The following is a 287,985-nucleotide window of genomic DNA, read 5'->3' as shown; positions in this document are numbered from 1 at the left end:
TGCTGAACCGATGAATGATGCCGCTGCAATGAACATTACCACTCGGTACTTTGTTAACTGCAGCACCTCAATATTGGCAACCCACACTACTGACCCACGTGGTGAAGTATGGTCAAATAACCCATATGACCCACAGCAAAGGAAGACTCCTCGCAGTGGGTTGAATAAAGGGGCTATAAATGCACATCAAATTAAACTCCTTCCGTGCTACTTGTTGCTTCAAAAAAAAATCAGCATGTCAGTACAGCACATGCAATTATTTGATACATGCTTATAATTTTATATGAAAATGTACATGTTATAAGCTTTGTACGGTCTAATTACAGCCATCAAAGGTCATAACGCTTTAAATGTTCGTTTTCTGCAACTGCGCCGAGTTTGTAAGTGACACTTGAAGCCAGCTGCCATGCTTTCGCTGGCCAGTGGCAGACGTGGAATTAATTGGATGTCATTTGATGTTGGCGGAACCATAATAATGTTAAGTTTATTGTACAAGCAGAATTTCAAAGCGATGTTTAAAAGAGAACCTCCATTAAAGTCCCGGAAACCTAATATTTGCCTGAAAGGGAACATTTCTCTGCAAGTCTTTTTAGAGGTCAGTAATACAATGATAGGTGCAAGGTTTTCTGAGGATTAAGCGTTTCGATTGTTAGTTGAAATTTCTGCAATAACATTCGATCACATTAGCGTGCGTGTGTGTATGTGTCTTTAAGAGGCTGTGCCCTTCTCCCGCTGCTTCTATCCGATCCTTAAGCGCCGCTGGAGAAAACGTGGGAATGTTTTGCATTAGTGCGGTGGACAGATATAGGACACAGCGTCGCCGAGCTCCGTTTCATTAGGAGAATTTGTTGAATGAATTTGTTAACACGACGCCGCTGCCACGGCTAAGCCAGTTCTCACAATGCGCAGCACTTACGTTGGCAACTCTTTGCAAAAGGGGTAAAGTGCTGAGTCTGCCCCTCCAAAAAAAACCCAACCCCATACCCATGCTGTAAGAGGAGCATGGGGCTAAAGCAGCGAACGCTTAAGAAAAGGCTCCCCTTTTCCCGAGCCAGCTTCGATTCTTTAAACAGGGTGCTGGCTTGTTCATTTTCAGCTATTGTTAAACGAGACGTGCTGGCCATGCAACGTGATCTCTTGTAGGAGTTTTACTGCAAAGGAGGCGATATGAGCCCTGAGAAACTATCCCATCCTGTGCCTATTATGGCACTGGATTTTTCGACGCGAGATAAACAGAATTCCCGGGATTGAAAAATAACACATGCAGCCGCACTGCCGTGAAACAAATATCTCTCTCTCTCTCTGCCCTTTGATAAAGCACTGGGAGGCCACAGACCACCAATGTGGCTTAACACAAATGTTACAAAAAAAAACCCCTTTGAATTCAATAATTAACAACCAGCTGAATACACTCCTTTTTTTTACTACGGTTCATTCGCCCCAGCCTGAAAAAAAAAACTTACAATACAACAGGTTAAAAAAACACCAGAAAAAAACTACGACGATTTGCTGAAAACTGCCGTGTAAAACACCAATATACGGCGAGAGAAAATCTTTAAATGAATAGGCACGCACACTTTAGGGATCTTGTAAGCATGGGATTTAAGTACCGAAGCGCGCCCGTGTCTGTGGGCACGTTTCATTAGGCTCTGTGACATTGTGTCGATTGTAAATATTACAATAATGTGGACCCAAGCTTCAACGCCAAAGATTCACAGCGCTCAAAAAATATGGGCTGTGAAATGAGATTTACTCGACTCTTGAGTGTGGGTTGACTGGTCCTGCGGCTGGCTTAAATTTGCTGTAATGGAATTCCCGGCTGTAATGTAATTTTACGTCCGGAGGACTCCACAGGTGTGAGGAATGTATACCTTCAGCATGTGGTTAAATTCAATTTGGACATTCACACTTCATGTGATCCGCTTATTATATAGCTAAACACAAGGAGTGTGTGGGAATTGACTTTTAGACTTTCTTGCCTTGGCAGTGAGAGAAGGCGTGGATGACCGTATAACGTTCAATAATATTACAAATTCCTGCCTATTTGTGGTAACTAGAAGCAGACTCGGAGAAGTGCAAGGAAAACATGTCCACATACCTTAAAAAATATACAAAGAATTATCCATTTGTGAATCCACTGCTGAATGAAGTCCTCACGATGCCGTATTGGAGACGGGGGTTCTTTGACCATTTATCATGTTGGTCAGTGCGGGTTGCTGGGCGAAGCAGCGTGTTCAGGACTAGTTCAGATATCACTTGCCACTGATCTTAGCTCTGGCTGGGAATTTAACTCAGGTCTCTGGGTTCATGGCGCAGTGTCCACTGCGACATCACTCCACACTTTTAAAATAAACAACAAACCAAAAATGTATTTTTTCCTCTCTTTAAATTGAATCAATTGACGTGTCAATGAAAGCAGTTTCAACCGTTCAAGTCCGTGAGATTGAGTGGCATTAGAATGTCTACCGACATGGACACTTTCTCAAAGACAATACACTCGGATTGTTGTCCTGGAAAGACCTGATAACCCACAAGGTTCAACGATCAGAAACCAGAGTTTTATTGTTAGGCAGAGTAAGTAAATAGAGTGAGTGATTTTGTTTTCTTAGAACAACACCACCTTTACATCACCGGCGTTGCATCTTCTACTAGAATTTAATAACATGATTTCAGAGTGAGAGGAACATTACGTTCACTGTGTGAACATCAGTGGGGCGGCAAATGATAAAATATGAATAATGAAAATTAGACCACGTGTTTCAATTAGGTTATCATGGTTACCAGAACAGTTACATGTGGTTTTATCAGGACACCCCTTCAATTGTTCAATCAATCATGCACTCGATGTGCAAGTTAATTTACACAATCACAAATTAAGCTCTAAACAGGTGCAAGGAGACTATTCAAGTTAACGACAGCTATGCAGGGGGTCCATGTGCACTACCCACAATCCCTTTCTACAAACTACATTCCAGTCCAGTTGGCAACACTGCACTTTATACAACCTGTACCAACAGAGAGATTTCCGTATATCGCCGTCCTCCTTTGACTATGCCATGGCAAAACTACAGAGAAATGGCAGCAGCTGCATGAGCTGTCTGGCGTGTGCCGTTATTGAACGTTTGTTTAGATATTTCGTTACAAGGTTTCAACAACAACACAGAAATTGCAGTCCATTTGCGAAGGAGGTTGGCGGGCAGAAGCACTCAAGGTCACCATCTTCATCCTCTCTCCGCAGCGGCCTTGGCATTTGGGTGCAGGTTCGAGTTGCAATTTCTGTCTGTCTCGCTCAGTGTGTGTATATGTATACACGTGCACAGGGCTCTCCATTTATAGATACCCCACTGATCGGCAATAGCCCTCTTTCCTCTCAACACTTTGTCCAACATAGACCGTCTATGTTGGACTAAGTGTAGCAGGTGATTGTTACATTATTTAACAAGTGCGTTGAGATTGGTGGGGGGGGGGGGGGGCATGGGTCATGGAGAGGCTTTGAAAAAAAAAAAACCTCTCGTATGGCTGATATTGATTCAAAAAGCAACAAATGCAATTTCACATTCAGGTGGTCGAGTCAGATAACCTGCCTCAACCATTAGAACCTCAATTTCCAGTAACAAAATATGATGATTGTTTTTTGGTGTAAATGCTTACCCCGAGCTCTCATACTCTGATGGTTCATTGTCCTTGAGTTGTGCGCCTTTTGGCGTAATCTGGTCCAACACCACGTGAGACTAGGCTCTAAAGAAAGCTGTCTCGGGTGTGGACCAATCAATTTCAAGGACAGTGCATACATTATCAGAGTTGTGTTTTTTGTTTGCATTCCGACTGCAGGTATTGTGGTCAATGCAAACATGACTCCTTGTAAAAAAAAGGTGTCAGTTTTGTTGCCAGATAAAAGGGTAAAAAACCAATTATCAACCTGTCTCTAATTTTGCGCGTGTTGGAGTAAATTGTGAGTGCGCTCCCCGGCCTCTCCCAAGACGTCTGCCCAGCGTGAAATCGGAGGCCAAATATTCTCCAGAGGGCCTCTCTAGAACTCCCTTTAACGGAGGCCCTTCCACCAGCAGTGACATAAGCAATACATTCCAGGACCGCATTTTTACCTTTATAACTGCTTTTTTGTTTAGTTTGTTGTCCTTCCCCCGCACCTCCGATCAGCATGGTTGGCTACGTAGGGTGCGAAAGAAGTTCAACCTACATAGCTATTTTAGTGGGGTATGTATCGATGGATCACACCCGCGATGTACCGGATTATAAGACGCAACCCTTTCCTTTGTATTTGTTAAGCAGAAGTTTGGGGTGGGTGGGGCTGGGGTGTTTTATAATCAACAAGTGTGACGAGATTTGCATAACCGTATTGACACCGGGCTCAAGTCGAGGGACGTGAGTTTGCGGAGGAACTTATAATCCAGACAATATGACCAATGCAATGACCGTTGTGCAAGTCCGCTGACCGGCTCAAGTTGGAGCCAAGGGGTTGATGCACTCAAGCCCCGTTCGTTAGTGCACACGACGCCCCCAGCGCATGCCGCTGTGAACCTCCCTAAGACGTCTTTCATCAGCTCCGAGGCGGTCACTTGGTTCTCGTGAAAGATCGGAGCGCGTGGGATGACGGGAGGCGTGCGATGGGACCTGTTAAAGGGGTCTCTGTCATGAAGTGGACGAGACGCTGACCTTGGCTAAATGTGTTCTTGGCCAATTCTGGTGAACCCTTCCACTTCAACTGTTTTCCCATTTGCCTCTTGGCCTCTGCGCTAAAGTTGGAATGGGTCTTTTCGCACTGGGGATAGCACGGGCCGCAGAAAAGATGGATCGATGCGGCACGGGAGGATGTGGAGCCGAGTGGACTTTCCGAAGACTGGTACCCAGCAGTGTCAAGATCGGCCTCTATGGAGTAGGCTCATGAAGCACGCTACTGGTCAGTTGGAAGCAGTCGCCATCCACTAACAACGGAGGGCAGAGGAGCGATGCTCACAACCTACGAGCGGAGCGCGGGTGGACAAAAAAAAAAGCACTTTGGCACAATAGAGGGGCACAGCTGCCAGTCATCTCAGTCAGTCAACCCATGGCCCTTGGGTCTGTGCCGTGACCTCCTGTCAGCGAGCCTTCGACACTTCACGTGGCCGTCAAAGTGCACCTGGCCTGGCACAGGCGCCGTGGTGACATCACTGTCATTTGGTTGCGAATGGCGCTTATTGGTATTGAATGGTTTTATCACAAGAACGTGGATGAAATGCTGAAAGAGCAGGCGCCTTACAACACCGGCCATGCCTTCATCCAGCAGTGGAGAGATCTTGTTTGACGGTGGCGATTCTGGGTCTTTTGGCTCAACTGTTTGCAGTGTACCACCATTGGAACCTCATTTGCCAGTAGCAAAATATGATAATTGGTTTTTTACCCTTTTATCTGGCAACAAAACTGACACCTTTTTTTACAAGGAGTCATGTTTGCATTGACCACAATACCTGCAGTCGGAATGCAAACAAAAAACATAACTCTGATAATGTGTGCACTGTCCTTGAAATTGATTGGTCCACACCCGAGACAGCTTTCTTTAGAGCCTAGTCTCACATGGTGTTGGACCAGATGGATAGTGCGTGGATGGGGGCAACTACCAAGCATAAATGGAACGGTGTAGTCGGCATGATGGACATTAGAGGGAAATACAGTAAACTCCATAATTACTCTTTGTTTTTTTTTGGTAAAGTCACGTAGGTAAAAAATAAAATAAATGAAAACTAAATTAAATGGCTGTAACGGTTCGACCTGTAGACGGAAGCTTGTGTTGCCTCCAAAACGTCGTGATTTAATTTAGTTGTTTTCATTGATCTTATTTTTTACCTACGTGACTTTACCGACAAAAAAGAGTATAAATCCTTCAGTCACGAAAGCTTCAAATCTAGAACTCCACAATTGTTCCATACTCCACCCTTCCACCTCTACCATTGGTTCGCAACTAAAACAACACGAAGAGCCATACATTGTTTTGAATTCGGCAAGAAACTCGATATTTCAAGAGCCGCGATGCATGCGAATAAACAGACGGTTCTGTATGAACGTCACGAAGCAGTCCTTAAAGAGCCGCAGGCTACGCCGACTCCTGACCTATGCCAACCCGCGTTGAGCTCCGTGGTGAAGTATGGTCAAAGAACCATCGTGGCTTGCACGTGTGTGGATTTGCCAACGGACTGTGTGTCCAATGCAATCCGTTTGCTTATGAAAGCTTCAACGAGTCGCAAGATACTTTTTTTTCTAAAGAAGGGGCCCTGCATTGAGACGTTTGGCCAGTGTCATTTCGGGAGCATTTTGTGTGTTGGAGAGAAACTAGAAACCCCCAACACAAACGGGGGGATAGCACTCGATCAGTGGTCCGTATGTGGGTTCACGAAGCCATTCGCTCTATCCGTCTGCTGGCCACCTCACAACACAGAAGTTGTTTTCAAGGAGTTTTGCACGTTCGCGTGATTCACCAGCCCTGGTCTTCAAAGCGTCGGCTCATCCACCAACGCTCGGGTATTTTGACCCCTTGTCAACAATGGGCCATGAGTATCGTTATAACTTCCGCTTATTTTTAACAGTTGCCTGCAAATACGTGGCGTGTATGGATGCCGACGACAGACTGATGTGTATATATATCTTTCATTGGCATTTTAACTGACAAGTTGGCGATTACTATTCAGCATGGACCTTAGCTTCACTGCTCATGCGTGTTCACATTTCCCAAAGTGTCAGGCTAAAGTCCAAAAATGTATTGTGATGATAAAGTAGAGAGCCCTTGTGTCAATCCACTGCTGGATGAAGGCCGTGTCGGTCATTGGGGTTGTTTGACCATACTTCACCACGCTCGTGAAGCCTGGGCTCCCAGGACTGATTGAGATGTTGCTCGCCGCTGATATTTACCGTGGCCAGGATTCGAACTCAGGTCATGAGCTTCATAGTACAACGCTCGAATTAACCACTGTGCCAGCTATACTGGAACACGAATAGGGATGCGATTGTTAGAACGGGGACAGTCATAGAACACCACAGATGTGCTCAATAGTTGTCATGTTAAGCGACATCTATTATAATGTATGTACATAATTAATCCCACCTTAGTCATTAACACTGCCTTTAAAAACAGACCTACAGTAGGAAATCCAGCAGTGGATTGACCAAGGGTGCTGTACATTGCCACGTTGTTATTATGTTCTGCACGTGGGGCTCGCAATCAGCCGCGTTCGTGACACGTCAGCGCTCACGCACGCGTCGCGCACGCACACGCGCGTCGTTCGATGCGGTCTTCACCGACGCAGTGAGACGAATGGAGTGCAGCGGAGGGCGATTCGTCTTCATCGATGGCCAACGACGTCTTGGGCTCGACGGCTGAGGCAGCAGAGAGGGGGCTCCGCGCACGGGTGTAGAGCACGTGTCCCCAAGAGGTCAGGCAGATGTGCGGCCAGAGTTTGCTGCTGCTGCGGCTGCTGCGGCGTTTGGCCCTCTGCGTTCGCTCCGTGGTCAACCTTTGCGGATTATTAGCGGTGCGGCCGGCGATGATTGACGCAGTTAATTTTGGATATCCGCTAATGACCTTCATGGAAGCCAGTGTGTGTGTATATATATGATGGTTGTGTAGTGGTCAGCGCGCTGCGCTACGAACCTGACGACCCGAGTTCGATTCGCGCTCACGGGCAACATCAGTGACGATTATCTGCACCGGTCCTGTGCCTCCCCTAGGTCGACTCGGCCTCAAATGAGTACCTGGTGCGGTGCGTAAAAACATCGCCACTGGGGAGACGAAGGCGGCCGGGCGTGGCCCTGGCCACCAACCCCCTCGTGTGCCGTTCTGCCCTTCATAGGTCCTCGCTAACAGCACTTTACCCAAAGTCACTTATGGCCACGTGTGGGAGCTTTGTCGTTTTTTTTTTTATATCGTGGGGCACGGTAGTGCGCTGATGAGCGCACCTCAATACGAGCCTGGCGAACCGAGTTCGATTCCTGCTCGCGACCAACATCGGTGGTGGTCATTCGAACCGATCCTGGGCCTCCCCTAGGTCGGCTCAGCCTGAAATGAGTACCCGGTGCAGTGTGAGACGACGGTAGCCACGCACGGTGCCGGCCCGGCCAGACCACCCCCTCGCGTGCCTTCATTGGTGCTCGATACTGGCACTATCCCTCTCCCCCCTGTTATACATCTGTGTGATTCATACATCATTCTCAAACCCGCACTGAAGAGCGGTGGTGAAGTATGGTCAAAGAACTCCGATGACTCGCATCGTGGGGGAGGATTTTTTATTTAAATCCAGCAATGGATTGGCACGTGGGGTTGTCCGTCATAATATGACCACATGGCACGTATTGCAGTTTACACACACACGTGGCTGTACGCGAGAAGCACGATAAACACGCTACAACAGTGTAAACATTGTGACTATGCTATATTTAACACGCGGCCTTATTAAACCATGCAGTTTGCTACTTTAATGAAAAGCGTAACAAAACATGTTAATAGTTAATATTACAATTATTAGATTGTTTATACCAGAGAATAGTTTTTGTAAAAAAAAATACAATATTGATTTGAAGCTTTCGTGACTGCAGGAATCCATCCTCTTTGCTTCTTTCGGTATAGTCACGTAGGTAGAAAAATACAACTTTATAATCGGTCTAGGAATATAGTCCATTCAATTTTCCCATCAAGAAAACATTGATCAATTGGGCCCCCAAACATGAGAGGGTGATTGGGTTCACTCCGAGAACAATGTCAGCCTAAAGTTCTGAGTTGCTTTAAATCTGGTGCGAGAGACCTTAATAAATATACAATCCTCGTCCTCGGTGAACCAAGTAGTTTGCTCCCAGTGGAGTGTGATGCTAAAGTCCGTTAGAAAGCAGGCAAAGACGGCAAACCAGTCTACTAGTAAGTATATATACACACACACAGGGTGCTTAAAAAAATGTTAACACTTATATGGGACTATCGTTTTTCATGGAAAAAGAACGGATAATACACTGTGACATTCTTGATTTGAAGTTTTCGTGACTGCAGGAATCCATCCTCTTTGGTTCAGCAGTTCTACGGCTGTATCTTTCGACCTGATGACGATTGCTTGTATCGCGATGGAAACGTATTTTATTATTTATTTTTCTACCTACCTGACTTTACCAAAAGAACCAAAGAAGAGTACACTGTAACATGATAATAAATGTATGTTAATAGCTTAAAAGAGTCAAAGAGTCTACACTTGTTCGCCATCATTGTCAACGCGTGCCTGGAATCTTCTCCAGGTGGTCTCCAGAGCCCGGAGGCACAAACATTTCTTGTGGTTCATCTTCTTGGTTCTTTCGGTAAAGTCACGTAGAAGGGAAGTAATAAAATAATAAAAATAAAACAAAATAAAATAATTCTCACGACGTTTCGGCCACAACGCTGTGGACGGCTGCTTGCGTTGTGGCCGAAATGTCGTGAGAATTATTTTATTTTGTTTTATTTTTATTATTTTATTATTTCCCTTCTACGTGACTTTACCGAAAGAACCAAGAAGCTGAATCCCTGCAGTCACGAAAGCTTTAAATCGAAATTTATTGTGGTGTTGTTGCAAGTTCCTCCGACGTGTATCCATTTATTTTAAAGCACCCTGTATATATGTCTCTGTATATATGTATAGGGTATTACCATTTGCATTTTTAGATACACTAGCTTCAAAATTATTACCAATCTACAAACGCATCCCTCCTAAGCCTACACGCATCCACGGTGGCATTGGTGACCCACGTCGTATTGAGATTTCAAAGAGTCACAGGTGTTTGCTACCATCTCGGCTGCAATCATTTGAAACGCTTCTGTTATGTTCCGTTGAACATCACTCCAAAATTTTAGTGAAAAAAAATAAACTCACGTTATGTAAGGGGGTATGTTTCGCAACATTTAAACCAAGAAATTAAAACCAATGTTTAATTACATTTTGACGGTGACCGTTCGACTTGCTGTGGTGAAACCCGTTTATTCTGCTGGTGTGGACAGATGCGGTGGGGGCGGGGTGATTTAATAAATTCCCCCCCCCCTTCTTTCATCTACCGTGCCGGGAGATCGACTCGGCAACCTCTGGATTGCAAGTCCAGAGTGCTAACGATTATATCACAGCAGCAGCCCCATAACACGCACGCACACACACACACACGTGCGTGGTGAATTTGTAATATGCAGACTATGTTGGCCATGATATAGTGTACACTTTAGTATTCCGTTTCCACTGACAATATGTTCGTCCAAATGAACATTGCCAAGCTTTCTAAAAGACCACCTGGACCGTGTTTTTGTTGGAGGTCCAACAGCACAAAAGAATTAAAATGTGCATGAAAATTCCTGTAGCTGGTGTGGGTTGCTCAAATTAGTTGTCCTGAAAAAGCATTTTTTTTCTTCTAAAAGTCTGTCTTTTGAGATTGTGAAATCTCTAGGGGTTGCAAGCACCGCTTTATTGAGCCACCTGAATAAACAAAACGGCCTTCCATGAACGGGCACATTAATGCACTGGCATACAAAGACTCGGGTGGGGGGGGGGGCGGTGGGGCAGCGGTTAGTACTTTATGCAACGAACCCAGCTACCTGAATCCAACTCCCGGTCATGGATAACCTCGGTGGTGAGGGATGTCTTAAACGGACCTGAGAGTTACCCCCCCCCCCCCTTCAAAATAACCCAACACTGATCAGAGTGGCGAGGTGTGTGTGTGGGCAGACAACCTCTAACTAAGACAAACTTCATCCAGCAGTGTATTAACAGAGGTCCGTAAAGTATTATTATTACAAGAAAGACTGGTATCTGAGTCTAAAGTATCAACCTCCATTTACATATAAGAGTGTTACTTTCGCCAGAATGCATGAAACTTGAAACCTAATGAACAGATGTTTGTTTTCACTTGCACGGTATGGTTAGGCCCTCATCTAGCAGTGGATATCACAATCAGTATTTCGACTGAAGGAATCCGATGAGCTATGGAGGAATGTTTCACAGATGTCCAGTAGGGGCGGGTCAAAAATAGTTACAACAACAAACAATGCAAAAAATATAGGAGTGCAAAGGATAGGAAAGCCAAGCAGGTCACTAAATTGAAATAGATAAAAACTATATAATTCCTGCCGATTTTTCAACACCAAATGCTATCTTGGCCAAGGCAGCAAATAAAATCAGTCCCAATGTCAAGACATCACACAATCCCTCAATATAATTGCACATTAAAATGTCACTGTCGATACAAAAACTAATCGTATCGAAGGCATTGATGCAGCCCTTCGGTTCTTCTTTACAAAACGTCGGTTCTTCTTAGACAGGTTGAAGCCAACCCATGGTTCCAGGTTTTCAATGTCTCCACCGGTTAACTCCAGATTACCCGGTCGGCTGGCAGCTTTACTACAGAACTTGGCACGGAGCTTGTACCATACGTGGAAGTCTCAAGTCCCGCACATGACACTATGTTTGGAATATGGTAAATTAATAATCGGAGGCACAAGTATTCCTTATATGTACTCATTGTTGACCGTGTACCATAGTGCAGTCATGCCCTACTGTATTATACAGCATATTTATATGTGGTTATATTTAGATGCTAATATAAACCCACATAGTATTTATTGAATATTTAATCCTGATGACAATGTGTGAAACATGCTGGAAAGCCACACAACAGCTGGGATTACAGTTCATTTGGAAGAAGGTTTGCCCGCTGTAGTGGTGATGACAATTTACCCATTGTCTCGTCTGAAAATTCTGCGGTAGCTTTCTCGCTGAATAATCTTTGTTTTGCGTGATACTGTGTTGACAGTGGCGCACAGAGTACACAATTTTAACATATTTTCTTGGTTCTTTCGGTAAAGTCACGTAGAAGGAAAATAATAAAATAACCAAGAGGATGAATCCCTGCAGTCACGAAAGCTTTAAATCGAAATTTAACATATTTGTCAATAACACTCCTCGAAAAGGAAATGTGTAATAGATGTTTGGTGCATTGGCGCTTCAGAGCAGAAGGCTGGAGAAGCCAGAGAGATTGATTGAATGTGTGTTTTTGTTACGACTCCTTAGAATGGTAAACGGGGTGCCACGGTGGCGATATGTTAACTACCTCGCCAGGTCTGTAGAAGTTTGTGGGTTCTACCCCGACCCTGATGCCTGTTGTATATTTGGAATTTGCAAAGTCTCCCCGTGGACGTGTGGATTTTTCTCCGGGTCCTCCGGGTTTTCCCTCCACTTAGAAACACGCGCTTAGAGTATTTAGCTACTATACATTTTAACCTCGTTGAGCTATAATTTCTGGTCGCTTCTGGAAAGAGCTATATAGCTCAGTGTGCTTACCTGGTGAAATAATAAATAGTTTCGTTTATATATATATAACTGTGTTCACAACGCCACATGATTGACACAAGCCACCGTGCCGATGTGCCTTGACTTTTGCAGTGTGGAGCCATCCTTGACGGCTCTTTACGTGGGGCTTCAGGTGACTGGTCGACTGGCGTATAGGTCCAGTACTTGACTAGTAGCCACGGCCATCGCAAGAGGCATACTCGATGTCGTGTGCTGGCTGCGGATTGCTGACCTGGACAGACCTGGCTGAAATTAAGAAGCCCTGTCCATGCGCCGTGCTGGGAAGCCAATGCTCGTCTAAATGCATCTACGCATGCTGTCTCTAGTCTATGCAAACATCCGGAGCCACAAATAGAAAATGCAGTGTCGCTGTCAGGCAGGGATCATAAGCTCGGCATCAACTGATGGATTTTTGCGGTGGCCGTGGAGCATTCGTGTCATTTCCGCACCTCCGACAGACTCGCGCCACTTTATCACGCAACTTTCCCCACCCCCCCCCCCTCTGTGCTCTCTAACTTTGCTCGACTTGAGAATTGGTAGATACACCAACAGCTGCCGTCTGCTCACGCTGTGCAGAGAATTGCGGCTATTTCAGTCTGCCTCGTGGAACTGACAAACCTATACGGTCACCGCAAATACACCACCTTCACCACCCTCTATTTCACGAACGCCTGCCGATCTGCAGTCAGGTTATGCATTTCGTATTGACAACAAAGCACTCTATTCACGTGGTCCGAATGGGTGTGACCTGTAATTATTGTTAGTTTGTGTTACTTAAGAAGCGGTCCCAGGTTTTGAATGATGTATTATTAGTAACTGAAAATTGCATCACACGGTTTAAAAGGCCGTAAGGCATGGTGCCATTGTCCAAAGATGCTAAAACGGCGTTGTCTGTGTCTCTGAGATGCGACACAGGAAGACGAACGCGTGAGTCGGAGAAAAAAAACACACGTTGGAGGCATCCGCAATGACTGCGAAGAAAGGTGATTGGGCTTGTACAGGACACATCGCTGGGATCGATGATGGTCCGTTGGCAGCCAGAGAAAGAATGGAACTCACCCAAGAGAACGTTCAACACGGAGATGGAGGGATGCTCTTCTTGGTTCTTTCGGTAAAGTCACGTAGAATGGAAATAATAAAATAATAAAAATAAAACATAATAAAATAATTCTCAGGTCTGTCGAGAGGACAGAGTCAGACTCTGTCTTCTCGACAGACCTGTTCTTCACCTGAGGACGGCTGCTTGCGTTGTGGCCGAAACGTCGTGAGAATTATTTTATTATGTTTCATTTTTATTATTTTATTATTTCCATTCTACGTGACTTTACCGAAAGAACCAAGAAGATGAATCCCTGCAGTCACGAAAGCTTTACATCGAAATTTAATGGAGGGATGAGTTCAGCTTGCTATTGCCGATGCTGGATGAGTTATTGCATCGCTCAGCCATGTGGGATGGCAATGGCTTGAAGAGGCCTTCATCTGGCAGTGGCTAGATCGTGGTTGATGATGCTGAGCCAATTAAATACGAGTCCTCTCTTGCCAGTCAATTAAAAACCAATCTCAGAACATGATTTAATTTGCAGATATCAAGATTTCATAGACAAGTAGCGTCTCGTACTAATAGGGTTTTTCCCCCTTTTTTCTGGCAACAAAACTGACACCTTTTGCAAGGATCATGCTTCAATTAACCACAATACTTGCAGTCAAGTGCAAACAAAAAACAATACTCTGATAATTTATGTAAAAGACAATGCATAAATTATCAGAGTATTGTTTTTTGTTTGCATTTGACTGCAAGTATTGTGGTTAATGTAAGCATGATTCCTTGCAAAAGGTGTCAGTTTTGTTGCCAGAAAAAAGGGGAAAAAACCCTACTAGTATATTTTGGTACTGGCAAAGGAAGTCTCATGAAGTAGCGTCTCGGTTTGTTTTAGTAAATGTGTTAACTTGCTGCATTTATCGCTGTTTTCATTCATCTGTTATTAAGGTGTTCTATATGGAATGTTCATGCATTTTCTTAATTTACAAATGTGAATGCTTTGTCCGCTGGTTATCAATGTTTTGACTGCTGGTTCACCTACCCATCTGGTTGTTAAGACGCATTTGTAACTGTGTAATTGTGATTAATAATTGACATCTATTGCTTTTGCTATATGAATACAGCATCATTGTATGCGGGGTTGGTCAATAGACGTGTATTCGGTAACGATGCAGTATTTGTGGCTGGATTCAAACCCGCCATTTTCAAATTGACAGTGCGTGTTTGATGTTTTTATTTCTTGAAATATTTCACGTGGAAAATCCCTTGACGTTGAATGTCACATTTGCAAGGGTCTCCAGGGTGTCAAGTAACACACACATCGCGAACACGTATCGACACGTATGCAAACATTTTAACATCTAAAACCTATGTAGGAGGGAATTTTCATACAAAGTCAAGTAAATGTTCACACAGCGTCAATGACGTGTTCAGCCAAGTCGGCAGCAGTGCGCATGGACATCGTACCAAAATCAAACGCGTAAACAGATGCGGCACAAGGCAGGTTCACGCGGAATGTTTTGGAGCCGTAACAGATGCAAGCGTTGTGCGAGCGTATCACAGGGAACATGTGCTCGGTACACGAAGCTATTTCAGAATAAGACTTATCAAATAACACTTTGTCGGTGGACAAAAGTGTCAATTTGACGTTTAAAGATAATGCGTAACTGTGCACTTGGCCTGCCTCTTGGAGCCAACGTAATTCCTTTTTTTTGTTCCGAACTATGACATTACTTCTCTGCTGCAGCCGCTGACCCTAATCAAGCGGCAGCTGAAAACAATCATTCTTTGAACTTCTGCCGCTTGACTTCGGAAGAAGGGGGGGGGAATCGGCAGCGTGGAGGGTTGCTGGCTTGTTTTAAACAAGTCCAGTGGGCTCCGCTCAGAAACAAACCAGGCCTGCGCGCTGACGCGCACAATTGCCGTGCGGAACATTTTAGGGGAGTACAAGATGGGCATTAGCGATTCCGTTAATTTACACTTGATCTCGAAAACATGTGGTTTAGCCTAAATCTCAAGTGTGCGGACTAACGGAAAACCACATGAATTGGATAACGGAATGGAGGAACAAAGGACGGCGATTATGGTGTAAGGTCACATTATAATGTGCCGATGGAATTTTAATTGCATACACTTAAAGACAAAAAATAAATGGTATTGCGTAAAAAAAAGTCAGGAAAACATTGAATATGAAATTCTATCCAGAAATACATTTTCATGTATATGGCACATTCGGCACTACAATGGCCAAAATGGGAAAAATCTGTGGCCTAGAAGTAGAAAAGAGGCAGACGCAAACAGTCGCTCTGTGGCTTTCAAAATAAAACCTTGATCCACAAAAAATAAAAAGGAGGAATAATCGCTGTTAATTGTGTAATAAGGATGGAGGTGAGTGCCTGTGCGGTGAAATAGCCCGCCCCGTGTACTTCCTGATTAGCGGCGGATCTAATTTAACGCTGTGATCAGCGTATGCCATTGTTGGAAGCCACAGGTTGTTTCTGGCCAATGCAAATAGCGCCGTGGTTACACGGACATTCTACCGTGAATCCCAAGCTGTGGCGACACTCGTTCAACATCGAACCTCTTGATTTGAAGCTTTCGTGACTGCAAGGATTCATATTCTTGGGTTTTTTCGGTAAAGTCACGTAGGTTAAAAATAAAATAAAAATCACGACGTTTCGGAGGCAACACAAGCCTCCGTCTTCAGGTGGAACCGTCACAGCACGCTCGCTGTATCAAGTTACTCTGAAACGTCGTGATTTTTATTTTATTTTAATTTACATTTTTTACCTACGTGACTTTACCGAAAAAAAACCCCAAGAATATCGAACCTCTTCGCCTCCGCCTGTGATGCGACTGACTATTTTCATGCTCACGGCTGCCACATCGAAAACGATTGTGATTGCCGGGCGAATCCAAACAGATAGGACGGAAAGTAAATGAGTTCGTATATCCATAAGAGGTTTTAGTTTTTGTTTGTATAGCGTAAATATAAATGTGTCGTTAAACCTGCCACCACCAAACACGGCCATGAGTAAGGTTTTTTTTCACGTAAACAAAACATGCCAATGCTTTACTAGTTCAGCACACCGATGTGTTGGAGAGTAAACTTTTTAAGTGTTGTGGCTATACAGCGGATATTTTTTAAGTTTCAATATATATTTTCGACTAAACAAAAATGTTTTTTTTTTTTTACCAAGGACAAAAAGAAATCCCAGACTGTCGCTGACTGCTCTAATTTTCTATAAACATCTAATTTCCTCCACTCTAAGCCTATAATGACACCTCTATGGTGTGATATTTCGGGGAAAAAAGAAAGGACGTACAAAAAAGCTGTAGGGCCCCGCTGAAATTGAGCGCAGCTGCCAAGAAGGCGGCAGAGCGTGGTTTGATATGTAAGCGGCTAATTTCGTGAAGTAAGGAGCCCTGCAAAGCTCTGCGATGTTTGTACAGCCACTTTATTTTGTACATTCACCCAGTGCCACAACTCCACGCACTTGAATTCGGAGATTTACAGCAGTAAAAATCACGGTCATAGTAATAATCCGTTATTATAATTGCAAACCAAAATATAATGAATCTTGAAACCACTTACGATCAGATACTTTGACATAAATAAAAAACTATCAAACTCAATCATTTTGTTTTACAAGGTAAGGCCCGCTGAGCTAAATATCTCTTTTTTTTAATCCTTTATATTTCACTTGCTTGCTTGCTTGCGCGCTTACGACCGTGCAAATCTTTCGGTCGTTTTTTAACCCACTTCCCGTGATCCAATCGAGCTGACATTTTGCACACAGACTCGTTGTGCGTGACAATTTATTTTCGTGAATTTTTTTTTTCCAAAATTTTCCACTTGTTAGGAATTTTTTTTTCATATTTAATTTAAAATACCAATGTGATAAAAATGAAACTCTTACTCAAGAAAAACAGAAATGAATAATAAAATAAAACCGATGCCACGCATATAAAGGATTTATAGTGAAAAACTTTGTTTTTACGGGTTAATTTTTTTCAGAACTGACTTGGTCGCAATTGAAAGCTTAACGAAGTGGCTTACTGTATCATGTGGAAACGTATTGCAGCCAAATACTCTAAATGGGTTCATCACAGTAAATTGGTCTACGCAATTACAAAGATCTATGGCCAGCATGGAAGAGTAGGCCAACATTCCATACAGAGTGACTCTAGCTCCCTCTCTAGTGGAGGCCCGTCTGCCAGCAGTGGTGTGAGCAAGACATTGCAGGGCTGTGCCTCTCCACCTTGAATTGCCTGCAGTGCGCAGACATTTTCAACTCATGAACAATGAGAGTACACAACCAGTCCAAACCCCTGGTTTCCGATGACCAATCATCCTGAATGCACCCAATCTTGTCGTATCTCATACGCTTCCGGAGGATGCAGTCTTCCGAGTGCTTTACCAGTGTATGCCACAGGTGCTATAGACGTCGGAACTGCGGTAGATGAGGTGGCAGCAATGGGAGTTTGCCCCCAGATATTTTTGGTTCACTCCACTGGATTTACACTGCTTGTGGATTGAGTCCATTTGCGCGGCGCCTTTGGAGTGGTATCCCCCTGTGTGCGGGAGATTTCTCGAGGCACTGACTTCCACCCACGTGCCAAACAATCAAATGCACGTCCCTAAAAACAAAATTAAGTTCAAAAACTTTAAGCCATTCCTGCATTTTACGAGTAATTGGTAGTATTGCAAAAATGAGAATTAATGCAGTTTTGCATGGCAAAATGTGCATTATTATTATTATTTCTTGGGTGCACACATTCGAATGTTCACAACATTGAAGCGTCAACTCATGGCAAGTTTACAATTTGCCACGCAATCTTTTATATGTATAACAAAAGGACTAAACGCCATTACCAACATTGATTTATGTGATAATGTATTTTTTTTCCTCCATCTGACGCTGATGCGACCAACAGCACTTGGTCACCTTGCTTTGATAAACAAACAAACAAAAACAATCTGTGCACACGCGAGGTCGCTCGGCAGGTGCCACGTCCTTCCGAAAAAAATTGTCCCCACGGTTGCAATGACAGACGCGGTGAAATACGGAGAATGTTTTCCGACACCCCAAGTGGTTATCGACATCAAAGCGCCGGTTCACGTGTACGTGCTATAAATACATATCAAAGCACGCACCACACACGTCTTGTCGTATCATTCACACTAAGCAGCCTGGAAAGGGAAACGTAAAATGTGAAAAATTTAAATCGCGGCGATGAGAAGTTGTTCGGAAGTCAAAGCGCTGAGCTGGAAGCGCTTAAACAATCCCTCGGTTTGCATCTGGGTTTTGCGGTGTTACCGGGCCAAGTGATGTCTGAACCAGTTCATGTGGCCCTCCCTGAACCAGCCACCCGCACTGCATAGACTTGGGCAGTATGGTCAACCAACTCTCACGACCGACACGGAATGTGGAGATGCCTTGATGCAGTAGTGGAGAGACAAAGGACTACATTTCGATGTTATAGCTTTCGTGACTGCAGGGATTCATATTATTGGTTATTTCGGTAAGGTCACGTAGAAGGGAAATAATAAAATAATAAGAAATACAAAATAACACTTTCTTGCTGTGGTTTCCACACCTGATGATGATTGCTTGTGTTACAATTGAAACGTCGTGAGAATTGTATTTTTTATTTTGATTATTTTATTATTTCCCTTCTACGTGACTTTACCGAAGGAACCAATAATAATAAAACAAAGGACTGTTAATTATTATTTGACTCTGTGCCGGATTAAGCTAGTGAGGGACATGTAGCATATGTTATAAAGGGGCCCTAAAAAACACGTAAATATTAAAATACATACATTTTTTACTTGCATAGTAAAGTAATTGTATTTTTTCATTCGCTCTACAACCAGATAATACGACAAATCGCTAACCTTAAACACCCAGTCGTTCATAAAAGTTGAAGGCGGTATAGTACTATAGTAATAGAGCAAGTGCAGAATTAACTGATTTATAGCTTGAAAGCATTTAGCGCGGGGCTCTTGAAAGTGCGGGGCCTGTAGCATATGTAGCTACTTTTGCTACTAGGATAATCCGGCACTGACTGTCAAGTTGTCATTAGACTTTGACCGAATCACTCGCAATGCGCCCCATCTTGTCGACTTTCGGAAAACCGAGGAGGATTGAGCTTGGATAGTGCCAAACGGGTGTCTACCGTGTGCGTGACCCAGGTCTACGGGACTTTGTCGTCATCAGGGGGCTGTGCAGTAAAATCTCCAGTTGTACTGTGTTCCATCTATGCACATCCACCTTGACCAACCTGCACTCACCAGCACGGCGAAGTTATGTTCAAATAGCCCGGACGACTCGAGACATCTTCGACGAGGCCCTCATCCCGCACTGGGTTGACAAAGGTGGTGTGCATGTGCCAGCTGTACGCGTCAAGCAGCGCTGTCCTTTACGTTCGCGTTGCGTGAAGTCGAACACTCGCTGCATTTTTTTTGGGGTCACCGTTATTAATGGACCCCCGTCGTGGTCTGCTATGCGGCTGCCACGCTCCGGTAAAGGCAAGGGAGGCATTCGCTCGCACACGTGCGCACTCTCGCCTCTAATCCCGCAGCTCATGTGAGGGGGGGGGGGGCGCAGAGATAAGACGAGCATTGGGCACAACGAGGGCAACACCGCGTTGCGGACGTGGTCACGCCGCGAGAAGGAATGGTGGCCGATGGTCAAGGGTAGTGATGGAGTGGCAGCCAAAAGGATGGAACATGCCCCGAGAAGTCGTCCACCAAGGAGGTGGGAGATAAATGCGATCGGCTCGTTTCACGGGAGCTTGTACGGATTGTGGCATCGCAGAAAGCTCGAGGAACGTCGATGGCTTCGTGGAGGCCTTCGTCGAAAAAAAGAGGCTAGATCGTGGTTATTTTTGAGTTGTAAAGCCGATACACATGTGAGTATGTGATGAATACAAGGTCTTCAAATGTAGTGAGTGTATCCCCCTGGTTGGCTCAACTTGAAGGATAATTTGTAATACTTTGGGTCAGATTCATGTTGAGGACTCGGGTCTACGAGACCTGTTTCGCCCACATTGTGTTCAACCACCATACTGCAGGTGTCACCACGCTTATTTCTGCTTCTTTGGAATTCTCTCGACTCATCCCTTTCCCCCAAGGTTTTATTACCTTGCTAATTCAAGATACGTATTCTTATAACCTTGCTAATTCAAGAAACGTATTAACTCGTATCTATTTCGGCGGCTGTTGGCTGGGCATCGAACAAAGATGGTCACTGGATCGCGCGCGTTCATATGCGCTTCTGAGGCCGTCTGGAATGCTCTTCCTTCCGAAATTAGCAAACCGCTATATCTATGCGCTTTTAAGTTTAGGTTGAAAAGTAATTTCTTTAGAACTGCTTTTTGTGTTCAGTTTGTTGTCCTTCCTCCGCACCTCCGATTAGCACGGTTAGCTGTGTACGGTGCGAAAGAAGTTCAACATACATTCAAACTCGCACAGTGATCATTAGAATTGCCTTCTTCATGGCACATTGCTGATGCTATGAAAAGGGCCTGTTGCCACAGACGTCAACTATTATATAATTGTTCCCCTTTCGGGCTGCTCTATTGGCATACGCTGTTTTTTGTTATTTGTGTTTGTGCTCCCCTGCCAATGCAGTATCGCTAAATAATGTATTAGATTTGGCACCGTTAATAGTCGTGATGCTGCGCTGGTCGCTTGTAATTTTTTGGCGTGTGCTCAGCATCTTTGATTTTACAAAAAAATTAACTGCTCTTAATGTACCAACCATGTCGTGATCCCCTTAGCCTACTGCTCTGTTTCACTTTAAGCTAATAAATATAGGTTGAGGAACATTCTTTCTGCGTTTTTTTTTACATCAAACCCAAATATACAAACAGTTACGTGGCACCAGTGGTGTAATCGACGTCTGGCCCCCGCACTGATGCGGTCTGGATTATTTTTCTACGTAATTGCCAGCTGCTTGCCCCAAATTTGGCTGCTTGACAGGCCATTTAGGCCAAACTTTAATGGCAAACGCAGCTCGTGAGCTTCTAATTCATTAAATTAAAGTACAGCGAAACGCTTCTTCGAGGCTACGTTGTGTAGGCGGCAGAGGGCAGCGCGGCAAAATGTAATTTCTGCGCTCGACTTCGATGTCCCCGCGTCTGTGTGCTCCCCGCCCGCATTGACCCACAATGACAAACGTGGTCCTAGTTTCGTCAAGCAATTCCATGGCCCACACAGCATGTGGATAGGGTTATCACCTCTGCGCCACAAAAACAAAAACCTGGACATGTCATTGGAAGAAGAATATCTCAGCAATACCAGAAGTGGGCCAGGACTACATATAAATGCATTGCCTTGAGTGGTGTGTTATTTTGCAATAAAAAACCCAGTACTTTGTACACCTGGAGAAGACGTACACACATCCCAGGATAGTTACGCCAAAGAGAGGAAAACCAAGACACCCTATGTGGGAAGGCCCTCGTGCAGCAGTGGATTAAGAAGGGCTCTACATGTGTCCGATATGTTCCACGGATGCGCGTGTGCACACACACGTGTGCAGATTTGGGCAATTCCATTCATTTAATTTTGGTCAGAACAGTCCAGAATACCATTCCAGGAATTGTTTTGACCCATCACATCCATCTTGCCTGATTTTGTACCAAAAATACTCTTAGGAATATAGGGCATAACAATACAGGTAGTCCCCGACTTACGATGGTCCGACTTACGATATTTCGATCTTACGATGGCGATAGCGATACGACAAAATAGTAAAATATTTTACATTTCGCGTGGCAGGCAAACGCAGCAGCGTACGAGGTACGATGCTGTACGTTGGGACGCTGCCGGGATGTACTGTACACATATAGTTTATACAGTACGGTATTGTAAATTGCTCTGTTTTGCTAAATTATCACCATTGTTTAAGACTCCTGGGTAGGCTAGGTCATTTTCGACTTACGATATTTTCGACTTACGATGGGGTCGTCGTAACGCATCTCCATCGTAAGTCGGGGACTACCTGTATACAGGAAGAGCATAGTGGATAGATGCACCTTGTACTCGACTCTTGTGATGATGCTTTTCGCCAATAACCTGTGCTCCTTAGCCAAGCCTCGCAACGTACCCGAAAATATCGGCGGAGAAATGAAGCCTTCACCGCAGCGAAAGTGTGGGGTGTGGCGTTAGGCGGTGGCGGGGAAGATACGGGAGACCTCTTAGGAGTTTCGCGGGCGATTGCTTCTGGTTCGGCGGGATCACGCGAGCGTTGACCTGTTGAGCGAGCGACCTGTGTGTTCGTGACCGGTGCATTAGTTGACCTCGAGGTCGCAGCCTGCACCCAGCAGCACGGGGAAGACAATGGCAGAAAGAATTGCTGTAATTCCGGACGGCCAACCCACTCTTGTTCGACCATCACACACATTTCAACACCGCGTGACGTTGAATGCACCTGTGCAACAATTGTGCGTAGAGGAGCACTGCAGAGCTTGTGCGGGAACACTTTGTCCCGTCTGTACATAATCTTTATTCACTTGGTGTTATTTTTTTCCCCAATATGAGTTATTACTTTTCATGGCTTGTGATATTTAAACTGAATTGTCTCTTCTTGGTTCTTTCGGTAAAGTCACGTAGTAACTTTACCGAAAGAACCAAGTAGATGAATCCCTGCAGTCACGAAAGCTTTAAATCGAAACTGAATTGTCTCTTTGTGGAATTGCTTCGTTATGCTTGTACTTTCGTAACCCTTTCTCGCTCATTAAAGAGACTTTACGTCTCAATGGGTTCTTGTCATCCTCATTTATCATTCGTAATCCATCCACTGCTGGATTAAGGCCTCCCCGAACCATCACCACTTCCCACAGCCTTGCGATGCAACAAGCCATCTTATATTTCGATTTAAAGCTTTCGTGACTGCAGGGATTCATCTTCTTGGTTCTTTCGGTAAAGTCACGTAGAAGGGAAGTAATAAAATAATACAAATAAAACATAATAAAATAATTCTCACGACGTTTCGGCCACAATGCAAGCAGCCGTCCTCAGGTGAAGAACAGGTCTGTCGGAAAGACAGCTGTGTGTGGCCGAAACGTCGTGAGAATTATTTTATGTTTTATTTTTATTATTTTATTATTTCCTTTCTACGTGACTTTACCGAAAGAACCAAGAAGAGGGAGCTGATTGCCTCGCTCCAACTGTGTGGCCGATTTTCTCTCAGGCTTGTTCCTTCCCTTGACTGCCACTCCGCTGATAGTCTCGGGCTGAGCGATCACATCTAACAGTGACACGTACCTACCAAGCTTTTTTATTTTTTTTCAGGCAAGGCCAACTGAGCTATATAGCTCTTTGTCAGAAGCGACTTGGTTATCACAAACGAGAGCTCAACAAAGTGGCTTATCATCGTGTGAAATTTGATAGGAGCCAAATACTCTAAACGCATATTTTCTAAATTTGGAGGGAAAACTGGAGGACCCGGATAAAAATAAATGCTACCATGGGGAGAACATACAAACTCCAAATATACAGGCGTCAGGGTCGGGATCGAACCCAATATGTCCTGTAAACCAAGCGAGGTAGTTAACATCTTTCCACCTTGGCACTACCCACTTAACTTATCTTTTACATTTCATGTCAATGGTGCAGAAACGCATGCAACCATTGTGAATATAAACATGGTCAAATACAGATTTTCGCACAAAGGGTGTAATTCTAAACCCTTTGGAGGCTGAGTCGGTGGATCATTCCGAAATCGTTGTGCGTAATTGTCACCTGCGTGACCATGAAAAGCCCTGCAGAAGGCAGTTTTGCGAGTAGGTTCGTTGACACACCTGTGCAAATTTTTTGTGTATAAGCCGCCTGCGGGTACAGATTTTCTTTGGACACCCCTTCCACATGCAAAAAATACTCTGAAGATTTGTTTTCAAAAACGTGAGCTGCTTCCTCCTATACACGTCTTGTGAGGCTCATTGAAGGCTCTCCTACGTGAAGCAGTATCTATACCAGAATAGTCAGCCATGTTCTACCCACTGCAGGATGAAGCCCTTCCGAGGTCGTCGCTATCTCTTGCGCGCTTACAAAGCAACGATCAATTTAGCTTCTGAATGAGCTTATTTCATTACTTCATCTCTGCAGTGGATGTCACCTGAAGTGTGTTCCTTAGGTAGTGTAGTGGTTAGCGTGCTACGCTACAAAACCGGCGACCCGAGTTCGATTCTCACTCATGGCCAACACCAGTGAAGATTATGTCGACTCAGATCAACTCTGCCTCAAATGAATACCAGGTGCAGTGTGTAAAACATAGCCAATGAGGAGATAAAGGCAGTCGGGCGTGGTGCTGGTCACCTACCCCCTCGTGTGCCGTTTCCGCCTTCATAGGTGCTCGCTAACAACACTTGTCCCAACAGTCTGTTAAGGCTACACGGGGGATCTTTGTCTTTGTTCCCACCCCTCACTGATTCTTCCTTGTTAGTCTTGAGCAACGGCCATCATCTCTTCTAGCGAAGTGTGCTGCTCAAGTTTTATTACTTACCTTTCTTAACAGTCAATACGTCGTATATAACTTTTTTTCACTGGTAGGAACCTCCTGATTACACCAGCCCACAGGGGATTATTGTGTCCGTCCGTCGTGCAGGGAGGGGCTGGGTGGGGAGGGAGGGGCTGGGTGGGGAGTGGAGTGGAGGGTGGGGAGGGGCTGGGTGGGGTGGGTGGGGTGGGTGGGGTGGGTGGGGGGTGGGAGGGGTTGGGTGGGGGGTGGGAGGGGCTGGGTGGGGGGGTGGGGGGGTGGGAGGGGCTGGGTGGGGGGGTGGGAGGGGTGGGGCTGGGTGGGGGGGTGGGAGGGGTGGGGCTGGGTGGGGAGGGGCTGGGTGGGGGGGTGGGAGGGGTGGGGCTGGGTGGGGAGGGGCTGGTCACCCCGTGGTGCCCTTATAAAACTCAACGTTTAACCTACTCACGCTGGCTTGTGCCGGACCTCACATTCGGGAATATTTGCAGAATACACCACGCCCCCGTTGACCCTGGCCATTGACCGAGCAACCCAACGTTCCTATCAGCTCCCTCCGCAGGAATGTGTTCTGACCCATAATGTTTTCCCTTTGTCTCGGACTCTAAAATGGAACCAGAGAAAGCCCTTCAACGTCTGCTAACAATGGAACTTGGGCTTCGGGACATGTGACTTTGAAACATTTTCACCCAATGGTTGGTTTATCCTGGTGTTCAAAATTGTATATTCTGGGACAACTATGTTATCATATTTATATTCTTTAATGGGGTAATTGAATATAACTTTCAGTTTGAAGACTGTGTCCTTCTATTCTTGCGTATGGCTATAATTGTATATCCATGAGCTTTATGCCAATGTCCAGGTCTGCTAGTCATGAGAGTGCTTCAGGAGAGAGTTTGTGTACTTGATATGTAGAAGAATGTGTACCGTATATATGCATATGGTGTACCTATACGTAGTGCTTAACATCTCCCTTGAGTATATTGAATGATCACATTCACTTTCAAACTGATACATTTTTATCTTCTCTGTATGTGTATATGTATATATGTGTGTGGAGCGGATAGTGTAGCGGTTAGCACTCTGCGCTACGAACCCAGCGACGCGAGATCGATTCCCTCTTGTGGCCAACATCAGTGACGATTATCTGAACCGGTCCTGGGCCTCCCCGACGTCGACTCGGCCTCAATTGAGTACCTGGTGCGGTGTGGAGTAATAATCATCTGCATTAGGGAGACAAAGGCGGCCGGGCAGGGTGTTGACCACCTACCCCTTCGTGTGCCGTGCCAGCCTTCATAAGGCCCTCGCTAACAGCACTTGCCTCAACAGTCTGTTAAGGCTACACGGGGGATCATTGTCTTTTATATGCGTGTGGAAACTGCCGTATTTGTGGGGGGGGGGGGGGGGATGGACAAGAGCCGTAGACTTACCTGTGAACAGGGCCAGGAAGGAGTGGATTAGCACCGTGACAGACTCTGCTGAGGCGAACTAATGAGAACGTGCACAATCCGGGCTGCCGTGACCCCGCGAGACAGCCGCTCCCAGACGGGATCCACGTCTTTACTCTTTACCGAGTGTCAAGACGAGCGGCGGCGGCGGCTTCTTGTCGAACAATGCAAACCGAGGGCTTCTTCCATTTTTCACTACCGTTTGAGAATGTTTTCCTCGCTCACGTTTGGCCCCGGCGAGCTATTTGTCAGTGTCGGGGAATGCGGTGTTTGCTTTTCTCGCCAATAATGACCCGTCCTGACGGCAGGTCACCGTTGAATCACCGCTTATTTCATTATTTTCTGTCGGGGGGGGAAAAACAAAAATCCCCCGGCCCCACAACCTCCCAAAACTTTGTGGTAGGTTCATACACTTCATAGAAGACTTTCTATACGACAAATTCACAAATATAGTGAATACTTCTTCTTGGTTCTTTCGGTAAAGTCACGTAGAAGGGAAGTAATAATTATTTTATTTTATTATGTTTTATTTTTATTATTTTATTACTTCCCTTCTACGTGACTTTACCGAAAGAACCAAGAAGATGAATCCCTGCAGTCACGAAAGCTTTAAATCGAAATATAATGAATACTTGTTTAAAACAAAATCTATAGGTATTAATTTTGGAGCTTTCGTGACTGCAGGAATTATTCTTTGGTTTTTTCGGTAAAGTCACGTATAAAAATAAAATAATATAATAAATTAAATAATAGCATACTATAATAATAGCATTATTTAATTTATTATTTTATTTTTATACGTGACTTTACCGAAAAAAACAAAGAATGAATCTATAGGTATGTTTACACTGATGGCACAGCGGTTAGTGCACTGCACTTTGACCCTGGCGACCTGAATTTGATTGATGGCCACGGTTAACGAAAGTGACATCCAATATCAGTGACGAGTGATATCGGAATCTGTTCCTGGGTCCTGGTTGGTGCCGTCAAGTGTGGGTACCGCCGTTTCTTCCAAGACTTCTGGTCAACACGGAAAAGTAGGCAAAATACTCCCGCGATGAGCTCTCGAGAGCTTCCTCCATTGGCAAGGCTCTTTCTGCCTTGGGGTGGCGATGAAATAATACGTTTTATGATGGTACATTTTACTTCGTTTTTATTTTACCTTTTCACAATGTGTGCGATATGATTCTCAGGGCTGTCTCCTGAGTCCTGGAGGCCATGGGCAGAATGTCACGTTGGGCGGGGGGGGGGGGGTGCCTCTTATTCATTAGCGAAACAAAAACAGGCCTTATGTGAAGTCTGGGGCAAATCGCTCCAATTCACCCTTACCTCTGGGTGGCCCCGAACTGATTCAAATAAAATGTCACGCACAAATATCTGCAACGTTAGGGACGTACTCTACGAGTTCGCCTTTACGCGGCTGCCCGCAAGAAAAACGCGCCGAGCACAATTGCGCTGTTGATACGCAGAAGCTCAAAGCTGTGACACTCATGAGTGCCTGCCTGATTGGCAGCCGGAGCTGCCCGGCGTGTAAGGGTACTCCACACTTAACATTTGACCAGGTTCCACACAAGCCCTTTTGTTTTCACTCTGAAGCGTTCATCCATAGTGGGGCACATTTAATGCATGCAGGGCTCAAGCGTACATACCATCGTGGCCAAGGCAGTGTCCTGTTGTTTTGAGCAGGCGCATTTGGCATTTATATTCGCTGAAAACAGGCTCAACAGTTCCAGCCGAGATGGATGGATAATTGTGGTGTGATTAAGTTACCGCAATTAAAATTCTTTGTGTATTGAATAATGGGGAAAAAGTATAGTCTTGTGATGCTTTTTTTTGTGTCAATTACCACTCGCGGACAAAGATTACAGCCGAGTAAATGCATTTCGGCCAAGTTTTTTAAAAACTTATCTCAAATTACAATATACTGTATCGTGAATGCTCCCTTATTCAAACACATTTTGAGCATAACTGACGTCGCTTGTTCGGGTAATATGCAGTACATACGTAAGAAAGACAAATGCATGTTTTGCAATTTTCAAGGCAAACTTATCCCACGTGTTTCGAGCGCTTTAAAGAAATGCATTTCGTTCCCAGGGAAGCATTGCAGAAAGCTAAACAGCAGTCGCATTCAGATAAAGATTTTTCTTAAAAAATTTTGCCAAATCATTGCCTTTTCTTTTTTTCCCCCTACATCTCGAACAAAAGTTTTTTTTTACTTTTCACGCTACACCGGTTGGGTGCAACGCACGCTGACGCCGCTCGCTCGCACATCACAATGCGACGTGCAAAAGCGCGAGGAGGTTTTTGTTTCCCCTTCCAGAACATTTTGCTGCTGCCTCTCCTTCGCTCGTCTGCGATTTGTTGGAATCGTACAACAAGGCGCGCAAGGACCTAAATATTGACGATTCCCCTAAGCTGCGAGCGTTCGTCGGGAAACGCAGCCAAAATAAGAGCGGGGGGCCAGCCTGATGGGAGCGGTGGGCCGCCCGCGTTTGGCCGCACTCCAGTGCCGAGCACGTGTTGCCGGTCGCATTTCGCCCCCCCCACCCCCCCTCGGAGACCGCCCTTCCAAATCAGCGCGCTCAATTTCTCCCCGTCCACACACCCCTCCACCCCGCGCTGGCGAAAAGGTCCTCCTCGCTGGCTGGCTGTTTGGACACCTGTCACTGCGATCAGACCTGCTTAGCGTCTCCTCGGAGACTCGTCGTGATGTGGTGGGGATGGCGGTGGGTTGGGGCAGTCGTGGTGGTGGAGGGGAGGGAGGGAGGGAGGGGGTGGTGGTTGGGAAAGAGTGCGAGAGAGGCGAGAGAGGAGAGAGAGAGATCCGAGTGTTTTTTTTTGGTGTGTTTTGTTGCCAATAGGGTCACGATGTCGCGGAGCTCAGCCGGCCATCACAGTGCGTGCACCTGCGCTGGGTCGTTTTTCATGAACAACGTTCGCTCTCCTTTTCGGCGCAGTCCGTGCGTGGCAGAAGATGAAGAAGAAGGAGAAAAAACCTAGAGCCCTCCTTCATTCCTACAGCTTATCCTTGGTGTGCGGGTTTTTTTTTTGTCCTCATGGCGTTCGTGCTCGGGGAGGGGTGGCGGCGGGGTGGGTTCGGTTGTAAGTGTTGCGTGTCATGGTTGGGTTGCTTTGGGGGCACGCCGTGTACTGAGGACGAGGTGCTGGGAAGAGGGCAGCCAGGGTGGTTTCAGAAATTTGTGTTGTGCCGGAGGAAATATTAGAGGGCTCGTGGGGGGGGGGGGGGGGGGGCGAGGAACGCGAGACTCAGCACGCCGGTCCCAGCGAGCCGAAGCGTGGCGCCTTGCCTCGAATGCTTAAATTCTCAACTGGGAGACGTCACAAACGCCAAATCTGTGAAGCTTTGTTAGGGGAGGCAACCAGGCGTTAATCGACGTATTAATTTTCTAACCCGTCGGTAGTCCGCACCGGGGCAATGATTTGCAGGAAAAAAAATAAACGAAGACGTCGTATTTAAACAATGAGATCCTCCGAATCTGTTTCTAAATTAGTGATGCCAACACGGATATTCGTATCACTTTAGTCACGTTCATGGTGAAATGTGTTCCGCGAGTGGAGTGTTTATTCATGGTGCATTTGAAACGGATTCTGACATGTATATGCTAACTTTAGCATATTAAAGACATTTCATTTTTACTTGCGGTATCGGTGAATACAATTAATATTCTAACCTTAAACAAAGCTGCATTAAACATTAACTCTGAAGACACATTGGGTCTGAATCTGCTTTAGACGACTTAAAACGAAAAAAACAGAGGAATTTTCCAACAAATGTGTAATGATCGCACTACAATGAGCTGTCTGAGTTTGATACCCTCCGTGGCTAACGCAAGTGACGAGTGGGTATCCAACGTGCACTGACCAGCGTGATCCAATCAACCTCTGTTGCCACGGAGTGGACGGAACTTTATCCAGCAGCGGATTGACAAAGGGACGTGTTTTTTTTATAATGGAGGTGGCACGTGGTTTCAATATAGAAGAGGAATACATGCATCTCTGTATGTATGTTGAACTTTTTTTGCACCCTACGTAGCCAAACCATGATAAATCGGAGGTGTTTATGCAATCACATTACACACCCGTTGCATTACAGGCTTTTGACTTGGGTGGGATTAAGTACCCACGCTTCACCCCACCACAATCAATTCACAGATACATTTACCAGTTCTAATGCCGGGCTAGCAAATCCACAGTGACTCTTCTTTAGAATTAACAACACGTCCTGTATTATACCTATATGATTACGATACTTCAAATATGTGTTCAGAACATATTATTATTGTTATATAAATGCTGATACAATTGGCATGGCATAAATGTGTGGGAACACACAGCCGGCTACAACACACACAAGATACCTATACGTTCTGAAATATATTTCATACGGCATACATGGGCGACCTTTTAAATGTACGTTGTACGCATTTTTATTAATCTGAACATTGTGCAAAGAAGCGTGGATAGACGCAGGCTGCTAATTCCGCTGAGAGGGCAGAAAGAGGAACGCATGGATCGGAGAACGCACACGGCAGGTTACGAAGAGAATTCAAACTGTTCAGTGCGCTCGGGCAAGACGTGTGGTTTAGAGGGGATAGTGGCCAATGGTCAAGAATAGTAACGGAGTGGCAGCCAAGGTATGGAACGTTTTCGTGTGGACGTCCACCGAGGGGGCGATGGAACGGTGAAATCCGCTCGTGTGTAGGTAGGTGCTGGGTGGATTATCAATACAATCGCGCGGGAAAGACCTTCATCCAGCAGTGGCTTAACCGCGGATGATGATTACGATGATGATTTAAGAAGAATGCTGTCACATTTTTCGAATGTTGTAATGTTTCTGCAACAACAGCTTCCGCTCGCCACTAAATGGTACTTGTGCCGGGCTAGGTGCACAAACGCATTGCACAACACGTGCCACATTACACGAGCGGCTCGTGTGGGGTGGCAGTGGTGGTGGTGGTGCGGAGGCGGTAGTGGTGGTGGCATCACGGTGGCGGTGGTGGCATCACGGTGGTGGTGGTAGCGGGGAGGCGGTGGTGATGGCATCACGGTGGTAGTGGTGGTGGTGGCGGCATCACGGTAGTGGTGGTAGCATCACGGTGGTGGTGGTGGTGGTATCACGGTGGTGGTGGTGGTGGCATCATGGTGGTGGTGGTGGTGGTATCACAGTGGTGGTGGTGGCGGCATCACGGTGGTGGTGGTGGTGGCATCACGGTGGTGGTGGTGGCATCACGGTGGTGGTGGTGGTGGCATCACGGTGGTGGTGGTGGTATCACGGTGGTGGTGGTGGCATCACAGTGGTGATGGTGGCGGCATCACGGTGGTGGTGGCATCACGGTGGTGGTGGTGGCATCACGGTGGTGGTGGCATCACGGTGGTGGTGGCATCACGGTGGTGGTGGTGGTGGCATCACAGTGGTGGTGGTGGCATCACGGTGGTGGTGGTGGCATCACGGTGGTGGTGGTGGTGGCATCACAGTGGTGGTGGTAGTGGCATCACGGTGGTGGTGGTGGCATCACGGTGGTGGCGGCATCACGGTGGTGGTGGTATCACAGTGGTGGTGGTGGCATCACGGTGGTGGTGGCGGCATCACGGTGGTGGCGGCATCACGGTGGTGGTGGTGGCATCACGGTGGTGGTGGCGGCGGCATCACGGTGACAAAATAGGATGCGAGAAATGCAGAGAACGCGAGGTGCAGGGATGCGTGACGGACGTGTTTGGGACAAGCGGGGGGAGCAGATTACAGGGCCCTGTGAGCTCCCTGCGGGGGGGGGGGGGGGGCTGCCTCTACCCCCCCCCTTCCAGCTCCCCCAATGTGTCCGCTGTTCCGGGGGCGACACCCCGCCGCCACCCAGGGTGTGCTGTCGCCGTCCCCAAAATAGCGCAAATCCACCGCCCCCCCCCCTCTTTCTCTCGCCACGTTCCTGGTCACAGATAAGTGGCGGCGACACCCAAGGGCCTTGCTGCGTGTACAGTTGTGGCAAGGGGGGACGTGGGGCGGGCCAAAGGGCGAGATGGTAGTTGCAACTAAGAGTCAACGTGGATTGAAGCTTTTCGTGACGGCAGGAATCCACACGCTTCGGTTCTTTCGGTAAAGTCACGTGGGTAGAAAAGAAATAAATCACGACGTTTCGAACGCAACACAAGATACCCGTCTTCAGGTGAAAAATCGCGAAGCTCAAGGGAGCAGACATCGTGCTGCTCACAGCAGACATCGCAGCTGTCGCGGTTTTCACCTGAAGACGGGCGCTTGTGTTGCGTTCGTAACGTCGTGGTTTATTGTATTTCTACCCACGTGACTTTACCGAAAGAACCAAAGAGGAAGAGTCAACGTGAGTCGTACGTGCGCACGTGGCCCACCGGTGCTAATCGGAGGTGCGAGGGAAGGACAATAAAAATAACCAAAGAGTAATTCCTGCAGTCACGAAAGCTCCAAATTAAGTTTGAAGGACAATAAACTAAACGCTAGCAGTTCTAGAGAAATGAGTTTTTCAATCTGAAACGTACTTTGCACGATTGAAGGCACCAGGTTGTCAATAATTATCATTTAGTGTCGACCAGGTTTTCGTTGTTTGGTTTTGGCAGTTTTTTTTGTAAACCCCCCCTCATCCGACGGTACAAATCAAACGCTCCGGAAATGTTTTGATGTCCGATGTTTCGCTGGAGGTTCTTCGGGAAAGGTGTGGAGCGAAACGTCTGACATCGTGCCAGACAGATCTGCACTGTTTAATAAACATTATTTTTCTGCACAATTTTGCTGCCTTTCATTGCATATGCCCATTACAGTATCACTAACAGATATGACATAGCTCTCTTTATTTTGATGCACTCTGCTATAAATCAATTATACACTCTCTTTGTGCTTGACGAAAAGCAGCAAAGGGGCCATCCATTGAGTAGGTACGCAACAATCTGTCAAAACTCGAAGCCCTCCCCCCTCCCTGTACGCACGCGGACTTTTTACACCCCCCCCCCCTCGAATCCTATAGAACGGCCGATATTGAATCTACGCAGAAACGATCAAGTATTAGTCAATAAATTAACGTGTGAAATCACACGACTGTAGGTGCTAAAGCGTCAACGTCTGCAGGAGAGGCTTCGAGACGTTCGCCGCTTGTGTCGGTGATTGCGCGCGTGACCAGCTCGATCAGCAGTCACGTATTCATACGAAGTTTCATCATGCTTTATTTTCTCCCATAACCGATTAGTTTCGCGTTGTCCTTGTTTACTAGCCTGCGGCCGAGTTTTACGCACAGCTTTGTACAAACAGTTATCCTTGACCGTGTTAGGAGCCGTCCATAAATGACGTCACGCGATTTTGGACGATTTTTGACCCCCCCCCCCCCAACTCGTCACACGGCGTCACAAAAAGTCAGACCCCCCCCCCCTCAAAAATTACGTCTCTGCCCACCCCACCAAAATAAAACATGCTTCAAATCGCTTTAAACTATTGTCATTGTCGTGCGTATTTAATGTGCCGCTGCACTCTGATGTTGTAGGAGAAACATTTATTAAAAAGTCTATTTAATTAAGTGGAACGTGTTGTCTATATTTATTTAAAGTTGCGCATTTTGATGTGACGTCACATTTCTCACCCCCCCCCCCCTCGTCACACATCGTCACAAATGTCTGACCCCCCCCCCCCCAGGTGCGTGACGTCATTTATGGACCGGCCCCTTATCCATCCTGACTGGTTATTCAAAAACACATACTCTTAGTTGTTTTGGTAAAGTCACGTAGGTAAAAAATGAAATTAAAATTAATATAAAAAAACGTGACTTTACCGAAAGAACTAAGAGTGAATCATTGCAGTCACGAAAGCTTCAAATCTAGAATTATTCAAAAACACGTCTATTATGATCTTAAACACACAATTAAAACTCGATGATCTAGTCTCCATATGAAGTTCGTCGACTGAACATCTGCTGTTGCAGTAGAGGGATGCACAGACGAGTGTTAGTGCTGAAGTCCTGGGGGCAGCAGCAGCACGCACAGAGCACCGCGGCAGCTAAAATCTTGAGCCCACGTCAATCCGCAGATTGAAGGATGTGTGATCATCCATGGGACAGGCCGCCAGACTATGTCAGACTCACTGCTGAGCTGCGTGATAGCTCGCAGTCAGGGGTACGGTGGCATTCAAGTGACACCTCTCCCGCAGTCCTACTTCTCGCGGTAGGACTTGTTGTCTGACAGCTGAATAAACTGAACTGTGGCTCATTTGAAGGCCAATGTAGACAAATTATTATCGATGCTTCACCCCACCCTTCCCCCGTTTCTTATGCGTACGTACATTGTCAGTAGACCCCCCATACGTAAGCGTACGCATTTGGGTTAACCCCCCCTCCATGCGTACGTACTAAATGGATGGCCCCTAACTCAATATCTGAAAATGCCTGCGTTCTTGGTCGGCATTCGGTTGAAAACCAATACACTTCAACATCATGTTACCGCTAACCGCCTTCCTGATTAGTAGCAGCTAGGGTGTAGCGATAATTATAAGGAGAGAAAAATATAGAAAAGTACCCTTTGTTTGAAAAGTATAGCATTGCCCGATGAATGCATGCAGTTCACTTCTTAAACGTTTAAACCCTCCAAATGAGTTTTGAAATGAATCAATTCGTGCATTAAAATAGCAGTATTTGTGCAATTTAGAGGGAGGCCTATGTGTTCTATTCAAGAGAGTAATTATTTCCAGAAACTATTATGAAGGACATTAAACAGCATTTATAAAGCTGTACTTCGGTCATTAAGTAATTCTAGTATCAGGAAAGACGTTTGCTAAAGCTTATGAAATATTTTCGTACTCGTGTGGAAGTTTTCTGCGGAGGTTAATTTTGGTGACAAAACCCGCCGTTATTTGGCACTTGTGTGCCACCAATTTCAATGAGTGTCTAAAGATAGCCACTGGTAACATGGGGTGACATGTTACACGTGTTGACAAAAACTGACGCCCTATTTAAAAAAAATAACAGACTACACGAAGGAATTCCTCCTGGTCCTGTGAGAATTTAAAGCTTTTTTTTGTCAGAATCCACTGGGAGTTTCTAGAAAACAATACTTTTTTGGAGGGTGGTCTTCTGTTGGTTTATTACATTATTCAAACTGGGTAAATTACATTAGTAAAGTCTGTACAATTTTAAGTTAATTATTACACGATTTTGGCATTTCCCAAGAATATAAATCTAAAACGAATACAAAGGGGAGTCCTTTGTTTTCTGCTGATACGTTTTTTCGTGAGCCATTCTGTAGAGATTATGCGTTTGTGGTTACTGATATCGGTGGGCTATGTAATACACGCAGAATTATGCCAAGAGTATCATCGTCCAGTGTCATTCCCTGATGTGATTTTGCACAACTATATTATAATTAATTATTATAATCCAATTTACCCATTTTTTTGTTACTATGGCATTAGAAAAAAAACAACGATTGCATTTGTTATTTTGTAAAAAAACAAACAAATTCATTGGCTTAAGGGAAAATGACATCCTTCACATGTGGTAAAACTCAACAGATGTCATCACTCTGGTGACCAAATGCCTTAAAATGACCTCCCGGTCAATAAAAGGAATAGCAACCGTGTCAATCCAACTCGCTGTTGTGCATACCGTGCTGTAAATAAAGTCGAAGAGATGAAAAAAAACAATGACTGGCAGCAGTGGAGGGGTGTCCTGGCATCTGTGCGTAGTGGAGTAATATCCCTGGTCTCGTGAAAGCACCGAAGCTAAGCAGGTTTGAGTCTGGATGGTGCTGGGACTGGTGACCCACCTTCACAACCAGCGTGGTGAAGTATGATCAAATATCTCTCACGCCTCTCAAGGCGTGGGAAAATATTTATTTTCAGCGGTGGATTGACACACGGGCTGTAAACGCACACACATATCGAATAATATGGTCACTCCGCGGCAAGTCTGTGTGGGACAGAACGGCATACAAGCCCGCATGTCAGGCAAGGCGTGAAAAAGCAATATGCCACCCGCTGATGAAAGCGCGTTGCATTTTCATTTGTATTGTTTTTAGTTTTTGCTGGGAGGCCAATCTATGGGAGAGTTATCAGGAGACCAACGGAAGCATGAAGTATGTGTTCTGCTGTGTATGCGTGGGAGACGAGGCCTCCTGGGCCTCATTAAGTCCTGACCATGCTAGGCCAGTGAAATATTCTGGCAGGCATCCACTGGGCTTTCTGCAGTGATTTTTATCTGTGAATAAATGTTCATATTGACCCACTTGAATCTCAATGTGCACGCACGTGTCAGCCAACAGTGAATAGTTAACGCTGTGCTCGATTGCGAGACAGAGTCAAAATACTTAATCTGTTGCGTCCCATGAATGTCGTGTCACATTCTGATGTTAAACAAATGTATTGCTGGGTTCCGTGAAAAGTGTGTTTTCATGAAGTTATGTTGGAAAATTGTGTGGGATTGCTGTATGAGTGGGTGTAAATTATTGTTTAGAGAAAATGTTGTCTGGTTTGTAACATATTTTCTTTCCCTTGCGATTAGAAGTTTTGGCTATTATACCACACAGTTCTTGTAATGCCTTCCTCCAGAAAACGGATTCTGGAGTTTTTAGCGTTTTCGAGTTAGACGTATACCGCGTACCTTTAGAAGCTGGAATCAATTGCACTTCACATTCAGAGGTCAACATACTGAACTTCTAGACCACACAGCTACTCTGTGGCATCGTATTAAACGGTAGCTTCTACTGAATATTTATGGCCTACCGCAGCAGTGTATGTATTCAGTGGTGCATCCAGGGTGGTGGGGGGAATAACAGGGGGGAGGGGGGGGGGTGACGAGGGGGGGAGGACGGGGGCAACGGGGGTCCATTGCCCCTCCAACATTTAGATGGCCGTTGTATATCATAGACCAATTTTTTAAGATTTTAATGAGTATATAATTGAAACAAATTCATGAATAATTATTGATGTATATGCCCCGCCTATTTACATGCACGTGTCACGCATTTCTGGATAGTATCCTGTCTAAACGATCAAATACTTATTTCGTTGACTTGTACACAACATGACAACAGGTTAATGAAAAATAATAACAAGATTTCAAAGTTGTCGTTGTGAAAGATCTCGATATTTTAGTCAACTTGCCTATTTCTAAAGAGAGTCATTCAACCAAAATGTCAAGATTAGCTTTCTCGCTCCGTTAAATAATTAGAATTCCTATGCAGTGCATTTTTGAAACATTGTACAATACTCTTTGGTTCTTTCGGTAAAGTCACGTAGGTATAAAATAAAATAAAAATTAATTAAATCACGACGTTTCAGGCGCAACACAAGTGCCCGTCACCAGGTGGAAACAACCCCAGCAACAACCCCAGCAATTGCAATAACAAATTGCAATTTGCAATTTGCAAAAAAATGCAATTTGCAATTTGTTATTGCTGGGGTTGTTTCCACCTGATGACGGGCACTTGTGTTGCGCCCAAAACGTCGTGATTTAATTAATTTCTATTTTATTTTATACCTACGTGACTTTACCGAAAGAACCGAAGAGTATGGATCATTGCAGTCACGAAAACGTCAGATCTACATTGTACAATATTCTATTTTCTCTCTTTCACAACTGCATAATGTGTCCTCTGTAACAGGAGTATTAAAAGCATTAGTTTTATAGCACGCAAGCCGAGCTGTTAAATTCTCCAGTGCGTCGTAGTTTCCACGTTGCTATGAATTATGTTTGTGTGCCTCCCTGGCACATCTTCTCCACAGAGACCAATCCCCAGCCAGCCACATGTGCATTCTTGGCTTGCCCGCTACCGACAGTCTGGGAAGTGTGGTGATATGCGGCGGGGTTAATGCTGGAATAAAATGCCCAATAATTCATCGCCTCTAAACCGAACGATAAACCTCAAGTTGGATTATTTACGCGCTCCGTTTGTCTGCACATGAAGGTCAGATGCAAGTTCAAGGAAACCAAGAATGGTCTTTTTATTGAGACGGGTTTTCTGCCCAGTATGCCTCACTGCCTACCCCAAGATGGGCCGTCGTTATAAACATTCATTTTTCAAAATGAAAAACAACGCGTTTTAGGAGTGCTAATATTGAAGGCCTAAATAGGGTGGCTTCTTTTTTTTTGGGGGGGGGGGGGGGGGAGGGGGGTGCCCCCGCAGGTTGAGCGGAATATCGGTCACAAAAATAAATTTGCTTTCGCACGCGCTGTTGACGGAGAGTCACAAATGCCGCAGTAAATCACAGCACTGAGAGAAGTTCAAATAAATATTTGAAGGGTGCAACACCAGCGGCCGATTGGCTCTACCCAATAACATTCGCCTCGTCAAAAAACGGGAATCCGTAGGGCGATTTTTGGTATTCGCCACGTCCCGGTGACTTACTTGTCGAAACACGTTTGTTATTTTACATGCTAGGTGGGCCGGCACGGTTATCACCATCGCACCATGACACCATTGTACTCTGCTCATCCCAACGGCCGCACCATTGATCAGGTCACCCACTCGCCCTGCAACGTGCGCTGTGCTCGATACTCGAGTGTGCTTTTTTACCCTTTTTTAAAATCCTTTATATTAAGTTCACTTGCTTGCTTGCTTGCGCGCTTACGACCGTGCAAATCTTTCGGTCGTGTTTTAACCCACTTCCCGTGATCCAATCGAGCCGACATTTTTGCACACAGACTCGTTGTGCGTGACAATTTATTTTCGTGAATTTTTTTTTTCTATAATTTGACACTTTTTAGGAAAAAATTAATTACCAATTGCTTAATGGTGGCAGGCAATCATCTGACCCATAGGTGACAGCCATCTCAAGCCAGAGGACGAGAGGACTCTAGCCGCCACGCATATAAAGAATTTATAGTGAAAAACTTTGTTTTTACGGGTTAATTTTTTATTTATTGCCGAGTTCACCTCAGACGCCCCCCCCCCCCACCAGACGCCCCCCTCACCCCCCTACCACCCCCCCTTTATTTTCTTACTGTGAAGAGGGCGGTGTTTTGCTTCTCCAAGTTGTGACCTTTTGGAACCTCCTCCTCTGAAACTGAAAAATGATTTGATTGCTGGGATAATATGATTGTTTTGCTTTCCAGATCTGCATTCAATTCCTCCACTAATGCTAAGATGTCTCTTTTATGGGCTAAGGATTATCGTTCTCTCCAAGGGCCGCTGCCATTTGTGAATTCTTAAACATCATGCTTCCACGCTGCCTTGTCTTGTGATGTTATCTTTATTATATTTCTGTTGTGTTCTCTAATTTGTTTAATAATTTTCCTAATCGGTTTACAGACTTCTGTGTTATTATATTTATTGTTTGGTATTTTCAACCCTTTTCGTAAGTGTACGTTTCTTTATGTTTCTTTGTGGCTTGGATCTTTGATTTTTCATCTTGCAACTCACATTCAGTGCCGTCCATGACTATTTTTAAATCTTTTATATTAAGTTCGCATGCTTGCTTGCTTGCGTGCTTGCTTGCTTGCTTACGACCGTGCAAATCTTTCGGTCGTTTTTTAACCCACTTCCCGTGATCCAATCGAGCTGACATTTTCCACACAGACTCGTTGTGTGTGACAATTAATTTTCGTGAAAAATTCAAAAATTTTACACTTAAATTTCGATTTAAAGCTTTCGTGACTGCAGGGATCCATCTTCTTGGTTCTTTCGGTAAAGTCCCTTCTACGTGACTTTACCGAAAGAACCAAGAAGATGAAATTTTACACTGTTTAGGGAAAACAAATTAAATATTTAATTACCAATTGCTTAATGGTGGCAGACAATCATCTGACCCATAGGTGGCAGCCATCTCAAGCCAGAGGACGAGAGGACTCTAGCCACCACGCATATAAAGGATTTATAGTGAAAATCTTTGTTTTTATGGGTTTACTTGTTAGGAGTGTATTCTCGTGTTTGCTTCTCAAGGCCTTAGAATATGTTGCTTAGAGTTAGTTTAATCTATCCTACCTCATAACCTATTGGCTTTTCGTATAACTTGTATCATATCTGCCCTTGATCACGTGATCACTTCCTGTGTTGAATTTTCTGAGAATAAAGACACTGCTGATATTCATTTGGGCTCCTCCAAATCCATTTCCAATTTTATCTAAATGACACTTGAATCCAAAAACGTCACGTGATCCCTGGAGAGACTCGGAAGCCCATGCCTCCATCACAACTGTCAACTTTTCCCCTATGATAGAAAAGGTTTTTAAATATATGGCGTTCTCTTTTCTTCTCACCTCATCCAATCCATCTTTGTGCCAATTTATTGTACTCTTAGGTTTTTTCGGTAAAGTCACATAGGTAAAAATAAGTAAGTAATAAAATAAATAATATAAATAAATAATAAAGCTAATAGAAATTGAAATAAAATAATAAATCACGACGTTTCGGAGGCAACACAAGCTTCCTTCATCAGGTGTAAAAAGGCACAGCAAAATAATAACTAGGCACAGCAAAATAATAACTACAGTTATTTTGCTGTGTCTTTTTACACCTGATGAAGGAAGCTTGTGTTGCCTCCAAAACGTCGTGATTTATTATTTTATTTCTAGTATTATTTATATAATTTGTATTATTTATGTTTATAATAGATTATTATTTATTTATTTATTCCCTACGTGACTTTATCGAAAAACCTAAGAGTATGAATCCTTGCAGTCACGAAAGCTTCAAATCTAGAATTACTAGTTTTGTATTTTGGGGTGGGGGGGGGGGGTCTGACATCAAGGTGTATCTGCTCCATGGAGGGGTGAGCGGCTTAGCTCGTGCGCGGCTTCAAAAGCAGCCACGTGAATATTGTATTTGGTGAATGGTGGAAGCGGGGCGGTGGTGTTACTGTGTGGCTGCACGGTTTGAGGTCGGTGACTGCAGACAGCCCCGCAGGCTATACTCTTAATTGTGCGCTGGTGTTGGGAGATGGCCACTGGACTTTCACTCGTACCTTTAATATGGCAAAAATAAACACGACGGTGTGTGTACACATACGCGCACGCACATTACATTCTCAGAGCACAAGCGATGGGAGTTTTGAAAAAAAGACAATGTTTGCAGCTCTCTCAAGCGCACGAGATTCGCTCCGCTGCCGAGCCAAACGCCGTTGATCACAGACGCTGCGTGATTGCGCACAGAGCTGTGTATATGCCCATAGCATGCAGAGCCACGATCCTTGTCCCTGCGTGGCGGCTGCTGAAGAACCACCACGGCCTTGCACGCGATGCAAACCTGGAGAGGAAATCGCGAACGGTGGCGAAGCCAAGAAAATCGGGCAGCGCGCAAATCGTGAGATTCCCCGCGCGTGATTGCCGTGAGAGAAAAATGGTAATTAAAAATAATATTTGGCATAGGGGGGGGGGGGTGGCGAAGTTCGCTATCCAATATAGTAATTCAAATCAAAACACAAATGAATCGTTAGTTGTGTTTTTTTAATATTCGAATTTCTGCTAGGGTATCGTCCGCAGGGAGATTTAGAATAAGAATGAGTTGTTGGCCTAGCAGGCTGCGCTATGTCACGGTAAATACACTGCTAGGCTTAGTGTCAACGTGGGGGCTCCTTGAGACCACACATACAGCGGTCGAACCGACGAACAGACAAAAAACCCCACTGGCTACTGGGAGCGTTGCTGAAACGTACACTATTGGCCTTAATCAATTTAGAGGTGATTGAACAAGAAGCTTCTTAATTCGCTTCTGCGGTCTTGAAACTTACCTGTGTGCAGCCCCATAAAATGGGTTCAATTCTCAAGCAGCCATATGCCAGTGTGTAGATTAAATTGAGTTAAATTAGAATAAATACATTTTCGTTAATGTGCTGTTTGTGTAAGGTTTATGCATAATTTTATAAGCATGTCATGGAGTGAGCAAAATGCAACGAGTTCATGGGTGGCCAAGTAATTACTAATTTGTCAAAGAATTAATCTTTTGCAGATGCTGAGTACTGGAAAAATATCAGATGCTTTTTGCAGATATGAATGTTTGCTCTCTCCAATGCCCCTTCTCTGCATTTTCTGGAAACTGTCGCAAGGGGTTGAATGTGTTCTGTTCACAAACTGTACATCCTGTTTTTGTTACGATTACCATAATTATAAAAAAAATTATAAACCATATCTGAAAAAGACAAATTTTGATGCTGATCTGGAGGCATTTGTTCCATATAAAGCAAACTTTTGTGCTATCGTCTTTGCACGTGCGTTGCAAATCAAACTGAAACGTATAAATTGTTTGGATGCAGTTATTTTCCCAATGTTCGCACAATGCTGTTTGATTTCAGATGTTTATTTGATGTCTTTTTTATGGGTGGGGATTGGTCGTATTTTTGGTTTTCGTGGTACAGATTGTGCATCAGCATGTACGTTTAAGCATGCAGATACGTCAGAAACGTACCACGAGATTTTGACTGAATTAATATGTTGTGCCTTCGCAGTGTTTTAAATTAGAAATATTGGTTGCACAATACTTAAAAATTACTATAATAATGATTTACAGCTCTGTTATTCCTCTGCTGGTTGAACAAGACCTCTACGTGTTGTTATGAAGGATGGGGGGGGGGGGTGACCAGAAATGGTTCAAATATCCCCTCGCCAATGATGTTAAGCCGCGTCTAATAAATTAAATTCGGGTCATAAAATGTATAGATTCGGTGCACAAAGCCGCCGCGCCAATTCAATGCCAAGAATTGCAATAACCATGCGAATACCAAAAAATGGCACCGCAATAGAGAACACACACGGGTGTCGTTGAAAACGCTTTCGTCTTGTTGCGCGAAATCTATTATTGCGCGAGCACAAAAAGGGGGCAAAGAATTTGGAAATTCCTTGTAATTACCAGAATATGATTCACACTGTTTTTCCTGTAAAGTGATCCGCGCCTGCGATAAGACTCCCAGCACCTGTCGGCGGTAACAGGATAACGCGTCCGAGATAAACGCGTTCTCTGGGATAATGAGTAACGATTGCACACCTGCCCCGACTATGGGGGTAATTACACTCGAGCTGGACTTTTTTTTTTGGGCACTGATAAGCCCCATCATTCGTTTCGAACGACGCTTGCTAGTCACGTGATGGGTTGAACACCATCGGCTACTTAAGAGCCATACAAATAAGCAGATGCTGCATGTTATCTTGGATTGGTTTAACACGTAGGCTTTCGCGACCAATATTATTCATAATCAACGTTTTTGGGTTTAGATCGCGTTATCTATAAATGTGTCGTAACCCTCCACCACCCGACACGGCCAATCAGTAAAAAAGTGTCACGTTGACAAAAGACAATTAGTTCACTGCTTTAGCCCACCGGTGTGTTGAAGCGTGAAACCACAACAATTTACAATTTGAGTACGACGTTTCGCTGGTAATTGCATCCAGCATCATCGGACCATTCGCCAGAATGGTGAGGCTCTGCTGTGTCTATATAATAACGGGAGACACAGCAGAGCCTCACCATTCTGGCGAATTGCCCGATGATGCTGGATGCAATTACCAGCGAAACGTCGTACTCAAATTGTAAATTGTTGTGGTTTCACGCTTCAACACACCGGTGGGCTAAAGCAGTGAACTAATTGTCTTTTGTCAACGTGACACTTTTTTACAGATTAGCCGTGTCGGGTGGTGGAGGGTTACGACACATTTATAAATAACGCGATCTAAACCCAAAAACGTTGATTATGAATTAGCTTGGATTATTTAAAAATAAATAAAAATTTCTGTTGATAAAAAAAAATCACGTATCAAATGTCCCAAAAGTAGTAGCGCATTTATTCAAGTGTACCATTGCCGCGTCTGACATGTGCGTGCGAGTAACGTGAACATTTGACGTAGCAGACGGAACTAAAGCTGGAAAGTGTGCAAAGCAGCGGGGAGAGGCGCATCCACGAAATGACAATGACACTGAAAGAGGGACACGTGGATGAGAGAACATGGACAAGAACGAGACATCATTCACTGTTTATGTACGTGTGTGTTGAAATTCGTTCGCACCGTACGTGGTCAACCGTGCTCATTAGAGGTGTATGGGGGGGGGGGGACAACGCACTAAACACAAAAATCAGTTCTAAAGAAATGAGTTTTCGATCTAGATTTAAAAGTGTACAGCTCCAGTGGCTTCCTAATATCGAGAGGAAGAGCGTTCCAGACGGCCGCAGAAGCGCATCTGAAATTGCGCGATGCTTCTCAAATACAGTATCCTTGAGTCGGCCAGTGTGCGAACCAACGAAATGGCAGCCAAAGTCCAGAGTGGTCCAGATGTATTATGACCCCCCCCCCCCCCCATTGCATTCAATAAAACTTTTGTATCTTTTAAGTAAGGTTTATTTGAAACAAATGAATATACAAAGGAAAGACATGTTCGAGGTCAATAAATTGGGGAGGGGGTGGGGGGGTGACAAGACATCTGGACCACCATGTAGAATACACGTGCGAGAGGTTATCCACCGTGGAGATGGAGCGATTAACATCCGCTCGTGTGCAGGAGCTGTATGGATAATTGCATCACAGGACAGAGATGGTGACAGCTTGAGGGAGTGGGGATGGGGAGGAAGGCCTTCATCCAGCAGTGGATATGTCATGGCTGCTGATGATGACACCGTTTAAATACCGAAGCATCTCAACACAGCCAGACGGCACGTGCAGACACAATAACCAATATAACAACATCAAATGAACTAAGCATGGTCCGGGCAGCTTGCGCCACGGCACACAATCCCTCCCGAGTGCCGTAACCCCACACAGACGGGAAACTGTGTTCTGATGTGTCATTAATCAAAATATATTGAAGTGTGAAAAGAAATGTTATGTACCCGTGTAGTCATAACAAACACACACGCGCGCGCCTATAACACGCACAGTATATCAACACGCATATATCAAATATACTGCAGCATTGCCCAGAAAAGGAATGCTTAATTTTAAAGCAGGATTTACTATTTTGATTATTTATATTGTACTTACAATTTATTAAAACGTTTTCGAGACGTGGACCATCGCAGAGTAAACACATAACTTACACAAAGATGTTCACTTGAATGCAAAGTCGGCTTGGAGCGGAAATTTGAACTGTAGGACTCTTGCAAAGTGGTCCAGTAAAAATCATAGTAACCACTGGTCGAGCAGCCATACAATCTCCAGTGTGTGTGATGAGTGTGAGCGAGAGTTATAAAATGAAGTAATTTAAATTTCACGGTCTCGTTCTCTCTTAACTCTAAAAAAAAATATCAACGGCGAATTCTTTCACGGTGCAACGTCGCAGTCGGGATTGATTCCTCGCAAAATCTTGGCACGGACACCGTTTTTCTTTGCAACGAATACATTTTTTTTCCCAGTTTCATTTATTTCTTAAATATTTTAATTTAACAAACTGTTATTAAAGTTTACTTTGGCAAAAAATGTCGGGGTCAGCGAGTGCATTTCACGATCTATTTCGCCGGCATAAATCAGATGTAATTAGGTGCGGAGGTTAACAATGATCATATTAAGTAGGGTTGTCACCCCTCTTGATTTTTCCCAGGAATGTCGTCTCTTTGAGGAAGCTGTCTTGGGAAACCTGCGAGTCTTTTTGGGACCATAAAAGTCCCAGGCTTTGTCAGCTACGTAATAATGCAATACTCAAGACAATGCATTTACGTGTATACTAGTTCTCTCCCCTTCCTATATTATGAGACATTGTATATCCCAAAATCATCATCGTTACCATCAGCCAAGATCAATCCCCTGCTGAATGAAGAACTCCCCGAGCTGTCCTTATATCTCGTGATCCCACGGTGTAACAATGTCACAAGCACCCACGCAACCTGATTTAATCGCTCCATCTCCTCCATGGACGTGGTCTCAAACGCGTTCCATTCCTTGTGGTGGCTGCCACTCCATTACCACTATTGACCATCGGCACATTATCCCTTCTCGTGACCTCCTGCCGCAGCCCACTTTCATAACAGTTTTCTTAACGGTTGAAATGATGTGAAGTGTCACGGGTTTTTTTGTGCTTCTCGGTGGTGGCAGCCCTAATAATTATTCGGCAGATCGAGAGTAGCGCTGCGGTTAAAAACCACCGTTCCTATCGGAGCGACGCGCCGTGGTTCGTGCCCAAAGTGGCGGCTGGCGTCGTTTGCGAGAAACGCCCGGAGAAAAACGCACTTCGGTGGATGTTCCTGTGGTGCTCAGATCACAGGCCAGAAAATGCAAAACAGACAGCTCGACCGCACGAGGTTCTTTTAAAGTGCGCCCAGCGCTGAAGCAACGCGCCTTCATCGTTTCCATGTGTCCGGCTCGGCTTTGGTGGTAGCGTGGTGGGCCAGACGGTGGGTACCAGCGTGCCCGTGAGGCGGGAGGAGCAGGAGGAGCCCCGCGATCAACATTATTTTCTGCTCAAATGAGCATTGGCGCCAGTGCTCGTGTCATGCTTACTTACAGCCCTTTTAGCCAGTGGTGGGAATCCTACTGCGGTGGTAGCGCTGCTCTGTGGGATCAGCGGCTGTGCTGTAAACTACGAAGTCGTGGGTTCAAATCCGCGTTCCGCCAGTGCTTTATTTCGCACCTCCGATTAGCACGGTTGGCTACGTACGGTGCGAAACTTCGACATGCATACGGTGGTGGTGGTGGGGGACATTCTAGCCATAGCACAACCACTGTTGACTTCCATAATAGAGGTATTTTGGGTTAGATCGCGTAAATATATAAATGTGTCGTTAAAACCCGCCTCCACCCGACACAGCCAACTAGTAATGGTTGTCACGTAAACAGAACGTGGCTAATTTGTCACGAGTACAGCACACCGGTGTGTTGGAGGGCCAAGCCACAACGACACATTTTAGCGACACATTTACACGATCTAACCCAAAATACCTCTATTATGAATGACCATTGGTTCGCGAAAGCCTACGTGTTACACTCACTGTTGACTTGCCCACAAAGTTGTTTTATAAATTTGCCAACTCCAAAAGGAACGATGGGCTGCGTCGATCCCCATACAGGGATTTAAAAGCGCAACCTTTTCTGTCTGGAGCCATTCTCTCTCGACCGCTGAGCCACAGCGTTTTGCGATGCCACCTCGCTGAGTGCTATGGGCGAGATGTTAACTACCTCGCCCGCAATACAGGAGGTCGTGGGTTAGATTCCGACCCCTGACGACTGCTGTATATTTGGAGTTTGCATCTCTCTCCCCTTGGTCGCGTGGATGTTTATTCGGGTCCTCCGGTTTTCCCCTCCGCATATAGAAGCGTGCGTCTGGAGTATTTGGCTGTTATACATTTCCACGTGGTAAGTTGCATCGCTGAGCTATCATTGTGGCCACGTCACTTCTATAAAAGAGCTATACAGCTCAGTGGGCCTTACCTGGTAAAATAAAGTTTCAATAAAAAAAAATTGTCAGTAGAATATTGATGACTTTCTTGAAACATTTGACCTCGATCGCAAATAAGTGTGATCGCAAGAGTTGCAGCTTTTTACGAAAATATGCCATTAAAGAAGGGATACTGTCATATGTTTGAGAGTGAACATACTTTGGGAAATAGAATAATGACAATTCATATGACGTGCGTGTATGGACGCTGAGCTTTATACTCATGGTGGACACAGCTTTTTGTGGCGCACACTGGCAGCATTTGCCGCCACAGGTGATACCGACCAGGCCCCTTGACTCGCGGCCTTCAGCAAACGCGAGCGGCTCTTAACGCCATCACTCAACGCTACAACAATTCAGCACGGTCAATCTCGCTTCTGCTCTAACGCCCCCCCCCCCCCCCCCTAGCATAGAACGCGAAAGTAGTAGTAGTAGTAATAGAGGTTTGAGCTGCCCCAGAAAGCATTGTTTGTTAATTGTTCATGATGCTCATTTATGGTCCATATTGTCCAAGGCAGCGAAATTGCATCTGGACAAAATTAAGGCACGCAACCTTTTGAAACTGCGTTTCCGCTTCTAGCATGACGAATTCTCACCAGAGGCCTGAACTGCTGGATTCTAAACGAGGGGCCCTTTTTGGCAAGCAGTGAAGTTCATAACGTGGATATTGAATGGATAACTCCTGCGGCTACGAATATACTGCGCCCTCCGTGCGCATATAATGTGTCTACAATATGTACACGCGTACATTGCGCATACGGGACCGGGTCGAGTTGTAGCCTACGTGCTGAGACGGTCAGCGTCACCGTGGCTGTGAACCATGGGAGAAAGTTAATCAAAACGACATTAAGGCCGGCGCGAATGTTTTTTTTATGCGTGCGTGTCCAGATTCGGTTTTTTTTGGCACGACGTAAGTGCATGCTGAATCTTTCGATTGCCTTTTGGAGTCTGCCGCAACGTAATGCGGTAAAACAGCTTTTTTTGGCATTGGTTGTTTTTTGGGATATGTTAGTGGTGTTGCTGTTTAAATATTAATTGAAAACGCAAGCATGTATTCCATGCACCTCGGTGCTTTTGAGTGCATTCTGATTATTTTTTTTGCTGCAGGGGTGCCACGGTGGCCAGATGTTAATTCCCTTGCCCGGTACGCAGGAGGTCTTGGATTCAATTCGGAACCTGACGCCGGCATGTTTAGAGCGTGCATGTTTTCTCCATGTGGGTGCGTGGATTTGTCGCCGGCTCTTCCGGTTTTCCCTCCACATTTTTTCGAATCAAAATGCGTCCATAGCATTTGGCTACTATAAATTTCCACATCACGTAAGCCACTTCGTTGAGCTTCCCTTTGTGGCCAGGTCGCTTTTAAAAAAACAGCCCGATTATATACAGCTCGGTGGGCCTTACCTGGTAAAAAACTAAAAAAACATCGTTTATAGTTTAGTTTATTGCTGGGGGAAATATACCCTGAAACTGGTGTCATGCTGTCGTGCGTAAAAATTCACCGGCACAAGCGAGTGGCAGATTTCGTCGTTGGGGGACCATCGTAATCAGACGATCTGCTCTCACGTCACGTGTGGAGGGCACTGGGACGATAATTAAAATTGTCACGCCTCTCTGTGAAATATGGTTTCTCTAATGTTTCACCATCGTATACGGTCATGATGATAATCCATGCAATTGAAACTATCAGATTTTTCGAAATGTTGTTTTGTAATAAATTATTTCGTCGCGGAAATGTCGACGAGGGGCACTACAGCAGTTGTCTCGTCTGTGGAAGAGTACCAGGTACATTTTCTTAAAACTTAGCCATTTATAATCCTCGACTTCTCTGTCAAGGGCATATTTTTGGCTCCGGTTTCCCTCCATCCTATCCAAGCTCTTTGTTTGGCAAAGATTGTCCATCTTCAAATCATTGAGCAGCTCTTTCCCTTTTTTACCACTTGGCCTTTTCCCAAACATCATCATTCCTTGTTGAGCTTCCTTCTACAAACCTTTATAACTGACATTTTAAAATCCTCCATTGAGAAATAAGCAGACGGTACTTACCGTCAGTGCATCACTGCTGTGCAAATGTCTCAAGTCAAAGTTTAAGCCCTGGTGATCGTAATCAGGGTGTGTGTAAAGTGTGTTTTGAAATGACTTATAATCCGGCCTTTATTTGGCTCTAAAGATGTTAGTCCCTTCTGTATTTGAGGTGCCTATTCATCAATAGTTTGACCATTTGTTCAGGAAGGGTAAGAAGCATGCTTGGAATTTCACTGTGAAAGAGAAACGTCTGGATCAGAGACTATACGCAAGTTTAAAGGCATAATCCAGTCTCTTCTCCTATAACGGGGTAGTTGCATTGCTGAAGAACACCGCATTATCGAAAAATCGCGTTATGATCAATTATATATCATATAGGGTAAATCACTCTTGATTTAAATCACATTCCGCAATAACACGTGAGCTCCTAATGCAGGCTGAACAGAGACTGAGGCGCGTGGGTAGCATTTGGAAGCATCCAGCAGCATCCCGCTGCCTTGTGCCACGCTACGCTGAGGCAGCCGCACAACCGCTTATTCCTCTTTATTTTGGAGCTTTCGTGACTGCAGGAATTATTCTTTGGTTCTTTCGGTTAGGTCACGTCTAAAGATAAAATAATAAATTAAATAATAGCATATTACGACGTTTCGAGTGCAACACAAGCAATCATCATCAGGCATAAAAGAAATAGCTGCAAAAATCTAACTAGAAAACTATAGACAGACATACAAGCAGACAGACATCACAAGGACACACAGAGAGAGGACACGTATTGGCACAAAGAGAGAGGTCGTTTCTGTGACGTAGTCCTGTTCACTCAATCGCGGCATATCCAATTCCGCATAGGAGGACAGACTATTGACTCCTAATAAAAGTAAAGTGAGCTTGTGCAGCATGTGTCTCTGGAAGGGGTGATGGCCGAGACTAACAATGGACTCGTACATTTCGATTTAAAGCTTTCGTGACTGCAGGGATTCATCTTCTTGGTTCTTTCGGTAAAGTCACGCTGTCTTTCCGACAGACCTGTTCTTCACCTGAGGACGGCTGCTTGCGTTGTGGCCGAAACGTCGTGAGAATTGTATTTTATTATGTTTTATTTTTATTATTTTATTATTATTTCCCTTCTACGTGACTTTACCGAGAGAACCAAGAAAATGGACTCGTAGCCAAAGGAGGAGCCTGTTCCAGGGGGCATCCACAAATAAAATGCTGGATGAAAATCTTGGCATTGCAGGATAATTAAGGATGGTGATTGCTTGGGGATGCGTTCATCCAGCAGTGGATAGATCGTGATTGATGATGATGATGAATTGTAAAACAAAAGCCATTGCAAATAGTTGCTGAACAAAATATGTGCTGATGGACAGAGACTTCTGGTCAGCTGGGCGTCACCTTGAAGGTTAGCTTCGTACTTTGGGTGAGATAGACATCACTTTGGGCCAAAGAGCACAATACCCCATTGTTGTTAATGCAGACATCAGCACGTGTTCACCAAAACACTCGTTCAAATAAACATTCTCAAGGCGTCCTACCATTTTGTTTTCGTTCACATAGTTCTAACCCTGGTCTCGTTTTTTTTTACACTTTGGGTCTCCATTGCATAACTTGGGACTTTATTTAGGATCTTGAGTTGGACAAATATTTTCGGAAGAAGATACAATAAATATGTGCTTGACAAAATAAACTGCTTTGTTTTCAGCTAAGCGTCTTCCATCGGAAATGAGTTTGTTTTGATTTCTCGGCACAAATTGGTCTCTTTGCTCTGTTCTGCGATGTTGTTATAGATCAAGCTCCGAGATAAGCTGATTTCATTAACTGGAATTAGGGACAGGGCAGGCTTGTATCGTATTACGAATGAGGCTGGCGATAAAGCAAAGTTAAGTAAACAATAAGAGCATCGTGCATTCATGGAAAAAAACCCCGAACTTTTGAAAATAATGTAATACACGTGTGAAATTATTTTATTATTAATAATAACATCATCAGTTAGGTATAACAATTATTATAATTTACGGCCTTGTAGCTATCCAATGCTGGACGGATGCCTTCCCATGATGTGTGGGTGATAGGGGTTGTTCGCCAGGCTGGATGGTGTGGATTGGTGAAAGTGAGGACCAAATAGTGCTCGCAAGGAATGCTAGCCATGGCCGGTAATCGCACTTGGCTCACCAGGGCCCACTAGTTGGTTATGGACGTTGCAATATAAATGTTATTAAATATTTTTTTGCGTGTGTCGTATAACAATTAATAATTTTCCAATGTTTATACTGTGAGGAAAGAGATACAAAAAAAAGTTTGATCATTGTCATATGTCAAACCACAAGTTTGTTTCCGCGAATGCACATCAACTTCAGTAATCATAAAGGAACTTAATAGGATGTGATTTGACTTTCCGAATTCTTTGGCGATCTATGAGACTTTGGGATATTTCTACCATTCTGTTGGGATCGGCAAAAGAATTAGAAATTTCCATAGTTTTTTTTTCCCTTCCCTCCCGGTATTTAGTTTGGAAGTCTGAAGGCATCCCCGTGACCAATCTTTATGGTTGACATTGGCTGCAGTACATACTTTCGCCACCAAGGGGATAGTATTTATATTGTGTTCCTCGGTTGTTGTGGTTGTTTTGGAAATGGTTCAGCAAACGTTTATCTCAAGGCGAAGAATTACGGTATTCAATGAAGTAGGGGGCTGTCCATAAATGACGTCACGCACCTAGGAGGGGGGGGTGGGTCAGACATTTGTGACGATGTGTGACGAGGGGGGGGGGGTGATAAATATGACGTCACATCAAAATGCGCAACTTTAAATAAATATAGACAACACGTTCTACTTAATTAAATAGACTTTTTATAAATGTTTTCTCCTATAACATCAGAATGTAGCGCCACATTAAATACGCACTACAATGACAATCGTTTAAAGCGATTTAAAGCATGTTTTATTTGGGGCGGGGGGGGCAGAGTTTTGTGACATCATATTTGAGGGGGGGGGGTCTGACTTTTTGAAGACGCCGTGTGACGAGGGGGGGGAGGTAAAAAATCGTCCATAATCGCGTGACGTCATTTATGGACGGCCCCTAGACACAATTACAGTGTTTTACAAATCCTGTCTTTGAATGATCCGGTGGTGACCTGTACAGAGAGGATGTAAAGGGGGAATGCACCTTGGAGTATTAGAGTTTGATTTTTACTTTAATCCACTTTAGCACAGACTTTGCTTTAGCAAAGCCCATGTGGTGGACATCAGAGGAAAGTCAGTCATCCCAGTGTCGGGCCTCTGTAGACACAACCGCCGTGAAATCGTGCTTGCCGCATGAAAATCGCACATGCCTTAAACAATCTCGCTTTATCTTATCTTCAAAAAACCCCTGGGCTTGTGAGCTTTATGAGGAGCGGGGGCGCCATAAACGGGCTCTAAATGGGCATGGTCAAGATGAATTACCCTTTTGTGATGGTTCTGAACTACCGGAGGCCCTGCTATGGGAGCTCATTGCTTTGTCCGAAAACTGACCGCAAACTGAAAAAAAAGAACTCTCGCTTAATTACAGGTGATGCCGTGTAGCTGCTCCCCAGGTAGTTAAAATTCCAGCAGTTACATTTAAATGATTGTTAAATGATCGAATATTGAAACGCATTCATTATGGTGCCGTGGTGTAACACTGAAATCCAGAAGTCCTCTGTTCGTTCTCCCAGCGTGGCTACCTCCGAAGATGAATGATGAGCTTGAAAGAGCAAAGGGCTATGACACGGACCCTCAATGGGGCCTACTGTTCCGATGTCATATGATGTTGGGTCACATTTTTGGTAAATCCATGCAGGTATTACCAAGCTGCTGCAAAAATCAAATCTGATGTAAAGTGGCTCCGTAGTGTTTGGGAGCAGGCCTCAGTACATTGTAACTTCTGTTCTCGTGTCATGTAAAATGAAAGGCATGTCTGATTAGAGTAATTCCAAATGTACGCTTACGTCAAGGCTAAAGGGCAATTTGTTCACATTTTGATGGGCACGTTTGGATAATCGACCGTATCGGTGTTTAAGACTTTGACGTGACTTTTTTTTGGAATAGTTATCAGAAAGGGGGGTGGGGGGAGGCGAGTGGATCATATGTGTTGAGTGAATTATTCATGCGAAATTCCAGCAAGGCAGTTATTTGGATAGAACTGTCCCGGTGCTGAGTTAACAAAATGCAGCTTTACATAACCTCGTGTCAAAACGCATTGTCAGCTGTGTGTGTGTGTGTGGTGAAGAGCACGCCCTTGAAAACACGCCACGAGATTGAAATTCTCATGAAAAATAATCCAAAATTCTTTGACAGCTTCATGACATTGAAACACATCTTGCAGGAAATGTAAGAGGTAGTTATGACACCAGCTGAAACATGCCTGGCGTGCAGAGATGGAACGGTTTTGGTGTAGCCGCGAAACGTGGGCCTTAGTGCACTTGAAGTGTGCGCGGAAATTGATCGGTGAGATGTTACAAAAATAACAAACGCAGCAATAAATAACCCCCAGTATATTTACAATAGAGTCAAACAGATAAACGATGCCACATGCCAATGTATACAAATATTAGCTCCCTATCAATTAAATGCATTCTTACGTCTACACAATGCCTCCAGGGAGTTCGTCGTCAAAATCGATTATTGACATTGTACGCAATTTTTTTGCAATAACAATGCTGCCGTTTGGTGCGATGGTTTACCACGCCACTCTCGCGATGGAGAGGTCGCCGATTTACTTTCCCGGTGCGGCAGTTAAAACGGGGGTACGTTTCTTGAATCGGGTACGGTGAGGTTGGGTACATTTTGGGTGCTCCTTGACTCCCACCTCTTACAAGACATCTGGCCGGCAAGAAGTATTAACGTCAAATACCCTCGAGTGGGGAGACCCTTCTGCCAGCAGTGGCATTTGCAGGGCTGCACCTTTGCCACCTCAGTATGTGTGTGTGTATACCGCATACCTTAATAGACTATCCATAAACTATATATAGCATACATTGATATGCGTTGCTACAGAAGGATGCTCCCAAAGTGTGACCAACGGAGAAGTACGGAAACAGGTTGCACATAGACGATGCAGGCAGTGATGAGAAGGACACTTGAACTATTCGGACACACGTGTAGGATGGACAACAACAGGAACATTTAAAGGCGTGTGGTCGCTCGGAAAAGTGGAAGCAACCGCAGAGCGAGGAAGACCTCACAGAGAATGGCTTAACGACGACATAAGAAGAGATTAGTGCCAGAATAATGTGCGCATTGCTTGAGCATATTGGCACAAGGGAGAGGAAAGTGGAAACAAATGACGACATGTGCAGTGGACACCTACGGGCGATCTGTCCATGGATCGTGATGATGATAATGATGATGATATAGATGTATGTACAGACCACTGACACGCTGAAGGGTGTAGGATCTAGCCCACGACCAAGTTGGCAGAGTGTAAAATCCTGCCATGGATTGATGCCTCAATCACTCTTCTGTTCAAAAAGGAGACAAAATTGATTTTAATAATTTCACACTCATCAGACTCTCAATGTTAGTTTCTTCGCAAACATATATTAATTATTCACGGAGATCACAGAGAACCAAACAATTGGACAATTATGAGGCCAACCAATCACGAACGGGATTCAGAATAAAAAAGTGTTCTACCATTGCCCACATACATACCACAAATTGGATTCTAGAAGAAAAAAACGAATATAAAATACCATTCATGCTAAGTTTCCTTGATTAAATTTTACTTAGTTAGGGGAAACGGATGATGCCCTCCCAGCTCTTAAACCATGGTCTCTCTATATATACACACACACATTGGTTGGATGACCACCATAGGGATGGAGTGATGAGAGCAGGTCATGCGAAGAGCTGAGACGGATAGTAGCATCGCAGGAGCACGAGGGATGTGCCAACTATGTCAGGAGTCCATCATCCAGCAAATGATTGATTGGCTGCACGTGAAGATGGCAATGATGAAAACCTTGCAAATAAAACTAGACGATGATGAGCAAGCCTTACGCCAGCACATTCTGCTTCCGAAGCACCCAGAAGCACACTCCATCATCACGCATGTATTGGTCTGATGTGTCTGTGAGATCACAAGGGTTGAATGTACAGCCTCTCGGGCATAAAGGCAGTTGCCTTCTCCCCCAACAACATCCCCTGCTGGCTCTCCTTTCCATTCCATTCAGCCGAGCTTCCAGATAACAGCGGCAGACTGCACTGAAAGCTGCAGCCCCAATGGGAGAAAACCATCGCGCTTGCTTCCAAGAAACATCAAGTGGGAGCATTGTGCAAAGCGAAGCAAAGGAAAACTGCACTCCTAACTTGAAATCAGGTAAAAGGCGCAGCGCTGAATGGTATTGCCCAAGCCGCTGCTGATGGAAGGGCTTCCACTAGCAGGAGCTCCAGGTATGTTTAGCATTCTCTTCCACGCTCGCCAGCACGTGTTGGAAGAGGAGTTGGGGGGGGGGAGTACCCAAACTTTTCACCTCGCCGCATGCGACCTGCAGATCGACTGCGGTGGACACATTTATACCGCTGGCTGGACAGGGCCCGGGGTGGGGGGGGGGGGTGAAGAAACGTGCGCAATGATGGTTCGACTATCGCGCTGCCATGAAATCGCATTGCACCGGCGAACTCGCAATGAAACGTGGAGTGCGCGGACCATTTACACCCCCCACGGCACCGTCGCGTGGAAAATCCGGAACACGTATCAATCAAACGCCGGTGCAGAAAATGTACTATTCCTACAACTCTGTCACGTGTGCTATGCAAATGTAATGGTTAGTTTGAAATGTGACCTCGACAAAAGCGAAAATGTGGCTCGGTATTAAGCAATGATGTCCTGGCAGGGCACCGACACTCGCAAATGAAAATGAATCGTTCAGGAACTCCGAGTGGTGTGTTTTGAAACCCTATATGGATTTTGTAAAGGCTGAAGGGAGAGGTGTGGTGGTTTTGTGCCACTGCCTCCACCAAAACATCCTGCAAAACATCGTGAAAGGCAATCCGGTAAGTAATTAATGTTCCCTTGCAGACAAACTGGGAATGTAACTCAACGGGAAGTGCATGGGTTGGATCCCAAATCGGTCCGAATATAAAAATTCGAGAACAACTCATTTCTGATATAATGTTCATTTGGAACTATTGATATTTTGTAAGTGCGCTGGAACTCCTCTTGACTGCAGTGACCTTAGAATTGAACAGCATGGATCCTCAAAAATATAACTCTCATAATGTATACACTGTCCTTGAAAGTGCGCCTTTTGGCGTCATCTGGTCCAACACCAATGGAGACTAGGCTCTAAGAAAAGCTGTCTCGGGTGTGGACCAATCAACTTCAAGGACAGTGCATATCATTATTATCATCATCACAGTTGTTTCTTTTTTGTTTGCATTTTGACTGCTTGTGTTGTGGTTATTGCAAACATGATGCCTTGTATAAAGTTGTCAGTTTTTGTACCAGTTGAAAGGGTAAAAACCTATTACTATATTTTGCCACTGGTAAAGGAGGTCTCAGTGTAAATGCTTACCCCGAGCTCTCAATACTCTGATAGTGCGCTGTTTTTGAGTTGTACACCTTTTGGCGTCATCTGGTCCAACACCAATGGAGACTAGGCTCTAAGAAAAGCTGTCTCGGGTGTGGACCAATCAACTTCAAGGACAGTGCATATCATTATTATCATCATCACAGTTGTTTCTTTTTTGTTTGCATTTTGACTGCTTGTGTTGTGGTTATTGCAAACATGATGCCTTGTATAAAGGTGTCAGTTTTTGTACAGTTGAAAGGGTAAAAACCTATTACTACTAGCATGGATTCTATTGTCCGTGATGTTATCTGCGAATTGACGCCACATGCGCAAAACAAAATCACGGATAATTGCAGATAAGAGGAAGAATAGGGGCGTGCGACTAATCGGATTTCGTGTGTCCCATCGGATAATAGTAATCGCGGGCAATAGAGCCGCAGAATAGAGACGTTCAACAGTTAACGCTTCTCTATTTGGCCACGTTGCAGAAGCATTTGTAGTCAGACACACAACAAAACCATGGTAAATATTTGCTTGCAAAAAAAGGAGAAAAATGTTTAGCGTCTTCATTTTGTGCTCCACACACAGCCGTCACATTGACTGAACTTCGATTTAAAGCTTTCGTGACTGCAGGGATTCATCTTCTTGGTTCTTTCGGTAAAATAACGTAGCATGGAAATTATAAAATCATAAAAATACAATATAATAAAATAATTGTAATTGTATTATTTTATTATTTTCATTCTACGTGACTTTACCGAAAGAACCAAGAAGATTGACTGAGCTCTTTCCCTGCAAGGCAAACCGGTTGCATTCGTGAACGGCTATGCACCGCCTTTGCGCGTCTTGCCACGGCCGTTTGCGGTAGTCAGTTCAGTTGCAAGTGCGCTGTCTTGCTTGACGACTTCGTATCCCAGCAAAGTTTAAACATATCCGGACAACCTTTCAGAGCTTAAACAACCCCCCCCCCAACCGCCGCCCCCCCCCCCCGATTCGACTGAAACGCTGGTCACTGACAGCGACAATGTAGAAGGGTGTTTCGATTTAAAGCTTTCGTGACTGCAGGGATTCACCTTCTTGGTTCTTTCGGTAAAGTTACGTAGAATGGAAATAATAAAATAATAAAAATAAAACATAATAAAATAATTCTCACGACGTTTCGGCCACAACGCAAGCAGCCGTCATCAGGTGGAGAACAGGTCTGTCGAGAAGACAGATAATTATTTAATTATGTTTTATTTTTATTATTTTATTATTTCCATTCTACGTGACTTTACCGAAAGAACCAAAAAAATGTAGAAGTGTGTTTAACCAAATCGCGCAGGAATGCTTGAACGCCGCGCACATGCAGTAGCATCGATGCATTAAGAAAAACGAAATCGCGTCTGTCCTCGTAGTCACTCGACCTTTAAAAGCCGTTAAGTCCACATATCCTCGCAGTCAACGCTAAGCAAACACGACGAAGAATTTCCCGCAACCTCTGACTGGTTCGGCAGTGATCCTCGCACAAAAAGGGGGGGGGGGAGGGGGGGTGTGGACATCTCACCCAGTGCGCTTTCAGGGCAGACACTCAAAGATGGCACCCAGAGTTAATCTTATTCTTCACATTTGTAAAAGAAAATAAACGTATCTATGGGATCCTTTTTTGTTGTTGCCAGTACCAAAATGAGGAAGAAAAACTATAGTAGGCTGTTTCGCCCTTTCTGATCATACAACAGGAGGTGTTAAGTTGTTTAAGCACCAAAATCGATACTTGCTGCAAGGCGTCTGCATTAACCACACATGTGAATGCACGCATTATCAGGGCATGTTTGTTTAAGCGTTGTTCCGCAAGTATTTGCGGTTAATGCAGAATTGATACCTTGCGAAAGTATATCTATTGGATGTTTGCACACCTTAACGCCGGTTTTATTGACAGAAGCCTATTCTTAAATTTTAAACGTGTTTTTTTTTTACTGAGGCTTCTGGGTTTGGTGAACATTATAATGGCGTCCCTATGCCCCTACCCCATTGAAAACCCAGCCGCTCTGTCTGGGGAAGTAGAATTGCAGTTTATTGTTATGTTGTAATGTCGCGGCTACGCATGAGATTTTTCGGTAAAATTTGCGGGGGGGAAAAAATACGAGATGGTATCGTATCGCGCGTATGAGATTGTTTGACACATCTGGCAAGGTGAATGTTGAAAGTGAAGTAAACCATTGAATGGAGTTTACACTTAAACAGCAAGACGTTGACAACGTTGTTGATACTGGATGAAGGTTGTCATTGACGGAGATATCATGAAGATACCAAAGCTATGTTTCAAGATATTGTTTTAAATGTCATGAATTCGCCAATGTCATACAGTGAGGACCACCCCCTCCCCCCAGCCCCCCACTCACCAAACACAACACAGAAAAACATTGAAAATGATCATCTTGGCACATAATTTATTTACAAATGTAACTTGACTGCAAATTAAACAGACGTAATAATCCATCTGGTTCAGGAGAAACTGCTTACATTTAAAATCATTATTCAAAAAGTAAAGATCATTTATCATCAATGGTCTAAATAAACCACTCGGCATTCTGATGCAATGCAGTAAGGCATTTTCAGTAAGATGTTTTTTTTGCTTGATATACTGTATAATATATACTATTTTATAGTCTAAAAGTGGTTTCATGGTAATATGCATTTCTATATTGCTGGTTTTATTGCTCGTTTTAAATTATTGATAAAGGCCACAATGAGAATTTTGGATGCCTGCATAGAAATATGTTCACGATGCTTAGTACACCACGGAGTGTGGCGTCTTTTGGTGTGTACAAAGGTAAAGGTGCAGCCCTGCAATGGTCTGCTCACGCCACTGCTGGCAGAAGGGCCTCCAACCAGAGGGGAATCGAGAAAAGCCCCCTCGAGAAAATTATCTTGTGCTTAGCAGTTAATACATTGTGTATGAGGTTTACAACATCTTTAACAACACCCACGAGTTATGAAATAATCCTTCAAATTGCCTAAGCAAAATACTTCAGTTAAACAAATGCACAAAAAAGGACACTATTGACATATTTCTTCCTTGCTTTTCCAGAAAATGCAATATCTTAATATATCTCGCTTTAGTAAAATAAATACAGATATAGCTATAAACATTAAACATCTGTATAGAATTACAAGTCGTATATTATTATTTTGTACACGCGCGTTCGGGGGCACAGGGATATCATAGCTATGTTTCAAGATATTAAAACATAGCTGAAGGGGCAAGACGGCCCTGGCTTGATTGTCGGCATGCCAACATTAGTGCACTAATTTGCCAATAAAACACATTCGGGGAGAATCTATGTTGAGGATTTGGGAGCTTTTGATGCTCAGTCTCCTCGACAGACACCTCAGGTGCCTCTGCCCACACACATGCTCCATCGGGAACTGCGGACATTTGTAAAATATATAACTCCCGCGTGGGTTTTCGCAGCTGTACTTGTGCATCTCTCTCCGATGTGTTGTTCGGGTCGTGCCGCGTGTTGTTCGGCACGTCCGACGTTTCTGTCCACGTCACGGGCAGCTTATCCAGGAAGGATAGCTTGTGCGGCTGTCAGTGAGTCCTGGGATTGTCGTTTTACGAACGACTCTCCATATTTCAGTGATGTTAAAACGTAGCCTGATCTTTTTTCCCCCAGCGCTTAAAAAAAAAGACCCCAACTGAAATGCTGGCACTGACAGTAACAAGGTAATAGTATGTTTTGGAACAAGCTCCCAGCAATGGGATTAAGTTGCTGAAGAAGCTCCCAGAACGTGGACCGAAACTTCGGACGTCGTGCCGTATAACCCAACAGCACATCGGCAACTTGTGCAATATAATATATAACCGGCGGTGTTGTTTTTCATTCTCGGCACCATTTGGTTTGCTTTTGCTCACAACAGCTTGTAAAATTCTACAGGAATCCTCATTTAATTAACTTTTAAAAGATTATTTTATTCTTTACGAAAGTGGAACAAAACGTTAAGGAGTTCTGAGAATAACACGTGTGATTTTTTTTTGTATATTTATGGTCCTGTAGGATTTTGCGAGCTTGGTATAATAATAAAAAAAATGTTTGAAAGGGGATTTTTGCAACATACAAGGGTGGTTCAAGGTGAAACTGAACTTAAGTTTTAGAAAGTTTTAAAGTAAAGTGAAGTCTAACGCTTGTCCTATATTTCAAAGCAATCCCCTGATACACACACGTATTTGTCCCACCGGTGTTATAATGCCTTCATGCCAGAGGCATAGAATCATTTAGGTCAGACATGCAGCCATTTCAGGACATGTGCTTTCACATATTTTCCATTTTGTGCAGACTCTCATTAAACCTTTTTGCACTGCTCAAATGCGGTGTTGCGCGAGAGACACGCATCACCGATCTGTAGGGCAAACCTACTGCTGCACATTTCAGCTCTTTTTACAGCCTTCTTCACTAGAAACTTCATTATGCAATGCCGTTCCACAGCCCATAGTAGACTGGTCGCTGCCATCTTGAAAACACCCAGACTCCTTTGCACAGCTGTGATGTCACTTCGCGGAGAAGTTGCCAGATATTACCTGTACCACTCTAAAACTTTCAGTGATGATCTGTCATTCTTTCACAACAATTCACAACTTAAAGTGCAGGTTAACCTTAAACCACCATCATACATATTTCTAAAGCATTTTTAAAAACAAATCTGATTCAGCACTGCATTGAGAAGAATAAACATGCACCAATTGAATTATAATCGTATGCTCTACAAATGTGATTACTTTGGAAGATAACACATAACACGTTTTCAATAAGAAATGTAAGTAGGGTGGCTCAGAAACCCCTTTTGCTCTCAAAACATATAAACCCATTCATAGTAAATACTTTTCTGTACAAAATCAACTTTTTATAGCCTTTGAAATGATGCCGTTGACACAGCTACGCCTGAGCCTCAGATTTAAGACACACTCGAATGTAAGACAACTTCTGCAGGTGCTTTCTTTTTATTTTAAATCCTCTGTTGCCATTTTTACAAATCCAGTTTTAAGCGCAACACTTCCCAATCTGCGCTCTGAAACCTCAACACATTTCCCAGCAGCGCAGCTCAGAAGTGCCTTCCACTCGGGGGAACGAGCGAGCAAATTACGACGCAGTCCGAGGTATGCGACGCCACGTTCCTTCAAAGCACTCCTTCGCTGCTTTTTATGGGCGAGCGAACGAGTGAGCGCACGAGCGCCCAATTACACATGCGTGGCCCCTTTCCCAACAAATTCGGGTCGCTTCTACTCGCCCGCTCCCCTCTCTCGCTTAATCGCCGGGTCCCCTATTTCCACGGGGGACTCGGAGTCAAGTGCGCTCTGCCAGTGTGCCCTTCTCACAAGCAGGGGCATTGATGCTTCATATCGGGGGGGACCATCTGAACACCAAGACGGCTGCCCGCTCCCTTTTGTGTCTCATGGCGAGAAAAGGAGCGGATAAATAAATATATAAACGGAGGGGGGGCGGGGTGGGGGGGAATTTCTATGCCCCAGAACTCTTGAAAGGGAAATGTCTAGAATTGTGATCCCAACGACCACGGGCTAAAGACAAGGGCATTCTTCTTAGAATGAAAGAGAGAAGCAGAGTGAGGTTGAGAAAATGCGTGGCTTTTTTTTTGCTTTCTTTTTTTTGCTTTGTTGGCATCGTCAGTGTTGAATTCCCTTTTTGGGGTAGAGGTTTTTATTTACCTGACTCAGCCAAGGCGGCGACACTCAAAGGCGCTGGCTGCTTAGTGAAGGAAGTCTTGTATTTTTAAAGGCAAATGGCAGTGAGAGGCAAAATCCACAGTCTCCTTGTCTCGCAAAACATTTGAAATGCTTTGAATTGGATTGTCATCAGCAGACTCTCTTCGTGTCCAAAACCATGAGTCGAACAAGAGCGACGTTGTCCATAATGCAGGTGATGCTTGTTGGTTCACGTTAGAAGCAAAACAACTACATTTGTTTTATCCATCTCTTGCTTGAAAGTAATAAAATTGCTTCGTATGATGAATTGCTGGAAAAAAAAACTTTTTCACGCCGTGATAAGTGCCAGTTGCTACGTTTTTTTGTTTAACCTTCATATGCTTTTCTGTTATTTTATGCCATTAATCAGAATCCGTGATCTATGACTGTATTTTCATTTGTCTGAAAACGTTTTTGAAATGAAGCCGAGAAAAGTGAATATATCAACAGCTATATTTTCTCTAAGTCAATTAAGTGAACACCATTCCACTGCTGTGTATATAATAGGCGTGCTAATGCATGCCCATGTGTGTCTGTGCGCGCGCGTGTGTGTTGACCCATCTACTCCAGCGAGCCGTATTATTTTCCTAACAGCTGTCCGTACTGGCGAGCGGTTGAATTTTGCCCATGAGTTGGTGCGGAGCGAGTGTTTACGCGATCGCTCTCAGAACGGCACCACGAGACAAGGTCCCCCAAGCCCCTCCGCATGTCTGCAATTAGCGCAACTGTTCCCAAAAAATAAACAAGTGCCGATTTACCCCGTCGCCTTGCGAGGTGCGAATAGTGCTACCGCGTGAGCGTGCGGGCCAAAGTGTTGTTTTAAGAACTCGTTCTTTGTTTAAATATCGGTACAGCAGAACCATTTGTTTTTGACGATTTTGTTCTTTTTGTGCCACGTTTGTAGGACCAAAAAAACGTTCCAAGCCAGATCAAGTTGCCGTGTGGGTAGGACGAGTGTTGAATCAGGGATGCAATTGTTTTACTTTGAACCAGCAGGGAAATCCTTGGTGTACTGTACTGTAATATACCCGAATTTCCATGCTCACCCCCTTCAACAGGCTGCACTGACCAGCGTGGTCAAGTATAGTCAAATAACCCCCACAAACCACATGCTGTGCAAAGGCACTCTTCCAGCAGTGGACTGACACATGGGCTGTACTTGTATACGCTCTGTTGATATTAGTTCTGGGTTTAAATGAGGACAGGTGATTGTCCGTCTAAGTTAGCAAGTGTGTACGCACACTGTCTATGGCTGTGCACCTCAGTGGAAACTGATTCCTTTCCTGGCACGACCCTCCCCTAGGTCAACTCAGCCTAATAATGACAACCCTGGTAGCCACACGTGGTGCTCTTGCCAGCATCGCTTTCTTTGCCATAATAGGCGCTCGCTTGCAGCTCTTGCCCCGACAATTCAAACAGTCTAAAATGAGGCTCTTTGTCTGAGCGTACACGTGTTTGTGCGTGCGCCCGTGCGTGTGCCTGGCAAGTGATGCTACGGTGGTCAGCTCACCGTACCACCCATTTGTGACTCCTCAACATAAATCATTGGCACTTTATATCAGGATCTAGGTGAACTCGGCGTGAGAATGAACACAGAGCCGTGTGCGCAGGTGGGCAGGAAAAGGGGCAGTGTGCAAGCGGTGCTAGCCACACCACTCTGAACGAAGTGTGCTGGCCACACCTCGTTCGTCACCCTGGCCATAACGGGCGATCGCTAATGACACTTTCCCCAGCTTTCAACACGGGCCGAGAAGATTGGGGGACGATCTCCGCTGTTGCTGTTATTATTATTGTTATCTTAATGTATCCGGTGCTTGCGCGGGTGCTCGTGAACCTCAATTCTCAGTTCATGGCAGTCGTCAGCTGGCTCCTTCCACGCAGCACTAGCACTGGTAGTAGGTGTAGTGGTGCTGGTGCACCTTCCCTTCCACGTGCGTGTGCGTATGCGTGTGTAGCACGTCCGCCCCTACGCCGCCGCCCCCGGCCGCCTTGCCGTGTCCGCCCCGGCCCAGCGTGTGGGCCTTGCTCGAGTGCGCAGGCACCAGCACGTGGTGGTAGTGCTGGTGGTGCGGCGGCACGAGAGGCGCCGCGTGCAGCCCCAAGCCGAGGGGCTGCAGGGAGCCGGGCACCGGCGGCAGGCAGGGAGACGGAGGTGCAAGCTTGGTGAGGTCTTCGTGCGCCGCGGCCGCCGCGGCCGCCGCGGCCGCTTTCTTCTCGGGCGCGCGGTCGCGCTGGAAGCGCCCGGACGATGTGGCGGATGACGATGCGCCGACGTTGCCGCCGCCGCCGGCTGCTGCGCCGTCCTCGGCGTCCACTCCGTAGGCCTTGGGCTTGCGGCTCTGGCAGAGCCACAGGAGCACGGAGCCCACGATGAAGAAGGCGCCGGCGGGGATCCCCACGATCACCGGCCACGGCAGCGAGCCGGCCGGGCGTGGGCTCGGTGGGGCGGGGTGCCGGCTTGGGTCTGATGGGGACGGACACGGACGGACACACAGACGCACGCGCACACGCGTGCTGTGAGAAAGGGAATTGTAATGCGCTTTTGCGCGTGTTAATAATTGCTTTAAAATTGATTGTTATGCTCATCATAGACAGGACAAGAAAATAATGTAAGAGAAGTAAGATGGAGATGTGGGGTAGGTGCGGTGATATGAGCAAAAGGCAAGGGATAGTGTGGTGATGAAGGATAGAAGATATGCATGACGGGCAATTGCCCCCTCCAAATTTTTGTAATCTGATGAACACTAACTCTGGATCTAGATTTAATGTAGATACATATCATATATTAGATTGCGGACGCCGCTCGCTCTGTCAACGCTGAGCCAGCTGGCCACCTGGCCGGATCACCGGTGATTGTTTTGGTCGGTGGTCGGGGTGTGGCGGCGGCATTGGCGATTGTTGGCAATGACAGCAGCGGCGGCAGCGGCGGTATTTGCCGAGGCCGACGTACCGGGCTGCACGGTGAGGAAGGCGCTGCGGAAGCTGTATCCCATGGTGTTGGCGCCCAGGCAGATGTACATGCCGGCGTCCTCCGCGCGGGCTCGCGCGATCACCAGCTTGTTGAGGAAGGAGCCGTCGGGGCGCGACCACACATCTCCCGCGGGTAGCACCACGAAGCGCTGGCCGCCCACGTCGAGCGTGGCGTTGTGGTGGCGCTCCGACCCGGGCTCGACACGCTTGAGCCACTGCACGACAGGCCGTACGTCGCTGCGCACCTTGCACTGCAGCGAGGTGGTGCCGCCCATCTCCACTGTGGTGTTCACCGGGTGAGTGCCCGTCAGCACTGGCTTGGAGCGCAGGCGCTCTGCGGATGATGTGCCGGATTTGGGTGCGTGGGGGGGGGGGGGCGGTGGTGGTGGTGCGAACAACGGGGAAAGGAGAAATTATGAAAGGATAATTGAGCGTCAACGTCGAGGTAGAAGTGCAACGGTTAGCGCGCTGCGCTATGAACCCCGCGGGACGAGTTCGACTCCCGCTCACGGCCAACACCAGTGACGATTATCTGAATCGGTTCTGGGCCCCCCTAGGTCGACTCAGCCGCAAATTACTACCTGGTGCGGTGTCTAATCATCACCACTAGGGAAACAAAGGCGGCCGGGCGTGGTGCTGGCCACCCACTCCCTCGTATGGTGTGCCAGCCTTTATAGGTGCGAACAATGGGAAAGGAGGAAATTATAAATATTAATTGAGTCAACGTCGAGGTACCCGTTATAGAAGTGTGTACATACAATATTTTAGTCTATAAATGTATGTGTGTGTATATGTGTAATTAATAATCGATTTTCGGGTTAGGCTATGCAATAAGCTAGCCATTTTTTTCGTCGTGAAACCATTTCACCAACCAACGGCCTAACAGATTATATCGTCACGTTTATCAGTAATTTTTTAAAGAGATGTATATTTCTTCCAAACACAGACAGAAACGTTTCACCACCAGCAACAAACAGGACACACTATAAAAGTAGTAATACAACAAATATTCGGCTGTACCCTTGCTAACAATGAAGCATGTATAACTTCAACCCAAGCTCTTCATGCCCTGATGCTTGCATTGTCTTCGTGCTGTTCGCTTTTTGTCATTCTATGGTCTAAGACTGGTTGAGACTAGGCCATAAAGAAGGCTTTCTCTGGTGTAGGCCAATCAGTTTCAAATACAATGCATTTATTATTAGAGCAAGCTTGTTTGTGTGCATGTTTTGCCACAAGTTCGCATGGTTAATGCAGGCTTGATGCCTTGCAAAAGGTTTCTATTTAAAAATCTAAACATCTGTTTTATTTCCAGAAAGGGTAAAGTCAATTCTTATATATATATTCCATCATTTTGATACTGGCAACAACGTCGCATAAAGTAGTAATAGATAAGAGTTAACACGTTGCTTTTAATTGAGCGAGGTGATACGAGCTCGGGGGAAGCAAAGAGATGACGGAAGGAAATTCCAAAGTGGTGCTGGTGCTGGAACACCGTGAGTCGAAACAGGCAGTCTCGTACACCGGACCCTTAACTTGGGTGCAGGAATGAACGAGTGAGGTTCTTTGGGAACAGGAACCATGGGAATGGGTGATATTGATGCACTTTCCGGATTCATCAGCACTGCCTTCTGTTACCCCTGGCAATACCAGCACACTGCCTTCTGTTACGGGTCCAGTGCCAGTGATGTGTGTTCCAGGCTTTCTAACACGAGTCAGAGGCTTCGTTGATTATAATAAAATACTTGCAAATTGCACCCATGCATTCCATCACAGCACTCTGGTGATATCACGATGTCGATGCTATTTTAAGATGCCTATTAGAGTGCTGCAACGATGTCTTTAACCATAACTTTAATGGCCTTGGTGAGAGAAATAAGCTCGCCCCCACCACCGTCCGTTTTTTTTCATGATCTCGTAACATCTTGGGGGCATTGTGTTGACCCGTCACGAAAATGTAAGCGAGTGATCTTGGGCAGGGCACATTGTCATTGCTATCAGGCACGATGGCGGACGGATGAGACCGATTTACGGAATGGTAGACTAAGGAGAGGAAGGGACATTCGCGGATGAACACCGTGGAGATAAAGCGATGTGGGATCAGCTCGGGTGAATGATGCGATGGCAATGAGAAAGCATCATCCAGCAGACGCTGTCTCCCCGACAGACCTGGTCTTCACCTGAGGACGGCTGCTTGCGTTGTGGCCGAAACGTCGTGAGAATGATCTTATTATGTTTTATTTTTATTATTTTATTATTTCCATTCTACGTGACTTTACCGAAAGAACCAAGAAGATGACATCATCCAGCAGTGAAATAGGCACACACAAAAAGTCAGATTGCCGTGGCGATTTCATATGTGCTCTATATATGAAATATTACATTTTAACATTTAGATAACTTTACTGTAACGTTACCTAAGGAATGTTGTGTTTATATATATATATAAAAAAGGTTATATTTAATTATTTTCCATATCCTCTGTTACGCCCAGCACAGTTGGATACATTTTGGCGTTCCATTTTTATTATTTTTCTGGGCAAAGAGAGAGAGAGAGCGAGTGAGAGAGAGAGAGTGTGGAGGCTGGTAAGTTGTGGGGGAGAGATTAAGGGGTGCAATAAACGACTCAACAGACAAATCAATTATCCTTTAGTTGCGCTCCGTTTTATGGACATCCAGAAGACGCTATGGACTGAACTGCAGATTATACACTCCGTACTGCGGACTATGCATTCCAGTACTAGATTATGTATATGTGCAGCTTTTAGTCAGTCCACTACTGTATGAAGGCCTCCCCCCGCCTGCTGCCATGTTAGTAACGAGGGTCGTTTGACCATATTTCACCATGCTGGTTAGCAGAGGTGTGGACTCGAGTCATGTGACTTGGACTCGAGTCAGACTCGAGTCATGAATTTGATGACTTCAGACTCGACTCGGCAAAATGTACAAAGACTTGCAACTCGACTTGGACTTGCATAACAATGACTTTGTCCCACCTCTGAGGTGTGGACTCGAGTCATGTGACTTGGACTCGAGTCAGACTCGAGTCATGAATTTGATGACATTCAGACTCGACTCGGCAAAATGTACAAAGACTTGCAACTCGACTTGGACTTGCATAACAATGACTTTGTCCCACCTCTGCTGGTTAGTGCAGGTCGGTGAGGGGTGGGGCAGGACCGCTGAAATATCACAAACCACTGATTAGCCGTGGCCAGCAATGGAAACTCGGGGTCACCTGGTTTGTAGCACAATGTGCCAACCACTTCGCCGCCAATCAAGGCCACTGTGTACCGCTGTGTTAGTTAGGAAGAACTTTCGCGAAACGAGCCAGATGAGAGGCAGTTTACAAGCGTGGTGTCCTCTCCCACTGTTTTCTGTTGGGGGGGGGGGGTGTTGTAATGATTCACTGTTTCTCACCATGTAGTGAATATGTCATGGTCGTGATTTGATTCAAGAACCGATGATGTTTTGTTTGTTTGTTTAATACTGGCCAAGATAACGACATCTAGTAGCTGCAGGCAACACGTGTACCGATTACATATGACATATATGAATACATAACATATTTAAAAATACTTTTTTAAAAAACACGCTTTAATGAAATGTACTGTCCGAGCTGCCCCTCCCCCATCGCCCATCCCCTCCTTCCACCTCCCCCGCCCCTGGGCGTGGCTCCCCGTGGCTTGCTGTGACGTAGGGGACCACGTGGTGATTTACAGGCAACGTGAGTTGAGCGTCGACAATTAGAGCCGTAAAAAAATATTGTAAAAAATATATATTTCTAATTTTCAATGATAGAATATAGTATTGTCATCAGTATGACATACCTATACCAAGTTTGCAGTCGATACGACATTGGGAATACGGTTGAAATTGAGTTACATGATTTTAGGATACAACACACAGAGTAAGTTAAATAAAAGCGTGTAAAATGTTAAAAAATATATGTTTTGGTTTTTTTTATGATAGAATATAGTGTTGTCATTAGTATGACATAGGTATTTCAAGTTAGCAGTCGATAGCACATTGGGAAGTGGGTAAAAATTGAGTTACAAGATTTCTTTTTTGAGAATACAACAGACGGAGTGAGTTAAATAAGTAATAATAAAAGCGTGTAAAGAACACACATTCATTGTTAATGCTTGTTGTAGCATACAGGGTCCGAATCTTGCAGCGAGAGAGCTCTTGTGAACAACATCTGGTGACACAGGAATGTTTGCTTAACTAGACTTACTGTTGATGAGACCCAAAATGTCAAAACCGCTTGCGTTTTAACTTGTTTCAACAATTTATGCTGGATAATATTCGTATGAAAATACCATATGCTGATAAATGAAAACATATTTGTGCATATATAGTTATTACGGTATTTTATTCGAATGTATCTGCGAGTTATTTTCAAATTAGCAACTCGAGCTATGAATTTGGCACACAAATGGCCCAATATTAAAGTAAAATACTTGTCCATTAATAGCTGAACCGGTGGAAGTATGGTGATTATGAAGCGAGATTAAGCCTGGTTCTAATTTATAACTAAAAGCATATACATGAACATTATTAATGCCCTCTTATTTGAGATACATTGGCCCAAGAATGTCCTGTTGGTAATCTTTTGGGAAATCACACACGACAAGGAATGCTCGTTCTCGATTCTCCCCCCAAAACGACTTTCCCTACAAAAAACAACAGTTATTGGGCACGCGATTGGGGTCGTGGGTGGTGGTGGTGGGTGGTGGTGGTGGTGGGTGGTGGTGGGTGGGTGGTGTTGGTGGGTGGTGGTGGGTGGTGGTGGCTGGTGGTGCCTGGTGGCTGGTGGTGGTGGGTGGTGGTGGCTGGTGGTGGTGGCTGGTGGTGGTGGCGGGTGGTGGTGGCGGGTGGTGGTGGCTGGTGGTGGTGGCTGGTGGTGGGTGGTGGTGGTGGCTGGTGGTGGTGGCTGGTGGTGGTGGCTGGTGGTGGTGGGTGGTGGTGGTGGTGGGTGGTGGTGGTGGTGGGTGGTGGTGGCTGTTGAGCAGTGCTGCTATGGTGGTGCTGGCTGGGTAGTTCTGGGTGGTACGGTGTGATGCTGGATGGTTGTGGAAGGTCCTGTGCAGTGCTGGGTCCTGTTGTGTGGTGCTAGGCGGTGTGGAGTGGCTCTGAGATCGTGTTGGGTGATACTGGCTGGTTCCATGTGGTGCTGGGTGGTTGCTGTGTGCCACTGACTAGTGCCGCGTGTGCTGTGGAGGGGGGTTTTGGTTGGAGTTGGGTGCCGTGAAGGGCTGCTGCTTCTGGTCGTAGTGGTGGTGGGTGTGAGGTTAGCGCTGATAAATGGAGTCTTGTTCTGCCGAGAGCCGGGCATTCGTATTGCGGTGCCGCGTTTCCCACAAGCCCCTTCCTGGAGGCAAAATCCCCCCGGCTTGGCCCGTGGCAGCAGCTGTGCAAGGCGGCTGTGCCCAGCAGCTGGGAGCGCCGCGGAATGATTTAAACTCGACCCTCGCTTCCCAACACGCATGTGTGTGCGTGTGTGCACGTGTGAGCATGCGCGCACGTGCATTTGGGGAAGCGGTAGTGTAGTGGTTACGAGCGCGCTGCGCTACGAACGCGGCAACACGAGTTTGATTTCCGCTCACGGCCAACACCGGTGACAATAATTTGAACCGGTCCTGGGCCTCTCCGAGGTCGACTCAGCCTCAAATGAGTACCTGGTGCGGTGTGAAAACCTCGCCGCCGGGTGTGGTGTTGGTGACCCACCCCCTCGCGTGACGTGCCGGCCTTCAGAGGTACCACTCGCTAACAGGACTTGCCCGAACAATCTGTTCAAGGCTATGCGGTGGATCTTTGTCTTAGTTGTTTTGCGTGTGTGCACGTGCGTGTGCGCTCATAGTACGTGTAAGATTAGTAAGCGCAATGGGTCCAATGCACCATACTTATAGTCAAATGAGAGTGATTTTCATATATGTAATGACTCGCCTCCTATCCCAGTGATTTGATGAATTACCACTATGAAATGAGATTTCGTTAATTGTTACTATTCACAGACCCGTGCAGGAATTAACATTTTCTCTCTCATTTGTACTCTCCCGATGTGTATTGTTTCTGGCACTTTCTACCTTGCTTGTACATTTCATTGTCACAATCCAATAGGAATGCGTTTGTATGAAAGCAAAGAGGCACGTGGGAAATTCATTCTTTCCACCCTCATCTCCTTGAACTTCCGTGAATTGTCACTCTTCGTTATTTGGGACCGATATTCGATGCAATATATATTAGCAAAAAATACAAATCTCTTAGAACATCCAATTTGGTTTGCTTAGTTTTTTCACGGTCGTTGTATGTCAACCCACCTTTGGTGCGAGACCTTGTTCGCTCAATTAGCCTAAACGCAGTCTCGGCATATAACGTCCATGCAATTTGCATAGATTGTAAACCATCGATTCTCACATGCGCAATTCGATGGGCGTTTCGTGAGCATTGGGTAAATAATTTCAGTCGGATCAATTGACTGCATTGTTTGTGCGACTGCAATCTAAACGCGTGCGTTGTGCTGCACCCAACAAAAAACGCACGTACACAGGCCGCTGGGCCGGACAGTTTCATAAACACTGCCCGGAAAAATCCTCCCCCACCCCCCCATCACCTGTTACAACCTTGAGACACCTTTTAGCAAGAACCACGTGCAGTGTGTGTGAGAGAGAGAGAGAGTGAGCGCGTGATGCCATTGTTCTAAAGAAAGAAACGGTGACGAGTAAGTACACGGCCCTTTTTCACAAACACCCTGCTATGACTAATTGCGTTCACGGAAGATGACGGATAGTGATTGATTGTGGAGACAAGTGACATATACGCGGAGGGAAAAAAATGTAATTGACAGGCCTGAAGGGAACATGCCCCTTAATTGTGGAGGTCATGACCCCTTTAATGTGACCCCCCCCCCCCACACCCCCTCCAAACCCTATGACGAGACAGGGCAACCACTGTTCACATCCAGAGCTCCCCGCAGTTGCATATCAGCTGTGGCAATTACAGAGATAGTTTCTGCAAGTTATCTTTGGTGCCTAAACTGTAATCTCCAGAAATCTGTGCCCTCTGGTCATAATTGCCACAGTTGTGTAACAAAAAAAAAACATCTGGCAGAACAATTCTTACCCTCGTCATCTGCGGTGTTGGAGCATTAGTGGAGCTCCCTATCAGCACTACTGCAGTGTGACACGATATATTTTGTTGGCACAGAGCAGAGGTCGCAACCGGGTACCCGATACCCGTACCCTACCCGATACCCAGCTACCTGTACCCGGCCAGGTACGGGTAGCCGTTTGCGACCTTGGTGCGGCCGGGTACGGGTACGGGTAGGCCGTGAGTCACTGGTGAGTAACCGTTTGTCACTCATTTCGGGTAGGGTACCGGTACGGGTAGGGAATGGATACCCGTACCCGGCCGGGTACAGGGTACGGGTAAGGAATCAAAACCCGTTTGCGACCTCTGGCACAGAGAGGTCGCACTACACGTTGAGTATCGCAAGAAGTTTGTGCATATTTGTTTACATGGATACGGTGTCTGTATTGTAATAATCCACCTTATCCGTGCGGTTTGTCCTTTTTATTTTGTCTGCACTAGTTATAATTCTCGGATTATTTCCACCGTACCATGTCTCCCATGGCAAAGAACCACACTGTGGATTACATTTACCTGGCTCTCACGCAGTGCCAGTGTTAGCAATGCGACAATTCACTCCCTCCGACAAATCCATGAATTGTATTGCAATTCAATGAAGGAATGGTCTCATATTTGCCATCTCGTGTGCATTGTTTTGCCATTTGTTCCGTCTCGTTTGTGAATTTGTATTTAATTGTATCAACCTATTTGCATACATTTCATGACAATAGTAAATCACACGAGTGATGTTGATGCACGCACCGTGAGCGTGGGAATCAATATTAGTTGATAGTTGAATAATCGATGTGTCGCCACGTGTCGTGTCAGTATATACGGAAGCCACACAGCATTTCTGGGAGGCTCACCCTGGGACGCAGTGAGCTCGCAGGCCCTCCGTCTGCCAGACACAGCCACTCGACCAAGCACCCAAGTGGCCTCGCTGTCCTTGACATTGTCCCCACCTAACTGCCCATAGGCCCTGCCTACTCCTCTGCCAACCCCTCCCACTACTCAGGTACCCCCCCCCCCCCACCCATTTTCCCAATGTCACGACTCAAGCACGAAGAGGCCGCGGGACAAAATCACAAAATCCCAATTTTTTAAAATTTCTTACAAACGCTTTTGGCCGACACCGGAATGGCCCCTTCTCTGAAACCACCGCAAATGCCCCATTCAAGCTGGGTCCTTCGGTAGCCCTGAGGCAGGCAGCGTGGTGAGGGGGCAGGGAGAGGTGAGGTGGGGGAGTAACTCACGCACGACATCGACGCGGTACGTGGCGTTGATCTCTCCTGCGGTGTTGAACACGCGGCACGTGTAGCGGCCGCTGTCCTCGGCTCGCAGGCTCTTGAGCGTGAGCGTCCATTGCTGCCGCCTGCCACCCCGGCCAGATGCTGTGCACACAAATACAAAGGGGCCGTCCATAAATGAGGTCACGCACCTAAGGGTGGGGTGGGGTCAGACATTTGTGACGATGTGTGACGAGGAGAGGGTTGAGAAATGTGACGTCACATCAAAATGCGCAACTTTTAATAAATATCGACAACACGTTATACTTAATTAAATAGACGTTTGATTCATGTTTTCTCCTACAACATCAGAGTGCAGCGCCACATTGATACGCACTACAATGACAATAGTTTAAAGCGATTTCAAGCATGTTTTATTTGGGGGGGGGGGGAGGGCAGAGCTTTGTGACGTCATATTTTAGGGGGGGTCTTTTTGTGACGCCGTGTGACGAGGGGGGGAGGTGTAAAAAATCGTCCAAAATTGCGTGACGTCATTTATGGACGGCCCCAAAGACCCCCGCCGTGTAACCTTAACGGACTGTCGGGGGTAAGTGCTGTTAGCGAGCACCGGCCGCCCTTGTCTCCCCAGTGGGGATATTTTTACACAGCGCACCGGGTACTCATTGGAGGCTGAGTCAACCTAGCGGAGGCCCGGGACCGGTTGAGATTATCGTCACTGGTGTTGGCCGTGAGCGGGGGATAATACTCGATTTGAGCGCAGCACGCTAACCGCGACACCACCGCTCTCCATGCACACACACACACATATATAATATCACCCCTGACCTTCCCCTTGTATAACCTTTAGCAGACTGTCAGGGTGCGAGTGCTGTTAGTGAGCACCGAATGAAGGCCCTCAAATGAGTTTGGTTTCTGTGCGTGCGTGTGTGCGTGCGCGCGCGGGGTTAGACTTTAGACCTCATTATTTACTTGGTAGCAAAAAAAAAACACGATAACAACTTCCCAAACGCTCATGTTATATCCATTACATTTCGATAATACTATTTGCCGCCAGCGCAAAAATGTCTCCGTCAGTCCCCCGCGTGTTGCTTGTCCTCGTTTTGCACGGCGGCGAGCAAGAGAAGGCGCGGGGCCACCGATGAATAAACGGATGAATGTGTGCAGAGTACGGCACTGGTTTCACTTTCCTTTAAGTGAAGGCAACTGAGCAATGCACACGTTCACACAAAGATCCCCCCGTAGACTGTCTGGGTGCAGGTGCTGTTCGCGAGCACCGAGCGAAGGGCCCCGCATGGCACACGAGCGGGCGTCGATGGCCAGCAACCATGCCCAGCCACCTTTGTCTCCCCCCGATGCTGATGTTTACACACCACACCAGTTACTCGTTTAAGGCTGAGTCGATCTAGGGGAGGGGCCTAGGAGCAGTTTTAATATTCGCCACACACACAAAGATCCCCCGTATAGCTTTATCAGACTGTAGGGGCAAGTGCTGTTAGCGAGCACTTATAAAGGCCGACACGGCACACGAGGGGGTGGGTGGCCAACACCACGCCCGGCCGCCTTTGTCTCTCTAGTGACGATGTTTACACAGCACCAGGTACTCATTTGAGGCTGAGTCGACCTAGTGGAGGCCTAGGACCGGTTCAGATAATCGTCACTGGGTGTTGGCCGTGAGCTGGAATCGAACCCGGGTCGCCGGGTTTGTAGCGCAGCGCGCTAACCACTACACTACCGCTCCACACACTCACACACACACAGACACACACAACACACGCAACACACACGGGCACACGCAACACACGCACAGTGCATTGACAAAACAGTCGAGCACAGCCTGCTAGCCGTGCCGATCTTATAATAATAATAAACATTGTTTGTTACACTCCGGTCTTTACGACACCCCTCCAGCCGCGATGGTGCATATTTCAACAAATCTTATCTTTTCCCTTTCGGAGGCAAATCAAGCCGTGACACATTGCACACGTCCAATGGTCGGTAATATTAAAATCTCTGTTGCAGACGAAGAGAAAATACTGCACCATCGTGATTAACAAATTATGCTTTATTTTTGCTCTGAAGAAGATAGGAGGCGTCACCTGAAATTGATGGCCAATTCATGCTACTACCTGCATTCACCCTTGTGAAGGATAAATCCACCAATATGTAATTTTCTGGAAAAGCCCATTTCTACTTGTTATGGATATATTTTCAGGGATAAGGGGAATTATCCAGAAGTGTTAGCAAATTCATCATTGTCTCAACTGTGCGGATATCAGGAGGACATTTGTGAGCATAAACATAGACAATAGGAACCGCTCATAGTGCTCTCCAACATCAACGTGGATAAGGAGATTCATTATCAGTGTCGGAATGTAGCTTGCCTTGCAACATGCCATGATGTTGAAAAACAAATACAAAGGCATATTTGTCCCCGTGATATGAGTGTCTCTGTGGGGTGGTGGAGAGTAATGTTTGAAAACCGACATTATACCGACTACACGATCTCGACCAAAATAAACCAATTGTGAATAATAATCATAATATTGGTCGTGAAACCCTAAGTATTCATAAGTGGATAAGTAGAGCTTCAATGTATTGATCCCTGCATTGAATCGTCAGGTCATTGAATTAATTTAATTGTGTAGCGAGCTTTCAACAAAATGTCATGAGCTACGGACAAATTTCCGCAAACGGTGGAATCACTCATACCGGATGTTGGTGGTGATTGGTGTCCGTACTGGTGGTTGTGTGCTGCACGTCACGGGGCGGTGTTTTTGGGTAGTGCTGGTGTCGGTGGAGCAGTGCCGGATTATCCCGGTAGCACAAGTAGCTATCTAGGCTACGGGCCCCACACTTTCAAGGGCCCCGCGCTAAACGCTTTGAAGCCATCAATTCCGATTCGGTGATTCTGCACTTGCTCTATTACTATAGTACTATACTGCCTTCAACTTTTATGAACGACTGGGTGTTTAAGGTTAGCAATTTGTCGTATTATCTGGCTGCATAGCAAATGAAAAAATACAATTACTTGATTATGCAAGTGAAACAATGTGTTTTAATATTTACGTGTTTTTTTTAATTTAGTGCCACCTTTATAACATCATGCTACAGGCTCCACACTAATTCTAGATTTGAAGCTTTCGTGACTGCGAGGATTCATATTCTTAGGTATTTTCGGTAAAGTCACGTAGGTAAAAAAATTAAAATTAATAAAAGTAAAATAAAATAAAAAATAAAATAAAAATCACGACGTTTCGGAGGCAACACAAGCTTCGCACCAGCTTCATACGGCAACTGGTCGCCGCTCCCACCTGCCATGTGAGACGCCGCCGCCGCTGGGGTGGGCCTCGCGATGGGCCGGTCGTCCTTGAGCCACACAATGTCGGGCCTCGGCTCCCCGCTGGCGCTGCACTTGAGTCGCACGGAGCTTCCCGCGGGCCGGGCGAGCACGCGGCGCCGCATGCGCGACGGCTGCGTGAAGCGGGGCTTGGCTGCGTCGTGGGCGGGGGACACACACACACACACGGGGAGCAGTTGGCCATTGAAGACAGAGGAAGAGCTGGCACCCAACCATGGCTATCCTTGTTGGCGCAGGCGCTTCAACAACCAAAGTGTGAGTTCTAGATTTGAAGCTTTCGTGACTGCAAGGATTCATATTCTTAGGTTTTTTTCGGTAAAGTCACGTAGATACAACAAGCGTGCTGTGACGGTTCCACCTGAAGACGGAAGCTTGTGTTGCCTCCGAAACGTCGTGATTTTTATTTTTTTATTTATTTTTTATTTTACTTTCATTACATTTTTTTTTACCTACGTGACTTTACCGAAAAAAACCTAAGAATATGAACCAAAGTGTGGCTTTGACAGGCTGGTTTGCTTGTTGAGCACGTTATTCTCTCAAGGGGTTGCCATGCAGTCCCGTGGGTGATTCAACTCGAGTCAACTCCTGAAGGTGCTTCCGGCAGTGTGCGGTGAAAGTTTGAGAGAAGATGTGCTAAACACGCATGCCAGCCCGGAAGATCGCGCCTGGATGACAAGCGGCTGTGTAAACATGTAAAATTGTTGTAGGTGTTTTTACACGATCCCTTATATACATGTTCGGCAGCCTTTTTGAATTTATGTCGACGCTGTGGTGGTTGCCACGTTTTACGTGAACTAATTGCATACTGCATGTGTACATGTACGCCTCTTTTGTCAATCCACTGCTGGATGAGGTCCAGGAAGCATAGATGCGGAAGCATAGAAGTACAATAGAAAAAAAAAATCTGCAATGTGGTTTTGTGCGCTCTGGGTAAGTGAGTCAACTTTTCTTCATACAACAAAAATCTGCGTTGGGAATGCATTTGCTCGTTGGCTCGATTTGATACGTGCACATTTTCTGAACATGTGTGAACAATTCACCTAAGTAATTGGAAGTGGGACAGTCGGAATGGGAAGGCGGGCGGGTGGGTGTGAACTTTAGGGGTACACGCCTGGGTAGGCAAGATTTTTTTTTGCTTTTGTTTTGAAGTCCCGCTTACGCATTTTCAAATGTGTTTAATATGGAAACCGTGGTGAGTTTTTCTCTTTACCAAATGTTACATTTGGTAAAGAAAAAAACACTAACAATAAAAAAAACATTCCAAGCAAGTTGTGTTTTGGCAATATCGAACTCGTATTTTTAGCTAAAGTTCCCCAGACTTTTGTTGTATCTGGCGGCAGACGAAAAGCAGACGTCTTTGTTGAAACTTGACAAATGACTCCGTTAACCTTTACAACTTTGTTACACATTTTTTTCCCTTGTTCATATTAGTGTTATGACAACGTTTCTTCATGCGCAAAAGTATAACCGTCAGACGCCTTTTTGACACCGTGAATGCATTAGCTGTCAGTTCACGTACTTTGAACAGCGGGGCTGTTTTTTTTTTACCTTCTTTTGAAAAAAAAACTCCCAAAAACCTCAAAGTATGCAGTCGCATTACGAGCGTACGGTTCAACCGTGGTTTGTCTGCGTGACAGGTGAAGAGCTTGTCGACTGCCGGTGGGAAAGTGCTTATCACCAGAGGTCGAGCGTCGCCAACGGCACTCACTTCCCAGCTTGCGTTCGGCTTCTCGCTCTGCTGCCGCCCTGTCCCCATTTTCTGCCTGCGAGGCCTCGGTTTTCGCCGTCTCGCTCTCGTCTGTTGGGGAAGGAAAGACAAAGATCCCCCCGGTGTAGCGATAAAACAGACTCTTGGGACAAGCGCTGTTAGCGAGTAGTGCCTTCGAAGGCCGGCACGGCACACACAGAGGTGGGTGGCGAGGACCACACTCGGCCGCCTTTGTCTCCCCAGTAGCGATGTTTACACACCACACCAGGCGCTCATTTGAGGCTGAGTAAGCCTAGGGGAGGCCTAGAACCAGTTCAGATAATCGTCACTGATGCTGACCATGAGCAGGAATCAAACTCGGGTCACCGGGTTTGTAGCGTAGCGCACTAACCATAGCACACACACACATATATATAGCACTGTTGTGGGTAATTCCAACATATTCAAAGTTGTCTGGACAGCGTGTAAAGGTGGAGGCTTTTCTACCAGCAGTAGTGGTGTCGGTAAGCAATTGCAGGTCACCTTAACCTATGGGGCTTTTAATTATCGTCACTGCAGCTTTCACGTTTGAATTCTATATTAAGTTGAAATTAACCGACAATATTACAATTCACAAACCCAAAGGTGATCATGGCAATGCAGATATCAGGCTCTCATATTTCTTACGAGAATGACCATCATCATGTTTGACCTAATCCTTCAATTTTCAAATAAAAAGAAGAGTAATATTTCACCAATAGTTGTTCTTCATTCATGTTCTATATAAAACTGACTATGCAGGCAGTGGTTTTTGTTGACATTGGGATCTTCATTAATGTCACTAAAGCTTTGAGGCTTCCCATTTTAATATGAAGCTAAAATGAACCCACAATATAAACATGTAAAATCCTGACGGTGTCAATCCAATGCCGACATCAAGCTCTCATTCCTTATGATAATAATAACAATATGAATAATACTTCATTAGACCTCCTTTGCCAGTACCAAAATATAATAATAGGGGTTTTCCCTTTTTTTCTGGCAACAAAACTGAAACCTTTTACAAGGATTCATGTCTGCATTAACCACAATACTTGCAGTCAAAATGCAAAAACACACACTATGATAATATATGCATTGTCCTTGAAACTGATTGGTCCACACCAAGGGACGGCTTTCTTTTGAGCCTCGACCCAATTGGCGCATTCTGGCGTCCTCTGGTCGAGCACCAATTGGGCCGAGGCTCAAAAGAAAGCCATCCCTTAGTGTGGACCAATCAGTTTCAAGGACAATGCATATATTATCATAGTGTGTGTTTTTGTTTGCATTTTGACTGCAATTACAGTGGTTAATGCAGACATGAATCCTTGTAAAAAGGTTTCAGTTTTGTTGCCAGAAAAACGGGGAAAAACCCTATTATTATGACTAATACTCTTTACTCAGGAAAACCTCAGTCTCAAGTGCATGTTCATGGTGTTCCTGCTTTGGGATGTTTGACCATTTCCATAAAGGGGGTGTGCTTGTATTCATGTGTGAGGCGACTGAAGTATCCAAAGGATAATCCTGCACATGTGTGAGTAACACGTGGAAATCCACACAGATTAATTCAATAATCGATCCACGTAATCCATCTCCTGCCACTTTAAGCCTACATAACGTGGTATTCTCCATCCAAGTACTGACCAAGCTCAACCTCACCTTGTCTTCCGAGATCTGATGATATTAGTTTCATTGTGGGTGATTTTTTTTTGGTTTAACGATCGCGAAGACAACATTTTTGTTCCAAGGTGAACCCGAACGCGCAGCTACACAGATGAAGCCGGCTACGCTGCAGAGTGATGCGAGGGCATTTCACTGCTTCCTGGTTCCCTGCAGATGTTGTTACCGAGCAAAGCCCCATCTCACTGGAGATACGAGGAATAAATAAACCAAGCAAAAGCTTAGGACCCCAAGCAGCTCGTTTTGATTTTAGCAAAACAAATTTCGCCAGGGTAATCCTTTGATCGAACGTCTCGTTTGCAAGGGTGGCCAGGGTGTCAATTGACATTGCATCGAGTATCAGTTCAAATTTAAATCCTAATAAACATAACGATCTAACAAACATAAGCGAGCAATTATCTCGCGTTCATCTTGTTTGCATCTCACTTCTCTCATCTCACTTCATCTCTATCTTCTTCGACATCTCTCTCATCTCACTACTTCGCGATTTCGTGTCCACATCTCTGAGACTTTATAGATTGAAAGGGGAGTACCCCAGAAATAATTTCTGCTTAGGGCCCCCATTGAAAACTACTGCAGACTATACTCATCTGTGAAACGTAGCACCTTCGTGATAGCCTTGTGCTCTAAGAATATTGTGAATACCAAAAGAACGAAATTATTATTGTTATTAATGGGCCAGCACCGCCACCACTGGCCACGCTAACGCGGCACACCATGCGTCCTTCACTCTACCGTGCCACGATGCGCAACGGGGGCTCGGGTGTCGTGATGTCATCAGCTCGCACGATCATTCACGCACCACTGCCCGGACTGTCAGACAAGAGGTGCCCTCAACGGCTGCCCCAGAACCCTGAAAACGATCCAAAATTTGGACGTCTCACATTAAACCTAAAATGGAATTTAAACACACACCAGAGTGCGCTGCAGGTGACGGAAACGTTGGTATTATTTAAAAAAAAATGCAGTTACAATTGGTCCTACAAAAGTACACGTGCAATTTTTGTAGGCGACTGCTGCGCATATTTTTTGTTTTAACGAAGCCGCGTATCAAGGGATTTTTTTATCCAGTTCACATTGCGTGGGTTTGGGTCACACGCACAAACACTGACCTGGAAACTGAGTAATTCACCCGGCGAGTAAACGCATCTTATGCGGCGAACACTCAACCTGCTGTGGCTCTCGGTCTCTCGGAGCAAGTTCCGTGTGATTGCTGAACGTAAAATAACGACGGGACAGCCATCCGAATAGACTCGCTCAAAGTGTGCACCATTTGCGTTCAGCTGACAGAAACTTGTTCGACCTCATAAAACCAGCCGGTCCCTTCGGCCAAGCTGCCAAAACGCACACGATGCTAAAGGATCGTTCATGATGACGGTGATTATGACTAAACTTTCGATTCCCCTGGACAGCAGCATTAATGTGACGCCACCTAATTTGGAGCAGAGCGGAGCAACTTGAATCCCTGGTTGTGAGATCAATATGCAGGGACATGTTCTGTGTTACGTTGGTGGAGTGGAGGAAGTGATATTGAAAAGTCACTTTCGTACATTTAATCCCCCTGTGATTCAAGTTTGTCATCGGGAAAGGACAGCTTTGCCCAGAATCTCGCCATTCTTTTGCGTTTCAATTAATATGCGCAGTTATATTAACAACAAAACTATTTCAGCTGGCATTCTGTTTTCATAGAAATGGGTCCAGCATACTTCTTTTTGCAAAACTATAAAATACAAATAAAAACCGTGTGCTTAATGTAATAATGAGGAAAGATATTTGATCCGAGTCCAAACAAGTCCACAACACGGAGCTGGTGGAAGAAAAAACGTCTCACTGCACCTCCTTTGATGTAAAACGCAATTCTTTAACGGAATGCCCTGCTTTGCATGCCCCATGCGCTTTTCATCTATTTATTTTTCTGCGAAAAGAGGGGAGAGAAAAATGGAGGGTTGGGGGGATGTTAGGGGGGGGGGGGAGTGTTTGGGGGTGCGGGGTGGTTGGACGGGGGGGGGGCACGAGTTTGGGGAGGCAGTCGTTCCGTTTGATCTGTCACAATTTATTGTGCGGAAGGGCGAACAAAAACGCGATCCTGAAACGGCACCGTGTCACCCTGACCCTTGCCCGTGCACACGAGGGCCTTTGATGTGCCGCAACGGCGAAATGTTTTTTCACAACCACCCCCCTGCCCCCGCGCCCCCCCCCCTGATCCCCGTAACTCAAGAACCAAGGTGGTGCTGCTGCAGACGGAGCTGACGCGTCCGTTTCTGCCGTTCCCGGCTCCAATGCACACCTGGAAAACGTGCATCTTCTCTTGAGTTTCATTTTTCTTAAAAAAAAATCTTATAATTTTGTTTTGCCTTAGCCTTCTTCATACGGAATGCAGTGAATGGGCAGGTCAACAGGTGGACCCACCTGTTGAATTGTCTGCAACCCTTCTCAGAGTAGTTTGTCGGACCTTGAAATAAATTATATTTATTTCTCCACTCATCGTGTCCCTTTGAAGGAGTGGCCACACTGGGCGTGCAAAACCAGATTCTGATGTCGGGGGATATGGTAGGGGACTTTTACAATAAGCAACATCAGTTCATAACTTTCCACCCTCTGTTATTCCACTGCTGGATGAGGGGCTACCCATGCCGTGGCAGTCATGACGGTTGTTTCAATAAGAAGTATTCATTATCCTTTGCTATGCCGGTCAAGGTGGGTTGGTGATGGGTAGGGGGCCTTTGACCACTTCATTCATCGCCCGTCACTGTTGTTTAGCCGTCGCAGGGACATGAACTCTGGTCGTTGGGTTCACAGCACAGCGCGATAACCAAACCACTGCACCACCACCCCATTGAATCAATTCACAGGCGTCCATATATGCTTTTTCACATTAATTTGGACTGGTGGTGGACCCACTGATTGCGGTGACCTGTGCCGATTTGCAGCTGGGGACGGAATGTCACAGAAGCTATTCTACAGGCATCCTTCTGCAGACATGAAGAAAACAGACGCCTCCTGTACATCGCAAAAAAGAAAAAACGATTCAAGCACCTGGATAAACCTGCGTCTGCCGCCCCTTTCTCGAGCAACGCTGCATCGCGCGCGGACAATGAGGGCGAGTGGATTCCACGGCGAAGCCGTGTGCATGGAGCCCCTCGCATCGTCTCGGTCTGTCGGTTAAGGGTCACCTCCTCCCTCCTTCCCTCCTTCCTCTTCTTTCACCAAGTAGCCCAAGCGCTAAGGGGGCGGCGGGTTGGTAGCACTTGTGGCGGAAAATGCTACTCGTGTCCACCATAAGCAGCGTCCACCATAGGCAGCGTCCACCATGGGCACACATCTTCGAGTATATTCCGTCTGTGTTAGTGATACCCTTTTTTTAAAACTTTCATATTCTACAAGACATTTCAAAATCACACCCCCCTCCCCCCAAATAATATCGCCTGTCAAATATGCTATAGGATCATTAGTTAACCACACTTTTCTCATACACAAGTACCACAGTGACCTTGCTGCCATATACATTTGTGATTTAAAGGTAAAATTACTCGAGAAAATCATCGTTAGCATTCGTCACCCCCTCGGTGGTGCCGATCGGCCTTTATGGGGCAGATGACTTGAGGGCTAAAGGCCACAATTGTCCTAAACATTGGCTCGTAAACGTGAACGTAGATAAATGCGACACGGCTACTGTGCACGGCAGTAAAGGCGCAACACCGAGAGGGGACGGGAGGGACAGGTGATCGGAAGGGTAGGGATACTGTAGGTGTGGAGCAGAAGAGGCTGCAACCGACAGTCTCTCAGCTGTGAGCTGGAATGCACCTGGCCGTTGCACTCATAGCCTACTTTATCCACTACCTTGTCTGCTATTGGGCTGGGGACGTGAGCTGGCTGAGGGTGCAATGACGCATGTGTGTGTGCGCGCATTTGTGTGTGTGTGTGCGCGCATTTGTGTGTGTGTGCGTGCATTTGGGTTTGTGTGTGTGCGCGCATTTGTGTGTGTGTGTGTGCGCATCTGTGTGTGTGCGCGCGCATTTGTGTGTGTGCGCATTTGTGTGTGTGCGCGCATTTGTGTGTGTGTGTGTGCGCATTTGTGTGTGTGTGTGTGCGCGCATTTGTGTGTGTGCGTGCATTTGTGTGTGGGTGCGCGCATTTGTGTGTGTGTGCGCATTTGTGAGTGTGTATGCGCATTTGTGGGTGGTGGTTAATGCACTTCCCTACACGAACCCGGTAACCTGAGTTCAATTCCTAGCCATGTTTAATGTCAGTGACAAATATGATCTGAACCAATCCCAGGCTTCCCCTAAGTTGACTCAGTCTTAAAAGGATTTGCTGATGCAGTGTATAAATATCATATCGTCCCCAGGCAGAAAAAATGGGTAAGATGCTCATCACACCTCCCTGTGCACTGTATCAGCCTTAATAGGTGCTCGCTAATGACACTTGCTTTGAAAGGATATATCTATATATTATGGATATACATCTTTGTATTATATTTGTATTAATAACGGGCTGTAATTACTAACGGGCTGTCAACGGCTGGAGTACAAAGTTACAATGAAAATCTAAATATAAGAATCCATTCTCTTGGTTCTTTCGGTAAAGTCACGTAGGTAAAGAAAATAAAAAATATAAGATAATTTTTTTTTATCTAGAATGAAAAAATATAAGAAATTCAACATTTCTCTCTTGCTCGGAGGACGTGAACACCAAGTTAAAATGGTCTTTGGTGTTTATCTCTGGAGTAGAATCTATGGAAATGTCTGTTCCCAATGCTGGTAGCTGAAACGAATGAGCAAGGAATTGGTTTTGCACGCCACGTTCACTGCAAACTGACGCCAGGGGAGAAATGAAAAAAGCTATCTCATACATATTCACAAATAGTTGTAAAAAAAACGAACAAAACTACATAGCCAATGAAAGCCCATGCCACATCAAAAGAGGCACCTTTTTATCTGTAATTAATAGATTTGGAATGCAAAGAGAAAGAGGAGGCAACAGAGGGAGGGAGTGAGAGAGCACAAAAAAAGAATCGCAAAGATAAGTGGCAGGCCCCCCGAATGGTGAACGGGAGGAGTCGAGGCGCGCGCGCGAGAGGGAGAGAGAGGGCGACTTCAAAGGCTCCGACGACGCAGAACGAACCCGATGGGCCGGGGTGTGAGGCCCCACGCTGGCCTGGCGGGTAGAGCCGAGGGGGTGCACAGAGGCACAGAGTGATGTTTGGGCGGTGGTGGTGGGGGGGGCATGGAGGGTGGAGGACCGACAGGGAGGAGAGAAGACACTGGCTGGTGAGCCTATGAAAAGGGTGAATTGAGGGTTGCCACCTGTCCTGGTTTTCCCAGGATCGTCCTTTTGTTGAGATGGGTGGGTGTCCTGAAATATTTTTGAAATGTTGTTTTCTATTTGTATTTAACGCAGCGTTATTACATTTGACTTTAGCAAAATGTCAGGGTCAGTAAGTACATTTCGTTATTTATTTCTCCAGTATAAATCAGATGTAATCAGGTACAGAGGTTGATAATGATAATAATTAATTGGTTTTCCCAGGATCGTTCTCCTTTTGAGGAAATTGTCCTGCGAAATGTGTACGTCTCCCCGGGACATTAATTGTGCCCTGCTTTTGTCACTTATGTTCATAATAAGACAACTCAACACGTTGCATTTGCATCTCACCTAATTGATATTTACAGAGCACCTTCACTCAAGCAGCTTGACATGCACTTCTACCCTCTTCCAGTCGTGAGATATTCTTCTTCCCATGAGGATCATCATCATCATCAGTCATGATCAATCCACTGTTGGATGAATGCCCTGCCCAATACGTCGCCATCTCTCATGATCCTGCGATGTATTGATCCACCCAGCGCCTGCACACGAGCTGATTTCATCGCTCCGTTTCCTCGGTGGAGGTCCCCTCGTGAAAGCGTTCCATTGCTTGGCTGCCACTTCATCTCTCTTCGTGAGCATTGGCCATCAACCTTTCCAGCAACATGTCCTACCCAAGGCCACTCATGATGTACGCCACAAGTGATAACGTCTCTGCGCCGCTTGTACCTTAGTGGTAGTGGGCAAAGCCTTGCTGAAACGGAGCCGTTGGCAGGAGGGAGCCGAGATCGAGAGGTTACGGCGGAGAGAGAGAGAGAGACAAGAGGGAGTGCTGGCGGGCTGGCGGGTAGCGAGTTGGCGGGGGGTTACGGCTGTGGCTGAACGGTCGGAGGGCTGGCGGTAGGGGGTGGGGTGGGGGGCCCATTCAAGCTGTGAACAATGTGAGGCCCTACCGAGTGGCCGGGCCCGCCTTGAGACTGGGTGGGTGCTGGGGTTCCCAGCGCCCATTCGGGACACGACAGCCTTTGTGTGCGACTTGCCCCGTCCGTCTGTGGCCGGCAAGACGGTGGTGGTGTGATGAAGCACTCTGCCTTTTTTTTTCTCTTCTTTGCCTTCCACCACTTCTTTCTCGCTTGCTTTGCCCCCCCCCCCCCCCCGGTCTTTCTCTATTTTGTGTGTGTGTGCATGCGAGTGCATATGCATGTGTGCGTGTGTGTGGCTATTTCGGTGTTTTTAGTTCTTTCACTGAAACGTAGTTCAAACGCGGCGCCACACAATCGGCCGCAGCTGTGCGTTACATTAATTGGCCTCCCCCAAATTGTTGGAAAATAAAACATCTCAACAGATTCTGATGATGTCGTGAAGAAATTTTTTTTTTGCAAAAATTGCTCCTATCGCCGAAAGTAAAAGTGAGAGTTAATGATTATTGTATGTGTCGCCGGGCTTAGACACTTTCAAGCATATGGCTCTGCAATTCCCTTAATAGGGGTTTTCCCTTTGAATAGATGGGCACATTCTGCTGAATTCACATCAATCATGTTCCTCCCAAACCAATGAATGAATGCCAAAAAAGAATAACAGAAAAAATACTGCCTCCCAAGAGCGAATCCACCATTTCAATGCCTTCACCATAAGTGGCGTTTGTCATTCCATCTCGCCTCTGTCCATAAAACACTGTCAACAACACATCGTACATATCTAGTTGCAATTAACGTGTGGTGGAATGGTGGCACAGTGGTTAGCGCACCGTGCTGTGAACCCGGCAACCTGAATTTAAATTCCTGGCCAGGGCTAACATTAGTTCAAACTTAACATCAGTTGGCGAGTGATAACTGAACCATTCCTGGGCTTGCTCTCTCCAGCAACCCGCACTGGGAAGCGTGGTTAATTATGTCTTCTTGGTTCTTTCGGTAAAGTCACGTGACTTTACTTTAAGATGAATTCCTGCAGTCACGAAAGCTTTAAATGGTTAATTATGGTTAAACAAACCCGCACAAGTAACACGGCATGGGGAAGGGTTCATCCAGAAGGGTTTGCCAATTGGCTATAAATGATTCATATTAATTAAATTGTGCTCAGCATTTGTCACGAGATATTGCATCAGCGGTAGAGACAATATACTCTACCTTGCACAGGTATGTGACTTTTCCATGGGATTGTTTGTTGCATGATAGTCCAACCATTATTTAAAAATGTCAAAGCTGGAATTTGACCACATGCATAAGTTCAAAAACCAAGTTCAAAGCCAACTTTAATATCGCGGTTTTGTTTGTACAGTCATTTTGACCAGGCTGAGACAATCGGCTCGCCACACTTGTGAACCCTGTTTTATCGTGGATTTCTACCTGCTCTTGCTTCTTTCGGTAAAGTCATATTGATACAAAATTCAAAAAAACAAATACAAATAAAACCAAAAAACCATGACATTTCGATCACAACACAAGCAGTCTTCATATTTTCTCTCCACCTGACGAAAGTTTTAAGTCAAGATTTTTACCTGGTTTCGAACCCAGATTCCAAAGATTCCAATGCATCTCTTTCACCTCTGAGCTATCCAGCCACCTAATATTTGGAACGTTAAAATGTTGTCTTGCCTATTGAAGTCAATATAATAGAGAGCCTGCAATATACCTCGATAAATACCGGTGTGTTTTAGATAGTAGACAGATGACTTAAAGATATTCTTACCATTATTGAGCTACAATATATATAATGATCAATGATATTTTGATTATACATGCATATTTTGCTCAGCTTGCTCATTGCAAAACTATAAATATAACCATAGCTCTGGTAGATCACTGATTGCTCCTCAACAAGGAGAATATTGACTTAAATAACTGTTTATCAAATTCACATTACCAGGGATTTAACCTTCCTCAAAGCCCGCTGAAGGCAACCAATGTCATTCGGTGACTTTTCTCCGTGCAAAGTGAAGTTACAGTGCCACCCATGCCCAAGAGAACATTTGATCAGTGTTCACCTCTGTTAGTAGGGCTGAGCCAGCGGTGGAAATTCCACATTCTAATGGCGTGGGCGAGTGGCGAAGGCCTGGTTGGCATTACGTCCGGAAACAAGGGATGGAATGGGGCCTCCTGTTAAATTTACCCCCCCTCTTCACCACCAGGGCAGTTGCACTGCCTGAATACCCCAGAGCCATGCCGTACTGTTGACAAGTCTCGCCATGATTTGGCTACTGTTTGCACAATCAGTGGCTCGTCGGTTACCCCTATCAGTGGTTAAGGTGCTATGAGGCTAAGTTTATTCAGCTGACCTTTGGATTTGTAACACCTCCACATTGCCTGTGACTAAATCTCACGGGAATGCACCCATTCTTGTCAGTTGTCAGGAGATAAAGCAGCAGCAGCAGGCTTGAGGCTGGCTACTGCTGCGTGAGTCAGTGACTGGCAGGGAATACCATGCGTTGTGGGCAATCGACTGTGAGGAGGCCAGGAGATGGCAGTCCAGAAATGGGTTGAATCCAGTTGTGCGGAGCTTTGAATGTTAATGCTTAACGCACGTGTTTTTTTCTTTCTTTTGGCACTCCGGTTTCCTCTCTCATGCCTTAATGTACATCGGTGGAAATTGCCAAACATCCCAATGTAGGGCCCTCTTGATAAAGAGTCATGAGACTCAGCGAAATTTTGGCGTCATCTGGTCCAACCCATGTGAGACTAGGCTCTAAGGAAAGCTGTCTCGGGTGTGGACCAATCAACTTCAAGGACAGTGCATATATTATCAGAGTTATGTTTTTTTGTTTGCATTATGGCTGCAGGTATTGTGGTCTATGCAAACATGACTCCTTGTAAAAAAGGTGTCAGTTTTGTTGCCAGATAGAAGGGTAAAAAACAATTATCATGTTTTTTACTGGCAAATGAGGTTCCAATGGTGACAGTCTCTTTTCAATCCACTGCTGGATGACCGCTTCTCCATGCCACGTCAGTCGTGGGAGTTGTTCTTTGACTGTACTTCACCATGCTGGTCAGTGCAAGTTAGCGACCAGTTCAAATATCACCAGCCATGGGCCAGGAATTAAACTCAGGTGGCTGGATTCATAGCATAGCATTCTAACCACTGTGCCACAGCTCTATAGATAATTAAAGCGTATTCTTGTTAATACGGACTTTATACTCTTTGGTTCTTTCGGTAAATTCACGTAGGTATAAAATAAAATAAATGACGACGTTTCGATCGCAACACAAGCGACTGTCTCCTGCTGTATCTATTCCACCTGATGACGAAACGTCGTGATTTCTTTTACTTTATACCTACGTGACTTTACCGAAAGAACCAAATAGTATGGATTCCTGCAGTCACGAAAGTTGCAAATCAAAACGTACTTTATAAATGAAAAAAATATTACAAAATATACCACGGTCTATTAAATATAGCATGGTCAGCTAATAATGAGCGGTCAGCACAGCGATGAACTCCACTCTTTGCTGCGCTGCGTAACAACACAAAGACAAATATCCCCCATGGAGCGAGCCCTGATGAAGGCCGGCACTGCTCACGAGGGGGTGGGTGGCCAGCACCACGCTCGACCGCCTTTGTCTCTCCCCGGTGGCAATGTTTACAGACACCACACCAGGTACTCATTTGAGGCTGAGTTAACCTAGGGGGGGGGCAAGATCGGTTCAGATGATCGTCACCGGTGTTGATCGCGAGCGGAAATCGAACCCGGGTTTCTGGGTTCATGACAACACAGCCACTTTTTCTTCTTCTTGGTTCTTTCGGTAAACTCACGTAGAATGGAAATAATAAAATAATAAAAATAAAACATAATAAAATAATTCTCATGACGTTTCGGCCACAACGCAAGTAGCCGTCCTCAGGTGGAGAACAGGTCTGTCGAGGAGACAGAGTCTGAATGACAAGCCCCAGGCTTGGAGCGACTATTTAAGCTGGGATGGAGAGGCGATGAGCGCCTTGACAACACAGCCACTCTGCCGACAGTAGCCGGTGAGAGCCCCAGTCATTCGCACGCTTGCTGTGTAAACCCACGTGGCGTCCGCCGTAATCGTGCTGGAAAGGCGTGACAATGTCAATGCCTCTCAACGTGAAAATTAAAGTCTGCTGTCCAAATGGATGTTTGCCAAGGCCAGCAGATGTCTCCTAATTAAAGGGGAAATGAGACCGACTGCGGCAGAGTCACTCGAAAAAATAATTAATGGAAATAAATAAATAATCTTTACACGAGCTGAGATTTCCAAATGTAGGCAGAAATGAGGTTGCGGATGGCACCACGATGATTTGTTTTTAATTTGTTTATTTTTCGCCAAATGTGCAAACACTAACAGCCATGCATCACTTGTCAACGCAGCGAGAGAGAGAGGCGGTTATTTTTAACATTACACGCCAGTGCGTGTGCAGGGGTGTGTGAGTAAGTTTATGAATGTCGTGGTGTGTGTGTGTTTTGTGTGTGTTATGTTGTGTGTTTGTATATATGACGCTGTGAGTGTGTTTACACATGCGATTGTGTGTGCGCATCTCTGTAAACAGCAGCACTGGGGAAACAAAGGCGGCCGGGCGTGGTGTTGGACACCCACCACTTCGTATGCCATGCAGTCCTTCATCGGTGCCAACATCACTTGCCCTAACAGTCTGTTAAAGGCTATGCAGGGAATCTTTGTCTATATTTTTATTTATGTATCTGGTGGTATGTTTTTATGTACGTGATGATGTGTGTGTGGGGAGTAATGGTGAGCATGCTTCTCTATGAACTTGGTGACTTGAATTTGAATCATGCCCTTGGCTAACACCAGTGGCAATTGATATCTGATCCAGTTCTGGGCCTCCAGTAGGTCCACTCAGCCTTAAATTAGTACCTGGTGCAATATAACATCGTGTGCCACACGCCACTGAATAGTTATGTGCTCACAGCACTTGTCCCAAAATTCTATAAAACGACATTGATAATCCGTCCATGTATTCACGTCATGCTCTGTGTCTGTGCATGCTTACGTAATGAATTATGGCAGAGTGCGGAGCACAGGTGGGGGTGCATGTGCCAGTCATCTCAGTCTGTTGATCCATAACACCCGGGTCTGTCCGGTGACCTGTCAATGAGCCATGAACACTTTACACGGCCTCAGAGTGCACCTACCCTGGCACAACTGCTGCGTTCACATCACTGTCACTTTGTAGCGAATGATGGCTGTTGTTATTTATTCATGTAAAGGTGTGTATGTTAATGTTTGTTTCCGTACGTGTGTACACGGAGGAGCGGTGGCGCAGTGGTTATAGCACTGCGCTGCAAACTCAGCGACTGCAGTTCAAGTCTCGCTCAATGCCAATAACAGTGACGAATATTTTAACCATTCCTGAACCTCCCTTGGGTCGACTTAGCCTTAAATGGATACCCGGTGCAGCGTGCAAACATCAGTAATGGGGAGACAAAGGTGCTCGGCTACCCATCCACCCCCTGGTGTGCCACGTCTGCCTTAATAGGTGCTCGCTAACAGCACTTGCGCCCCAACAGTCAGCCTGTTATACGCTATACGGGGGATCTTTGTGTGAACATGTGCATTGTTTGGTTGCGTTCGCTTAAAAAAGAAGTGAAACCAGTGCGTTACTCTGTTCGCATTAATTCATTTATTCTCGACCGCGAGAGAAGGCAAACGGGGACTGACGAAGATCTTTTTTTTCCACTGGTGGCGCAAATAGTATTATCGAAATGTAACGGAAAAAAACACGAGCGTTGGGAAATTGTTATCGTGTTTTCTGCTACCAAGTAAATAATGAGGTCTAAAGTCTAACCCCACACACACACGCGCATGAAGAAAACAAACTAATATGCGGGTAGCGCTTTATCAGGTTGATAGAAAAAACAAATGGTTTCATGGGTGGTTTAGAAATGCATTTATGCCTGTGGTCCAGTGTACGCCACTGATATTTCAGATGTGTACCTGATATAAGTGAAGGTAAAGGTGCAGCCCTGCAATTGCTAGCTCGTGCCACTGCTGTTGGAAGGGCCTCCATTAGAGGGAGCTCTAGACAACCCCACTTGAGGAAACTAAATAAGGTAATCATATTGTCTGTTTTGCTAAATATTATTTTATCGTGATTATTGTTGCTTATATGCTTTTTTTTATTTCCTAATCATATTTCGGAAATAACAATAATAGTACTAATTCTAACTTTAAATAATATATATTACCCATTATATTTGCTTGCTTTCCTGCATCACAACTTACAAATAATCCCAGACTGTAGTAGAAATTCCGTTAATTAATTGTGTAAATGGCAGCATGTATATTGTAAGAATTTTATATTATATGGTTGCATTGAACAGAAAACTCTAAGCAATCTTATGTTGAGTAAACTTCAGTTGAATTGGTAAGTAATCCTTACCTTTACTTGACTTACAGCAAAGCACAAAACCAAATACATCAAAAATATGAAATGAAATTATAAAGTTATGGGAAACTGATATAGCCATGATCATCATATCGTAAAATTTGACATCGCATCCATATCAATGTCGCGGCAACCCGAGTAGACGTGAAACAAAAGAGCAAGGCTGGGTCCTCATTATTCACACAGCTCAGGGCGAGGACAGGCAGCAAATTGGACAGCAGTGGTCCATTAGAAGATACGCTGAGTTTGTTCATGTAATGCGACTTAATGGATGGTGAACATTTTTTGAAGTTATCGCCAACTTCTTGACAACACGAAGCCTTTGCGGAATGAATCTGCATTGTCATGGCTGATTGGGTGGGCCCTGCTATGCGTAATCGATGCATGCCAAAGACTTGCACTGATCCGAACAGGGCCTGTTTTTTTTTAGACGGTGCGTAAACAACAAAACGACTGGAATAAATAAAATGAAGAAGCAAGCGAATAAATGATCAGTAAATGCAACATTTCAAGAAAGTTGTTTTCTTATCTCAGAAATATTTTGATGAATTTTCATTGTGTGAAAAATAAACAGCAATGAACTAAAACTACAAAACTACATCTCTTTTATGAGTATTCTACAAAAATGTGTGTTGTTTTGTTTGGCTCGTCTTGATCATAATTTATATGAATTCATTACTTTACTTGATAATCAAGTCGATGAGAGGTCACAGGATCTACATTTTGCAAGTAAGCACATTTTCTCCAAATTTATTTTCATCTGCCATGTTTTGTAAATGTTTACAGCCTCAGAATTATATTTGTCACGAGATAGATAATTCTTACGGTTCAGTAATTACACCCTGTTTTCTTTGTCCTTTGAAATTGTGAATCTAATGTTATTTTTGCTTATCAAGGAAATGTGTGTCTCAGCTACGTTATTTTTTCCCAACTTATTACATTAGACCCTTAATATGTTCGAGTGATGTTGCAGAGTATTACAAAATATGTCTTAAAATGATCTCCTCTGGCTCAAATGAACATTGAGGGAGTCCTCATCTCCCGTTTGCAGCCCTGAGCCAGTGATGGGAATTCAATATTCCTATGATGGGTGCAATTCTATCCATAGGACAATCACAGTTGACTGCCCCCACAAAGTGGTTCCTCTTCTTGGTTCTTTCGGTAAAGTCACGTAGAAGGGAAGTAATAAAATAATAAAAATAAAACATAATAAAATAATTCTCACGACGTTTCGGCCACAACGCAAGAACCAAGAAGATGAATCCCTGCAGTCACGAAAGCTTTAAGTCGAAATTTAAAGTGGTTCCTATTCAATAGACCCCCAGAGGGATGGTGGTCTAGAGCGAGCAGTGGTTCTTTACCTGTGGTGCATGCACCCCCAGGGGGTGCGAGATGCCCATTCTGGTGGTGCCAGACACGGCCAGATTTTTTTAGAAGGTAAATCATCGAAACACAAATTAAGCACGGACACGTAAGTACAAATACTTTGTTTCATCAAACCTAGGTATGTATTTACATTATACAGTTTTTTTACGATTGAGAACTAAAGGGGTGCAAGGCTGCAATAAAAGTTAATAACCACTGGTCGACAGTGTTTCAATGTCACAATACTGAAGCCTACTGGAGAATAAAAATCATATTGAATATAATGACACACGGGATGAAAAAAATTCGTAAAATTATTTCACAAACAATCTTCATGAAATGTTTTAACAAACTCTGAGCACTGAACACCACGGCTAGGAATTAATGTGACTTCGTGAGCTTTGTTTCGTGGCTAAACGGGCACAATGCATGACTGCACAAAATCTACTTCATTAAACTGTGTAAGCATTTTTTGTTTTAGAAAACTTGCCAATGGTACAGTTTGGTGGTCCGTTTTTTTACGCTCGCTAGAGCGAATGACGGTCTGCCAGCTGAACGGTTTTTGTCGTACACACAGAAAGCGTGAGCATTCCTTCCTGCTGTGGTCATTGTTACTCATCATTTGTATGTAATGGTGAATCGCTTTTAATTACGTTAAGCATCGCTAAGCTTTGCGCAGGATTTGGTCATGGTTTTTTTTTCTCTCCCTCCATTTGCTGTAAGCGTAATCCCGCGAAGTTATGTATAAACAAAGTCATAAATTATAACCAAAGTGGAGAAGTGGTGATGGTGAAACTCAATTCGAAGTGAAAAAGAGTCTTTCTTTTTAGCTAGCCATCCTCGGGCATTAAAAGTACCAGCGGATAAAATCTGTCCCTGTGCAACGGCATAAAAGGGCTAATTGTTGTCCCTCGATATTTCTGTGGCACATATGGCGATACAAAAGTGGATGACACTTCTCCGAAAGATCAAATATAGGCCAGCGAAGGGTCAACAAGTAACACAAAAATCTGCCAAATGAAGCAATTCGCATAACTGCAGACAAAGAAGTCCACGCGCCTTGTTTTCATTAATCGGAATTTATATTCTGTCTCCCTTTTTACGCATTCCCCCCCGCCCGCCCTCCCCGAGCAATTCACATCGCGCACCCATCGCCCGACACGACGATGCAGGCCGCATCTCCTTTCTTACGCACCAGTTTATCAATCAGTGGCCAGGCGCTGAATGGGGCCTGACAGACAGAGAATAGGTCAATTAGTCTCCTTTTGACGCACACAAGCCCAAGCCAGAGTCCAGATCCATTGTACCTGCACTGCAGTCTTGTAACAATGTGTCTCTGCAGAATGATTTTTTTTCCTCTTTAACAAACTCAACCAATCCTTTACCCCCCCCACCCCCCAACTTCCATGCTATGTTTTCAACCTCCTAATACATCATGTCCACTGTGGTGGACTGCTATGATTTCTACGACTGCCGTGGAATTTTATGGAAACAGAAAATCAACACATTTAGGGATTCCTTTGACTCTTACATTCAAATTTAACGTAAAAATGTTTGGCTTTTTTCTTTTAACAATTCATGCACGAGAGGGGTTATTACAGGAGACAAAAACACATGTTTAAGATGGTGATGTTTTTTTAAAAGGTTGTTTAAATCGCTTGATTTGAACTCTAACTGATGAAGCCATTAAGTGTTGCTTTATAAGTGATGCACTATTCTAATGTTTGTGGTAAAAGGCCAGCCAAGGGAGACACGAAATGCATGCACGCACTCGTTTAGGTTTTGGCTGAAATGTGAGGCACTCCGTCTACGTTCATCCGTCTGTGCGGGGTTATAATTATGCCCCGTCAAGATTATCCCTGGAACAGGTACAAAAGCTGGGCAACACGAACGCGATGTGCCACTGCACGCAGCAGCATTCGGCGTTTACGCGAAACAGAAGAAGAGACGACACATCCAATGTTGGCCATGTGTGCTACCTCTTCTTCCTCCTCCTCTTCTTCTTCTTCTCTCGTACGGATGATATCGACGCTGAGCAACAACAACAATTTCACACTCAGGTGGTCAAGCCAGATGTTTGCTTAATGACACAGAAACAAACAAACAAAAACATCAGTTTCCCCATCTGCACTCTTCCCTTTAGTTGCGGCCGTCGAGGTAATGAATGTCACACGCCTGAAAGAAAATGCATTAGCCTGTGTTTTTTTCCCCTCCTCCTCCTCCCTTACTTTAACTTTTACCAAAAAAAAGTGTGTTTTTTGTTACACAAAAGGAGCGAGAGAGAGCGAGAGACGGGTGGAATAGAGAGTCAGTCATGCAGAGGGACGGGGGGGGGGAGCAGCCTCAATGAGTGCGCCGCCCCCAGCGAGGGCTGCCTGGGTGGTGGGGGGGGGGAAGAGGGCGACCGGGCAACGCGCACGAGCCACTGGACACTCCGGCAAACAAATCGGCCGAGCTCCACTCAGCTGGGACGGTCGCTTTAATTGCAGGACTAAGAAGAAGGAGGAGGCGGTGAGGAAGGAGGCTGTAGAGGGGTTTTTGTGTGTGTGTGTGTGTGTTTGGTGGTGTAGCGGGGCGGTGGGGTGTGCGTAGTAGAGGCAGTTTAAAAAAAGTGTTAGAAAAACAAAGCGGAGGCAATGGCGCTTAAATCCTAAAACCAACAGCGAGCCACCACCCGGGCATTTCCTTTTTTTCCCCCCCTTTCTCAAAACTTCATCCCCGTAGCGGCTGTCGCCACCGTGGCTAATCTACGGCACGCTCAGTAAACACGGAGCCACACACCCCGTGGCGGGCCCTGCTGTGGCCTCAGAGCGACATTCACGTGGGCAAACACACCTCAATGGGACGCATTGTAAGCAGGAGGTTAATATTGTGTTATCGAGTTAATATTGTGTTTTTGGCTGCTGAATGTTCCACGCGCTGCGCTCTCTCTCTCTCTCTCGTGTTTGTTTGCTCACATGATGTGCTTGAGCTATTGGTAAATGATCTGCAGCAATTGTGAACGTGCCCGGATCGTGTCGAATATCGCAAGCCATGCTGCAGGTGGTTGAACCTGGTTCGTACTAGGTGCTGGAAGATGCTGGAAGATGACAGCGTTGGGTGCTGTTAGGAGCGGTGGTGTAGCGGTGAGCGCGTTGTGCTACGAACCTGGCGACCCGGGTTCGATTCCCGTTCACGGCTAACACCAGTGACGATTATCTGAACCGGTACCGGGGCCTTCCCTCGGTCGACTCAGCCTCAAATGAGTACCTGGTGTGGTGGGTAAAACATCGCCACTAGGGAGACAAAGGCGGCCGGGCGTGGTGCTGACCACTCAACCCCCTTGTGTGCCGTGCTGTCCTTCATGGGTGATCTCCAACAGCACTTGCCCTAACAGTCTGTTAAGGCTATACAGGGATCTTTGTCTTGTCTTGGTGTGTTTTCTCCAGCTGCTTTGGTTTCCTCCCCCATTAAGTTAAATCCTCAATAGATGTCTCAACGTGTTCTCGGGGTTGTACCACGTGCTGTCATTGAGCTTGACAAATTGTGCGTCCTGATCAGGCATCGTCCAGCTTCAGTAAAGACTTCAGACATCTATGTACACTTTGTCGGAGCCGTGTGTCATGTGGCCTGTTGTGACGTGTCTGCTGGAGAGGAGACAGGGTGAGACATGTGGGACCATAATCACCTCTTCACTAAGAAGGCTGTCATCACAGTCTGGGTTTCTGATTTCTAATCCCCCTTTAACATTTTCTCCTTTGCATGCATTACACATTTTAAACGATGTTTTGATTACAATTGTACCTCCTGCCTATCAGGATACATGGAATATAACACCGAAAATATATCTGACAGAGAGGAAAAAAGAAATAAATTATTATGTCCCGTGATGAAAACACTTTGCCGAAGAAGAACTGCCATGGGAAGATAACAGCACCTGGGCTCTGATTAGGAAGAATGGGCAAGTGTGGCAGAGTGACGGATCACAGAACCAGCACTCCTGGACCACGTGAGGCCATTTGAGTCCCTGCAAAGCCCCTTTCATCAGTGAGCCACGTTACGTCTTTAGCATTAGATTTCAACCAAAACAAACCCATTAAGACAATAGAGCTGAGCTTTGTGTGTGCTTTAGTCCCCCCCCCCCCCCCCCCAAAAAAAAACGATTGTCATTGTTTAACTTTTTTTGTTGTTTTGCTTTCTTGCGGTCGTCCATGGACCGTGCATTAACGCTCAAGCTTAAGCTCTTGGGGGGTAGGAGTGAAAAGGAATGAAAGAAAAGCCACGATCGGGTCGTCGGCGTGCATTAGGAGGTGAGCGGGCGGTTTGCGCTGTCCTGGCAGCTGCTGGTGCGTGAATTAGGGGCAGCACAACACAACAACAGGGCCAGAACCCCCACCGCCACCACCGCCACCACCGCCACCACCACCCCGCTCCAACTCCACTCGTAGCTCAGGCATCATCGCGGTTGCCGCCGTTGGCGCGTTGTTTAGCGCCAATGAATTCACGGGAGGAGCAAAGGGAGCTTTGGCTCGGAGTCGGATGGAGGAAAAGAGTTGGGAGGAGGGCAAATGGTTTAAGTTTTTGGGGTTTTTTTTATTTGTTGCCGGAGAATGCTGGGCAGTTGTTAGCCAAAGCTCAGAACAAGCTGTACAGTAGGAGCTCATTTGTATGATAAATGCATAAATAATCAACTCACGTATTATTTTGCAGATCTTTTAAAACACGCTCCCAACAGTTCAGCCTACAATGAGCTTGTTTGTAAGCGGGACCTTCCATTTCAACGAAACATTTCCCAGCTTGTTTTAAACGGCCAAATCAGGCGAAATACACGACTCTCCTTTGAGAAAAAAAAACATAATAAGATGCTTTAGTGTCTGCATGCAAGCCTGTGGCAGACATGTTATATGACTTTTGATCCAACACATTATCAGGGAATCTGACATTGGATTTGAAATGTTCTCGCAACCTCACCCGATCGTGAAATGCAAATTACGAAACACTTTTGCTAAATCCAGTGATTTATGAACTCTGCTATCTCGATTTGATTCCTGGCCGTTACGTTTTGAGTTGTCCCCTCCCCCCCTTTGATAATAGACTGTAAATTATTACATTTATGCAAAACAAAATACTTTGCCAAAGTTACGTTTTTCTACAGCTCCGTTAAAAAAAACATGAAAATTGTGGATTAAGAGAACGAGGATAAATATGGTGAAAATTAAATATGTATCGTCCTTTGTAAATCCACTGCTGAATTAAGGCCTCTCCACGCCGTGTTGGTCATAGCGAGGGTTGTTCTGTTAGCCCTGACTGGGAATCAAACCCGGGTGATCGCTGCACCGGAGCTCCCACCCAACAGATTCATGAGATTAATAAGCAGCGTAAAATTGACAGTACGGAGAATTGTCATAAAAAATATATGTACGTTCATGCTGCATATGTACATAGAGTATCCATTCACCGAGAACATGTCTACACATATCTACATATACACATGTGTTTTCACATATACAACTACACTATATCAATTCAATGGACCCAAATTATATGCAATTGGACTTTTAATATACCTCACGATTCAGAAGATCTTGTTCAGACGAGCAGCTAAGTATTTTTCGTGGCTTACGATTGGACATTTTTGGGCAACAAAACCCTTCCGCACAAACATGATCAAGTTATGTTTAGGAGTCTGCCAAGCCCTGGCGGCTTACATTGGCCTGAACCAGCTAAGAATGCACCTTGAATATTTCAGAAATATACACTGCTGTATGTTGGGAAGCATTATGTGTGAATCGTTTTCATTTTTTAAAAGGTGCAAAATTTAATTAAACGTGACTTAAAACTTGTTTCTTTTTGCACGTGATATTTGTCCCATTTTTTTGTATTCCATCTGTGCTTTCGGCATCATGCCGTCAGACGTGTCCGTTTGAAATGCTTGAAGCAGTATAGTTCTCGCAGAACCACTTTTAAATCCCTTAAAGTGACCCTTTTTTAATTCACACACAAGCCGGTGAACTCTTTGCACACACCCTGCTACAGAGAACTGCTGCAGACAACTGTGCATTACATGGCAGTGCAACCCCCACACAATTATTTTTCTGCTACACTGTCGGCAGTACGTTGTGCGACAAGCAAGTCTATGTTGGACTGAGCGTGGAGCAATATGACCTCGTGTGTCTAGAAAGGCCCACACATTTTTGGTTGCAGAACTTTTTCTGCAAAATTCTTAAGGCGGTGGCGATTTTTTTGTTATCATTGACACAGCAAGGGCTCACAATTTCAATACTTTCTGCTATGAGGTTTGTCACGTGAGAGTCGAACATGTAATAGATCTCAAGAGTTGTAATTTAGACGAATTGAGTGAAAAACTAAATATAGTGTGATCAACTTAACACGTGGGCCACAAATTATATTATATTGTGATCGGGTGTTTTGGGCAGTTTATTGCTGAACGAGCTGACACAAACAATTGGTATACAGCCCGAGCTTCATCATGAGTTGCTGATTCCAACCCAGTCTCTCAGCTTTGTTGGCTCAGTGCTCTGGCCTCTGAGCCACCCGGTCACCTCCCGATGACTTGAATGTTAAGGAATGGCAACAGCGTTGGAAATCTTAATGAGCACAGATTTTCTGTGTGTGTCTTGACTGGTGCTCTACTCACAAGCATGTCATTCAACCAGCCAGCGTGAAGACCCAGAGGAAGGAAATACGTTTAGGGTCCCAACGTAGTGCCAGCAAGTGGTCGACAGTATTTTATCTGTGTTCCATCTCTCACCGAGGAAATAAGGCATAAACAAGGGCTTTGTCTGTTAATTAGAAATATGTTTGCTGAGGTTGGCTCCATGCCAGACAAGGTCCAAAAGGGGTTATGTATGTAGACATGCATGGAAAGCAGCTGGCTAACCAACGCTCCCAGGCACAAGTGAACGGGCGTCACTGACAGTGCGAAAGCCAGGGTGGGTGCTTTGCGGGTGAAGAGGGTAGGGAGGTGGCGGTGGAAGAGAGGGGTCACGTGGAGAGGGAATGCAACGTCAAGGAATTACGAGGGAGACTTGGACTAATTCCTGTAAGGTTTTGGTTGGTTGAGCGAGCGATGGGAGGCGACACAGAGGGCACGGAGGGATAGTTCCACTCAAAAGCACAAAGGCACAAAAATGCGTTGCTTTTTGGGACTGCTGAGACAGACAGAGGGCCCCGTTCTTCCCTTCTCCAGCCGTCCCATAGCCCGCAGTGCAGAGTGAGTGGTGCACATAAATCCACAGCCACTCAAGGTCACTTATCTGGAGAGGGAGACCTGCTGACGTCTCATACGCAGGCTGCTAAGCTTGCCGGGTATTACCAGGCCATTAAGACATCGCGATGATTCTCATGGGTCCTAAACGGGCACCACACGTTACACGTGGACATGGTGACTGCTGCCTACCAATTTGCACTGATTTTTAAACCGAAGCTAACACGCAAATAATGTTCTAAAATTAAAGCAGTACCCCTACAGCGATAGCGTTATTATGTTATGAATTATAACAAGTATAAAATCGGACCCTTGTGAACCATTAAGGCAAAATAAAAAATTGCATCCCAGTATTGCAACCAGCTGACGCCGGGAAGGAATCTGTAAAGATAGTTTAAATGTGTTCTGTATTTAACTGAGAGCCCATTGCAACGCATGATCTATTGCACAAACGTAATGTATTTTACAACTATAAGAGATAATGCAGTTATAAGATTTTTCGATTTAAAGCTTTCGTGACTGCAGGGATTCATCTTCTTGGTTCTTTCGGTAAAGTCAAGTAGAAGGGAAATAATAAAATAATAAAAATTAAACATAATAAAATACAATTCTCATTCAGACGCTGTCTTTCCGACAGACCTGTTCTTCACCTGAGGACGGCTGCTTGCGTTGTGGCCGTAACGTCGTGAGAATTGTATTTTATTATGTTTTAGTTTTATTATTTTATTGTTTCCCTTCTACGTGACTTTACCGAAAGAACCAAGAAGACAATTATAAGATGTGTGGTAGCGTTGACACAGTGGTTGGCACGCAGCACTCTGAATGCAGTGAGCTGAGTTTGATTCCTCACCACCATGGCCAACATCAGTGGTGAGTGATATCTGCACCAGTCCAGGGCTTCCTCCTCAACAACACCACGTAGAGCTGAGCGGTGTGGTGAAGTATGGTTAAACAAACCTCACAATCAACACACTGTGGGGAGGCCTGTGTAATGGCAATGAGCCAAAGGTTATTATTACGCAGAAATCATACGGAACTTTATCATTCTTTTCATGAATTACCATTCAATCTATGGTCATTTCAAGTGTACGATTACAGCTACGCTATTCGGAAGTAAGAGGCCAATTCATCAAGTTATCCTGAACCACCTCAAAGTGCATTATTGTTGTGACTTATGCTGATAGTAGTTATCATGTTTCGATTTAAAGCTTTCGTGACTGCAGGGATTCATATTCTTGGTTCTTTCGGTAAAGTCACGTAGAAGGGAAATAATAAAATAATAATATTATTTTATTATTTATTATTTTATCATTCCCTTCTACGTGACTTTACCAAAAGAACCAAGAATATAGTTGTCATGTTTTTGAAAATAATATCAATTGTCTGTTTTTATTTGCAGAGTTGTACAAAGGGGGGGGGGGGGGGGGGGCACGTCTCAGCAAAAACAAGACTAAAGTTAATGCAGTTAAAAAACAAAACCCCAAGTCGACTGTCAGACAGAGAAGATAGCGCCTAAGAAAGGTAGTTGATGGGGCAGAGGTGTGGTGGTGGTGGTGGTGGTGCAAGGGGGTTGTGCGAAGGGTGCGGCGGCGAGCAGGATTCACGGTGGGAGAGGAATTCTCCCATGATTTAGGTTATTTCTGGATCACCGACAGAGGCTGGTGTCCTTTTACGCAGAATTCCACCCTGGTAAAGCGTCGGGTTTTTGGGGAGATCCTGGGATTGGCGAGAGCCTCTGACAGGTCACAACGGTGGCGCTGACCCGCGCAACCAGTCCCCCTCCCCAACAAGTTATTTATTAATTTATTTGCAGGTTTGTTTAAACAACTAATTCCATCATCCTCTCCCGCTGTCTGTTACGGATTAAAACGTTAAAATGTTGAGGGGGGAAAAAAAAGACGTGACTTGAAAGGTCACACAAACTTTGTGTGTGTGTGTTTTTTTTTAAAGATCAGATCTAAATATATATACACAGCGGTTGTGCAAAGTAACGATGCGTCGATTCATTGTTTAAAGTAATCTGTTACCCTCATGATGCGTGCATTGAATCACACGTTAGCGAATTTTTCATTTACAATTAAATGTTTTTGTAATATGGTAAAAAAAAAACATTGACCAACATGGCATGAGGCATACATCCAACAGTGGGACTGACTCAGGGCTGTAAACTATTAACCTGCTGGTTATGAATCAATATTTCCTACATCCAAGACTTCACAGTTTATGCAGACAGCTAACATCCCAATATATATATTTTGGTAAAGCTACCGTTAGTTAAAGGCGCAATGACAACTTTAGAAACAAGACGTTGATACATGAAAAACAATACATATGAGATGTCACAAATAAGGTAAAACATTTATCAATTCTCGAGTTACATTTTTAACCTCCCCCTCCAAATTGCTACAATTAATCAAATCGATGTGGGTGGTAAATCATTAAAGGCCCGGTGCTAAGCAGTTTCACTCGGTTTGTTTGGAAAGGCTGTGGAAAACAGAGAAGATTCACTGTGGTGTCGTTTATGGGGCTTTAAGAAAGCTCTACGTAGTGTCTGCAGCACGGGCCAGACTTTTATGGGCAGCGTGGTGGTAGGGGAGGGGGGTGGGTATAGGGGAGGGGGGTGGGTGAGTGTGAAAAATAGAGCCACGTGAAAAGAACAGTGGCTCAAGAAGCCATAAGGCCCGACAATGCAAGCACTCGCATCTCACGGACGCACGGCACCGTCACAACAAGAAGCACAGAGCCTCACAGCAATTACCGTCCATCACCGGCTCGCAAAGCTCTCCCTTGCAATTATGATCCTTTTCCGCTCCCAATGCAGCGAATGGGCGCAGATCCAAAAAACTCAATGGAAAGAAGATTAAAACAAGGAAATAAATACGTCTGAAACGCTTGTCAGGTTTTGAAAGTTGCGCGTTGGTTGGGGGCGGGTTGTTAAGTTTAAATGAACGTTACATTATTTACCTGCTCTAAACGCTATTCCCAGTGCGCCAGGGGCAATGGTGCTGTACACTGCAGTGACAACGTTGGGGGGGGTGGGGGGGGTTAGAAGAACACCCAATTTGGAGGTGGTAAAAGGAAACAAAAAACACTTTAATCCACAAATGACGTGGATTAGTGTGTTCTGGCCGGTGAGTGAGTGCAGGGCGCTGCGTACGCTGCGCTGTATCTTTCGGCAAGTCGATCAAGTTTCTCACCATCCTGCCCAAGAGAGTCGCATTTGGGACCCCAGCTCCCAGGACCCATAGAAATGTGCGGAAGCTCCATGGAGTTGGAAAAAAAACACTGTACACCGCTTCTTTTTCTTATGCATGGCGCTGAGTCGATGAGCAATGTTTACATGTTCATGTCGAGGTTTGGTGAGTGAGCCAGTGGATGGTTTTTGGGAGTTGGCTCCATCGTAAATTTCTGAAATGCTGCCGGTGAAGAATGTCCACCAGCTGTGTGTTACTATGCGGTCCATGGTTTTAGATGGAGGCTCACGTGGAGATTCTTTGATATTCTTAGGTTTTTTTCGGTAAAGTCACGTAGGTAAAAAATTAAAATTAATAAAGTAAAATAAAAATAAAATAAAATCTAAATCACGACGTTTCGGAGGCAACACAAGCTTCCGTCTTCATGTGGAACCGTCACAGCACGATAGCTGTAGCTGATACATCGTGCTGTGACGGTTCCACCTGAAGACGGAAGCTTGTGTTGCCTCCGAAACGTCGTGATTTTTATTTTATTTTTATTTACTTTTATTAATTTTTATTTTTTATCTACATGACTTTACCGAAAAAACCTAAGAATATGAATCCTTGCAGTCACGAAAGCTTCAAATCTAGAGATTCTTTGACTTGCATCGTGACCCACGGACTTAAACGATGGACGTTTATTTCGTTTAACCAAGCGGTAGCTCAAGAGACCAGGATATTCTCATTTGTAAGATGTACCCGCATCACCCAAATGACAAAACTCATAATATGAAATCTTAATTTGGAGCTTTCGTGATAATATCAACACTGTTAGCACGTCAGGAATTACGTGACATTCAGTGGGCAATCACGTGGTGCACGGGCTGAGATTAGTGACAGCAATCGCACTGCGAGCTATTTTTAATTGTTCATCGGTGTTGTAGATAGCCTCAGTCTGCCGTGCGATGTTCTGATGTGGTTCAATATGGAACACTATATATGCATTCTAGATTTGAAGCTTTCGTGACTGCAAGGATTCATATTCTTAGGTTTTTTCGGTAAAGTCACGTAGGTAAAAAAATAATAATTAATAAAAGTAAAATAAAACAAAATAAAAATAAAAAATGTATTAATTTAAATTTTTTACCTACGTGACTTTACCGAAAAAACCTAAGAATACTATATATGCAGTACAAACTATACATGTTACAAACTCTCCTGTAAGCTCTTTACAAACCGATAACCGTAAAATGTGCTGCACTAATTTACATCCCATTTTAAATCTATTGCCGGATAAAGGCTTTCCCATCCCCCTGCCACTTGTAGGGGTTGTTTGACCATACTTCACTGCATGAGTCACCCTTGAAAAATTCGCTGTATAGCTCAATGGGTAATTTACTTGGATAATAAACTCCTTTTCTGTGTGTCTATGTGTGTCTCTCTCTGTGTGTCTCTGTGTGTGTCTCTGTGTCTATGTGTGTGTCTCTCTCTGTGTGTCTCAGTGTGTGTCTCTCTCTGTGTGTCTCTGTGTGTGTCTCTCTCTGTGTGTCTCTGTGTGTGTCTCTCTCTGTGTATATGTGTGTCTCTCTCTGTGTGTCTCAGTGTGTGTCTCTCTCTGTGTGTCTGTGTGTGTGTCTCTCTCTGCTTGTGTGTTTGTCTGTGTGTCTCCGTAGCTGTGTTTTGTCTCTCTCTCAAATTTAGCAATGTTTGGAAGAACGTAATCAACCAGGTAGGGTGTAGACTGTTGTGTTAGCCGACTCTCTGTGTTGCATTGCATTATATTTCTAAGTTTACTATGTTTGTTTTCTCATTCATTCAAACCTGATGATGGTTGCTTGCATTGCAATCGAAACGTCGTATTCTATTATTTAATTTATTTTCTTTCTATGTGACTTTACCGAAAGAACCAAAGAGTTATTCTGAACAAACTTCTGGTCATTGCGGGTTGGTGAAGGGTGAGGGAGGGGTGTGACCACATATCACTCACCACGAAAGTTAGTCACAGACAGAAATACAATTCTGGGTTCATGGCAAGGTGAATTCACCACTGCACATGGCTTAATTTTTCCATAATTTGCATGTTATGCTTGGTGGAGGTTGCATGGTTATGACATTTAAAATCCAATGCTTACTGACGCGATGTTGGCAATGGTTGGGGATTTAATTTATTAGGCCAGGTTCACAGTGTAGTGGCAATTTAACACTGTGCCACTAGTCCATCCAATATATTATATATGCATACAAACTCGCAAAGTGCTGTTGTGGATAATTTTTGGGTGGTTATAAAATAACAACTACGTCTCTGTGTTTCTGCACACACCACATTTGTTAGCTTATCAGCCAATTGGAACTCCGAACTTAAGTGGCAAACGCTGGGCCGGTTTCGACCTTACGAGCTCATCAGCGGATGCGAGCCTCCTTGAAGCAATACTGCAGGATTGCCCGAAGCCATCCAAAGATGCGTGTATTTATGCGCGCGTTAATTTAACATCACAAACATTGCACGCGATCGATTTCGCATTGTGTGTGCACGGTGACCCTGAGCGTGACCTCTCTAGACCTCAACCCATTCCCGCCTCCACCAAGCCCTGGCCACTCACAACATTCGCCCAAGCGCAGCTGCATTCTCAAAATAAGGTCATATGGTGTCGGCAGTTTACAGACAGCGCCGCCCGCCGCCCCCCCCCACTCCACCACGGCTGCCCCCCACCCCCTGAACCCCAAGCGCCTGGCCGAGCGGCTGCTCGTAACATTCCCTGGCATCTTCCCCCAGGGAGGAGGGAAAATGCCACCGCGCGCTCTGCTGGGCCACGGTCCCGGGCAGCCGGCATTACATAAACCCGGGCTAGAATGCGCACACCCAAATTGCTTTATGTCATAAACATAACCGTAGCAATGTTGATTGAATCGATTCCCCTGGGAGCCGTGAGTGATGGCGTGAGTAAGTGCGTGCGTGCGCGCACGTGTTTGTGCGTGCGCGCGCGTCCTCGCCGAGCGATGGTGTTGCGGTTAGCGCAACTGCGCTTACGAACCCGGTGAACCGAGTTACATTTTATGCTCACGGTCAACGTCGGCGACAAATATCTGAACCGTTCCATGCCTGGTCAGCTCGGCCTTAAGTTAGTGTAGTACTGTATCTACAGGGCGCTTCAAAAAAATGTTAACACTAATATGTGACGATCGTTTTTTTATGGAAAAGGAACGGATAATATACTGTAACATAGTAACAAATGTACGGTAATTGCTTCAAAAAGTCTCCACTTGTTCGCCATCGTTGTCAACACGTGCCTGGAATCTTCTCCAGGTCGTCTCCAGAGCCCGGAGGCACATTTTTGTGGTATTGTTACACATTCTCAGAAGCGTTGAAACATTTTTGAAGAGCCCTGTAATATATGGTGCTGCGTGTAAACATCGGCCGGGCGTGGTACCTGGGCACAGCAGCCTTGTTTTGCGTACCACGCCAACCTTTGTTGGTGCTCGCTAACGGCACTTGCCCTCCCGGTCCACGGAGGCTACGTGGGGCATCTGCGTTTTGTGAAAATGGGTTAGGAACGGGAACTGCGGACTCACTCTCGTGACGTTTTCAGGGAGGGGGCGAAGGGATGTGGGCAGGTTGTGGTTCTGGCTCTAGCACCAAGAGGGCTTGCACGCTGCCAGGCGGAGAGTGAGTTAGTGGGGGGCAGGGTGGGGTGGTGGTGGGGGTTTCGCGATGGTTGTGATGCGATGCTCGCGAAGCGCGGCAAATTTACGGCGGCCGAGCGGGCTGGCCGCCCGGCAAAGATTTGTGCAAAGTATCTCCTGCGTGGAATAAAAATAAATATTGCCGCTGCAGTGCATTTTGCTTCATTTCACCCACACTTGGCAGATTGTGTCCTCGTGAATTGATTTTCTCAAGTGCAATTAACAAACGTTAATTAAGCATTCAATACTGCAGGCAATGTACTAGCAAGCACGACCATTCATTGTCTACAGATAAACCAACACCAAGTTTTATTTGCATAGTTATTTGTAACCACTACATTCACGCTGATTTTTGCCGAATGGTTATCAATTAAATATTGAATTATGTTATAATATACAACAACCCTTTTGCATTTGCATAGATTTTAGACCAAACGGGGAAAATTAATGAAAGCTCCTAATTTTTTGTTCAAATAAAAACTAGAACTCGTCAAATTATATATATATTATTGCTTTACACTGTATATAAGCTTGTCTATGAAAACTGGTGTGTCGTGGTTGCGAGTTGTGAACTACCTCGCCTGGTACACAGGAGGTCGTGGGTTCAATCCCGACCCTGGCACCTGCATATTTGGAGTTTGCATGTGCTCCCTGTGGATGTTTCTCTGAGTCCTGCGGATTTTCCCTCCACATATAGAAACATGCATTTGGAGTAATTGGTTGCGATAAATGTCCACGTGATAAGCCACTTCATTGAGCTATCATTTGTGGCCAAGTCGCTTCTGAAAATGAGATCTATAGCTCAGTGGGCCTTAGCTGGCAAAACAAAAATTGCGTCGTGCTTAGTTTTAGTTTCATGTAAATGCGGCATTGGATACATGCAGAACAAAATGTCAGCCTTTGACTCTCCTACCCCTGACTCGCTCTGCCAGCAGTGTATTGTAACACCTTGCTGTGAAGAAATCACATAAAAACGATCAGTTATTATTGTTTACTGAATATATTTCTCAGTTTATTCAAATCTGCATACTCCCTGGTACTCAATTTCGGCACCCACCTGGTCTTGCCCGCTGGTTGCTGGGAGTTCAGCAGCGGTTGTCCTATGGGGTGTGAGTGGTGAATGTTTGAAATCGAATTGACTTTGATATATGAATGCACGTGCAATAGTGTATTGGGTTGAACGACCCAATAAATATGCACGTGTGTACGTAAATTAAGATAAATGTACCATTAATTACCCGCCCTTAGCTGAGCACATTTGTCTTGAGACTGGTAATTAATGACTGCCATTAAATAGCAAATTAAAGCAAGCGTCTGCTAATGCATTTTAATAACATAGTTGACCTTGTAAAAAAAAAGAGTATTTGAGTTTCTGGGAATAAAGATTGCCAGAGCATGAGTACATACATCTACAACACAATTACCATTATAATGTATGTACGCAACAGCTCATATGTTGCTCTGGATCATCACATTGTACATGAGAGACTGCAGCTCAGCTGTGCATCTTGGCAATACGTTTCAAATAAATATGACGTGATGTTTTTTTTTGTACTTTCCAGGTTTCTAAGCAGACCATTTCCCCACAAAATAAATGATACATCGTTGCCATATCTTTTTTTGCCACATTAAACAGGCTAAAGTATTTTGCTACTCAACCCATGACCACATAGCCTCATAGGAGAGCATCTGACCCAGCAGCATCTGTTCAACACAAGCAAACTGTGGACTGGTTTTGACATTCAGTGCCTCATCACGCAAACTCGGGGCTCACTTGAACCAATGCTGGTGAATTATACCAGATGTTTATGTGTAAAGATCAGTTTCTATACTACATGGGTGAATTCCCCCACAGTGCGTTTTATCGTGCCTGGGTCTTGCTGGAAGTGAAGCTGCGCTTGGATTCCAGGCTTGAGACTCGGCAAATTTGAATTGTGACATTGGGGCCGGATATTTCCACTTGCCGTGCAAGAGCGGCGTAATCAGACACGTCCGCTGGACGCACCCTCTGTGGCTGACGTACACGACTACAGGCCTTCCGAGATAGAAAAAAAAATGTAGTTCACGAAAGATTAATCGCGTGGAACAGATGCTGCTCGGCAAACCGTTCTACATGTCCTGGCAGTCGGGAGTTTTTGAGACGTCATCTTGTCACGTGGTCTGGATTAGACGCTGTATTAATTTTCCGCGCTCGCTGTGGAATCTCGTGTCCGCGCGTCGCTTCCCCGGGTAAAACAAACCCAACTCGCCGGCTAGCGGTCCCACAAAAGTCACAGAACCGCCTCCACTGCGGACAGCTGACACGGGGCTATGCCGCTACGAACTAAGCAAAACTGTTTTTATTTTACCAGGTTAGGTAGGCCCACTGAGCTACATAGCTCTTTTTTAGAAGCGACCTGGCCACTTATGATAGCTCAACGGAGGTGGCTTATCATGTGGATATTTAGAGCAGCCAAATACTGTAAGCGCATGTTTCTAAATGTGGAGGGAAAAACCGGAGCACCTGGAAAAAAATCCACACGACGACGGGGAGAACATGAAAACTCCAAATATACAGGGCATGAATCGAACCCACGCCCTCCTGTATACTAGGCGAGGGAGTTAACAAGTCACCACCGTGGCACCCTGCTCTTGTTGGCAGTCAGAATTCGGACCGTTGAACAAATTAACGTTCGTGCATCACCACGCAAAGTTCCATTATGTCGAACATTAGTTCACAACATTTATGGACCCACGGGCCACTGGCAAGCCTTAAAGCATTCTTGCGGACCACCGTCTCTGAAAACAATATTTTTTCAACATTAAAACTCTACATGTACCCTAACTCGTAGTATCTGCAAAAGTTCTGCAGACCAGTTCCCACAGCCTTGTAGATTAATACATCACAGGATTGTGGACCATTGATCTAGTAACCTCGGTCTGGATCATAGGTGGGGTAATGCATTTTTTATTGTAAATAATGCATTCTTTAATAATCTACTTATCATTTGTAATGACAGTAGAGTCTACATGCGGTGTGAGTGGACTGGTGGCCGCGGGGGGTAATGACAGGGGAGTCAGTTGTGAGTATGAAGGGACTGGTGGCCACAGGAGGTAATGACAGAGGTATCAGTTGTGAGTACTTAGGGACTGGTGGCTACGGGAATGATCGAGAAGGGAGCGTAGTCAGGTGACGGAAGAGGACGGTGGAGTCTGCTGGTAGAGCGAGCGTCCAGAGTCAGCGAGAAAGTTCGGGAAGGGGGGTGTGGCCTCGCTCGGTATATAAGAGGGAGATGCGCGGGAGACTCGGGGCTGTTGCAGTGGGGGTCTCTGCCTGTGTCAAGTGAAAGTGTCTTCAATAAAGTGTCATCTCAAGAGAAGTGTGTCAAGTCGTCATTACACATCAACATCATCATCAGCCATATCTCAATGCACTGCTGGATGAAGGTCTCACCAAGCCTTTGCCACCTCCCACAATGCTGTGGTGCATTAATCCACCGGGCGCCTACACATGAATTGATTTCACCGCTCAATCTTTTCTTGGTAGACGTCCTCTCAAACGCATTCCATTCCACGGCTACGTAAATATATTCGTTAACAACCAACAAAATATACGGCAACGACAAAAAAAACCCCCTCAAACCCTCCTTCGCTCGAGGACGTAGATTTCAGTCACGTGATTACATAAAACGCACGCTAAAAGGTTTTGGGCACTCGTTGTAGTACACAGGGAGCATTGTGAGTCGTGTGTGATTTTTATCAGACGTAATTCACGAGTGCTCACCTTACCGAACGAGGCGGAGTTATCCTACGCATCTACGAACGCTTTTTGTCGGTAGGTAACGGGCACAATGCAAAGCTGAAACACTACACGTGGCATATGCGGTGGCAGCAGCTGCCTCTGCAGTGTGGCCAGTGGCCTCTCTGCGCCGCAAGTTCGTTTGCCAAGAGCAGAGGCCGGTAGCCCCGAGAGCTGCATTTGCTCTATATTATGTTTTAATTTCGCCGGTATTAAGTGCGGCCGTGGAAAAATATACTGTGGCGTGTCGGGCGTGCAAAATGCGAATTTCTCGCATTCAAACAACCAATCCGATACTTTCCCTACACTTACCCAGGAATGCCTCCCAGAGTCTTAAGGCTCTTTGAATGGGCTGAATCCCGCCTGTGGTGTTTGTGGTACGGTAACATTTTTGAGTATTTCTGCATGAGATAAAAGTCACGGTTACCCTGCAAAATCCCACACATTGGAGGTGACCACAGGTAGGCCCCCAGCCTATCTGCTGTACTATACTGTCCTTCGATAATTGACTCACTACTCAATAGGCAGGTGTCTTGTGCAAGCAAATCATCACATGCCATTGGGTTCATCACATTAAATTGGGCTAAGTTCCAGCTCTGAGTCGTAAAAACATGTATTTGGTCATCATGCAATGAACACTATTGTTCAATGCAGAATGGGTGGGAAAATGCTGCCTTTTACTGCGTGGGACCTGATGTCACTTGAAGCGATCTCAGAGGCATATCTGTGATTTTCACTTCCGTGGGGCCATTCTCTGAACCACAAAGGATTGCATTGCTCTGTGAGAGATCTGGATTGTGATACTATATCTCATGACATGACCCCAATTACAGCACATTCGGGATAAAATTGGGCTGAAAAAAAATGCATCAGGACAGATGGGACCTTTTTTTTTTGCTCTGCTAGCACGCACACAAAAAAAGTCGGTCACTGGGCCCAGATTCAAAGTTCTCATCGCTGCCTGACACTCGCAACCAGCGGTGGAAAATCGGTTGGGTGCATCTGCTGGGCTTTGGAGCGTTCCACTGACTATAAAGACGATGGCCGGGGAAAAACAGTGAGTACAGTCGCGGTGATTGTGATGGACCCCCACAGATGCTGGTGTGGATTCCTCGGAGGGTGGAGGAGGAGATGGTGGGTGGGGGGGTATTGTGGGGGGGGGGGGGGGGGTACATTAGCGAGAGGCGATGAGGGATCGTGATGGTGGGATGCTAGGCTCGAGCTGGGCGGACTAAAATTGTCTGCCGCTGATAATGAGTGCACAGCGATGGGTGAAGAGATTCATTTAAAATATAAATAAACCCCGAGTAGAATTTTTTTTAAGATAAAGCTCACCAAAAAAAACCAAACACTTGTCTGTTCTGGTTGGTTAGCATTCACAGCTTTGGCTTGAGTGTAAATGTGAAAAGGTTGAAGATATGAGATATGGATAAAAAAATAAATAAACATTCAATGCATGAATTGCAAAATTGCATTCTTTCACATCTGATTAAGTATTAATATAGCTTAAAATAAGGAGAGGAAAATAAAATGCGTTTCCTCGGTTTGGGTGTTTGTGCCATAATACAAACTGAGGAAATACCACACAATCATACCAAGTTGAAAAAAAGAATGATGGAATTGATGCTAGTTGAGTGTGTGCTTGTGCCTGTGTGCGTTTTCTGTAGCTTTTTTTTTTAAACCTGGCCATCCAGAAGGAAAAACCCCCCACACACGGCCCCAGTCAGAATTTGTTTTAGAGATCCTGATGAAGAGTCCGTTTACTGTCATGGCTTCTGCTTGTATGTAAATGTTTTTGCAAGGTCAAGGAAAAAAAAAGACCAGTGTCTCCACAATCATTTATTTTCTTTGCGAGTTAAACTACCCAGCGAACTATGCAGTAAAGTACATTGAATAAAGGAACACCCCCACTGCAGCGCACTTCAAAACTGCTCGGCTCACAGTAAAGCACATATGCTCATATGCAGCAGACTAACAAATGTCATGCTAACAGACAAAGACATCTAAATAAAATTACAATTTAAAAAAAATTCGACCAACTCTCAATTCACTGTTGGATGAGAGCCTCCCCAATCCGTGTCGGAGGTGGAAGTTGTTTTGACCATACTTCACCACGGAGGTCAGCGCCGGGTGGTGACGTGGTGGGGGAGGGGACCCAGGACCGGTTCAGATAACACTCGCCACTGATGTTAGCCGTGGCCGGGAACTGAACTCTGCTGGACGGATTCATGCTAATGACTGTGCCGCCACTCCACTCATCCATACTATGACATATACTGGAAGATGTTAACCAGACACATCCTACTTACTAAATGCCTACATTTAATTTTAATGTAATTTAATGCCATTGCTATTAAGCTCTCGAATTATGAGCAATACAGGACTTCGTAATTTGCTGTGCTGCTGTTGATGGTAGGCAAGGATGACATTTCTGAGTGATTTCGTGTTTCCATGTGCTCACACTAAAGTCCAAGGTTCTGTGGCTCCATGACCCAGCCACAGCTCCAGTCCCGGTACCCTTGATAGTGTCTGTGAGTGGAAGTATTATCACGACATCGTGATGTTCTTTAGGCACGACTCCTCCTGTCTGTTCACTCCTAAGTCCTCGTCTATTTAAAACCGGATAAGAACCTGTCCAGATAGCAATCCTATTTATTTTCCAGAAGGTCAAGCGTGGGACCTTAAATTGTTTGTGTATGGAGCCATTTGCAGTGGAACAGCCTGCAGCTCAACAGAACAGGTCGCTTCCAAATCACGACATTCAAAAGTAGATGCTAACCGAATGATGCATCACTCAGTATATGGCTGAAAACACATTCCTGCGGAGGGAGCTGGTAGGAACGTTGGGTTGCTCAGTCAGGGTCAACGGTGGCGTGGTGTTTCCGCAAATATGCCCGACTGTGAGAGCGGGCACAAGCCGGCGTGAGTCGGTTAAACGTTGAGTTTTATAAGGGCACCACGGGGTGACCAGTCCCTCCCCACCCAGCCCCACCCCTCCCACCCCCCACCTAGCCCCACCCTCCCCACCCAGCCCCTCCCCACCCTCCCCACCCAGCCCCACCCTCCCCTCCCCACCCAGCCCCACCCTCCACACCCAGCCCCTCCCCACCCCCCCCTCCCCACCCAGCCCCTCCCTCCCCACCCAACCCCTCCCCACCCTCCCCTCTCCACCCAGCCCCACCCCTCCTATTTTTGCATGCACGACGGACGGACGGACACAATAATCCCCTGTGGGCTGGTGTAACCAGAAGGTTCCTACCAGTAACATCCAACTACATAGAGGACTGCAGGGCTTCGGAAAAATGGTTGGTGCCGGCTCACTGCCTGGCTGCCTTTAGGCTTATCTGTGGTTCGTCAGCAGTTGTGAGATGCACTTTTCATGTACGAAGCTATATATATATATATTATAATTATTAATTAATTTGTTCATATCAACTCATTGATTTAAATCAATGAATCGGTGTATTGCATAAATGTTCTTCAAGCCATATCTACATCGTCAAATTTACAAAAACAAGACTTCAACTTGAGCTGCTACGGAATCGTATCAAAATCACACAGACAGGCCCTTGATGAACAGTTTCGGGCATGTAGTTTGGCGGGTGCGTGAGTCGCCGGGTAGGTTCATGGGCGAGCAGGTGATCGAGTAGGTTGGCGGGTGAGTGGCTTACCCAGTAGGTTGGCGTGTGAGTGTATGACCCTGTGAGTGAGTGAGCGGGTGGGCGGGTCACCCCGTTGATTCGCGGCTGAGCGAGCAAGGTGACGTGCGAAGCGCACCTGCGATGACGACGAGCGTGTAGTTGAGGCTGACGCTGCCGAAGCCGTTGGCCGCCTTGCACACGTAGACTCCGGCGTCGTCCACCTCCGCCTCCTCGATCTTGAGGCCGTGGCGCAGCACGCGCAGCCGCGTCCACCCGCCGTGAACCGTGCGCCCGTCCTTGGTCCACATGGTGAGCGGCGGCGGGTCGCCCGTCACGGGGCACGGCAGGCGGATGGTGCGGCCCACGCGCACGCTCTGCCTGCCGACCACGCGGCCCGACACCTTAGGGGGAGCTGGGACAGTGGAGGAGCAAAGCAAGGGCGGGAGGGGGGGTCAAGAAGCGGTCAGAGCCGGCCCAGCCACTAAGCGACCCTTGCAATTGCAAAGGGCCCCGTGGCCAACAGAGGGCCCCCTAGAGTCACTGCTAGCTAGTGGGTGAAAAAAATCATACATCAAAGGGGCCTCCAACCAAATTTTGCTTAGGGCCCCCAAAGGTCTAGGGCCGGTTCTGGAAGCGGTCACCCTTGCCGAGGGTCGAATGTCAAAGTCGGCAGTTGTACGTGATGGAATGAGCGTCGGGGGTTGTTGGTGGTCACCTCCGTTGTTGTTGGGCCTGAGCCGAATGGTGGAAACGTTTCCGTTGTTGTGTGGTCATACCGTCGCCACGTGGTATTTTATAAGCCCTCCAAAGAGATGATGGGCTGAGTTAAATCCCAGCTTGGATGTAGAGTTGCAATCGTATTATTGTGATACAAGTATGCTGTGAGCAGTGATTTTCGCAGCTGGATTGCAAAAAAATAATTACAAGTATTTTTTTTTAAATACAGTATCCGGCCCTTTTGAACATTCTTCAATGAATGCTTTTTACAGAATCAAATAAGTAGCACATTTGCAAAGGCATACTATGATCATTGGCAAAACATAAAAGTCCCCACGTTCCACGATGTAAAAAAACATTGTAAAAAAATAAATACACGTCAGCATTTAAAGTCTAAAAAAAAACATTCTCCTGTTTACGTCGCAAACATTTGTATTTCGCGATCTGATTTGTGGAAAATCGGATGACAGATTTAAAGCACAAGGACTCACATCTTTATCTCATCACGACCACGGCTCGCACGCGTACACACAGCGTGGGGTACGAGTCCAGAGTGCCGCTTGGACACACGCATCTGCTGTCAACTGGGGGGGGGGGGGTTGTGCTTCTGGGTGTTCCCCGTTACCTTAACAAATGCTGACACGTTCTTGTGTTTTTGTGCCAGCGGCTTGGCGATGTTGATGCGAGGCTTACGCACAGTGGGCGAGTGCTCACGTTGGATTTATCACGATGATGCGTGACGTGAACGCGTGGCCGTATCTCAAGCGCCGTACAGCGCCGCGTGTCGGCGTGTGTGTCACCGTGTGTCACTCTGTGTCTCCGTGTGTCACCGGGTGTCACCGTGCCTCGCCGTGTGTCACCGTGTATCACTGTGTGTCTCTGTGCGTCGTCGTGTGTCACTGTGTGTCTCTGTGTGTCACTGTGTGTCTCCGTGTGTCGTCGTGTGTCAATGTGTGTCTCTGTGTGTCACTGTGTGTCTCCGTGTGTCTCCGTGTGTCGTCGTGTGTCAATGTGTGTCTCTGTGTGTCACTGTGTGTCTCTGTGTGTCGTCGTGTGTCACTGTGTGTCTCTGTGTGTCACTGTGTGTCTCCGTGTGTCGTCGTGTGTCAATGTGTGTCTCTGTGTGTCACTGTGTGTCTCCGTGTGTCGTCGTGTGTCACTGTGTGTCTCTGTGTGTCACTGTGTGTCTCCGTGTGTCGTCGTGTGTCAATGTGTGTCTCTGTGTGTCACTCTGTGTCTCCGTGTGTCGTCGTGTGTCACCGTGTATCACCGCGTGCTTCATCCGTTCGTGGACAACTGTGTGTACAAACGTGCTACTAAAGAACCCACGAAAACATTATCTGACCAGAGGAATACAAAAAAAATCATGTTGACTTTGTTTCCTTATGAGGGATTGTAAAATGTCAAACGGTGACTTGCTCCAATGTTTGAGATGTAATGTGTCTCTCAAGGAGGTGTCAGAAGAGCATCACCACGTCACCACAGAGAATATATGCAAAAGGATTAAGTTTTTTTTTTTTTCGCGCCTTTAAGCAAATGTCATATTTCAGCGACACACAGGCTGCTTGCCATGCGGGGAAACAAACGTTTCTCTCATCTGCGCTGTAGAACTTGTTCGTGAATACCAGCTCGCGAATCTTTGCCACAATAATTATTCACAGCTTAAGATGACAGCACCTGCATAAAGTTGGTGCCATCTGGGAAGACTATTGTCTGTATTTATCCTAAAAATATATATTCCATAAATGTGCAAAAAAAAATGAAAAGAAAACTCGCTCTATAAAATCTCCTTCCAGTCTGTTCAAAAGTGCCACCCTTTTTCCAAACTACATATTTGTTTGGTCACTATACCAAGTTTCCCAAGAGTAACGGCAAAGATGTGGAGTCTGTGTTTTTGTAAGAAGATACCTGCTGTCAAAGCCAAGATAGCAATGTGTTGCCACTCCCACGTAGTCAAGATGGGAAGACACTTTAAGTAGCCGTGCATATGTCCTGGGTAATTAAACAGGAGGGAAACTTGGGGACAACCGCAAATACGTTTTATGTATGTTGAACTTATTTTGCACCGTACATGAAAAGCAGTTCTGAAGAAATTTGTTTGAAATTTAGATTTAAAAAAATACAAAGTAACGTTAAAAATTTCATGTTCTTACTCACCCCCCGCACATTTCTGCATACGTGTAAGAAATGTTTTTTTCTGAATATATAAGATATATTTTAATCCCCGAGATAAACCTACGATGGTTACAGTAAGCGACTAAATTTGAAAGAAAGATTGAACAGATATGCAGTTAAATAAAAGTCTTCTCTCAAACAGCAAATTGAACAATGACTAAATGTCGATGCTTCCTATGAACAGCTACATAGAGGCCAGCGATTTGTTCCTGATTTTCAGACTCATCTGAAAATTGTGAATCGTGATGGTAGCGATGAAATATTGGATGGAGTTTCTAGATATAAAGATGTATATATAAACGTAACAGGAAATGACATTACGTTGCTATGTGTGGCTAATGCAGACTTGATGCCTTGAAATATGTATCTATTTGATGTTTGAACATCTTAACACTGGTTTTATTGCCAGAAAGGGTACAACATATTCTTATTTTTCATGAAATATGTATGTTGAACATCTTTCGCACAGTATGTGGCCAACCGTGATAATTGGAGGTGCGATATGATATCACTTTTGTTGGCACAAAGGCATGTTCAATCAATACATCATGCAAAAGATCCGAACATCTGAAAAAGATCATGAATTGTCCCAAATAGTTTTTTTCTAAAATTTCAAAATCCGAAACTCATCCGGAATGGGGACACACACACATTGCGCACGTGTGTGCGCGCGCGCGGTGCGTTCGCTAGCTAACTCTGTCGCAGTATGCTTTCCTAAAGAGAGTGAGTTAACCTCTACAAATTGTCGGGTCAGGTTTCGTCCGATTGTTAAAGGAAGGGAAGGCAATGGAGGCCTGTTGGGAAGGAGCTACAGGGAGCCTGATGTCAGGGGTTTGGTCAGGCTTGGGGAGGCCAATTAATCAGCAGCGTCTTGGGCCTTTCAATGTTTGTAACAAAAAAAGGGGGGCTGGAGGGGGGGGGGGGAAATGAAACCCAGGCTGTGTTCTGGCCTCAGCGGACCAGCAAGCTATGAATCAGGGTGATGTAACACAGATGCTTCAGAAGCAAGTTTGTTCCAAAATCCCATCCGGTGTGCGCTACCCCGTGTGCCGTGTACAATGTAATGCTATCAGAAATAATTTCATCTCTTGGCAGCGCGGACAGCCGGGGCTCCGAGGTGGTTATATGTCAGGACAGGCAGCGCCGCCGCTGCGGTTTTGTGTTTTTTTTTCCTCCGTCCCGTTCCTCCGCCCACCCCATGACCGCGCGCAGCAAGTTGTAGTACAGAGCGCGGGCTTCGTGTCAACCGGCGAGGTGGGATGTGCAGTCGTCTGCGGTGAGTGGACAGCACTTCTTGCGGCAGGCGCGTGATTGCGTCGAGAAGCGACCGGACGGCGTGAAGACGACCGCGGGCAGCTCCTTCAGACGAAGAGCATTTCCCTCAGCTGAAATTACCTTCTTCTCGGTTCTTTCGGTAAAGTCACGTAGAAGGGAAATAATAAAATGATAAAAATAAAACATGATAAAATAATTCTCACGACGATTCGGCCACAACGCAAGCAGCCTTCCTCAGGTGAAGAACAGGTCTGTCGGAAAGACAGCGTCTGAATGGGCACCACCAGGCTTGGCAGCGTATATTTAAGCTGCTGGGTTGTGGCCGAAAGGTCGTGAGAATTATTTTATTATGTTTTATTTTTGTTATTTTATTATTTCCCTTCTACGTGGCTTTACCGAAAGAACCGAGAAGATGAATCCCTGCAGTCACGAAAGCTTTAAATCGAAAAATGAAATTACCTTGTCAGCTAAAACAAATATCGTCAGTTATGGAAACTGATGGAATTGATTGAGGAGGGGATTTTTAAAAATGTATATTATAAAAAAAAACACCTTTGCGTATAGTTTATACATTTTTAAATGCTATCCATCAAAGCGAATATGAGCAACGATGTTTTTTTTTATTCTCCTCATCCTGTGAGTGTTGGGACTTATGTCCCATGGAACGCTTGTAATACAGCAAATGTGCAGATGCCACATTCTGAGCCCCTGGCACACAAAGAAAAGATTTTGTCGGTTTCACACGATACAGCAAAAAGTGCAGCATCACGTCAAGCTTGGCCGCACAGACACTTATCCCCCTACAGGACCTCCGATTATCACGGTTGGTAACGTACGGTGCCCAAATGAGGTTGAAATACATACAATGTGATTCGAATTGTACGTGTTGTTGTGGATAATTTCAAGCGCTATGTTCCAGGCTGAATTGAATCCAGTACTGGATGTGTTTTCTATTGTATCGCACGCTGCTCTGTCCGACGTTTCTCTCCACACGCTGGGCTTCTTGAGAAACTGAAGAAGACCCCAGCATGTGCAGCGAAACGTCAGACGTCACGCCAAACCGTCACGTGGTACAACACAGCTGAGAGCGATAGAACACAACCGCAAAAAATACACTCGTTGGTATGCTCCTACCAACACCCACCCACCTATTATCCACAAAGCCACATTTAAACGGCGAACTTTGCGAAGATAATCAGAGGTTTCGATTTAAAGCTTTCGTGACTGCAGGGATTCATCTTCTTGGTTCTTTCGGTAAAGTCACGTGAGGACGGCTACTTGCGTTGTGGCCGAAACGTCGTGAGAATTATTTTATTATGTTTTATTTTTATTATTTTATTACTTCCCTTCTACGTGACTTTACCAAAAGAACCAAGAAGAATAATCAGAGGTGTTCACTCGTGTTCAATGACGCCCGATGCTATAAGCACTCCTGGTACCAATGCTTCCCCCCCTCTCGCCCCCAGCTTGGCCAAAAGAGACACTGACTGAAGGTGGAATACGAGAGATAACAACGCAGCCAATCTTCTTGGTTCTTTCGGTAAAGTCACGTAGAAGAAAAATAATAAAATAATGAAAATAAAACATAATAAAATAATTCTCACGACGTTTCGGCCACAACGCAAGCAGCCGTCCTCAGGTGAAGACCAGGTCTGTCGGGGAGACAGACCTGGTCTTCACCTGAGGACGGCCGCTTGCGTCGTGATAATTATTTTATTATGTTTTATTTGTATTATTTTATTTTGTCCCTTCTACGTGACTTTACCGAAAGAACCAAGAAGATGAATCCCTGCAGTCACGAAAGCTTTAAATCGAAATTTAACGCAGCCAATGTGCAGCGGTCAGCGCACCGCGCCGTCAAGCTGGCGATACAAGTTTGATTCTCAACCAGGGCTGCCAAAAAGTGGCGAGAGATGTCTGAGATTGTCCCCGGGCCTTCACCAAGCCTGCCCTCCTTACTAGTGCGGTAAAAATATTGTAAAAAAAATACTTAAATCGACATGGTATGAAGAGGGTTTCATCCAGCAGTGGATTGACAAAGATCACTCTGGTTCATCGTTGTTATTATTATTATTTAATGTGCCCATAATGGGTAAAGGACTGTGTCACTGCGCGAATTGATGAGGAAGCAAGCGGCGATGCATGTGTCCTTAGACTGCAAACACATTCCACGGCACATGGGGAGAGAGAAGACAGCGTTGGAACCAACAAGACAAACGCCAGCCCCGGGGATGTTTTACCACTGTTTATGGGAATATGGACCTGGGAGAAGAGGGATATTTGTGGATGTAAAGCTGCGCTATCTTTAAGAGTGCAAGAAACTTCATTGCTACGCACTGGCAGGGAATGTATGTGTGGATGTTTAACTTCTTCCACACCGTACGTAGCCAACCGTGGCAATCGGAGGTGCGGGGAAAAAGACAACAAACTAACCACGTCTTCTTGGTTCTTTCTGTAAAGTCACGTAGAATGTCTCCCCGACAGACCTGGTCTTCACCTGAGGACGGCTGCTTGCGTTGTGGCCGAAACGTCGTGAGAATTATTTATTATGTTTTATGTTTATTATTTTATTATTTCCATTCTACGTGACTTTACCGAAAGAACCAAGAAGATGAATCCCTGCAGTCACGAAAGCTTTAAATCGAAATTTAAACTAACCAAGGGAAACAGTTCTAAAGGGCCGAGTTTTCAATCTGGATGTTAAAGAGTGCACACTTTCGACTGGGGATATTAATGAGGACGAACTCTGAGACCACTCAATGCTTGGGGAGTGGCACAGGCGGCGGCAGTCACTTTGGCTGCCGGGTGCATTGTGGCTAAATCCGCCCCCCGGCTACTGACAATCACGTGTCAGTGCGAGGTGGCTCATCTCACCCCCACCATCATCTCCGTGTGCCCCCCCGCCCCCCCCCCAAATTATCCACCCCCCCGCCACCCCCCAACCCCAACTTACCCCCCCCCCCAATTTATCTGCCACCCCCCCAAACTTACCCCCCCCCCCAACGTATCCACCCCGCCCGCCACCCCCCCAAACTTACCCCCACAACTTATCCACCCCACCCGCCAACCACCCACCCCCAACTTACCCCCCCCCCCAACTTACCCCCCCCCCGAACGTATCCACCCCCCCGCCCCCCACAGCAGGATTAGTGCGTGCGCGTACACGCCGGGCTAAATTCCGCACCATCGGGGGCAGCCGTTTAAACACCCCCCCCCCCCCGTCCACGTGTGACAGTAATTACGGGGGGCGGGAGCTTCAAATGCGCGCACTTTTCCGAACCGTTTGCACGGCACTCGCCTGACGTTGAAGGAGATGGAGTTGGTCAGCAGTGCCCCCCCCCCCCCCCCATGCACGGACTCTTAGAAACACTTGGACTTGAGGTTGAGTCAAGCCACCCTTGGCGTTGCGCGCGACGTGGTGAGAACGTTGAGCTTGCTGTGACTGTTACCCGACAACTCCTACAGCCGAAGATGTTTGATGCTGTCAACGGTTTTAATGGTTAGGTCGATACAGAAGGGGGTGTCGTGGTGGCGTGGATGTTAGCTACCTCGGCCGGTAGGCACGAGGTCGTGGGTTCGACCCCGACCCCGACGCCTGCTGCTGTATATTTGGAGTTTGCGTGTTCTCCCCGTGGTTGCGTGGGTTTTCCATCGGGTCCTCTGTTTTCCCCCTCCACATTCGAAATCCGCTTCGAATATTTGCCTGTTATAAATTTACACACGAAAACCCACTTCATTGCGCTCATCATTTGTGGCCAGGTCGCTTCTGAACAAGAGCTACTGAATAGCTCAGTGGGCCTCACCTGGTAAAATACAAAACATAGTTTAGTTTAGTTTTAGATTCGAACTCGCTTCGCTGCAATGGTTGGAGTTTCTTCCATCCACTCCACCGCCCGTGTCCACCCAGGAGGAGTCATGGGTGCAACCACACTGAAGTTGTTGATTGGCAGGTCGCCTGGTGGAGGTGAAGTGTGGGTACTCCCACTTCTTACGAGACGTCTCGCCAGCGGTTGTTTTTTTGTGTGTGTCTAGTTTGTTGTCCTTCACCCGCACCTCCGATTAACACGGTTGGCTACGTACGGTGCAAAAGAAGTTCTACATACAACGAAGGAAGAGTACAGTACAGGGGTCGGCAATCAAAATAACAAGAAGAGCATTTTTTCTTTTATCGAATTCGATAAAAAAAACCTCGGCATTTCAAGAGCCGCAATGCAATGTGAATGCGGTACGGTGGTCCTGAGTAAAGAACGACCTAGAGCAGTCCCTTAAGAGCCGCGTGCGGCTCCATGGTCTAGACTAAATACCCGCTAGCGACACTCTCTCCGGAGCTCCACGAACCAATACACGTCCACTGCTTAGATGCCAGTACCAGTATAACGTCATGGAGGCACGGTAGACGATCACGACTTGCTCATTGATGAGAATTTTGCTCGCATCCACGAGCATCTGCCTCTTTCCCGGAGCCGACCTTTGAGCTATCTTCCCAGAATTATATTCCACGCTGGTGCCCTGCATGCAACGTTTCTTTTATAAACACGGCGGCCTTAAAGGGACATTGCCATGACTTGTCCGCACTCTTTAAAGAGACACAATGAGTCCACAAACTGTCTCTGTGGTGCACTGTGACTGCACCGGTTACAAAGCATGATGACATACATGCTTTTTACATTTATAAAGTATATATGTGTGTGTGTATATATATGTGTGTGTGTATACATACACACAGTTGCTGAGCACAGGCCTAAAGGTCCAAATGATCCAAGTGGCCAGAAACAAATAGTACTATCGAAGATGCAATAGATGAGACTTAATAGGTTTCTTGAAAAAAGCATGGTTATAAGAGCTTGGGGAAAAGAAATTACGGGAATTCCAACTTCGACCAGCGCGAGAAGCAGCATAAAAAGAGGATAATTGTGACGTTCAGCAGGTGATGGTGGTGGTTGAACATCGTGTGGATGAGACGAGACAGTCAGCCTCTGGTCGACCGAATCCACAACGTGGGTGGAGGAATCAATGAGCGACGTACATGGGAGCATTGACCATGGTCAGAGATGATAGAAGAAGATTGATAAGCAGGTGACTGAGCGAGTGACTGGAGTTAGTCGTTGAGTGGCTAGATCATTCATCACCCTGCATGTTTAGGTATGCGTCTTGAACTGCTTTCACATCGTATGTGGCCAACTGTGCTCATCGGAGGCGACTGCTTTACGTTGAAATGTACCGCGTGCAGTGCGTTCAGAACTGGTTGCTCCACCCCAGACATGACAACAGGTTTCCACCTTGAGTCTAATTTGCACCTTGCAGCGCTGTAACAATTGGAGACATCGCAGATGTCTCCTTATCCAGATGAGTAACGCACACGTCAAAGGAAAATGCTGTGCCAGGCGGATGATGGGATAGGTATATCTTGTTTTTGTTATGTATACCATGGGGAGGAACTGTGTTTAAAAACCGCATGCACTGCACTGGAAGCCAGAGGCCGCAGACGGTGGCGCTTGCCATCGGCTCTAAAGTCCATTGGCCCAGGTCCCAGCTGCAAAGGACCCGGTCGCAAAGTGCACACCACCATTCTCGGGACGCGTGCATCTGCGCCTGGGTATTAAACATCCCACAGCACTCACGATGCATCACCAGCGCAGAGAAGCCAGAGGGAGAAGAATGTGAACAATTTATATTCTTGTCGTGTTAGTGTCCGTGAGCATTCCCGGATTGGGAAGGAAAAAAAATGGTGTACTACATTAACCTGGGTACAACATTTACATCATCGTAGTCATTACCAGTCCGCATCTATCCGCTGCTAGTTGAAGGCCTCCGCTTAATTTTACCTGCAGTTAATGTCTCTCAAATTCTTGGTTCTTTCGGTAAAGTCACGTAGAAGGGAAACAGTAAAATAATACAAATATAAAACAATAAAATTCTCACGACGTTTCGACTGCAACACCTGATGACGATTGCTTGTGTTGCAGTCGAAACGTCGTGAGAATTGTATTGTTTTAAATTTTTATTATTTTATTGTTTCCCTTCTACGTGACTTTACCCAAAGAACCAAGAATATGAATCCCTGCAGTCACGAAAGCTTTAAATAAAAAACTGTCTCTCAAACTTGCATTACTCATGCAAGCTTTACTTAGAGCATGTGTTAACATGCACGTAAATTCCACCACCCTAATGATAACAATCGCATATAATTTGCAACGCCCGCAAAACAATAACCGATCATCGTGCTCGCAATGCGATGCCATGCATCGTCAGCGTGAGACGATTTTAAGCGACGAATTGACGCCACGTTACACGTCTAACAAAAATAAACGTACAACCAAACGCACCTCGTACAAGTCTCCGTGTAGTAGTAGGTTTTTACCATTTAAACTGGTACAAAACAGACACCTTTATACAAGGCATCATATTTGTAATAACCACAACACAAGCAGTCAAAATGCAAACAAAAAGAAACAACTCTGATAATGATATGCACTGTCCTTGAAGTTGATTGGTCCACACCCGAGACAGCTTTTCTTAGAGCCTAGTCTCCAATGGAGACTGCAAACATGATGCCTTGTATAAAGGTGTCAGTTTTGTACCAGTTTAAAGGGTAAAAACCTACTACTATATTTTGCCACTGGTAAAGGAGGTCTCATAGTGTAAAAGTCTCCGTGTGTCTGGCTTCTAAAGCACGCGGTTGCTACTCAATAATGTAAGCAATTGGAAATGTTTAGAATTTAATGATCCTCGCCGGGAGCACACTGTGAGCGAAGAGACCCAGTAACTGAGCTTAAATATATGATGTCAAGTGTTTTGACATTCAAAGTGGCAACTCGCTGCTCCCGGATTGAGCATTCTTAACTGCAGCCACTGCAGGTGCTGGAGAATGATAAAATGCGTGGAGGGATTTTCGTCGTAGAGTGTCATCGTCTAGATTTGAAGCTTTCGTGACTGCAAGGATTCATATTCTTAGGTTTTTTCGGTAAAGTCACGTAGGTAAAAACATTAAAAAGTAAAATAAAATAAAAATCACGACGTTTCGGAGGCAACACACGCTTCCGTCTTCAGGTGGTACTGTCACAGCCACGACAGCTGTATCAAGTAAATGAGAGATTGCAGGAGCTACCATTCCGTTTATATAATGGTATATAATGGTATAAACGGAATGGTAGCTCCTGCAATCTCTCATTTACTTGATACAGCTGTCGTGGCTGTGACGGTACCACCTGAAGACGGACGCTTGTGTTGCATCCGAAACGTCGTGATTTTTATTTTATTTTACTTTTCAATGTTTTAACCTACGTGACTTTACCGAAAAAAACCTAAGAATAGTGTCATCGTCGTCGTCGTCGTTGTTCTTCACGACTTCTCGCAACCCGGTCACGTGTCCAATTTTTTGTTCAGTTTGTTTCGCGTGCTGTTTTCTAAGGGGGGTGGGTTGTTTCCTTTTTTTTCTTCTTCTCTTAATCGATGTCATAAATGCTACCGGGCGTTTTGCAATGTTGGGGCAAGACGTTATGGTGATAACGCCTCTTTAAGAGTGTTTTGAACGAAATCGGCTGCATTTAGAAAAGTCTGGTGCCTTAGAAATCGCAGAAACCTGAATGTCACGATCTTGGTGGAAGTAATGACATACAAAAACAAAGTTCTGCGTACATGCGAGTTAAGTGATACCACTGTGAAGGCACGTAAACCACATTATTTCCTCATCTTGAAATAGATTTAAGAGTTTACGAGCTTTCCACACTTAACCTGCATGTGTTTTAATCTCTGTAAAATAGTTTACAATTTCAATGTGATGCGTACGGTATAAAACATGCTTTATTTTACTTTTGAAAGTCATAGCCAGTAACATGTGTTTTTATAAGATGTTTTGGGGGCTATGTCTATTTAGTAACCAACACTTGATAGCAGATGCCACTGTGGTCTAACGGTCAGCAGATTGGACTTGTAACCCAAAGGTCGCCGGTTCGAATCGATCTCCTGGCACAACAGTTTATTAAAATCCCTCTAACTTTGTCCATCCAGCATTATTAATGTGTAGCACAGTTAGGCGATCGGCAGGCCGAGTGTGCTGGGGTATGTATGTTGAACTTCTTTCGCACTGTACGTAGTCAACCGTGCTAATCGCGGATGTACAAAGTGTGGTATGGAAGATTAGGCCAAACATTTTCTTTCGAGAAGATATCTCGGGCGCCCTGTAAATGCAGAGCTCTTAGTCCAGCAGTGGCGTCAGCAGGATTGCACCATTAACTTTTACTAAATAGCACCATTCATGCAAAACAATCTAATTCCAAAATGCGCAATAATTTGTTATCTGCAAAACAAACTGAGATTTGGAACACCGTTTTACAAGCGTTTGATATGTTTCATATGATGCAAACCATTAATAAACAAATACCCAAATAAATTCTGTTAATCATTCTCTATGTAATCCCGGTGGAGCTGTGCTATGTGTTGAGCAAATACACAAACCGACAAAGATTAAACTCAATTGAATCACAGGGTTCATGTAGTCGAAAGTATGCAGCCTGAGTGAATACAATATAAAGTACGCCAAGTTAAAAATACATTTAAAAATGTGTTGTTCACTCGTATTATTAACATTATTACGTTACTTAAACCAAAATGTTGTAGGACATATTACTATAGCATGGGGTGGCTAGAGTGGTAGCAGAGTGGTTGATGCACTGCGCTATGATCCTGGCCACCCGAGTTTAATTGACAGCTAAGTTCATATCGGCCGAGGGTAACATCTCGACTGTTTCCCAGGCACAACCTTGAGCAACCCGCATTGACCATGGTGGTGAAGTATGGTCAAAACAATCCCCATGACAACATGGCATGGGTAGAACCTGATCCACCATTAGATTCTTTATTGTATTACTAGCATCTGCATTGTTGTAACATTTACTAGAGGGGGGGCTATGTCAACATAGCCCCAATACAGTTGTTAATAATTTGCCAATAGTCATGCGGCATGGATTATGATTTAAAATGTACAGAGATAAATTAACTGGTCACTGGCCCGAGAGTGAATGCTCTTGTTGAAATAAGAAAAAAAGTGGCTCAGTAAAACTGCAGACTGGTCTCCGGTCAGTAACAGTACCCTGGCTACTGGACAGTAACAACAAATGGACTTACTTTTTGTGGCTGCACCATCCTGAAAGAATTGTGATTGCTCAAGCTGCGAGCATTTATTTGCATCCCACCCCTCTGCCTTTCCTTCCAACCACATACCAGCGGACTAAAGCACTGTCTCATTTGTGCCATGTCAACATTCATCAAAATGACGGAAGAATTCCAGTTATTTAACACCCCGGCCACTTGGCTTTCGTGATGACGGGACTCTCAAATCTGGGCCCCATGACTGCTTCTCATTAGAGTCGATTGGCCACTGCAATGGGCATTGCGCGGAATATAACAATTAATTGCCATAGCAATTTTCGTGAGCTTTCAATTGCCTCTAAAGGGGAAACTACAGTACAAAACACTTTTTTCTCTTTCACTGTGTTGTGTTGCATGTTCCCCAATCAATCTCCGAAGCGGAATTCCAGAGATTCCGTACATTGCATGGCCTTGTAAAAATGTTCAAGCTTGACAATGTACGTAATTTTTTTGTTCGAATTCCTGTAGGATTTCTTAAAGGGCTGTTTGTTTAAAAGAATATGCCTCTGTCAGTGTGCGCACTGCAAAGTGCTGGATATCTTCAAAGAGATCAATTTTATACCCGCAAATTTTTACTCTTTTTGCAAAAAACGTGCAAAGCATTAAGCATGCAATGTAATATCATTGAATTACGCTACAGCAATGCATTACGACCGGGCATAGAAAAAAATGAGAGTTAAAAAAAGCGTGCCACATTTTGCGGATACGTATCATGTTTACTAAAGCAGTGGATTTGGAACGGCAGTGTGGCATTAATAGATACTGCCAGAACAACATGCCCCACAAGAGTTCTTGACATGTTATCCCAATGTGGCAGATGATACAATTATCCACAACATTGTGGTTGCTATAACTAGGCAAAGTGCCACATGTTAACAAGATATTTTATTTTGGTTCTGCAAAAAAGGAAGAAAAAAACCCGGCGGTAATAAATGTTTCAGTTACATTTCATATCTCACCATTTCATGGTAAGCAGATGGGTGCACAATTGTGAAACACGAGTTGGGTATTACTACGTAAAAATTAGGGATTTGAAACGTGAGACCGCTGGTGAGTCGACCAAGATGCCGTAATTAGCTGCAGATACTCACAAAAAAAAAATCACGTGCGAGCCTCGTGTGGATTTTCTTCCCAACTTATTCCACCGCGTTCCTCCCATACGCGGTGCATGGAGCTGCCTCTCAACGTTAGACATGATAAGACTTGGAGAATGTTTTATTTTCTGCAGTCAAACGTGGCCACTGCAGAGACCCAGCTCTCAATATCTACACTCGTTTCACGGTCTGCAGGCTCTGTGAATGAATCTTTTTTTCCCTCCCCCTGTGTTTTTTTTTTACTTTAAAAAAATCCCATTTAAAAACACTCCCCTTTAACCAACACCCCTACCACAAAAGCAAGACGGAAGATAAATAAAACACGCACAATGCTCGTATTTTTATAAATAACAAACGGTGGACAATTATTGACGTGTAATTCGTATCCGCGAAATTTTTTTTTTTAAAACGCACAACAAAGCGCGGCATCTCTTGGCGCAGTGCGTGGCGACGTGGTATTGGCCCTGTCTGGCCAGGGTCTGGTGTGAAATGGACCGTAGTGGCAGTCCCAGGCCAAATCACCGCCGCGTGTTTGCTCAACTCACTGACAGTCGTGTCACCGATGTCAGAGTTAATTTCACCGTCTGGAAAGGTCTCCTTTTTGTCGCCGTTTTCTCGGATGCCAACATGTTTTGACTCTTTCTTCAAGGTGTCCTTTTCACTTTGTATTCCCTGTATTGTCCTCGGTGGAGTAGGGTAAGTGTTCAAACGTAAGAGGCATGGCAATCACTGGCATGACTCTCAATGTGGGGTTTTTACATATGTATTAAAATTGTATAGACAACAGTTTGTTTGGGGGGGCTTTTTGTGCTGACAGTGCCTCATCATTTAGAGCAGTGGTTCTTGACCTTGGGTGCACGCACCTCCTGGGGGTGCGAGATGCCCTTTCTGGGGGTGCGAAGAGACATGGCCAAATTATTTTAGAAGGAAAATCATCGAAACAAATGAAGCACTGACACGTAGGTTACGACTACTTTGTTTCGTGAAACCCATGTATTTATTAACATTGTACATTTTTTTTACGATTGAGAACCAAAGGGGTGCATGGGTGCAGTAAAGGTTAATAACCACCGATTTAGAAGGAGTGCTCTCATCAGGAACATCTGGGAAACCAGAAGTATTTGTTTTGCGAGTCTGACTGCTGATGAGACGCAGAAGGTCGAAACAGGTTCAGAGTTTGTTTGCTTAAACAAATGCTGTTGACTGATTGAAGCTGAGAAGGCTAAGAGAGAGCAGTAGCCTAAACAATAGTATCATTTTAATGTGAAGATATGACCTGTAAGCTGCTTTTGTGAAATATTAGGTTGCCCGATTGCATCATAACACTTTCCTAACAGTTTCATCCGAATTAGAGAATTGAGGTATTTTGCGCTGTGCATATGAAACAGCAATCATAACCACAGTGAAAAAATACAGTTAATGCAACGTAATATAATACACATTATTATAATATATATAAAATTAAGAGGCTTGTTAAGGCTGTGCATTAGTGTACGAGCCACATGTTATATCGACGTTGATCTTTTTAAAATATTTTAGTATGGAAGCAAGACGGTACCAATACGCATTAAAGCCCCAGCCTCATGAATACCATATGTATGTAACTCTGGCTGGTGGCGAAAGTGTCGGGACTGATTTAACTCTCGTTTTAAAAACACACCAAAATAAACGCCCATAGCGCCCTCTCTCAATTATACGCTCCATCAGAAGCAATCCGCGGTACCGGCAAAGTGCGTGTCTCGCCGTGGCTCGAGCCCATGATTCCGTGTGACATTTAACAGTGCATTAACACGCACTTATCTGAGAAAAAACACTGAATATTTATTAACAGAGCAGAGGTCAGCATTATATAAAAAAAAGAAAACATCTCAAAAACCGAATAGTTTGAATGCGTAAGTACAAGGTTGTAGACAGGAAGGTCCATTCATGTCGTATTTATGTCTAAGCTCAACCCTTGACATTTCTGGGCCAATCTGCAGCTAATGTGCAAGAAAGCAAATATTTGGCAGAAGAGGTGAGCCCGTACAAAGATCCTATTGTGAGGCAGCTCGCTCAACGAGCCTCAGGCCTGCCTAGTCACCGACATCGCCTTGGGATTTACGTGTGTGCCCTGCTGTAGGGACAGCCGGCACAAATGAAGGAGCAACCCACCACAGCCCAGGTGGGGCATTCGTGTAGCCTCCCCTGTGCTGGACATCTTTGACAAAGAGCTTCACAGCTCATCGGATTCCTCCAGTCTAAATGAAGATTCTAATTATGATTCTGTGCTCACATGCTGTCCTCGGAACAAGCACGATGGCCTTTAATGCAAACGAGCCTTTTTGATGGACCGCGATATTCTGCGAGGAGACACATACTCTTGGTTCTTTCGGAAAAGTGACGTAGGTAAGGAAAATAATAAATAAAATAAAATATTTTTTTTTCTAAAATTTAATCACGACGTTTCGATTGCATTTTCTTCTATTTATTTGTATCTTTTATTTTATTTTTAATTATTTTTATTTTTACCTACGTGACTTTACCGAAAGAACCAAGAGTATGGATCCTTGCAGTCACGAAAACTTCAAATCTAGAATGAGGAGCCACATGTTTCTGAGTAAGTGACTCAACGACTTCAGTGACAGACTGAGTGTGGGACTCATGTAAAGCATAGCGATGTCCGAGAAGGGATATAAATATACAATTTGGACATATAGTCAAGTTCATGTCTAGAAATGGAAATTTCTTATATACAATTATGAAATATTTATTTTGAACCCCCCTGTCGAATTAATATTGGGAGGCAACATTGTTGAATATTTTCATTTTGAAACGAGGTCTCCTAAAGTTTGCATCTGAAGGTTGTCAAGGGCGCTGAATCAAAATGGGACAACATATTTGAAAGTTGATTTACTAGTACAGTGTATTCTTGAAATGTTTGAACATTTTACTTATTTATACATTACGTGCCCACGCATATAAATACATCTTAAGACCCTTTCTCGGTTAGTTTTTGCCAAACTCAGAAAGCAAAAAAAAAAATCCCCCCTAAAAAGGGAGCAAAAACTCAAAAGTACAACCAACTTGGGAGTACTTTATTGAGCCGAGCGTGTTTATTTCTGCAGAAGGTTTTGGTATTGGTGCCCTGCGGCTCAAGAGTTACTTGACATCCCTGAGAAAATAAACTGGACAACACAGGTCTCTGATGAATGACCTCAAGAATTGCTCTGAGACTCCAGTGAGCAGGACTAGAGCGGCCACATCTCAACATGTGAGTTGGCCCTCAAGGCTAATACGCTCACATTTTAGAGAATAATCCTGCAAATAAACACAGAGGCGAATTTTTTTTTCCCTTTTCCGAAGGATCAGTTTATTGCGTTTTGTCATTCAGCTTTCAAGTCCATTTATTTTCTTGTCCCGAACCGCAGCAATTTGAAATACTGCGGCAGAGGATGTTTGGAACTTTCTGCCCACCCGTATGAATCTATTATATTTCTAGTGATCTTTCCTCTTTGGTCACTATCACTGCTGGATGAAGGCCTCCAAAAGCATGGGTCGTTCAATTGGTTTGTTTGACCACATTCCATGAGGCTGCGGATATCACTTGCCACTGATGTTAGCCATTGCCAGGATTCGAACATAGGTTGTTCGGATCCATGGAACACAATGTGTAAATCATTTGCACATCTCCACCCCAGAGTGGTCCGAACGTATTCTCACTTTAATGCATTTAAAGTATACATCTCTTTTACCTTACTTGATCTATTGATCATTGTATTAGCTCTCACAAATGCAAAACACTCAGCAGAGCGTAAAATAAATAAATAACGTTCACCAAACTACGTACTTACACAAAAGTTCACATATCTGTACGACAATAACCAGAGGCCGATTTACTGAATTGTCCGCGCGATATTTAGTGGGCATTCCTGCGTCCGTGCGACCCAAACGAAGTCATCTTCGCGAGACGACTCGACGGGGAGAATCGGCGCAGAAGCAGGAGCGTTGTCAACACACTGCGACGGACACTTCGCACACGTTCGTGAAGATGCTGCGCAGAGCCTTCGCCGGGTATTCGCAAATTCCTCTCCCCCCCCCCACCCCCCCTCGCAGCTGCGCGCCGCTACTGAGATTCGTGCAAAAGCGGCGATGGGGCCGAGCGTTCGCGCAGAAGAGAGCGGCGGGCGACTGGCTCCGGCTCGCACTGATCCTCTACCGCATCATCCTCATCTCCCCAGCGTCGCCCGACAAAATGTAGGCACGCCCGCTCACTTTCGGCATGCTCGGTTACTGCACTCGACTTAGAGCAGTCGAAACTAAAACACAATCCCTTATTACAGTAGAGTCCTTGTGCCGGCGGGGCCAAGATTTTTTTTTCTTTTGCCGCGGCTGCCCCGTAAGCCCAGAAATCCAAGCAGCCTCCATGTTTGACCTATGACCCTGCCCAAGTTTTAGCCATCAAACCCAGCTTAAACACACAAACATCGCTCCCTGCTCGTGATGAGAAACGCAGGCAGGGTCCCCGCGGAGCGCAGGTAAACAAGCCGGCGGGAGACAGATCTGCGGCCGCCCCAGGGCCAATGGGTTGGTGGAAACTATTAACAGCTTCCACGCATTGTTTTAACAGATTGGATTTTACCGTTAATAAAAATCAGTGGCTCGTTTGCCAGATGAGGAAATGCAATCTTTCATTTTACCACTTTAGCTCGGGGCTCTGTGTTATCTGTTTATCTTCTCAAATAAGGTTGTATTATTTTTCTTTTCTTCTCCACACAACTGTTTGGGTTAGTGGCTCCAGTTTATACATTTCCTCCGTCTTAATAAAGTGGACCTTGCAAGTGATTCACCCGCAGCCAATTTCCTGCAGTTAGATGATTTTTTTTTTAGGATGTCGGGACTTTATTACGGTCACGCCTCTTGCCAGAAGATTATAGCAAAACATTGGTGATGCTGAAAATTATGCCACCATTTGTTCGACCGTGTTGGATAAATAATAGTTTCGTGCAGACAGAGTTGTTAAAAAACAACCAGCAATAGTTACATGTATTTAAGAATGCAATATTAGAACAGTATTAAAATTAGAGTTAGCATTTTACCGTAGCCTTTAAGTACAAAACTCATTAAAACATATGAGTATCTCAACGACAAATGTATGCTCCTTTTAGTATATAATTACATATGAACTTAGCACCAACACTTTTTTTCAGCAAAGCTCTCAAATGTATCGCAAGAATTCTTCTCATGCACACGCATCCAACAAGTTCCGAGTGCATCAAGTCCTCTCTGGGTGAGCTCTCAACGAGCAAGACGAATGACCGAGTAAATATATAGTCATTAATATGAAAACGTTGCTTATAAAACAGCTCCTCTTGGCCAGGGGAGCCTTGATGTGAACTGCAGGTGGCCAACAGACAGGTAAGAAATAAGTCAACCCTGGGATGACCAGCGTTGTGCCTCACTAGGCTCCCTCTGACTTCCACTTCCAAGGGCGGGGCGAATGCCTCTCCCAGATGAGCGCACAGCAGGACCTGTCATCAGCGGCTGGGAGAAACAAAAATAATCGCCCCTTTACGTTTCGCAAATGCCCCCGACGATCCGCGCAAAAAGGAGCCATCCAAAACCGGCCCATTGTTTGCCAGGCCAAATCCGGCTCACTATACACGGGAGCGGGCTGCTACAAACTCTGCGTACCTGCTGGGTCTTTTATTTCTCTGGCCCCGATGCAACGGGGTACATTTTTTTTACGACCCGCATTGCTTGTCCCCCCCCCTCCCCCCCGCGTTACGTGAAATTGATGCTTCATGTGTATCCCGCGGCAGCTCTGCAGTGGCGTTTTGGAAGGGGAAAGTGTGAAATTCAATGAGGAACAGAGGAAGGGGATATGACCCAGTTTATATTCGGACCTCTTGTAACTTTATCAAGCGACAGGCTGCTGGAGAATGCATTGGCCTGTTGTTAAACTTAATAGTCCAACACTCCCTTCCTTGGACAATGCATACTCCTCAAGTGAGGCCTCGGTACACAATCACAAGTGTTTCTGATGGTTTTCTCACGTGAAAATGTTCTGTGAGTCATTTGCTTCCGCAAGTATAACAATAAGTAAAAATAAGCAATTCCAACTACAGTAATCCCGAAGGATTTGCAAAAAAGCGGGTTCTCTGGGACTTATAAACTATGGCATACGTTGAAAAAAATTGTGCAAAGTCTCAGATTTTTTTAGAATAAAATCCCCCTATTAAGAGCGTGGACTTCAATTGAGCATCTATTTGGCTAGAAATTCAAGCTCATCAGAAGTTGCCCTATCACGAAAGATCTGGCCCTCTATGGCCAATCTTTTTTGTTGTTTACGAGCCACGTGTGAAGAGGTGGTGACCATGGAGGAGGCCAGGCCACGGCCGGCAATGTGGTTTCTCATTCATCTCATCGACGTTGGCCCGGATGACCGTAAATAAGACGAGCCACACGCGAGCGATCGGTTCAGCAGGTGAACATGCAAAGAAAGTGGGGTGGTCTCCCCCCCCCGCCCCGCCTTCACCCCTTCTTCTTATATTTGGATAATCTCTCAACACAGTGAAACAACGACAAAAAGTTGTTGCCTATTTAAAAAAAACAGCGTTGACTAGCATTTACACTATGAGATCTCTTTTACCAGTGGCAAAATATAGTAGTAGGTTTTTACCCTTTTAAAGCCGTCTCGGGTGTTGACTAATCAACTTCAAGGACAGTGCATATTATTATCATTATCAGAGTTGCTTCTTTTTGTTTGCTTTTTTGACTACTTGTGTTGTGGTTATTGCAAACATGATGCCTTGAATAAAGGTGTCAGTTTTGTACCAGTTTAAAAGGGTAAAAACCTACTACTATACGTTGACTAGCAGTTGTGCTTTTGATGTCGTGTCACAAGAGGAAGACATTCTAATTTGGAACTGTCCCAGGAAGCCATTCATCATCTTGTGTGATACAAAGATGGTATCAAAACTAACATCTAATGTCCCATTCAATTGGCCTCTTCATTCTCACTCAGCAAAACGTGTTTTATATGTCCGGCAGTGATAGTCACAAGTCGATTTAGGGCGCCGCGGTGCCGAGATGCTAATCACCTCGCCAATAATACAGGTCGTGGGTTTGATCCCAAACCTGATGCCTGGACATTAGAGTTTGCATGTTCTGCCCGTGGTTTCGTGGATTTTTCTCTGGGACCTCCGGTTTTTCCCTTCACATTTAGAAACACACGTTTCGAGTATTTAGCTGCTATAAGTCTCCACATGATAAGCCACTTTTTCAAATACTATTTGTTGCCAGGTTGCTTCTGAAAGAGACCTATATAGCTCAGTGGGCCTTACCTTGTCAAATAAAAAAATACTTTATAGTTCATAGATTCAACTGAACTGTGTAAATCGCAGAGCTCGATTGCACTGATTAAGTAGAAAATGCAGTAATTGGTGTCTGGGGTTGTCACCATCAGATCTCACTATCCAAAGTAGCTCGGTTTAATTACCAGGATCTCAGTGATGCAGGTTCAATGCTCTGACTTAGTATTAGCTCTCTTTGCCAAACCTGGTCACCTACAAACACATGTATATATATAGAAGCCATTAACACAGAGATATCCTGAGATACGCAATTGCAATTCATTTTACTGCCATCGAACCATCACGTTAGTAAAACAAATCCTTTGTTTAAGATCTCTCACATTCACCCAGGCTGATGGCAAAGCAGCTAAAGGAAGTATTATGTGAGCCACTCTCCTATCCACACATAAGGCATCATCGACGAGGAATTTGCTGTTTCTGATTTATTCCCTTCCAGAACTGGTGGTGTACAAAGTGCATAAAGCGATCTATGCAATACACGCCACAGTGCGGACTGAGAACACAACTCCTTAAGTTGACGGATTTTACAAAGTCAGGTCCCACATTCGAGGGGTCAGTAGTGCCATTGTCAATTCTTTTGCCAGTTGAATTATAAACCTTGGAAAAAAAGAAAATGCAGTGCTGTAAATCATGCAAAAAAATTGAATTATTTACAGTGGCCATGGGAAATTACAACTCAAATGTGCCATATTGTATTCTAAATGTCAGTGATTTGTACTTTTCGACATTTTGGTCTGAGCTTGATTGTGCTGTTCGCAAATTGTAGGGATGTTTTTCTCTCTCTCTCCAAGTTCATTGTGTGCAGTATGGCATTTTCTCATTCAATGGCTATGCTCCACAAACCATTGGCCCTAAGAGCAATGCAATTATGTAGCCTGTATTGTGTTTTTTCTGGCAGGCAGCCGGCACGGACCACAACACTCTTTGTCCATCAACCTGACCGAACCCAATGCTCCCACAATCTCCTGGCACTGACCTGCAGTGGTTCTTGGCTCGCAAAAGCCCATTTTTATTCCTTCCAACAAAACATTCCGTGAAAATGCCGAGAGTTAGCAAGCAAGTGAGCCACCAGTTAGAGTTTTAGCTGCGGATGTTGAAGGTGAAAGAATGGTACAATGAAATATACAAGGGCGCTCTGTTGCCTTTTGTAGATGGTGGGATATTCCGTAAGAGCCCTGTGAGCGAATACGTTCACTAACTGCGAGTATTCAATAACTGATTGTTTCTGTTATACAGCGTATGCTTTGCCGCAGCATAAGTAAGCAAACGTGGTTTATATAGTAATCGCAAATACAGTCTAATAGCAGTATGGAGTTTCATAATACAGCTGTCATTTAGCAGAATTCTAAGAAAGAATTCCCAACAATAATGGCATTTTTTTACATCTCAAAAACATTGTGTTATTGTGCCTGTCCTTTTGAAGACTTGATGTCAAACCTCTCCCTCTGAGTCTGCCCAACACGCCCTGGCACTTGGCTCTAAGACCATAAGCCCCTCTCAAGCCCAGAGGCAGCCCCATTGCACATGTTCGCTTGCACGACCTCAGCAACCCTTGACCTGTGACCTCCGAGCAAAGACAGAGATCGTGAGACCCTACAGCCGGTTGCGTGCAGCTGTAGCTGGAACGAGGACTGGGTGCTGCTTTTACACCTTTCACTCTCATTTGCTCCATCCCACTACAAAGCACCTTATGTGCTGTGAGCTATCGGCACCAATGGATAAAGATATCCCATTATATGCGGGTCGTTGAGATCTTTTTTGCCATACTTTATCATCCTGGTCCATGCAGTTTGGTGAAGGAGGGAAGCATAGAAGTACATCACAACAATGAATGTTGCTGCACTACCCTCTGCTGTTCACCACAAAGCTCTGTCGCCCTATGAGTACCTGTCTGTGTATGGTAGTCACCATCCAAACACTATCTTTAAGGTCTTAGGAGAAATATGTGGAATTAGTGCATCGATTTATCAACCATAAACAATCAAAGTGATATTTTACAAGAAGCATGCAACTCCAGCCTCTAACGGAATTCTGTATTGTACACCTTATAACACCATTGTTCACAAAGATGTTAAAGTGGCATTGTGTGGTTTTGTCTGAGGCTGCCGGAAAGGCTGATGAGTAAGACAACATTTATGTACGAATAGAAATAATCGAAAGCAAAATGTGCCTTCAGGAAACAGGAATCAGCTGGTGCAGCTGAGATGATGGGTTTGAATTTGGACAACTTAAACTGGATTTTCAAGTGGCGCCAGTTGATGCCCGAGGTCGGGTCACGAATGACGGCAGGAAAAAAAAATACAATCACAGCAAATTAGTTTGATTGCTTAACTTGGAAACAAAATATATCTCTTGGAGAAGCACATTCGAAAAAAAACTAATATATATATGAGATAAAAACAAACCCACTCGTGCAAACATGTCTACAAAAAAACATATATATATAAAATGAAAAAAACCCACTCAAGCAAACATGTCTACAAAAAAAAACCCGGTACGCTGCTTGATATTAATCCCATACCTGCCGAAGGTGCAGCGAGTCAAACAGCGCGTGCATTTAAAGCGTTTAGCCCCTAATGCCGCACGCCGAGCGGGTGACCTCGCAAGAAACAACAAGCGGCTCTCACGTGGCGTGTCAACAATGTGTGCGCCGTCCTGCTGTGAGCACGAAAACCTCCAACCCAAACCATTACCGCATCTCCTTACAGGCGGAAGAGCTTAGTATAGACACACGTGCCTCAGCGCCGCAGGAAGGATGGTAATTTTAGCATGCGGTGGGATGTCCGCAGTGGGGGGGGGGGGGGGGGTGGAGCGGTGGGAGGGGGGGGGGGGCTCGTGGAGACAGAGAATGGTGGCGGCACATGCTTGCAAAAATAGCCCATCAATTGAGGAAGAATTTTATAAACTTCCAACTCAATTGTGTCCGGTCATTTGGAGTCATTACGGAGCCACTGGTTAGCGTCAATGGCATCAAGCTGGAGGGCAGCGGGCCGACGCTCGCAAGCACACACGTGGTTGGTTGTATTCCGCCAGATTGCGCCAAACAAATGATTACGATGCCACAATCAATTTTCTGCATTAACGAATTAGGCCCTGATTGCTTGCTGTGCGACGCGGGGGTAGGCGGGGCAATGAAGGAAGCTAGGGGTGGGTGGGAAATGGAAAATTGTTGGGAAGTTGTATTACATTTTTCGCTTTGAAATGGTCAAAAATATATCATTTGGAACAATGTTTGGAATAACTTTTATGAACACTTGGCCAGAAAGTTAAAACAAATCTTTTTTGTGTTACTATAAAACATCTTAACACTATGATTTAATATTTCACAATATAATATTTATTGCACATGGTTGCGCCAACACAAAGGCAATTTTAATGGTTGTAAATAAAAGGAGTATTACACAATGGACAATACCATTACTGTATTGTAAGGTTTCAAAATGACCATACCATGTAAAATAAAATGGTTCAAGAACTAATATTAGTATAATTAATTGCAGCCCTTTGTCAATCCACTGCTGGATGAAGGCCTACCCACGCTGCATTGGTCATGGAAGTTATTTCATCACATTTTTCCACACTGATCTGGATGGCTTGGTCAGGTACTACTCGCCACTGATATTAGCCCTAGACAGAAACTGGACTCAGGTTGCCAGATTCATAGCGAACTCCTCTTACCACTGTGCAACCACACCCTGCAGAATCTTAAACCCCTATACATCCAGTACAATATACAGCATTCCCTCGCTATTCACAAACTTGCTATCCGTGATTTTGGCTATCCGCGAATCACATCTGGAACTCTACACGACTGCATCGAGAGAGAGGACATTATTAGATAAAGTGATGAGAGACGACGTGATGAAAGATAAAGTGACGTGAGAAATTGATGTGATAAAGTGATGAGACAATTTATATTTATTTAATAGATTATTTATGCATTTATTTAAGAACGCATTCCTGCGGAGGGAGCTGGTAGGAACGTTGGGTTGCTCGGTCAATGACCAGAGTCAACGGCGGCGTGGTGTATTCCGCAAATATGCCCGACTGTGAGGGCGGGCACAAGCCGGCGTGAGTAGGTTAAACGTTCAGTTTTATAAGGGCACCACGGGGTGACCAGCCCCTCCCCACCCAGCCCCACCCCTCCCACTCCCCACCCAGCCCCTCCCCACCCAGCCCCTCCCCACCCTCCCCACCCAGCCCCTCCCCACCCTCCCCACCCAGCCCCTCCCCACCCTCCCCACCCAGCCCCTCCCCACCCTTCCCACCCCACCCATCCTCTCCCTCCCCACCCAGCCCCTCCCTGCCCGACGGACACAATAATCCCCTGTGGGTTGGTGTAATCAGGAGGTTCCTACCATTTATAATATAGGTGTTTGTAGGCCAATATAATTATCTGCGAAATGTTCTATTCACGAGTAACTCCGGAACGTATCCCTCGCAAATAACGAGGGAATACTGCACATGTCAAAGTGCACATTTCCGACTCACTATTGATGCCAATTTATACAAACAAAAATCCACAACAGATGAATTAAAGGGCAAGAATGTCGTTTTGTCTTTGACCACATCAAATTATATTTGTAGCCATCCAGGATTGATATTATTGCACACGTGTAACTAATGAATGACAAAAGGTTAATCTGATAGGCTTTGAATTTAAATTTTTTATATGTATCAGTTGGCAAACACTAATATAAACATTCACAGATGTGTGTACGCATACATGAACGAAGACAAAGATCACCTGTACAGCCTTACAGACTGTTGGGGCAAGTGCTGTTACTGATCACCTGTTAAGGCCGGGTTTGTATGGCCTGTAAGAAACTTGTCACCGTTAAGATTCAAATACGTTCATAATTCCGGGACAAACTTTAATTCAATAATTATAATTGTTACATTGCAGGGGAGATATGAACTGAATACTCTGTGTATAAGTGTGCAGTATATGATAATCGATCATCAGGTATGATTTAATGCACGTATTGCAAGAATCAGGGGATGGTGTGTCCAGCACCATGCCTGTCCTCCTTTGTCTCCCCAGCGCTGATGTTTACACACCACACCAGGTACACATGTTCAGGCTGAGCTGACCTAGTGGAGGCCCAGGACCGGTTCAGATAATCACCACTGACGTTAACCATAGCGGGCAATAAAACTGAAGACGCTGGGTTCGTAGTACAATGCGCTACCCCACAACACTCACAAACAAAGACAAAGATCCCCTGTATAACCTTAATAGGCTGTTGGGGCAAGTGCTGTTAGCGAGCACCTATGAAGATCGGCGCGGCACATGATGGGGTGGGTGGCATGCACCACGACTTTGTATCCCGAATGGCAATATTTACACACTGCACCAGATACCTAGTTGGGGCTGAGTCGACCTAGGGGAGGCCCAGAACTGGTAGCAGACAATAGTCACTGGTGTTGGCCGTCAGTGGGAGAGTCGAACTTGGGTCGCCGGGTTCGTAGTGTAGCGTGCTTAACGCTACACGACAGCTCCCCACAACAACACACACGCGCACACGCACACACAAACATTTCCCAAGCGGCATTAAATGAAATGTAAACCGCATACTCTCATCACAATTGTGTTCTGAAGAGCTCTGCCTGTATTATCCAGAATAATAACTGCAAGGAGACTGGAAGTGGAACAAAAAAACCACAAACTGCAGCTTTCCCCCCCAGGCCTCGAAGCGATTGCATAATTGTGAGATCTCAGTTAAAGAATGGTAAAAATGCCGCAAACCTCCACAAGACATTTCAGACTTGGGGTTGTTGTTTTTTTTGGAGCTGCAAGGGCGCTCGGTGGTTTTGAGCGTAAACACAAATTGAACTTTATCCAGACTCGTTCGGTTGTGACTCTGAAAAACGACCAGTTTCCTGCCTCTATCGTTTTTTCTGTTCATGTTGCTGCTCCAAGAGGGGGGGTGGGGTAGGGGGGGGGGGGAATCGAAGTTTCCTCGCAGAAGTACACCACCGAGGGCAACGTTCAGCCGGCACAGTCATGAGACAAATACCGTAATGCTGAAAACAAGAACCCACGTAATTGTTCTGTATCGTATGGCATCAATAACAGATCATTACACCGCAATGTACTGGGCAACTCATTCTATTTGAGCTCACGTCCTACTTCAGAGCAGTTACGCGAGGAAAATTATCCCATGAACATTCGCCCCTCCACTTTAACTCTATATTTCAAGCATAAAATATTCCGATTCAAGCACGTATATTTAATGTGGCATTTTTTTATTATTAAGGGAAGCAGTTCGGAGTGATTGACAAGCGCAAAGTAAAATTTGAATAAACTTGGTTATATTTGAAACCAGTTTATGCGGATTTTTTTCGGGCTACTGCAACTAAACTGACTTTTGGAAAACTTTTCACGTGTCGATTAAAAACTGTTCATATTTCAATGCTCTTACTGTTCCAGTTTTTACAGCGTGAAAGTGCAATCTGCAACTAAAAGTTAGTTACTTTCTCTATCCAGCCCCTCCCTGCACCGAAAAAGGGGCATTGCTCGAAACGTCAGCCTGTTATATATTTCTCGATTATAAGGCAGTGTGAAAGATGAATGCTGCGAGTTTCATTGCGTGTTGTGTTCAGCCGCCTGCATGAGGCCATATCTAATGGTTTTATTCAGACGTTTAAACTCTCAGAGGCATTCTATGATTATGAAAGATATAAATGATTTCTGATACTAAAATATTCTCTTCTTAGAATATAATCAAGGCACCCTCGTACGTGCCTAACGTATTTGATTTTTGTTCTTTAATGACATATGTTTAGATACATATATAAATACATATTTTCCAAATTAAATACAAACTGTGTCATTAGTAAATACCACATTGATCAAGCTCACGCCTCGATAATGAGAAACTTGATTTGTCCATCTACGTGTCAGTCTGTGTGTCGCACCACTTGAGTCATTCTGCTGCACGGCATCGAGTAACGGCTCATTCTGACTGGAAAGAATGAGGAACGTATGGTATTGATGATGTGGTATGTACAACCTTTGACCGAAGTCAAAAAGACCGTGACCAAACTTTTTCACCATTTGAAAATCGTGGAGGGGTTTAGCCATCTCTAAGCTCTCATGCTATTCCTTTCTTGTTTTCTGTTGAGAATTGGCAATACTTTAGAGTGATGTATGGAGAGAGAAACACACACACAGGTAACATGTGGGGGATAACTGAAGTCTTGCGTGGGGGAAGCACAGAGTAGGGGACTTCAAACCATGAAACATAACCACCATTTTCTTGGTTCTTTCGGTAAAGTCACGTAGAATGGAAATAATAAAATAATAAAAATAAAACATTATCAAATAATTCTCACGACGTTTCGGCCACAACGCAAGCAGCCGTCCTCAGGTGAAGAACCAAGAAGATGAATCCCTGCAGTCACGAAAGCTTTAAATCGAAACACAACCACCATTGTCAAGTACCAAAAAGGTTGGCACGTTTAGCGTCGTTTGTCCTTCGTCCCGTCTCCTTCCCCAACGTGAAGAGGCACACGACAAACGGTGTGTCGGCGTGCTCCCTCAAACCCCGAGCTCGGCGCACCACTGAGCAACTCCACGAGGAAGAAGCAGCAGCAGCGGCAGCATCAGCAGCACAAACAAATCCCGTGGTGTCTCTGCAAAGTGGCGACGGAGGCGATGGGAGTGCGTGCGCACGAGCACGCGCGTGTTGCATCGGTGGTCACCGCATGCCCGACGGGCTACTCGTTACCGTGCGCCTAATGCGGCGCTGTCTCCCATCCCATTTCCTCCCCCATTAGACCGGCCTTCCTCCGCCGTCTAATTAGGGCCTCCATGGGTCAGCGCTCGGCGCGTTCGTTTCACACGGGCGTGCTACGACTCACCCTCCCGGGATCGCGCATCGCGATGAGAACCTAGCGTAGCTGCGTTTTGTGGGATACAATAATATTAATAATCATAGATTATTTTGTTGTTGTTGTTGTTGAAAATGTGGTAAGTTTCGGAAATTCCCGTCACCCTGCTGTTCCATCCAGCAGAATAAACGGATGTACCGAAATTTGTCGATTGGTAAGTCGCGTGCGGTGGGGTAAAGTGTTGGTGCCCCTGACTCTTCTAAGACGTATGGCCAGCTTGGAAGAGAAGGCCAACGGATCCTCTTGACGTCCCAACTCTGGGAGGCCCTTTCACCAACAGTGGCATGACCAAGTAACTTGCAGGACTGCACCTTTACCGCAACTAGATCGTTATTTACGCAGGCACACCGAAATGCGTCTGCAGATTTGTTTTTTTTCGTGTGGTCTTGATTGAGATTAAATATAATAATTGTGAGTCCACTGCTGGGAGGGTTGTTGTCACGTCACCAGAGGGGGGGGGGGCAGGACTGTAACAGCACTGTGCTATTGCTTCACCCCAACAACAACAACAACTATAATACATCTACATTGTTTTAACCTTAAAAGCCGTAATTGAATTTGAGGAATTTATTTCAGTAAAGTCCACCTTGTAATTGCGAATCATTACACCCCCCCCCCCACCTTCTAGTTTATAAGGCGATTAGGCATCATTAATAGTGATAGTAAATGATAGCTTAATCCAGAAACACGTGTCCAAGCGTACATGTGTAACTGCGTGGCTATGCTTATGAACGACAGTTGAACATTTCCAATGTTTAGAACATTTTTATTTGACAGAAAATGTGTGTAAGCTTATATACCCAATAAGGGTTACTCATTTCCTCCAAGACCGTATTGTGTTACCAAGCACACAATGACCAAACTGGATAAATAAGCGATTTGTTTATATTTTCCTAATTACGCGTGTGTGATTAAACAAAGGACCTTGTTATCTCGAGGCAAATTACCCCGTTTCCACTCCTAGGTTCTGGAATGCCTGGTAAACCTGGGTGGTTACCACCGAGTGAAAGACACCGATAAAGTGTGTTTATAATCGGTGTGCAGAGGGATGAGGCAACACAAACGGCGTGCATGAAAGCCTATGTCGCAGACGTGTGATTCTCTTTAAACGCATGTTTTTCTCACCTGCGTTTTTTTGTTATCGCAAATGCATAAAATTAAGAAATTCAAACAACATTAAAAATCATCTCCAATGATTATTCTACCAACGTAAATTCGAATCAATCCATTATAGAAGTGTACTTTGAGAAATTGCTAACTCAAATGCATCACAGAGGGCCTCTCAAAAGAGTGAGGTATTCGTATTATACTTGTACCTGTTTCATAAACAGAGCTAATCATCAAGCACGCATACACGTGTCCATATGTCATAAAGCCATTGAGTTGTGCACGCTGTCAGACCTGTAAGGTGCAAACCAAAACCAAAAACCCTTTACTTATTGAAGCATGAATGGGCAAGACCCAAGCCTGCTTTGTTTTGTGTTCATTCAGGTAGTAAATGAGACAAGCCTCCGATTTTCGCTCAACAATGGGTCCCGCTGAAGAAGGGACGCCTCACATGGTTCACAGTTTAAACCTGACTGCTCTAACACAGCGGCGGTACAAAATCAAATAAAAAATATGTCCGTCCGGAAAATTGCACCTTCAAAGACGATTAAGTATTGGGATTTTTTTGTGCCATTTTTTCCCCTTAGCGGTCACGTGTCAAAGTACACCCAAAGTACTGTGGCGTCAACAAGTTTGCGCTGATTGCTGGTACTGAAGTGGCACACAGGGCCGATGCGATGACGTGAACCAGTCAAGCGGCTGCACAGTATTTGCATCAGTTCACCAGCTTGTGTCAAATCGACGTCGCAGGAGTGCCACTTGAAGAAGCCATCAGAACGTCTGGCGATCGTTTGCACCGTCACACGGTATGCAGCAACACATTATATATACGCGTATGATTGCCCCATATGTGTACCTTTGCAACTCACTTGAACGCGTACTTTTTAGTGCAACTGATCTCCATAGTTGCGTCTTTAATAATATTTTTTTCCAAAATATATTTGCAGAACTGTGCCAAATCTCCTGCTAAGATAAAGGTCTCCCCTCGTCTCGTTGCTTGACGATACTTGACCACCACGCTACTGTCGCTCTTCGGATTAGCATGGTTGGCTAGGTACGGTGCGACAGAAGTTCAACACACACTGGCTCCAATTGAGCTGGGTGAATTTGAGAAGACAGGACTGGTTCGGATACCACTCGCTGGAGATGCTAGCTGTGGCCAGCAATCAAACTCGGGTAACTGAGTTCTCGGCGCAGCAAGCTGAACACCACTCGACCCATCTCTGTCACTCAAGTGTTCATGTTATATTCACGACAGGTTTCTATTCACTGCGAGTGCAAGAGACGTTAAGACTGCGCACAATAGGAACAAACCAAGCAGGCAGTCAGCGGATGTATGAAAAAAAAATCCGGCAGGTGATCACAGATGGGAGCAGCTATGATGATGATGTCATGCTACCGATGAGCGTGGCAGCTTTGTCTTCCACACCCTCTCGCTGGCACACGAATGTTTCTATTAACGTCAGCCCCGACTGGTCATATCGCACACGTGTGTCGTCAACCGCTCTCTCACACACACACACAACACACCACGCACGGACCGCGTTGTTGGAACAAGTTGCATTTGTAGTTCGGCCCGACTCGCTCATTGTTCGCAAGCGTTTAAGGTGCACGTTGAGGCCGCACCTCTGCGAATGCACCGTGGGGATTCAGGGTCTCCGCAGCGAGGCTTTGTCGAACAATGATGTCAAATTATCGGCGGACACCTCCAGCGGCTATTGACGGGGCCCTGGTAATTCTTTGGTAAACGGGCTGAATCCTTTTTTTTCTCTCTCTCTCCTCTCTCTCTCCTCTTTCTCTCTGCCTCCCGACGGTTTAAACGAATCCGAGCGTGAAAGACGCCGTTCTCAGCCGCCCGTACGCTAATTCCCGTCAGCTGCAACAACAGGCGGCGGAATTATGGAGGCCTGTTGTGGTTTTTTTCGTCATCGTTCCTTTATTTTGTTGCCCGCTACAAAATCAACAGGCCTTAATCCATCGTTAATGCGCTGCAGATGAATTCACACCTAGGGGGATATTGAGCACGCTGCCTCATTGTAACGTCGTGTCACGGAACCTTAAAAGGTTTACAAACACAAATGAAAAACCAATATTTGCCGGAACCGACAGCATAATCCTTTTTTCCGTATTTATTACCACGACTCTTTTTTTTTTCTCATGCATAAAGGACTTTTCGGAGGATTGTATTATGTTAGCAAGGAACACGCTGTAGCAACAGACATGCTTATTCTTCTCTGTCACCGGAATTCATTTTCATGGGAGAGAACATCGAACACAAAAAAATGCATCTGGCACGTCTAGGTACCACTCACGACACGTGTCAAAAGTGGTGATTGGTTTGTTCTCGATCCAAACGAGGATCCCTTATTTTCGCACTTTTTTTTTCGTGATGCACTGGCTTGATCGCTTACAGTTGTGTGGCCTTCGTGTCACGGTTCAGTCATTCCTAGCCCGGGTCGTGTATTGATGGGGCAAAGTACAGTGAGTAATCTTATGCAATGGGGCAGAGTGTACGGCTGTGTGTAAGTCCGTGTGTATGTTGAACTTCTTTGGCACCGTACGTATAGCCAACCGTGCTAATCGGAGGTGCCCTGGGGCTAATTGGAGGCGATGCAGTACGAGGAGGCTGCCGTAAACCCCTCAAGCAAAAACGTCGCAGAAACACTCTGACGTGTGCTCGGGTTGCTACCACGCGTCGTTTTGGTAGGTGGGAAAATCCGCTCCGCGTGCTGAGAGCGTCTTCGCAAACTGAATGAAGTTCCAGCACGTGGAGCGAAATGTCACGAAGATTAACGTGAATGATATACTGCCGCATAGGTTTTCACAGTTGTGCCGTAGAGCCCTCTGATGTCTATTGGTTGTTGTTCCACGTGCTGTGCGTGGCGTGATGTTTCGACTGTTCGCTCCTCCACATTTTCTCGGCACGAAACTCATCCCCCCAGCTCGTGTTGCGGAAAAGTCAAACTCACGTCACTCGTAAACAGTGACCTCAGTTTGATGTCCAGCCGTAGACATCAAGTGATATCTGAACCGATCCTGGCATCCTCGCTTCACGAATCGACGTCGGACATTGCGCCGAGCGACGCGCGGTACAACCAAAAAGAACACCAGAGAGCTGTACAACTGCACAACCGTGGAAACCCCTACGCAGTAGCACGGGAGAATCTATATTTTATTTTCCTTTGCTGCCACGAGACCGTCACGCCATCCCCGGTGCGGGATCAAAGCAGCGCCGCGTCGTGCGAGATACCCATCGCAGCGCGCCCGTACCAGGGAACAGCGCACCCACATCAACCCCGTGCTCTCCTCTTCCTCCACCTCCTCCTCTACGTCGCCCGACCCGTGTCCCTCACCGTCTCGCTTTTAAGCGTGGCCAGCCAGTGTCCCCTTGCTGTCATCAGCCACGGCGCCGACACAGTGGCCCCCTCTGTCCTGTAATGATGGACGCTGGGCTTTGTTGATGGTTCTGCAGCATTGCCGCCTGCAGGAATACTTCTTTGGCCGGCTGACTGTTTGGATGGCCAGCTGGCTGACTGGCTGACTCACTGACTCACTGGTTGGCCAGCTGACCAGCTGACTGGCTGCCTGGCTGACTGTCTGGTTGGCTGGCTGACTGTCTGGTTGGCAGGCTGACAGGCTGGCTGGTGGCTTGCTGGCTGCCTGGCAAGCTTGCTGGCTTACTGGCTGGCAGGCTAACATGATGACCGACTGGCCAGCTAGCTGGCTGACCAGCTGACTGGCTGACTGGCTTTGCTGGCTGCCTGGCTGACTGTCTGGTTGGCAGACTGACTGGCTGGCTGGTGGCTTGCTGGCTGCCTGGCACGCTTGCTGGCTTGCTGGCTGGCAGGCTAACATGATGACCGACTGGCCAGCTAGCTGGCTGACCAGCTGACTGGCTGACTGGCTTTGCTGGCTGCCTGGCTGACTGTCTGGTTGGCAGACTGACTGGCTGGCTGGTGGCTTGCTGGCTGCCTGGCACGCTTGCTGGCTTGCTGGCTGGCAGGCTAACATGATGACCGACTGGCCAGCTAGCTGGCTGACCAGCTGACTGGCTGACTGGCTTTGCTGGCTGCCTGGCTGACTGTCTGGTTGGCAGACTGACTGGCTGGCTGGTGGCTTGCTGGCTGCCTGGCACGCTTGCTGGCTTGCTGGCTGACAGGCTAACATGATGACCGACTGGCCAGCTAGCTGGCTAATCAGCTGACTGGCTAACTTGCTGCCCGTGTGAGGCTGCAGAAAACATCGGCCAACGTAATTTCCTCCTAAGTTGGTGTAATTTCGAAAAGATCCTGGAGTGGTGCAATTTAAATAATTATATAGCTCTGCTCACGCTAAGTACTCAGTGATTATGTTAATTCAAGGGCTTGCACAGAACACGTTAGCGTGTGAGTACTCTACACTTAAAAAAGCCTTGCGTGATGGTAACAACCTTGAACCAAAAGTCAAAGCAGCTGAGCCTCTCCAGGACATGCCTTGTGTACGAAACATTGGAGCTTCACAAATCAAGAAATGCGCACAAGAGAGGCAGCCTCGCTGCCAGAATGCGGCATGGTCCTGATAGGAAGTGGCGATATGGAGAGCACATGGCCTTGTCGTTTCATTGAAAGCTGTTAAAGGGATACTCATCAGTAATAAAACAGCGCCTATTATGAGGGTCACCTCCTCCGTTACATCAGATACGTAGCGTTTTTCAAACCACAGAGGTCCTGGGCTACAACGGGACAGGATGTTATGCAATAAAAACTTCTGTTTACTCCGGAATTATACAGGGAGTGTCTTATCAGTTATCACCAATGCTCAGAATGAACTTATGGTTAGATTTTACAAGTAGATAGGTTAGCTGCCACGCAACCGGAACTGCACTACATTAACTCGAAGCCAGTTTTGGAAGGTTTAAAAATATGTATTTTTAGAGACCCGAAGAAAATTGCACGTCGAGGGAAATGACCGTCTCCGAGATTAGTGTCGCAGGCTTTAGGTGATTCGGGGCTGTAGCACACGAGATACAAAACATGTACCAGGGTCTCCTTTGCAGATAAACAAACAAAAAACAAGTAACTCTCATGTTCATCATCCCCATGCTGACGCGAGCGTTCGTTACCTCCTCTGGTCTCCTTTGAAAACCAAACGATTGGTCTCAATGGGCTCTCACTGGGTTAGTGGGTGGTGGGTGAGTTGGGGGGGGGTCGCTCCTTCTCCTGTGCTTCCTCTATAATCTGACACTTCCTTCCATGGGCCATCCGAGGTCTTGACTCCCTGCCCCCCCCCCCCCCCCCGTTCAAGTCCAGGCTCAAGTCTGTCCTATTTTTCCCCTGCCCTATGATTGGTTGGTTTTCTTTCGGGGGGTGGGGGTGGACCCACCGATATGTTCTCCTTTTCTGCAGTCATACTCTTAGGTTTTTTCGGTAAAGTCACGTAGGTAAAAAATAAAATTAAAAGTTAATAAAAGTAATAATGGAAATAAAATAAAATAATAATTTTGTACTTTATTTCCAAAAAATAAAATTAAAAGTTAATTAAAGTAATAATGGAAATAAAATAAAATAATAAATTTTTATTTCCATTATTACTTTTATTAACTTTTAATTTTATTTTTTAGATAAATAAATTTTTATTTCCATTATTACTTTTATTAACTTTTAATTTAATTTTTTACCTACGTGACTTTACCGAAAAAACCTAAGAGTATGAATCCTTGCAGTCACAAAAGCTTCAAATCTAGAATTCTGCAGTCATGTGCACGTTTCGATGTCTTATTCAGTGGTTTGAGATGCAGTTGCATCGTCTAAGCCATTAGATACAAATCCGAAATGTTTTCGTTACGGGTTACGTCATCTGTCCACTGCCCTGCGGGTGCGGTGGTGGCGCACTGCAAACTAAAGCCTCCCACCTGAGTTTGATTCCGGGCCATGACTAATGTGAGCGCCAAGTCAAATCTGGACTGGTGGAACGACAAAGCGCTGTAAAGTCGCGTTATTTAAGAGACAGACATTAAGACCAATGCTCACTAATGTGCATATGTTCATTTTGACCTGCATTGTGTAAATACAGAGCAAAATATACCAGCAGCAATGATACACCGTCCGAAGGTGCTGAATACATCGGGGTAAGGTAATAGCGGTTGCCTTCCGGTGTGAGTTACGTGGATGACATCAGCGCATACGCCATTGCGGTCAAACAATAGCGATTGTTCCAATTGCGTGACGATTTTTTTTGTTATCGTCGTTCTCGTGGCAGTCTTAAACGAGGGCTTTTGCCCGTGAATTTGCCTTCCCGTGAGTAATGCCGACTTTGTCGTGAGAAGGTTGAACACCATCGGCGCTTTTCCACACCCTGCTCCAGTCTGATGTGCGGCCCAAAAAAAACCTCTGCAGAAGCGGCGGCGGGGAGTCGGAGGGTGTGAAAACGCACGCCCGCTATTGTATTTGGAAGGAAAGTCGAGAGCCGTAGCACATTTCTCTCGTACTGTGTTGACGCAAGCGGAAACGCAAAGTCCAATTAATTGATGAATGCCAGAAACTGAATTCCAACGGCCCCACATTATGTGTGCTCGGTAAACATAGCGAGGCAAAAGAAATCCAAACCCCCCCCGAAAAAATATCCATCAGCATGTTTTGGTTGCCAGAAGACTTGCGAGTCATTTAAAGTCAAAACGCACGAGGTTGAGCAGAATAACCATCAGGTTCTGTGTTCGGAGCAAGCCGAGACTCGCGTGCAAAAATGACACGTCTATACATTTAAATGTACATTTTTTAAAATATATATTTTGAAAGATAAAACAAAACAAGAGAGTTTGGAAACCATGAATAATAAAGAATGTTCTGGATCGTTTCGTATTTTTTTTGACTGCACAAATCGTAAGTTTTTCTTTCACGGTCATTTACGACTGACCGTAGATCTAAAGTTGAAGTATTTAAGTGCACATTTACAATAATATGACGTGAAGAGGTGGCATTATGGTCTAAATATGTGCATAAGTACAAGTGTTAAGCACTTCACTTGAAATGTATTTAAAAGTGTATCTAATAAATATATCTTTATTAAATATATGTGTAGGATATTACTTTTTTTCCCCCTGGCCTCATTACCTCAGTGACACACAATATGCCCCTGCCATGTAAAACCGAGCATTTAAAATCAGTGAAATGCTACACTGCCGGACATCCTTGCTAAGCAGCATAAGTAGGGCATATGTAAAAAAAATCGTATTAAATCAAACAAAATAAATAAATAACCAACTATGTCCACCCCCCCCCTACCGCTATTGAATATAAATGTCTTCCAAAGTACCGTAATTGCTCCCTCTGCTCTCCATGTCGTTATAATTGTCGGCTATCGTCTTTGGCAATCTCGGTGACCTCCATGGTACATGTGTGTAAAAACCCACTTTATTACAGCCGTCACCTCATAACACTTGGGACTACTGCTCCTGGGCTGTTTCGTTACTTTATTACTTGCTGATATACGCTCACTTTGACACTTGACTTAAAATAAACTAGGTGACTTTTTGAACCTCCTCGTCTCCTCTCTTCCGAGGCACAGGGGATGACGAGAGAGTACAATTGTAAACACCGATTACACAGGTCAACACACTTTTTCTGGCATAAGGTATTCCAACGGGTTTAAGGTAATTTTGGGGTGCTGATTCCAAATCTGGCATCAGTGTGTGTCTATCACATCAGGTTTTTGAGATATCAAATATTGCATTTTCAATCAAAACTGCAGAAGAAAAATATTAAATAAATGTGGATATCTACATAAAATTATATTATAAACACACTCTCCTAAAAATACAGCACCATATTTTAACACTAAAGCAGTCACTGACTCGCAACAACTTGCAATCATAAGTGACAGAGTTAATTTCGGGTAAAATCAATGAAATGGGGTATGCCGATAGCATAAAAATGAGATGTGATAGAGCAAATCTGAGATCAGATTTGGAATCAGCACCCTGAAATTAGTCTAAAACAGCTGCAAAAGTCCAGGCCAGAAAAAAAAGTTTTTTTTGTTGACAGTGTTATTTTCCCCCCTCACATTTATTCTTAATAGAAAGTTGACCAAATTGGAAGTAAAATTCACTGACATATCTTTAGATTTCCAAGCAGCAATTTCCATCAAAGCGTGTGAGCAGCGTGGCTTATTACGCCTGCAAAAAAAAAATCAGTGATCAGAAGTGGCGATATGAAGCGTAAATGAAACATTTTAGAACAATAACGGAAAACAGTGCCGTTTCCATCGCGCTATAATGTTTTTACAAAGTCATTACATTTTGCACCGGTTCCAATAAAATTGGTAAAATTGCGAGATGAAGTCATCGTGCCAATGGGAGCTTTTATTCTTCGCCTTTTGTTTTTTTCCCCGTGAATTTTCACATGGAATTCACCTGGGTGCCAGCCAACCACTTTGGCTAATGGAGCAATGTGGCAGCCCTCTGTGTGTGCAATGGAAAACAGGTTTGGGCGGCACCCCACTTCCACAGCCCATTCCCAACCTCTCCACTTCCCCAGCTCCTCATTCTCTCCCTCTTACCGCACACTCCCCTCTCCTCCTCCTCCCAGCCTCCCCGAGCCTACTCAGCCCCCTGCACACCCACCTCTATACCCTCAACCCCCCGAATCTCTCCCCCAAAACCCCCTACCTACCACCTGCCCTACCCTCTCTCAAATCTCAACTTCCACCAGCACTCTCAACCCCTTCCATTAGGCAAAATCAAGAGGCACTGTTTTTTTTTAATAGCTGTTAATAACGATACAAACATGGAATTACTCATGTGAGACTTGATTATTCATAATGTAATTATGCACTCAAAAGGTTTACGAATGTTATAGTCAAGCTCATGGAATGGACAGAACTTGACTGACAAGACGGAGCAAGTGGGAAACGTTACAGACGAGACGGTAAAAAAATAAAAATAGGCAAAAAAAAGAATGGACTCTGTAACCTCATTACAACTCTGAATCGCATTATATGCTATTAATTATTGCAACGCTAACAAAAATATATTTACAATTTTTGGTTAAAAGTTCGCCAAACGACACCCGTCGAGGCCACTTCGTGCCCAGCACGGCGTGCTTTGGAAAACGTCAACTTCAAAGAAAACATCAACTTGGAAAACATCAACTGGAGAAAACATCAACTTGGAAGAAAACATAAACTTGGAAAACAGCAACTTGGAACAAAACAACTTTGAAAACATCAACTTGTAAAACATCAACTTCGGAGAAAAAAAATCTCGCCCTGCGTGTTGGAAACCACCTTAGACCGCACAGTTTTCCCCCGTATAGCTCAAGACAGACCACAATCAACGCTCTTCTCCCCCTCGCTGGGATTGTGCAAGCCACGCGGCGTATTTAATTACGACGGTCAAAATCGTCGATTGACCGCCGACTCAACCATAACCCAATGCGGAGGCCCAGCTTTGAAAAAAAGAGCCCTTGAACTCGCCACGCATGAAAGCCGCGCCTGGTGGACGGTTCAACTATTAAGGAAACAAAATAGAACCATTGAATGGGCGACCACTGCAACACATCGCCATATATTAACGGCGCATATCAAGAGCTCATAACTGCCCGGTGCTGGCTGAAAGACGTCGCCTGTTTAAGAATGGCGAGAGCTGAGATGCACGTGTAACTCAAAGGGCTTGTAACGATCCAGGCGTAGCCAACGTGAATGTGGTCGTCACACGGAGTGAGGAGGCTCTCTGCAGTTTAAATAACCGTGTTTACAGGCAGCCGGTTTCAATTACGACATTGTGCACTTTTGTTTTCTTCCTGCTCAAGAGAAAGCCAGCCATTTGGTAGACATATGGGGGTCGTTTCGTCAATGTAAATGTTCTAACTTATTCCAATATATCTCCTGTCCGAGTCATATATTTCAAGGACATAAAGTAAGATTTGTTTTTGCTCCATAGATTTTTTTTAGCAGTTGTGCAGTCTTAGCTCTCTGATGTGTTTTCTGGTGATGGCGCAAAAATGTTGTTCTGGAAGAAGCTCCCAGAACGTGGAGTGAAACGTTGGACATCTTGCGGAACAACACGCGGTGCGGCCTGAAAACAGTCGTTTAAGAACGAGGCGAACTTGCTTTAATCGAGATGATCCACAGCTTCGATTGGGTTTGGCTGTATTCCCTGCCGGCTGCTCAACACAACTCATATTGAGAGCTGTGCGTGTTGTGTATTCGCGTTGGTCATTTTTAGACGTCAAAAAAAAACACATACAAGTGGCAGTGAGTGCTCATTTACCTCCCCTTATTAAATACGAGCACTCTATGGGGGGACATGTATTTCCTTATGTGGTACAATGTAGCAACACTATCGTCTCTTGCATTGAAGCCGTTTGTTTACCGGACGGGCAATTAAGATTTGTAAGTTGATTTATTTTTCTTTTGAGGCCATTGCATATCCACTGGGTATCGTTTAACGCACTGCGGTGCACAATGTTGTTTTGGAGCGAATCGCGTGGATTTTGTAGCGTTGCACTGATACACTCCTTCCATATTCACGTCTCCTCTGCCTGCCACCGTCTCTCCCCTATGCTGTCTTCATTCCGTACCTCTGCTACTAAATCGTCTCAACTCCCTCCCAGACCTGTAGCGTTCTGCACCTCTTGTTTACGAAAAAAAAGGAAGAAAAAATATTATTTGAATCCCACCGCCACTTCTCCTTCAAACGTTCCAGATGCTCACGTTTCTTCCACCCGGAGCGCATTGAGATGCGGTCGCATTCACACGCTTGCTAGGTCCGAGCTGTATTGTGATATACTGACAATGTTCAATTTGTGATGGAGCACTTAATTTAATGTACGCAGACACTGGTGCATACTTACGCTAACCCAATAATTGTTTTTGCATGTTTATTTTTTACGTAACTGTTATGAATGGCAGTATTTTTCTTGAGGATTCATACGGAAATGATGCAAGATTTAAGTACTTGCAGAGGAAAAAAGCTATTACTGTGATGACAGCATTGTCAGTGCGCTTTACTTTTGCAGCCGCATTCGTTTTGTGGGATGACCCCATTATTCTTAAAGGGCCTGCAATTTGACGACCGTGCATAAACGTTCACGCACAAAGAGACATATTTGTTATGTTGTTTTTGTCATTGCTTGCTACCAGGGTTCCACGTGGAAATGTCCTCTCCGTAGCCCAGTGGAACTTAAAAATCAGTGGCTGAAAAAGCTCCCAGCACGTGGATTGAAACGTCGGACATCCGGAGCGACACGCGGTACAACCCGACAACACGTCTTATAGCAACTGAATTAGAAATTAAAAAACATGAAAAAGTCAATAAAAATAAATATTTAATTTTGTTACCACAAGAAAACTTCCAAGTTCAGTTTTTGTTTTCCGTTCTCGGTATAAACTCAACAGAGTGTGCATGTAGAGTGCAAGACGAGATCCACTGTGCTCAAATACATTTGGAGTTAAAGGTCGCATTGGCTAATAGTTGACAATTCTTATTAGCTAATAATTGATCTATCATTAAGTCTAGTGGATTACAAGTCATATAATACTTCATGTAAGCTTTCCCCTGCACCCCTTCAACGCGTAAGTGTCGCACAAACACTGCAGGATAAATTCCACATTCCAATGACAGGGGCAATCCGTTGTACACCCACGATTGACCGCTCGCTGCGCGGTACAAACTTGCCAAGCGGTTCTCATTTTTATAGATTCCTGTAAAAATGATGATGATGATGATGATGGCGATGTCGATATGCCTACCTCGTGCTGCACCTCCCATCGTCCCAACCCACACGACCAGCATGATCACGGCGACCGACGTCGCTCGCCTGCTCCATGAGCACCAGCCCAGCATCGCAGAGCCTGCAAGCCGCTCTTTATCCAGGGCAGTTCACCTTTGTCTGCGCCTGCACGCCAACACAACGGAAAGGTGACACAAGGAAGAAGAATCGTCATGCACACGCATGGATTCTGCAGCGCTTGACAAAATGCGTGCATCTCCGAGATTTACTGTTCTTCATGAGCAGTACGGAAGCAGAGAGGTAGCTGACAGGGGGAAATGTGTTTGCCATACTAATAGTTCGTAATGATTTGCTCTGGTTTGTGTCTCCAAGCTTTTGGGTAACACTGATTAATTTGCCCAGTTTTCACCACGTTTATACTATCATTTGGTTGATATTGAATGATCGTTACAAGAGCTATCACCCCCCCCCCCGGCCTCATCTGCCCCCCCCCCCCCCCGTTACAGACAGACAGGGTTCGCACATAGGTGGCAATTCAACCTTAGCTATAAAACGTTAAATAAAAAAAACGCTGTCGCAATCCTGCCACACGCAGACTCCAATGAACTGTGGTGTACGACCGTGATTTTTTTGACGATGATTATTACAGATCGACCACAATGAGATTTTCGACAAGCGTCAGTCTCTGAGTTGGTCGCCCTTTCGTCACTTCAGAATATTTTATTTAAACTGGAGAAATCCGATGAGCTATGAAGCTCTTTTTCACAGATGTCCAGTGGGGCCACGGGGTCTCAGAACGTTACAACCAAAAACAGTAACAAAAAATTATGATAGTAGTGCAAATGGCCAAGAACAAATCACCCAAACACATACGAATAAAACTAAACCATCGCCATCCTTAGCGAGTATGGGCGCTCTTTCAGCCAAACTTATAGTCCCACGATAAAAAAGCCCTACCCAGGAAAAGCCATCATTGAGTCTCTAAGAGTGTTATTTCAGGAGGAGGGTCCTGCATTGAGATCGTGGTTGGAGGTTGGTTGCACATGTTTGTGCAATCATTTATGTTCCGTCGAAACTGTTAGCAAACTTTCATCGGTGTTGGTTAATCAATTTACACATTCACTTAACATTCACGGGAGTAAATATCCAGCGATTGTGCGTTATTCTTTATGAAGTAATATGACGTGTAATTCTGTAACCTTGGGCAAGTCGTGAGGTGTAAGTATGGCACTTATTGACAGGAAGAAACAGTCAAAAATGGAAACCATTGCTCGATCAAGTGAATTAAACATCTCATTCACATGTCATGCTAGGAGCTGATGTGTATAGTCATTGAAACAAACTCCTGTAGATAACAATAACAACCACGTTCGATCAAAGTGCACTAAAAGTTATATTTTGTAAAGACATCGTGACGATGGTGGTGGTGGTGGTGGCATTGATACCATCACATTTGGACTTTCTCAATATATCCACACCAAGGCAATTCACAGTAATAAAATACCCAACGCAATCGTCAATAACGCAACGTCGCCCGTTATATCAACTATAAATCTAAACTCTATAACAGGTGCCGCCGTTTGGCACGACGGGCCCTCCTCCATGTGCTATGCGGAAGGGCCACAGCCCGAAACGTCGCCCAGTGCATGTTATCCTTTCAAGGAACACGGATGTTATTTACCAAACGCGTCTAGATGTTTGTTGTTTGCGCATCATTGCCAACGCAGCAGGAGCAGCGCGAAATCATTTGTGTAATTGCCCCAATGCATGAGTGAAACTTAAAAAAAACGCCGTTTGGTTCACCATTAGCCTAAATTTCGATTTAAAGCTTTCGTGACTGCAGGGATTCATCTTCTTGGTTCTTTCGGTAAAGTCACGTAGAAGGGGAAAAAAAACATAATAAAATAATTATCACGACGTTTCGGCCACAACGCAAGCAGCCGTCCTCGGGTGAAGAACAGGTCTGTCGGAAAGACAGCGTCTGAATGACCATTAATTAGCCTGTTTGCATGCAGCGTGAGACGGCGACTTGAACTGAAGCGCAGAGGACGCTTTGACATCCGCATTTAAAAATAGCGCAAACTGCACCACCGCAGGAGCCATAGGCTGCTGTTCAATTACACTTGGAGGTTGCCGCCGTAGGGCGCGTGGTCAGCACACCGACTCGCGCACGCGGATGCCCAGAAGAGTGGGCGAAACAGCCGATGGTGCTGGAGGTTGCTGGCTTACTGGGAGAGAGGGAGCTAGGACGACTCAAACGTTTACCCCTCTGCCCCTAACCTCCGACTGAGATGACATACCCGAACAAGAGACAGAGATGGAGTGAGATGGCTTAAACGGAGGCAAAAGGTATAGAAGCGTCGGGAGATACAGACGAGACAGAGTTGTAGTCAATTGAGAGAGACAGCGATGGGAGTTAACAGAAGCGAGATACAGTCTGAATTGGGACGCGAGGTATTCACTCGACGCTTTTATGTTTATTATGGTTTTAATTTCAGCTGTTATTTGGTTCAATCTTACTTTTCAACTAATCCGGAGGCCCTTGAGCTGTTTGGGGCCCTGAGCTTTTGTTTGTTCTGCGTATGCCAAGCGCCAGCGTGTGCTAACGCTCACCTACATAACCCACGTGCCGCTCGCGCCTTCTCTCTTCCACCCCAATGCAACAAAAAAAATCACGACCCATTCATCCGGCTGCGCGCGAACGGGGGTCGACTCACCTCGTGCGGACTGGCACGCAGCGGGAGCCCCGAGACTTTTAAAAGACAACCTCCCGGCGCTTGAGCAGAACCGAAGGCGTCAGTCACAGCACGCGTCCTCGGCAAAGCAGCGGCGCTGCGCATACGTTTTTTGTTTGTTTGTTTCAAAGTTGATCGCGTTGCAGCGACTTGAGAGATAGAGAGTGAGAGACGGAACACGAGGAGCGGGATGAGACGACAGAGCGCGTTGGCTATAAGGACGAGTCGCAGAAGACGACGAAGTAGACGCGAGACGGTGCACGCAGGCGTCGAGGCTGGAGTTTGGCTGAATCCGTGGCAGGAACGCAGAGGTGCGTGCGGCCGGCGTTACCGCGCCGATCGCGGCACCACTTCTTCGATCTCGGGGCCTCGGCGGCGGTGCCGGCAGCAGCAGCAGCAGCAACAGCAGCCCGTGGCCACGGGGCCATGGAGCGGGGTTGAGCCTCCTCCAGCTCTTGCCAGCCGTCGCCGCGATGTCCGAGGACGAGGAGAAGGAGACGGGACGCGGGCACGCGGCGTGCGCGACGCGCGCGCTGCTAACGCGCGGGCTGACGAGCCGACACCCTCGCGAGTAAAAGTGCCACTCTTTGACAGTTGTCGTAGACCCGGTTCCCTTTTCGCCGGTTTTGAGGACATGAGGATGGAGAGGTGGGGGTGGAGGGGATGGTGGGGTAAGAGTTGGTGGGGGGGAGGATGACGGGGGGGGGGGGGGGGTGAAAGAAGGGATGTTTGGGAGGGAGGAAAGGGGGGGGTTAGGTGAGAATGGAGAGAGAGGAGAGACACACACGCGCACGCACGCACGCGCGCGCACACAAGCAAGGTAGGTGCTTGGGTTGTTTGGTTGGACGCTACAGCTCACAGTCTGAAACCGCGCCTCCCTCCCCCTCCTCGTGTGCAGACTTCGCTCCCCCCCGTCCCTCCCGACGGCTCCCAGCCTCCTGCCGCAGCCACACGCGCCCCCTCTGCTCTCCACGATGAACTACAAAAGAGCGAAGCTGCTCCACTGTTCGCCGTTTTTGCGGCTGCCCCGTTGTGCCGCGCTGCGATGCGCTCTCGGGTTGGAGCGCGCGTTTCTCCGTGTTATTTTCTGACGCATCTCTCTCTCTCCCTCTCTCCACGTGCTAATTCAGGCAGTTCCGTGCCGATAATTACACGAATTCAAATAAATGTTGAAGCCATGTGTATGCGTGATTTTTTTTTCTCTCTCCATAAATTGTGCTCTACTCCAGTGAAATGCTATTTGGGGAAAGTTTGATGGAACGTATACAACTTTAGCCGTACTTTCGATATAGTGGCTTACTTTGCAATCGGGATAGAGATGCACACAACACGTGATTTATATTTTGTCCAATAAATGCGTTCGACCACGACCATATCATCCGGAATGCGCTCGATCTCGTCCGATCTCGGAAGCTTTCAGTGCGGTTGAGCCTAAAGAGCGTTACGACGGGAGAAACCCACGCACAACCAGCGGCATAGGCTGATGCGAGGCCACGTTTGCGGGAAGCAAAGGGCAGTGCAGCATATTTCATCGTTGTACAGTACTTCTGTGCCTCCACGTCTATGCTTCCCTCCTTCACCAAACCCCTACTCGCCATGAGCGTGGGGGGTAGTGTGATCAAATAATCACCGTTAAACGCATGGCGTGTGGAGGCCCTCATCCAGCAGCGGATTGACAAAGGGCTGTGATGTTTGTTGTATTATTGACACCAGGTAACACAGCACCGAACTCAATGGCTTTCCATCGGCTTGAGCGTCACACTTTATTGGAGGCGAATCACCAACGATAGGCAGGGCATCTCCTTTAAGCGTTTAACACAAGACATAAAAGCAATCTAAGAACGTTAACGTGATCCTATCTCGCGCGTAAATCCACACAATCTACTTCCGGACGTGATTATTTGTGTCTCCGCGTTCGATATGTTAGATTTTCGGATGTTTCTATTTATTGATGAGTGTCACGTTTCAGATTTCTATCCCTTTAACGTCATTAGAATATATCTATGTAAGTACATAAATCAGGCAGGTCACGATCGCCAATATGTATTAGATCTTTATATATGTGGTGCGTGCGTGCTAGGATGCATGTGAGTGTGTATATATGGGGGAGCGGTGGTGTAGTGATGAGCATGCACTGCACTTCGAAGCCGGCGATCCGAGTTCGATTTCTGGCCACCGCTCTCTCACCGCAGTGACAAGTGATCATCTGAACTGGTCCTGAGCTTCTTCGAGGTCGACTCAGCCTTAAATGTGTATCTCTGATGCGATGCGTAAACATCAACGCTGCCAGCTATGCCACTGGTCACACCAACTCCTAATGCGTCCTTCTGACCTTAATCCTTAATCGGTGCAGGACATAAAGGTTAATCGTTGTGCCGCGTATATGCATCCTGTTGCACGTGCATTATTTCACGCATGTACGACGTAATATATTGTGCATACGTGTATTTGCATTCGCTATATTGCAGCGCCAATCGGCATTCTTCTTCTTGGTTCTTTCGGTAAAGTCACGTAGAAGGAAAATAATAAAATAATAAAAATAAAACATAATAAAATAATTCTCACGACGTTTCGGCTACAACGCAAGCAGCCGTCCTCAGGTGGTGTTTCATTCTTCACCTGAGGACGGCTGCTTGCGTTGTAGCCGAAACGTCGTGATAATTATTTATTATGTTTTATTTTTATTATTTTATTATTTCCCTTCTACTGTGACTTTACCGAAAGAACCAAGAAGATGAATCCCTGCAGTCACGAAAGCTTTAAATCGAAATCGGCAGTTTGTTCTCCTGCGCCCAGATATACATACAAGCCACTGAAAACCATTTCTGACATTCCCACAGACCGTAAGTCGCATGCAGAGAACGCGGTTTCTATCAAAGGAAAGAATGTAGTTTTCAAGTTTCATATTCTTATTTTAACTGCGGCTATTTGTCTCATGATCGCATGGCGTGTCACCCGTTCATTGACAATTCAGCGATAGACAGTGAATGCTCCATTATGTTCAGGATTATTTAGTGCATTGCAGCTTTACTTGTGTAGCCTACCCTCAAATGTTAGGAAGCACGTGGGAGAAAACGCAATGTATAATCCAGTGGAACAAGGCTTGTGTGTGTTTTTTTCTTCGTCTACTCAAAAGGATTATTTGCCATTAATTTACAAAAAGGTGCTATTGACGGGCGCCATTATACACATAACGGACTGTATGGGGTCAAAGTTCTCTTAGCGAGCGTCTATGAAACTCGGCACGGCCCACGAGGGCAGTTGCATTGTGTGGTCAGCACCACACCACGCCCGGCCGCCCCCGTGTCTCCCCAGTGTTGATGTTGTCACGGCGCAGTGGATACTCATTTTAATGCTGAGTCGACCTAGGGAGAGGCCCAGGACCAGATCGGATATTCGTCTGATGTTCGTAATGGTCGAACTCAGGTAGCTGGGTTTGTAGTGCAATACGTGTACCACGATACTACTGCTCCAGCCTATTTGTAAATATTTAACATATATAATCAGAACTACGTTCTTTATCTGCACATACAAATAAACACTTTTTTTTTGTCCATCGATCTATCTGATTTCCAGCAAAATATTTGCAGCAACGTTTGCAAGAAAACTATGGACCGATGTCGACATCCTCGGTCTCATTAATCAGGCTTTGCTACACAAATGCTGCTGGACTGGGCCGAGATATGTTTTTTTTTTTAAAAAAACAAAGATCCCCCGTATAGCCTTAACCGACCGTTGGTGCAATTGCCGTTAGCGAGCACCTATGAAGGCCAGAACGGCACACGAGGGGGTGGGTGGGCCAGGATCACGCCCGGCCGCCTTTGCCTTCCTAATGGCGATGTTTATTACGCACCTCACCAGGTACTCATTTAAGGCTGAGTCGACCTAGAGGAGGACAAGGACCGGTTCAGATAATCGTCACCGATGTTGGCCGTGAGCGGGAATCGAACTCGGGTCGTTGGGTTTGTAGCGCAGCGCGCTAACCGCTACACTACCGCTCCCCACACACACACACACAAACATTGATATCACATTTTTGAAGTAGATGTCTGAACCTGAGCAATTGTTCATTAGAACCCTACAGAGCCATGAATTAAATACATAAATAAATAGAACCCCGTTCATCTGCCCCCACATCAATTACATCTTCTCTCAGTCCTTCAGCATTTGGGGTTTTCAGAACAATGCTGATGGATCGTATAGGTCTGAAAAGGATTCTAGCTGAACAAATATATTTACGTGGAGGGTTGCGTGTGTATTTATTTATTTATGTTAGTGCCCACAATGCTCTTCAACCACGCATGAGTGATTTATTTAAATACTCTCCTATGTATGATGAAGCCGAAGCAAAATAATATTCGAATATAGGCTTTCTATTTTACATTGTGTAGGTGCGTTTGTTTATACAAGGGTCACCTCGATATTGTCTTTATTTGGTTCCTAAATAAAACATTTGTTCAATTTATACAACATTTTAGATATTCATGGGACTATCACGCACATTTCTTCGATGGCACACTGCTCTATTTTGGGCAATGTCCCTTCTTCATAGCAAAGAGATGATGGACAGGGCCGCTGACTAAGTTTTAAGGGTTGTAAACTGTGCACTTTACACTGTGGAGTCCTGATAAAACTGGAACATATCAAAAATATTGGTGATATTTCCACGTGTATACTTGTGCAGCTTCAGAAACATAATCACTCGGCTTTTTGTTTCGTAAATATAGGGCTGAATTTGTCCAAACAGTTTATTAGTTCATAAAAAAAAAAACATTGGTTGAACATGTATAAAGTAAATGACAATAAAAAAAATTTCACGTTACATTTTCAATCCGCTGCCGGTTGAAGGCGCCCTCCACACCGTGCCATTCACGAGGGCTGTTTGCCCCCCCTGCTTCAGCAGACTGCTCAGTGTGGGTTCATGAAGGAGTTCGACCAGGGCCGGTTCTGATATCACGCGCCACTGATGTTCGCCATGGCCTGGGTGTTCAACTCCGGTCGCCCGGTTAAGAGCCCCGCGCGTGGACCACCGCGTCGCCACTCCCCCGCACATGCTTACCTAACACCAGAGGTCGCAAACGGGTTTTGATTCCTTACCCGTACCCGGCCGCACCAAGGTCGCAAATGGGTACCCGTACCCGTACCCGGCCGCACCAGGGTCGCAAATGGTAGTCGTTTCCTACCCGTACCCTACCCGAAATAAGTGACAAACGGCTACTCACCAGTGACTCACGGCCTACCCGTACCCGGCCAGGTACGGGTAGCCGGGTATCGGGTAGGGTACGGGTATCGGGTACCCGGTTGCGACCTCTGCGTAGCACCCACAGGAAGACGAAATGGGAGACGCCAAATTGGAAGCATTGATCCCGCAAATTAAAAAATAGAGGAACCTGATTAACCAGTGGGGTCGATGCAATGATCTCGTGAAGATAGATTTTATTCATAACAATCCTTAAACGCCCACGGTGCTTTCTGTAAATGAACGCGGCAAACTTTTGACCCACCCCCCCCCCCCAAAATGGACCTTGATTTTTGTGAAGTTAATCAATGTACATATATATGCCTAACATTGATATGATGTCAGGGGGTAGAGTGGTTAGCGCGATGCGCTCTGAACCCGGAGTTCACTTCTCGGCCACGGCAAACACCGGTGGCGAGTGATATCTTAACAGACTGTCTGTCTGGTTTCCCCACATTTACCAACCCGCATTGACCAGCGTGGTGAAGTTACGGTCAATCAATCCTCACGACCGACGCGGCCTGATGAGGCCTTCATCTGGCACGAGATTGGCACGCACGTGTACAGCCTCCTTTCTTTGTCAAACCACTGCTGGATGAGGCCCTCTCCACGCCACACGAATCACGGGTTAAATTGGAACGTACTTGACCGCGATGATTGACAAAAGGGCTGTGAACGATTATCATTATTATTATAAATTGTTAAACGCTGACAGAATTAACAGCGGGTGGTTGACGTGAGGGACTGTAACTCCACAGGGACACTTTTTTAATGGCTGGGGAATTGATAACCGAGCTTAAAAAGATATTAGAACCAGCTCCAATGCCTTTGGGGAGATGAGGAGAACAGAAGCGCGGGGTCAGGGTTCAGTGTTATTGAAGATGGGATGCATGTGTGGAGTGGTTGGTGGTGACGTGGGTTCAAAAGCAAAGTTGTTCCTCGGGAATGGTTTGATGTTGGAAGTTGCTCCCGTAAGCACGTTCACAATCGCCTAGAGTAACCCACCGCTCTCCGCTTCAACGTAATTACTGTTGTATCTGCTCACCCCGAGCTACAAATGCTCTGATCGTGCGTTGTCTTTGTGCTGTTCGCCTTTTGGCGCTCTTCTCTGCTCTGACACTGGTGGTGAGACGAGGCCCTGAAGAAGGCTGCCGTCTCTGGTGTCGGCCAATCAGTTTCAAAGACAATGCATCACGTATTATCAGAGCAATGCTTGTTTACATGCTCACCACAAGTAGCTGTGGTTAATGCAGACACGATTCCTTGCAAAATGTTTCTATTTGGTGTTTTATTGCCAGAAAGGGGTAGCGCCGGATTATCATCGTAGCAAAAGTAGCTACATATGCTGCGGGCCCCGCACTTTCAAGGGCCCCGCTGCTAAATTCTTTCAAACTATCAATTCCGGTTCAGTCTATTACTATAGTGCTATACTGCCTTCAACTTTTATGAACGACTGGGTGTTTAAAGTGAGCGATTTGTTGTATTATCTGGCTGTATAGCAAATGAAAAAATACAATTACTTTACTATGCAAGTAAAAAAAATTGTGTTTAATATTTACGCGTTTTTAGGGCCCCTTTAGAACATATGCTACAGGCCCCGCACTAGCTTAATCCGGCACTGAGAAAGTGTAAAACATATTCTTACATTTTCACACTTGCTTATTGTATTCTTTATGTCCGTCGGTTTCAATTTACCAATTGAGGACGCGCAACGACAACCAATAAGCCAGTCGAGATATCTGGGAGCCTCGATAACGACAACGTGGCAGGCAAGGACAGGAATGTGCTCCAAGAATACCGCCTCCCGTGGAGATGGAGTGGTGAAATGAGATCGTGTGCTGATTTTCAAGGTAGGTCATTACAACGCAGCAGTGGCTTGATCGTTACTACTGCTGGTGATGACTGGGGAGTAATGTTGCTGCTGCTGCTGCTGCTGATGATGATATTAATGTAGAGCTATCAGTGCGCAAGGAATCGATTACGTCTAATAGAGAGGCAGTCACTCACGTGCCGTGCAGGGGGTCAAGCGAGAGTGCGCGGTATACGTGATGACGCACGCCTAGGTGCCTCTATATTGCCTATTGCGCACACACACGAAAGACAAAGATCCCCCGTGTAGCCTTAATAGACGGTTGGGGCAAGTGCTGTTAGCGAGCACCTATTAAGGCCGAGACGACACACGAGGGGGTAGGTGGCCAACACTACGTCCGGCCGCCTTTGTCTCCCCAGAGGAGATTTTTTTTTACACATCGCACTCCGTACCCATTTGAGGCTGAGTCGACCTAGGGGAGGGCCAGGACCAGTTCAGATAATCGCCAATGGTGTTAACCGTGAGCGGGAATCGAACTCGGGTCGCCGGGTTTATAGCGCAGCGCGCTAACCACTACACCACCGCTCCCCACACGCATGCACACACACACACCACACACACACGCACACACACACACGCACACACACACCACACACACACCACACACACCACACACACACCACACACATCATACACACACCACATACATACACCACACACACACCACACACCACACACACACACTACACACCACACACACACCACACACACACACCACACACCAATACACACACCACACACACACCACACACACACCACACACACCACACACCACACCACACACACCACACACACCATACACACACACCACACACACCACGCACACACACCACACACACACCCCACACACACACCACACACACACCACACATACACACACACCACACACACCACACATACACACACACACACCACACACACACACCACACACACACCACACACACCACACACACCACACACACACCACACACACACACACCACACCACACACACACCAAACACACACCACACACACACACACACACACCACACACACACACACACACACCACACACACACCACACACATCATACACACACCACATACATACACCACACACACACCACACACCACACACACACACTACACACCACACACACACCACACATATACACACACCACACACCAAATACACACACCACACACACCACACACACACCACACACACCACACACACACACACCACACACACCACACACACACACCACACACACCACGCACACACACCACACACACACCCCACACACACACCACACACACACCACACATACACACACACCACACACACCACACATACACACACACACCACACACACACACCACACACACACCACACACACACCACACACACACACACACCACACCACACACACACCAAACACACACCACACACACACACACCACACACACCACACACACACACCACACACCACATACACACACCACACACACACACCACACACACGCACACACACCACACACACCACACACACACCACACACCACACACCACACACACACCACACACCACACACACACCACACACACACCACACACACACCACACACACCACACACACACACACACCACACACACACACACCACACACACACCACACACACACCACACACCACATAAACACACCACACACCACACACACACACCACACACACACCACACACACACACCACACATACACCACACACACCACACCACACACACCACACACACACCACATACACACACCACACACACACACCATATACACACACAAGCACACGCGTGCGCGCACCGTGCCCCCATGGCACGCGTGCTGAGTGCAAACAGACGCGCTTGTGATTGATAGCTCAGCGGCAAAAGCCTGCGCGGCGTGTCTGCTGCTCACGAGTAAATCACACACGATCAGTCTGGCACGTCAAGGCGAGAGAGGGGTTTAATATACAAATGCGCTATAGTCCGACGCGTGAGATGGGGATTTTTTCCCCCCCTCCTCTGTCGCATATTACATAGCACTGTCACAGCTGGTGGTTTTAAGTGTTTCGATCGTGGAGGGTTTTGTTGACCATACTTCACCATGCTGGTCGGGGCGATTGGTGTGCGTGTGCCTAGCCAGTGTAGCCACTGCGATCTACAACACACTCGAGCCTCTTTGTCACGGCAAGGACAAAGTGCCCCAGTTCAAGACTTAATGTAGCGTCGGTTTGGGCTGGCAATTCATGCAGCAGTGGATTGAACATGGTTGATGATGATGATGATGTGTAGCAAGTGTTTCCACTCGAGTACAAGTTTCGGGAACTCTGATCTTGAACGCTGATCCGGAGATTATTTTGACACGACGCATCAATACGATCTAGAACGCAATAATAACGGATTAAGGATAGGCTTGCCCTTTACTCTCGTGGTAGTGCCTTACGCCGAAATTCCCCACACCAAGCCAGCCCAGCGGCATTCTGAAAATGACAGAGTGAGAGAACAAGCCCTGTCCAGTGTATCCATACGCAGCAAAGGGAGTGTTAATAAACACATTCTTGCGGAGGGAGCTGGTAGGAACGTTGGGTTGCTTGGTCAATGGCCTGCAGGGTCAATGGCGGCGTGGTGTGTTCCGCAAATATGGCCGACTGTGAGGGCGGGCACAAGCCGGCGTGAGTAGGTTAAACGTTGAGTTTTTAAGGGCATCACGGGGTGACCAGCCCCTCCCCACCCAGCCCCATCCTCTCCACCCAGCCCCACCCCTCCCACCCCCTACCCAGACCCACCCTCCCCAACCAGCCCCTCCCCACCCTCCCTTCCCCACCCAGCCCCTCCCCACTCTCTCCACCCAGCCCTATTAATTTTTGGATGCACAACGGACGGACACAATAATCCCCTTTGGGCTGGTGTAACCAGGAGGTTCCTACCAGTATAAGGCATAATCATGAATTTATCCACTGCTGGGACTAGGTTACCCCAAGCCGTAGCCCCTCATCGAAGTCCAGCGATGCAACGGTCCATTCTAGCATCTGCACACGAGCTGATTTCACGTTGCCGTCTCTGGGGTGGTGGTTCCCTTGGGCGTGTGTGAGTGGAGGAAACTGAAGTAGTCGTCGAAAATTCGGCCAAATTGTATTAACTGGCTGTCGTGGTATATATATATATACACGAGTATGTGACGGTAATTTTAAAAAGTGCAAACAAGGGAGTGCAGAAATCCAGTTATCCACTTATAGATTTTCGGGAAGGAATGGAAATCGGAGCATTAATACAATTCTTGACATGAAAAGTGTGTCATCTTTCCATATTCCTCAATCTGACTCCTGTCATCGCCGAAACCCTATCTAGCTTATCTCACTCTCCCTCCCATCCACGCACTCTCCTTACTCTCTCCTCTTATCGCACTCGACTCCCCTTCACGTCCTCCCCGCACCAGCAACGAAGGCTTTCTGTTGAATCCTCCGGTCAACCTTGGCTCAGTGGGAGATCACTCCTCTTTGTGCTGGACCCATAATGTGGAACTTCCAGCCCCCCCCCCCTTCCCCAGTTATACGTGCTTTTGACTTCATATCCCTGTTCAAGTCCAGGCTCAAAACTTTAATTTAGTTTTTCTCTGCCTATGACTGACTGGTTCGCTCTCTCTCGCTCCAAAAAGTCTACCGTACATCAATTGTTTCTGCATAGCGTCTTGAGATGCGGTCGCATTTAAACGCAATGTAAATCCATCCGTATTGTTGGCCGATTGCATTCCATCCCCATTGAGGCCGTTTCCTTTCTCCCTGAAGCCACTTAATAAGATTAGCAAATCGTTAAAATCCATAGGAAATGAAGATTTTTTTTTTCTTCCAGCGACAGCCGTAATTAGGGTCAACTGAGTTAGCCTACAAAGCGATGTATCATGTTGCGTTAGGTCGATGCTGAGGTCAGTAACTAATATAACCAGGGTTTAATTTCTCACTGGATATTTCTCGAAACAATTTGTAAATAGGGATTATATTATCAGTGTAAGGCACTACCACTGAAGTATAATATTGTACCCTACATTCCTATAATCGTATGAGAACCAAATTAGTCTAATGAGCGATATGATGAGATGGATGTGGTGTGACCAAAATAATTCCCGGAACGGCTTTCCGGACTATTTTCCGCCCGAAATTAAGCACTGACCTCCCTGAAGTGCCACACAAGGTACTTTATATTTCATTAGACATTGCACCATTGTCGCATATGCTCGCATTATGGACGACTGTGTTGTATAATTCCACTATAACGCATTGTAATATTTCCAACAGAGTATTTGGTACGGCGTGCAATCTATAGTTAAATAATGTGCTTCATTTTCTTGGCACTTACGGGGCACTGTTTCTTAAGAGGGAGTGCTCTCAACCCAAGAAGTACTCGTTCAGTGAGCCTCCCTTCATACCGCTGATGAGAACTGACATTGCCAAAACCGGCGCTGAGTTTGCGAGTTTTAACGAAGGCCTGCTTGCTGGCCCACGCGCACGCAGATCATTGCCGACCGCCGGAGTCAAACAACAGCTTTGTGCGCGTGCCCAGATACGGAGCGCGTGACCAAATCGCCCGCAATGAGCCGCACTTGTTCAGATCCCGGTGATCTGAGAAGCTCCGAGCAGCCGTGATTCTGCAGAGTCGTCTCGGTCGGCCGATCCGCGCGTCGTGGCGACTGCGGTGCCCGTTGCTGCTGACGCTGTGCGTGGGCAGACGAGAGCCACGTGCAGAACAACGGGGTATATGTTTGTTTAATATTCTTAGGTTTTTTCGGTAAAGTCACGTAGGTAAAAAATTTAAATTAATAAAAGTAAAATGAAAATAAAATAAAAATCGTGATAAAAATAAAAGAAAATCGTGATTTTTATTTTATTTTAATTTTACTTTTATTAATTTAATTTTTTTTACCTACGTGACTTTACCGAAAAAACCTAAGAATATGAATCCTTGCAGTCACGAAAGCTTCAAATCTAAAATTATATGTTTGTTGTACAGCGCTTCTATGCTCCCTGATTTCATCAAACTGCATCCACCGGCCTGGTGAAGTTATGGTCCATGAATCCCCTACGATACGAACGGCGTCGTAAGAGTAATCATCCAGCAGTGGATTTGGGTGGGGGAAGGGCCGGCATGTTTCCATATGCCATACCTGTCAACCCCTTATCAGTGCCTACCTTATTCCAGATCAATTTAGACCTTGATAATTGTTTTTTTACCCTTTTATCTGGCAACAAAACTGTCACTTTTTTTTTTACAAGGAGTCATGTTTGCATTGACCACAATACCTGCAGTCGGAATGCAAACAAAAAACACAACTCTGATAACGTATGCACTATCCTTGAAATTGATTGGTCCACACCCGAGACTGCTTTCTTTAGAGCCTAGTCTCACATGGTGTTGGACGAGATGACGCCAAAAGGCACACGAATTCAGACCTCATTGGTCACCCCGTGCCCTTATAAATATCAACGTTCATCCTACAAAGTCCCATCACGAGGAAGAAACACAAACAAATAGAATGTTGTCTTGCCCGTTTTGAAACGACTATACGCCGTATGGACCTGAAAACTCAATTTCCCTTTACAATAATACGGGGTAAACCGTATGGGTTGACTAGCATGCATATACAGTACTTGTAAATACGGAACTGTATTTAGAAGTGCTACCTATTTTATTATCACGTCACAACATCGGCTGCGGTGTAGACTAAGCAAACTCAACATATTCGTCAATAACACTGATCTAAAAGCAACATCGAACCGTGCATTTGTAATAGGCGACTTGGAGGGCATTGATCACTCTTCACAAGCGGACAAGATGATGGTGACGAATGTATTTAGTCCGTAGTCATTTGTGCTTGGGCACAACTGCTAACGCCAAAGTATCACCAACTCGGCGGTCAATGTCCCAGAGATTAATTCTAAATGTGCGAACTTATTTCACGCACGGGAGTCATTGGTGAACAATGACGCACGAATCTTGCGAATATAAAATAACCACGACGACATTTAAATCCATATTGTAACCGAGAGCTTTGCAAACATTCATTTATAAACTCATTCGATGGTAAACAATGCGATTTGCAGGAGTAATCAGCGAGCGCGAACAATGCACGCAGAGCATCCGTTGAATTTTTTTTTTACGTTTCTACTCGCGAGTGAGAGATACCTCGCAAGATGGACAGTTCGGTTGAACCATTGACGCTCATTCTTCATGCATTTGTATTTCTCAGAACCGTGTTGGGCCAGGCAAAACTAAATTCAACAAGGGGTTAGAGGAGCCAATCAAACGAAGTTTGGCGAACCGCTGGTACGATCGACCAAGTGTGCACCACGTGCGAGATTGCATTGCCCCTGTGTGGACACTCGAGTTACTGCTCTGCTTTCTCTATCTCTCTCGCTCGTATCGGCGAGTGCACGGATTTGGCCGCTTCGCAACATGAAAACCATGCGCCGAGACGCCTCTGCGTGAACGAATGAAATATGCGAGATCACGGATACGTTCTAGATTTGAAGCTTTCGTGACTGCAAGGATTCATACTCTTAGTTTTTTCGGTAAAGTCACGTAGGTAAACAAATGAAATTAAAATTAATAAAAATAATAAAAATCACGACGTTTCGAAGGCAACACAAGTCTCCGTCATCAGGTGGGACCGTCACAGCCAGATTTGCTCACTTGTTACAGCAAATCTGGCTGTGACGGTCCCACCTGATGACGGAGACTTGTGTTGCCTCCGAAACGTCGTGATTTTTATTATTTTATTTTTATTAATTTAAATTTCATTTCTTTACCTACGTGACTTTACCGAAAAAACTAAGAGTATCACGGATACCGTAATTAACCGAATTCGCAAAGACTCAAGAGACGCGCAGCACGCGTTGTCACATTTAATGCAATAATGAACGCCCGATGAGTTGAGCAGCAGACGCGTCTGGAAGGAGATTTCTCGCCTCCGTGTGCTGTCCTTAAACTGAGCACTACGCCATCAATTTCACGGGTAACATTCCCCCCTCCGCCACGGGCTAACATCAGTGGCGACTGGCGAGTGATATTAAATCTGGTCCCTGCCTGTACCTGCTGCACCAACCCCGCGCGGTTGATCTATGGTCCAACAAAACATCGCCAATGATTGACGTGGTGGCATGGGGAGGCCATCACTTGTCACTGTATTGACAAAGCGCAGTCCAGCTACAGTGACGGCACCGCACACACCGTTGGTGGATTGCTCATGGGTGGGGGCCTTATATTGGTCGATTAAGAAAGGCTGAATATTGTTTAACCTCGGTGATAAAAATAAAAACAGTCCGCTTTGTAGACCGAAAAAAGTCATATATATTTATGAGTATAGATATCCATATATACAAGGATCACATCAATCATAAAGCATATGGTGATACTGTACATTAAATACGTCGCGATGGGGACATGTTTTGTGTGTGGCAGCGTTTGACACGCACAGAACATTTGGTGATGCATATCAGGAGATGTGCCTATTATCGATACGGTAAGCAATGCTCGCCAGACTTACCATATCGCTTCTCTGTGGGTGATGCATGAGCGCGTTTTAATTTCACACGCTCTTGCGCAACGGTATAGCTTCATAGGATGGCTTCCTTTGTGTTACTATCACAGCGGAGTTCGTTTAGGACACATTACGGTATTTTGCGTCCACACAGATCACGATCATTTTTCTCTGCTTTGCCCCGATAGTGGTATCTGACCCAATCCCACTCCTCACATTTTCACCGACCTGCATTGGTCAGCAAGGTAAAGTATTTGTTAAACAATACCCCCTGACTGACACGGCGTGGGGAAATAGGCCTTCATCCAGCAGTGGATCGACAGTTTAAATTATTAACGGTAAGATATGTTCCTCGAGTGGGTCGAGTGATGGAAATGCACGACCCTGTAACCGCCGCTGATGATTATATACAAGCGTATAGACATCATGGAAGGGCAGGAGATGTGGATTGGACACATTGTAAGTGGTGAAAGCTGGATGGAGGAAGTTCTGGAAGGAATTTGGGAAAGAGGCCAAGAGGCAGGAAAATACTGATGCTGCTTGAAGACTTGATGGAAGGGGCCTGCACAGTGAATTGAAAGAGACAGCTTAAGATCGGACTGATAGAGGGAGTTTGGGCCAAAGACGTGAGGTCAGTTGCATACAATACCTTAAGTGAAAAGGTCCCTTAATTGAAATCGGAGGCGAACGGAATGTATACACTTACGTTATTTCATGCAACTGTCCCCTGACGTTTGGAAGCGCACTAAGGAAGACAGACGTACATACATGCATACACTCAGACAAGCACACGGATGGAGAGACATACATACATATATTGTGTGCGCACACATATGCATTATGCATGCCGTATCACCTCTGAATGCATGTGGCTGAAAATGTGGGGTTCAGTTTCTAAAGGTCATGGGTTCAATGGAACCACCAGCTGGATGCCCCTACAGCATGGTGGCCGACCTTGTTATTAGAGGCGAAATTGAGTTTCAGTCGCGAAAAGCAAAAAGCCCCTCACGCAGGCTGCATTTGCAGCTGCGCACATTACAGAGACGCAACGAGCTATGGGATGAACTTTGAAAGAAATATTCGCTCTGGCAGAACGTACCTGGCAAAGCTGCATTGCAATGGGATATTTTACTCTGTCTATTCGACAGACCTGCTCTCCACCTGAGGACGGCTGCTTGCGTTGTGACCGAAACGTCGTGAGAATTATTTAATTGTTTTATTTATATTATTTTTATTATTTCCATTCTACGTGACTTCACCGAAAGAACCAAGAAGATGAATCCCTGCAGTCACGAAAGCTTTAAATCGAGATATTTTACTCGTTACGCGACAGAGGGGGGAGTTATGCGAGAGTTGGCATCCAATGAAAATCTCAAGACGTCTGAAATTTATGAAATGCCAGCACTGTAACTGAATGTTGGGGTTTGTCGACTGACGATATCAACTGGAGGGGTCACACTCTTCCAAAATGTACCCGAAAACTGGCACATAAAAACATATATATGGCGTCATATTTGCTTCCGTATCCTTTAAAACGCAATGCAGGTTTATTTTAAAAAAAACATTAAAATTTTTTGAAGAGGGGGAGGGGGGGACATCACCAAACCCATTGACTTGCACGGTGCAGAGACGTGGATTGACAGAGACGTGCAAATGACCGTTATTATAGCACTCACTCCGCCACTCACGAACAACCACCCCTACGTTAGATACGACGGGAGAAGGCTTTCGAAGTTGCACCAGCCTAATTAAAGTCTTTAAAAGTATTCACGTAACGCGGCCAACTCTTTTGCAGACGCACACCGTGGAGATGAAACAATTAGGTCAATTCGAGAGCAGGTGCTAGACGGATTGCGAGAGATAGCAACGACTTGCGGATATCCTGCGTCCAGCAAGCGGCTCGAGCATGGATAATGATTCTCAGTAAATATTCGCAAAAACGGCAAACGCACTTTGCTGTGCGAATGCACATTGGCTGGGCTTGCCAGGTGCCAATGGCATCCTCGCGTCACGGGTAATGATATAGAAAATCATTGTTTGCGCAGCACTCAGTCTTAATTCGGCTGCACGTGCAATGGCTGCGCGAAGGTCAGCACTGCAGGAATGGCTTGCCCATGGCTGCATTGCGCTTTAAAAACTGAATCTCGAGTGCCTACGATATCTCTCATATGTCGGCGATGCACGTCAACTAATGACCTGCTTCTCACACAATGGCAGCGTGGACTAAATGAAAAGCTTTTTGGAACGTAGACTGTCTAAACCTATATGTTCTGGTGTCCAGTGTTGGAGAGGGAGGGAGGAGGGTTAGGGGAGGGGGGGTACAGGGGGAGGGTTCAGACATCACACGCCACTTATGCTCGCCATGACTAGTAATCAAATTCAGGTCCTCGGGTTTGTTTTTTTTTTCTGGGCGAACCGCTGCACCACCGCGCCACCGTCATGCGTTAGACTCTGCAGATAACATGCATGATCATCCTCTCCTTTATTTCTTTTTGAGACATTCCATTTTACAGGGTTCACAGTTGTACAAAACGATATCCAAAAAGGAATCACAAGTGTAAACGAGTACGCATATCACCACAATAGTCAGCATATACAATATATAAACCACTTGTATATCTTACAACCAGTTTCCATCTACCCTTATTATTTTATAGAATTATAATCACAAGAACAAAACAATTAAACGCTGCATCCACGTGTACGGTATTATAATTGTTTGAAAACTATGTTTACGACGGAAATGCTATGCTGTGTCAAATAAAAGCGTATTCCTACATTACTGTATACGGGCGACGGTTTAAGGCATCAAATGGTGGTTCAGCACAAATATAGATTAACATTTACATCAATAATGAGTGGCGTATCAATGATACGCTGGCATTCGTTACAATTGGAGAGTGTGCACTTGATAGCGAGTCACAATAGCAAGGTTGAACAAACAACGCTTGCAAACAAACACAAAAAAAATCCAGCAGTGGTTTCCGTTGAATTCAGTTGTGATGTTAGTTGCTTTTTTTTATCCCTGCCTGTGCAATGCCTGTGCAATTGTGAGTCAAGTCCGTGTAATTGCACACTGCTCACTGAAATAAAAGGAACCACTCATCATTTTTTTGTTGCCACAGTAAATGGAAGTGCGCTCAAGGTATTGCGATATGCCGTGTTGTCGCTGTAGTTCGCAGTCCTTGGTCGACACATTGAATGGACAAAGGCCTCGCCACGTTGCCTTGGTCACGGGTGGTTGTGTAATCATACTTCACCGTGCTGGTCAATTGCGCGTCGGGCTAGTGAGGTGGGCATGTGAGCTGTAGCCGGGAATTAAACTCAGGTGGCAAGTTTCTTAGCAGGATCACGATCCACTACGCGCCCCGCCTACGCTATAACAACACTCGCCGTTAAAGCATTTTCCTTTTGCTTTATTGCAAACAGAAATATCTGAATTTAAACACTTGAATAGTGATTATTACAGCCTCATTGTGGGCGTATAGTGAGTGTTCTACGACCAATTGAACTCCAATTGAGTTCGTATGTAATGTTGGTGGTTCCATTGGTCATTGATCCATTAAGTGCTCACGAGTGAATTCGTCAACAAAAGGTACACATCCATAATGCAGTTTTTTTTGGGGTAAAATCGCGTAAACATGTAAATGTGTCGTTAAACCCGCCACCACCTGACACAGCCAATGTATTAAGGTTAAACACGTAAACAGAACATGCCGATTCGTCACTAGTAGAGCACTCGTGTGTAGTGTAGTGTATAGTGTAGTGTATAGTGTAGTGTATAGTGTAGTATACTAGTACAGCACTAGTGTGTAGTGTAGTGTATAGTGTAGTGTATAGTGTAGTGTATAGTGTAGTATACTAGTACAGCACTAGTGAATAGTGTAGTGTATAGTGTAGTGTATAGTGTAGTGTATAGTGTAGTGTATAGTGTAGTATACTAGTACAGCACTAGTGTATAGTGTAGTGTGTAGTGTAGTGTATAGTAGTGTAGTATACTAGTACAGCACTAGTGTATAGTGTAGTGTGTAGTGTAGTGTATAGTAGTGTAGTATACTAGTACAGCACTAACCGGTTGTGTGTTGGAGAGCCAAGCCACAACATTTACAATCTCAGTACAACGTTTCGCCAGTAATTACAACTAGCTTCATCAGGCGACAGCCAGATTTGTGGAGAAGTCCTCCTGTTTCGTTCCTTAAATAGAGGGGTAGATGTGATGACTACACTTGTGTGATCTTCTTGCGCGAAGTGTTCTGCTTAGGTGACAAACATTACTAGTTGGCTGTGTCGGGTGGTGGCGGGTTTAACGACACATTTATATATTTACGCGATCTAACCCCCCAAAAAACCTGTATTATGGATGATATTCGTCGCGAAAGCCTACCACGTGTTAATGAGATACGCAACTGGTACGTAACTGTGCAGTAGCCAAATACATAGCATCTCGTTCATTAAAAGGTGCGCTCCGTAAAAAAAAAACAATTAATGCAGTCGTTACAAATTCGGCTTCCTTGGCAAGCACAGTTCTCTGTGCGATCTTCACGCGATCTCTGCGCACGAATGCTCGCGTGTTCGTTGCGTGCGTGAGACCTTCACGGCGAGCCGAACGGTTGGTCGTCTGCTCGGGTTGAAGCCTTGAATATCGTCCACTCATGCGTCGTATCGGAGGTATACTGACTGCAGGCAACACACACCATCATTGTCATCATCATCATCACCACCACCACCATCAAATGAAACACGAACGCACATTGTAGGATGCCGTGCCGTTGTCTCAAATCCACGGCTCCCTGCGCCGATAAATTATTTTGCTTTTGTATAAGAAGAAAAAACCTTAAACACATCACCTTGGCCGAACTGCTACAAATCCGGCACCGACTGAAACAACAATGTTATAGGCAGCGTATACCAGTACACTACCGTCGGTGTGCGGCCTTTCGTCAATCTACTGCTGTCGGTCAAAGGGGTTGCCCGACCATACTTCAGGACGCTGGTCAGCGCCGGTTGGTGAAAGCGTTGGGGTGAGGAGGGTGGATGGGCTATGATGCCCAAGGCGGGATTTAAACTCAGGTCGCCAGGCTCACCACAGCGCTGTGCGCTAACCACTGCGCAACTGCCAGGCCATAGTCGACATACATTCGATCAAATGTTACGTGTCCACACTGGGCAGAGGCGCTTTCTCGTCCGCTGTGCCGGCGAGTGGCCTCCCATGCCGCTCCACATCCCTCTCCGCCAGCACGCGTTTACGGCGGCCGTCTATGAAGCTGCTGGTGGTTGTCTGCGTCCTGCCCGACGTGGCGTCGGCTCTGACTCCAGAGGCCACACATTGCTGCTGCTGCTGCTGCAGTTGTCGGCGAGGTCCGTCCCTGAGAGACCGCGTGCGCATCGATGCCAACTCAGTCTCGGGCCGGATCGCGTCCGTGTTTCGCTCGCAGCGGAACACGGTGAGGAAGCCGTTGCGGTAGTTGGTGTTCATCCACCCGTAGAGGAACGGGTTGGCGAAGGTGGAGCACATGGCCACCACGTGGAACAGCGTGTAAACGAGCTTATACTCTGACAGGTCCAGCACTCGGCCGTGGATGTCGCTGGCGAGTTGGAAGGCGTTGAAGGGCAGCCAACTGACGGCGAATACCACCACGACGCTCAGCAGCATCTTGGTCGTCTTCTTGCGACGGCACTGGCGGTCCACGTTGGCGCGGCCGCTCGTTCCGGGGCTCACGTGGCTCCTCAGCTTGGCCCAGATGCGCGCGTACGCGCACGTGATGACGCACAGCGGCAGCACGTACTGCAGCACGAGCATGGAGACGCTGTAGATGATCGCGTCGCGCTCCTGGCCGCCCGGCCAGCTCTCGGTGCACACGGCTCTGCGGCCGAGTCCCGGGAACTCCACGTGGTGATACTCGCGGAAGACGGCCAGCGGGCACGCGAGCACGGCACCCAGACCCCAGATGGCGGCCACGATGATGAAGCTGACGCGCTGCGACAGACGGCTCTCGAGGTGATGCACGATGCAGCGTTGGCGGTCGAGCGCGATCGCTGTGAGCGTGAGCGTCGACACGAGCACGGCGAGCGCCTGCGAGAATGGCACCAGGTGGCAGAGCACGGAGCCGAAGCTCCACTCGTCCGTGAGGGTGTAGGCGAGCGTGAAGGGCAGGCAGAGCGCGTTGACGAGCAGGTCGGCGAGCGCCAGGTTGGCGATGAAGTAGTTGGTGACGGTGCGCATGCCGCGGTAGCGCGCGATCAGGTAGATGACCAGCGAGTTGCCCACCACGCCGAGCAGGATGATGATGGAGTAGGCGGCGATGAGCACCACCTGGACGCCCAGGAGCTTGGTGCTGTCCCGCACGCCGAGCTCAGACGCGACGACGAGGCTGGGCTGCGGGCCGCTCTCGGGAGACGCGAGAGCCCAGCCTTCGGCGCCTGACGTCTCGGTCGCGTCGTCTCCTCGCTCCTCGCTCAGCGTCGTGTTGATGTCCACCTCCAGGTCCTCCGGTGCCATGGCGAAGGAGAGCGCGCGAGGTCGGATCCGCACGACAGCTTCCTCTTGCTTTCTCCTCCAAACACCTGCGCGATTCGGCTCTCCCCCCCCCCTCCCCCGCGTCACCTGCAGGGCTTATCTGTGGGAAAGCGGCAATGGCATTAGCGCTAACGATTCACAGCGAGCCCCCGATGGACGCAATTGCCGTTTAGAGAGCGATTGGTGAGCCCGCGGGGCATCAAGATAAGGCGGGTTTCATCTGGCAAGGAGATAGGCACGCCGATCAGCACGTCGCGAACAATGCAGGGCGCTGTTAGCAAGCGGACCATCGCTGCTGCACGTGAGCGCTTCAAACAACGCAATTGGCGCGCGGTTTGAAAATCCACGAATTTTTTGTTCTTGCAAGAGAGTTCGCTGCGGTACCAGAGACGCCACCACCGCCGCCGCCGCCGCCACGCGTCGCGATGGGTTCTGGAATAGAATGCATCAGCTGCTATGCTCAACCGCGGAAGTTCAGCTTTGTTCCGGGCAGCAGGTCGATATTCTCTGGCACTTTAACACAATTGAAGCAATGCGATGCCCGATTAGGCAAGCGACGACGCGGGAAATAGCACCGCTATCTACATCGCTGCCATCGGCAGCAGCAGCAAAAGAAGACGACGGCTCACCTAGGCGCACCTTTTTTCAAATTCCTTCCCCCGCGCACATCAAACTTGGGTCGTTGCTACGAACGCCGAGTGCGTGTAACGCCTTTGCAGCGGATCGGACGTTGACGCACCTCCTGATATTATATACACCAGGACACCCACGCACTCTCTCTCTCTCACACACAAACACGCCGGCGAAGCGCCCCGCGCGATGCAGCTGGTCATGCGCGATGGCCCCACGCACACACACACACACATATGCCATGTGTTCACGCAGGCACACACCTCTTTACTCTGGCGCACACAACCTAATGTGGTCCCCGTGTAGTCTCGTCAATGTATACGGTGGTGGTGGTGATCGGACGTAAGTGCTATTGGCGAGCGCCTATTGAGGCCGGGGCGTATGTATGCGCGCGTGTATGCAGGTTGAACTTCTTTCGCACCCTACGTAGCTACACCGTGCTCGTCGTAGGCGCGGAACGAGCGCACGCGACGCAGCAGTGGTAGCCACAGAGACGTTGCTGATCGAGAAACTTCTCAAGGAACGGGGGGCACAGTCCCAACATATTACGCTTTTGATAATAAAACAAAACATTTTCTCAGATAGGTATCAATAAAATAATAATTTTCGAGGCCTCAAGAGGGCGAGGTGGGGGGTAATTTCGTCCGCATCCCAACCCATCCCAACCCCCGCATCCGTCACTCCGCGGCTCTGCACCACGCACGCCCCTAGTGCTCATGTTGACACAGGCAACAGGCACGCATTTCAGGCCGAGTGGACCTAGGGAAGGCCCACGATTGGTTTAGATATTCGTCACTGACGTTGACCGTCAGCGGGAATCAAACTCGGGTCGCCGTGTTCGTAGCGCAGTGCGCCAACCACTGCATTGCCAGTTCCCATATAAAGATAAAGATCTCCCATATAGCCTTAACAGACTGTAGGGACAAGTGCTGTTAGCGAGCACATATGAAGGCCGGAACGGTACACGAGAAGGTGGGTGGCCAGCATCACGCCCGACCGTCTTTGTCTCCCCAGTGGCGATGTTTACACACCGCACCAGGTACTCATTTAAGGCTGAGTCGACCTAGGGGAGGCCCAGGACCGGTTCAGATAATCGTCACCGGTGTTGGCCGTGAGCGTGAATCGAACCCGGGTCGCCAGGTTCATAGCGCAGCACGCTAACCGCTACACTACCGCTCCCATATGCATACAAACCAACACACACCCGCACTCAATATCACAGATGGGTCCCGTTGCACTGCCAAAAATGCGCATTTGCAGCGTGAGGTGCACTTTTGTGTGGCACACAACAACGCTGGCTGCAAATGGTTCTCGCAATGATTACATTGCCACGCAGCATGGGGCTATTATCTACACCAGATGTGGTAAATATATGGTAATTGAAGAAAGGCTCATTTTTATGAACTATTGTTTCACTTATCACGATGTGCATGTGAGCTGGGCAGGGAGAAAGATGAAAAAAAACATATTCTAGGTCACTTTTGCACCACTGCCTGAATGTTGTGGCTGTTTCACTGCAAATGTTTGGCCGTGTGGGCTGCGACAACGGCTTTATTGATCCGGGAGTGAGTACCTGATGTGCAGACACAGACTGCGATCATTGTAAAAGCAAATGTTTTTGTCATCAAAGCGAACGCACGCGGTCACACGGAAACAAAATCTCCTGCCGCTCTGCACCTTGGCAATCGCGAATCTTTCAAATTCTGAGCGATGCGCGGACAGCCATGCAGAATATACGCACGTTAAAAGGTAACGACGTCGCCCTGTAATTGCTTGCTGATGTTACGACTCACGGCAAGGCCCTCCTCTACTCGAGAGAGATTGAGTGAGGGGGTAATTCTATTGCCCACACGTCATCCCAGCATATGAGACTTGCCGATCGCACGAACTGCGGTGTGCTCATTAAAACATTTGCGTGGACAGGGGCATGGGGGATTTGATATCAACTTTTGCAATTAAAAAAAGCGCTAATTTCAATCAATTATCTAAATCCAGTTTTGTCAATCCCAGGCTGAATGAAGGCCTCCCTCGCCATGCCGAGTTGGTCTTTGGGGGTTGTTTCGGTCATATTTCACCGAGCTGGTCAACGCACCTTGCTCAGGTGGGGGGTCGGCTCAGGACCAGTTCACGTCGATGTTAGCCGCGCCAATAAGTGAACGATTGTCATCAGGGGGTTCATAGTGCAGTACAAAGTGCCCTGAAATATTGCACCCTCCGTGCAGAATATTGGTACACGGTGTTGAAATTACATTATTATTAAGTATACATTATACAGTATTTCATGGGTGGAACGCTTCCCAGAGAACGATCCTCAAGGAGATGGAGTAACGAAATCGGCTCGTGTGCAGGTGAATTTCTACGTCACAGGATTGCGAGAGATGACAGAGGTTTTTGGGAGACCTTCAGACCAGCACTGGATTGACCGTGGCTGATTATGATGATGATATTACATTACCGCATTACGGCGAACTTGCATAATATCCTACACCGATAAGATGGCATTCCATGAGATTAAACAAAATGCATTAAATTGGTAAACTGGCTATGAGTAAGCATAGCAGAACGTCTGCGACTGATCTAAGATAATGGGCATTTAGCGTAATTGAACGCAATTATTTGGATCAATCACAATGCGGGGAATACTCTGCATGCCTCGCTTTGTGTAGCAATCCAATAGCAATTCGATTTAAAGCTTTCGTGACTGCAGGGATTCATCTTCTTGGTTCTTTCGGTAAAGTCATGTAGAAGGGAAATAATACAATAATAAAAATAAAACATAATAAAATAATTCTCACGACGTTTCTGCCACAACGGCTGTTTGTGGCCGAAACATCGTGAGAATTATTTTATTATGTTTAATTTTTATTATTTTATTATTTCCCTTCTACGCGACTTTACCGAAAGAACCAAGAAGATGAATCCAATAGCATTTGCGAAAGTGCATCAACATACCCGCTGTAGTCTAAACCATTCCTTGGTTCTCCAGCCAGCATCTTCACATTAATGTATGCAGGGTAGCTCCTCACTTTTCAACTCACCTTACCTGCCAACCTTTTTCGCTTGTCATGTATTTGCGGCACAGAAGTGCGGCCTTCACATTCTGTGCACCCCATCGGCTTTGTAGTCGGTTCTGACAACATGAAAGTGGCTATTGCAAATAGCAAACATTAAAGGACAGATATCTCCCATTTAGACTCCTTGAATGTTGGCATTGACCTATATTTAGATTTGCACCAGGAGGTGGAGAGGCCAACACTGCGCTCATCCGCCTTTGTTTCCAAACTTCTGATGCAGACACAAAATACGGAGCCGTCGTTTCAGAATGAGTCGATATACGCGAAGCCCAGGTAATGTTCGCATTCGACACGGACACACTCGCACGCACCGCTAACTGAATGTAAAATAGCCTATAACCAAATGACACTGAATGTGACGCACATTGCAATGAATCGTGCTTATTTCCGTTCTCAGAGGCTAAGCATGGTTGTGCCTGGTTAGTATTTTAGGATGGGAACCTGCCTGGGGATACCACGTGTTGTAGGTTTGGGCTGCGAGGTGGTCAGGGGATTGAGTAATGTATTCTTAAATCTACTTGTGTGGATAGTTCATTGAGCATTACCACCTTGTATGCATGATGGATTTCCTCTGGGTTCTCTGGTTTCCTCCCACATGAAGCCAAACACTCACTAATGAAATTGGCCAAATATGCGAATTGCAGGTCCTCTGAATAACAAAAAAAGTCCCCAGGCTCGATGAGACTTTTCTCGGTGTCATGCAATGGCATTACATCCTCAGCCAATATACGATCCAAAACACACACATATGTTTAAACACATTTGAACAGGTTGTAGATCACATCATCACAGATCTAATCGCAGTGGCTGCAGTACAGATTGCCCACCGCGGTATTGCTCTGCACATGTGATATCCAGCATTGGCAGAGGAAGGGCCGCCCTGAGCGATGTATTGATCTCTCAAACCTTTGCGAGTAAAGCGAGCGGCAGCTGTCAGCAAAAAAAAACCTCAACAAATAGGCCGTTAATATCCCCTGCTCCTAAAGTGTCGTTTATCATAGGCGCGAGCTGGACTTTACCGGAAGACTAATTAGAAGAGATGGGTTCAACTGACTTGGGGATTAAAATTGTGTGGTTTTGACCATCAGCTTTTTTTCCCTTTGCGTGCTCATGCAGCCTATATCCATCTTGCCTCTTCCAATGTGGATAAGCAATCTGGTGCGATCAGCCGTTCATAATAACTCGATGGTAATGGTTATTGATTCGGGTAAAGATTTTTGATGGTGACAGAGGTGGTCGGTAACGGACGTTCCACACCTTGAAGATGATGATGATGATGATGGGGGGAAATGAAAGGTTTTCGATAACGTTTGCAAAGTCGGTAAAAAGAAAAATACCAATACTAAAAAAAAAAAACCCACAAAGGCTCTTTTCACCACGGTGCATCTCCTCGTGGCATTTAAAGCTCGCACACACATTGCATTCGCTGCAATCAGTTGAGCAAACAACGATCCATGACGCAGCCTGAAATTTACCTCCTACAGCAAGGCACTGAACTTAGTTGGATGCATTCTTACGGGAATGTTTCTTGACCATGACACGATATCGCTACAGACTGCATATTGCCTTTGAAATATTAACATCTAAGGGGAAGCTTCTCAATATAGATTAGAGGTAAAAGCATCAGAGAGTGCTCGTTTATGGCAGTGAGGTTTTTTTTCTTTATTTTTTTCCAACTGACGTCCAGCACTTTCCAGATAAAATATTATTTATTTATTCTATCTCTTCACGTGCATCTATTGCTCCGAGCCTGGTGCATTTAATTCGTTAGTTCCTTCATTTCCCTTTGATTTCAACCAGGTGATAGCCCATCGAGTGTAGACGTGTCTTTTTGCAAGGGGGACCTGCAATACACAGTACAATAGTGAAAGGTAATTGAAGCATTTTGAAAATCAAATCGAAAAAACATACGAAGTTTAAGGCAGTGTCGTTTTCTTAACATATATATCTCCATTTCTGTATCATCGTCATCATCAGCCATGGCCAATCCACTGCTGGATGAAATTCTTCCCAAGCCGCCGCCACCTCTCATGATCATGCGATGTAATAATCCACCCAGCGCCAGCACGCAGGCTGCTTTGATCGCTCCATCTCCTTGTGAAAGTGTTCTACTCCTTGGCTGTCACCCTGTTAGAAATATTATTCTTGGCTATGAGCCATCAACCATTCCAGCGACGACGTTTTCTGCCCAAGCCCACTTACTTTCCTTAACAATTTGAATGATTTCGATTGAAAGCTTTCGTGACTGCAGGGATTCATATAAAGTCACGACTTTATCGAAAGAACCAAGAATATGAATTTATTCTTGGTTATATGAATTTGAATGATGCCGTTATCCTCTTGTGCATTGAGCGTTCTCTCATCCTTTTGTTCCTTTTCTGTCTTTCCGATGCCTTTTTTGTTCGACCGTTGCCGCACATACATTGCACTAACTTTATCTGCAGAATGAGATCTTGATTTAAATGGAGACATAATTAAAATAAATTAGCCATTTCTGTAAAGGTGAATACAAATTGCATCATCGGTGTACACGTTAACATCTGCGAACTCACCGGTGGTGAAAAACATTGATCGATATCTCATAGCCTCAGGACAATTAATTCCTCGCCCTATATTAGGTAATTCATCGATTGACATGAATTGAACAAACACACACACTGGCTCGCGAGTCTCAATGCGACACCGTACTCGTGTCGTGTGACACAGAGTTATGCATGTCGGTCAACTCAGGCACAACCGTCGTGAGCTTAACGCACCATTCAATCTCGTCCGTACAAACACTACATTTACGCACGTCACAATTCCAACGGAGGTGAAACGGCATGGGGCTTACCTTCCTCGGACACTTTCACGGTGACCTTTCACCTCGGGAGAGGTTTCTGGAATTCTCTCGGATCGCCTCCGAGTGGCCTCGCACAGGAATATACCGCGGGGCAGAGCGCGAGCGAGAATGCCTCCCACAGGCGCTTACGCATCTCGCGCTCGCGCGCACACAGCACGGCACCGCGCGAGCCGCACGTCTACCCCATAGAGCCCCGTCCAATTCTCACCGTGGCACCCCCCGCCCCCACACCGCTTCCCAGTTGCTCGCTCCCCCCACCACCCACTACCACCTACAGCCATCCACGACTCCCCACAGCGACCCACGGCCACCCGCTCCTAGCCACCGCCACCCACAGCCTGGGTACACCCACATTTCACATCCACTGCTCCTCACTGCCTTGTCTATATGATCCTGTGTCTTACAAGGCTGTTATGATTCACCACCTCCCCACTACTGCCAACCTCAGAAATTTAGTCATTTTTGTGTCGTTTGACCATCTCGTTTGTATTGTTTTATATTTTACATCCATCTCATTTATGCAGCTTTGTTCGGCCTTGGTATTCCCAATAAAACGTATTCGTTGATATGTCAGTGTACCAATGAGGCCAAGACACGAGAAACAATACACGCGGTATGGTAAGGACGACACAAAACGGATTCGATCAAACTGCATGCTTGATTCGTGACAATTCAACACACATCGCCTTTGATGGTGAACCTTTAAACCATGACTGCTAATCCATGGCAGAATACATCTGAAAGGGCCCACCCGCGTAATTAAATGTATTCATTTAACTCTTTGACCTGGTGAGTGTCAATTGAAGTTAATCATCACTTTTGTAATAGCTCCCCAATTAAGCATGCACTTACAAATGTACCAATTCCGAATATCGCCTGCAAAAATAAAATTGAGCAATCAAATATATATTTTAAAGTTCGTGCATAATCTGCGTTTGTCCCTGTGCCTATTTCGCAGGTAAAAAAGACGCGTTCACATCTCGGGACCAATGTCATCCACCGTCAATGCGGATAAACCAAGCACGTGCAGCTGTGTGACTGCAGCCTTTGGTACAATACAATTATACCCAACTTCTTGATTCTTTCGCTAAAGTCACGTAGAATGAGGAGACAGACTTGTTCTCCACCTGAGGACGGCTACTTGCGTTGTGGCTGAAACGTCGTGAGAATTATTTTATTATGTTTTATTTTTATTATTTTATTATTTCCATTCTACGTGACTTTACCGAAAGAACCAAGAAGATGAATCTCTGCAGTCACGAAACCTTTAAATCGAAAATTATACCCAAGTTAGTGTCCACATCGTCCGAAAGGTGGCGCCACAGGGGAGCGACGTCCAAACCGGTCTTGCCAATTGTTGCAAAATAAACGCCGTTGGTTTAATCAGTTGAGGGCTCCACTCAACTCTCATTATCCTTTTGGTTCGGAAGGCATGGTGGGGGGTGGGGTGGTCGTTGATATGTCAAGGCAGGCGTTGCTATTACAGCTTTCCTTGGCCTGCGATCGGGTTATTCGCGCATGCCTTGGAACAAACCGAAAACGCATCTGAGCGTTGTACTGCACAACCGCGAAGACATATTCTTCAGTTTTTTCGGTAAAGTCACGTAGGTAAAAAATTTAAATTAATAAAAGTAAAATAATTTTAATTTTTTACCTACGTGACTTTACCGGAAAAAAAAACCAAAGAATATGAATCCTTGCAGTCACGAAAGCTTCAAATCTAAAACGCGAAGACATACCCATTCGGTGTATAATATGACTACTGATTGGGGGTATGACTTTGGTAGAGTGGCACAACTACCATATCCTAGACAGGCTCGCCTAAGCCCATCCTCATTGTTACCGAAGGGGGCCAGATAAATGAACGCCGCTTGCTTCAGGGCAAACCGGTTTTGGGGCCGTCCATAAATGACGTCACGCGATTTTGGACAAATTTTTACCCCCCCTCCCCTCCATCGTTACACGGCGTCACAAAAAGTCAGACCCCCCCTCAAATATGACGTCACAAAGCTCTGCCCCCCCCCCCCATAAATAAATAAATAAAACATGCTTCAAATCGCTTTAAACTCTTGTCATTGTAGTGCGTATTAAATGTGCCGCTGCACTCTGATGTAGGAGAAAACATTTATGAAAATTTCGATTTAAAGCTTTCGTGACTGCAGGGATTCATCTTCTTGGTTCTTTCGGTAAAGTCACGTAGAAGGGAAGTAATAAAATAATAAAAATAAAACATAATAAAATAAAATAATTCTCACGACGTTTCGGCTACAACGCATTCTTCACCTGAAGACGGCTGCTTGCGTTGTAGCCGAAACGTCGTGAGAATTATTTTATTTTATTATGTTTTATTTTTATTATTTTATTACTTCCCTTCTACGTGACTTTACCGAAAGAACCAAGAAGATGAACATTTATGAAAAGTCTATTTAATTAAGTAGAATGTGTTGTCTAGTTTTATTTAAAATTGCGCATTTTGATGTAACATCACATTTCTCACCCCCCCCCCCCCTCGTCACACATCGTCACAAATGTCTGACCCCCCCCCGTCCCCCCTAGGTACGTGACGTCTTTTATGGACGGCCCCTTTCCCGTGACCAAATTATTATGAATGCCTCCGAAGCGAGATACGTCTGCGCCTTGCTCGTATTTGGATGGGTGACGGTCTGGGAATACCAGACCGCAATGTGTGTGTGAGCTTTAATGCAAGGTAGCCAGGATATGGTGGCACAGGAATGGTTTTGTCAATATATCTGTTCGGAGATGTGATTGCTATAACACTCCGGTATTTTTTTTACGCATTTCAAACGCTCATTTACGTAATCGGCCAAACATGCCAATACAGAACGCTCCTGACAATAGTATTGAATCTAGGCAAAGCGTTCCTGGGAAAAGGGCATATCTATTTATACCATTGATTCAAAGTGAATTGTCGATATTTGCGGTGTAATTATTGCCAAATCTATCTGCCTCCGATTAGCACGGATGGCTACGTACGGTGGGAAAGAATGTCAACCTACATGCATTGTCCTGTGCATAGACTGGTTCTGGTCAAATTGTTAAGCAACTTCTACCAACTGGCTCGCGACCAATATCATCATCAGAATATGTATTTACGCTGGAGGAATCCGATGAGCAATTAAGCTCTTTTTCACAGATGTCCAGAATGGGCAGGTCAGAACGGTACTGATGAAAAAAAACTTCTATCCAGGGGCCTACCCTGGCTCCTCCCCCCTCAACCAGTATATATACAAGGTCGGGTCTCTTGGAATTTCTCATTTACTTGATACAGCAAGCGTGCTGTGACGGTTCCATTTTTTATCTACGTGACTTTACCGAAAAAACCTAAGAATATGAATCCTTGCAGTCACGAAATCTTCAAATCTAGAACTGATAACAGACTTGTTCATTGCTCAACAGTCAGTGCAGCACTTTGACGTACTCGATGATGACGATGATGATGGATAATATATAAGGATGCTTAAATATATATAGATATACACCGGCTGCACGTACAGTGTATTGCGATCACACTTAGCATTCAGACGCACGATTGCAACGGCGAAGGGTGGCAATTTCTCGCTCGTATGGAAATAAGCAGAACTTAGGTGGCGATATTCGTGTCAGAAGCCGTTACGGAGACGTAGCACCATGACACGATGGGAGAATGGTGGGGTGGGGGAGAGGCCAGGAAGGAGGCAAGGTTTTGGCGACGGAGCCGCGGAGGGGAGGGCATGGCAGCGGTGAACTGGGAGAGGGATGGACGTGGGGAACACGGGTGTTGACTCCATTCCAGACATCATCTCTGCTGCTGTGCACCTTCACTCCAAATTAAATAAACCCTCGCCGCGGCAGAAGGCGGGCAGGAGCGCGCGGGCGACATGGAATTGTGTTTTTGGCTCCGAAAGCGTTCGGCGTTTCGCGCGAGGTGACACGATACGAAACATGCGTGGGTTACATACGACAATTTACGCTTAACACAGCGTGCAGTGGTTAATTGGCAGTTTAATCATTCATAGGGCACACTTTAACGTGGAGAGAATTACTGCAATTCGTTACGCTCTGCACTAAGTATACACGAACACCTGAGCTGTATTGCTCAGCAAAAACAATATGTTGATCGAAGTCGAAGGGCAGTTCAAGTCTTTTTGTTGTTGTTGCAGAATCGAAAACTCCGTGCACAATAACGCAGACTGTCCTTGCCAAGATCTCTATGCCTTGGGCATATAATACAACGCAGTTGTTTTGAAATTGCCACTAACAGAGCCATTGTCAATTTGCAACAATGGAATGACGTTTTGTCGCTGCCCTGGATGTTTGCGAAGGTGCCTGCGGATATTCTCAGTGTGTACGTTTCTTGCATTTAAATGAACTCAATCTCAAGTTGTACCCAAAACATAGGGGACCCGAATCACATGGAGGCCTGTTGCTGTCATTGTACAATCATTTTAGCAGTTACGGCCTTTTTCAGCGTAAACTCAACCCGATTCCACTTTTTTTAAATTAAAGTAAAGGCCTTTTCCTGCCATTGAAGGTGTGATTTCTGCTAAAAGATGGAAAAAGATGGATACTGCAAAGAGGTTTCCACGAAATCGAACGCACTGGAAACTGACACACGGAAGATAAAACAAGGAAGACCTTCGACCAGATGGTAAGGTGTAGCCGACAGCAAAATGGTACAATGGGATCTCGGAACAGGAGGATGGAACATGTGGAAACGTATAATACTGGTAGGAACCTCCTGGTTACACCAGCCCACATGGGATTATTGTGTCCGTCGTGCAGGGAGGGGCTGGGTGGGGAGGGTGGGGAGGGACTGGGTGGGGAGGGTGGGGAGGGGCTGGGTGGGGAGGGTGGGGCTGGGTGGGGGGTGGGAGGGGTGGGGCTGGGTGGGGAGGGGCTGGTCACCCCGTGGTGCCCGTATAAAACTCAACGTTTAACCTACTCACGCCGGCTTGTGCCAGCCCTCACAGTCGGGCATATTTGCGGAATACACCACGCCGCCGTTGACCCTGGCCATTGACCGAGCAACCCAACGTTCCTACCAGCTCCCTCCGCAGGAATGTGTTGACATTAGACTCTAACTCAGTAAATGTATTTGTACTTGAGGAATCCGATGAGCTGTGAAGCTCTTTTTCACAGATGTCCAGTAGGGGCAGGTCAGAACATTCCAACAACAATACAAATATGAAAACGCGAAAGGAGTGCAACGTATAGGAAAGGTAACCTTAGAAAATATACAAATAAAAGTGAACTATGTTTTATCTTACCAAGTAAAGCCCACTGAACTGTTAGCTTCTGTTTCAGAAGCTACCTGGCCACAAATGATAACTCAACGAAGTGGCTTATCGTGTGGAAATTTATAGCAGCAAAATCATCTAATAATTTAAACGAATGTTTCTAAATGTGGAGGGAAACCCGGAGGACCCGGAGAAAAAAATCCACACCACCATGGGGAGTGGGAGAACATGCAAAACTCCAAATACACAACAGGCGTCAAGGTCGGGATCGAACCCACGAACTCCTGCATACCAGGCGAGAAAGATGACATCACACGCTACCGTGGCGCGCTCAGTGAGGCTTTACTGGGTAAACAAAGACAACAAGAATAATTGCGCAACCCACTGGAATGGGTAACACTGGGAAGGGTTAAGGCAGCACGAAAGGGGAATTTCAATAAGTCGTGGACACTTTCCACCATGTGAATTACACCAATAATATTTTGGGGGCGTTGCCACTAAATGGAGCACCGAGAAAGTGCAGAAGACTCGTGTGGAATTTCAAAGTCTTCGAAATTGGTTCAGAAAACTAATTGTTTAATAATTAGGTCCTACGTGTGAAATACAACAACAAACACGTACACAAATTGGATTGATTGATGACACATTTACAAGTGGAAGAATCACGTGACAGAAATCTTTGTTGGAAAAAAAATTGCAGCTCTGCCCTATCCGTACATACTTTGACCAATTTTGGCGGTGAAGAATGAAATTGGTTCAGAAAACTAATTGTTTAATAATTAGGCCCTGCGTGTGAAATGCAACAAACAAGCACGTACACACTTTGGATTGATGACACATTTACAAGTGGAAGAATCACGTGACAGCAATCTTTGTTGGAATTTTTTTTGCAGCTCTGCCCTATCCGTACATACTTTGACCAATTCTGGCGGTGAAGAATGAAAAGCGGTTCTGCCAATGGAGGAATTGGACACTGATGAAGTGAAAATTGTAGAATGGAGCGGATTTTCCTCCACAAAAAACGGTCATCAATTCTGCCAAAGCGAGGTAGGATGACAGCAAAAAGCGTGCTTTGTGAATTGAGCCAGTGATTTAAGTACTGCAAAGCTGTCTCCGCCCTTCCACTACAGATTTCACAAACCAAAAAACTGCGTAAGTATTGAAAACGAGGCAACGACCGTTCTCCTAACTGCAATTATTGCACCGTCCACGTGAGTGGCCGATGCGACGAGGCTTTATGCGTAGGGCGTACGCATGAGAATTGCAGTGTACATACCTGGGTGTTCTTTACTGCATTACTGCAATACAGTGATTGCCACACTCTCTGAAAACAATTTAATGGGGTGATAATTATTAACTCATTGTATAACTATAGTCTACGGGTGTGTGGGTGAGATGATATGGTGTTACGCTTTGGGTGTTTGCGGGAGTATTGTACAGACTCGCTGCATTCTTTGCAACGATATTGCAATGCACATATCACCAGATTACCAAAAAAACGAGGCAACGATTATATTATAACCACATGGCACTACTGCAGTGAACAGGTGTGCGGATGACGCGATAAGCCATTACGCTTTGGGCGTTTTGCCCGAGTATTGCAACGTTACAGATGTTATGTACCCTATGTTGAACTATTATGGATGTTGAACTTCTTTCGCACCGTATGTAGCCAACATACGCGAGCCGGAGGTTTGCGGGGGAAGGACAACAGATCTCCGCGCTGTGTGGGAAACGACTGAGTAACAATGTGGAGCTTAAATTTTGATTTAAAGCTTTCGGGACTGCAGGGATTCTTATTATTGGTTCTTTCGGTAAAGTCACGTAGAAGGGAAATAATAAAAATATAAAACGATAAAATTCTCACGACGTTTCCACTCCAACACAAGCAATCATCATTAGGTGTGAAATCCACAGCAAGAAATTTTGAAAAAACTGCCACTTTTTTCTAATTTTCTTGCTGTGGATTTCACACCTGATCATGGTTGCTTGTGTTGCAGTCGAAACGTCGTGAGAATTTTATTGTTTTATATATTTTTTATTTTATTATTTCCCTTTTACGTGACTTTACCGAAAGAACCAAGAATATAATATAAAATAATGTGGGGCTTGTCGAGCAGACGGTGTGTGTAATAACACGCACACGCACCTTGATACTTTCCGGAGCGTATTGGCAGATCGAGAGATTGGCCGTGACATTCAAGAAACGGGAAACACGGACAAGCTCCCGAGCACACACACACACACACGTATCACCATCGTCATTGCTCACTTGCTATCATGTACGGTCAGAAACATTCTCTTTTCCAGTTATTGTAGAACGATTAAGATTGAAGTCTGAATGAGGCATCGCACGAACGTAGGCTATGTTTGTAGTGTACGTGCATACAGAAATGTGTACGTACAGTGAGGGAAAAAAGTATTTGATCCCCTGCTGATTTTGTACGTTTTCCCACTGACAAAGAAATTATCAGTCTATAATTTTAATGGTAGGTTTATTTGAACAGTGAGAGACAGAATAACAACAAAATATCCAGAAAAACGCATGTCAAAAATGTTATAAATTGATTTGCATTTTAATGAGGGAAATAAGTATTTGACCCCTCTGCAAAACATGACTTAGTACTTGGTGGCAAACCCCTTGTTGGCAATCACAGAGGTCAGACGTTTCTTGTAGTTGGCCACCAGGTTTGCACACATCTCTGGAGGGATTTTGTCCCATTCCTCTTTTCAGATCTTCTCCAAGTCATTAAGGTTTCGAGGCTGACGTTTGACAACTCGAACCTTCAGCTCCCTCCACAGATTTTCTATGTGATTAAGTTCTGGAGACTGGCTAGGCAACTCCAGGACCTTAATGTGCTTCTTCTTGAGCCACTCTTTTGTTGCCTTGGCCGTGTGCTTTGGGTCATTGTCATGCTAAAAAACCCATCCACGACCCATTTTTAATGCCCTGGCTGAGGGAAAGAGGTTCTCACCCAAAATTTGACGGTACATTGCCCCGTCCATCGTCCATTTGATGCGGTGAAGTTGTCCTGTCCCCTTAGCAGAAAAACACCCCCAAAGCATAATGTTTCCACCTCCATGTTTGACGGTGGGGATGGTGTTCTTGGGGTCATAGGCAGCATTCCTCCTCCTCCAAACACGGCGAGTTGAGTTGATGCCAAAGAGCTCCATTTTGGTCTCATCTGACCACAACACTTTCACCCAGTTGTCCTCTGAATCATTCAGATGTTCATTGGCAAACTTCAGACGGGCATGTATATGTACTTTCTTGTGGAGGGGGACCTTGCGTGCGCTGCAGGATTTCAGTTTTTCGCGGCGTAGTGTGTTACCAACTGTTTTCTTGGTGACTATGGTCCCAGCTGCCTTGAGATCATTGACAAGATTCTCCCGTGTAGTTCTGGGCTGAGTCCTCACCGTTCTCATGATCATTGCAACTCCACGAGGTGAGATCTTGCATGGAGCCCCATGCCGAGGGAGATTAACAGTTATTTTGTGTTTCTTCCATTTGCGAATAATCGCACCAACTGTTGTCACCTTCTCACCAAGCTGCTTGGCGATGGTCTTGTAGCCCATTCCAGCCTTGTGTAGGTCTACAATCTTGTCCCTTGACATCCTTGGAGAGCTCGTTGGTCTTGGCCATGGTGGAGAGTTTGGAAGCTGATTGATTGATTGCTTATGTGAACAGGTGTCTTTTATACAGGTAACGAGCTGAGATTAGGAGCACACTCTTAAAGGGAGTGCTCATAATCTCAGCTTTTTACCTGTATAAAAGACACATGAGAGCCAGAAATCTTTCTGATTGAGAGGGGGTCAAATACTTATTTCCCTCATTAAAATGCAAATCAATTTATAATATTTTTGACATGCGTTTTTCTGGATTTTGTTGCTGTTATTCTGTCTCTCACTGTTCAAATAAACCTACCATTAAAATAATAGACTGATCATTTCTTTGTCAGTGGGCAAACGTACAAAATCAGCAGGGGATCAAATACTTTTTTCCCTCACTGTATGTCAAGATGCTAGTTGCCCTAAATAAATGGGAATACCCTAAGAGTGGACGGTGGAATGATGTGGGGGCGCATCTTGGAGGTGTGTGTCGATTGTGTGTCAGCTTCAGGTTCTAGCGGAGAAGGAACGCGATGGCCTGATGCCATCTCGATCTTGATGCATGCATTGTCTCGACGCAGCCACAGCTGTCTCAACACTAAGTGGAGTTTGATGTATGGCCATGCATGCTGACAGAGAAAAAGAGAGAGATGCAGAGATAAACGGATACTGCACGGATAGAGATAATGAGAGAGACAAGATAGGTCCTGGTGGGCTGCTAAAGATGAATGTGCAGTACGTTGAACTTCTTTCGCAGCGTACGTAGCCAACAGCGCTAATCGGAGGTGCGCGGGAACGACAACAAACTAAACACAAAAATCATTCTTGGTTCTTTCGGTAAAGTCACGTGGAAGGAAAATAATAAAAAAAAATTACATTTTATTGCTGTGGGTTTCACACCTGATGATGATTGCTTGTGTTGCAATCGAAACGTCGTGAGAATTGTATTGTTGGATTTTTTATTATTTTATTATTTCCCTTTTACGTGACTTTACCGAAAGAACCAAGAATGCAGTGACGAAAGCTTTTAATCGAAACAAACATAATTTCTAAAGAAATTAGTTACCAATCTAAGATTTCAAAGTGCACGGCTCCAGTAGCTTTGTCAACGCATACACGGTTCGCGTGTGTCAAGATGGCAATGCATTCAGATCAGCAACGGTGTTACTAATCTCTTACTCCTTGGCGTGGCTAAGCAGGTGTTGATCAATTTTCATCACGTTTACAATGCGGCTGCTTGGGTGTTAAGCAGAACACTTTCTTCACATCATATTAAACCCGTTTTGGCCTCCCTGCACTGGCTTCTAGTTTCACAGAGAACACAGTTTAAAATCCTATTGTTAACTTACAACGCAGTGAACCATCTTGCCCCAGCCTACATCATTGATATGCTGCACCCCATGTGTCCCATCAAGGTCCCTAAGATCTGGTGATGCGGATCTTCTCTGCATATGCGTGGCCGAGATTTTTGTCGTGTAGCTGCCTGGCTACGGAACGCTTTTCCACGAGATATCAGGATCTCTGAGTCTGTGGACATTTTAAAAATGCGCCTTAAAACCTATTCATATGCTTCCGTTTATTACACTTTTAGTTAATTTAGTTAATTATTCTTAAAATGTATTCATAACATATTGTTTTATGCTGAGTGTCTGCTGTTGCTGTGACCTGTACAGCGCTTTTGAGATCCTTGATGAAACGTGCTATTTAAATGTAATTACTACTATGAGCCAAGAATGTCTGTTTGTGTGTCACGCGCGTGACGTCACTCCACATGCCCCCCCCCCTTCCCTTCATTAATATTCATGAGCGGGTGGATTTTTACACTCACGCAGAAGAAGGTCGAGCGGAAAGAAAAACTTTTCTTCGCAAATTCGCTTTAAGTTTGACGTTAATTTTTTTTAAAGTGAATCTAATAAATATGTATACGCAGCAACAAAGTGGATTTGGTGTATTTATTTATTTATTCAGCACTTGAGACAAAAGGTAAGTCTCATTTATGCTTCTACATTATGGTAAAATAGACATTTCTCGCTGATTTTCCAGATCTTGTATCGATTTAAAATGTATTTCCACCCCAGCAATCAAAAGCAGAAGAGAATAAAGTATCAAAGCAGTGAATTTGAACAAATTAAAGGTCAGTTATATATAGCGCTACAGCGACATGAAGTGAAGTGTTTGATGACATAGTGTTATGCAAGATTCACTGCCATTAAATCGACCCAAGATACAATTATACTCTGCTCAATAATTTCGTAAATATTACAGCTTCCATTCTAGGACGGGCAAACAAGCTGGTTTATATTAATGGCCATTGACTGGAGTTATTGGAACATTTTAAAGAACACGTGTGGCTCACTCTGTATTTTCTTCCAATAACGAATTAGTCACCAGCCATGGTTAATTCACCGCAGCACGAAAGCATCCATTTCTCACGCTTCTACGATGTAACAATCAACCTAAGCACATTGCACGCGAGCTGATTTCATTTCCACCTCGACCGGGCATATTCCCAACTCCTCGGCTGCCACTTCATCACTCCATCGTTATTCCTGCCCGCTGACCCTCATCTCTTCGGGAGACGCGTCCTGTCCAATCCAACTTGGGTCAGCTCGCGTTATTTATAAATGTGTCGTAACCCTCCACCACCCGACACGGCCAAACAGTAAAAAAATGTGTCACGTTTTTCAAAGGAGAAAATAATTCACTTCTTTAGCCCACCGGTGTGTTGAAGAGAGAATCAACAGCATTTTAAAAATTACTTTTCCGAGCGTCAGAATTTCTCTCTCGTCCATTCGTTTGTCTTTCTGTCTCTCAATGTGTCTGGATACAGCAAAATAAAGAAGCAAACGCGACATTTTTAATGTGCATGGTAAATAAAGTTGGGAAGAAACATCCCCTGAACCACATCACCCGCTGACGATGTGCGAGGACTGCGTGGTGAGTTTATTTGGGTTTCCTCCGGGATCTCTGGTTTCTTCTCACGCGAAGCGAAACATTCATTTAAGGACAATGGCCTAACATTCGAGAATGCAGGGACCCCCTCCAGAAAGAGTCTTGCGACGACTGCGTGAGGTTAATTCACGTGTTCTTCTCGTTAAACACGTAAGTAGGCTTTCGCGGCCAATGCTATCCATAATAGAGGTTGTTGGGGTAGATCGTGTAAATATAAATGCGTCATTAAACCTGACACACAGCCAATTATTAAGGTTTGTCACGTAAACAAAACATGCAAATTCGTTACTAGTTCAGCACACCGGTGTGTTGGAGAGTAAAACCCGCAACATTTAAAATTCGATTTAAAGCTTTCGTGACTGCAGGGATTCATCTTCTTGGTTCTTTCGGTAAAGTCACGTAGAAGGGAAATAATAAAAATAAAACATTATTATTTTATTATTTCCCTTCTACCTGACTTTACCGAAAGAACCAAGAAAATTTACAATTCGCGCACGACGTTTCGCCAGTATTTACAACCAGCATCATCGGGCGGACAGCCAGAGTTGTGGAGAAATCCTCCTATTTTGGTCTGAAATAAAGAGATACATTTGATGTCGTCACTTATGAACCAATCAGCTGCGAAGGCACCGCACAATATACTTATATTCCCCTTGGCGGTGGAATCGTGGCAGGATCATTCAAACGAAGATTCATTTCCCCATTGCGCGTTTAAATGTGTTCCCAAATGACTATGCTCACACACGACTTCATATAGGGGACCGCAATGAAAGCCACAGTGAGGGTATCATTGTTTTTTTTGCGTGGCAGCTCCTCCGATACACATTGTATCATCTGTGCAACGTCTAATGAATACAGGCATGTCATTCTTATTTCCTAACCGGCACAATTAACTATGCGTGTGTGCACAATGATGCATATATTACAAAATATAATGGCAATTTCCTTAACATGTTGTACACTTGAGGTGGCTGGGTGGCTCAAGGGACTTAATGGTGTGTCGGAGCACCAAGCTGTCACTGCTGAGATCATGGGTTCAAATACAGACAGCCACTCATGATTAGACCAGATTCTCAAGTGTGGCGAGTTGATGGTGTCAGACCGGTCACCCGTGTCTGCACAAAGCACTGACATATTAGATTTGGGATTTGTGCTTAATTTGGAATCTGAAACGGAAACATGGACACTGACAAAGAAGACTGGACAAAGGAGAAAAAGTGAGAAAACCTTGGAGAAATGCTCGCACGGAATTACACTTTAGAGGAATGGAGCAAAAAACAAGTGAAACTCAGAGTCAGTCGTCAGCTTGGCTGACAGGGGAGAGAATGCCCCCCGAGAGAATTAGTTTATTTTGATTTGAACACAGCAAACAAAAAAACATCAATATTATTTTTTTTCAGCGAACGATTGCAGGGTCCTTAAGGAATATCGCACAATGAACAAACAAGATATTTAACGGTCATAAACAAAAACACACACACACACGAGTCAAAACCAGTGCAAGTGTAATTTGAACAGCGTAGGTACAAGTGCAAATAAGCTCCACATTTAATCGAACAGTGACATAAACACACACAAATCGAAAAAGGTGCCAGACTAATTTCGGCACAGGTGCTCTGCATCACATAACCACGAGGGGTGGCGCTGGCATGGGCAAGCCTTCATCCAGCAGTAGATTGAAAGAACACTGATGATAATAAGCACGCTTAGTGCTCCATATACCTCCGTTAATAATCCTTTTGAAGAAATGCCTGCCAAGAAACAAAATCTTCATTGCCACTCGGTGCTTCATATAGATTAGCTAATCCGCCACTGTATAAACGTACTGAAATTTTCAATAAACGTGTCATAACGTATAAAGGCCCTTTGTGTGTCCGCGTTGTCGTAAAAAAAAGATCTCAATATCTCCATTGTGACACTCCAACACAAGCTGTTGATATTGCAAAGTGCTCAGTAATATATACAGTTTCCTCGAACGACATCAAATCACATTAAAGCGGTTTAATTAAACTATCCCTTCTGATGAAAAAGCATTGTGGTGCACATAATGTTATCACGTGCGCATGCAATGGAAAGTCACCTCACTGATTAAACAATGGCATTGCATTATGTAAGTTCAACACCGCCAGGTTGCCTTAAAATCACACGTACCCTAATCACTGGATTACACTGGTCAACACACTTTTCTGGCACAAGGTATTCCAACGGTATTAAGGTAATTTTGGGGTGCTGATTCCAAATCACGTTTTTTTTTCTATCACATTAGGTTTTTGAGATATCAAATATTGCATTTTCAATAAAAACAGCAGAAGAAAATTATTAAATAAAGGTGGATATCTACATAAAATGATATTATAAACACACTATCCTAAAAATACAGCACCATATTTTAACACTAAAGCAGTCACTGACTCGCAACAACTTGCAATCATAAGTGATAGAGTTAATTTCTGGTAAAATCAATGAAAATGGGGTATGCCGATATATAAAAAAAAAAATGAGATATGATAGAGCAAATCTGAGATCAGATTTGGAATCAGCACCATAAAATTAGTCGAAAACAGCTGCAAAAGTCCAGGCCAGAATTCTTTTTTTTTTGACCAGTGTTATATGACGCGCCTGTTTCCTCCTTGTATTCATAGCAAAGAGTTGGGGCTGCTTCGTATAAGGCCGTAGATGCGTGTGCATGTTTGTGTACGACACGATTTGTGTCACTTTCTTGACACCGAAGCACAACTTTGGGGTGCGTCTTACTTTCAGGAGCATGTTATAATTCGGAGAATATGATGTTAATATCGTTTCACTTGTCAAGCATGAGGCTGCCATTATTGCTATCGCTGCTATGTAGAAGAATCGTTTATATGGCAGTCAAAACGTAGTGTGATTAATTACAGCGGTGGCATATTGCCTGCCTGCAACTATATATATATGCCATGAGAAAATGCAGTATTTGAAGTGCTATTTAACTCGCGGCTTTGATAAATCCACAGGGCAATTGGGATATTCACTCACTGTGATGGAGCACTGCTTGCCTTATCGACGGCAAAGTAATTTTCATTTGCGTGGCACCTGTTGCTGGTAGCTTGCCATTTAATTATGTAAACAATTAACAACGTTCAGGCTGAAATCAAATGAACGAAATGCACGCAAAGCATTGACGAGGAGAGCGTCGTACATAAACGTCAACAAGTCCTGCAGAGACATCGATCCTCCAATGCAAATCAGCGGGGGTGACAATATTCGATTCCCTCCGGGAAACGAAAAACAAGTATTGCTATTGCGCGCTATTCAATAACCCTCAACTGTGCTAAATGTACTTTTGAGGTTTTTTTTTATTCAAATAAGGTATTGCACCGTGACACTTCTGCACACATATTACGCATGCATGAGTTCACTCCGCAGGATGGGACAAAAATGATATGCGCGCGTGCTACAGTAAAGTATGAGATTGCACAATTCTGCCAAGGCCATGTCTAAAAATACAAATATATAGTTTTTTTTTTTAATATATGTGTTCGTGCATGTGTGTGTATGCATATGCATGCAATATTGCATGCTTGCCTTCATATGACCATATTACCATTCATACATATGCCATGCCGGCCTTCGTGGGTGCTCACCATCAGCACTTGCCCCAATCTCAGTGGGCTCCACAGGGGATCTTTGTCCAGGCTAAAACCGTATCTATATGTGTGTGATGCATACGCGGGGAGTGGTGACACAATGGTCAATGCACTGCGCTATGAACCTAGACACTTGAGTTTGATTACCGGGCACGGCTAACATCAGTGACGAGCGATATCAGAATTAGCCTTGAGTCTCCCCTTCATTACGTCAGCCTGATGTGATGTGGAAGTGTCAGGACTGCCAAGGAGAAGGTGGCTGGATGAGGTGCTGACCACACAACCCCCTTGCCGTCTTAGGTGATTACTAATTGTACTTGCCCAAACTGTGAATGGCTACATGAGATATATTGGATTTTTTCCCGATGTGTGCATATAATAGGCAGGGCATATAATAGAAAGGGTAAAAACCTATTACTATATTTTGCCACTGGTAAAGGAGGTCTCATAGTGTAAATGCTTACCCCGAGCTCTCAATACTCTGATAGTGCGCTGTCTTTGAGTTGTACGCATGTTGGCGTCATCTGGTCAAACACCAATGGAGACTAGGCTATAAGAAAAGCTGTCTCGGGTGTGGACCAATCAACTTCAAGGACAGTGGATATCATTATCATTATCATAGTTGCTTCTTTTTGTTTGCATTTTGACTGCTTGTGTTGTGGTTATTGCAAACATGATCCCTTGTATAAAGGTGTCAGTTTTTGTACCATTTGAAAGGGTAAAAACCTATTACTATAACTAAATAGTGGCTCATTGATTAAAATCAAAAGTGATCATATGGAAGCAAATTCTGATGCTATATCTATGCTAATGGGGTATGTGTGCGAATGAGGCAAAGCTGCACAAGCGAGACATAAAAAAATGAAAAACTTTACAAAGGAGGTGGTAATAATGCGACAACAAACGGTTGATCATTGAATCAAATTATATTCCCGAATCGTGACAAATCACCAAATCTCCGGAGTGGGAGAGGAGGAATCGCTGTCTCCCTATGCCACATAATGCCATTTGACAGTACAGCTATCATTAAAAAAAAGCGTTCCGTTTGTCCGTCAACTAAATTTTGGGAGCCTTTCAGAAGGCCTGAATCAACAAGTTATAGAAAATGGATCCCCAACCCAGATGGGCGGGTAAAACGTTGATCCAACAAGTTTACAACAATTTTCGACCCCTCCCCCCCAAAAAACCAATCCCCTCCCCCAAAAATGAAATATCAGTAGTATCTGCACACATTGTGGGGGGAGGGGAAAAAGAGGACATCAGTGGGGGCGACGGGCGAGGCGCGACGTGACGAGAAGCCCTATGCAGGAGCTAGAATAAGGCGGCTGTAGGCGGCCGAAATTCAAAGCGAGCCATGCATTTTGACTTGAACGGAGCGTGTTTTATGTGTTATCTCACTTTAGTCTCAGCGTGCAGCCATGCGGCTCAGCAGTAGAGCAAGTGGCTTGAAATCGGAAGGCTGCGAGTTCATATCCCGGTTGGGGGTTGTCTCAATCATCCCTTCAGGTCGATAAAATATGAACAACTTCACAGGGGAATCTACATTGGCTGTCCTATGAATGGACTCGCTCCCACCATATAGGAGCGTTGGCTTTCCACGACTGGTTCAGGGTTGTAATCAGGAGATGATCACTGCCTCAATGCTCAATTAAGCAGGATACCATTTTGACTTTAGCAGATCACTAATCTTAATCTGTATGTTTGGGACCCATTATATCTTGCTTGGTAGGCCATTCTAAGAACCCCCGAAGGGGCCAAATGTGGCCTGCAGGCCAGAGGTCGCAACCGGGCACCCGATACCCGTACCCTACTCGATACCCGGCTACCCGTACCTGGCCGGGTACGGGTACCCGTTTGCGACCCTGGTGCGGCCGGGTACGGGTATGGGTAGACCGTGAGTCACTGGTGAGTAACTGTTTGTCACTAATTTCCCAATGTCTTGTCTCTTCTCACAATTCAAGTTCCTAGAATCAACCCACCCGCGCCTGCAACATGGCTTCATCCCAGAGGTCGCAATCAGGTACCCGATACCAGTACCCTACCCGTACCCGGCCGGGTACGGGTAGGGTACGGGTACCCGTTTGCGACCCTGGTGCGGCCGGGTACGGGTATGGGGGGGTAAGGAATCAAAACCCGTTTGCGACCTCTGCTGTAGGCCACCAGTTCAAGAGCCCTGACATCGAGCAACAGAGCTCCATGTAGCCAATAAAAACGGGGTTTGTTGGCAATTGCATTTGATGAATAGTGCTATACAGAGCACGATACCCACAGATATTGATTTTATTGGAAGTGATTTTATTGGAAGATTGTATTGGAAATTGCCATCCCAGTTTCCTACGGGGGGAGAATTTATTAGATTTGTCCAGATTTGAGCAGCGAAGTTTTTAAAAAAAAATAAAGGCTATGTCAGCCATTGCTCGTGATGATTCTCATGAATGATTTCTCTAACAGTGCACGAGTTTTCTGTGCAATTCACCAATGAAACTGTAGCCTTTTAGCCTTTTGTGATAGCAACGTATATGATAGGAACAAACGTTCTAGCTCTTAAGTCTCCCTGGAGAATAAAATACCAACTTTCTTCCAGTACAAAATCATGTTACTTGTATTGTGACTTATATGAGTATATGGCCATATTGGAATATCATACTTTGAGTGGTAGGCTATGGAATTGTTAAACCCTTATACCTCCAAAACTATTTTTAAAGCATATATATTTAATACAATACAACAAAACGGTAAGGTTGTATTACAGTGTGTGCAATGCCAAACACCACAATTATTTGGATGTATTGGACGACTGGGAGATGACTCGGCCCATCGTACCTCTGGGGTCGATAAAGTGAGCACAACTTTGTGAGGAATTCAACAGCGGTTGTCCTTCGGAACGACTCGCCCCGAGTTATCGGAATGTGTCATTTCCACCACCGGCTCTGCAGGGCTGTAAACAGGAAATTAACACTGCTGCAACGTTCAATCGAGCAAGACGTTGTTTTTACTTTGTTGTTTTATTCATAATGCTGGTCAGTGCTGATTGATGAAGGGCTGGCCTGGGACCGGTTAACACATCACTCCGTCACTCATGTTAGCCACAGCCAGGATTGGTGTTAAAGTCACCCGGGTACACAGTGTAGTACATGCACCACCGTGCCACAACTACACCCAGTTGATTATAAAGCCTCATCAAACGCCGCACAAACTTGAAAAAGACAACTCTTATCTACACGATTGAGTCGCATTGAACACAAATTGTAAAAAAAAAATGCGTCATGTGGCACATGTTGTTTTGTACTTTACGTTTCAGCTTTTAATTGGGTTCGAATGCGTTCATTTGGAGTACTGGCAGTGCACATGTGAGCTAAACATACACCAATCTATTATAACAGACTCAAACAGACTTTTAGCGACAAGCCCCCCCACCCCTTATCAGTCATCACATATGCATTCTCTTAACCACCACAAAAGCCACGACGTACTGTGCGGAGGAAAAAATATATACAATACGTTGGCCAATATTGTTAGCATTGTTCATTTATTAAATTAAGCAGAGATGTACAACCAGCCTGTGTCAATCCACTGCTGGATGAGGGTCTTCTCACGCCGTGCAGGTCATAGGGGTTATCTGACCGTACTTCCCTCATTCCAGTCGGTGCAGGTGAGTGAAGGGGCAGGGAGGCGGCTAGGAACGGTCCAGACGTCCTGGTCAATGATGGTCCATGGCTCAGAGCGCTCACTCACAGGACTCACACGAGCTATTTGATGCAGATGCAATGGAAGTCTGGAATATGTTTTTGGGGGGGTTTATTGTTGTATTACAACTCAACGCGAGCCTGGTACAAAGCGCCGATCACAGATCGGGGGGGGTGGGGTGGGGGGACAAAAATTCCGTGCACAACAGCAGCCCGAGTTGGGCGCGCCAGGCTTTGGTGAATGTTGAGGATAGGGTTCACTGCCCCGAGACCACTAGCCGGGCACATGAAAGTTCATTACGAGGAGGGGAAAAGCGTAGGGGAAAATATAACTAACATACTGGGGGGAGGGGGACGGACATGGGACAGGAGGGGGAGGGGTGGGAAGGAAGTCTAGCATATTGAATCAAACTGCATAAAGTAGTCGCGAGACGCACAGGCGTTCGCGACCAATGCTGATATATTGACGCCTCATGCCAAACACCCATTAATGGAATTGGCCAACCGTCCCATGGCGAGATGGTGCAGCACGGTTAGTGCAATGTGCTATGGACCGGACCAGCCGAATTTGATTCCTGAGTGATATCCGACCTGGTCCTGGGCCCCCTCTTTCTTCAGAATACCATGGATCAGCGTGGTGACGTATTGTCTGAATACAGCAGTGAATTGACAAGAGGATGAAAATGCATCGTAAAAACTAAGGTTAAGTTTCAGTCCATTCTTACACAGCTGCTGGCAGAAGGGCCTCCACTAGAGGGAGCTCAATAAGAAGCTTAATAGATCCTCCCGAGAGGGCATTTGCCTTCTCTCTCCATCCTGGCCCAACATCTTGAAAGACCGAGGTGTAACCGCATTTCATTTCAACACCCACACGCGAGCCTTTGGAATGTGGGCTACCCGCTTATACCGCTGTGGAATAAGAGGATGATCTGAACTTGCCCATTGTTTCAAATGCCAGACCGGGAGATCGAAAACGGTGACCTTCTGGGATCGAGTGTGTTCACCGTTGCACTATTTCTGTGCACATTTATGAAGTCGCAAGCATTGCAGCATGCAGTACGAATTCAGTTTTTACCACAAAACATTCGCTGCCACCACCGCCATTTCCACCACGGTCTCCCACGCACGTGGCGCGACTGCACACTGAGTGTCCGCTCTCCATTCGCTCAAGTTCACTCACTGGAACCAACTCTCGACATGTTCACAGGAGGCAAACCAGAGGTCGCAAACGGGTTTTGATTCCGTACCCGTACCCGGCCGCACCAGGGTCGCAAACGGGTACCCATACCCGTACCCGGCCGTACCCGTACCCTACCCGTACCCGGCCGGGTACGGGTAGGGTACGGGTATCGGGTACCTGATTGCGACCTCTGGGATGAAGTTATGTTGCAGGCGCGGGTGGGTTGATTCTAGGAACTTGAATTGTGAGAAGAGACAAGACGTTGGGAAATGAGTGACAAACGGTGACTCACCAGTGACTGACGGTCTACCCGTACCCGTACCCGGCCGCACCAGGGTCGCAAACGGCTACTCGTACCCGGCCGGGTACGGGTAGTCAGGTATCGGGTAGGGTAGTATGCTATTATTTAATTTATTATTTTATCTTTATACGTGACTTTACCGAAAGAACCAAAGAATAGGGTACGGGTATCGGGTACCCGGTTGCAACCTCTGAGGCAAACACAAAGTTACGGGTATCATTGGCACCAGGCTCGATCTCCTACACTGCCCATGCTCCCACCTCTAAACCCCGGCTTGTTTACATCACCTGTGAACCACATCCCTGGTCCTCCATCACCCCCCTCCTTACCTTTAACAACATCTTTCCCCACTACCGTAACCTACCCCCCCCCCCCTTGTGACTCCCACCTCCACTCGTGTCGGGGCCAGGTCAATCTGGGGACAAAGACGCACTCGGCTGGACGTGTGCGCTCGCACGCACGTGTCCTTCACACGCGCCGTAAACCAGTCTGGCGAGACAGATTGTATTATCAGCTTTAAGGTAAGCTTTCTTCGGGCCATATCAGACGTTACGGGGGTGGGGGGGGGGGGGAATGCACACACAATGTACAACGACTGACCGACACCCCTCTTGTCAATCCACTCCTGGGCGAGCGAGGGCCTCAACTCTGCCCTGCGGGGTCGCGATGGGTGGCATTTGACCAAACTTGGCCGACAGAAAATCGGCCGTGGGCCCATCATCCAACAGTGGATTGATCGTGGCCGATGACGGCGATGCGTGCTACTTGTCAAGTGATGACGCAGGCTACGGACGGTTTGGTGCTGCCGTGGTGTGCAAATTGGATCGAGCGCGTTAACCATCATTAACGCCACTGGGGAGCATTGCGTTTTGAAATGTGGATTGAAAACTCATCTCTTTAGAACCGCCCCTTCGCGTCTAGTTTGTTGTCCTTTCCCCTCTCCCGCCGCACCTCCCGATTCGCACGGTTGGCTACGTACGGCGCGAAAGAAGTCCAGCAGGCGATCACCCGCGTGTTCCCGGGGGCATAAAGGTTACGCCTCAATTAGAACCGCGGCACGCGTGAAGCTCGTCTTGGGAACCTGGGCTGAGCGAATTAACTCAGAGGGGGGAAGTTGTGTTTGTGTTGTGTGTGTGTTAGTGCGCACGTATATGTGTGTCGGTGTATTTAATTGGTAATGGTTCAATCAACCTTTATTTTACCGTGCCAATTTATGGTTAGAATAGAATGGCCGTCTATTTCATGGTTTTATTTGTATGTATATATGTTGAATTTCTTTTGCACCCTACTTAGCCAACCGTGCTAATCGGAGGGGCGGCTGTTTATTATTACACGCTTTTATTTAACTCACTCTGTCTGTTGTTGTTGTCGTATCCTCAAATCTTGTAACTCAATTTTAACCCACTTCCCAATGTGGTATCGACTGCAAACGTGGTATACTTATGTCATACTGATGACAATACTATAATCTAGCATTAAAAAAATCTATATATTTAAACAATCTTTTTTATATGTTATGTTTCCGGCTTGGGTCTAATTGTCCACGCTCAACTCACGTTGGCTGTAAATCACCACGGCCCCTTTACGTTATGGCAAGCTGCGGGGCCACTTTCTGGAGTCGTGGAGTCCTGCCATTACTCTTTCTCGTATGGATGAATTTTATTAAAGCGTGTTTTAAAAAAAGTATTTTAAAATATTACTTATTATATGTGTCTCTTTCAATGCCTATGTGTCTGCGTGTTCGTTTTATTTTGATGTATGTGTTTGTTGTGTCTGTTGTTTAATTAAACTGGCAGTGTGTTTCATTTCAATGTCTATCTAAATGGTAGTACGTTGATGTCTTGAGCGCCTTTGTGCCTGTTCATATTTTATTTAATTGCCCGTGTGCCTTTGATCAATTCGAAAACTACCGCGGCATATCTGCTCTGCAGCACACACGGCCAACGCCACGAGAACGAACAGTTGACAACCCACACGGCTTACCCCGTATTCTTGTACACAGGGAAACTGAATTTTCAGGTCCAAACGGCGTACAGCCGTTTCACTACGGGCAAAAAACATGTTTGTGTCTATTTGTTCGTGTTTCTTTCTAGTGATGGGACCTTTGTAGGATGAACGTTGAGATGTATAAGGGGCACGGGGTGACCAATAAGATCTGAATTGGTCTGTAATAAGGCAGGTATTGATAAGGGGTCAACAGGTATGAGAACGCGAGTCACCAACAATGTAACCTGAAGACGATTGCTTGTGTTGCGATCGAAACGTCGTGATTTAAAAAAAATATTTTTCTATCTACGTGACTTTACCGAAAGACCCAAAGAGAATCTAAGAATATCCACTCTAGGTTTCCCTCGCTTATTGCGGTTTCGGTTCGTGCGATTTGGCGTAGAAACGCGGAACCACATTTCTCCCCAAAACCATCTCTTACATGCGGGTGGAATTCACTCAGATGCGGTCGTGCGTGGGACAAGGACCGTCACGTTCTGTACTGTTCGCGCAACCTGGCAAGGCAGCCGTCGTCTCTGTGTGGTTTCACTTTGTCGTCTCCTTTTCATCTTGGGAACTCATCAGCAACGGCACAAGGCGATGGGAAACGTGCATTCAACCCAATAGCCGGGAGCTTGGGTGGGTGGCGAAATGACTTATTAGGTTAGTGTATAGATGAACGTAATTACGTTATGACACGTTTCGTGGTTAGGTAGCCGTCCACAAAGGACGTCACGCACCTGAGTGGGGGGGGGGGTCAGACATTTGTGACGATTTGTGACGAGGGGGGGGGGGGGTGAGAAATGTGACGTCACATCAAAATGCGCAACTTTAAATAAATATAGACAACAGGTTCTACTTAATTAAATAGACGTTTTAATAAATGTTTTCTCCTACAACATCAGAGTGCAGCGCCACATTAAATACGCACTACAATGACAATAGTTTAAAGCGATTTGAAGCATGTTTTATTTTCAAAATGGAAATATGGTTTTCGGGGGGGGGGGGGCAGAGCTTTGTGACGTCATATTTGAGGGGGGGGGGTCTGACTTCTTGTAACGCCGTGTGACGAGGGAAGGGGGGTCAAGAATCGTCCGCATGGCGTCATTTATGGACGGCCCCTTAGAGCACCTTGTGCTCGAGTCACGGAGAACTTCTGATGTGCCACGGACATGTCGCCTTATTACTCTCGCCGTATTGTTATCCAAGAGCCTGTCAATCAAAGTGTTATAGGCATACAGCACAGTACACACTTGGAATAGGGCTGTTTTACTTCCACTGCCATGTTATGGACTTATGCTCCTGCTGTTGTGGAGTGACTCATGCAGCCAGCTATGGCTGCAGGGTTTTGGTGGTACATGTTGTTTGTCGTTTATTGTGAAAATTCCGTCACAGTTCCTATGATCACTGTTACATTGCTTTATTTTGGTGATTTCGAAAAGTTTACTAGTTTGGCCATGTTTGTTTGTTGTAGTACGGAGTAAGACTGATGGCCTAAATCTAAGTTGTCTTGTGGTTGTTGTTGTTATTTGACTTGCATCCCACTGGGATTTTTGCACACAGCGTTGGTGTACGGTGTTTTTTTCTGCAATATTTTGCTGTCTTTTCTTGATTTTTCTGTTTGCACTTAGTCACATAGTCATTTTAAGAAGTTTTCTTGTTCATGTTTTTGTTTTTTGTTTGTTGCGGTTGCACCCGATTCAAGAGCCGAATGGCTCACAGGGCTATACCTAATAAATGAACTTGAACTTGAACGCAGATAACGACAAACGCCGAGCCAGCCTCGGATGGCAGGTTAAATACTGATCCATGCGCGCGATGCAACATGACATTTGAATTCATTATCACGGTTATCAATTAATTCATAATCAATTCATAACCAAAGGTTAGATCGCGTAAACATTTAAATTTCACCCCCCCCCCTTGAAAAATCATTTTTAATATTAACAATATTGGCCGCGAAAGCCTACTTACTACGTCATGAGATCTCTTTCACCAGTGGCAATATAGTAGTAGGTTTTTACCCTTTTAAACTGGTACAAAACTGACACCTTTATTCAAGGCATCATGTTTGCAATGACCACAACACAAGTAGTCAACAGAAAGAAGCAACTCTGATAATGATAATAATATGCACTGTCCTTGAAGTTGATTCAACAATAATATGCACTGTCCTTGAAGTTGATTCAACAATCAACTTCAAGGACAGTGCATATTATTATCATTATCAGAGTTGCTTCTTTTTGTTTGCTTTTTTGACTACTTGTGTTGTGGTCATTGCAAACATGATGCCTTGAATAAAGGTGTCAGTTTTGTACCAGTTTAAAAGGGTAAAAACCTACTACTAAACTTACTACGTGTTAGAAAAGTGACCTCATTTGAGTGTTTGGCATCACACCGGCTTGCCAAGATCTGTCTCGGTAACACGTGGCTTTGTAATCCGGGTTCAGGGTGAGACACAGCGTGGTGCGCGTGTGTGCGTGTATATATAGACGTGTGCCAGCTAGCGCCATCTGTGCGCGCATACACGCACGCACACACGCACGCACGTGCGTTAGTAGTGGGTGTAGTTGCTACTGATTAACTTGCTGGGGAGTTAAGGTTCGGCGGCTCTGGGCGGTTTTTTCTATTTAAACGGCCACGCGTTGCACTTTAGAGCGGCGAGGTTTATAATTTCTCTTGTGCCACCACCCTCCTCCACCAGCCACCACCACCCACTTGCGCAAGTCTTGCGAGTGCGTGAGTGGAGTCACAACGTTGGACAGTAGTCGTGTGTTTGGCAGCCTACACTTGGCGTTTGCTCTGTGTGTGTGTGGCTCTCTGTCTGTCTCTCTCTGTGAGTATTTTGTTATTGGAGTTGAGTGGAAGCGCAGTGGCGAGTGCGTTTGGCACTCCGAACCCGGTTCGCCCCCCCCCCCTCTATACCCGAGTTCGATTGCCACACGCGGTCAGCACGTGCGCCTCCCCTAGGTCTGCTCGGCCTTAAAACATCAACGGTGACCGGGCTCGCCGTGTTGGCTCAAGCCCCTCCTCCGTGTGCCGTGCCGAGCCTACATCGGTGAAACTCGCGAACAGCACTTGCCCCCAAGTATGTTGCAGGCTATACGGGGGATCTTTGTGTGCGAGCGCGCTGCCATCGGGGGGTTACTGATCGATCGGTCGGCATCTGTCTGCAGGAGACGCTCGGTGGCCAGTGTCAACAACATGTGATCAGTGTCAACAACATGTGATCAGTGTTGATTTGGGCAGTTTGAAGGAAACAAAGTCGTAGTACAGAAGTTGCTCAACTTGTTACTGTGCGCGTCTCGTGTGTGTGTGTATTGTTCCATTCAACTCGTGTGTCCTTGCTCATCAGCAAATAGTATTAAGTAACCCGTTCAAAGTTACACATTTTAAACAGTTTGCTGCCCAGGGCATTATACTTTTTTAAGTTTCAAAGTCAACTGTGGTTATGTATTGCTCGTGGTGAGTGCGCGCGTGTATTTGTTGTATTTCAAGGCGAGGTGTCGTTGGATGCCAGCAAAGCATTTGCTGCACCATCATCATCATCCTCATCTTCTTCAAGCATGCTCCGATACCTCTTGAGTCGCCATGCCCTGCCAGCCTTGGCAAGCGCTGCCTTGGTCGTCGATTCTGACACGAGGCACCGAAGAGACTTGGCGAAGGGGCAGGCGTCCACCCTCGACACGACAACAACCACCACCAACAACACCAACAATAACCACATCATCGGGACTTGCAAAGGTAGTACACGCATGCACTTCTAACTATCTCTTATCGTCCTTTGCTTGCAAGGTTATATTGCCAAAGCAATGTAACATATATGCCCAAGGAATGTGGAATGTCCATACCCCCTTCCCTGGACTCAATGGCTGTGATTGAATTAACGTGAAACCTATGGATGTGTGGATGTTACAGGAACGCAATGCAATGCTGTAGATTAGTTCCTCGGTTAACGGTCACATCGGTTAACAGTTTTTTCGGTTAACGTCTTCCATAGGATCCCCGTGGTTTCGACGACCGTTAAAATAACAACATAGGTTGTAGGTCATCTTCTTGGTTCTTTCGGTAAAGTCACGTAGAATGGAAATAATAAAATAATAAATAATAATATAATAAAATATAAAATAATAATAATAAAATAATAACAATAAAAATTTTCTTCTATTATTTTATTATGTTTTATTTTTATTATTTTATTACTTCTCTTCTACGTGACTTTACCGAAAGAACCAAGAAGATGAATCCCAGCAGTCACGAAAGCTTTAAATCGTAATAGGTTGTAGGTTTTACAAAGTGTTAAGATGTTCAAACACCAAACATAAGTATTTGAACATATTCACACCTGTTTTATTTCACAGAACGGGTGCAACCTGTTCTTATTTTTTCACACTTTGACACTGCCAAAAGAAGTCCCATTTTAACATTAAAATGTTGGTTTAGGGTGTTTACGTTTTTGGCACGCGGGGCGACACTTTTGGCCAATCCGAGTGCTCGAATAGTGGGGCTGAGCCATTCCCGCGGCCAATCAGCGACGCCGACTGAGCTTTGTTCACATTACAACGCTCACTGTTTTTGGAAGTGGAAACGGATGTCTCTCTTTGCAGACTCAGTGATTTTTTTTTTGTAACTTATTTTTCAACTGATAAGTCAATTCTATTAGCGGTTATTTCGGTTAACATGAGTTTTCGTGGAACGGTCGTTGTGGAGAGTTTAAATAATCAAATTGATAAGGAGAAGAATACGTCTGGACATTCGTCTCCAGATACAAACACAAATAACGTATTCAACAACCCATCAGCCAAACGCTCCTCTTCTGGGCAGTGCAGCATTTCAGTAGTATTGCTTCAAGGCACGCAAAACTACGGAACGGTCACAAACGTTGGGGGGGGGGGGGGGTTTGCCTGATCAGAATCTTTATTTAGACTGGAGGAATCCGATGAGCTATGAGGCTCTTTTTCACAGATGTCTAGTATGCGCGAGTCGGCATGTTACAACAGCAAACAATGGCAACAAACCGATAGGAGTGCAAAATAGAGGGGGGAATTACGCAAGTAAATACATTTAAGTAAATAATCCATTCATTCATTATAGAAGTCAGATTTATCAAAGCTTGGACAAGGCAGCAAAAACAACAACAAAACAGTCCCAGGCCACACCAAGATAACACCACACAATAGTAGTCCCTCAATAATCCAGTATGTGTGTGAGATTGGCATTCCTTTATTGACTTGGACCACACGTTTTGGGTGCACCTTTCTTTCTGAAGCGTTTTACAATCTGGCCAGCAGTTATCACAGTTACGGGTATAGCCATTGGCAGAAAGGAGGCCTCTAGATCTACAATAACAAGTTATGGAAAACTACATGTGCATAAAGCAAAGCTTAAGAAAAAAATCCCATACTCGTATTGTTACCGGCTTAACTTTGGGGTTTATTTATGAGAACAATACAGAGGGAACACAGCTCGTTGAAAACGGGAACTTGTACACGAACAGAACTTCACCACAATCACTGCCAACAAGTGGCCGGGCTTTCCACCCTGGCCATGTAACCCATACATCTTCTCTCTCCCCCTCCATCCAAGTTGCCGCCACCACACGCTCGCACCGGTAACCTCTTGTGAGTTAGAGGTCGTCGGGAGACATACCTCATTAATTAATCAATTAGCCGTTTCGAACAACATCGCTCAGCGGCTTTGTTATTCAAAGTGGGCATCAATAAGGCGCCTACAGGCTATAAAGCTTGTCAGCGGTACCGGCTTCAGCTCATGCCATCCGCTGATCTTCTTTCGTATGGCTGATGTAGATGGAGAGAAACAACTACAATTTCACATTCAGGTTCAAGAGAAATTACCGCGTCCGCAGCAGCGGAGTGCGTCGCTGTAATGTCTTCTTGGTAATTGAGGATCGGGCATTGCATCGTTATACGTACGCTATGTTGTACGGTCTGTTCTGGATGACCACGGTCGCACATCGGAGAGTTTTTTTTAAATTTTCTATTTGCGCATCAGGTATCCGCGTCTGCCATGGTTTGTAAAGTGGAGGCAGTTTAGGGTGAAACTTGAGCTTCGTGGAAGATCAGACCCAGCGATCTTCTGCGTCGGGTCTGATTGGCTGATTGGAAGCGCTTACCGGATTGGTTGAAGCGTAAGGGTGATTCAAAGCCTGATTGGCTGAGGGAATTTGAAAACTGAGAGCCCGCCCAGGTTATGGAATTGAGGGAAACGTTTGAGAGGCCAGTTGAGTGGCGTAGTGTAGAGGTCGCAAACGGGTTTTGATTCCTTACCCTTACCCGTACCCGGCCGCACCAGGGTCGCAAACGGGTACCCGTACCCGGCCGTACCCGTACCCTACTCGTACCCGGCCGGGTAGGGTACGGGTATCGGGTACCTGATTGCGACCTCTGGGATGAAGCCATGTTGCAGGCGCGGGTGGGTTGATTCTAGGAACTTGAATTGTGAGAAGAGACAAGACGTTGGGAAATGAGTGACAAACGGTGACTCACCAGTGACTCACGGCCTACCCGTACCCGTACCCGGCCGCACCAGGGTAGCAAACGGGTACCCGTACCTGGCCGGGTACGGGTAGCCGGGTATCGGGTAGGGTACGGGTATCGGGTACCCGGTTGCGACCTCTGGCGTAGTGTGTGGGGGGGGGGCACGGAAGGGCTGAAGGAGTAGAGATGGTTGGAAATGTTTGAGAAAGTAGGGCGAGAGCTATACAAGGGTGGGGATAATGGGACCTCAGGCATTTGTGTACAGCTCCTTCTTACCGTAGTGTGTGTTTGCGAGTTAGAGACTCCAAATAAAGATACCAAGTTTACGTTGGACCTTTGGCTTACCTTCACGTGGAATATGTTTTGCATTCCAATACGTAGACAGTAGTATGGAAGCCTACAGGTAGTTTGCTATCGTAGAAAAAATCATCTGCATATATGCAGTTAGTCGTTTTTGCTCTGGGTCATCTCCCACGTTTTGGGAAGCCCTTTGATCAACTTGGTCGATTACAATAGAGTAAGTCGTGGAAGTGAAGTACATTTTTCTTATTGGGAAACATGTTTTTAGATCTGAAATTGCAGTTTGTATCTAGGCTGGATTTTCAGATTGTTGGTGTTTTAAAACCAACATCGGGAACACGTGCCTACTGTGTATATATTAAGTAGATGTTCCTTATAGACAACTGCGATACCTTAATGTGTCTGTCACATGGTGACCAGAGGTTTTGCAGAATTGTTAAAATGACGGTCATGACCTCTTGTGCAGCTCTGGATTTGATTTAAACTTCCCCTTTCAAACTGCAGTGTGAAAAGCAGCTTGCCACGTGCATTTTTGAAATGTGGGTTGAGCTCGCTGTTTTAGGCACTGCCGCAAAAGCAACTGGAAAATCGTTTGTTATTGATGGGGGAAGTTTTTTTTCTTTCTTTCAGGCTCTAAGATGGTCACGATAATCTGTTCATGGGGATGGAGTGTGTGGGAGTTGGATGTTATTCAATAAAATCGTTGATGTGTTTTAGGCAGACGCACACCATGAGTTATCAGGCAACGCAGAACTTGCAACAAGTTCTGTACAAAAGCTCGAATTGCTCTGACCTGGCTTTGGCCTTTCATGTAGCTTTTTGCAAAAATCTCTTTGCACTTGGGGATATTTGAACTGCTTTGTAAATAAACGTGCACTGGAAGGGTTGTCATGCAGTGTGACAATTGGGTCTCAGCAGATATGTTTTCTGCAGTCCAGCTATGATGTGTTTTCAGTTTGTACTGAATGGTGTTGGGCCTTACCTCCGACGTTTCGTTCCTTGAAAATTTTGTATTAAATTATTATGGCGATAAGAATAGGTTTTTCCCCTTTTTCTGGCAACAAAACTGAAACCTTTTTACGAGGAATCATGTCTGCATTAACCACAATACTTGTGGTCAGAATGAAAACAAAAAACATACTCTGAAAATATATGCATTGTCCTTGAAACTGATTACTCTGATAGTGCATTGTCTTTGAGCTGTATACCTTTTGGCGTCCTGTGGTCGAACACCGTTTGATAGTAGGCTCAAAAGAAAGCTGTCTCTGGTGTAGACCAATCAGAGATTCGCAGGTTTCCTGCTGGAGTGTGAGAATTTAAGCTTTTCCATGGTTTCTCACCAAGTGCGAATTTGCCTTCATCTCGGGAATCAGTGTGTGCCGTAGTTTTGACAGGTCCTGCAAGGCACATTTTATTTTCTTTAGCTGCACGGGATGTTTCTGGTGGCTATCACTTTCAGAAAAATGGCCATATTTTGGAGAAAGTGGTATTCTCTGGATTGTCGCTCCGCCAATGCTTGCAAAGGTGGGCCATGAGGCCTTTCAGAACTTCCATCTTGGTTTTGGCACTGAAGCGACTATCGGCGCTTTGATCCCTATAAGTACGATGCTGGCCCTGCGTTGTGAGTGGGGGAAGTTCTTAAGAACCTTCCGGGATCAGGTGAGCAGCCATCCTTTGTTGTCACTTTTCATGAAGCAGAGGTCCGGTGAGCAATTTATTCCTCCAGTGGGCTAATAAGAAGGTGCCTGGGCATTTGGCATTGAGGACGAGGTCTTTGAGGTGTTCACCTGCTCGGTCTTTTTGGTAGCCCCTCATACGGTGGTGGATGTTGAAATCGCTCGTGCAGATCGCTGTGTGGTTAGCCGCTGGTAGGACTGGTTGGCCACGATGCAGTTGGAGGCTTGTAGACGTTCACAATGGTCAGCTTGCCCACTCGAATTGTGATGGAAAACAGTGAACTGCCTGTGGGCAGGATTTCTTCAGCTTGTGTACTTAGGTTGGCTTGGACGCATGTGTCCATGTTGTGTTTCATATGGTATTTGCAGGTTGCCATTTGGAATCCGTGGATATTCATCTGGCATGGGTTGGGTTCAGGTAGGTGGGTTTCTTGGAGGGCAAAACTATTGGTCGTCTACATTCTAAGTTTTTTTTTACAAGACCCCACATTTTTATCTGGATGTGCCTTCAACATTCAGTTGACATCTTGGTTGGTTGGTCCTGGTATGGACCTTTGCTTGACATTTTTGGGCTTTCATGCGTTTCAGACGAGGAGGCCATTTTTGTGCATTCGGTCATCTTGATGACATTGTCAGCGAACTAGCACGCACAGGGAGACCACGTGGAGATGGTTATTGTCTCTATGGCTATTTTAGCTACAAGTGTAGTTGCTGAATCATGGTCTGCTCGACCATCTTTCACAGCATAACAGTCATAATGTTAGGGGTTAACCTGATCGTGATCGGCAGAAATAGAAAATTGTGTCAAAGGGGAAAGAAGTGTGGCTACATTTGAATTGGCGGCACATGTCATCGGACGTGGCAGAGGAGAGAGTAGGCTGGCGCGGCGCCACGTGCATTCATTCGGCAGCTCGTATTTCTTGTTTGCGAGAGGCATTGCCGAGTGGCTTGGCAGAAGAGAAGCGTTTCAGAGCCGTTTGAGCACCCAGACAGTGCAGCAGACTGCCTCGTCACCACTCCGTGTGCTGCACGTTGCTGTTACAGCTGACACTGCCTTCACACTTTAATGCACGAGCACATCATGGGGTTATGGGCCGCACTGCCTCACAGTTGTGCACCATAATGTGTAATCGGAGAGGTTCGTATATTATTTTTAACCATTGTCTACCCAACTGCTGGATGATGATATCTTTGCTCCATCTCTGTGGTGGTTGCCCTCTACGCAATGTTCTGCTGTTGGCTGTTGTTCCATTACTGGTCTTGTCCGCTAGCTATCATTCCATCCGGCAATGTTTTCTCCTGAAGCACACTTACTTTTCTCAACGGTCCAAGTTATGTCTAATTTACATTGGTTACTTGATTCACGTGTCCCCTAGTTGTTTGTCTTAAGTGTCATTCGGAGCACGGTCTTTCAACGATTATTTGTGCAATTTTCATTTGTTGTTTCGTTTCTCTTTGCCAGTGTCCTTGTTTGTGACCTAGATGTCGTAGCTACAATACGCACTGATTGAAAACTTGTTTGGAATTCCAATAAAGCAATCGACCAAAATGTGCTTCTGTGGAAATATGGAATAGAGGTATATCTATTGATGCATTTATTTATTTACTCAAGAACTAAATGATGTTTTTTTTTCTTTTGATGAGCATGTGTTTTGGTGCTTGGTAATTCATTGTGTAACAAAGATGAAAACATCCCCACTTAACTGCTTGCAGTATTGGGATAACAACTCTAAAATTGCAGCAAGATTACACAGAAGCAGCACTACATGATTTTTTTTATGCCTCAGAAGTATCGTGATAATTGGCAGGCTTTTAGCTTGTACTTGGTCTTTGTGTGTGTCTCTCTCTGCATGTGTGTCTGCCTATGTTGTTGCCGTGTCTGTGTTTTATCTTGGTGTGTGTCACGCTCAGTGTGTCTCTATATGAATGTTGTCTGCCTATGTTGTTGCCATGTCTGTGTTTCCTTGGTGTTTGTCGTGCTCGGTGTGTCTCTCTCTTCACGTGTGTCTGCCCGTGTTGTTTCCGTGTGTGTTTTATCATGAATTCTTATCTGATGATGGTTGCTTGTGTTGCAACCGAAACGTCATATTCTATTATTATTTGATTTTATTTTCCACGTGACTTTACCGAAAGAACCAAAGAGTAATTCCTGCAGTCACGAAAGCTTCGAATCTAGTTAGTGCCATCTTTGCTTGTTGCTGTAATTGATGGTATTTAATGGTTTTAATAAGCAGCGAGCACATTTTAAAATGATAACCTCCAAGGAGTGTTTAACAGCTCAAGTATGCAGATCAAATGTTGCTAGGATTATCACGGACGTGGAATAAACACAAATCTTTGTTCGTGGTGCCTGGGTGGGTTGGAAGTCAGAGTGATGAGTCTGCATTGCCGGGACACTAGGTTGGCACATAGGCAGCCATCCGAGATTAAACGGTGCCCTCAAGTGTATCAAGTTGTTTGTCTCAGCCTGGTCACCATTGACAGCATACACAACTATAATTAAAGTTGCTTTTGCACTGAATGTATCAAAATTCCAACTTTGAAAATTCAAAACAATAGCGGAGTGTGTTCGAAAGTGTGCCCCCTACCGTACAAATGATGAAAAGCCGCTTGAGAGAATGTTTTTGCACAGCAGGAAACTGCTGTGAAAGATTTCCAGACAAATACTTTGTCTCATAGCGCGACACCGATAGCACATCTGGAATAAATTACAGGAATAGAACCCAAAAAAACCACAGCAATGTATGACTTTGAATTTAAAAAGAAATGCACGACTTGAGAAATGTGCAGTGTGTAAAAATATTAGCGTATTTTCTAGTTGTGTTGGTAAATGACCGGTAATGTAAGTGGAAAGAATTGGCGTAAAGCAAAGTGTTGATATGGTACAATTTGGAATTATTGCAAGTAAAATTACCGCAGAGGTGGGATGTGATTTTTACAATTGAATAATGATCAAGTAATGTTCTTGTTGTTTCAACGCAGGAATATTATCCTTACAGAAAACTGTCTGTACGAGTGATCAAAGCTGTGAACATACATGGAAATGACATATGTAAGTAAAACCCATTTTTACATTTCAAATCTAGTTTAAATTGTACTTCAGATATGTATTATATTTTGTACCTCAATAGCTTTAGTCATTCTTTGTTTATTTGTATTGACTAGCTTGTTGAATTTGAGAATTTGTTAAATCATCGTCACATTTGTACAGAAATAGTTAAAGCACAATTCAAACATGTTAGTTGATCGTCAATGTTATTTCTTAACGTTTTATAGGTGCGTTATTAAATCCTTTATATTAAGTTCGCTTGCTTGCTTAGGACCATGCAAATCTTTCGGTCGTTTTTTAACCCACTTCCCGTGATCCAATCGAGCTGACATTTTGCACACAGACTCGTTGTGCGTGACAATGAATTTTCGTGAAATTTTTTTTCCAAAATGTTACACTGTTTAGCGAAAAGCAATTAAATATTTATTTACCAATTGGTTAATGCTGGCACACAATCATCTGACCCATAGGTAGCAGCCATCTCAAGCCAGAGGACGAGAGGACTCTAGCCGCCCCGATGCCACGCATATAAAGTATTTATAGTGAAAACTTTGTTTTTACGGGTTAAATTTTGTTATCCCTCCCCCCCGCTTCTGCCCACCGAGCAATGTCCATCGGTACAGCACAGTCTTATCGGCAGGTGGCTTGTGGTGGGGTTAAATGTGGGTACTCCAACATCTTCCAAGGTGTTCGACCAGCATGGAAGAATATGGCAAAATGCCCTCTGGAGAGCATCTCTAGAGCTCCTGCTAATGGAGGTCCTTCTGCCAACAGGAGCGTGCGCAAGTCATTTCAGGGCTGCACCTTGTTAGGATTTCCATAATAGATGTTCCTGCTGCATAATAATGAATGTAATGATTTTCATGCCACAACACGTTTCGCGACCGTGTGTATGTATGCAAGGTGGAATGCGTGATGCTGATGCGTTGTGTACTGTGTACAATACTCCTTTAACAAATGTGAGCCTCAAAGCATATTTGCTGCTGAAAGATGATTCTGATTGAGATGATCAGGAATCGTGCGAGAACGTTTTCAGTTTTAAAACCACACACACGCGTTTGTGATCAATACACCTAAGGGTAGCGAACTGGGACTTAATACTTACACAACAAGTTGGGGCACAACCAAGCTTTGCTGGTTGATTTTAAATGTCCCCACAAATGCCGTAGGCTCAAGTAGGCAAAGTATGATGATGTAATGTTCGGTGGAGGAAAGAGGAGAGTCGTGTGGACATGTTAATGTATAATCCGAACTACTATTATGCAGAGGTGGGACAAAGTCATTGTTATGCAAGTCCAAGTCGAGTCTGAAGTCATCAAATTCATGACTCGAGGTCCAAGTCACATGACTCGAGTCCACACCTCTGCTATTATGTAATTGTAGCTTTAATAGGCTTACTGTTCCCCGACGTGTTGTAATAAGTATTATTATATCCCCAGCTGGCTTTCCAGAGGTGTATTAATCGCAAACGTGTGTTTTTTAAAGGTACATTCGTCGTAAAACTGATAATTTTTGCATAAATCTCAATCATTTAGCCACCAGTCATTCTGAATCATCTTCCAAAAGACATCGTCTCCTTTCGATTTAAAACTTTCGTGACTGCAGGGATTCATCTTCTTGGTTCTTTCGGTAAAGTCACGTAGAAGAGAAGTCTGAATGACGCTGTCGCCTTGACAGACCTGGTTTTCACCTGAGGACGGCTGCTTGCGTTGTGGCCGAAACGTCGTGAGAATTGTTTTATTATGTTTTATTTTTATTATATTATTACTTCCCTTCTACGTGACTTTACCGAAAGAACCAAGAAGACATCGTCTCCTGTTTTAGCCCCTTGGCGTTCATTCCACACACCTGTCCGTACTCCCCCCCCCCCCCCGTATCTCCAATTTAGCACGGTTGGATACGTACGGTGCAAAAAAGTTCACTGTACAAACAGCCAAGCAAATTCACATTTAAGTGGTCTCCACTCTATAAACACATTCCTGCGGAGGGAGCTGGTAGGAACGTTGGGTTGCTCGGTCAATGGCCAGGGTCAACGGCGGCGTGGTGTATTCCGCAAATATGCCCGACTGTGAGGGCGGGCACAAGCCGGCGTGAGTAGGTTAAACGTTGAGTTTTATAAGGGCACCACGGAGTGACCAGCCCCTCCCCACCCAGCACCTCCCCACCCTCCCCTTCCTCCCCTCCCCACCCAGCCCCTCCCTGCAGGACGGACGGACACAATAATCCCCTGTGGGTTGGTGTAACCAGGAGGTTCCTCCCAGTATTAAAGTCGTTACAAAACAAGGTCGAATTTGACCCATGCCGAGGTCTATTTCAGAATGAAAGTGGAAAAACTGCTTCTTGTAATTGCGTGGTGGAGGGAAGGTAACATGTGCCCCAATATAGCTGCAGGCAGTTATTCGACCCCGTTTGAACTTGCATCCAAAGATCAAGCCCAGCTTTTGAGATCCATGGCATGGCATTACTGTATACACTTTATTTATCCGAATTATAAGACACTCCAGAAATTAAAACTCGCAAACTTTGGCGTCATTTTGGAAACAAAAAGCTCGTTTAATAATTTGGAGATTTGGTACCGTGGACTGCCACCTTCCAGAAGATGATTGTGAAAGTGCTGCATCAAAATGGGAATAGATGTCTTGTGGAAGACGATTATGAACATCTGGTGATGCCTTTTGCCCTCTGGGTGGTCATGTGTTGCTACGGAAAACCATATTCTGAACAACTAGATTAAAACACGTCTTCCAGAGGCAAATGTATTATCTAGAATCTAGATTATAAGACAAACGTCCACCTTTTTTACTTTAAAGTACTGTATTGGGTGGCGGGGGAGTGCGTCCTTATATTCTGATATTCTGGAGAACAAGCCTATACTTTCTGTTTTTTTCAGTAAAGTCACGTAGATAGAAAAATTATAAAATAAAAGTCCTGAAGACGGACGCTTGTGTTGCGACCAAAACGTCGTTCTTTCTTTTATTTCATGAATTTTTCTACCCGCGTGACTTTACCGAAAGAACCAGAGAGAGTGGATTCCTGCAGTCACGAAAGCTTCAAATCAACTCGCCTATAGCCCGTCCAAGGACGGGTGTATTGCAGTTAATCTGAAATATTCAATCAAAAATAATGACCGGCTCATGATTATTAATGAGGGGGTGAAGTCCACATGAGTGACGTCATCAGCTCATGATTATTGATGAGGGGGGAGCTCTATGTGGAGTGACGTCATCCGCTCATGATTTAAATGAGGGCGGGGGGTCATGTAGAGTGACGTCACACGCAGGACACACATTCTTGGCTTCTTATGTTAGTAATACGGTATTGCAAAACCCGTGTTGAAATAAACTTTGGTTTGGTTAGTCCTAATGTATTTTCTGTTTGTTTTCAGTCGGGCGTGACGTCTGTAAATATGAATCGTGCGCAGGTTTCATTCTTATGGGTTGCTTGTACTTTTGAACCTTGAATCTTATTTAGATTTTCCCAACTTATTTGTACGCAGTATTAAGCAACATTAAGACATAGAATGTAAAGTACCGTTAAAAAATAGTTGCAAAGTCGAGGCAATAGTGCATGGTTATTCACTCATTAGATAAAAATTGAAAAGTAGGTTTCGTGGCGTTTACAATTTGAAGATGAATCGTGTATTTACGTTGAAATTCTTTCCCACCGTACGTAGCCAGCCGTGCTAATCGGAGGTTGCAGTGTGGGTAGCGCTGTAAGCAGTTGGAGTGTGGTTGGCACACTGTGATATGAATCCGGTGACCCGAGTTAAGTTCCTGGCCACAGTGGCATGCGATATCTTAGCTGCTCCTGCCGCCTGCCCCCACGCAATCATCCAGCAAATGTGCAATGTTGGGCCAACATTGTGATATGGTTGGGATCTCCATGGCGAGATCCAACACTGGCCCAACGTTCCATGTTTACTGGGTCTCCTGCCACTCTACTACCTTCACCACTTACCAGTGTTATAAAGTGTGGTCATTAAATCACCATGACAAGCATGGTGTGTGGGAAGGCCTTCAACCAGTTGTTGATTGAAAAATATCTCCTAAATTAGTATTATTTATAGGGTTAAGCAATAGTACACAAAGAATGAATAAAAAATTATTTTAAATGTTTTTGCCTAGACATATGTTAGTGTAAACTCACGGGAAAAACATTTAGAAAACACAATGTGCTCATCATTTGTTTTAGATAATTACACATTTGGATCCGTGCTATTTTATAATTTTACGGATGGTGGTGATTTGGGAAGACTGTTTAAACAAGTTCAGGATTGTCCCGATCATCGCTGATGATGATAATGGGGAGGCGTTTGAAAATAATCTTACAATCTAATTGGGATAACTTAGCAGGTTGCCTTATTTTAATTCTACCTTACGTTTGGAAAGGTTGATGTGGTGTCCGATCAAGAGCAGCGTTGCCTAGGAACGAAGTTGTCATTGGTTAAAAATGTACCTTAAAAACACGGCTCTTCAATCCACGAGGCATTCGTGAGAGTGGAGGCACTGCAGTCGATGTTGAGGGATTTCAAGCAATATGGCAGCTCTGGTATACAGTGCGCTACTTGATGAGCAACTCATGCCCATTATAGTTTACTTCTGTTGCAATAGACCCTGTTTTGGCACGTTGGTTGAATGTTCTGTTGAAATTTGAAAAAAAAACAATTGAAGTCATTCTCAATCCACCGATGAAGATCTTCCCACACCACGTTGTTTCTTGCTAGCCTCTTGACATGTTGGGCCTGTACTCAGGAACTACAGAAAACCCCCAAGTTATTAATGTATGTACAGTATGTTGCACTTCCTTTGCACCATACGTCCGTGCTAATTGGAGGTACGGGGAAGGACAAGAAACTAAACACAAAAAGCAGTACAATAGAAATTCGTTTTCAATCTATATTCAAAAGTGCATAGCTCCAGTGACTTCCTAATATCGGAAGGAAGGGCGTTCCAGATGGCCGCAGAAGCGCATCTGAAAGTGCGCGATGTGGTAACCGTCTTCGTTCGATGGCCAGCCAAAAGCTGCTGTGAGGATGACCGGAGTTTGCGTGATGGTTTATGCTCCTTGACGAGATGAGCGAGGTACTGTGGTTCACTTGTGGCAAGCCATTTGTGTGTAATTAACTTGTGTGTTCGTTCGGCAACCGAAAGCCAATGCAGCTCAACGAGCGCTGGAGGGATATAGTCGGATCTTGCAGTACCCATCGTAACGCCGTGCAAGAGCATTTTCTACACGCTACTGTTTAGAAATGATTTTCTTCCAGACATGGGGTTTTGACCATATTTCACCACATTTGTCAATGTGGATTGGCGAAGGGGGTGAGGGCAGCATTTGTTCTGATATCACTCGTCACTGATGTCAGCCATGGCAAGGAATAAAACTCGGAACACGAGTTTGATAGCGCTGCCCACTAATCACTCTACCACTGCTGGACTATGAAATCCTAATACAGTATGTCCCTTTAATTAGCATGCAGCTTGCAGACAGATGGTGTTACTTTTTAGGTAGTATCTATGCATTTGTGGTGTGTGTTTTGGAAGACGTACTTCTTCATGATGTTTATTAATCGTCATCGTCAATCCACTGCCAAATGAAGGTCACCCTAAAGTCTCCACGACCTCTCACGATCCTGCAATGTAATGGTCCACTCGGCAGATCGTTAATAACTATATTTGCGTGTTTTGTTTTTGGGATGCGGCTGCAGTCAGCAAACCCGACTGCTACGTGCAGCTGAATCTTCCCACCGCGTCTGCCAAGCCGGTTTCCACCAAAATTATCAACAACTCCAGCAATCCACAATGGGATGAGACGTTCTTCTTTCAGGTCCACACGGCACTTACGGTGAGTCGGGGCGGACACGATACAGCTCATTCTACTTCACCAAGATCCGTTTGCTCACAGTCTCCTGTTCCATTGTTATCACAAGTTTCACATCTCATTGGTGGGGGGGGGGGGGGGGGGGGATCTGTAGTACTGGCAATCGTCATGTCCCCTACACTGTCCTCCCTTGATTCACGAACTTTTTTGTTATTTGCATGAAAGATATGGTTGTTAAAACATCACCCGTGTGGAAAACTGTACAAGGTTTGCACACGTGTGAAGCTCGCGTTTTATTGACCACATTTTACTATGCATTGATGCTTTGCTGTCGTGACCAGTGGTGAGCCGAATTGCCAAAGTGATGTGCATTTCGACATTTCATCACTCCTGTATTCTCACCCATCCATCATAAGTTTGGTGTCCGCCTCAAAATTTGCCCCCTTCATCCATCAGCAACTCCAATTCCAGATCTGACTTTTGACCCTGTCCCCCTAACCCGACCCGGCACGATGTTCGCACCAGGCCGGGCCCGAGAGACCTGTCCTCACTGCGGCTTGTTCTCAGAAGCAGCCCCTCATTTCTGGTTAGCTCTCAGTCTGTGTGTTTTTGGGGTTTGTACCACGTGTTGTTTTGCATGACAGACGTTTTTTCGCTCCACGCTTTGGGCGCTTCTTCAGGAACTGAATTAAGTTAGCCGGTCTCTCCTGAACTGAATAAGCGTTAGCCCGTCCATTCCGTTCCTGAAAAAGCTTCCAGAATGTGGAGCCAAACATCGAAGATCATGCCGAATGACGCACGGTGCAAACCGAAGACGCATCGCATCATCGTAGAGCTGTACGGCATCACCGCGGACACCTGTGTAGTCATAACGTTGCTGTTTAACTCCACATCATGTGGCTCTCGGATCTCTGCAATGAAAACCAAACCTCACGCACTCTCAGAGCTGGGCCCACCACCCAGGCCAGCTCGTGACGTCATGGGGTGAACGCGAAAGTGAAGATGCGGCATGCCATGATTTTTACTTCACCCGGCAGTAATTATGGTAAAAATACACACTCCACAAATAATGACAAAACCATTACGATTCCTGTTAAGTTGCTGTAATAGCAGTTAAACTTGGTTTGAAAACACCGTTTTAATCACCACTGCCATATTTATGGAGGATGCCAGGGAGAGGAGGTTAAGCATGAGAAAGGCTGAGTACATGGAGTGTCAACGTAGCATTAAAAAATATATATATTTGAATCGTTGTTGGTCTATTCAATGACAACATGTGGCATTGAAATCAAGTATTAGTCTGAGGTTTGAAATGTCGTTATATTGGTTCAGTTGACTAAAGCAACTACAATGAAGCCATGAATAGTGTTGTGATGGGTGTGCAATTTTACACCCTTCCCAAATACTTTCAGGTCAGGCGAATCTGTAAATTTAATAAATCCCTTTACAGTATATACATATATCGCCCAGTTATGAATGTTGTCTTTCCTCAATGAACTTCAGTCTAATTGCACAGCTTTAGTCAGACGTGCTAATTTAATATCGTCAAAGTCACGCCTTTGTGGGTAGTTGCAGTCATCGTCACGCTCGACGAATTCCGTCCACTCGGTCATCGTTGACTGAGATAAAACACACTTTAATTAATTGAAGAATATTTTCATCACTAATTTCATTAACAAAATTATCGCTGGAGATGACAAACTGCTATTGGTGAACAATTCCTAGGTCAGCAGATCTCTCTTCCCCAGTAGCTGTTCAAATAAGCGACGGTGTGGAAAGTGCATATCGCACGGCAATGCACATTTAGGCAGTTTTAGGTTACGGATGGCACGTACGGTCGTTAGGCTGCACAATTTGCCAACGACCTACGAAAATAATTACATTAGGAGTAATATTGTCTTGGTTCTTTCGGTAAAGTCACGTAGTTAGAAAACTAAAAATCTAAATTAAAAGCGTTGCGATCGAAACGTCGTGGGTTTTTTGCTTTTAATTTAGATTTTTTGTTCTCTATCTATGTGACTTTACCGAAAGAACCAAGAAAATGAATTACTGCAGTCACGACAGTTTTAAGTCTACATTAGGAGTAAGTCAAAGAGATAGGGTAAGGAATGAATAATAAAGGGAAGAGAACAGGGGGCACCAATGCTGCTGTTAAACCAAAATAAATCAAGTGGGTATGGCACGACACGATCTCCAGAACAACAGGCGAACAACAATCGACGCGGCGTAGAGACTGAGGAGGCAAATAAAGTTGAGACTGGCAGTGAGATGAGCTCATTAAAAGACATTCCTGCGGAGGGAACGTTGGGTTGCTCGGTCAATGGCCAGGGTCAACGGCGGCGTGGTGTATTCCGCAAATATGCCTGAATGTGAGGGCAGGCACAAGCCTGCGTTAGTAGGTTAAACGTTGAGTTTTATAAGGGCACCACGGGGTGACCAGCCCCTCCCCACCCAGCCCTTCCACACCGTCCCCACCCAGCCCCTCCCCACCCTCCCCACCCAGCCCCTCCCCACCCAGCCCCTTCCACCCCCTCCCACCCCCCACCCAGCCCCTCCCTGCACGACGGACACAATAATCCCCTGTGGGCTGGTGTAACCTGGTTCCTACCAGTATAATTCATAGACCACTGCTGGACAAGAACTAACTGAACGAATGGAGGGAAATGAGGGATGGAGGTATTCGACGACGACGGCAACACGTGGGTTTAGTGGTTGAGGCAAACTTCAATGCAGAAATGTGAAGGCATTCATTGCCATAACGCCTTCATTGTTGTGAATGCAGCGTTATATTTGCACTCGGACTTGCAGTGTTGCATCATGTAAAGCCTGCGCCATCTGGCCTTTTTTTTACGCCTTACAGGTTTACCAATGTCGTGTGATTTAACATTCAATCAACAGCCGTCAACAATGCCAACATTGTATTTACTATTTATTTTTTTCCCCGAAAGTGGTGATAACATTGTTTTGCAGTGTGGTCACATAGATTGGTACCGAACGACATTTAGAATGCGCCTTGCGTCTCCAAAACCCAATTTAAAAAAAAACACATCAGGCACCTACGGTGACACGGTTATCAGCTTATCTCCTTGAGCTTATCATCTGACAAATAGCTTCACTAAGTGGCAATAATTACAAGTTTTGTTTTCCATACAGATGGGCCATGCATTACCTGCCACGTTGGCTTCACATCCTACTTGACATTCAGCAGCGTTATTTGCCAGAATTGTAACCAGATGCTGCTTTAAAAAAATCCAGAATACAGTGACTAAATGTGCAGAAAGCGTGTGTGTGTTCCTTTAAAGCAGTCGTTCTTTTTAACCTGGGGTGCACCCACCCCCTGGTTGGTGCGAGATGCCCTTTCTGGGGCTGCGAGAGACATGGCCAGATAGTTTTTAGAAGGTGAATAAATCATCGAAAGACAGATTAAGCACGGGCATGTAAGTGCAACTACTTTGTTTCATCAAACCCGATGTATTTATTAATAAATAAATAAATTTATGATTGAGAACCAAATTGGGGCGCAAGGCTCCAGTAAAGGTTAAGAACCACTGCTTTAAAGGGAGATATTAACGCATTTTAGGTGGTGAAATCTTTAGAGTGTTCATTTGCCTCTGTTCGAAACTGTCCAGTCATGTTACTCCTTTCCTCCGATCATACAAGTCACGTGCAAGATTGATAGTTGTTGTGTTTTGAGCTGCGTAATGTAATGGTGGGGTGGGGGGGAGTAGCAACACGGTGTAGTTAGTGAACTTAACGATGAATTCATTGACTTGAGCTTAACGAGGGTTGGCGATCTGTATTTGTCTTTGTGTGGATGTGTACTCTGTGTTTGTGTTGGGGAACTGGTTGACATGCCTGGCGCACTGTGCTGCCGCGAACGATATCTTTTATCATACAATCTATCTTTTAAACGTATTAAATCCTTTTAAATCGTTTCATCCTTTTATATAATTATTAATTGACCATACCTATCCACCCATACGGTTTACCCCGTTTGCTTGTCCAGGGAAATTTAGTTTTCAGGTCCATACAGCGTACAGCCGTTTCAATACGGGCAAAATAAAATTATATTTGTGTTTCTCCCTCGTGATGGGACTTTGCAGGATGAACGTTGAGATATATAAGGGCACGGGGTGACCAATGAGGTCTGAATTGGTCTGTAATAAGGTAGGCCCTGATACGGGGTTGACAGGTATGGTTGACTCATTTTCTCTACATATTTAAGTATCGTTATTTAGTTTTACTGCTTTGGTTATTACCTATTTTGATGCGGTCTTGTCTATATGTATCCAGGATGCACTTCTTTCACACCGTACGTAGCCAACCGTGCTAATCAGAGGTGCAGGGGAAGGACAATAAACTAAATACAAAAAGCAGTTCTAAACAAATGGGCCACTGTGTGAGTCTATGTATTTATGTTGAACTTTTTTCACACCGTACGCAGCCAACCGTGCTAACCGGAGGTGCAATGGTAGCAGCCGTTTAAGCTTCTCTTGGTGGTATCAGTTGTTCATGTAATCATCCCCTGGTCGTGTCTATAATGAGTGGATCACTTGGCACCGGTGCGGTACCTCGTTATTTTAAATAGTCAACCATTATTCCATAACTGAAGAAACAAAAGCTGAACCCTGAAAGTCTCGCAATTTATCGACCAATATTCTCTATTTACCTTTTGTCGAAAATTCTTGAGCATGTGGTGGCTCAGCAGGTAAAATATCAGCTTTCAGAATTTGAATTGTTTTAGACATTTCAGTCGGGCTTTAGAGCAATGCATAGTATGGAAACACCACTTGTTAAGGTTGCAAATTATTTATTGATGATAGCCATATTGTTACTTCTGGATCTTTTAGCGCTGCTTTTGATAATTGTTGTATCTAAATTTGTATGAACGTATCCTTAAGAATATTGGCTTTGTATGAAATGCTTTTTTTATGTGATCGTGGCATTCTCGAATGTAACATGTCCTGACTGTGTTTTCTGCACAACGCATGGCCATTGCTGGAATTCCTAATGACCTCCTCTTCCTTTTGACTCAACGGGCGATTGAAGATGGTTAAAAAAGAGACATCCATATCTTAGAGGCGAGAGTTAAACAATTTAATGAGTGTTGAGATTAGTGGGAGTAATTCGGAGGTTTATTTTCCTTGAAAATGTATCCATATAAATAGATTGCTGTGTATGTTGAAAATTGAAGTGCTGCACGTGTTGTTAGCCTTGACCAGGCAGGGCTGGCGCAATGTCTGAATAAAGTGATGCTATCGCCTCCTCCACCACCGTAGAACGTGCTGGAGCTCACCATGTACGATGCTGACATGATGAAGGATGACATCATCTCAAAAGTGCTGGTGGATGTCGAAAGTTTGAAAGTTGGAGAGAAAATCCACAAAAACTACATTCTTGACAAGAAGGTGAGCATTGTGAAAAGGTAAAGGTGCATCACAGCAGTTGTTTGCCCAAGGCCACTCCTGACAGAAGCGGTCGCAGTGTTCATGAAGGACCTCTGGAGCCCCTTTAGAGTGTATTTGGTCTTCTCTTCCATCTCTATCACACATACCAATGTGTCACACATACCAATGTGTGACTATAAAAGGGTTTTTTTAATCGGTGTATATCACCTTCTATGACACGGATCAGAAGCATGGACATTGACCAAGCAGCATAGAGAGATGCATGCCACGAGTTAAACCGAGATGGAAAGAGGAACATGTGGATAGCAGAGCAAACAAAAATTGGATACGTATGGTCGGATGACTGTTAAGGCAAGTGGGCTTGGTCAGGACTCATTGCCGGAAGGGTTGATTGGCCACGGAGGATGACAGCTGCAGAACGGGAGCGATGGTATATGTTGATACGTAGGAGCGATTATTGATTGTGGCATCATAAGCCTTTCATCTAGCAGTAGATAAATAATTATGATGACAACACTGTGCATGGAACAATATTGGATCTCTATTTATTCCTATCGGTCACCTTGTTTGGACATTACGAATGCAATTGTTACTCAATATTTTATACCTTCCTACAATATCTTTTACTTGAAATGGTATGCTCCTATCACGACCTTGTTTGATGGTTTTTTTAATATCTAATTATAGCTATATATGGTATACGGAGCCCATTGTGAATCTATTGCTGCTTGAAGGCCTTTCCATGCTGTACTGGTCATGGGAGTTAATTGACTCCATTTCACCATGCTGGTCAGTGTGCAGTTCTCTTTGAACGATTTTTCATCATTGTTTACTATATTGTATTGCTTTCATGGCACAAAGCCTCCGTTGCAAATGAGACTTGGTCTCAATGGGTTCTTGCCGAGTTTTAAACAATGGGTATCTTTTTTTTAAATCCTTTATATTAAGTTCGCTTGCTTGCTTGCGTGCTTGCTTGCTTGCTTACGACCGTGCAAATCTTTCGGTCGTTTTTTAGCCCACTTCCCGTGATCCAATCGAGCTGACATTTTGCACACAGACTCGTTGTGCGAGACAATTAATGTTCGTGAAATTTTTTTCCCAAAATTTTACACTGTTTAAGGAAAACAAATTAAATATTTAATTACCAATTGCTTAATACTGGCAGACAATCATCTGACCCATAGGTGGCAGCCATCTCAAGCCAGAGGACGAGAGGACTCTAGCCGCCACGCATATAAAGGATTTATAGTGAAAAACTTCGTTTTTACGGGTTATACTTATTTTATGGTCGCAAGAATCCTTCATCACTTTGGATGCGTGCGTGTTCCAAATATTTTAAAGCCATTGGCTTCCAAGGCACGCATCAGGCCTAGAGAGCAAACGCACAGCTGGCCATATCAATTAATTATTATTGCAGATTGTTTTATTTTGTGGCTTGGCATTGTGTGTATTTAAAATTTACCTGTATATGGGGATAAACAAAATGGTCTCTATTAAAAAAAAATTGGAATGTTTTCCTTTTGTTAAAGGCCAGCCATTTCATAGCTTCTGCATCTTTTGACTTCCTTGGTGATTTGTTTTGCACCATCTAGAAGAATAGCTATCCTGTGTATGTGGATTCTGGAGGCTAATGATCCTGTAATGCTCTTTCCAAAAAGTGGGCCATTATAGGCTGTTACCCATGGCCAAATTAACCACCCACAGTAAAGAAAAGGTAATCTTCTCTGGAAGGGGGTGAAAAAGGATTGGGGCGAATATAATTGTGTTTTTAGAAGCACGCTGCGTGGATGTCAATTCAACACAGTGTGCGACTGCATATTTTTTCTTTTTGAAATGAAACATTTTGTATGTAAACAGTGTATATGTGTAGCATCCTTGTATCGTATTAATCAATAGTTGTAGCAGAGCTGGGATTTTCTAAAAACGATGATTTATTTTGTGTTCACAATTTTCGATGTTTCGCTCCGCATGCTGGGAGCTTCTTCTGCACATAGACTGAATCGTCGAATATCATGAACAACGCAAAATACAACTTGAAAATCCATTAGAAAGCTGTACGACACAATTTTAAAAACCTACGCAGTGGTAAACTTAACACGTAGGTTTTTGTAATCAATATTACGATTCGGAATTGTTTTTTTTTATGTTTGACCATGTAATGTTCTGACCGGATATGTCATTAGGGACCCTCCACTACCCAATACAGCCAAACAATCCTTACAACCATATTTAGCAATCAGATCTTCTTTATTGATACATTTGGTTGGAAGTTAACAATGCACTGAAAAAGTAATAAACTGGCATGTTGAACGCTTGTACATGTGACAATTTGTTTGGCAGTGTTGAGGCTTTCTGATGACACTTATTTGGTCAAACCAATTGTGGCCTCACCCCCCCCAAAAAAAATCAGTTACGAATGATGCAGTAGTATTTTACTCTTTTCACTTTTTTCACCAAATACATGATGTCATCTGTCCATAAATCTTCAGATAGTTGGACCTCATTGGAGGACCTCAAGGGCTCTTGTCCAAAGAACATCTGCTGTTGACCACTTTGGATAATCTATCCAATGGAGCATGGAAGATAATTGAGCAATTTATTCAGATGGCTGTGTTGTGCCTGTCTTTTGCTAAACGCAATGACCGTTCTCTCATTTGTAGGCCGAAACGTTGCTTGAGGTGGAGCTTAAGTTGGAAGAGAGGTGAGGCTGGCATGCATTCCTTCAAAACTATCCTGAAGCAGAATATTAGTGCTAGACACAGCCACATTTACAAATGTAAAATGTAACTATGATCCATACCTGTGTATCGATAGTCCAATGTGAATGTGCCGTTTTATTGAGGGACTACTGCTGTGAGAAGTTTGTCATTGCTCACTCCCTGCATCACCAAGTCAGGTCATAAAATGTATGAGCATTTTTGCAGTTTTCTCTCTGTAACCATTTTTTATGTATTTTTTTTTTTGGGGGGGGGGGGGGATTTGAGGTGTAGGAGACCATAACTTCAAAAACCCATTGAAAGTGACGACAATTCATGCAGGAACGTTAATACTTTTATCACGGGTATCGTACTTTGGGAATGTATATGCATGCAGAAATCGAAGGACATAAATGTTACTCATTTTTGCCATTTTTTCTTTCACCATTTCACTCTAAACAGATAGTAATAATCAAATTCAAAGTGACTTCCTGCTCAATTGAGCATTAGGGCGGTGCTTCTTTCATCAGACCATAATACAGATCTAAGCCAGTGGTGGAAATACCACATTCCCATGGTGGGGGAGGGTCTATCCATAGCATAAACACTTTTGACTTCCCCACAAAGTGGTAACAATGTTATCAACCTAGGAGGGATGGTGGGTACAGTCAACATCAAAACCAGGATTTGAACTTGCAGCAACCTCCCGATTGCAAGCCGCTCACTTTATCACTCAGCCAGCTGGCCTAAACACATTTGTGAAATGGGACACACTTATTTTGAAAAGCGTCAAGGGTTTAGTTAATTATGAAGGACATAAATGGTGATTTAAAAGCCCCCTATGTTAGTCGAGGGTTGTAATTTGGAGGTCATGGCTCAAATAGTTTGAAGTCGTATGTCCCATCCAACAATTTACAGGGACCTGAAATTTTAATTGTGTTCAAATCTCATACGAGTATCTCTGGGTTTTTTTTTTTAAAAGAAAATTCGAGATGGCTTGGTGTGGAACGTTTGAAACATTACCGCTTTTTTGCCGTATTGGTTTGTGCAGATTGGGGAGTTAGCAGAGCCAGATCGGGTATGACTCACCACTGATGTTAGCGATGACTCGGACTAAAACTCGGGTCATCTGAGTTCGTAGCGCAGTGCGCTTGCCACTACGCCACATCTGCACTCACGCGCTTAGTATCCCACTGTAAAATAATTGTCAGTGTCTCTTTTGCTATGTACCCTCCTCCCTGGTTGTAATGCTGCCACTCTCCTTATATGCCTTGTGATTACCTAAACTATACCCAATTTCAAATTGACTTTACTGTTCTGTAGCTGATTGTCTACCCTCATTTAATCAACCACTAACAGGATGTAGAACCCAACAATGGCTGGGTGATAGATTTTGTGGCGGAGGGAAGATAGACTAAAGAAGTCAAGCTGGGTTAAGCCACAGTATATTCCGTAAGTCCCGTAGGAATATCTTAGCCGAGATTATCAAGTATATTGCATTCTGTTAAATTGAAATTCTATTTTCTTTGCAAAGTGATTTTGATCGGTGTGGACTGGGCAGGCTAACGCACGTGCTGCAATCTGTCGAATATTACACGCTTACAGTAGAATAGTTTTTTTTTTATCCAAGAGGGTGTAAAGGTTTTATTTTTTAATATGGAGTCTAAATCACTTAGCGATGCTCACAGTAGGACTAACATTTTTTCACATTTGATAAAATCAGTGCATTATAGTTTCCTTAAGTGCGCACGTGTGTACGGACATCAATAATGAAATGTGGCGTATGACTCGGCGGTCAATGGTTGTTGTCCAAATGCGATAAGCATTTCCTCCGCTTTCTTTGAGGCAGTTATCAATTTGCAAACAAAGCAATTAGCATTCATAATAGATTCTTGGTTTAGGCCACACTATTTGACCATTTTTGTGTCGTTAAGACCCGACTCGGCCACACAAATTGTCAATTCTCACAACCAAATGTAGCGAATATATACACGATGTTTCATTTGTAATTCCTTTTAAACATAAAGGAAAATATCCAGGAGGTCTCATTAAATATTCAAGAAGTAATTATGATTACAGTTTGATATGTAGTTTCAAAGCCACTGCTGACAGAATAGCTAATTTTTGGTTGTGAGAATTTCTCTTCAACTTACCAGTGAGCGGAAACAAAAATGACTGGGACTATATAAATGCTCGTCACACCACGTGACAATTAAATGCGTGTGGTTGTGTGGGACAGTGGAGGGTCTTAATGACACAAATTTGGTCAGACCGTTACGGGGGCCTAACCCAAAAATCAAAGTACGAATCGTTACATTGGCTGCAAAAGCCTGCGTGTTAAGCTATTGCAATTGGCATTTGGGAAATTACTTTGTACAACCTTGAACGTAAGAATCTTGTTTTGAGTTGTTGACGGTCAATGGTTAAAGCACTGTAGTCTTCCCTGCTTCTTCTGCGGAGAAAAGGACGAGTGAAACTACGTGAACTCTCTGCTGAAGCCCTTCTCGTGGCTCGCAGACCTCGACATTGTTATAACGCTCCTGGACATATTGCCACATGCAAGCAATGAAGAGAACATCAATTTCTGGATTGTGCTGCTCCACTATAGCCTTACAAAAGAGGTTGTCTGAAAATGTTCTTGAATTTGATGCTGTTTTAGTTTGAAACCTACTGTGCATGGGAGTGAAATGTATTAGTGTTGCCGTGAAATTCGTCACATAATAGCTAATTTCAGCGATTGCAGCCGAATAGAAAATCTTCACATCGACGTCCGTTTGCCGCCTGTCCACGAAATCGGTGTTTTTTTGGGCCAGTGTTTTAATAGGGCACACGCGGTCGTCGCAGTAGATCACTTGCAAATGGTGCTTTGATATCAACAGCCTTTTATGCCACTTACAACCATTATTGCCTCTAAACGTGCATGCATAAGCCCATTTGTCAACCCACTGCAGAGTGAGGGCTCTCGAAACGTCACACAGGCAGGCAGGGAGGGTTATTTGACTGCTTCACTGTTGTTAGTAAGTGCACCCCAGCGCAGAAATTCCTCAACATAAACTATGAATGTTGATTTAGTATTTTCAATGCAATATTTCACTTCATACTTTAGTATATATTTGCATTGATGAAATATATAAGATTAATAAATAAATTGGATGTATTTGTGTTTTATCCAAACAACTAATGCCACCATGAATATACCTAATTTCTGTCTCTTCCCAGTGATTCTCCAGAGTGTCCTGTTTACACCAATGGGATCCTTTCGGTAAGAAAATAGATTTGTGTCGTTTTATTTGTTCAACCTATATTAAATTTTTTCAGGCAAACGTCACCAGCAATAATACACGGACACATGTTCATTTGTGTACGTAGCATTAAAGCATTATGCAAGTGTTATGTGTGTTTTTTTATCACGATCCTATTGACGTTCCACATCCATTTACGCACCTCCTAAAAATAAAGCGACACTATCATAAAGCAGCTTTCTCACTCCCAACTGTGGTGTTTCAGGTTGAGTCTCGTGTTTTCTCAAGCTTTCCCCATGCACGACTGCAGGCATTTTCGGTTTTCTGGACCCCCGCCATCCCCTTGTGACACGTATGAGTTTAACCATGGCTTGGCGTGCAGGCATATTTCATCGCGAATAATTCAAGAAATAAACAAAACGTGAAAAAATACATCTGACACAAATTGACGAAATTTTATCAATGCCGACCAATTTAAGTTTCGAAGCCCCGACGGCCTGTGTTATGAATCGCCGCGATACGCAATTTTGAAGGCCCCTTGGCGCGCGCTCTGGGATTTGACGACGCCCCCCACCATGCAGTTCCACCTACACGGTGTGAAACGAGCACTTGCCATTTGTGTCTACGTCCGTGTTGTTTACAATCACACTGCCTGCTCCGCTCGTGGTGTCGGCGCCTCGTTCAATGCGGCTCGAAACGGGGGGGGGGGGGGGGTGCGCATTCCCCGCGCGCGCGCACGCGGTCCCTTTATTTGTAACAAACACGCGGCACGCGAGAAATGAAAATAGATTGTGTTCTCTCTCCCCTTCATCAGATTCGGCCCTGCATGGAGCTCATTGTCGCTCTGCAACACGTGGCAGAGAAAGGCAAGCAGGGTAGGTGATTGTTGTCATGTCCTAGGGATGGGGGGTGTAGTAGGTGGGGAGTGGTGGCATAGTGGTTAGTGCACTGCATTTTAAACGCAGCGACCTCCAGGGTTGGATTCCGGGCCATGGGTTCCATCAGTGGCAACTGATATATGAACGACTCCTGGCGTGGGTGTGATGTGTACATATCAGCACTGGCGTAGGTTCTGGCCAAACCACCCCCTCGTGTGCTGTGCCATCCTTCATAGGTGTTCGCTCAACAGCACTTGCCCCAACCGTCTGTGAAAGGTGAGATGGTGGGTCTTTGTTTTGGTGTAGCGTAAAGTGCATGTATTCGTTTTTCTTGCAAGATTATTATGGGCATGCACGAACCCAGCCAACAATTTGAGTATCTCAACATGAGCTGAACATCGGCAGGTTTCGCTCTGCCTTGAATGAACTCCTGGTGCCATTGGACTGACATAATTTGTCATTAGGGTAGTCGGCAGTGTTAAGATTCAATAGGGTGCATTTGCACATGTCGATGTGACCTGTTGTGTCCCCACAGAGTGTGAAGAAGAGATGCAGTATTTGTCCGTGTCGGTTCCGCCGTCGTACGAGCGCGAGAGACTCACCCCGTGCTGGTCACCGCTGGCCACTGCTTTGGATGAGAACCTGACCTTCCACGTCGATTCTGGTTTCCAGTCGGCCAAGCTGAACGTGGGCCTCTACAAGGACCACGACATCGTGAGTTAACTCTGCGTAAACCGAGAGTCGTGCTGAGCATTGAGCACAACACTCAAATAACTCCTTAATCGTAGCTGCACCCCTTCTCTGCAGCTGCGTCAGTTCACGAGTGATCCTCGATTGCAGGATGTGAATGCTCTAGAGGAGGCTTATGTAAATTGCTCGGTCACAGTTGCCATTGGTTGCTATTGCATGACGACAGCAGCTAAAATGTCCACAGACATTTGAACAGATGCATTGACGCATTTCTCTTTTTTGCGTCAATTTGTGCAAGTTGAGTCACGGCTGACCAATGCGGAATAATATCCTCTTCAATTGATATTACTGGCATCCACTTACTCTTACTTGATACAGCTATCGTGCTGTGACGGTTCCACCTGAAGACGGAAGCTTGTGTTGCCTCCGAAACGTCGTGATTTTTATTTATTTTTATTTTACTTTTATTAATTTTAATTAACATTTTTTACCTACGTGACTTTACCGACAAAACCTAAGAATATCACTGGCATCGTGTGCTGTTTACTAAGGGGGGCCTCCTGACGAGGTAAGAGTGCAGTCCTGAAATGTCTTTCTCAAGCCACAGCTGGCGGAACGGCCTCCACTCGAGGGAGCTCGACAGAGCCCCCTCTGGACAGGGTATTTGGCCTACACTGCCACACTGGCCAGATGAGAACTGCTTGTAATTAGAGGACATCCTCGTGTGTAGCTTTTTCCGACTTAAATGTCTTCCCTAAATTCCCTGTAGATTCTTTTGGTAAAGTCACGTAGATAGAAGACGAAGAAGAAGAAATAAAAATAAAGTGAATGCAAATATCACGACGTTTAGATTGCAACACAAGCGGTCGTCATCAGGCAAAGGAGTTAGCCTCTAAAGGCAAACTGGTTATAAAGGTTTGAGGATGGGCGTAGCCCCAGTGTATCAGCAGCACCAGCATCATGGGTGGTGCAACAATGCCAATGCAGCAGCAATGCCAATGCAGCAGCAATGCCAGTGCAGCAGCAATGCCAGTGCAGCAGCAATGCCAGTGCAGCAGCAATGCCAGTGCAGCAGCAATGCCAGTGCAGCAGCAATGCCAGTGCAGCAGCAATGCCAGTGCAGCAGCAATGCCAGGCCGAATTCATCGGGAGCTGATGATACTGACCGTTTACACCAAAATATAATTGCGTGAATGTTTACACGTGTGCGCCTGTTGCCACGTCCTTTATGGGTGTTGTGCAGTGTATTGGAGGTCATTTTCATGCTTCCTGGGGTTGTCCATAACGCTTACGATGTAGCCACCGTTGTGATTGTCTTTCCTGTCTCTCAATTACATTTTTTCGTGCAAGGTCAGTTTGTCACGGCATGCGCTATCAGCTTGACTCCTCTTAATGCTGCAGCGTGTCTCGACATATCCCCATTAATCTTGTTTTCATTACTGCTGTTCACATATTTTACTTTGCATTTTATTGCATTCTCTCTGTATCGCTTTGCTGCTCTGCTGTTGTAAACAGCCGCTATCATTTACCAGCAGTATTATGGCCGATGACCGCAGGCAAAAATCCAGCCCAAATGCTTTGTTCTGTTAAAGGTGACCATATGGTTTATTTGTGACTTGAATAAAACCGATATATAAACTACTCAAAGCATAGAATAATACATGTTCAATTATATTTCCCATTCTACAAAGGGGCTTTGAGATGCTTTTTCAATTATAAATATATTATTGTTATGCAAATGTTGGGGTTTAGCATGAAACATCAATTTTTGTTTGCACAATTCAAAAGAAGTGCAGGAAACATCTGCTGCAACGAATGGGCTGATATTTTTAAATCCTTTATATTAAGTTCACTTGCTTGTGCGCTTACGACCGTGCAAATCTTTCGGTCGTTTTTTAACCCACTTCCCGTGATCCAATCGAGCTGACATTTTGCACACAGACTCGTTGTGCGTGACAATTTATTTTCGTGAAAATTTTTTTCCAAAATTTTCCACTTTTTAGGAAAAAAAATTTTTCATTTAATTTAAAATACCAATGCGATAAAAATGAAACTCTTACTCAAGAAAAACAGAAATGAATAATAAAATAAAACCGATGCCACGCATATAAAGGATTTATAGTGAAAAACTTTGTTTTTACGGGTTAATTTTTTAAAGAAATGTCCCAGGATGCTCATGCTAATCCTCCTTCCTGACATGAGCTTGAAGTAGTGGCCTTCTTGTGCATCAGGGACTCAAAAGTCAAGCCTGCAAGACACGTCAAAGTCGCATGTTTATGTAACGGGTTCCGGAGACACTTGTAGAGGTAACTTCTTTATTACAATCCAACAGCACTCCAACAGTCCTGATACTCTGTTACAGCCTAGGTACACAGCCTAGGTACACAGCCTAGATCCACTACTCTGGCTACGCTCTGGAACTCGCCCTCACAAGGACGTAGAGCCGGGAGTTCCAGAGTCCCACCACTGGCTCTCACAGCATCCCAGGGTCCTGAGATGGCTGGTCTTGGGTCTTGGGTCTTGAGCTACAACTAGCCCTGATCGTCCAGGGAGCTCCCCTTTTATGCCTAGTCCCCAACGAGGGGTGGGGCCGTGTGCGCCCCCAGATATACCACCGAGCACACACAGCCCCCCCCCGTTGGTGGCGCCAAGGGGCTTAAGCGTCTGGGCCGCCCGGGAACCCAGCACCTGGCGCCAAGAAGCTTAAGCGTCTGGGCCGCCTGGGAACCCAGCGCCCGGTGCCAAGGGGCCCAAGCGCCTGGGCCGCCCAGGGTCCCAGAGCCCCCAGCAGCCCCTCCCTTCTTATGTCACTACATTTATAACAGATGTCTATAAAACGCGTTGCAGTAACACGAAATGGGATGTATGTATGTTTAACTTCTTCTTGGTTCTTTCGGTAAAGTCACGTAGAACGGAAATAATAAAATAATAAAAATACAATTCTCACGACGTTTCGGCCACAACACAAGCAGCCGTCCTCAGGTGAAGAAACAGAGCTGTCGGAAAGACAGCGCTCCAATGACAGTTCTGTTTCTTCACCTGAGGACGGCTGCTTGTGTTGTGGCCGAAAGGTCGTGAGATTTTTCTTTTATTATGTTTTATTTTATATTATTTTATTATTTCCCTTCTACGTGACTTTACCGAAAGAACCAAGAAGAATATGAATCCCTGCAGTCACGAAAGCTTTACATCAAAATTATGTTGAACTTCTTTCGCACCGGACGTAGCCAACCGTGCGAATCGAAGGTGTGGGATGGGTGAAGAGGCCTAAGTGCATACTTGGCAAAAGGAGCTGGTGGTTCAATGCCTTTGAGTGGCAGTTTAAGGGTTATGATGCACAGCACTGTGCCAATTTGGCCAAGAATAAATGTGCGATTTGCATATATCTTATTATATTATAGGACTTGCTTTAGCATATCCCGTTCTTTACAATATTCATCTTAAAAGCTTCTGGCAAAACGTAATTGTGGTGTGGTGTAGTATCCAGTATCAGGCGACAGTCTACATTATAGACTGCCAGTACACTCACCCAGCTTAATAACCAGGCTACAGTCTACATTATAGACTGTTAGTACACTCACTCTGATTAAGAACCAGGCTACAGTTTAAATTCGTGTTTTTTTGTCTTTTATTATATTTTTTATTCACTTTATTATTCTTTTTTTCTATCTACGTGACTTTACCGAAAGAATCAAATATATTTTTTTTTAATTGTGATTTTTGGCCAATTTCAGTTGAATTGTATATTTTATTTGCAATGGGAGGAAACCAAAGAACCTGGAGGAAACTCATGCCGGACAATGTCAGAGCATACAAACTCCACACAGAACGGCACCCACACCAGGAATTTAACCCAGGCCCTTGCTGTGAGGTACAATTGTTACCACATCGCCACCCAGTCACCCATTTACAACTTGTGCAAGCAATGTTGTGGCACTGGAAGACAAACAAATTAGAGTGTGTTTGTGGGTACCTCTCATCTGGACATTTCTTGAGCCCCGTATAAGACTTAATTACATATCCAAGATGCAAGTCTTTGACCAGGTTAAATTGCCTCATGTTGAGCCCTTGCTGTTGAGTCGTGTGGTTCAATGTATTTGTGGAAGCAGACCCATTTTTTGGTTGATATATATTAATCATTTTTTTGGGCAGATATTTTTTTTTGCTGTGGAATTTAAGCTCACGCACACGAAGGCCAAGCAAGCCGTGGCCACACTGCAATTCCAACAGCTGCAGCTGGACTCTGAGATAATGCTTAATGTGACTGGCGGCATACTAACAAACTGCCTCTGACACACGGGCTTTTACTTTGTGGAAGAATTAAATGGCAATCTATGATCGGTTTGTATGTACTGTAAACAAATACAAATAAAACATAATAAAATAATTCTCACCACGTTTCGGCCACAACGCAAGCAGCCGTCCTCAGGTGAAGAACAGGTCTGTCGCAAAGACAGCTGTGTGTGGCCGAAACGTCGTGAGAGTAATTTTATTATGTTTTATTTTTATTATTTTATTATTTCCCTTCTACGTGACTTTACCGAAAGAACCAAGAAGATGAATCCCTGCAGTCACGAAAGCTTTCAAACAAATAGTTTGTAACTTACATTTTCACTCGCTTCTGGCCCTTTTTGTAACACACTGCCAATACGTATTTTCTCAATGTCACCGAAAGGCTAACACTACTTGACATCTGTGTCTTTGCCATACAGACAATTTAATGAAATCCAGACATTCGAAATGTTCACACATGCTTTATCTATACTATTAAATAGAAATTCTGGTATTCGTTACCTTTTTATTGGTTTGTGTGTTTGTACCACATCATTCGCAATGTGTAGTCCAATCTATTTACTGTGTTCAACCCGCAATACTGCTGCTCGAAAACACATCTCTTTCCGAGTTACTTTTTCCAAAGTCCATTGCTGCTAAACTTTGGATTTTCCTCCCATCGTCTCTTTACCCAAGCCCTTATAACTGAGCACAATTCAAGAAACGTGTTTAACTCCAACCTAAAGAAACTTTATAACAGCCTATATGTTACTGGCCACCTAAAGTTATGGGCCTTTGCGCATGTGTTTGGCAACTGTGTAAAATAATAATACTACAACAATGCTGTAATATTCATCCATCATACAACATCCTTGGCAAAACTCGACTCCAACTTTCCCCATCCAAAACCTCTCCCCCTGGGTCTAGTGTGTGGCGATTTAAGCAGCTTGTGTTTCCTATTAAAGGTCATCTACTTGGTGGCAACACTAGCACACGCAGCAGCCTTGTTGTAGAGAAAGTATTGTAGGGGCTTCATATTCTTAGGTTTTTTCGGTAAAGTCACGTAGGTAAAACATTAAAATTAATGAAAGTAAAATAAAATAAAAATCACGACGTTTCGGAGGCAACACAAGTCTCCGTCATCAGGTGGGACCGTCACAGCCAGATTTGCTGCATCAAGTGAGGCAATGATTCAAGATGTAATCCCTTAAAAGCAAGTTGAGGGGGAGGAGAGGGGGGGGAGCTCATCAGAATGTGGTAGCCAATGAATGGAACGTATCGGGAGGGAGGGGGACGGGGCTCAAAGACGGCACGAAGTGCCACGTAGAACGCATCGGGAGGGGGAGGGGGGCGGGGTGGTACACGAGAGTCGGCGACGTGGACGTGGTTGTGCGCAAGCTACTGCTGCACACGCCAACGCATTGGACAGAGAGGGGGAGGGGAGGCCATAAGAGAGTTTTGGGTGTAAGTGTACGTGGACATGTGTGTGTACAAGCACCTGTTGATACACATGATAGAAAAGAACGAAAATGCCCATGTTTATACCAGTGCTGGCTGAACAATGAAGAGAGTACTGTTAAACACTGGGGATGTTAAGGGATTACATCTTGAATCATTGCCTCACTTGATGCAGCAAATCTGGCTGTGACGGTCCCACCTGATGACGGAGACTTGTGTTGCCTCCGAAACGTCGTGATTTTTATTTTATTTTACTTTCATTAATTTTAATGTTTTACCTACGTGACTTTACCGAAAAAACCTAAGAATATGAATCCTTGCAGTCACGAAAGCTTCAAATCTAGAATTATTGTAGGGGCTGTTGTCACTGACACAACAGTAAACACAATTCATTGGCCTCTCCCTTAGATGGGGGGAGGGGGGTGATTCTTAATGATACAATAGTGGATTTAATTTCAGCAGGGACTATAACCCACATTTCCACGTTGCTAAATCTGTTTTTCAAGCTGCTTGGTCTCCAGTGGGAGAAATAATTTGTGGTTTATTTATATTATATACTGAAAACTTAAACAAAAAGTGGAAAAAATGTGTCTGTGGTTTTGTAAAACATTCCAATCAGTTTACAATTTGTTATCAACATCCTGTTTTAATATACATTTTCACTGTATGTACAACTTGTGAATAATAGTGAAAACATTTTTTTGATTAGTAATCGTTTTTAATATTTTTCTATTATTACAATACAGTGGTACTTGGTATGTTATATTAACTTTCATTTCAACATTGTGATTAGTTGGTCCTTTCATTTAAAGTGGTATCGAGCCTGTTTGCCAAGCATTTATATAGAAAAAAAACACATCTACATGTACATATAATTCAGAGATGAGAACATGCACATCTTTTAAATAGAGGATTGAGGGTCACTGCTTTTATAACCGATATTAACAAATGTTAATTTCGCGTTTGCTTACGAGTAATACAATTATTGAAATACATGAAAAAGGTAAAATGTAACTCTATGGTTGATTTTAAAATGGCCTAAATCAGACACCCCTTATGCACGATGGTGCATATTGAAAGCTCGCGTGTCTGGCATGGTTTTAAAAATTTCTGCTGCCTTTTCTATGAAACCATACTGGCAGGCAGCTTGAAATTGAGCATTGCTTTTTACACTTGTACTTTCCGAAATGAACTTCCTGCTCCCACACTCCCTCCCACGGTGCCTGCACCGACTTGAGCGGCTGATTAGGCTGCCATAAGGTCGCTATAGACAAATTGTTTGGCTGTTCACAGCCGTAAGGCAAGTGTCCGAAATGAGGGTGCGTAGTTTATCTCGGTGCGGATGTTTTGGTGTGTACTAACCGCTACGCCACAGCGGTTAGTTGCGCCGCGCTACGAACCTGGCGACCCGAGTACGATTCCCGCTCACGGCCAACATCAGTGATGAATATCTGAACCAGTCCTGGGCCTCCCCTAGATCGACTCGTCCTCAAATGAGTACCTGGTGCATTACGTTACAAACATGGCCACTAGGGAGACAAAGGCGGCCGGGTGTGGTGCTGGCCACCCACCCCCTCGTGCCGTTCCAGCCTTCATTGGTGCTCGCAAACAGCACTTGCCCCAAAAGTTTGTTAAGGCTATACGGGGAAACTTTGTATTTGTGATGTAGTTTAGTTAATGCTCAAACATTTTCACCCCTGCTGTATGAGGCCTCCCTCACGGAGTCATGTACCTTTTGATTTTTTTTTTATAACCTCTGCATGGTTTGTGTTTACCCAATTTGGTATTTCATTATCTAGTATTCTTTCAGCAGCGTTATTCACATTTGTATCTGCTGATAGATTGTGCGAACCTGCGAATACCGCAGCGTGGCTGCAGTTCGGTGCCACTGCGTAACTCGGGTGCTGTGGGTTTCGATCAACAGATGTTTCATTCGGACAGCTGAAAATCGTTTGCATTCCATAAAGCCGTATCCCTTGCACACACCCAAAGATAAATGTCTTGTCGGTGTAAACCGGGGATTCTGCTTTTGTTTAACGGTTAGAGCTCTCGACTTGCAACCCAGTACGATTTCCCGGCGTGGCAGTGGAAACAACGTTGCCAGCTTCTTAGACCCCCCCCCCCCCCCCACACACTCTGCTGTCTCTATCCACCCAGCGATATCAATGGGGGCACCACAGTTAGTCGGATAGATTGCGGGTGTGCTCACCGAATTCCATACGTCTGACCATAGTGGAAGAGTAGACAAAAATACCCTCTGGAGGGGCGCTCTAGAGCTCGTTCTGCCGCCTGCCGTGGGGAGTGAGCAAGACAAGCGCAGGGCTTTGCCTCTCGTGAGTAAACTGGGCAATAGTCTGTAAATGTGCAAATGTTGTTTATTTTTTGGCCTGTAGAGTGAAAAGTTCCCGGAGGAGAGTGGGCTTGGCACAGGATCGGTGCCCCTCACCTACAAGAATCCGATTGAAAACGTGGGAGTGCAATTGCCACTTGGCAAAGACAAGGTGAGCTTGTTACTCAATAAAAATCAGTGTCACTGGAATCAAGTAGAAACCAAACAATACTCTTAGGTTTTTGCGGTAAAGTCACGTAGGTAAAAAATAAAAAAGTAAATTAAAATTAATAAAAATAAAATAAAAATCACGACGTTTCGGAGGAAACACAAGCTTCCGTCTTCAGGTGGAACCGTCACAGCACGCTTGCTGAATCAAGTAAAAGCGAGCGTGCTGTGACGGTTCCACGTCGTGATTTTTATTTTATTTTTATTTAACTTTCTTTTATTTTTTACCTACGTGACTTTACCAAAAAACCTAAGAATATGAATCCTTGCAGTCACGAAAGCTTCAAATCTACAACTACGAGTGTTGTATCATCGTCGTCATCATATATACAAGGACTGTTTTCTTGGAATTTCTCATTTACTTGATACAGCTATCGTGCTGTGACGGTTCCACCTGAAGACGGAAGCTTGTGTTGCCTCCGAAACGTCGTGATTTTTATTTAATTTAAATTTATTTTTTTATTTTTTACCTACGTGACTTTACCGGAAAAAACCCAAGAGTATGAATCCTTGCAGTCACGAAAGCTTCAAAACTAAAAACCAAACAATGTTTACACAATCAATATAAATATCCCTGGATAAATATTACATCTCAATACTGGTTTAAGTGTTGTTTAGATGCCTCATCGTTTGCAATATTGAAACAATGTAAATAATGCAGTGTTTTAAAAATAATACGACTCGAGTAGAAAATATTGCCGCAGTCAATTCTGCTTTTGATTTTCTCTTTTATTTTCAGGAAACGGAAGTGGACCTTACCTTAAAATATAAATCCAGGTAATATGAATATGGTCAGTAACATTTATGGAAATTGGTTTCACCAGCTCGGAAGCAAAAGTCCGAATGCGTGACTTTCAAACAAGTCAAATCTCGTCAATCTGCATTCAAAGAGCAGCGAACTTTGATGATTTGTATTTCTCGATGCGTGTTTGTGTGCGTTCCTGGAGCGGTAGTGTAGCGGTTAGCGTGCTGCGCTACAAACCCGTCGATCTGAGTTTGATTCCCGCTCATGGCCAACAACAGTGACGATTATTTAAACTGGTCCTGGGCCTCCCCCAGGTCGACTCGGCCTCAAATGAGTACCTGGTGGTGTGTGTAAACATCACCACTGGGGAGACGAAGATGGCCGGGCATGGTGTTGGCCACCCACCCCCTCGTGTGCTGTTGCCGGCCTTCATAGGTGCTTGCGAACAACACTTGCCCCAACATTCTGTTAAGGCTATGGGGGGGGGGGGGGGAGATCTTTGTCTTTGTTCTTGATAAAATTAAATATTGAAGGGTCTGTCTCATGCATTGGCTGACAGTGTCACGACCACAACACAGGCATCGATGCTGCTCTATTCAGCACCTTCCAATGGGCAAAGAGCCACTGTGAATTGCTCCAGACGAGAATCCATTTGGATCCGTAATTTGGGCCGTCACCGCAGCCGCCGTGTGGTGCGTTTTCATAACGCGCGTGGTGTCAGCAGCGTATCGATCTTATCGTTTTCAGAGGTGTACCTGCTCTTCGCCTTGGGTTTGACCTCTCAGATGGCGAGAAAGAATTTCTGCAAAAAAGGATGAAAGTGATGCCAGCAGCTTTCCAAAAGTTTTTTAATCTCAAGGCGACACCACACGAAAAGGAAGTAAGGATCATAAAGACTGTAAATAAATGACCTCGCGATACCATAATCTGATGCAAAACAGAATATGGCACGAGTTTTTAAATGTCCACATTATTTATTTTCAAACCTTGTGTTTAAGGCTATTCCTGGAGAACTTACATTCCTTCATAGTGTTTTAGTTTCACTTTATAAAACCTATTTAAATGATCCGATACCCCATATACCTATGATGCTGTTTGGCTATTTCAATTAAACATCTTTCATAATAGAATGATATCCATTTAAACATGGAGTTAAATGTTAACATGTACTTATAAAATGATTGTATGCTTCCCACAGCGGTGTTAAGTTATAGTGGTTTTTATACATTTATAGACATTTAGATCGCAAATTAATAGGAAGATCGCGCAGTGTGTCAGAATATTTTATGGTAAGGGACTGTCATCTGTGCTGTTAAATGACTCAATGAAATAAATCTGGAGCCATCAGTGCAATTCCCTCTTTGATTGCAACAACGACAGCTAACCTCATCATTCCAACTGGCAGCACAGCAACTGGGAATACAAATGAAAGTATAAAACCTACTTGTTCAATAAAATGTCTACCTTGTTTGCTGAGAGTTGCAGGTCACAGGGTTAAGTAATATGTACGTGCAAATAACGGAACTCGGCTCTGTGGATCGTCTGTGTGAAATGAGTTGTGTCCCGACAGTCTGCATTCTGACATGTGTTCGTGCCCTTGGCCATGCTAAGAGGCAGCCCCACTGACAAAAGTAATTTCCAGCTTCAAAATTGCTTAATAGTTTTCTGTTAATAAATATGAATGGCATGCAAGGGAAAAATTTAACTCGATGGATTTGAATGACAGAACGAGATATACGACATACGAACGTGTGACTTTGAAGAGTCAAGAAATGATGTTGTGCTGCCGAGTAAAAAAAAAATTAACCCGTAAAAACAAAGTTTTTCACTATAAATCCTCTGGCTTGAGATGGCTGCCACATATGGGTCAGATGATTGCCTGCCACCATTAAGTAATTGGTAATTAAATATAATAAAAAAATTTTCCCTAAAAAGTGTAAAGTTATGGAAAAAAATTTTCACGAAAATAAATTGTCACGCACAACGAGTCTGCGTGCAAAACGTCAGCTCGATTGGATCACGGGAAGTGGGTTAAAAGACGACCGAAAGATTTGCACGGTCGTAAGCGCGCAAGCAAGCAAGAAAGTGAACTTAATATAAAGGATTTAATAACACCTAATTCTGAGTAACATGTAATGGCCTTTAGGTGCCTGTGGTGGCAGTGTTGGGTTCTGGGGGCGGCATGCGAGCCGCGATCTCCCTGTTTGGCTGCCTCTTGGCTCTCGAGGAACAAGGTCTCCTCGACTGCATCACCTACATGATCGGTGTCTCTGGATCCACCTGGCAAGTAACTGCTCACTTCTTTCTGCCAGTGTCAATTTTATATACAGGGTGCTTAAAAAATTTTAACACTGAAATGGGACTATCGTTTTTAATGGAAAAGAATGGATGATTATACATTGTAACATGCTAACAAATGTATGTTAATAGCTTCAAAACCATCATTGTCAACATGCATAGAATCTTCTTCAGGTGATCTCCAGAGCCCGGAGGCACATTTCTCGTGGTACTGTTGTAAATTCTCAGAAGTGTTAGAATGTTTTTGAAGTACCCTGTATATATATATCAATGTACTGCCTAGAATATCACTGTTGTGCTGTGTAGCTCTCCACGGTATTTTCGGGTTGTGCCACATGCTGGTAGCGTCTTCAGAATTCAGTTCCTGAAGAAACTCTTAATTTAGTTCCTGAAGCTCCCAAAATATGGAGCAAAAACGTTGGACATCGTACCGAAAAACTCACACAGTACAACCGAAAAACACATCAGAGCGCTCAAAAAAGTGTCTTTGATTGCTATGTCACAAATCGTAGCAGTTAAATTGTGTTCAATGTATGTGCTCCTGGAAGGGGCAGCATTTGCTGAACGTAACAGCAGCGTGGCCCAACTGCTGTAACTCTTTTAATTTTGTTTTCCTGAATTTATGGAAACTCTTGCTCACAGGTGCATATCCAATCTGTACCAGCAACCGCTCTGGGGCAAGGGGGAGACGAGTGTAATCGCGCAAGAGATTCAGGAATTGAAGGCATGCACCACAGCTCCTAAGTATGGTGCCTTCTCACCGGAGGCCCTCTTGAAATTCCGGAATGCTATGGTTCACAAGAAGGAAGACAACCAATTCGTTTCTCTCACGGACCTCTGGGGCCTCGTGCTGCAGTGGATCTTTGGCAAACAGGTGCGTGGTGTGCCTGGGAGAATTGCACTGACCTATTCGTGGTCGTGACTGAGGATGGAGCTCTGAAATCATCTCTTTTGGAGGTGCTTGGTCAATTTGGTTACATCGCAGGACCGTGACAGATGGAGGGCTTTCGATTTAAAGCTTTTGTGACTGCAGGGATTCATCTTCTTGGTTCTTTCGGTAAAGTCACATAGAAGGGAAATAATAAACTAATAAAAATGAAACATAATAAAATAATTCTCACGACGTTTAGGCCACAACGCAAGCAGCCGTCCTCAGGTGAAGACCAGGTCTGTCGGGGAGACAGCGTCTGAATGACAAAAAAAATTGCATATCAAGAAGGAATTTAGCATATTTATGGAAAATGCAGGTGTGCGATTAGTACTACTCCTACGCATTTCACAAGTAGTACTAATCACATACCTGCATTTCCCATAAATATGCTAAATTCCTCTTGATATGCAAATTATTTTGTCAAGGCGCTCTCCCCTCTTCCAACCCAGCTTAAATATACGCTCCAAGCGTGGTCCTGTTTCATTCAGACGCTGTCTTCCCGACAGACCTGTTCTTCACCTGAGGACGGCTGCTTGCGTTGTCGCCGAAACGTCGTGAGAATTATTTTATTATGTTTTATTTTTATTATTTTTTAATTTCCCTTCTACGTGACTTTACCGAAAGAACCAAGAAGAAGATTGAGGACTGCTTGGCGGGGAGGATTTTTTTTATTATCTTTGATTTATCATGGCCGATGATGATTGTGGGTGGCAGGTGGTGCAGAGGTAACACTTGTACCTCACAACAAACGCTCTGGTTCGATTCCCAACTCGGGCACCTTTTTGTATGGAGTTTTTTCTCCTCTCGTTCTGCATGGGCTTTCTCTCGGTTTTCCAGTTTCCTCTCTTAGCTAATAAAAAAATCGTACAATCCAACTGGTGTTGGCTGAACACTGCGATGCTCAAAATTACCTGCAAAGTAGTCAATTAGGATTACACACAGCAACATCACCCCTACTGCAGAAGCTTGGCAGGACCCTCCTGAAAGAGTGTTGAGATTTAGTGAGGCTTTCCTGGGCAAACAATGCTATTATTTAATTTATTATTTTATCTTTAGACGTGACTTAACCGAAAGAACCATAGAATAATTCCTGCAGTCACGAAAGCTCCAAAATTAAGATCAAACAATAGTCATCATAAATACAATAATTTTAATAACTTTGTACGTGCGCTGCAGAAGGAAGCAGAAAGGTTGAATGAGAAATGTTAACGAGAAGTGTTGGCTGTGCCCTTTAGGAGAAACTGGTCAGGCTGTCAGATCAGCAGAAAGTGGTTAGCACTGGACAGGTGCCGTACCCAATCTACTCTGCAATCAATGTAAAGTCCACTGTCAGCACTGAAGATTTTGCAGGTAAAAGTACAAGCGTGCATAATAATATGCATCTTTCTTGAGACATTGCATTCTGTTTTTCTGGCTTATTTTACAAAAATTAATAAGCTGTGTTTCCGAAGCTTCTCTATGTCGTCTCTTTCACAAATCGGTTTTTAAATGTGCAATGTAACAATGAAATATAACACCGCAGGAGAAAAACGTACTTTGGTAATTTTGTCACAAAGGGGTAAATTGTTCATGTTCTGCTGTTTGTTAATGCGTCTAGTGTTTAAGTGGTGCAATCTTGTACTGTGTGCTCCTTCTGCAGAGTGGGTAGAGTTCACGCCACATGAGGTGGGGATGCCAAAATATGGTGCTTTTGTGCGCACGGCTGACTTTGGGAGTGAGTTCTACATGGGCAATTTGATGAGGCGCCATGCTGAACTACCACTGCATTACCTGCAAGGTAAGCCATGCGGAGATCATTGGATGATAGAGGGGGCGGTTGATTGTTTGCAACTGCAGAGGGGAAATAAAATAAAGATAAAAGATAAAGATCCCCGTATAGCCTTAACAGACTGTATGGGCAAGTGCTGTTAGCGAGCACCTATGAAGGCCGGAACAGTACACGAGGGGGTGGGTGGCCAGCACCACGCCCGACCGCCTTTGTCTCCCCAGTGGCGATATTTACACACCGAACCAGGTACTCATTTGAGGCCGAGTCGACCTAGGGAATGCCCAGGACCGGTTCAGATGATCATCACTGGTGTTGGCCATGAGCGGGAACCGAACCCGGGTCGCCTGGTTCATAGCGCAGCGTAGCGCTAATCACTACACCACCGCAGAGGGGAGAAGAGGCTACGAGACAGCTGGGTCACAAACAGCCAGACGAGTGCAGGGTTCCTCTCTAGCACGCTTTGTATTCCGTGGAATGATACATATGTAAGGACAGTACAGGGTGATATAGGGACAGTACGGCTCCCCGTGGCCATGGTTACTAATTAATGTAATGGGAACAGACAGGGAGGGTCACGTTAGGGTAATGTGGGGCCTCAGTGGTTGCTAATAATGATTGATGTGACAAGCACGGGGACCTAACGGTTGTAAATTGTAATAAGGGCAGAGACAGACAGGGCCAGGTGCGGTGAGAGAGGGTTCGGGGAATAGGGGCGTGGCCGGGTCGTGAGGGGGATAAGAGCTGGTGCGAACCGGGGCTCTGGGCTGTTGTTGTGGGGGAACTGCCGTCGCCCTCGTCACCTGGGAGCGGATCGTCTTCATCGTCCTGCAGTAGGCACCTTGTAGTCTTGGAAGGCTAGAGTTATGTTGTCTCAGAATAGTCACCTAAGTTGCCCAAGTGTATGTAGTTACTCGCGGTTACTCGTTAAGTTATCAGTGAGTCGGCTGACTTTTTATTCATAATACATATACATATAACTGAACAAGACGGTGTCTCTTAGAGTTACATTACACATAGATTAATTGATTCTTTTAACTCACTATCTGGTTCGAATCCCACGTGAAGAAATACATGTTTTTTTCAGATGTGTGCATGTTTTATGTGTCATGGATTTACAGGACTCCAGCCACTAGAGGCCACATACATGTACTACAATTCGTTTTTTTATCGAATCGTGGTCCTGCATCATGAAAATGCATTGATTCGCAAGGGGAGGGTGAACCAATGCACCCTACTTGGTATACTGTGGATTCGCAGTTGCCCTACATATTTCTGGCAATGTTTGGGTCTAGAATAAGCCCTTTGGGAATGGAAAATAAATGCTGTTTAATTAGGTGTTCCAGATATCTTGTGATCCCCATTTAATTTTTTAAAACTTTTTAAAGGTTTATTTAATTAATAGGCATAGGAAAAACATGTTAGGGGTCAATGAATTGGGGGTCACAAGTCATCTGGACCACGCTGTACCACTGTTTCAGCCCCCCTCCCCAATCTATGATTCTTCTCTTCTGCAGGGTTGTGGGGGAGTGCATTTGCAGCGAGTCTGGACCGCATTTACCTGGATGCAACTGGAAACGGCTTGAAATTGTTGAAATCTTTTAAAACTAAGATCAGTGCACTGGATGGTAAGAGCTTTGCTTTTTATCTGACAAGCCCAATTTTCACTGTGAATCCAATTATATGCATGAATAGGTATAATTTGCTAGAGGATTTATCAAGTTTTCTTAGAATGTTCTTGAACAAGTGTAACCAAACACCTGCTGATACTATGTGATCGTAGTGCCAATTAATTTAACGTTTCTAAACACTTAGTGGGAAGAATTTTTACATTCATTGTAAATTTTGTTTAAATTTGACTCATTGAAAATTTGCTCCGCTAAAATATGTTTTATTAATGATGAGAACAATTTTGTTACTTTGAGGAATCGTTTATTTCTTAATGTCCGAACTATTATACTTAATTTTATATAGTACGGAATTTTGAAAAATATCCTTTGTGAACACATTTTAGTTTCGTGTATATTTCAACTAAAACAATAAATGTCAAACAAAAATCTCACATTTTGACTACAAATGCATTTAACTGTCAATAAAGCTTCAAATGACTCCTGCGCTTTTCCAAATATATTTATATGAAAGCTGACTCCAGCACATTTCCTACTGGGATTTTAAAAATGTTATTAACGGATTATGCAGAATTTTTTTTACAAGAGGATATTCTCAGGTTTTTTTCCCAGAGAGAATTTAATCCCAATGGCATGACATCAAATCGTATCATTTGCAGATGAGTAAAACATGCTTAATTGTGTTATTATCTAAATCCCAACATTTCTAATTGGCATCATCTTAGTTGTGAAAATGTTATACTGTATTCTCTGGATTATAAGATGCTTCAGAAAGTAAGATGCACCCCAATCTTGTGCCCCATGCAAAAAAAGCGATACAAGTCTTGTCACACACACCTAGGTGGGGGGGGGGGGGAAGGGCATCTTATAAACTGAATACAGCAATTCCTTTCTTTCAACACGTACCAGTTGTCTCCCTCAATTACTATATTTCTCCTCCATCTCATGTTTACGAGTTAAACAAATGCGTACTCATGTAGCCTCTGCTTTTATCCTGCAGACAAGGCGCCTGGGCACCTTGCCACCAAAGTGGTGACGCCCGTGAGCTGGTTCTCAAGCACGCTCGGCAACATCTTCACCAAGCATCGTGCAGGACAGAACTTTAACTTCCTTTCTGGATGCTTCCTGAGTCGCAGCTACCTGACGTCCTCGCAATTTCTAACCAAGGATGGTGAGTAGAACTTGATGATTTTTTTTATATGTAATTTCCGATTTTTTTTTACCCTTAAATTGCTGTTTAGATGTTAACGCCGATTTTATATTTATTCACGTACTCATTGCGTTGAAACGCGTGCTGAAAAGTACATGTTGATTTACATTTTACCCAGATATAACATAACGAGCTTGGGTCTTGTGTGGTGTGCAGTGACGAACTTTGATAGCCAACCCAACCGACTTACTCCATTGGAGAATGATATCTTCCTTGTGGATGCTGGACTCAAAATGAACTCTGCCTTCCCACTCGTGATGCGACCCCAACGGAATGTGGATGTCATAATTTCCTTCGACTTCAGCTGGCAGAGCCCATTCACGGTAAACTTTAGCGGCATGGATGATAGAGGGCTGTGCTTATACCACCTGCACAGTTTGTAAAAGGTGGTAAAGGTGAGGTCCTGCTATGCAATTGCTTTCTCATGCCAATGCTGGAGAAAGGGCCTCCAATTCAGAGCTATATATTCCAAGACATCTAACCCACTGGTGAGAGGTCTTCCAAGAAATGGGAGTAGACACACTTTAACCCACCTCACCGGACCTACAGACCTTACCTGCAGTGTACCTATTTCTGTGCCTCTGTATAATCTTCAGTGGACAGAGGTAGGGAATTTTATACTGATAGGAACCCACTGTTTCCACCAGCCCACAGGGGATTATTGTGTCCGTCCGTCGTGCAGGGAGGGGCTGGGTGTGGAGGGGCTGGGTGGGGAGGGTGGGGCTTGGTGGGGAGGGGCTGGTCACCCCGTGGTGCCCTTATAAAACTCAACGTTTAACTTACTCACGCCGGCTTGTGCCCGCCCTCAGTCGGGCATATTTGCGGAATACACCACGCCGTCGTTGACCCTGGCCATTGACCGAGCAACCCAACGTTCCTACCAGCTCCCTCCGCAGGAATGTGTTTAACTCACCCTTTGTTTCAACTGCCACACCAGGAGAATGAACTGGCGACCTCAGGATTGTGTGTCCAGTGTGCTATACCACGGCAGCATCCTAGAGAAAATTAGCAATTACTATTGCATGAAAAACGATGCAGATGGAGTGCCTCTGTTCACCCAGTAGTATAAATGGGTACACCAAGTCAATTGGTAGTTAGTGTGCGGTGGGGTAAAGTGTGGCTTGTCTCAGATGTCTGGCCAGCTTTGAAGAAGTCCAAAAACACCCTCTAGGGGGGGTTCTCCAGAGCTCCTTCTAGTGGAAGCCCTTCTACCAGCAATGGCACGTACAAGAAATGTCAGTGCTTTAGCTTTCATTTTCTGTCCTTGCTACGCAGACCCTGAAGTTGACCAGTAAGTACTGCCAAGAGCACGGCATCCCATTCCCAAAGATCGATGTACCGTCGTGCAGTCTTAACGATCTGCACGAGTGCTACGTCTTCTCCGATGAGTCGGATCCACGGGCGCCCATTGTTCTGCACTTCCCGCTCATCAACAGCAGCTTCCGCAAATTCAAAGCTCCTGGTGAGATCCTGCATTGTGCAACATGCAACATTACACCTACACCACGATGCGCACTTCAGTTGAAAATGTCATAGCTGGGGGGTCTGTGCTTGAATGAGCTGTTGAGGCACGTGTTTAATGTACACAGTAATATGCACATCCCAATATATAACATTCAAGATTAAAGTTCAAGGGACGTCATTATGGCCAATGCCGTTGATGCCACGACACCTCGCCAACGTTTTATACCTTCTGCCAGATCTGGCAGCTGATGCATCGGAGACACGTGACATCCAAGATCTGCTATAACATTGTCCCACCATCTGGTCTTAAGTTTTCCCCTTGGTCACTAGATTCAATAACCGGCCCTCCTCTACCCTACACATGTCCTACCCAGCACAATCTGTTTTACCATTTCACAATTGTCATCTTTTGGCCTTCATTTAAAAAGGTTGTACAGCAAGGATGAGGTTGAAATGAATGGCTTGTATCCTTGAAAAGTAATTAGCCAAATTTTACATTTTCTTAATATCTAAAGGAATAATTGGTTCAGTGGTGTCGCTTATTTTCTATAATTGTGAAGGTGTATTTGTTTATATATGTCAGTACCTGGCATGAATGAAGACTGGTCATTATATGGCTAGCGAAGTAACAGATCTGTCGGTAAAACCGTAGAATTATATGCATATAATTCTAAATGTTTAAAAAATGTGAATCGCCAGTGGCATGTGTATACTTATTTGGTATGTGTACCTAATTGGTTATTTGCATGGCAGTGGTATTGACAGCATTTTTAAAGGATAAACTGAATCCTGATGTAAGTAATTTCCATCACTGGCCCTGGGCAATAAGCAGATGATTGGAAGTATTATGAACGTTTCAAAGGAACCACTAATATTAACGTAAAGTTCTGTGATATCAAAAGGGCACACATAGCATTACTATAGAATAAAAAAGTCTCAGAATTTCCCCACGGCAGTGATTTGAAATTGGCACAATTTGGGGTGGCAAATTCATTTCAATCATAAATGTTGCTTTTGTTTTCACTTTCATATCTCATTTGTTTTTGTCTGCTCCAAAAGCTTAAGTGTAACAGGTATATAATTCACATGTTATTTCATGAATTGTAAATAAGTGATTCTTGCATACACATTTCAATGTCCATATTGAGAGCATAAAAATCACTTTTAATGTGTCAATCGATGCATTAATGCCTATAAAGCAGTGATGGCCAACTCAGTGGGCCACATGAGTGGCCTTCCTTCACCTGTGGGGCCGCAAGCTTGAAATCGTGCTCGTCAGAGGTCGCAACCGGGTACCCGATACCCGTACCCTACCCGATACCCGGCTACCCGTACCCGGCCGGGTACAGGTACCCATTTGCGACCCTGGTGCGGCCGGGTACGGGTAGACCGTGAGTCACTGGTGAGTAACCGTTTGTCACTCATTTCCCAACGTCTTGTCTCTTCTCACAATTCAAGTTCCTAGAATCAACCCACCCACGCCTGCAACATGGCTTCATCCCAGAGGTCGCAATCAGGTACCCGATACCCGTACCCGGTCGGGTACGGGTAGGGTACGGGTACGGCCGGGTACGGGTACCCGTTTGCGACCCTGGTGCGGCTGGGTACGAAATCAAAACCCGTTTGCGACCTCTGGTGCTCGTGCACTAACCATGACCCCACGCATCACCCTAGAAACACGTAGAGCAGGTCACCACGAGGGACTCCATAGGCCGCAGATTTCACATCGTTGCTATAAAGCAATATAACAGGTGTTGGTAGAAGTTCTCAGCATCTGGTGCCACACGGAAGCACCCGTGACGTGTGCGTTTGTGCGCCCAGGCAATCCACGGGTGACTGAAGAGGAGCGCTCCTTTGGTGATTTCGACGTCTTCATGAGCAACTCACCCTACAGGACCTTCAACTTCACCTACTCGGAGCTAGAGTTCGACAGGCTGATCGCACTCAACCACTACAATGTTGTCAACAATCTGCCAGCAATACGGCAGGCACTGCAAAGTGCCCTTAAGCGCACTAAACGAAGGGTTTTTCCGGCCAATAGCAACATTTGACCAAAATTGATCCCAACAATCCCAGGAAGGCATGGATAATCTTACTGGTTTTATTCAAAGCACAATATTAAATAGTACCTTATCTTTAATATATGTCAAGATGTACGATATTTTATTCGGGTTATTTTATTTGATGTGTGTGTTGCAATTTGGGCTATGGGTTTTTTTTTATTGTGAGAAATGTGCATACAAGATGTATATAAAAATTCTCACTAAAAAGGCAATCTGAAAAAAATGTAAATGGTATGGAAGTCTGAAACACGATTTAAAAGCATCACAAACAATTTATCAGGTAAAATACAATCTTCAATGTGCATGATTGTATTTGTGAGGTTGAACATCCTAACAGCACACTCACCAATAAGCCAGTTTGCAGGCCATTATCAAATAAACAGTTTGTTGCAAAGTGAATATTAAAATACCCTGTAAAATTCCCAATGTAACCCAATGAGTTCAGTAAAAAAACTTGCATGTTTTACATTCTGCAATAAAAAAAATGTATATACACATAGAATGGCCATATATGGTTTACCAGAAAGATACGTCATAGAAAATTGATTTTCATAATAATCTGTCAATTGTGATGCTGTTCATTTATGCTATAAATATGCAGTGTGATCAGCCATGCTCATGAATCATTTTATAATTTTTCCTACCTCCACAACATTCTCAACCAATTATAATTACCCATGTTTTACATGTTCAAAATTGCTTTTTGACTTTTCCACACAAACAATATTCATGACCAAAAGATTGGATACACCAAAAAAGTGATTAAAATAACATAAAATAGCTGTAACCAGGCAGGGCTTCTGCCCAGAATGTCAAAGTAGAATCTAATTTCGTCCTGAGATATAATAAATGTCACTGCAGTTCGTTGAAAACACATGCGTCTGTTTGCCCAGGTTGCTTTACCCAATTCTACTCCTAAGGGTCACGTGGTGCAAAGGTGCTCAGAGCAATATGATCTGCAGGTTTTTGTTGATGAGGTCTGCAGCAGGTAGGTGGTTCTGATCCACCTGCTCAGCTTTGCTCTGAGCTGTAATGTACGATTATTTTTGTATTTTCAATGTTTTTAATAAAACACATTTTGCAATATTGCAAGTACTTTAAGATGCAAAAGTGTGTTTGTTTTGATGGCCGATTCGTTCAGCTTGGATATATTTCCAAGGACAAAACGATTCGAATTTTATCATAGAAAATTATAGATTTGTCACGATTGTAGGTTTATCACTTTTGGGGAAATAGTTTACAATTTTCATCGAGTAAAATGTATTTTCCATATCCATGCGTTTAAAAAAAATAATTAATGGTCATCACCGGTTAGAACACAATGAAGGTTAGAGTGGTCATTTTGAGGCAAACCTCCCCCCCCCCCCCCCCCCATAAATGATTGCATGATCAAGCAAAACAGGTTCATATTCAAATTTCCACTTCATGGAAATTGTTCTATTATAATAATTATCTAGGCGATAGTGATAATTGGAGAATTAAGTCATGGACCCCATCAACTCGATGCTTATCAAGTGCCTGCTGTAGTCAAAATGATGGAGTGAATCATCCCAACCTTCCATTGCCACGAATATATTTCTTTGGGCACGTCATGCTCCATTAGTTTATCCCTGAATGCAGTTGCCCCTGGGGCTCGCGTCACGCCTCCAGTAGGGAGGCTGACAACTGTTGGATTAATGCAGTCTGTGGGTCACTGCATTGGTGGCCACAAAGTGAAGACAGATCTGCATGTAAACTGCACCTGTGCATGCCAGGTTTTGCTGTCTTTTCTTACATTTAGCACTTCGTGTAAAATAATTGTCACGTCAATTATCCCATTAAGATGCTACTTACATTTCTATAGCGTCCGTAAATATCTCTCCCATGTATTATTACTACTAAGTGCAAACATTTTTTTCCCACATTAAGCATACTACGAGGTCCATTTTTGAAGATTTAAAGCCAACAAGTTCTGATTTTGTAGCTTCCAAAAAGTGTCATTGAATCATTGACTTTTGAACACCACAAAATTATGATTTCATTATGCAGTTTTTTTTGGTTTAATTACATTTTAAGATGTGTTTCAACTGCACTGAAATAATAAGTATCAAGTGAAACGCAAAGTGATGGGATAATTTACTCAATTAAAATGTATCGGTAAGCATGAGGCGATCACATTTTGACAACAGCATTGTACAATGGAATTAGAAGTAGTCGATAAGTACTGTGATTACCACATTCCATGTAAATTATATACACAAAAGAAATCTACACACTAGCTACACGGAACTTTAATAGATATTAAGCTTTGTATAGGGTGTAAATATTGAAGCATTATTTTCCATGAGGAACTGTACGGTTAGGTGGACTCCAGGGTGGAACTTCTTCTTGATAAAGAGAACGGCTCTTCCGCAGCCTCCGATCCAGCTTTTGCTGCGACTCTTTTTTGTCCTATAATGGAATGAAACATGATCATGTTTTCATATCAACAAACCACTGTAAAGACACTTCCACAGCCTTAAAAACAAACACGTATTGATTATTGTTGACACTTCTCGTTGGTCTTAATATGTTGGACGCTTCGAGCAGTGGCCATGCAGCGAGTTTCCATTTTCAGTTTCACTCCCCAACTGGACTTTTTTTTATAGCAAGGCTTACACTCTGGGTGTTCTTGGTTTTAATAGGCTTAAGGAACCCCTCCCGTGCATTGCTCTTGAGGTATAAAACCTTTCGCTCCTTTTGAAGTAAAAGAGCACAGTACTGCGTATGCCAAACATATAATCGGGGTGGCTCCCAGGTGTAGAATACTTTCACATATTTTGTATTTACATATTCACAAAAATTGTACATTATACAAGGTTACTCACCATCCAGTGTTCATATTCATCCTGGGCTTGCCTCTCTTTGCATTCTTTAATGGCCCTCTCCTCCGCATCCCTTTTCTTTGCTTGTTTTAACTCTTTTTTCTTATCTTTCAATTCTTTGTCTTTTTGCTTCTTCCTTGAATAGGCAGCATATTAAAACCACTGAGTCTCACAACACACCTAAGTACGTTAATTTGTTATATGTTTAAACAGTTCAACATAAATCAAATTGTCTCATGCATGTAACAAAGGAGAATTATTACGACGGTGATAAAAACGGCACTTAGGATGGTTATGTTTACGTACATTAATTGAGTGTAACTTTTTACATAGCGTTGTGTATTTAAACCATTTGTTAAATATAACAAATAGGTAAAGACATAACTCCACTCAGCTTTCAAATTAATGTATTTCTGGTATTCATGTGGCTGAAAATAAGCAATCTACATGTTAATCAGCTGCAACATGCCAACATTCATATTATGTAAATGTTCAAAGCATGTGGTAAAACAATCATTTCTGGCACTTGTAAGCTGACGGTGATCTGACCAGTGTCTGCAGTGACTGTTCCTTTACATATTACTCAATGCAGAACACACATAAAACGACTCCCACACGGCCACTTTTAAAGCATGTTAAGTTAATATAAAGGCAAGAAATGTAAGATGTGATTGCTATTACATGTGACGTAAATCAAAATTGTATCATGGTGGCACATTACATCTATAACTCAAACTACATTATTACAATACTGGTGTTACCATGTCAATTTACATTTAAATACACCTAGCTCAATGTCATTCATGTCCGAGTCTCTAAGAGCATTTGTGAAGTTTTGTTCTCGTACGGCAACTGTTGCCATGCACCTAAACACTATAGAACACAAGGCATGTCATAAAAAATACTTCTGACTTATTGTACCAACCATATGATATTGGGGTCCCAGTATCACATATGCGCACATAATCCCCTTGCTGGTTGACATTACATTAGATGTCTTGTACCCAATGCCCATCTAACGCAATGCATCAGTAGAGGTCAAAATACTTTATTCATTGCATATCAGTCCTGCGTGCAATCCCGCTAGATTGTTGGGAGTTGGGAGATTCAAGAAAGAGTGGATTCCACTATGTGAGTGGTCACAAAAAGTAACTGAATGGCTTCTCGAGACTTAAAAGATGCATATAGTCATGTCCTGATATGGCAGGAGCACAAGAGGTTCCTAATACAGGTAGTCCCCGAGTTACGATGGTCCGACTTACGATATTTCGATCTTACGATGGTGATACGACAAAATTGCCATCAACAACCTAACATCGTTCAAGTATGCAGACGACGGACAGAATCTTGGTGAGTACAGTACAATATGATACGTTACGATACGTTCAATGCATGTATGATACGTAGCTTTGGCGATTTCATTTTAAGGTTACCACGATACGATACGTTCAATGCATGTTAAACGTTTTTCTAGCAGATAGGATTGTTTCCTGAAAAAAACTTTCTATTAAATTGCAGTTCATATAGGTAGGCTAAGAATTTACATTTTATCGTGCAATACAGTATTGTAATTAATAAATACATACAGTATATAGTTTATACAGTACGGTATTGTAAATTGCTCTGTTTTGCGAAATTATCACCATTCTTTAAGACTCCTGGGTAGGCTAGGCCATCTTCGACTTACGATATTTTCGACTTACGATGGGGTCGTCGTAACGCATCTCCATCGTAAGTAGAGGCCTACCTGTATATGTTGTGGAAGGCTGGTGGCTACAGTGTAGACAGAGCAATGGATACAACACGGGACGTCTACAGTGGTGCTTCTGAGGCAGTGGGACACTACACAGAGCCCCAAGAGATGGTGCAAATATCCAGGAACGTGGGAGATGATCTGACATGATGACCTGAGAGCAACCTAGGTCTTCTGGGTCACTTTAATCCCAAGCACCATGCTGGCTCCAAGTTGGGAGGGATTTTTAACTTGATATGCAAATTCCTTTGTCAATGCGCCCAGCTTATATATATATATATGCTCCAAGCTCGTGTGCTGTTTCATTCATACTCTGTCGCCTCGACGGACCTGGTTTTCACCTGAGGACGGCTGCTTGCGTTGTGGCCGAAACGTCGTGAGAATAATTTTATTATGTTTTATTTTTATTATTTTATTACTTCCCTTCTACGTGGCTTTACCGAAAGAACCAAGAAGATGAATCCCTGCAGTCACGAAAGCTTTAAATCAAAATTTAAGGGATTTTTAAGTTAAAGTTATTGATTGTCCATGCTGAGTTTTACTTAAATTAATTTACTGATGTAGGCCGGCATGTGGGCCATGTTATTCATGTACCTGGGGCCCCAGTGTGATATAGCTGGTAGAATGTGTCATAAGCTTTAGGTTTTTATACTTCTGACGCTTTGCTGGGCACTAAATGGTGCTGAAAAGGTGAAGGGACCTGGCGATGTCTGCCAGGTTGAGGTAAGAACATAGTTTTCATCATATGTAATGTGCACTCATTGCCTACATGTCAGAAGGACTTACCATGTCTCGTATAACTTCTCTGCTTCCTCCTTTTTTTGGTCCATTTTCTCTTTTTCCTTGTGTTGCTTTTCTCGCTCAACTGATTTCTCTTTGAGACATTCTTTCAAAATATGCTTGTCTTTATCTTCTTTCCACCTCTCAAAGGCCTGTGTAGGTCAGTATGTGGAAAAAAGAAAAATTAGCAACACATAAAAAGAGATTTATAACCATGAAACCACTGAAATAGACAACTAACCTTAACATTTTGTCACTTAATTCTTACGGTCAGCTATAATCAACACTTGAAAAGATAATGACAATTAGATTGCAAAAGTTATGATGACAGTTTTCATTACAGGAAGGCAAAATTAACTTTGCACTATAAATTCAATCGGTAATTATGTTGCTGTCTATTTAATAACGTTGACGTGAGTAATCATATTTTGGTCTCACTGCCTTTTTTGCATCTTCGTTGTGTTCTTCCTTTGCTTTATCGGCCTTCTGTTTCTCTCTGTCTTCTTCGATTTTTTTCTTCTGCTGTTCCGCAATGGACTTTTTCTTCTGCTTGCTCCAGGCCTGGAAAGTGCTCTCCACTTCCATCTTCTTGTCTTCCTTTTCTTTCTGTAAAATTAAATTCAGACCCTTTTAAAATGTTGTTTGTTTTGTGTAACCAATGCATATTTGAATGTGTTTTATTCATTTCCCAAGTGACTGTATTCCTTATGTATTATTTGTGTTGGTTGTGACAGAGAATGTTTTGACTGACAGAATGTAAACATAGGCTATGGACTTTTATGTACATGATAGAAGTGACATTTCCCTTTCAAACTATTTGTAATAAGGATGTATGCTTTATGGTATTTTTCACTGCGTAAATATAAAGTCTACAGAAGGGAAGATTGACCTATTTGACATTGTAAAGTGTTAGTTTTTATTTTTGATTAACGTTTAATCAGTGCTATGAGTTTAAGAGCAACCACTAACAATACAAATAATGATTATCAATTCACTTGTTGTTGTGATTAGTGATAAGCCTCACCTGCTCTTTTATCTCTTTTTCCCTTTTTAATCGTTCTTCAATTTCTTTTTGCTCCTTTATTGATGCAGTCTTTCTCTTTAACCACTCCTAATGCAAAAAAAACAAATAGAACATGCTTCCTTAAGTCATGATTGACAATTCAGATATAAATCTATTCTCATGGTCACATTCTTAAAACGATCATAAATCAATGAGATACTCTACACAGTAGATTGAATACACTTTTGCCATTGTTAGAATGGTAAAAAGACATCATATAGAGCTATGATGGCACAACCTAGAAGATCTATATAGGTGTATTTGCATTTTAGCTCAGTACGTACCTGATAGATAGATGCACGGATGGTATCGGGACATTCAGGGCTCAAACTGACATTCAGCTGCGACCTGGAATCAAGCACCTTGAGCGTGCCCAAGTAACGCGACTTTGCAGAGATTGGTCGAGGGCTTCGTCCTCTCTGGGACTTCACGTACGTGCGATTCAGAGAACTTGCCGTTTGGCTGCACACACACGGACATGCGTGCACAAATAAATACTTGCGCATTACACCGTTTAATTCTGCAACAGGAATAACACGTATAGTGCAGGGATGCTGCTGTGGTGTAATGGTTATCAAATCTGGACATGCAATTTAGAGGTCCATACTCTTTGGTTTTTTCGGTAAAGTCACGTAGGTTAAAAGAAAAAATTACAGTAATTTTGCTGTGACGGTTTCACCTGAAGACGGAAGCTTGTGTTGCCTCCGAAACGTCGTGATTTAATTTATTTGTTTTCTTTTAACCTACGTGACTTTACATAAAAAACCAAAGAGTATGGATCCTTGCAGTCACGAAAACTGCAAATCTAGATATTTCGAGGTCGCACATTCGATCTCCTGGAAACAATGAGAAAGTTTTTTTCAAATGCACCCCCTGCTCCCATCTACCCAGCAGTATAGATGGTTACGCTACGGTTAGTTTATCAGCTGGTCGCATATGGTGGGGTGAAGTGTGTGTGTATACCCACCACTTGCAAAACGTCTCGCCAGCGTGGAAGAGGAGACCAGAATACCCCTCGAGATAGGTTACCTCGAGTTCCCTGAGAGGCCCTTCCGCAAGCGGTATGATCAAGTAATTTCAGGGCTGCACCTTTACTTATTTAAACTGCACATTGAGCGATTGCGAATTTATGAAGATTGTTTGCTTCAACAAACATGTTCAGTTATTTTTGTTTTAAGTTTTAATGTTAATGGTGAATATTTTCAGCTTCCTTCTATACCACTGTTGCTGCAGTGTGGATTTATTTTTGAACAACACATTTTCAAACTGTTTTGGAGTCCTATTATAATGTACATATAATTGTACCATATTCTTGTGTTATCTAATTGGACTATGAACATAGATGGGCAGGCCAGGTGAAAATTCTCTTGGAAAGGTGAAGCATATTTTGTACCTTGTATGTGACAAGTTTTCAAACTGGTCATCAATCGTCTCTGAGTGCATTCCACCTCCAGTGCCCTGCAAGAAGACATGAGGGCAGCAAGGTGAATAATTGCGATAGGGTGATGTTCTGATGCTAAGAATGACATAATATAATGGAGGTGATGATTACATAACCCTCAACAGCAATACAAATGTAAATGGTACTCCAACTATACCTTCTTACAATGTATATAGAAGTTGGCGCTTCAATAACTATCAAAAAGTATTTGATTTCCTTCTTATATGAGGTGTGGTGCTCATCTCCAGTTTACAACCCTAATTCGTGAAATTTGCACACCAGTTGGGCTGAGAGATGGCCATGAGACATCAATACATAGCTGGGTTCGTGAACCCAATTGTAAGAAGCTATGTGTACTGTCCCATCATATGCGTGGTGGGTTTTCTACGTGTACTCCAGCCTGCTCTCACATGAAAGCAAAACACGAATACATAAAGGAATTCGCCAGCAATGTGAATGGAGGATCCTCCTGAACAACAATCTGGACTTGGAAGTGCTTTATGGAAATCCCTTTTCAGTTATTAAACAAATTAGCTTAATGTACCTTTTTGTTGTTATCACAGTCTGCAATTATTGCAAAATGTATTCATATGCAATACATTTAAATATGACCACAACTGATTGAGATTGGCTCAAAGGACTTATCCTGAATGGACCTACTGAAATGTGGATTGATTGGAAAAGGTTCAGAATGGGATTATTTATCAAATAAGTAATCATGGCCAATTAGACCAAAACCATGAATCCCGAGTACATGCTATGTCAACATGGCAAGAATTTGGCAATGTGCTTGAATAGGATAAGATAATTTCACTCATTAAAAATGTATTGACAATTATATTTTGCATTAAAACCATTATCCTCCACTCATATAAGTAGTGCGCACGCGCACACGCAAAGCTATTTATGGGCAGCATTATTATCTGTATGATAAAATGTGTGCTCAACAAATCTAACATCTGAAACACAACAATGTTCACAAACTCCAGAATTATTACACATACTGGAGTGAGATGTTCGTTTTTTTCTCTCCACAATTATTCGGAAAAGAAGTGTTAATGCACTTTTCTATATGTAGCTGCCTTTTAGTAAGAACCACGTAAAATAAAAGTGCGTGTGCTTTCAGGACATGTATGGGATATCAATGCCTGTCAGTTAAATGGGCTACATCTGTTGAGTGCTAAGTTTTTGATGCAGTATTTATTATCCAGAAATTTACAAGTAATGTAGTAGCATATACGGGTCATCTAGCAGTAATGGCTTACAATTGGTATAAAATAAAGTTTGCAATGTCGAACACAAATTTGTTCTCAATCCAGCTCAGTCGTTTGAAAAACTACTCCTCCTCACAAAGAGTTGCAATTCCACTTGAAATTATTTTCTACCTAAATGGCAGATGACAGCATGTTCCTCGACGCCTTGTCTGCACGTACCTTTCCGCCACTGTAGTTCTCTTGTGAGATTTCAGCCAGTGTGTTGTCAAAAAGCTGACCTTCTGTTGACTGTGGGTCAATTGTAGAGTTTTTCGCAGTGGACCGGTGTGATTCTGGCTTGTAAGGGGTTTGGACGTATTTCACGGGCTCCTCTGGAATGAATGTGACCAGAGACTCTGATGAGGCTCGTTTGCCCATTGACTGAGGTCCGTCAGTAAGTGTCTTCGAGTCCCTGCCTGACAATCAGAATTTTTTTTCAGCATTTTATCATTCCATTGTTAGATGCAAGCTTCCTCATGCTGTGCTGGTAATGGCATGGGGAGGCCTTCATCCAGCAAAGGACTGACAAAGGGCAATACATTACCATATTTACCAGCACATTAAACTACTTTAAAAGATATAGGAATTTAAGGATTCACCCCCTCCCGGTTTGATTAATTGTCACAGTCTGGGGTCACAATGTGATTCAAATACATTTAATCTTACGACTTTGCATTTAGTGGATGCAAAGGTCACGTGAATCAATAACATATAGCATGTACGAATTGAATGTAATCACACAATTCTCTGCATTGTGAACATAATCAATTTTACTCAATGAATGTATTATTACTGAAATGCTGTATTAAAGTGAAGCACTAATTGCAGCAAATAATTTTTAATAACAGGATGCTACAAGATTTATAATACAATTTTAGTCATACCTTAAAGCCAATGGCAAGAGAAAGAACAAATATGTTGAAACCAAATCATACAAAAATGGTTTGATGTCCTAAAAGTGGTTCTATTTGATTCACATTAATTTTAAGTTAAAAGAAAATCTTGAATCGAAATACATTTACAATGTTTTTTTTTTCAAAGGGACTTTTTATATACTTTAAAATAACAAAAACTTACAAACCAAGTGAACTCTTGTACATGTTATAATGTACTGATTTTAAGTACATTCGAAAATCTTGTGCAATTCAGACAAGACTTATAATGGAGCAAATTTAAATAATTACAAGACTCGCTGATAGGTTACGTCACATTTGAGATACATATTTTATTTCAACCAACTTATTCAAAAATAAATATTAAGGAATAATCAAACCCTTTCAATCGAACATTGACAAGAAAAAGTATAGATACAACGATAACAAAAAATGGACAGAATGAAATTGGTTCTTTGAATGGAATTTTTTTTTTTTCAGAAATTATTGTACCAGATGGTAATGCTCCATTGTCGGTTGGGTTGGGGTCAGGAGAAGGTGGTCGAAGTGAAATATCCCCGGAGATTTCTCGTCGCATTTCCTGCAAGGTAAATACCATCATCAGTTCGCTTTGTCTAAATGTGTGTAGATTGCTACAGCAGATATAATACCAGGCAAAACCAGGCTTTTACACTTTACATATGCAGCAACACCATTCACTCAAATGACAACATCGTATTATATTACAGTCAGATCTCATGAGTAGCAATGTGTGAAACAAATACAAATCCTGGGATCCAAATTTGACATTTAAAATCGAAATACTCACCATACAGATCAATGAAGAAAACAGCTTATTTTGAAAATAAAATTCTCCACAGAAATGCTTTTGAAGATGTCAAGATAATACCAAATTTATGAGTACTTCTATATATATCGTGTTTCATACTATCAAATTATTTTCCTTCAGGCAACAGATATACTTGGCAAAAACAGGAAATAATATATGTAATCGTTGACAGGGAGCACACGGACCTGGCATGTGCGACCGTCTTCTACAATTTTCAACCACCGTTCTGACAGCATGTCATTGTGGCTGATCTAGTGTCTCTGGGAAATGATGAAATTGTGGCCGCTCAGTGCTCATTTTCATACAGTGATGGAATGCTCATGCAAAAATAAGGCTTGGTGCAAATGGTAAAATTATATAAAATGCAAAATATTTGCAAAAAATGTATAATACATGAGATACTACTCATACCACTGTTTACTTCTTTTGAAACAAGAGTAGAGCTAGGATGTATAATAATGAAGATAATTACATATTTCAACATAACTGTTGCCTGTCCCGTCACAAACTAAACTGATGTGATCAGGTGGAAATTTGAGAACACAAGTATAAACAAAAGCTCTAAACATTTTAATATATTAATTTTTAAACGATCCATCTTAAGATTTACCTATATTACTACATCTTCACGGTTGAAATCTCGGTTGAAATTGTCTCTAAGCTGAGCAATCATTGGAAGGATGCTATTAACCAAGCAAAGTCGTAACTTGCTGTGGTGCTTCCATTCTTCCCTGCCGTTTGGCTGTTATCTCCGACTCTCTGAGTTGCATTGCCGTTAGGTGCCTCTGCATGAACGGGCTAGGGTCTCACTAACATGGCCACCTCTGCTCCCTTAGCCTCGATGTATCGATGGTTCTGGCTGTGTGATGGGTTTTGTGTCTCACTGGTGCGACCACCATTGCAGTGATTCTCTTGCGTGGGCGCGTGTGCCTCTCACAGCGCAGTTGCACCGCAGCTCGTCTTATACATAGACATGACATTAACCTGCTTAATCCCCCTAATCTTGTGTTGCGATCGAAACGTCGTGATATTTGTATTTTATTTTATTGAAAAAGTTAAACAAATAAATAGTTAGACGCAGCAACAAAGGGTTTTTGGTGTCTTTTCAGCACTTGAAACAAAAGGTAAGTCAAATTCTAGATTTGAAGCTTTCGTGACTGCAAGGATTCATACTCTTAGGTTTTTTCGGTGAAGTCACGTAGGTAAAAAATAAAAATAATAATAGAAATAAAATAATAATAAATGAAAATAAATCAATTAAATCACGACGTTTCGGAGGCAACACAAGTCTCCGTCTTCAGGTGGGACCGTCACAGCTAAATTTACTGTATCAAGTGTGTAGAATTAGTTCATTTTTGTCCATGTGCCCAGAAAATTCGACTTCAAACTGGGACTTGAAATCCACCATAGACCCAATGGGGAAAATAGATTAATAAAAGCAATGTATATATTTTGTGAAGTTAATTAACTTTATTAAGATTATTAACAATGTAAGTTCATGTAAATGAAAGGATCATAGAAAAAATACTGGGGAAGCTGGTGGATATTGGCGAGTCTGTTTGTATTCAGACGGGGAAAGTCAACAATGGATGCAATCTTTGTGTAGTGGCATAGCGGTGGCTGCTGGCAGAAAAGGGCGTACGGCAGTCCTCACGTCAGCAGGCCAGGATATACACGAGAGGCTGATCTAGGGGAGAGTTCACAGAAGGGGCCCTCCAGGAACCCGCTAGTAGATTCCGGAAAGGGGGCGTGGCCGGGGCGGAGCGAGGCCACGCTGACAGTATAAGAGGGGCCCCTGTGGGGGACCTCGAGGCTGTTGTTGGAGTGGGATTCCTGTCGTGCTATTGAAGTCCATCGTCGCCATTCTTCTCGTCGTCTTCACCATTCTTCTCGTCGTCGTCTCCGTCTCTACCATCTCGGTGCGCCGCTAGTCAGACAGCCTACCAACTCTCCTGGCCGAGTAGAGTCGCCGACAAATATACGGACTAAAATATTAAGTGTGTTAATCCCGATGGTACTCGTTAATAAAGACGTGCCTCCAAGTCTTAGTCTCCGAGTTAGTCACTGCATTTGCACTGAGAGTATTGATGGAGAAGTTCAGAGAGAGGAAACGGGACCTGCATGTGGTGTTTATTGATCTAGAGAAAGCGTACGATAGAGTGCCGAGAGAGCTCATCTGGTGTTGTATGAGAATAGGTAATCCTGAGGTATATGTCCAGCTGATTCAGCATATGTATGAAGGAGGGAAAATGCATGTGCAAAGCAGCTGTGGGGTGTTGGAGAGCTTTCAAGTCAAAGTGGGAGTGAGGCAAGGCTCCACCCTGAGTCCCTTCCTGTTCATCCTGGTGCTGGACACACTAACAAGAGATATTCAGAGGGAGCCCCCCTGGTGTATGCTGTTTGCAGATGACATTGTACAATGTGGTGAAAACAGAGGGGTAGTGGAAGATGATTTGAAGATATGGGTGCAAAGATTGAAGGGAATGGGTTGAGAATGAGTCGGACAAAGATGGAGTACATGTTGGCAAATTTCAGTGGAAAAAATGCAGGATTGCAAATTGGAAGTGTCCAGTTAATGAAGACAAACGAGCATAAGTTCCTCGGTGTAACGATGTGTGCTCATGGATCACTCGAAGGAGAGATGAAAACAAGGGCTGCATGGCTGAAATGGCGATAGATGACTAGTGTGGTGTGCGATAAGAGGGTCCCAGTTTGGTTGAAGGGAAAATTGCATAGGACAGTGGTGAGGCCGGTGCTGTTGTATGAGGCCGAGTGCTGGGGCACAAGAAAGAGGGAGGACCAAGCTATGGCAGTTACAGAGGTGAGGATGTTGCGGTGGATGTTTGGGGTTTAACAAGGAAGGACAAGGGATGAGAAATGAAGAAGTGAGAAATGAAGAAGTGAGAGGAAAACTTAAGGTGGTGGAATTCACAGAGAAGATGAGAAAGAAAAGGCTGCAGGTGTGGTTCGGTCATGTTCAGAGACAAACAGGAAAATTACGTGGGTCAGAAGGTGCAAGTGATGCAAGTGGAAGGAAAGAGATCAAGAGGAAGGCAGAAGAAGAGGTGGGGTGCAGGACAGGGCAGCATGGAGAAGGTTGGCAAGGACAGCGGACCCCCACGTGAGTTGGACAAACGCGTGGAAGAAGTTTATATAAATGAAGTAAATATTTCCAAAATGAAAATACATATAATAGCATGGGTATTATATTACAAACAGGTATAATGGTACTTTATAAGTGCGTTATTTGCATATTCTTACTTTATTAGGAATATATTTCATAATTACTGCTCTAATATACATAATAGTATGTAATGGAGTGTGTAAGTGGTTGACTTATCACTTGATAGGAGTGTTTATTACAAACGTTACAAGGTATGAACTTCACAAATATATGGGCACATTCTACATTTCAAGGGTAGCAAGTCCGACCTTTGTTACGTCAAATTTCGTTATTTTTTACGTGAACATCAGATTTTGTAGCTAGATTCATTCAATGTTAACCTAGATTTATGACCCATGTTACAAACACATGGACAGATAGATGGACAGAGGAAATCTATTAATGCTTTTAGCCTTAGCCAGAAAGCTTAAACAAATGTTTGGTGAATAAACTACAGGAACTTCTGCTTAAGGGCTTACCTGCCGAGCAGAATGGCGCAATGCTGGAGTCGGTGCAGGTGTTTCTGATGGAGACAATGATCGGCGTTGTGTCGAGGCAGACACCCTACACTCGTAAAGAAAAATAAATATTTTCCTACTCCTTGTGTTTGATAACTGTAATTACGTGAAATAATTTCATCTTAAACAATTCGGGTAATATAAAAATTTCCATCAAATAACAAGCATGTATGTTTCAAATATATAGAGTCTTTAACGCAGGGTTTGCATTGGATTTTGCTCAAAGGAGGTGAATATACACATGCGAATCATGGGAAAAGGTTTGACACTTGAAGTAAACAAGATCCTTTAAGGTACATATCTTACAGACTATGATTTCTTAATTAAAGGACACTACATGTGCAATGCAATTATGACCTTGAGGTTGATGACAGAGTCCGAGCTGGCGAAGGAGAACGGCTACTTTTGGTCATTTCTGAAGAGAAGTCATCCGAATACCCTTCCGCTGAGCTCCGACCTGTGGCTGCCCTGTTACGTGGCATAGGTACTGGCGTTGATCTGCCTTCCTCATTGCCTGTAGTATAAATACACAAGCGTGGAAATAAATTAGTCACATCCAGTCGAACATGATCACGTGCTGTAGAGGTAAGAGTGTGGATGCTCCCACCTCTTTTGAGATGTCTGGCAAGTGTGGAAGAGGACTGTCGTTCAAAATAGAGTGGCGCTCTCGTGCTCCATCTTATGGAGGCCCTTTCCCCAGCTGTGGCGTGAGCAAGTATTTGCAGGGCTGCACCTTTACCATCTTTACCAAGATTAATATATTTAATTACTCTTTACATTTTTTGTACATTGCAGCAATTCCCACATGAAGGTTATGTTTTAAAAATGTAATTTTGTGATGTTTATGTCATCATCTTATAAACACATTGATTTCTACTGTTCGTAGTGGTTACCCATTGTTAACAAAAGTGTGTTTATTTCTTTTCTGCCTTTTAAAACTATAGGGCTCCAAGCCTATGCTTCTGTTTTATCAACAAATTGTATTCACCATCATGTACTCTAAATGATGCTTTATAAAATATGCAAGTTAAAAGCCAATGTCTGCCTGTGCAGCAATATGGTAGCACTCATCTCTTTTGGCACCACTTAGCCAGTGGTGTAAATTCCAGGGTTGGGATCCAGTTTCTCTATATGACGATGTGCATAAATATGACAAATATTTTTAATATGCACCAGTTTAAGCAACAATTCAGAGAAAATATAAAGTGTAATTAAAATGTTTCACATTGGAATACTTATTTACAACAATAAAGTGTTGAAATTGGACTACGATTGAGCAGCAGCGTCTAATACAATTTATTTTCTTCATTTTCACCATCCTCTTCCCAACTCCCTACCCATTCATCATACTCACTCATCGTTAACCACTCATTTTCACTTTCATCATCGTTTATTTCGCGCATTATCATATTCATGTACTCCCATCCTCATCAACTCATCTCATCACACTGTTTTGCTGTACCATTGCTGATTCTCTGTTCAGTGTCTTGGTTAAGGCGCTATATAAATTAAATTAAGACAAGGTGGCCCGTTACTATAAAGCAATCATCTAGTTTGCAAATGAATGTCGGAAACTCAATCTAAGCTCAGCTGTATGCATGTTAATTTACCCTGGCCAAGATGTGGTTAAGAATGTACAATTCCACATCTATAACACTATTCTATCAATGAAACACTTACATTTATGAAGATCACATACATGTTTGAATGAATTAATTTAAGTATGCCTATTTTGTATGTACATTGCATTGTGCTATGAATCTTGACAGCCTTGAGTTTGATTTCTGACTATGGCTAACACCAATGGTGAGTGCTGATCCCCTCCCCAGTATGCCCTTCACCAACCCACACTGACCAGCTATATGGATGCATTTTAGAAGTGAAACACAACATTATTTTCAAAATAGTGGTGTGTGGCAGCATCACATTATTTTAATGTCGCAGATATGTTCCTTCAGGGACCAGTTGCCTCAAAACACAAATTAATGTTTGGTATCTGCTGTAAATGCCGAACCTTATCGTCTATATTTCGAGGGCCAAATGCACCTCTGATTATTACGGTTGTCTATGTACGGTGTGACAGAACATCAAACGACATGCAATTGCAGAAATAATGATGAGCACATTTTATGGACTTGCAGCACTTTTTCAACAATCATGTAAACTCCATTGGATGGATAGAACCTCAAGCCCCCATCCCCCACTTCTGCCCTTCCCTCTCCATTGGTCGTTCATGTGTGGTACGGTGGACAGCCGTCAGCCCCCACCTCCAGCCCTCTCAACTGCCCCGGTCACACATGCTGAGTTGGGTGAACAGGCACACAAACATGGAGATACAGAGAGATACAGAGAGTCACATAGACAGACACGTACAGAGATATGGAGACACATGCAGCGACACACAAACACACGCAGACACAAATACACTCAGACAAGACAAACGAAGACACACAGAAATGGCAATACACAGAGACATGAAGACACACACTGACAAGGATACATTTACACAAACATGCAGTTGGGCGAATTCCTGTCAAAGATTTTGGCAGTGCCACTTAATTTGATTGTTCTTGATAATATAAGGGGTTGTGAATGCTAAACTACAATGCATTCCCACCCACCCACCTGGGCTTACAGTGTTTTTGGGGGTCCTAGTAATTACAGAAAAGAACCACAAATTTATCACAAAGTACCACAAACTCCCACAAATATATTCCAAAGTAACACACAAGCCTCCCCCCAATCCACAGCCCCTTCCCAGCCATCCTTCCTCCTTCGCACAACCTTCTCGAGCCCCGGCCTGTGGATTAGGACGAGCAGGGATGAGGGGTCTTTGTGGTACTTTGCAGCAAATCTGTGATCGCCTGTAGTACGATGTGGGAATTAGTAGGACCGATTTCTTGATTTGGTGTACCACAAAGTTCAAGCAATCTTGAACATGTGCCGTAGAATTAAAACGATTGAAGAGCACTGCCTTAAAGCACCATCTCTAGGTGCTGAAATGCAATCCACTAAACGTAAGCTTCCAACAAAAACTGCAATCGCCTGAGGTTTTACATGTGACAAATTGATTTCCTGTGTTCACAAATAAATCTTGCTTTCCTTGGCAGGTTCTAATAGATTCAGCTTTAATCTCTTTAAAAGCCCAACATATAGCCTGGGCAGTACACATGCTGTTAGTTCCCTTATTCACAAAATTGTCAACCATACCTTTCATATACAGCCCCAAGTATACTTTTAGGGCAACGTTTCATCTTGGGGATTTTTGTTGCATGCAGATAAAATAACTTTAATAAAAACAAAAAAAAGCCAGTAAACAATCCAAAGACTAATGAATGGTATGCACAAAACACATTGTCTAAACAACCTTTGTTATGCCAAAAGGCAACAAAGCTTAATTACTGAAATACCAGTGACAACTGTCTGCCTATATTGATTGTAGAGGAGGGATTGGTCATTGTAGACAATCAATCCTTATAACTCATGTCTGATGGAATCATGCTTCGTTGTGACTCTTATTCCTCTCTAAACAAAACGCATGTTTAGAAAAAAAAGTTTTGAAATGTCACATGAGAGATAAAATGCTGTTTAAAGGTGTCTGCATGAGCTTGCTTTTTTAAAATGTAAATCAATATAATGAAATCTTGACTTAAACCTTTCGTGACTGCAGGAATTAATATTCTTTGGATCTTTCGGGAAAGTCACGTAGACCGCTTGTGTTGCGATCGAAACGTCATAGTTTCTGTTTTTTTGTAATTTTCTTTGAACCTATCTACATGACTTTACCGAAAGATCCAAAGAATATAATATAATGAAAGTTTAAGTTTTCTGAATCAGCAAGAATCAGTCTTAAATCTTAAGCTGAAGAACAGTTCCAAAGGGGATGTTTGGAAAATGAATATTTTGAATAGCCAATGGACAGACTTTCTACAAATATGTCTGCAGTGTACATTCGGCCAGATTGATACTTTGACAAAATGGTTGGACAAAATGTGTTGTCGATTTGCCAAATGTTAGCATGACAGTCACAAACCATGCAAATTATCGTCTAACAAACTGCCCACGTGTACTGGTCTAAATTAAAATATGAAGATGACCAAATAATTCGTAAAACAAAATTGTTATACAAAAATACAACCACAAAGGTAATTTAACATTCGAGTATTTCAGTCACAGCACAGGCATTTGAAAACAGCTCTCACCTGTTAAAGAAGGAGAGGTTGCAAATGAGACTTGTCTGTCATGTGACCTGGGTCTGCGATGGCCCTCCCTGTTCGTTAACTTGCTGTCTTCAACATGCCCTTGGGAAGTGACATGTGGTTCCATCACGGAGTCAACTTGATCATCCACATGCTCCTCGACCTTTCGATCCCGTTTCAGGAAAGATGATCGTTTTCCTTCCGCAACTTTTTTTTCCTTTTCTTTGTCCTCTTCGTCATCCGACAGCTCAAAGTTAAATGCAAAACTCGAAAGCTTGTCACGTTTGTTAATCCTTCTGGATGCACGTCCTTTCCTTTTTATCGTTTTGTCAAACATCGCCAGCAATTCTAAAAAAAAACATGCTTTATGATATACATGTTCAGGCATACACAGAAAACTTTGATACACGTACCACTACGTAAGAGTGGTAGCAATTTATCCGAGGAACATTTTATATTCGCATTTTTTTATTGCTAAAAAGGCATCATCAAAAAGTTGTAAATAAAAGGACAAATAGTCCATTATGTATGTAGTAATATATGGAAGCAAAAGTAATCAATCCAATTTTCATTTCGCTTACTGACAAAAAATGGTTCTACTATTTTCTAATTTAATTTGGTTCTGCATCCATCAACAGCTAAATAAATTTCAAATTTTGTGCATTAGCTACATTATGCTTGCAGTACACATGCAACAAATTTTATTTACAGAATTTTAAGATAACTGCATACATTATTCGCATAAAATGGTATACTTATATTTACGAACGAAATTATGTTTCAAAACAGAATAGTACGCCTAATCGAAAACAATACATAATGTTTAGTTTATGTGGCACGTTCATATGCCACTAGTTTGTAAGACAAATAAGAAAATGTTAGTTTTGTATGAATGGTGGTGAATGATTGGAGATTATACCAAAAGGAAACATTAGCAGCCATGATCTATCCACTATTGGATGAAGGCCTCCTCCAAGCAGTCTTGAGATGCAACAATCCATCTAGCTTCTTCACACAAACTGTGGCGAAAATCCTCTCAGGCACGGTCCATCCTTTGGCTGCATTTCCATAATTATTCTAGACCATTTTCAATCATTAAACACTTCAAAATAGTATACTACATATAGAAAAGTTCTCATGAATACCTATGATGGCCATTATTCTAATTTTCTTGATGAGATTTTGTAAAAAGAATAGGTGCAATAATGAAGACAATTGATATGCGATAAACTTACAGGGTTCACAATATCACGTTTAGACTTTTTTTCTTATTACTCCTTATACCTTGTTATATATCTAACATTGGCTCTCATTTTAGAGATAATGACACAGGACGTGTGCTGTGCTGTGTTAGGAAGTAAAACACTGCAGACGTGGGGGCATGCTCAGACAAGTTCAGTCTCTTACAATCACCACATCCACCATTACGGCATGCGATAACTGTGGCAAACATACTATATTAGACACTATATGTGCTATTTAGAGAGAAAAAAAGCAGATAACACAACTATTTCCATTACTGGAAGGAGTCTACATAAAATATAACACGAAAAAACCATTTAAATGAATTAAGGGGCCATCCATAAATGACGTCACGCAATTTTGGCCGATTTTTGACTCCCCCTCACCTCCCTCGTCACACAGCGTCACGAAGTCAGACCCCCCTCAAATATGACGTCACAAAGCTCTGCCCCCCCCCCCAAACCATATTTCCATTTTGAAAATAAAACATGCTTCAATTCACTTTAAACTTTTGTCATTGTAGTGCGCATTTAATTTGGCGTTGCACTCTGATTTTGTAGGAGAAAATATGTATTAAAAATGAGGCGTTGGAAAGCTGAAATTTAACATAAAATTAACTTGAAAATATTCAACGTCTAACTAAAACTGCAGATGTTCAGAATATTATATTGAAATTCTCTTATAATTATAAAATATTAAAAGTAATTATAACTATCAAAAAAATACTTAAAACTGTGCAGTAGAACGAAGCAAAATGGAGAGTACAATTATAACAATCACATATTCATTTCACAGAATGAAAAGCCCTGGTAGAATCATTAGAATCAAAATGTTTAATAACAATCATTCAAAAAAATTACTAAATGTATGCTTCTCCATTCTTTAATGGAGAAGCAAAATGCTCCTTCATGGAATAAATAAAAGGTGACCTTAGTAAATTTAAATAATCAAATAGTTAATAATGAAAATTAATCGAAATTAGTGTTGTTATAACAATTATATTTAATTAATATTTATTTAAAGTTGCGCATCTTGATGTGACGTCACATTTCTCAACCCCCCCCCCACCTCTCCCCCTCGTCACACATCGTCACTCTGACCCCTTCCCCCCCTAGGTGCGTGACGTCATTTATGGACGGCCCCTAAGAGAAAATAAAAGGTGATGAATAAAATGTCAAAGTTATGACTAAAAAATATTCTTGTACTTTTACAATTAATATATGGGATGGAAAATAAGTCTTCACATTTTATCAATCAAAGAGAAAATAAATTACTAAAAGACAGGGATTAAGGACTGAAGTGACCTAAACATAAAAATAAAAAAATGCTAGGTTTTCATGATGGACAAATAATACTTGTAACTCTGCTTATGAAATGATTCATTGTTTGTTAAAATTAATACTCTTACACAATCTAGTTCAACTGCACCATTCACAACTGACCTTCATCATCTTCATCAATTGCGTGCTCTTTTTCTCCTTCATCTGTTAACAACCCTCTGCCTTTCCAGCCAGCAATGGTCTGTTCTAGTTCATCCTGCAGGCAAAGTGTGAACGTGTGATTGATCTAACATAAGAATTGTTCGCTCCGTGAATTCCTGTAATTGGAAGCTTATTATCACTGATAATACTCTCACACATTATTTATGAGCTCCCACTTGTTAGTTTTATGTAATTTATAAAAGTGCGGTGTAGTGTGGGAATTTGTATTTAAAATTATCACATTTGGGACAAATTACTGTCACAAAGCATATAAGACGCACATGTCAAAATCAGTATAATAAATTAGTTGGTGTAATCTCTCCACACCAGTCAAATTTATGAAGGCAATACTGACATGTTATATATCTGACATGCCATATCAAATTTCAATCAAATAAAATCCCTTCAGAATGAAGAAATGAACACATCCTTTCTACTAAAAATATCCCATAACAGAAATAAAATAAACCGGAGCACATTTATCCTACTGATTATGCATACAAAGCTACATTTCTTTATAAAATATGTTCAATACTTTCTGGGGTGGCAATAGAAAAAAAGAAAGCATTTTCAAAAGACTAAAATGTTTTGATGACGTTCGTACCTGGAATGATGTCCGCTTTGACTGTTTGGGGCTCTTAGTATGGGCCAGCTTTGTGCTGGAAATTTCATTTTCAGGCATTCTTCACCGCAAACCAGGTAGCTTCAAAAGGGATTTCAAAAGGGCATTATGTCACTCTTCTTAAGAGGTATTGCTTGGCCAACCATATTTTATGGTTGATAACATCAATGCAATTTTATCAGCATACAATGTTTACATATAATCATACAGTTCTTGAACATATATAGTAATTTCAATAGATACATGGGATTACAACTATCAAAATAATATGAAATGTTAAGGACCTGTGTTGATAGTGGTGCACAAGACATATTTAATGGAGAATTTAATAGCAAATGCTGGCATATTACATTTTCTGAACCAAAATGCGCACTGTAAGTCAAGAAAAGCAAAGCCATTCCATGAAGTTGAAGTATGAGCATTATAAGATTACATTATTGGTTATTCTTGAAAGACCTATGCAAATATATTACTCCTAACAATATTTTGTTCCATTCAGAAGAGACTGCAGTGCCTTTCAGCACACCTTATGAATATTACATATGCATGGGAAGTCACACATTCAGTTATCATGAACATTTCACGCGGGAAAATATCTGTTCAAAAAGTATTATTCTTTCGAAATGATCACCTTGATCCATTAAATTGCTTTTAGGATTGACAATCTTAAATATAATTCGGATCACGGGTCAACCTTGATCTTTTCTACTTCTTAAATTTGCTGAACTATTACGCCACCATGAGGTAGCAAAGTGTTCCTGCTGCACAGTCACTGCTTGTGTATGACTACCATAGTGTGCAGTTGCTTCTGAAAAAATGGCATATAGAAAGTAAATGTTCCTAATGTATTCTTTAACTTTCAGACAATAACGACGTCGAATGGGAAACGAGAACATTGACAACCCTCCTCTTTATGCCCTGACTTTGTTCAACTTGTTAAAGGCCATATAAAGTTTAACCACTGTCCCCATGATTCCTTCGCTATGATTAAGCCACCATTCCATTCATTGTTGTACTCCTTTGTATGATCTCGTCCAGTCTTCCGTCTTGTTTGCAATGTTCTTCTGTCTCATTTTTATTGTCCGTACTGTCTCTCCTCTGTAATGTATTGTTCTTTCTTGTGTGGAAACTCAGCGACCCGGGCACGGCAATGGACCCGTTCAGGTTCAGCGCACTACACTGTGAGCCGCGCAGCTCCTTAGACTCGGTTCCCCAACTTTATCTTCATCATTCAACCCGTCGGGAAGTAATCTTAAATAAACGTGCACTTGAATGGTATTTCATACGGGATTAGGTTATGTTAGAATTTCTCTGTCAATAATATATTTTTTGTAAACTTGCATTTGTATTTTCGGTCGAACAAAAATCATTCCCTGATACTGAACTTAGCGAGGGGTCGCTATTTATGTGCAACTTATCTCTCTCTTCTTCTTGGTTCTTTCGGTAAAGTCACATAGAAGGGAAATAATAAAATATTATTATAAAATATTATTTCCCTTCTACGTGACTTTACCGAAAGAATCAAGAAGATGAATCCCTGCAGTCACAAAAGCTTTAAATCGAAATTTATCTCTCTCTCTCTTTCGTTGTTTATCGTCACGACTGGCTGCGAGGGCCACGCGGGTGAGAGTGTGTTTACTAAACGGTATCTTAACGATCCTCTTGGTGCAGGGTTGACCATGTAAATGTTGCAGGGACTGAGGGTTCACCTAGCAGTTCTGTAAACTTCCCACTTGTTGCGATGGAAACGCGGCTTAGCCGACCGTGAGGATTCGTAAGCTTTCAGGATATTTTCCGAGGCTCATAAATTCAGAAAAGGGCAACATTGGGATGTTTTTATTGTAAGACGTGAATAGGTAATCTCGGAAATCCAATACCAGCGGCATGACCACGAGAAACCACAGACTGAGTTTTCAGTTCAGCTCGCAAATGTTCACGGCATGGGCCCTCTGCTGTTGCAATGGCGCTACCTTGCGGATGATTAAATGTTTTGTTTAAAACGACACGCAAATGACCTACAAGTATTTCTACAAACTTAACAAATTCGTCAATAATACCGCCTTAAAATAAAAAAAAGATATAATAGACGATATTTTGTCTATTAGTCCTTCACAATCATCCAGATGCAAGCGAGCATAGCATAAGCGATGCAGTACGAAAAGCAGGGCATTAATATTAATCTGTAATTATTACTTGCCTGAAATAAATATCTAATTTGCTTATTAAATATTAATCTCAAGTCTCTTAGTGGAAGTGACGAGGGTTGATAACGCATGCATTTACGTAGGCGCTCAACCGAGGTGCAGTACTTGACTGTGTATAAGCGCACACATATACAGTACAATATAAACGCGAGGCCCACTTATTAAAAGCATTGAGCAATAACGAACTAACGTAAACAATGCGCGTAAAAGAATTTAAACGTAAACAAAACGTAAATGCCCATCGTTCGTCAGAGGCCTTGTTTCAGTTAACCCATCGGCACTCGGCGAGACACAGACATCGACTCCGCAATACACAACAGGCTTCGCGTAGAGTTTAAAAGCACGTCCCGTTTTTGTTTGTTTGTTTAATAAAGCGATATAAACAGCATGCAAGAAAAAACAATCTATAGTTGAAACGAAGAGGTGCGGCCTACCTCCACGCCGCCTCAACGCCGTCAACCCCAATGGCGTCCCCCATGCAGGCCCGCGGTTGCTAGGCAACCACCACTCCCCACGTCGTCAATGGCGACCGATATTCTAAATCTTCTAAATCTATACTCTTAGGTTATTTAGGTAAAGTCACGTAGGTAAAAAAAAATATATAAAAATAATAATAAAGTAAAATAATATTAAATGATATGAACGCGAAACGTCGGGATTTAATTTAGTTATTTTCATTTATTTTAATTTTATTAGTATGAATCCTTGCAGTCACGAAAGCTTCAAATCTAGAATCTTCTAAATCTCTTCTAAATCTATCCGCCGCTGGATGAAGCGTTAAGTATTTGACTATTCATAATATGGGTGTGGGGGATTTTTTTCTTGGGGGGGGATCGTGTAAAAATAAATGTGTCGTTAAACCCGCCACCACCCGACACAGCCAATTTAGTGAGGTTTTGCCACCTAAACAGAACGTGGCCAATTCGTTAATCGGAGAGCAAATCCACAACATTTACAATCTGAGTACGACGTTTCGCCAGTGGTCCCATGGTAGAGGAGTCCGCGGTGTTCGTAACACAAGGGAAACTTTGGTTTAACAC

The 287,985-nt window shown here is 44.5% G+C and overlaps 4 protein-coding genes across 11 annotated transcripts; 1 reads left to right on the top strand and 3 right to left on the bottom strand.

The window, feature by feature from the left end:
• Nucleotides 1–59,574: 59,574 nt before the first annotated feature.
• Nucleotides 59,575–162,385, bottom strand: FGFRL1 (fibroblast growth factor receptor like 1). 2 transcript variants are annotated; one of them, XM_061556467.1, is made up of 8 exons: nucleotides 161,714–162,385; nucleotides 159,016–159,161; nucleotides 116,662–116,937; nucleotides 79,284–79,403; nucleotides 77,559–77,738; nucleotides 74,254–74,391; nucleotides 65,853–66,206; nucleotides 59,575–65,366 (listed from the first exon to the last, which is right to left on the bottom strand). In XM_061556467.1, exons 2-8 carry the CDS (start codon nucleotides 159,107–159,109, stop codon nucleotides 64,786–64,788), a joined length of 1,743 nt encoding a protein of 580 aa, XP_061412451.1. In that variant the 5' UTR covers nucleotides 159,110–159,161; nucleotides 161,714–162,385; the 3' UTR covers nucleotides 59,575–64,785. The 2 variants fall into 2 exon arrangements, with proteins under 2 accessions (XP_061412451.1, XP_061412452.1); XM_061556468.1 differs by having other exon boundaries at nucleotides 79,314–79,403.
• Nucleotides 162,386–180,829: 18,444 nt separating this feature from the next.
• On the bottom strand, nucleotides 180,830–189,567 carry NPY2R (neuropeptide Y receptor Y2). Its single transcript, XM_061556133.1, has 2 exons — nucleotides 189,435–189,567; nucleotides 180,830–182,997 (listed from the first exon to the last, which is right to left on the bottom strand). Exon 2 carries the CDS (start codon nucleotides 182,877–182,879, stop codon nucleotides 181,530–181,532), a length of 1,350 nt encoding a protein of 449 aa, XP_061412117.1. The 5' UTR covers nucleotides 182,880–182,997; nucleotides 189,435–189,567; the 3' UTR covers nucleotides 180,830–181,529.
• Nucleotides 189,568–214,626: 25,059 nt separating this feature from the next.
• On the top strand, nucleotides 214,627–263,756 carry PLA2G4F (phospholipase A2 group IVF). Of its 5 annotated transcripts, none has more exons than XM_061556459.1 (21): nucleotides 214,627–215,075; nucleotides 215,516–215,761; nucleotides 223,473–223,542; nucleotides 229,244–229,380; nucleotides 234,636–234,764; nucleotides 237,425–237,465; nucleotides 240,680–240,722; nucleotides 241,517–241,577; nucleotides 242,116–242,294; nucleotides 250,394–250,501; nucleotides 251,297–251,334; nucleotides 252,050–252,182; nucleotides 253,449–253,585; nucleotides 254,243–254,474; nucleotides 255,767–255,881; nucleotides 256,171–256,308; nucleotides 257,814–257,924; nucleotides 258,925–259,095; nucleotides 259,291–259,457; nucleotides 260,410–260,596; nucleotides 262,420–263,756. In XM_061556459.1, the coding sequence occupies exons 2-21, from the start codon at nucleotides 215,609–215,611 to the stop codon at nucleotides 262,647–262,649; spliced, it is 2,580 nt and encodes an 859-aa protein (XP_061412443.1). In that variant the 5' UTR covers nucleotides 214,627–215,075; nucleotides 215,516–215,608; the 3' UTR covers nucleotides 262,650–263,756. The 5 variants fall into 5 exon arrangements, with proteins under 5 accessions (XP_061412443.1, XP_061412442.1, XP_061412445.1 ...); XM_061556458.1 differs by having other exon boundaries at nucleotides 214,627–215,105; XM_061556461.1 differs by having other exon boundaries at nucleotides 214,643–214,752.
• On the bottom strand, nucleotides 262,686–287,483 carry LOC133345566 (microtubule-associated protein 9-like). Of its 3 annotated transcripts, none has more exons than XM_061556465.1 (15): nucleotides 287,380–287,483; nucleotides 284,724–284,822; nucleotides 284,081–284,174; nucleotides 281,400–281,744; nucleotides 277,555–277,711; nucleotides 277,159–277,243; nucleotides 273,180–273,267; nucleotides 271,975–272,126; nucleotides 270,494–270,558; nucleotides 269,385–269,562; nucleotides 269,062–269,148; nucleotides 268,476–268,643; nucleotides 268,044–268,189; nucleotides 265,508–265,640; nucleotides 262,686–265,091 (listed from the first exon to the last, which is right to left on the bottom strand). In XM_061556465.1, the coding sequence occupies exons 2-15, from the start codon at nucleotides 284,799–284,801 to the stop codon at nucleotides 264,975–264,977; spliced, it is 1,893 nt and encodes a 630-aa protein (XP_061412449.1). In that variant the 5' UTR covers nucleotides 284,802–284,822; nucleotides 287,380–287,483; the 3' UTR covers nucleotides 262,686–264,974. The 3 variants fall into 3 exon arrangements, with proteins under 3 accessions (XP_061412449.1, XP_061412447.1, XP_061412448.1); XM_061556463.1 differs by having other exon boundaries at nucleotides 271,975–272,210; nucleotides 287,380–287,476; XM_061556464.1 differs by having other exon boundaries at nucleotides 268,479–268,643; nucleotides 271,975–272,210; nucleotides 287,380–287,476.
• Nucleotides 287,484–287,985: the final 502 nt, after the last annotated feature.

This window comes from Lethenteron reissneri, chromosome 22, assembly GCF_015708825.2.
Source record: "Lethenteron reissneri isolate LAM-NWPU_2019-01 chromosome 22, ASM1570882v1, whole genome shotgun sequence".
In the NCBI taxonomy this organism is placed as follows: domain Eukaryota; kingdom Metazoa; phylum Chordata; class Hyperoartia; order Petromyzontiformes; family Petromyzontidae; genus Lethenteron; species Lethenteron reissneri.
Note: the sequence above shows the minus strand (reverse complement) of the source record. Positions and strands in the feature narration are given on the sequence as shown.

What these genes read in the sequence shown, in the direction of transcription:
- FGFRL1 (XM_061556467.1), bottom strand. Translation starts at nt 159,109, where the DNA reads ATGCTGGGCTGGTGCTCATGGAGCAGGCGAGCGACGTCGGTCGCCGTG. An exon ending in CACGCTCGTCGTCATCGCAG is followed by an intron (nt 79,404 to 116,661) that starts GTGCGCTTCGCA and finishes CTTCCCCAACAG; the next exon opens with ACGAGAGCGAGACGGCGAAA. An exon ending in GTACCGCGTCGATGTCGTGC is followed by an intron (nt 66,207 to 74,253) that starts GTGAGTTACTCC and finishes CATCATCCGCAG; the next exon opens with AGCGCCTGCGCTCCAAGCCA.
- NPY2R (XM_061556133.1), bottom strand. Translation starts at nt 182,879, where the DNA reads ATGGCACCGGAGGACCTGGAGGTGGACATCAACACGACGCTGAGCGAG.
- PLA2G4F (XM_061556459.1), top strand. Translation starts at nt 215,609, where the DNA reads ATGCCCTGCCAGCCTTGGCAAGCGCTGCCTTGGTCGTCGATTCTGACA. An exon ending in TCTACAAGGACCACGACATC is followed by an intron (nt 242,295 to 250,393) that starts GTGAGTTAACTC and finishes TTTGGCCTGTAG; the next exon opens with AGTGAAAAGTTCCCGGAGGA. An exon ending in CCGCAAATTCAAAGCTCCTG is followed by an intron (nt 260,597 to 262,419) that starts GTGAGATCCTGC and finishes TTGTGCGCCCAG; the next exon opens with GCAATCCACGGGTGACTGAA.
- LOC133345566 (XM_061556463.1), bottom strand. Translation starts at nt 284,801, where the DNA reads ATGCCTGAAAATGAAATTTCCAGCACAAAGCTGGCCCATACTAAGAGC. An exon ending in AATTGATGAAGATGATGAAG is followed by an intron (nt 281,745 to 284,080) that starts GTCAGTTGTGAA and finishes GTTTTTTTTTAG; the next exon opens with AATTGCTGGCGATGTTTGAC. An exon ending in ACGAAGATGCAAAAAAGGCA is followed by an intron (nt 268,190 to 268,475) that starts GTGAGACCAAAA and finishes TGACCTACACAG; the next exon opens with GCCTTTGAGAGGTGGAAAGA.